This window comes from Oncorhynchus mykiss, chromosome 19, assembly GCF_013265735.2.
Source record: "Oncorhynchus mykiss isolate Arlee chromosome 19, USDA_OmykA_1.1, whole genome shotgun sequence".
NCBI classification, from domain to species: domain Eukaryota; kingdom Metazoa; phylum Chordata; class Actinopteri; order Salmoniformes; family Salmonidae; genus Oncorhynchus; species Oncorhynchus mykiss.
In genome coordinates this window covers 27,610,441-27,898,798 of record NC_048583.1, presented here as the reverse complement: position 1 = coordinate 27,898,798, position 288,358 = coordinate 27,610,441, and the positions used below count along the sequence as shown (strand labels likewise).

Genomic DNA, 288,358 nt, shown 5'->3' with positions numbered 1-288,358 from the left:
TTGAGGTAGATGTATAGGCCTACAGGGAGTACCAGTACCAGATCGATGTGCAGGGGTGTGAGGTATTTGAGGTAGATGTATAGGCCTACAGGGAGTACCAGTACCAGATCAATGTGTATGAGGTATTTTAGGTAGATGTATAGGCCTACAGGGAGTACCAGTACCAGATCAATGTGCAGGGGTATGAGGTATTTGAGGTAGATGTATAGGCCTACAGGGAGTACCAGTACCAGATCAATGTGCAGGGGTATGAGGTATTTGAGGTAGATGTATAGGCCTACAGGGAGTACCAGTACCAGATCGATGTGCAGGGGTATGAGGTATTTGAGGTAGATGTATAGGCCTACAGGGAGTACCAGTACCAGATCAATGTGCAGGGGTATGAGGTATTTGAGGTAGATGTATAGGCCTACAGGGAGTACCAGTACCAGATCGATGTGCAGGGGTATGAGGTATTTTAGGTAGATGTATAGGCCTACAGGGAGTACCAGTACCAGATCAATGTGCAGGGGTATGAGGTATTTGCGGTAGATATGTAAACCTACATGAAGGCAGGGTAAAGTGACTAGGCATCAGGATAGATAATAATAAGAGTTAAATAGAGTAGCAGCAGAATATGATGAGTGTACAAGGTGTATGTGAATATAACCAATATAGCCTGTGACTAATAGTATACGCTAATCATTTATATTGATAATAAATATAATAACTCGACCAATTTCTTAACTTTGAATTGTCGTTTCTTATTTACTCCCTATTTTGTAGCCTAATGAAACAGGCTACGTAATTCCTGGTTATTGAATTACACTTTCAACACTAAATATGCATCTTAAGATGTCGTTTTATAATATTATAGCATCCAGAATTATAGCAGGGTGGGTGGATATTAAGGACAGACAGGACGCCCAATCAACTTCCCATGATAGTGGCAACGTTTTTGTCGAAATGTAAGCCTTTTGACCGTTTTCTATCAACTCTGCGTCTTGCGTATTCACAGCGTGACCATGTTTTGAACTAGACTACATTTAGTGATCTTGTATTGAATAGAAATGTATGTAGGGAATGGAATCTTCATTTGATACAGTATATGCCCGCTTTGTTTCAGAATAACAATCCCTCAACTAAATGTGAACCAGCGGATGAGTGCACTTTAATTCCACTCAGACTGATCGAAAGAATGTCTGAGAAGTTAATGGTGTGTACCAAAGATTTCCCTCCTAACAGCCACAGTATTAATCTATCTGCGATTGCTTTCGGGGGTACTGTATAAATAATCCAACAAATTAGGATTCTCTTCATTTTTCCTTTAGCCTATGATCGTTGTTAAATGGATTAGACCCGGATTCTAATTGTGTCGCTTAGCCCAATCAAACTATCGTAATTGAAATCGTGTGGCAATCATTTATTGCAGTACATCTAAGGAACGGTCCGACTGCAATCAAGATCTTTTACTGTATAAGAGACGTCAAGGTTATTGGACAGACACGAGCAGAGTAATACGCATTTTCTGCTGTAAACGGACTCCATTCGCCTTATTAAGCCTTGTTGATAGGCTAAGAGACAACAAATAGCCTATACATAGGCCTAAAATTATAATTTTACATGAAAGCATGACGAACTTGAAATGGCAATGTGATTTAAAGAGAATTTGTAAACGTTGCAAATAGCCTACATAAAACTAGTGGAGCCAAAAAATATGTATTTTATCCATGCTGCTCGATAGAGAATGCGAATGTTAATAGGCAAAGCAATACCTTGATATCAACGAATGATTAGGCTATTATCGCTCATTTGCAGATGATGCAAAATAGTAGCATTTCCCTTCACCGATGAATGTTTTAATGTTAAAGATTGTAGCGAGAAGACAATTACGGTAAAATATGTAAGTTTATTATTGTGGTTATTATCATTATTGCGGTTATTATATTATTATTATACATTTAAGATAATAGGCTAAGTATTACAGTGAGCCTATTATTCGTTGGTAGTCATTATTATTTGATAAAAGTATTGCCACTACTAAGAAAAATAATATATTATTGCATGCTATCATTGATGCTATCACGCGGAGTTATTAATTTGAATATTTGTGACGTTCACAGCAAGTTAGGCTTAATGGTTATCCCTGTGTATGCTTCTTGTTTGTAGTTTAACCAGAGGCTAACCATGTTTAATGTCACACTGCAATTTAGTGAGCTACATCAGACGACGTAGGCTTATTGCCCACCTCAGACGATCTAGGCCTGCCTATACTAATGTATTTAAGCCAACGACTAACTATATATGAATGTACTCAAAAGTTGACTCGGACTGGACCGCTTTGGTCCTTATTTTGCCACTGATTTCGCGAATATCCATAATGGTGTTCTCCAAAATTAAATCAGTTTTGGGTCGTTAGCAGTGCGAAGTATATTTCCTGGTCCTTGAGATTCTGACAAATCTACAAAAATGGCAAATGAGTTAGTGATGATTATAGACCTACTCCATTACAGTTCCCCACTTGCTATAATGGATGAGCAGTGCATTTGGAAAGTACTCAGACCCCCTTCCCTTTTTCCACATTTTGTTACGTCACAGCCTTATTCTAAAATGGATTAAATAACAAACGTTCCTCATCAATCTACACACGATACCCTACAATGACAAAGTTAAAACAGTTTTTTGGACATGTATTAAAAATAAAAAACGGATACCTTATTTAGAGTACCAGTCAAAAGTTTGGACACACCTACTCATTCAAGTGTTTTTTTTTATTTTTACTATTTTATACATTGTAGAATAATAGTGACGACATAGAAACGATGAAATAACACATATGGAATCATTTATTAACCTAAAAAGTGTTAAATAAATCAAAATATATTTTATATTTGAGATTCTACAAATAGCCACCCTTTGCCTTGATGACAGCTTTGCACACTCTTGGCATTCTCTCAACCAGCTTTGAGGTCATCACCTGGAATGTATTTCAATTAACAGGTGTGCCTTGTTAAAAGTTAATTTGTGGAATTTCTTTCCTTCTTAACGTGTTTGAGCCAATCAATTGTGTTGTGACATGTTAGGGGTGGTACACAGAAGATAGCCCTATTTGGTAAAAGACCAAGTCCATATTATGACAAGAACAGCTCAAATAAGCAAAGAGAAATGACAGTCCATCATTACTTTAAGGCATGAAAGTCAGTGAATCGGGAAAATGTCTAGAACTTTGAACGTTTCTTCAAGTGTAGTCGCAAAAACCATCAAGCCCTATGATGAATCTGGCTCTCATGAGGACAGGAATGGAGGACCACCACAGGAATGGAAGACCCAGAGTTACCTCTGCTGCAGAGGATAAGTTCATTACAGTTACCAGCCTCAGAAATTGCAGCCCAAATAAATGCTTCACAGAGTTCAAGTAACAGACGCATTTCAACATCAACTGTTCAGAGGAGACTGCGTGAATCAGGCCTTCATGGTCAAATTTGCTGCAAAGAAACCACAACTAAAGGACACCAACAAGAAGAAGAGACTTGCTTGGACCAAGAAACACGAGCAATAGACATTAGACCGGTGGAAATCTGTCCTTTGGTCTGATGTGTCCAAATTTTAGATTCTTGGTTCCAACTGCTGTGTCTTTGTGGGGCGGCAGGGTAGCCTAGTGGTTAGAGCGTTGGACTAGTAATCGAAAGGTTGCAAGTTCGAATCCCCGAGCTGACAAGGTACAAATCTGTCGTTCTGCCCCTGAACAGGCAGTTAACCCACTGTTCCTAGGCCGTCATTGAAAATAAGAATTTGTTCTTAACTGACTTGCCTAGTAAGAAAAAAAAAAAAAAAAAAAAAAAAATTGCTGGTGACACCTTCTGTGATTCATTTCGAATTCAAGGCACACTTAACCAGCATGGCTACCACAGCCTTCTGCAGCGATACACCATACCATCTGGTTTATGCGTAGTGGGACTTTGATTTGTTTTTCAACACACCTTCAGGCTCTGTAAGGGCTATTTGACCATGAAGTGATGGAGTGCTGCATCAGATGACCTGGCCTCCACAATAACACCACAATCATGGTTTGGGACAAGTTGGACTGCAAAGTGAAGGAAAAGCGGCCAACAAGTGCTCAGCATATGTGGGAACTCCTTCAAGACTGTTGGAAAAGCATTCCAGGTGAGAGAAGGCGAAGAGTGTGCAATGCTGTCATCAAGGCAAAGGGTAGGTACTTTGAAAAATCTATAATAAAATTTGATTTGTTTAACATGTTTGCATACTACATAATTCCATATGTGTTATTTCATAGCTTTAGATGCCCTCACTATTATTCTACAATGTAGAAAATAGTAAAAATTAAGACAACACCCTTGAATGAGTAAGTGTGTCCAAACCTTTGGCTGGTACTGTACATAAGTATTCAGACTCTTTGCTATGAGACATGAAATTGAGCTCAGGTGCATCCTGTTTCCATTGAATGTCCTTGAGATGTTTCTACAACTTGATTAAAGTCCACTTGTGGTAAATTCAATTGATTGTACATGACCTGGAAAGGCACACACCTGTCTATATAAGGTCCCACACTTGACAGTGCATGTCAGAGCTAAAACCAAGCCATGAGGTCGAAGGAATTGTCCGTAGAGCTCGGAGACAGGATTGTGTCGAGACACAGATCTGGGGAAGGGTACCAAAAACATTCTGCAGCATTGAAGGTCCCCAAGAACACAGTGGCCTCCATCATTCTTAAATGGAAGACGTTTGCAACCAGCAAGACTCTTCCTACAGCTGGCCGCCAAACTGAGCAATCGGGGGAGAAGGGCCATGGTCAGGGAGGTGACCAAGAACCCGATGGTCACTCTGACAGAGCTCCAGAGTTCCTCTGTGGAGATGGGAGTACCTTCCAGAAGGACAACCATCTCTGCAGCACTCCACCAATCAGGCATTTATGGTAGAGTGGCCAGATGAAAGCCACTCCTCAGTAAAAGGCACATGACAGACCGCTTGGAGATGCCAAAAGGCACCCAAATGACTCTCAGAACATGGGAAACAAGATTCTCAAAGTTGAACTCTATGGCCTCAATGCCAAGCGTCACGTCTGGAGGAAACCTGGCACCATCCCTACGGTGAAGCATGGTGGTGGCCACATCCAGCTGTGGGTATGTTTTTCAGAGGCAGGGACTGGGAGACTTGTCAGGATCGAGGGAAAGATTAACAGAGCAAAGTACTGAGATATCCTTGATGAAAACCTGCTCCAGAGCTCTCAGGACCTCAGACTGGGGCGTAGGTTCACCTTCCAACAGGTTAATGACCCTAAGCACACAGCCAAGACAACTCAGGAGTGGCTTTGGGACAAGTCTCTGAATGTCCTTGAGTGGCCCAGCCAGAGCCCGGACATGAACCCGATCAAACATCTCTGGAGAGACCTGAAAATAGCTGTGCAGCAACCCTCTCCACCCAACCTGACAGAGTTTGAGAGGATCTGCAGAGAAGAATGGGAGAAACTCCCAAAATACAGTATGCCAAGCTTGTAGCGTCATACCCAATACTTGAGGCTGTACTCGCTGCCAAATGTACTTCAATAAAGTACTGAGTAAAGTGTCTGAATACTTATGTAAATGTGATATTTCCGTTTTTATTTTTTTAAACATTTTTTTTAAATAAAAAAAAAACACTTTTTGCTTTGTCCTTATGGGGTATTATGTGTTTATTGATGAGGTAAACAAAAAAGGTTGTACGGTAACAAAATGTGGAACATGTCAAGTGTTCTGAATACCTCCCGAATGCACTGTATGGACTCCATTGTGGGAGCTCAGCTTTCAGCCCTAAATAGGCTATGGGATAGTGTTTCTGAGTTGTTTGGAACGTTTTGGAGATAATAACATTAGTTTCTAACTCATTTCAATTTCACAGATGTGTTAATTGTGAGTTATATTCTATTATTAATTCCCTTTTTGTCTTTGGGGAGGGGATCTCTTCTTTGATTTAGCAAATGTCTAATCGCTGTTTGGGACTTTTTTTTTAAAGCGCCCCATTGATGACTCTAACCTCTCACATCCAAATGGAATTGACACCATTAAAGTAATTTACAGGTTAACACTTCTGAAAGGTTCGGAAGGGTTGAGTGGTCCTGGAACTTTAGTGCGGCCGTAATGAGGATGACCGCAGGTTAACGACGTATGTAGTCGTGTTTCAGAGGGCCATGGCTGGATTTCTCGTGAGAAGGACAAACGAAACAATATTTACGACACTTTTAAGCATCCATCACTTTGACATCTGGTCGTCTAGCACCTGGTCTTCATTAACATTAAATATTACATTCCGGGCTAATTTGGAGCAGAGCTCGGCCAATCAAATAGATTGGAAAATCTATTTCGCACAACAGTCAAATATGAGTGGAAATATGGGTCTTTTGCGTTTGGTAGCTCTTCAAAACTAGTTCATGTAAACATTACTATAGTTTTAAGTCAGCGTTGTTGAGGAACGTGTTCATTCGTATTGTTTGTTCATTGGATCTTGCCAATGCCTAAAATGATATCTGTATCTTCCTCATTAGCATCTTCAGCATCATAATTAGCCTATGTAAAATAATGTAGACTCAACCTAAATCCAAGCCCATAACCTCAACCCAAACCGATATAACCTAAACACCCTAACATTAAGCACCTGAACATGTAGCAAAATAGTGTAACAAATATGTGTTATGAAAATGTAATATAGAATAAAACGTTTAAAGTTTGTCCAATACATTTTAAAGGCCAAAATATTTGTGAAATGACTGTAAACATATCTTTCTTTACATAACACCATAAAGTATAGGCATATACGATAACTAATACGCCTGTTGTGTTCATTGTCATTCCCTCCCAAAGTTGCTTGATGAACACCACAAGGAAAGGACGCACCTGGAAGAGTGGCCTAAAAACACCTGACGTAAACTATACAGTGCCTTGCGAAAGTATTCGGCCCCCTTGAACTTTGCGACCTTTTGCCACATTTCAGGCTTCAAACATAAAGATATAAAACTGTATTTTTTTGTGAAGAATCAACAACAAGTGGGACACAATCATGAAGTGGAACGACAGTTATTGGATATTTCAAACTTTTTTAACAAATCAAAAACTGAAAATTGGGCGTGCAAAATTATTCAGCCCCCTTAAGTTAATACTTTGTAGCGCCACCTTTTGCTGCGATTACAGCTGTAAGTCGCTTGGGGTATGTCTCTATCAGTTTTGCACATCGAGAGACTGAATTTTTTTCCCATTCCTCCTTGCAAAACAGCTCGAGCTCAGTGAGGTTGGATGGAGAGCATTTGTGAACAGCAGTTTTCAGTTCTTTCCACAGATTCTCGATTGGATTCAGGTCTGGACTTTGACTTGGCCATTCTAACACCTGGATATTTTTATTTTTGAACCATTCCATTGTAGATTTTGCTTTATGTTTTGGATCATTGTCTTGTTGGAAGACAAATCTCTGTCCCAGTCTCAGGTCTTTTGCAGACTCCATCAGGTTTTCTTCCAGAATGGTCCTGTATTTGGCTCCATCCATCTTCCCATCAATTTTAACCATCTTCCCTGTCCCTGCTGAAGAAAAGCAGGCCCAAACCATGATGCTGCAACCACCATGTTTGACAGTGGGGATGGTGTGGTCAGGGTGATGAGCTGTGTTGCTTTTACGCCAAACATAACGTTTTGCATTGTTGCCAAAAAGTTCAATTTTGGTTTCATCTGACCAGAGCTCCTTCTTCCACATGTTTGGTGTGTCTCCCAGGTGGCTTGTGGCAAACTTTAAATGACACTTTTTATGGATATCTTTAAGAAATGGCTTTCTTCTTGCCACTCTTCCATAAAGGCCAGATTTGTGCAATATACGACTGATTGTTGTCCTATGGACAGAGTCTCCCACCTCAGCTGTAGATCTCTGCAGTTCATCCAAAGTGATCATGGGCCTCTTGGCTGCATCTCTGATCAGTCTTCTCCTTGTATGAGCTGAAAGTTTAGAGGGACGGCCAGGTCTTGGTAGATTTGCAGTGGTCTGATACTCCTTCCATTTCAATATTATCGCTTGCACAGTGCTCCTTGGGATGTTTAAAGCTTGGGAAATATTTTTGTATCCAAATCCGGCTTTAAACTTCTTCACAACAGTATCTCGGACCTGCCTGGTGTGTTCCTTGTTCTTCATGATGCTCTCTGCGCTTTTAACGGACCTCTGAGACTATCACAGTGCAGGTGCATTTATACGGAGACTTGATTACACACAGGTGGATTGTATTTATCATCATTAGTCATTTAGGTCAACATTGGATCATTCAGAGATCCTCACTGAACTTCTGGAGAGAGTTTGCTGCACTGAAAGTAAAGGGGCTGAATAATTTTGCACGCCCAATTTTTCAGTTTTTGATTTGTTAAAAAAGTTGGAAATATCCAATAAATGTCGTTCCACTTCATGATTGTGTCCCACTTGTTGTTGATTCTTCACAAAAAAATACAGTTTTATATCTTTATGTTTGAAGCCTGAAATGTGGCAAAAGGTTGCAAAGTTCAAGGGGGCCGAATACTTTCGCAAGGCACTGTATATCCACATAATTTTCTTTCCTCATGATGTCATCTATTTTGTGAAGTGCACCAGTCCCTCCTGCAGCAAAGCACCTCCACAACATGATGCTGCCACCCCCGTGCTTCACTGTTGGGATGGTGTTCTTCGGCTTGCAAGCCTCCTTCTTTTTCCTCCAAACATAACAATGGTCATTATGTCCAAACAGTTCTCTTTCTGTTTCATCAGACCAGAGGACATTTCTCCAAAAAGTATGATCTTTGTCCCCATGTGCAGTTGCAAACCGTCGTCTGGCTGTTTATGGCGATTTTGGAGCAGTGGCTTCTTCCTTGCTGAGCAGCTGATTGATTTGCACTTTTCGCACCAAAGTACGTTCATCTCTAAGAGACAGAACGTGTCTCATTCCTGAGCTTTATGACGGCTGCGTGGTCCCATGGTGTTTATACTAGCATTTATTGTTTGTACAGATGAACGTGGTACCTTCAGGCGTTTGGAAATTGCTCCCAAGGATGAACCAGACTTGTGGAGGTCTACAATTTTTTTTCTGAGGTCCTGGCTGATTTCTTTTGATTTTCACATGATGTCAAGCAAAGAGGCAGTAAGTTTGAAGGTAGGCCTTGAAGTACATCCACAGGTACACCTCCAATTGACTCAAATGATGTCAATTAGCCCAACAGAAGCTTCTAAAGCTATGACATAATTTTCTGGAATTTTCCAAGCTGTTTAAAGGCACAGTCAACTTAGTGTATGTAAACCTCTGACCCACTGGAATTGTGATACAGTGAATTATAAGTGAAATAATCTGTCTGTAAACAATTGTTGGAAAAATTACTTGTGTCATGCACAAGGTAGATGTCCTAACCGACGTGCCAAAACTATAGTTTGTTAACAAGAAATTTGTGGAGTGGTTGAAAAACGAGTTTTAATGACTCCAACCTAAATGTATGTAAACTTCCGACTTCAACTGTATAAAAATAGGCACAAAAAATATGTATATACAGTATATATTTATAAAGATTTATTTTTTATGTATATATATATTTTTTTGCATATTTTGCATGTTATTTTGGCATTAATACATGTCACATATCAGTTTGCAAACAATGCAAAAATAATCATGGCGTTAAATAAAGCTGCATACAAACATGGTCTCTTTATTGCTTTCTTGAGATAGGCAGCTCCAAAATGCAGGTGTTTCAGCCAAGTTCAGTGCTTTTTGTGGTGTTGGGGCTGCCTTTTGAAAATACGGCGTGAAGGGGTTGGTAATGTTCTCTAGTTGTGCCGTGATTGGCTCAGTGTTCTATCACTCATGGGGACACTACATCACCACAAAAACTAAGAGGGAGGGGGCTCGACAATTCAAGCCCCTTGGGTGCTGCCATAGAGTTACATTAAAAGTGCCCCATCCAACAAGGCTCAAGATCATTGGCCACAGATAAAATCACATATCTACCGCAGCTTTGATTGGACTGATCATATCAACATCATACTTTCAAAATCTTAGCTAGCAAGCTAGACAAGCAGTCATCATCATGAATCAAGTCGGCAATCTACTGGCAAGTCCTTTTCCATCCTTGTCATATGAAGATAAATTAGGTATCGGTGCTCATCAGCCATTGGCCATAAGCATTACACAACAAGTTGGAAATCGCAAATTCAACAAAGAGTGGTTAGGAAGGAATCAGGTAAAAGGTTGAGTACATTGGCCATGCTGTCAATCCAGCATGACTTCTGCCACGGTCAAGACAACTGGAAACTCAGAAAAAAACGAGAATCGACTGGGAAAATACGTTTTCCCATTCCAACCCGGAATTCCAAAACGGGAACTTAGGCCTTTTTCTAGAGCTCTGACTTGAAGACCACCGACGTCATGATTCGACCTTGTTTTTTTTTCCAAGTTCCCAGTCATCTTGAAAGTACCCACAAGGACCGCTGCGCCACCTTCCTGTTCAGAACAACAATGCACAGAACAACAATGTGAGTCCAAAAATGTATTGTATGCTGCTGCATAAATGATGTAATATGCCAGGGAGATATGTATACTGTAGCTAAGAAAGTAATACTAAGTGTATGTTGTGTAGTAAGCTGTTAGTAGCTCATGTGCCTCACCCTAACAATATGGTCCCTTTTCCTTTCATAATTTAGCCTACTGTTCTGACTTGGTGGTGCACATGTAGCCTATAGCCTGTTTTAGAGAAATGTAATCATAGAATATTGTAAGAGCTTTAATTGTCTGCTTTATATGCCCCAGATTTATGGAGGCCCTAGTGTGTGAGGACTGTTTGTCACCATTATAGTGCAATTCATGTGTTGTGTTGTGTAGTGTCTTTGCTGGCATGCATCTAAAAAAGAAATGTATAATTTTTTGCCTGACCAAGATTTACATGTAAAAATCGCCACTGGTTCCAGTTTTTTCCAATTTGGATAAGTACTGGATAAGGTTCAGCTTGGGATAAAACTAAGCTTGACAAAATGTTACAAATACATATTTCAAATATTAGCCTACATTAGATCCTATACATTACCCAGATGAAACATATATCATGGTATGATCATGCTCATTCACAAAACAGTTGTACATTTTTTTAGAATTATATCTTGTGAGGTGTTATGGCAGAGAAGAAGCCTAACGCTGCACTTTGTCTGCTCTACGAGTAGTGTGGATCACTCAGATGTGCAAAGGTTTTTAAGAGTCACATTACTAGCAGAGGCTCTGGGAAACACCTTGGCTACTAAAGACAGCCTACATCATAAGATGGTTCTAACGAGGATCATAACGCTACGCATGCTCTGGGAAACGAGGCCCAGATCGTGTGTGTGTGTGTGTGTGTGTGTGCGCGTGCATAAACTCAGCAAAAAAATAAACATCCTCTCACTGTCAACTGAAAGCCCTTTGTTTCTAGCCATTTTGAGCCTGTAATCGAACCCACAAAAGCTGATGCTCCAGATACTCAACTAGTCTGAAGAAGCACAGTTTTATTGCTTATTTAATCAGCTCAACAGTTTTCAGCTGTGCTAACATAATTGCAAAAGGGTTTTCTAATGATCAACTAGCTTTTGAAAATGATAAACTTGGATTAGCTAACACAATGTGCCATTGGAACATAGGAGTGATGGTTGCTGATAAAAGGCCTCTGTAGGCCTGCGTAGATATTCCATTTAAAAAATCTGCCCTTTTCCAGCTACAATAGTAATTTACAACATTAACAATGTCTACACTGTATTTCTGATCAATATCAACCTTCAGCTCATGCAGGAGAATATAACAAACCCATTTCATTTGAGGAAACTCGTGCGCCGTCTTGTGTTTTTGGACCATCACTTGACAAAGGAGATTTTAAGAGACATGGCATGCCCTCCACATGGTTTACATTCTACAGACTCTAAAATCTAGGGAATTCTGCACAGGAATTCTATTCCACGATGAAGTGGCGCCATCTTGTGGATATACAATAATTTTTACCTGAAGCACTGAACCACCAGGCAGTTCAGTTCTCATTATCCACAGTTCTCATTATCCACATATTTGGGTTACTGTACCATCAATTACATTTGTCTCTGCCTGAAATACATGTGCAGCTGGTCATGTTCCTTTGAGTCTTCCTAAGTACCCCCTGTGGATAGGCCAGGTACCCCCAGTTTGAGAACCACTGGCCAGTGCACCAAACTTTTGGAACACCTGCTCTTTCCCTGACATGGACTGCCAGGTGAAAGCGATGATCCCTTATTGATGTCACCTGTTAAATCCACTTCAATCAGTGTAGATGAAGGGGAGGAGACTGGTTAAAGAAGGATTTTTAAGCCATGAGACATTTTTAAGCAATTGAGACATGGATTGTGTATGTGTACCATTCAGAGGGTGAATGGGCAAGACAAAATATTTAGGTGCCTTTGAGCAGAGTATGGTAGCAGGTGCAACGGTTTGAGTGTTTCAAGAACTGCAATGCTGCTGGGTTTTTCCAGTGTGTATCAAGAATGGTTCACCACCCAAAGGACATCCAGCCAACTTGACACAACTGTGGGAAGCATTAGGGTCAATATGGGCCAGCATCTCTGTGGAACACTTGTTCTAAGGGCAAAAGGGGGTGTACGGTGTTCCTAATGTTTTGTACACTCAGTGTATATCCAACTACAGCATAACTAAAGTCGTAACTTATGTTTTTTTGTCTACTTTTCAAGTAAATGTACTTTTAGTAATGTTTTGGGAAACATAGTCATTTAAAAATAGACTAAATTATGTTTGCATTGGTGTTTGGATATAGGCTGATGACCTTATGCACACTAAGAAAAAGAGGGTTCCTTAAGGGTTCTTTGGGAAGGGTGATGGTTCTGGGTGGAACCATACTGACCCAAAGAGAACCCTTTGTAGTTAAGAAAAGGGTTATTTCCTCTTTCATTGATGATTAAAATGTCGGCCAGCGGCTCATTTTAATATTTTGGGGCGTGATTTGCTCACAGCTCTTTTTTGTGCAACCGTGAGTGAGCATGTCATTCCAGTTTATCTAATGTGTTGTGTTATGCCATTTCATATCAAAAGTTATTAGGGCCATTGATGGTGTCTTGTAAAAGACTCGTGTATGGCCTTGGGTCAATTGGGAACTGTTGTCCAAATTAGTCGTTCCCAAATCTCTCTCCTTAGGGGCCTCAACTGTTCGACCTAGCACACCTGATAGGTTTTATTATTGTGTTCATTTACAAAGTCAATGTGCCATATTGTGATGTTCATATCATGTTTTCATAACTGCACACCAATATTGATATCGAATCAGATGTTGTACTCTCTGAATTTCAGATAAGGCTTAATTGTTCATTTAGACCTATAGCAAATTAGACCTATACATAATAAGGTCGCACTCTGTGTTCTTGGTCCGGTTGAGTGAAAGTATGCCCTCAAGAGGGCAGCGTGGTACCACAGTGGCTTGCAGTCCCTAGGCCGTGTTTGGAGTTCAATGCTTATGCAGTAGTGGTACAAGCAGAGCTCAATAGGCTGCATGTTAGATACTATAGAAGAAAATGCTGGTGTCAGTTTTCTCGCCATTTCATTTGAAATGGTAAGAATCAGATGGCTTGCCCGAGGACACAAAGGGGAAACCTGCCCATGTTTTACAGAGAAAAGCATTTGGTAGGTATTTGTAAATGTGTTGTTTTAAATAGCCTATGAGGCTCATATAGAGAAATACATGAAAAAGGGAATATCACAATTTATTCAAACATACACTACATGGCCAAAAGTATGTGGACACCTGCTCATCGAACATCTCATTCCAAAATCATTGGCATTCATTTGGAGTTGGTCCCCCCTTTGCTGCGAGAACAGCCTCCACTCTTCTGGGAAGGCTTTCCACTAGATGTTGGAACATTGCTGCAGGGGTTTTATTCTATTCAGCCAACAAGAGCAATAGTGAGGTCGGGCACAGATGTTGGGCGATAAGGCCTGGCTCGCAGTCGGTGTTCCAATTCATCCAAAAGGTGTTTGATGAGGTTGAGGTCAGGGCTCTGTACAGGCCAGTCAAGTTCTTCCACACCGATCTCGACAAACCATTTCTGTATGGACCTCTCATTGTGCACTGTCATATTGAAACAAGAAAGGGCCTTACCCAAACTGTTGCCACAAAGTTGGAAGCACAGGATCGCCTAGAATTTAATTGTATGCTATAGCGTTAAGATTTCCCTTCACTGGAACTAAGGGGTCTAACCCGAACCATGAAAAACAGCCCCAGACCATTATTCCTCCTCCACCAAACTTTACAGTTGGCACTATGCATTCGGGCAGGTAGCGGTCTCCTGACATCCGCCAAACCCAGATTTGTCTGTCGGACTGTCAGATGGTGAAGCGTAATTCATCACTCCAGAGAACGCGTTTCCGCTTCTCCAGAGTCTAATGGCCATTGGTGTGCGGTTGTTCTGCAATGGAAACCCATTTCATGAAGTTCCCGACGAACAGTTATTGTGCTGACGTTGCTTTCAGAGGCAGTTTGGAACTCGGTAGTGAGTGTTGCAACCGAGAACAGACGATTTTTACGTGCTTCAGCACTCGGTGGTCCCGTTCCGTGAGCTTGTGTGTCCCACCACTTCGCGGCTGAGCTGTTGTTGCTCCTAGACATTTCCACTTCGAAATAACAGCACTTACAGTTGACCCCGGGCAGGGTAGAAATTTGCCAAACTGACTTATTGGAAAGCTGGCATCCTATGATGGTGCCACGTTGAAAGTCACTGAACTCTTCAGTATGGGCAAATCTACTGCCAGTGTTTGTCTATGGAGATTGCATGGCGGTGTGCTCGATTTTGTACCTGTCAGCAACTGGTGTGACATGTAGTGTATGTGTGATAGATTGTGTTTGCCAGATAATAAAACACATATACACACAGTACATACATTTTAAAAACGTGACAGTGATATAAAACAAGTCAGTTATTTCCATGGTGGTCCCTATAAAAGTAACTAATAGCCTAATAATAATGTTTTCTAGTTGATAATAATAGTGACCTCAATCCCACTTTCATCTTTACACAAAAGAGATCATCGCACTACTAAACCAGAGTGCAGCGCCGTCCCGTTTCTTTTTCAGCACCCTGATGCCCTCATGGCAAACGCTCTATTGCCATGGTGTTCTATCCCGCACCATGTATCGAATTAGCCTACTTTATACTATTGATACTTTCTTAATTATGGCCGTGTGTTTTATAGTAGTTTTAGAACTATGGCAAAGAGGGCAATCGAAATACGTAAATGTACAGTGTATGAGCGAATGCCAGAGGCAGCCCATTGTGCAGAAACTGGTTGAATCAACGTCGTTTCCACAGAAAATAATCCCCCCCAACTTGTAAACTAAATCCAATAACATGGTGAATTCGTTTGTTGATTTCACGTTGAATTCACGTCAGTTAACAACTCAACCAAATGAAAATAAAAACTAGTCTTTGAACTTACGTCTGTGCCCAGTGGAAGGTGCATTGCAGGGTTTTGGATTTGAATAGTAAATCTCGTTGAAGGTCAATTCACACTTTTAAGACATTATGTTGTTTTTGTGGTATTTGTTAGATCCTTCGAATGGAATAGGTTTTGATTACACTCTCTAAATGTATTGATGAAAAGGGCCAGAGGACAGGTGCAGAGATCAAATATCAGATAGCCTCATCTTTTTAACATAAATTGCTTACCTTCTATTATTACACACATATTACATCATGTTTCTTATAAGATTGGTTAAATTAGACATTTATTTTAATTTTCTTACCAAATTTGCCTAAAGGACTACACTTCAAATGGGAAAATCGCAATTTTGTTGAAGATTTAGAACCAGCCAAGAGTCTTACAACAAAAGTAAATATTTGTCCGTAAAGAGCTCTCGGTCCCAGAGTGGCCTCTCCTCTCTGGTTGAATCTGAAGTCTGTGGGTCTAATAGATTAAGGGGCTGGCGAGTTCATTGTGGACAGAATCATTCCCTCTATCTGAACCTGACTTATCTTTGCCTTACGAAGTTCTGCACTTAAATGAAGAGTCCTCTGCAAATTGACCCACTTGAGCCACCGTATAGGCCTACTTGCTTACAGTAATCTGTTAGGTCTTGTCAACATTATTTGAGAGGCTCTTCACTGGAGACCTTGTTGCACAGCCTAGATGTGCGTTTTCGTGTTTGTTATAGGAGGACTATCAGACATAGTTATAAAAAAAACAATCCTCTTTCTCTTGCTACTCCGATGTCTCAAGGGTGTGTTGCAGGTCTGCATGAGTCTCCAATAAGCGTTGTCCATGGTGTTTTTATCACTAGACTTGTTTTTAGAGTTTGATTTCAGTGCGTAGACATGCTTCTGAGTAAAGATTAAAGCAAAATGAAAGGCCACTATATTTTATACGCCATATTGTTCGAATCATCGAGGTCAACTACTGTTTGGGTAGTAGAAATGAAAAGGCGTTTTAATTCGTTTGGAAACGCATAAGTAATATTTCTGCTCACTGCAGGTTTGGCGGGTGTTGGACGTAGAGCAGCAGTAGATTGTAGTAGGCCTAATGCCCGCATCCCATTCAGGCCCATTCAAAACCATGACAACAAGGAACAAGCTCGGATTTATCCTGGAAAGTTAAAGGACATTGTGGCGGGGCGTCAATCACCGTATTATTGAAGGACTGAACAAATGCAAAATCTTGACTGGAACAAATGCTTCCAACGGGTCTCGGACGCGGGGCTACATTTCCCTCCTTTGTTCTCAGCCTCTGGTTGGCATGTATTTGTATTCCCCCTCGGCCGACCACCCAGGACGACTTGGGATGGAAGGCTGAGGCATGTCCACTCTCCTCGCTATAGGGCAGGCCCTGTCACCAAGGCAAAGCGCGCAAAGCAGAGAGGAGTGGAGGCCATCTAAAGCATGGCATGGGAACTAGATGGAACTCCACGGACCTGCCTGTGCCTCGTGTCCGTATCTGAAGTCTGAGACGAGAGCCAATATTAGAACTCTTCAGTCTGAAGTACAGTTGAAACACACACCCCAAAACGGACGAAAAAAAAATGCTTTTCATATGCCACATCCTCCCCCTACAGCACTCCATAATATGAATGCGTCTGCTGGGGATATGTGATCCCCTTTATCAGCTGCGTCATAATCTCCTATTACTAGGCTGTATGCCTTTATAAAATGTGCGTTTTGACTGAAGGTGAAGGACACCGGTTCCAACATAGTCATATAGCGTTTGACCGACAATGTAAGGTGGTCGCCATGAATTTGACAGTAACTTTACAGGCAGCTCAGTGGCAAGTAAAAGTCTGTAATACAACTACTGTAATTGTAATTGTAATACAACTACTGTATTGTAATACAACTACTGTAATATAAATAATACATCAAAGCAAGTGCTGTGTAATGACAAACAGTGCAATACCGTAAAATGTACTGTATTGTACTGTAAAAAATAAAAAGTAAAGGATACCTTCATCGGAAGGGTTTGTAATTTCACAGAATTTTACAAGCAAGCAGGTTTGCTGCTAAATTAAGTGTTTACACGTTACAGCATATTAATGAGTATTTGGTGTTTTATATCACTTACACTTCTAGAGGCCTTATCAAAGGCTCCCAAAGGCCAAAACAGACCAAAAGGACATGACAAAATGCTCAACCATTTAAGGTTTAACACTTTTTAACACTCCAAACTATCACGTATTCTTTTGAGATTGATGGAGCACAACCACATACCAGTTAAATTGGCACAGCACTCTCACTCACTGGTGCAACAAATATAGCCTATTACAAGGCACGCCTCAAAATATGTTAATGAGACAGAAACAACAATGCCATCACCATTCGAAATACAGACATTCTTTCCCCGCCCACAGCAGTTTCCCACAACGCACCATAATTTACTGTATATTGCAGTAAAAAGTGTCAGCGTATTTTAATCAACCAATCAAATGTATTTATTAAGCCCTTTTTTCATCAGCAAATGTCACAAAGTGCTATACGGAAACCCAGCCTAAATCCGCAAACTGCAAGCAATGCAGATGTAGAAGCACGGTAGCTCGGAAAAACTCCCTAGAATGGTGTGAACCTAGGAAGAAACCTAGAGAGGAACCAGGCTCTGAGGGGTGACCAGTCCTCTCTCTTCTGGCTGTGCTGGGTGGAGATTATAAGAGAACATGGCCATTAAGGTCAGATTGTTCTTTAAAGATGTTAAAAATACCCCAAATGAATTTATAAATGGCAGTTTTCCGTTACAGTGTCCAAGTAGGGCGTGCCATATGTTTGGAATCAGAAAATAGCTTAATTCACTGTTCCAAGGCACTCATGTGATTCACGCGTCGTCTCTAAAATAATACTAAAATAATAACATATCTGTCTCAATTTAATTCACACTGGATAGCCTCTAAGAATTGACCTGTCTGCCACAAGAGAAATTGCCGTAACACCATTCTTTCTACTCATTAGAAATTGGTCGTTGACTTTTCTCCATTTTGGTTCATATGATCATGGTCATTTTGCAGGAGTGTCACTCTTTGTGAAGCCTATACGGAAAAAAATATACATTTTCTTGGGAAATTAAAATTAGATTTATAGCCTAAATGGAAATGATAAATTATTTAAAAAATAACCTAATATTATTTTTTACAAAAATAGGTGTTATTGGTGTGTTATTTTTGTGTTATTTTGATATTGCTATGTGGTTTTATTTCAGGGACATGACATACAACATTATTATTCTATGTAATTTCAAAATACCTGCAATGGATAGGGTGCACAGCCCTAAATATATTAGTTAAACCAACTCCGGGGCATCTCACACTAATTGCTCACTTTGTATGCAAATATTGGACATGTTATTTCGGGGGAGGGGGGTTCTGTTGTCACTTGCCACCCAAGACGTGATTCAGCTGCAACAATCACCATTATCTGGTCACCACTTTTCACGATACGGGACGAATCTGTAATGATGACGAGTGTTTCCTTCGGCCATTGTTGAGGCAACGGGGATAATTCTTCTGCGGGTTCACACCTACCATCATTGGATAAAGACACTCGAATCATTCAGGTACTTGGAGTCCTCGAGGAGCATATATAAGCGGCGTGAAGTACTGTTTATACAAACACTGCCTCATGTCCACACACACAGAGTGTTCTAGGTCGTCTCTGACTCTGACAGCGCTCTTCGCCATTCCTTGAGTGGATACATATTTTTACTCCTATATCAACTGTATCCTCTCATTTGGATAGTTATTACGCACAAGGATTCAGTTTTTTTTTCTGGACAGAATGGCTGTTGCTGCAAAGTTCAGTTTTTCCGTGAGGAGCATCCTGGATTTGCCTGAGCATGACGCAAAGACAGCGCAGCCTTCCCCCGGTAACTCCTGCTACAGCTCCCCTTACTCCTCCTGGATGGACAGCGACCGGAGCCCTTGTCTCTGTAAGTCCCCCTGGTTGAAACCTGAGCATAGAAACAGATTGACCTAACCACTTCAAATCCATATAAGCACATTGGCCTAACTGGATTTTATGGGTCCTGCTTAAATTGACACAATTTAATATCATCCACAGCGATTTCCAACATGCCTGTTTTATGAGATCCAATAAGGTATCCATCCAATTAACTAAGCATTATGAAATAATTGGATATACACTTTATAGGGAGATGTGTAGCCTAATTCAAATTGGGGGTAAATAAATCTCTGTAGCTATGTATTTCTGGTGATATTGTATCTCGTGAGTTGTTTATATGGTTAATTGATCAGTGTAATAACACAATTTTGAATTCCTCAGCTTCAGATGAGGGTAGCCTGGAGATCTCCCCAAACAAGTCAGACGAGTCTTCTCTGGACTCTGAGGCCGAGAAGAAGAAGAAGCGCCGCGTGCTCTTCTCAAAGGCCCAGACCTTCGAGCTTGAGAGGCGCTTCCGTCAGCAGCGCTATCTGTCAGCACCAGAGCGGGAGCAGCTCGCCCATCTCCTCAGCCTGACGCCGACGCAGATCAAGATCTGGTTCCAGAACCACAGGTACAAAATGAAGAGGTCGCGAGTAGAGGGAGCGCCACAAGACATAAACCAATCGCCAATGTTGCGAAGAGTAGTGGTACCCATCCTAGTTCGGGATGGCAAGCCTTATCAGACCTGTTTCATTAACACGGAGAAAGGAGGCTGTCTTAGACCGACCACGTCCCCGGGTACACCCTTCAGTTTGGGATACCAGTCTTTCCAGCTTCCGTCGCCGTTCGGTCTACCTTCCCCATACCAGCATTTTGCCAGCCCGGCAGCATCTAGACACACCTTTGCTTGGAGAGACTTTCTGAACGACTCAGTTCAATTCAGTTATTTTAAGTGACTGAAAACATAAACAAGAGGACATTGCATAGAGGAACACTTAAAACCAAATATGTTTTCTGAATTCCCTTATTTTTCGAGGTACTTAAGTGTTAAACTCTCACTAATAATGTTGTATGAGAAGTAGGCTATTTTGCACATATTTTATTTTTGGTATTTTATTAAATGTAGCCTATTGAGTGACATTTTCGAATGATTAAAGTCGTTATTAGTTTGTTGTAATCTGGTGGTAGGCCTATGGACATTATACTCCTAGATTAAGTTTTGTTTATCCAATTGGATCATTGTTGTGTTTACTTTGCGTAGGCTTATTTTATCAGTAATTTAACATTTCTGTAATTTTTATGAATTTCGAATCTACACCAAGTTAACTGTCAAAAGTACGAGGGAATTAGGATATAATTGCTTTGGAAAATGTTTTTCACTTTTGTCTGGAAATGTTATAGAACATAATCGTTATATTGATTGGTTGGCCTTAAATGTTTTGTGTTTTTATAGAATTACGAATAAATCTTGTACATGTTTGCACATATTGTCCATTTTTCAGAAGTCCTCATGCATCTAGGCCTACATGTATTCCAACAAAGCTAGGCTGTTGAGTATTGAGGGATACACCATTCTATCCAACAACTTCTGACACTATTTCGGACTATAGCTAAGAGTCTATGACATTGCATCCTACCAGTGCTTGTTATTTCTCGTTCTATTAGAGAGAAGAGAAAGGCTTAGCTTAGAGGAACCTATGGAAATAAGAAACGAACAGCAAGAAATGTTAGCTTTTATCATGTAAACAGTTCAGAACCCTAAAGCTGAGCAAACACATCGCACTCTATAGAGTGGATTTCACTGAGCATAACAAAAACCGGGTAAACATTCGACCATACAGCTCATCTCCCTCTCGTTCAAAAGGGCTCTCTCTTCGTGTGCTTCAAACGTGCAGGCAACGTAAAAGCATTAATTTAACCCATACATAACTCTGCAAACTTCTTTGTAAATGATTTTTTACAAACCGTTATTGCAGTTTTATCTGTAATTAACGAGAAAATAATGGACGATGAAACCGAAATAGTCTTAGTCCTGGGTTGCATAGCGATGGGCCTATTTAAATAAGAAAATAATATTGTCATTAACAGTAAAAACTATTTATAGTGTATGCCATTTCAGTGTTGCGCTCTCCTTTCATCTTCGGTTATTGGGAGATTAGCTTGTAGACAGAAAAATATCATATTTGTATCGTCCCTTTAAATGGTCGATTCATTTGGATTTATGCGGGTTGGATCAACACTTTTATTTCTCTATAAAAATATTATTTTAGGAGGGGGAATGCGTTTACTATTGGACCCGTACACTGAAAAATCACATGTCAAAGTTTTATAGTTTATTCTATAATCCATATTGTAAGCTGTCAAAGGTCCCTGCCTCTGTGTGGGGTAAAACACTTCACTTCATTCTCCTTCCTCCCTGTCTTATTCCATTGATGGAAGTGAAATATGTCGTAGGGGCTGACTGGAATAGAAGATGCGTTATTCTGTGGCAACACTGGTTCTTTTTCACGCTTTCACGACCCCTATGATGTTGTTTGCTCGTCCTCCGACCCAGTAGCGCATCGTCCCTGTCACCTGGTCTATTGTCCCCGGGGCTCGGGCCACCTTGTATCACATATGGAGGGGACTGACCGAACCCCTCCGCGCGCAGCATCTCCCCTTAAAACACTCTTTTTGTGTGGTTGTCTCCCTCTGAATGGACCATTGTCTGTCCTCCAAAAGGGACCTAGACAAAATCTTTAGTGTTTCAATTCTCGTGATGTTTAATCAGTGCCTGCTACAAATTTATGAGGTTTAACCCCACAATGGCGTTTTAGAACATGTTGGGTTTTAAGGCTGACAAAGACTGGCTTTTAGGATGAGGTTGCCATTGGTTTTTAGAGTTAGGTAGACCGACCTCTCTGAATAGGATGCTTGGTTCGATATTCTCCATGCATCCTTCCTTGTCTTCTTCCCCTCTTGACTTAGACTTTCAATTTCTGAATGCAAGTTAGTTCCAAATATAAGAACATTGACATTGGTAAATAAATGTAGCAATCGTGATATGTAACCTAACCCTTGAGTTTCTACTTTTAATCGGGGGGTTATTTCATACATCAGGAAAGCATTGGATGTTCGTTTGAAATGATACAACCCCATAATTGAATGGTTGGCAGAATTTCCTGATTCGTTCAATGTTACAAAAATGCATTTTTCGATCATCAGGGTTTTTCGACAATTTCAAATGTTTTCTATGAACGTTTTTCAGAATGGGTTACAAACACTTCCAAGGTTTTCTTGGTTCATATTTAAACTAGACTGTTGTAATGTTTATCTATGGAGAAACAAATCTGCAACCTTGGGTGCAAAATATTCTAAGCCTAATTATCTGCCCGTTTGCTGCACATCAGCACCGACGCTTCTTATTCTGCAGATTCTCGGTTTTATTTGGAAACTCCAGTGTCTTTCATCAGATAGTGATGTAACACTGGCGGGCAACTCTCGCCCACAGAGACAATCAGAGTAAAAAGTCAGGGATGCCCGCTAAAGTGGTAGGAAGGTAAATGCAGCTAACCGAGGTCTTGATGACGGGTTTTGTGTTTCGGGCGTCCTTGTCTTCAAGTTCACCGCTGTTTAAAAACTATATAATTAGAAGAAGACATGAGTCGATGTGCCTTGCTCTCCTGTTGCGTTGCAAATAAAAGCACATCAGTGTAAATGTTGTTAGATAAAAAAAATATCTATATTTTAAATATGTTGCTAGCATGGCTCCAATGGCTCTTCTCGTTTTTAGTTATTGATCTTTAGGAATTGTCTACTGACAGTTATCATAGTGCCAATGTACGAACCTTAACAATGTCGTCAAATGCATCTGAAAATGTAAGATGTTTCGCTATAAGGAGTTAAAGTAAACAGGTCACTCGGGTGGAAGGTGTGGGGTCCGTTGGGTTTAATTTGGGCTTTATTTTCCAATTCATTTCTGTTTTTTGTTCTTCTAGCAATGGTGAAACCTATTAGCATACCATTTATTGTTGCTTGGTAGGTCTGTGCATTACAATAAATGTACCTTGTGTTATTGATTCATTTCTGTATTATTGAATGTCATGTGATATGGACCTGCGCCTACAAAGCATTTACCATTTGTCTAATTAAGCAATAAGGCCCGAGGAGGTGTGGTATATGGCCAATATACCACGGCTAAGGGGCTGTTCTTAACCACGACGCAACACGGAATGCCCGGACACAGCCCTTAGCCGTGGTATATTGGCCATATGTCACAAACCCCCGAGGTGCCTTATTGCTATTATAAACTGGTTACCAACGTAATTAGAGCAGAAAAAAATACATGTTGTGTCACACCCGTGGTATACGGTCTGATATACCACTGCTGTCAGCCAATCAGCATTCAGGGCTCGACCCACCCAGTTTATAATGCTGTTTATTCTGCCCATTGATTGAAATAGACTTGAAATGGGAAAAACTATAGACTATCTATTACAGTTTATGAGATAAAAATGTAATTATCAAAAATTTAGATTACAAGAATGTACGATTTACATTTCAATAAGTGTTGGGATTGCCATATTATATGACTCCTCATGGAATTCAACATGAGCTTCAGAAATTGCCAAAGGCTCTTGGTCTGTCTTATATCACATCAAGGACCCCATCTTCAGGTCAAGGGGTGAACTGACTCATAGAATTATGCCCACTGAAATGCATGCAATCATTCGAGTCATCCGTAATCACGTTTCCATCTACAGTTTTTATGCGAGTAAAGTCATGCCGAATAATAATAAAACATCATGACAACTGTGATGAAAACAAGAAGTTTCCGTACAATTTTATAAATGACGACATAATTTGTTTGTTTGAACTGGTGAGATCTTTGTATCGGTAAAATGTAGTTACGCGAGAATACAAATATAAAAAACATCATACGGAAGTAAACCTGGAGTCACGCGATGATATGATGTGTGATCCTTCCCTATGAAACTTAAAACCATGCCATTTATTTGGCTACAGATTAAATCATTTGGTGGTTAAACTGCACATTGATCTTGATGCTCCTTCTAAATACACGTCAAGGGTCTGATTCTGGTGACATAATGATCGATGCTTGACTACCGTTTAACATATACAAATATTCTCGCTGTTATACATAATAATCTCAGTACGTAGACTAGCCTACATGCACAGCCTTCCCACGCTTTGCAGCCTAGCTGCTTAATGTTGGCTAGGGCGCACATGCCAAGACCAGAGAAGGCACATTTGCTACAGTACTTAACTCAACAGTTTTTGTGTAGAGTTGAACATGCGTTAGAGTTCAAAATGCTATGGAAACATATTGAACTGTAGATTTTACTTGGTACATGAACACTTGTGTGAAAAAGTACATGTTGTGTGCGTCATCATGCACTGATTTTTATCCGCAACTAGTTAGTTTGAGGGAAAGACCGCACTGGTGGGAAAATGCGCATATTGTCTTTATTCGGAGTTTAGAATATTCGAATGAAAATTGGTTACCAATTGGATGGAAACCTAGCTAGCGCCACAGTCACTTATCGTTCGGAAGGTATAGGCCTACAGCTGGAGAGGCTTGTTGATGTGGGTCATTCATACCCCCGCTAGATGGCAGGATAACACATGCTATTGATTTCTCAATCCACTTGACGTTCTCCCTAAACACATGTAGGCCTATGTAGCGTCACAATTTTATTTAAAGGCCCATTGCAACTCACAAACGTGATTGTTCTGTGTTTTATATATATTTCCACACCATGAGGTTGAAATAATACTGTGAAACTGTGACGATGATGATGCCATTTTAGTGTAAGAGCTGTTTTTTTTTTCTTCTCACATCCTGTGTCTGAAATGTCTGCCTGTTTTGGTGGGAAAGTGTTCTAGCCTGCCTGGTGACATCACCAGGTAAATTAGTTAATAAACCAATAAAAAAGAGAGTTCCAAATCTCTGCCAACAACAGCTAGTTTTCCATTTTCCCCTCCCCACTCAGACCACTCACAGACAGTCTTAGCAATATTCTTGCTTGAGAAATGACTCTTTGCTAAGAAGCTTTTTTTCCGTGTCTGTTTGACCAGTTTAATTGAAAACAATTACAGTAAAGTACTTCATTGACCCTTTTCTGAGCCCCACTCCAGAATAGCTACACTAGCTACAGTACAACCTTAATTTTACCAGGTTCCCTGTGAAGTAAGTACAGTCCACCACAACATAACCAAGAGTCTCCTGATTAGGAAAGGATGGTCTGTGTTAATTTCATTGTGTATTAAAAACCCAGTTTGAGATCATTGTGAGGGGATTAGACGGGGGGAATTGTGCTTCCCGGGAAACTGTTGTCCAAGGTTACAACACTAACCAAGTCGGTCAGAACTTAGTGAAGGGTAAATTGTTATCGAGAAATTTTATTATATTGAGATAAAAACTGATTTAAAAAAAAATAGGGCATAAAGATAGACTCTAGGGCCAAAATCCTGTTTTAGCATCGGCAGTGCCATTAAGGACTTTCACCATTTTGAAGTAGTCATCTGGTTGGGACTTCCTATGGCAGGGCTGCCCAACCCTCTTCCTGGAGAGCTACTATCCTGTAGGTTTTCAGTCCAACCCTAATTTGGCGGTTCTGATTCAGCTAATTAAAGTCTTGTTGAGCAGCTAATTAGTAGGATTAGGTGTGTTAAATTAGGGTTGGACTGAAAACCCACAGGACAGTAGATCTGCAGGAAGTGGGTTGGGCAGCCCTGTTCTATGATTTAAGGAAGGATCACATAATTCCATCCAAGTCACCGGGAAGAATCAGATAATGAATTATACTCCTGAGAAAAAATGTCATAACTGCAAACAACACACTCTAGGTGGCAGGGGAGCAACTTTGGTTTTAGAAGTGGGGTGAACATAACCAGGCAGGGGGTCTTGGAATCTTCCCTCAGAATTGTTTTGGGCATCTAAAGATAATTTTCTGCCTTTCTATTAGGGCTGAACCGCCCATGTACATCTTTGTCCACAAAGAGTAGTTGAAATTTGTGGTCGAAATTTTAAAACGTGTATTTTTCCATATATAATATTATATATATATATATATAACACAACCGTTCAAAAGTTTGGGGTCACTCAGAAATGTCCTTGTTTTTTAAACAAAAGCACATTTTTGTCCAATAAATAACATCAAATTGATCAGAAATACTGTGTAGACATTGTTAATGTGATTTTTTAATGGAATATCTACATAGCCGTACAGAGGCCCATTATCAGCAACTCCAGTGTTCCAATGGCACGTTGTGTTAGAAAATCCAAGTTTATCATTTTAAAAGGCTTATTGATCATTAGAAAACCATTTGTAAGGGTGTTCGTCTGTAGGAGGAAGAGAAGCGGACCAAAGCGCAGCGTGGTGGTTATTCATGTTTTAATAAATCACTACACATGAACAAACTAACAAAAACAAGAAATGTGAAAACGCAAAACAGTCCTATCCTGTGACAACAAACACAGTGACAGGAACAATCACCCACAAACACACAGTGAAACCCAGGCTACCTAAGTATGATTCTCAATCAGAGACAACTAATGACACCTGCCTCTGATTGAGAACCATACTAGGCCGAAAACATAGAAATGCCCCAAAACATAGAAAAACAAACATAGACTGCCCACCCAACTCACGCCCTGACCATACTAAATAAATACAAAACAACAGAAATAGAGGTCAGAACGTGACAGTACCCCCCCCCAAAGGTGCGGACTCCGGCCGCAAAACCTTGACCTATAGGGGAGGGTCTGGGTGGGCGTCTGTCCGCGGTGGCGGCTCTGGCGCGGGACGCGGACCCCACTTCACCATTGTCTTAGTCCGCCTTATTGTCCGCCTCCCTGGCTTACTCACCATGGCCACCCCTCTCAATGACCCCACTGGACAGAGGGGCTGCTCGGGACAGAGGGACAACTGCTCGGGACAGAGGGGCAGCTGCTCGGGACAGAGGGGCGATAGCAGCTCGGGACAGAGGGGCGGCTGCTCGGGACAGAGGGGCAGCTGCTCGGGACAGAGGGACAGCTGCTCGGGACAGAGGGACAGCTGCTCGGGACAGAGGGACAGCTGCTCGGGACAGAGGGGCGGCAGCAGCTTGGGACAGAGGGGCGACAGCTGCTCTGGACAGAGGGGCAGCTGCTCGGGCGGCCCCTGGCTGACTGACGGCACTGGCGGCCCCTGGCTTACTGGCGGCACTGGCGGCCCCTGGCTTACTGGCGGCACTGGCGGCCCCTGGCTGACTGGCGGCACTGGCGGCCCCTGGCTGACTGGCGGCACTGGCGGCCCCTGGCTGACTGGCGGCACTGGCGGCCCCTGGCTGACTGGCGGCGCTGGGCTGACTGGCGGCCCCTGGTTGACTGGCGGCACTGGCGGCCCCTGGCTGACTGGCGGCACTGGCGGCCCCTGGCTGACTGGCGGCACTGGCGGCCCCTGGCTGACGGGCGGCACTGGCGGCCCCTGGCTGACGGGCGGCACTGGCGGCTCCTGGCAGACGGGCGGCACTGGCGGCGCTGGGCAGACGGGCGGCACTGGCGGCGCTGGGCAGACGGGCGGCACTGGCGGCGCTGGGCAGACGGGCGGCACTGGCGGCGCTGGGCAGACGGGCGGCACTGGCGGCGCTGGGCAGACGGGCGGCACTGGCGGCGCTGGGCAGACGGGCGGCACTGGCGGCGCTGGGCAGACGGGCGGCACTGGCGGCGCTGGGCAGACGGGCGGCACTGGCGGCGCTGGGCAGACGGGCGGCACTGGGCAGACGGGCGGCACTGGCGGCGCTGGGCAGACGGGCGGCACTGGCGGCGCTGGGCAGACGGGCGGCACTGGCGGCGCTGGGCAGACGGGCGGCACTGGCGGCGCTGGGCAGACGGGCGGCACTGGCGGCGCTGGGCAGAGTAGCTCTCCTAGCGCCGAACAAGCGGGAGACTCCGGCAGCGCTGGAGAGGAGGAAGCCCCTGTAAGGATGGGCCGGAGAGACAGCCTGGTACGGGGGGCTGCCACCGGAGGGCTGGTGCGTGGAGGTGGTGACGGATAGACCGGGCCGTGAAGGCGTACTGGAGATCTTGAGAGCAGGGCTGGCACCAACCGCCCTGGCTGGATCTTCACCCTAGCCCGGCAGATGTGGGGAGCTGGGATGTAGCGCACCGGGCTAAGCACGCGTACTGGGGACACCGTGCGCACAACTGCATAACACGGTGCCTGACCAGCACCACGCCCGCCACAGTTAGCACTGCTAGGAGCACTGTAGTGCTGAGATGGCACAGGACGTGCAAGGCTAGGGAGATGCACAGGAGGCCTGGTGCGTGAGGCTGGCACAGTCTTCACCAGACCCCTCGCACGCACCTCAGGATGAGTATGGAGAGCTGACCCCGGTGCCATTAAATCCCTGACACGCTCCGTCGGGCGAATGTCGTGCCTCATGCACCAAACCAGCAAGTCCCTCATATCACTCTCCTCCAATTTCCCCATTAACTCCTTCACAGTCTCTGCTTCGCTCACCTCCAACACCAGCTCTGGTTCTGAGCTCCTCCTTGGCTCCTCACGATAAACGGGGGGAGTTGGCTCTGGTCTGACTCCTGACTCTGCCACACTCCCCCTGTGCCCCCCCCCCAAGAAATTTTTGGGGGTGACTCTCGGGCTTCCATCCGCTCTGCCGTGCTAGTTCCTCATAATGTCGCCTCTCTGCTTTTGCTGCCTCCAGCTCGGCCTTGGGGCGGCAATATTCTCCTGGCTCTGCCCAGGGTCCTTTCCCGTCTAGAATCTCCTCCCAAGTCCATCTCTCCAAGTAGTGCAGCCTCTCCCACTGCTGATTTTGCTGCTGCTGCTGTTGCTCCTCCTGCTGCTGCTTTTGCTGCTGCTGCTGTTGCTCCTGCTGCACCAGTCGCTTCTCCTGCTGCTGCTGTTGCTGCTGCCTCTGTTTACCACGCCGCTTGGTCCTTGGTAGGTGGGTGATTCTGTAAGGGTGTTCGTCTGTAGGAGGAAGAGAAGCGGACCAAAGTGCAGCGTGGTGGTTATTCATGTTTTAATAAATCACTACACATGAACAAACTAACAAAAACAAGAAATGTGAAAACGCAAAACAGTCCTATCCTGTGACAACAAACACAGTGACAGGAACAATCACCCACAAACACACAGTGAAACCCAGGCTACCTAAGTATGATTCTCAGTCAGAGACAACTAATGACACCTGCCTCTGATTGAGAACCATACTAGGCCGAAAACATAGAAATGCCCCAAAACATAGAAAAACAAACATAGACTGCCCACCCAACTCACGCCCTGACCATACTAAATAAATACAAAACAACAGAAATAGAGGTCAGAACGTGACACCATTTTGCAATTATGTTAGTACAGCTGAACACTGTTGTCCTGATTAAAGAAGCAATAAAACTGGCCTTTAGACTAGTTGAGTATCTGGAGCATCAAATCAAATTTTTCAATGCAATGCAATTTTTCTGGGTAGCCATTTGATTAGGTGTTCAGCAGTCTTATGGCTTGGGGGTAGAAACTGCTTAGAAGCCTCTTGGACCTAGACTTGGTGCTCCGGTACCGCTTGCCGTGCGGTAGCAGAGAAAATAGTCTGTGACTAGGGTGCCTGGAGTCTTTCACAATTTTAGGGCCTTCCTCTGATACCGCCTGGTATAGAGTTCCTGGATGGCAGGAAGCTTTGCCTCAGTGATGTACTGGGCCGTCACACTACCCTCTGTAGGGCCTTGAGGTTGAGCAGTTGCCATACCAGGCAGTGATGCAACCAGTCAGGATTATCTCGCTGGTGCAGCTGTAGAACCTTTTTAGGATCTGAGGACCCATGCTAAATCTTTTCAGTCTACTGAATGGGAATAGGTTTTGTCGTGCCCTCTTTACGACTGTCTTGGTGTGCTTGGACCATGTTAGTTTGTTGGTGATGTAGACACCAAGGAACTTGAAGCTCTCAACCTGCTCCACTGCAGCCCCGTCAATGAGAATGGGGGCGTGCTCGGTCCTCTTTTTCCTGTAGTCCACAATCATTTCCTTTGTCTTGATCACATTGAGGGAGAGGTTGTTGTCCTGGAACCACATGGCCAGGTCTCTGACATCCTCCCTATAGTCTGTCTCGTCATTGTTGGTGATCAGGCCTACCACTGTTGTGTCATCTGCAAACTTAATGATGGTGTTTGAGTCATGCCTGGCCGTGTAGTTAAGAGTGAACAAGGAGTACAGGAGGGGACTAAGCACACACCCCTGAGGGGCCCCTGTGTTGAGGATCAGCGTGGCGGATGTGTTGTTACCTACCCTTACCACCTGGGGATGGCTCGTCAGGAAGTCCAGGATCCAGTTGCAGAGGGAGGTGTCTAGTCCCAGTGATGAGCTTTGAGGGAACTATGGTGTTGAACGCTAATCTGTAGTCAATGAATAGCATTCTCTCATAGGTGTTCCTTTTGCCCAGGTGGGAAAGGGCAGTGTGGAGTGCAATAGAGATTGCATCATCTGTGGATCTGTTGGGGCGGTATGCAAATTGGAGTGGGTCTAGTGTTTCTGGGATAATGGCGTTGATGTGAGGCATGACCAGCCTTCAAAGCACTTCATGGCTACGGTCGGTAGTCATTTAGGCAGGTTACCTTAGTGTTCTTTGGCACAGGCACTATGGTGGTCTGATAAAAACATGTTGGTATTACAGACTCGGACAGGGAGAGGTTGAAAATGTCAGTGGAGACACTTGCCAGTTGGTCAGTGCAAGCTCGCAGTACACGTCCTGGTAATCCGTCTGTTGACCTGTTTAAAGGTCTTACTCACATCGGCTGCGGAGAGAGTGATCACAGTCTTCCGGAACAGCTGGTGATCTCATGCATGTTTCAGTGTTACTTGCCTCGAAGCGAGCATAGAAGGTGTTTAGCTCGTCTTGTAGGCTTGTGTCACTGGGCAGCTCTCGGCTGTGCTTCCCTTTGTAGTCTGTAATGGCTTGCAAGCTCTGCCACATCCGACGAGTGTCAGAGCCGGTGTAGTATGATTTGATCTTAGTCCTATATTGATGCTTTGTCTGTTTCACGGTTCGTCGGAGGGCATAGCGGGATTTCTTATAAGCTTCCGGGTTAGAGTCCTATTCCTTGAAAGAGGCAGCTCTAGCCTTTAGCTCAGTGCGGATGTTGCCTGAAATCCATGGCTTCTGGTTTGGGTATGTACATACGGTCACAGTGGGGCTGACATCATCGATACACTTATTGAGGAAGCCGATGATTGATGTGGTGTACTCCTCAATGCCATCGAAGGAATCCCGGAACATATTCCAGTCTGTGTTAGAAAAACAGTCCTGTAGCTTAGCATCTGCTTCATCTGACCACTTTTTTATTGATCTAGTCACTGGTGCTTCCTGCTTGAATTCATTATGTACATAATACGTAAAGAAATTAGTTACAAACAACGCAATTAAACAAACAAACAAAAAACATATTCCACCAGACATTAGACCGGTGTAAATTTGTCCTTTGGTCTGGAGTCCAAATTGGATTGGATTGGATTTTTGGTTCCAACCGCAGTGTCTTTGTGAGAAGTGGTGTGGGTGAACGGATGATCTCCACATGTGTATTTCCCACCATAAAGCATGGAGGTATGATGGTGTGGGGGTGCTTTGCTGGTAACACTGTCTGTGATTTATTTAGAATTCAAGGCACATTTAACCAGCATGGCTACCACGGCATTCTGCAACAATATGCCATCCTATCTGGTTTGGGCTTTGTTTTATCAACAGGGAAATGACCCAACACACCTCCAGGCTGTGTAAGGGCTATTTTACCAAGAATAAGTGTGATGGAGTTCTGCATCAGATGACCTGGCCTCCGCAATCCCCTGACCTCAACCTAATTGAGATGGCCTGGGATGAGTTGGACTGCAGAGTGAAGGAAAAGCAGCCAAAAAGTGCTCAGCATATGTGGGAACTCCTTCAAGACTGTTTGAAAAATATTCCAGGTGAAGCTGTTTGAGACAATGCCAAGAGTGTGCAAAGCTGTCATCCAGGCAAAGGGTGGCTATTTGAAGAATCTCAAATATAAAATATATTTTGATTTGTTTAACACTTTTTGGGTTACTACATGATTCTATTTCATAGTTTTGATGTCTTCACTATCATTATACAATGGAGTATTTGTATCTCAAAATCATAAAAACAAAAAACTTTATTTAACTAGGCAAGTCAGTTAAGAACAAATTCTTATTTTCAATGATGGCCTTGGAACAAGGGTAAACTGCCTTGTTCAGGGGCAGAACAACAGATTTTTACCTTGTCAGCTCGGGGATTTGATCTTGCAACTTTTTGGTTACTGGTCCAACACCACTAGGCCGCCTCAAAATCCTTGTCTGTGGTTAATCTACAATCTATCTAAATGAAAATTATATATATCTAAAACTAACTTTTATTACCATTTCCAACTATGTAATAACAACCTACATAAAGCCAACACATAAAAACACTGCAGCCTGCAGGTAGAAAATACATTGCGCAGACAGGAATAAATATCTCCTCCTGTACTCCCTGTTCACCCATGACTGCATGGCCAAGCACGCCTCCAACGCAATCATCAAGTTTGTAGACGACAAAACAGTAGTAGGCTTGATTAACAATGATGACGAGACAGCCTACAAGGAGGAGGTGAGGGCTCTGGGAGTGTGGTGCCTGGAAAACAACCTGTCACTCAACATCAACAAAACTAAGGAGATGATCGTGGACGTCAGGAAACAGCAGAGGGTGCACGCCCCTATCTACATTGACGGGATCGCAGTGGAGAAGGTGGAAAGCTTCAAGTTCCTTGGCATACACATCACTGACAAACTGAAATGGACCACCCACACAGACAGTGTGGTGAAGAAGGCACAACAGAGCCTCTTCAACCTCCGGAGGCCAAAGGAATTTGGCTTGTCACCTAAAACCCGGACAAACTTTTACAGATGCACAATTGAAGCATCCTGTTGGGCTGTATCACCGCCTGGTATGGCAACTGCACTGCCCGCAACCGCAAGGCTCTCTAGAGGGTGGTGCGGTCTGCCCAACGCATTACCGGGGGCAAACTACCCGCCCTCCAGGACACCTACAGCACCCGATGTCGCAGGAAGGCCAAAAAGATCATCAAGGACATCAATCACCCGAGCCACTGCCTGTTCACCCCACTATCATCCAGAAGGCAAGGTCACTACAGGTGCATCAAAGCTGGGACCGAGAGACTGAAAAATAGCTTCTATCTCAAGGCCATCAAACTGTTAAACAGCCGTCACTAGCACATTAGTGGCTGCTGCCTATAGGCATAGACTAAAAATCACTGGCCACATTAAGGGATGGAACACTATTGACTTTAATCATATTTACATATCTGGCATTACTCATCTCATATGTATATACTGTATTCTATACTATTCTACAGTATCTTAGTCACTTAATAATGTTTACATATCTGGCATTACTTATCTCATATGTATATACTGTATTCTATACTATTCTACTGTATCTTAGTCACTCAATGTTTACATACCTGGCATTACTCATCTCATATGTACAGTGGGGCAAAAAAGTATTTAGTCAGCCACCAATTGTGCAAGTTCTCCCACTTAAAAAGATGAGAGATGCCTGTAATTTTCATCATAGGTACACTTCAACTATGACAGACAAAATGAGGAAAGAAAATCCAGAAAATCACATTGTAGGATTTTTAATTAATTTATTTGCAAATTATGGTGGAAAATAGGTCACCTACAAACATGCAAGATTTCTGGCTCTCACAGACCTGTAACTTCTTCTTTAAGAGGCCCCTCTGTCCTCCACTCGTTACCTGTATTAATGGCACCTGTTTGAACTTGTTATCAGTATAAAATACACCTGTCCACAACCTCAAACAGTCACACTCCAAACTCCACTATGGCCAAGACCAAAGAGCTGTCAAAGGACACCAGAAACAAAATTGTAGACCTGCACCAGGCTGGGAAGACTGAATCTGCAATAGGTAAGCAGCTTGGTGGGAAGAAATCAACTGTGGGAGCAATTATTAGGAAATGGAAGACATACCAGACCACTGATAATCTCCCTCGATCTGGGGCTCCACGCAAGATCTCACCCCGTGGGGTCAAAATGATCACAAGAACGGTGAGCAAAAATCCCAGAACCACACGGGGGGACCTAGTGAATGACCTGCAGAGAGCTGGGACCAAAGTAACAAAGCCTACCATCAGTAACACACTACGCCGCCAGGGGCTCAAATCCTGCAGTGCCAGACGTGTCCCCCTGCTTAAGCCAGTACATGTCCAGGCCCGTCTGAAGTTTGCTAGAGAGCATTTGGATGATCCAGAAGAAGATTGGGAGAATGTCATATGGTCAGATGAAACCAAAATATAACTTTTTGGTAAAAACTCAACTCGTCGTGTTTGGAGGACAAAGAATGCTGAGTTGCATCCAAAGAACACCATACCTACTGTGAAGCATGGGGGTGGAAACATCATGCTTTGGGGCTGTTTTTCTGCAAAGGGACCAGGACGACTGACCCGTGTAAAGGAAAGAATGAATGGGGCCATGTATCGTGAGATTTTGAGTGAAAACCTCCTTCCATCAGAAAGGGCATTGAAGATGAAACGTGGCTGGGTCTTTCAGCATGACAATGATCCCAAACACACCGCCCGGGAAACGAAGGAGTGGCTTCGTAAGACGCATTTCAAGGTCCTGGAGTGGCCTAGCCAGTCTCCAGATCTCAACCCCATTGAAAATCATTGGAGAGAGTAACAGTGTACCAGTACCAGCAACAGTGTGTGAAAACCTTGTGAAGACTTACAGAAAACATTTGACCTCTGTCATTGCCAACAAAGGGTATATAACAAAGTATCGAGATAAACTTTTGTTATTGACCAAATACTTATTTTCCACCATAATTTGCAAATAAATTCATTAAAAATCCTACAATGTGATTTTCTGGATTTTTTTCCTCGCTTTGTCTGTCATAGTTGAAGTGTACCTATGATGAAAATTACAGTCCTCTCTCATCTTTTTAAGTGGGAGAGCTTGCACAATTGGTGGCTGACTAAATACTTTTTTGCCTCACTGTATATACTGTATTCTATATACTATTCTACGGTATCTTAGTCACTTAATGTTTACATATCTGGCATTACTCATCTTATATGTATATACTGTATTCTATACTATTGTATTATAGCTTAGTCCGTTCCGCTCGGACATCACTCGTCCATATGTATATATTCTTAATTCATTCCTACATAGATTTGTGTGTATTGGGTATATGTTGTGTAATATGTTAGATATTACTTGCTAGATATTAGAGCACTGTCGGAGCTAGAAGCACAAGCATTTTGCTACACCCGCAATAACATCTGCTAATCACGTGTATGTGACCAATAAAATTTGATTTGATTTGAAATATCCTGATAAAAATAACTATCCTATAAATCCCATTGGCTATGCATGGCTTCTGCAACGATCTTGAAACATTGTATCAACTATCAACTGGGTCACCCCCGGAACTCGCTTTAGCAAACTTGAACATTGTATAACATTTTCAGGGCCCTCAGTTTCCCACACCAGTGAGCTTGGGACAGACATAGCTGTAGGCTATTCGTGCAAGGGATGAGAAGTAATATGGTTATTTTATGATGTTTCCACTGGATCAGAGCAATACATTTTTCCCTTTCATGCCAAGTTGTTATTGAAAGGGAGAGAGCTGGAAATATTGTTCAAATACATTGAGGAACTATTGTTATTTTCAATTTATTCTAAAAACAGACTGTGTTTACTTTCTGTCTGAGGTAAAGAAAAAATATGTTGAGAAGCTCCATAGCTCATTAGTGGTGGTGAGTTAAGACAATCAGAAATACTATCAGACATCCCCAAGTGGGCACATTTACAGGCCTACAATTGTGTGCAGGCCAGGTAGACTAGTCCAACCAAAATGGCGCTGATAGATAGGGCAGCCTTGCTTCTAGCCCTTAGGCAACTTTGCAGTATTTATTTTTTATTTGTTATGTGTCATTTCTTACATTATAAGACCAGAAATTGTTTTGTGTTATTACATAGAGCCGGGAATAACTCTTTATTTTTTTTACAAGCATTTCGCTACATCAGCAATATTATCTGCTAAACACGTGCATGTGACCAATAAAATCAGATTTTTGTTCAATATTTTTGTTCCCCCTACTTCTATATGTGTAGTCATGTGTGCATCCTTACTCAAAATTGACAGGAGCACTGCAAACAAAAGACGGAGTAATAAATTGACCAAATGGAATGAAATGAACAAAAACGTTTTCTCACAAGTGTAGCAAAGGTTGTGCGCTCTGCAAACAACTTGTCCACTCCGACAATGACAACGGTAAGACTGTAATACTAATATGTTGACTGCATTAACATAAATTACTATAACCACACAAACATTAGAAATGATGGGAATTAACAGTAAATGTAGGCTAAAACTGGTGGTGTACGTAATGTGGAATTGATGTGGATGGTCCTAAAGCACACCGATGCCCCTTATTGTATCACAGTTCAATGATAAAACTGTGTGGGGAGGGGGTCATATCCCCTCTATGGTCATTTTTGTTGCACTTTACACATTTATTTTGGGATCCACCCCTGTAAACGTAGTTTGCCTAATGACGCACGAGTGGAGAAGGACCGTCTCATTTCAAGCAAGCGCATTTCCATCCATGTTCACTCTCCTCGCCAACTTGGACCCTTTTCATAAGGACGTGAGAGAGGACGCAGGAGAGAGGACGCAGGATGTGATCAAATCTAATTGATAAAAGGCCATTGAGATTCTCTATTCCATTCGCCTACTAACAAATTGACATCTCCTCGACCTCGTTTCAGGGTCACGGAGGAGAGTGGGTGAAGTACGGAATTGTGCCCAAATGAGAAAAGGTCTGAGTCCTTTCTTGATATTATTTTTCAGTAGTAGTATGACGCCGCATGAACGATCAGTGCCCAAACAACAATATGAACCAGGAACAAAGGTTCGGTGCCCCCCTCCACGCGCCACTTCAAAGTCTCCTCATTATTCCGGAGAAATTAGTGCGAGCATTTTGACTAATGAATGTTAATTGACCATAATAGCCGTGTTCCAGAACAGAAAAGAGGTCCTGATTTAGATAATTGAGAAATCCTTTTGAAATTCAGCAATTAAGGAAGGCATATATCCCAGAGGAAACGTGTTATGATGCTAATTGCCCGTAATTGCATGTAGGCCTCCTATGTGGAACAGCTGAATTGTCACTGTAAGGTGCGCTCACCTGTCGTCGAGAAATTATTTATTGAGAGCATCTAGGGATATGAGATTATATTGTTCCTTTTAAAATGCACTTCTCCTTGACCTCAATACAGTAATAATGGCGAAGACGTGAGCTATGGCAATGTATGCAAATGTTTGCATGTTGTGATTTATAATGCCATTGAGAAGAGGTTGACATTGGGATGAATAATAATGTAGATTGGTTATGGAACCAATTTTCGTGGAAATTGTTTTGTGTTGCTGTGGTTCACTTTGGGTAGAATCCTGAACCGTTTTTTACGGATAAATATCATTGAGCGATTAACGCGTAAAAGCGGTATTACGCAGGATTATGCTCAGAGCTTGGAGTCAGCAAACAAAGAGGGATAATCAAAATATTCACCCTTGTTTCCTCAATCGGGCACACGTCTTATTGTGATATAATATTATTGCAATTTGACAGTATGTGTAATGGTTTAATGCTATCAAAAGTGACACCATGCGTCGTATCACTCTGGTTTGTTTGAAATAGATGTGACCACAGCAGGTTTGTCAAACGTGTGATTAACGAGACTAAACTGTCTAACGTTGGCACGATGAAAACCACCGATTCACAGACATCTATTCAATATGTATTTCACATCATAGCCACCAGAAGACGCTGTCTTGCTGTCTTTCTTCGGTCCAATGTATGTCCAGGGCCTCGACATCCAAACGAGAAAGGCTTATCAACACCGGGACTGTTTGTTCTGCTTTCCTAAATTCCTCGATGTGTTTTATTCGACATCACGTCAATTGAATGTTTTCTTCTCGTTTATAAACCTATATAAATGATCTCCAGCGTGCACTGCGGTACGGATAAAACATTGAAAGTAGGACTGCACATTACCAAACTATTTCCATCTATAATTTCCTGAATATCTTGGAAATTACATTTTTTTTAATCAAGTAAATAGCCAAATCAGATTTCTTCCTTTGCACTCCGAAATGTATAAATCCATCCAACATATCTTATACTATATCCCAGCCAATTCATTTCCACAACCGCATGCAGGCTTAAGCTGAGGCGATACGAGGACATGCCCTCTGACTGTCATACCAATGTATTTTGAAAAGCCTATTGGAGAGGACGATATCAACGAGAACACTGTTACAGTAATAATGACGTTATCATTAGTAGGCTAGTAATAGTGATAACCGTACGTGTAGTGTTATTTATTGTTGTTGTTGTCGATTGCTGTTTTTATTAACAGGACTATGGTTGTTCATATAGTTTCATTTCATAACAATCATAACAATCATAATAATGAACACTTATAACAGTTATTATTATGAAATATGATTAATATTGAGTGAGTTGTTTATTTCGTGGGGTGTCAAGGCATGAAAGCGGATCTACTGCCTTCCTGTATACGTTTAGATGTTATACTTCAGTTTTAGTTTTTCCTTGCAGAAATAATACATATGAAACAAAGCATGTATAAAGACAATGTTTATGACAACGCAAATGAGAGATAAGAAATTCACCAAATAATAGCCAAATAAATTTAAAAAAAGGTATCTTAATTAATAACGTAATAAAACAACAACCAAAATCAGAGGCTTTATGCTACGTACAATAACAACAAAAATTGTTTAAATGTTTTGTTGTTGTAAAATAACAAAACAATAATCAACAGTCAAGTCATGCAGACAGATTGATTAACCATGTTATTATTATTATTGTTATTGTTGTTGTTGTATTCCACCCACATCAATGTACAACGTCCTCAATAATGGAAAGTTATAGGCTACAATTAGCCTACTTCCTTCAATTTATTTGTATATAACATTTTTGTCATGCTCTTTGAATAAAGTGAACAAAACACTGTCCTTTGATTATAGCGCGCGTAACTCGAACTACACCAAATATTCCTTCCTTTGACATGAAAATAGTTTAGGAAAAATCGAATTCTATGGTCATGCCAGGACTGCGGCCTTTCCCTGTAGTGTCATTTTTCGTTGGAAAGGTGAAGGGGAAACTAAGCACATTTGACTTTTACGCATCCATGAGCAGTGCAATCTGATTGAGTTAGACCATTATGGCTCCTTGGGCATCAGGGCGAGAGGCGGCTCACTGAGGACGACTACCTGACGTGTGGTGTGGTTCTCCCTGCCTATCTACTGCTGCAGAAGGAGAGTACAGATACTTGAGCGCCGTTAACTTTACAAGAGAGCCTTTCCTGAAACGCATTTTCGTTTGACTGGCTGCATGGCTGTCTGATCTGAGACGACGAGACGAGTGGAGCATCCGGATTTGGGGTGACACGCCGCTCTCTCTCCTCGCGCTCAACTAATGATAACAAATAGAAAAGGGGTTAATCATTCACGCGCTGCCACTTAACACGCGGATGTGTATTTGTTTACTTATCCGTCAATTTTCCTCCCTTGTAGCAGAGAGCAAGTGCACTTTTGCATGTTTGAGTAAGATGCGAGCATAATGCAAACACGTCTGCAATCAACCAGAAGCCTCTCACGCCCATTAAAAGTCACTAGTTCAACTCAAGCTTTTCTCAGAGTACAGAGCTTGTGTCCTAAATGGCACCCTATATTCCCTATCGTGCACTATTGACCATCAGCAAAGAAACGTGGTTAAAAAAGTACACTAAATATGGAATAGTATGCCATTTGGGAAGTGGTCGGGGTGGGTTCCCCAGCTATGAGACTCTCAAGTCCGTCTAGGCCCCTTTTCATCAAGAGGTCTTCGTAAACATCACTACAGTTAATAAAGTGCATTGTGGTGCATGTGCCCACTGCTATCATTATACTGCTGCGTGTTTGTCAACCACAACACAACAAACCCACCTACCTACTGCTAATAAAGTAGCCTACCTACTATCAATAGCCTATAATACACAGGTAGTCAATGTGCATGCACTTTGGTTTATGGAATTGTGGGAGGGAAGCTGCAGAGCGCATTCTGTAGCTTGGCCAACATGTAAGTCAAATTATGCCTTTGGGTGCAACGAGGTTGAAAGGAGAGGAGGATAGAGCTGCTTTGTATTGTTGCCCTAGTTGGTGATGCCCCGCCTCTGATGCTAGACTTAAACCTGGCACCCTGCTAAAACAAACGGAAGCCAGCAGCACCAAGCTCAGCCCAGCTCAGCTCAGCTCCCACTCAATGCAATTAAGGCGGAATTCAGTCGACTCTCCTACCTACGTGTTCATCTAGCAAGGATCGACGTTGAGTCAACAGGAACCAAAGAGAGAGAGAGAGAGAGAGGGGCTTTGGTCCCCCCCAAAAAACAGAAGGAGAGATTGCCTAGCCTTCTAATTTCTCCCCTCTCCACCTGCCCCAGAACAATGTCGATGAGCCCTAAGCATACGACTCCTTTTTCTGTTTCCGATATCTTGAGTCCTCTTGAGGAGAGCTACAAGAAAGTAAGTATGGAGAATAACAATTTAGGGGTACCTCTCGCGTCTTACCGGCAACCGCAGGTGTCTCAGGCGGCGATGCAACAGCACCACATGGGCCATAACGGGACTGTGTCCGCAGCGTACCACATGACCGCGGCAGGGGTGTCCCAGCTGTCACACACCGCGATGGGGGGCTACTGTAACGGCAACCTAGGCAACATGAGCGACCTGCCTCCCTACCAGGACGGTATGAGAGGCAGCGCCACTGCCACCGGCTGGTACGGAGCCAACACAGACCCACGATTCTCCACGAGTAAGTATACATTTTAGTCTGCATGAAGCCGAACAGCTGAGGGTATAGCTTTTTTTATTAAGCATTATTAAGCAAGTACGCTAGTCTACACTAGAGCCATATGCTCTAGTCTGCACTGAAATTAGCGATAGAAATTACTGAAACTCTTTGTTGTTGCTTCCAGTTTTTGCATCGATACTGATAGGTTATTGTTTCACTAAGAGGGAGTGTTGGGTATATTCATTGTTAATCGCCCAATTTAGTGACCCACTCTGTGCCTTTTTTTGCCAGTCTAACAATATCATGTTTACCATGTATATATGAACACGTTTCATAGAAAGCTGACACCACCTGAAAATGTCCTTCGCTTTTTTCGTTTATGATACATTTAGGCCAAGATTGATGCTTCTAATAGTCTATTTGATTTAAGAGTATTGTCACTCCGGTCTGTAAAGATATATTACAGACACCTGTTGGTGGTTTCTACTCTATTGTGAGTAGCCCACAGAGGTTCATGCACCTGTCACGTGGGGGTGTATCGAATGCGTTATTAGCCTATTATTCATCTGATTGCACTAAATATATAAACGATATAATTCCGTTAAAATAGGCTACTAATTATGGTTTGGTCATTTGTCCGTTAGGAGACAGACCTGTGAGTGACGTGATCATGTTAGCCTCAGTTTTTAAGGAAGGGTCATATTCCGACACGTTTTAAATTCAATTAATTCACATTGAGTATTATTTTATGGTTAAAGGTATTGAAGCGTTATAATAATATTATTTTTTATTAATATTGTTATCATAATCATCATCATCTCACTGGCCTATTTCTGCTTTCAGTCTCCCGCTTCATGGGCTCTTCCTCGGGCATGAACATGGGCAGTATGGGCAGCCTCGGCTCCCTCGCGGATGTGGGCAAAGGCATGGGCCCGCTGTCAAGCACCCCGAGAAGGAAGAGACGCGTGCTGTTCTCTCAGGCTCAGGTCTACGAGCTCGAGCGGCGATTCAAACAACAGAAGTATCTCTCGGCGCCCGAGAGAGAGCACCTGGCGAGCATGATCCACCTCACCCCCACCCAGGTCAAAATCTGGTTCCAGAACCACCGGTATAAAATGAAGAGGCAAGCTAAGGACAAAGTGTCGCAGCAGCAGATGCAACAGGATAATAGTTCCTGTCAGCAGCAGTCTCCTCGGCGGGTGGCCGTGCCCGTGTTGGTGAAAGACGGCAAGCCATGCCAAGGCAGTGCCCACACTCCAACCACTACTGTCCAGACACACCACCAGCAAGGGGCCAATGTTATGATCATGTCCAGTAATGGTTCAGGCCTAGGCCAGCACCAGGGCCAGCAGGTGGTTAGCGCAGATCACTCTCCAGACCTAGCACATCATTCGACCAGCCCGCCGTCTCTCCAGACCCAGGTAGCTAGTCTCTCTCACCTGAACTCATCCAGCGCCGAGTACGGGACAGCCCTGCAGTGTTCTGCTCTCTTATACGGCCGGACATGGTGACAGCAAGACAAACTATGATCACAAACAAACAACACTGTTGTCAAAGCTTTCGCAGAAAAGTCACTCAACAGACAAACTAACAAACTCGGTTACTTTGTATACATTTTCAACAACACCACTTGGTGCATTTGGTTCACGCTCTTCTAAAATGTTATTTACTCTTTCGGAAAGCCATGTTGGATGCGGACAGTAGGAGGGGAAGAAAGAAACTTGAAAGACGAAGTGTCGAGTCCATGCGATTTCAAGACTCGCCTTGAAGGTGGATTTTTTATTTATGTAAATTATACTGAGAAGGTATAAACGGCTTACGTCAAGAGGTAGGCCTTCTCCTGTGTGTAGGTCATTGGGCTAAAGGTCTCAATAGAAAAACTGTGGGTGCTTTTCAACTTTTGTCACAGAAGACTCTGGTTTATAATAGATTTAATGTAAAACGTAGCTTGTATATTTCTGTCAAAGTTTTGAATTGAACATATAGCCTAGTTTTTAGCAATATGTTGTACAAAGTTTTTATGCTTTTGATGGTTTGTTGTTGGTTCTTTTAGTTATATCGGTATTTGTACGTTTTATTTACTTGTAACTTATATAGATATTTTACTTAAATACAGCCAAACAATCCTATTAATAAATTATGGAAATAAAATAATTCACATCCATTTATTGAAATTGATTTGTATACTGTTTCAGAGAAGAATATATAGGCCTACGAGAAACATTGAAAATGTGTTTTCAGAAAATGATATAGGCCTATTAACAACATAATTTTCAACTTATTATTATTATGTTATTTATTTTCTATATATTTTTAAATGTAACCTTTATTTAACTAGGCAAGTCCGTTAAAAACAAATTCTTATTTACAATGACGGTCTACCGAGGAACAGTGAGTTAACTGCATTGTTCAGTGGCACAACGACTGATTTTTACCTTGTCAGCTCGGGGATTCGATTCAGCAACCTTTCGGTTAATGGCCCAACGCTCTAAACAATGGGCTACCTGCTGCCCCAAAACAGTGTCTATAACCCACTTTAGCTTGTCGATTCAGTAGGCCTCAATTTATACCGACATTATTTAGCTGTTTTATTAGAATAGCCTATGTTAACCACACACAACATTGGCTTATAAGCAATGCATGACTAATGAAAACCTGTTCCTTGACTAGGTGTAATCCAAATTGCTGTTACAATATGCTTGCTTGGTAGACTAGCCTACATTGCTATTAGCCTAATGCTAACTTTTGCATGTAAGAGCTCGAACCCAATTCCACGTTTTTTTCGTCACGTTTATTATAGCTACCATCAACGACTGTGCGTAATAAGGTTAATGGATCTCTGTGACCGTTCCTACAAAACGCGGCTCTTCACAAATCGTATATTAAGCTAATGGATAATTGTGTACACAGTATCTCACTTGGATAACGCTGAGTAAACCTAGGCCAGGCCATTGTGTGCTGTCGGCGGCCCTTTGGTTCTAACTTTCTTGTATTCTCGGCTGCGGGCCTGTGTGTTTCTGGTTTGGGTGAGTCAGTTAGGTGAGGCCCCGAGGCGTTCTTTTTAACAGTGGGGATCAAACACGCGTTGGCTGAAAGGAAGTCTTATCGTTCAAATCCCTGCCCAAACAACTGTATTCTTCTCAAATAACTTCGCAAGACAAATCTCTTCGCTTCTTATCAGAGGTAGGCTTACGTTTATCAATAATCAATCAGTCAACTGGGATTGAAAGGAAAATAGCGTGCCCATAGCCACTCTTTACGTGGTAGGCCTACTGATAAATCGCCTTTAACCTATAGAATTTGCAACAAAAACTTTTGATAGCCTACCTATTTTATTGAATTGTTCTAAATCTATAGCACGTAGGTCCTGGTCACTATTTCCCACTGTGCAAAAACTGGTTGAATCAACATAATTTCAACAAAAAACATTTTTTAAAATGTGATGACTTGAAACAACGTGGAAAACGTGGATTTGCAAAAAGTCACCAATTTAAGTTTTTTTTTTCACCCAACTTTTAACCAAAATCCAATGACATGGTTCATTTGTTGTTGATTTCACGTTGAATTCACTTTTGTTGACAACTCAACCAAATGTAAATCAGAACAAGATGCCTGTGCCCAGTGGGTTCTTTAATAGTCTCTTTTATGAGATTTTTTTTGGTTTGTTGCAAACTTCAATGTAAACATGTCGCAGAAGAGTGACCCGAGTCTAAACCACATGAAATTGCCAGCCTTGCACGGGGATTGAGACTTAAATCTAGACCTATCCAATCGGATATTATTTTGACTGAGTATGTTCATGCATTTGACTCCAGCGCGTCATAACACTTGCATGCCGTGGGGCAGAGATTTTGCGGTTCTTAATCGAAAAGGTTTTAACATACTCCAGAATATAAATGGTACATTTCAAATGAATTGTTTGAGACGGGCCCATAGGTCCATAGTGTGGAAGGACTAGCTGTGTGTTCTCTTGTAATTTAGCTGTTAATTACCTTGATGTAACATACTTCCTGCAACTAATATTATGATATTATATTGGTATAGATTATTAATACTATTCATATTAATATGATTTATTATTGTGATCATTATGGGAATTGCAAGTATTTCGTAGTCTTTATGATAAGTCTATTATGTCATGACTTGTTTGATATAGCCAATACGTGCTCCCCCCGCAAATGCTAAGCGATTGAACAACGACCCAAAGTGCTTTCTCAAAATACTTTAGTCTTATCCGCACTGAGCCCCTAAATAAATATTTCAGTATGCTATACGACGCCCACGGTTACACTATATTCTCTTTATTTTCATGCATTATGACAGGATATTTGCGTTATGCTCTTTAGAATATTTAGACGTAAACTTGAGACACTTGACAGACATCATGAGATCGTCTTTTGCCAATTATCAAACGGCTGATTCAAGCAGCAGATTGTGCAAACATATGAAGAACAATATAATACTCTCATCAAACACTTCTGTCAAGTGGAGAAAAGTATAGTTGTATACTCGATTATTATGTTTTAATGAGCTCTCACAAGAGTTGCACTTCAAACAAGCAAACATCCTACATCATCAGCATTTCAGACTCATGCCAACCAATGGTAAACACTTCACATTTAGTGCAATGCTCTTTTCAATACTGTGCATTTGACCTAAAGGGATTATTAACCTAGTTTCAATATAGCTTATTGATTTTGATAAGACTAATGACACAGGTGGTTGTGCATGCGCTTGCCCGGTCCTGGCTACATTGCAGCGTTGGGCTATGACAAGCCATTATTGGAAGCACGCCTTTGGTCGCAATGGGGTTTTTGAGCAAGAGCTTTCTTCCACACAAGGTGAATAGCCTAGCGTAGCCAGTTTTCCTTTGAATCTGCTACAGCATTATGGCACAGGTGCAGTGAGGTTTCCCTGGCTGTAAAACAAGTCGCTGGTACATCTATCGGCTCAGTTACAGACGTATCATCCATCCCACTATTCCACGTTGGTTCCACGTAATTTCGTGGAAACAACGTTGATTCAACCAGTGTGTGCCCAGTGGACTTACACGGTTCACTTTATCTCGCTAAATATGATTTGGAATAAGCATTGTTTAAGAGATTTTAGGACTTTACGAATAGACTAATATTTAATTGAAATATAGGCTACTAATCGAATGTCAGGAATAGTCAACGGAATTAACAGAGCACCAAACGCCTGTCGTAACCCTGCGTCAAAGCGCAGCTGTGCATGGATTTGACTGAGGCACTGATTGTATTGGCGCTCTACTTTTCACTTAAAGTGGATCATTCAACCAATTGGGCTTTTCGTCGATTATTTTCTATATAAACTATATTGTACAAGCCTCTAGCATTCTGGGTATAGAGCCTATTTGCTCTGTGCTAGCTCAATTTGATGTTTGATATTATATACGGCAACCTCTCACCCTCAGCATTGTTCTTCCCTTTTGCCTAAGCATCACATCCCGTCTGTGTGGCAGTCTATATATGCCTGCCAGGAAAATGTCAACCGTATAAGACGTATTTCCAACCCATCATCTGTCCTATATTAGTTCTATGGCGACATGCGTAAAATGAGATCTCCGCTGTCTGCAAACTGATGTAGTTTGCTTGTTTAATCGACCCATCTTCTACTAGTATGATATAAGTTAATTAACATTGTATCAATACTTTATTGGTTTTAATTGTGTTGAGTAAACACATTCCAATTGTTTGTCCATTTCAATACATTATTAGGAAATTTGATATACACCGGAGCACATGATTTGAACCCATTAACGCCGCTCGTGGATTGGAAATTAGTCTGAATATTTCACACATACTTACATGGAATTATGACTATAGCTCTATTATAAGAGAGAAATCCCAAAATGACCATAGCTTCCTCAACTTCCAAAGAGATTCAGTCCTCTGTCTGCTAACTCAATATCTATTTTTATTGGGATCTGGTACTATAGTCCTAAAGTCCTACCATTTCCCTAAAACTTGAATTCAGTGAGAATTCGGGGCATTTTCAAACGAACCCTTTGCAGCATCAGATAGAACAGAAAAGCGTTCGATTAAGTATTTTGTTGGTGTGGTTTTGTTCAGGATGAGCTCTGAGAGGCTCAAGCTTACATTATTACCATGTCTGTGGCGCGGTGTGTGGTCTTTTTGTTGGGCTTGTAGCTGTTCAGAATGACTTGTTGGAAGCGTGTGTGCTCTCATTGCTCTCTTTAAGACTGGTCTTTAGACAGACACATTGTACAACTCCGGCAAGTCCTCCTTGCTTTATACTCCCCAGGTCTCCACCAACCCAAAAGCAATTAGTTCCTAATCTCAAGGCAATCATATTTGAGTTGCGCGTTTGTTTCCCTTATTTACTGTCATTTAAAATGCAAAAATATATTTAGGGCAGCCTATAGAACTTGTAGATACCCTCATTATTTCGAGACTATCAGTGCACTATAGCCATTAGACCACCTTAGTTGAGGATAATTTAGTTGAGGAACAAGAGGTAGAATGGCTAACTGCAGGTTAAGTTGTAGGCCTGTGATAAATGAATCCCATGTTAATCAAGGGGGGTCCAATTCTGAGTGGAATACCATAATTGTCTTAAACGCATCAAAGTTTTGCTCCTCAATTGATAATTAAGTCAAGTGTTACAACTTTTGACCATATATGGCATTTTCTTTGGAGGTAGCGTTGATTTTCACATGCATTTCCAATCAGGGAAATATTTGGAATAAGTAAACAGAGCTTTAAACAAACTGGCATGCAAAACAAACCAACATTTTCTGGAAAGTGTCTCCCATTTGGCCTCGATATTTTTACACCTTTGACTTCAGATATATTTTAATAATATCCCCTAGATTCTAATTAGCATAATACAACAATCCCCATAAAAATGAAGATTGATCTGCGGTGGAAGGTGGCAGAGATATATCCACTGTTTGTCAGAACGGGAGACATCCGGATAATCGGTCTTCTCACGAAAATGTCTGTAGTATTTGAATGGTTTGGCCTACAAAATGATGGTGTTCTCCGTTTTACTCTACGACCCCCACGCGCGTCATGGGACTCCTCTGCAGGTAACCAGGTACGGGGCTGAAAAATGGAATGGAAGTGAATGGGGCATTTCCATGTCAAAGCTATACAGATAATTTCAACATAAAAAAATTCCCTGCGCTTTCTTGTATCTCATAGATATAGGACAACCACTTCAGAACATACTTCCTTTTGATTTATTTTTGGACTATCTGTTTTTCTTTGTACTGTATGAATCAGTTATTCAATGCGTTTCTAAGGGGTAATATCATGATATCAGTAAGGCCAAATTCAATGTTTTATCAAATAATGTTTTATAAATACAGGTCAAGTCGAAAGTTTGGGCACACCTACTCATTCAACGGTTTTTCTTTATTTTTTTTACAATTTTCTACATTGTAGAATAATAGTGAAGATATCAAAACTATGAAATAACACATATGGAATCATTTTGTAACCAAAAAAGTGTTAAACAAATCAAAATATATTTTAGATTTTAGATTCTTCCAAGTAGCCACCCTTTGCCTTGATGACAGCATTACACACTCTTGGCATTCTCTTAACCAGCTTCACCTGGAATGCTTTTCCAACAGTCTTCAAGGTGCTCCCACATATGCTGAGCACTTGTTGGCTGCTTTTCCTTCACTCTGCGGTCCAACTCATCCCAAACCATCTCAATTGGGTTGAGGTCTGGTGATTGTGGAGGCCTTGTCATCTGATGCAGCACACCATCACACTTCTTCTTGGTCAAATAGCCCTTACACAGCCTGGATGTTTGTTTTGTGTCATTGTCCTATTGAAAAACAAATGATAGTCCCACTAAGCGCAAACCAAATGGGATATCACTACAGAATGCTGTGGTAGCCATGCTGGTTAAGTGTGCCTTGAATTATAAATAAACGGACAGTGTCACCAGCAAAGCACCCCCACACCGTCACACCTCCTCCTCCATGCTTCACGGTGGGAACACATGTGGAGATCATCCGTTCAACTACTCTGTGTCTCACAAAGACACGGCGGTTGGAACCAAAAATCGCACATTTCGACTCATCAGATCAAAGGGCAGATTTCCACCAGTCTAATGTCCATTGCTCGTGTTTCTTGGCCCAAGCAAGTCTCTTCTTCTTATTGGTGTCCTTTAGTAATGGTTTCTTTGCAGCAATTCGACCATGAAGGCCTGACTCACACAGTCAACTCTGAACAATTGATGTTGAGATGTGTCTGTTACTTGAACTCTGTGAAGCAATTATTTGGGCCGCAATTTCTGAGGCTGGTAACTCTAATAAACGTATCCTCTGCAGTAGAGGTAACTCTGGGTCTTCCTTTCCTGTGGCTGTCCTCATGAGAGCCAGTTTCATCATAGGGCTTGATGGGTTTTGCGACTGCACTTGAAGAAACTTTCTAAGTTCTTGAAATGTTCCGTATTTACTGACTTTCATGTCTTGAAGTAATGGTGGACTGTTGTTTCTCTTAGTTTATTTGAGCTGGACTTGGTATTTTACCGAATAGGCCTGTCTTCTGTACACCTCCCCTACCTTGTCACAACACAACTGATTGGCTCGAACGCAATAAGAAGGAAAGAAATTCCACAAATTAACTTTTAACAAGGCAAAACGTTAATTGAAATGCATTCCAGGTGACTACCTCATGAAGCTGGTTGAGAGAATGCCAAGAGTTTGCAAAGCTGTCATCAAGGCAAAGGGTGGCTACATTGAAGAATCTCAAATATAACATATATTGTGATTTGTTTAACACTTTTTTGCTTACTACGTGATTCCATATGTGTTATTTTATAGTTTTGATGTCTTCACTGTTATTCTACAATGTAGAAAATAGTACAAATAAAGAAAACCCCTATAGGTGTCTCCAAACTTTCGACTGTTACTGTGTATTTGATTGCCTACCTACAGGGGTCCTCAAATTCAATATTAAAAAGCTAAATGATCCTTTGTATGATCATCTTAAAACAATTCCACATGTTACTGACTCATAGATGAATCAGGAGGATGTCAATAACAAGTGGGTTAATTTGGGCCTTAATGAGTGCAGACAGCTGTCCCTACTGACAGGACGACTTCGTGGACGATGTCTGCCTTGATTGTTTTAGATAGATTTGACCGGCAACTTTGTGAGATCAATTACGAGTCTTGCTAGCTTACCTAATGATGCTGATTTTGAAAACAAGTAACATATAAGATAAGCTTACTCGTTTCCGAAAACGAGATATTTCGTTATTTTCGTTAGCCTTTTACTCATGTAGCCTACAGAAACTATTCGTTAGCCATGTGTACAAATAACAATTTCACGTCAAATTCAACATCCCTGAAGATTATTTTCAAAATCCCAATTTTTGGTTTTCTTATTATGGACAGGCCTACAGCTTTGACGTTAGGAGCAGGGTATGGGGTGGAATAGCTACGCCTCAATTTGGCGCTGTCCAAGGTTCTGCAATCCACAAGGCGATGAGCGTTTACCAAACCGCCCGGCGTCAGAATTCAAAATGACTGTCACCCATGTTGGAATCAACACAATCTGCTATAGTAAAGCATGAAGAGTGACTGGTCGAGGGTGAAGCTTTATTTAATCTACTTAAACCTTATGTAGGCTATATATAGCCCAGGCGTCTGCATGGTGGCTGCATGGCGCAGAGAAACGTTGGACTGCTCCGGAAAGGATTCATGTGGTTCTGAAAAATCTGTGTTTGAGGTCAATGCATTGTTTACCAGCTCGAATTCGAACCGATCTGCAAAATGGTTTGTGAACACTTTTATAGGTAAAAGCCTATCTGATACACAAATGTGAATACCGCTTGTTGGCTATTCTGATTTCTCGACAGTTTGACACAAGACAGTTAATGTAACTCTGAATAAGGAAGAACTTTAGTAAAAACGACTTAATTTTGCCTCCTTGCTAAGAGTTATTTTAACAACATCACACTAAGTAAGCATTCCTTACTGTGCTGTACATGACAAATTGGACAATTACACTGTAACTGCAATCACCTCCTCTTTAGTAAATCTTATTGTCAAACTGGTAACAAGAAATCTTTAATTGTCCTACATTTATCTGGATCTTGAAGCCATTGTGCGAACAGGGCACCCGAGGTTCATTTGCGAAGTGAAATACTTGGGCTCCATCCCAAATGGCATCCCTTTCCCTATATAGTCCATTACTTTTAGTGGGATATATAGGGAATAGGTTGCCATTTGGGACGTAGTCTTGTCATGCAAAGCGGAGTACAAGATGCTGTATAATACTTGACCTTTTCAGCATAATTGTTGCAGCAGTGAAATGCAGGGAGCGCATTCAGAGCCCGGCTGAATAGTCTTTTCCCTCATAAAGGAACAAAAAGACACATTTTTATACCTTCGTTTTTCATTTGGTTTTGTTTCTTCTGTGAACATTATTATTTTAATGGCTATAGTCTAGTCTAGCTGCAATCAGTCAGCATTCTGAATGGGCGAGGAGCGGAGGGAGAGGAGACATGAATTGTAGAAATGTCATGTCTCCATTTTTTGTTGTTGTATGGGTGAGAAAATGCATCATTCCATTGACGAGTTGGGTTTTATTTTCAAATGGCCATTAAAATGTACACGGAATGGTTATTTTGCGGATTTTATGGGTCATTGTTGGAAATGAGCACCCGATTTCCTGAAAATGTTATTCCAAATGAATCAGTCGAATATACTTACGTTAGCCTTTATATAAATTGTATTATAGTATAAAACAAACATTTTCATTTTTCTTTGATGAACTTTTAAGATGTTGTACTAGGACTACTTCAGTTGACATAGATCACCAATAGTGCTCTCGCAAAATAGGACTTATTTTTCGTTGGTTGCAAAACATCCTTTAGTGCCGCTTTACAAAAAGGCACTACTGAACTTAACAAGACCCAGGTCAGGCAGGCACGGCTGTCAGTGAGGCTGTGGACATGTGTAGCATCTCAATCACAGGCTTTCATTGATACAGACGTTAATTAGCCACATTTCTCTGTGGCCCGGCAGCCCGACTGAGCTAACCTAAAGTCTGCTCTGAGACAGCTGAGAAGCCACATGCCATGTGGGACTGGGCCCCTCTCCCATCACACTTCCCCCTTCTGGAGAAGCTCACATGATGGGGTCTGATAAGTATTCAATCACATTCAAGTTGTATATATTCGGGTGGGGGTGGTGGAAGTATGCGCGTCAATGTTATTGCTCTTGTTTAATTGTGGGGTACAAACGGTCTGCTATAGGTATGGGAAGGCTTTTATTAATAAGAGGTGCATCAGCCCGCTCCAACAGGGGCTTTGCCATGCATGGCCTTGTAGGCTACTGTACCAGCGGGAGTCCTTTAGTAGCTACTGAGCCATTACTAAACGTGTTAACACGAGGTCTTTACTAAGTGGCGTGTAATCGTCTCTTTTCCCTGTCTCACTGTCGAATCCCACCATCCCCCACTAAAGCAGCTGTTTCTATATTTCAAACGGCAAAAAGGTTTAGCATAATGTAACTTAATTCGAGGACATTGCAAGACACCTACTGAGCTTCAGTCTGCTCTCACAACGAGTTTACTGATCTGGATAAATGTATTTAGAGGAGATGAAATGGAGGCTCTCCCTCCCCTGCCACAGTCAAATAGAGAAAACAGGCGTTATTAGGCTTTAATACAGCAATAATGAACCAACCACACCAATTACGGGAAAGATGCGGCTGGGCAATTTTGCGCCTCATTTACACAATTGACTGAAGTTAGAGAAACGTTGTTTTGACAGTTGCTCCGATTGACCTGGAACAGCAACAACAAAAACATCCGTTAATCTTCATCAGGACTAACGTGGATATGAAAATATTGGAATTCCCACAGAAAATCATTATGGGAGATCAAGAACACATTGAGCAAACTGTGTTATTGGGTTTTATTATCAACATGGTCTCATTGTAATATGTAAAATTTGGTGATATTTACCATTGTAGTAATGTCCAACACTAATGTCACATTTTTACCCTATTCGCTATTTTACAAATTGCCTTGTCATTTAATTTCGTAGGGAGGCATTATGGGAACCCTATATCACATACCCAAAATGCATTCTTCTGTAGGCCCTATAGACGATGAGAAGTGCCTATAGCCAACCCATTGCCCTACGGAGGGCGTGAACAAAACGAGCTAAAACGTTCCTAAAATAACTACCCCAACAGGAACAAGCCAAAATAACAAGCAATCCAATCAATACACTTTATTCCAAAATAACCTCGGAATTACCATGCCATGGCAGCATGATGAGTTCAGACTAAAAATAATCCTCCTAAGTATATGTTTAACCAACAGGTCTATACGGGTCGGGGCTGCGAAAGGCAAAGCACGTCTATTTAACTCAAACCAAAAGGAAAAAAAAGAACTGCAGCCGAATGAAAAATATCTGGGGGTGAGGTGTGAGGTTGGATCGGCTATAGCATTAGAACCTGTTGAGACGTTGGAAGGCGTTCGACATTAGTTTTGTTCTAGAACATTTAATGAAATATGCAATTAAGACAGATTCATGCGACACAAAAGGCACGGCAGTCAAAAATTGCCCCACTGCTGTTCGGTAATTATATAGTTTGCCCTGGCAGCGGGCCGACTCGTGTCGAGGCAGGTGGCGATAGTCCATCATGCAAATGGCCTTGGCTGTGTCGACATAATTAGCCTCTGCGAGCCGCTTAAAAGAACAATTAGCTAACATGCAATTCGGTCCATGCAACGTGGTAGTTCTCCTTTGTATTGTATCTCCCGCCCATCAGTTGAATGCAATGAACACTGTAGGATTTGTTTCATAGGTCAATACCCAGCTGGCAAATTTGGTTCCTTGGAAGTTGTGGGAACATAGGTTTTTGGTTTCACATTGATTGTGGGAACGAAGCCATAAATTGCCTGAGCGGTAAAACTGGACGTTTTCTGTTCTGAGATCAGAAGTGAAAAATGTGCCTGTTCTAAGAATGTTTATTTTTAAGTTGCAAGGAGGTTCTGAGAACGTTTCACTCTGGTTCCTTGAACGCTTTCCTTGGAGGTTTTTATTAACGTTCAAAGAATGGAAATGATATGTTATTTACAGGTTTTTTAATAACTTCCTTAAAACTTTCAGTAAATGTTTCAATAAGACTTTTAATACAACTGCTAGTTTATTGTAGGATAACTTTTTTGAATTCCAAGCACATATAGAAATTAATTTCCTTAGGCATTAATCATGCAAACACATGTATCTTTTTATTGTGAAACGGCATCAGTGAGATTTGTTTGACCCTGTCATCTTCTGTTTTCTATCAATGGAATTAGGCCACTACGCCACCAGGATGGAGCTAGCATGCTATGTTTTACTTACGCATACAAAGGAGTTCATTTTATTATATTCAAACAGATCCCATTGCAAAGGAAACAAGCACCCATTAAGATCAGGTGTGGCCAATTAGTGGGTGTGGCCAACACATCTGACCACACTTAACAAGGTAGAGAATAGAGTTTTGTTGAAGCTGAGAATGGAATGTATATGTTTAATAACATTCTAAATGAAAGTTTTCTTGTGGTTTTTATAAAACGTTTTCTTAAAGTTTTCAGAACAGTTTGAGAACATGACTTTAAATAGAACCATGAGGCAATCTGTACGAAACGTTATGCTGAAGTACTGAAATTCCCACAGAGGAACGTTTTCTTAACATTATCTGAAATATTTGCCAACATTCCCAATGTCAAACCAGTTGGAGAACATTCCTAGAACATTCCAAAGTTGAAAATAAATGTAACCATGTTTGAACTTTTAGGAAAGTTCTGTTAAAATAATGAAATACCAAGAAAATTGTTCTTTACAAATATTTGTTTTTTTTTGTCAAGTTCCTTTAAATGTGCATAGAATGCTCCAAAGCCAAGCAACTATCCTATAATCTGCACCATTCCCAGAAAGTTGTGGGAAGGCTATATGCAAATTAACCATAGGACAGCCAAGCTCTAACAAACATATGGTTCTAAAAACGTTATGTGCTAGCTGGGTATTGATAAGCTAAATCTGAAGGAACGGAACTCGCTGGTGGTACAGGCCCATGGATACACAGTTGGATCTCTGTGTTTGGAAGAGCTGAGTAGGTTATTATCAGTTAACAAGTTCAATACATTTAATTCACACCCCATGGCCATATAACTTTAGTCAAAGTTACGTTTCCTCCCCTTTGATTAGGCTAGTCTATTCTTTCAAGTCACTGTGTAGTTTTTACTTGGGTGCTTCGATCCCTGAATGCTAATTGGCTGACAGCCGTGGTATATCAGACCGTATACCATGGGTATGACAAAACATGTATTTTTACTACTCTAATTACGTTGGTAACCAGTTTATAATAGCAATAAGGCAACTCGGGGGTTTGTGGTATATGGCCAATATACCACCGTTAAGAGCTGTGTCCAATTACTCCGCTTTGCGTCGTGAGTAAGAACAGCCCTTAGCCGTGGTATATAGGCTATATACCACCCATTCATTATCCTCACTGCCCTCCGGCTGCGGCGTGACACAGGAACGAATCAGACATTAGGCAACTTTAAACCCTGGGCCGGGAGTAATCAGGACACGGTTTCTGTTAATGAGGGGAAACATGCAGAGTGATACTCACACTGCCTAATCAGTAGAAGCTGTCGGACAATGCTGGTTTAATGTTCAACGGATGGACGGACTATGAACGCAAAAAGGGAAAATACAAGTCAATTAGAATCCCCTATGAAACAAACTAATTCATTTTACACGTGATCATAAGTTTCACATGTGATCACATTTGATCTTATTTTAAGTTAATGTGACAACGTAATGTGATACGTAATGCTTACTAAAGAGCAGTGATACTATCAAGAGCGGCGTGCAGGTTTCTTATTTTTCTTCTTCAAGTTAATGTGATAACATGTGATAGATAACATGTAAATGAAAATTGATAACATGAAACTGCACATGTGAAAACTTTATCTAATGTGAAATAAATGTGACAACCATGGGGATGCAACATTTCAACCATGAAACTAGCCTTGATAACATTTGAACGTTTTTCACATGTAAAACTGCAATTGCACATCAGAGAGAGAGAGAGGTTTTTACATTTGAAAAAGTCACATGTGAGAGGTAACATATTATTCTCCTCACATGTGAAAAGGTGAACTCTAAATTGAATACATGTGAACAGATGCTTTCACATGTGAACAACTGACCTCACATGTCTCTTGTTTACAGTTAACTTTTTTTCAACAGACATTTCACTTTTCTTATTTTTTTGTAAGAGAAGTAATGAAACTGTATGTGGGTTTTAAAGTAAGTTCTGCTAAAATAGTGTAAAAATATTTCATCAACGACCGTATGATTACATTTGACATGATCACTTAATACTTACTTTTCAACATTATCCCACCTGGGGTTTGAACTCACAACCTCTGGATTTGGGGTACACTGATCTTTCTGCTGTGCCAAAAAGTCTGCATTGTTATCAGAAGTCCCCCTACACATTTAATTAACTATAATAGATCTCTGTACTTTGAAATAGAGTACAATCTGCACTGCCATTGCAGTTATCCGTTTTTCTCAATATTCTCTCATCATTGATTTAATTGACTTATTTCAGCAATTTGAGAGTTTTCTCTATCGCTGTCTAATGTTGGTGAGGCATATTATTCTGTTGTCATGTTACTCCTCAATCACTAATAAACATAATTGTTTTTATTGAGTGTATTATACACAGCTGAACTTTACTTTGAAGTCCAAATTGTAGGAACACAGGTGAAAGCAGTAAATTACAGACATGGTGGCATAGCAGGATGTTTGGACTGCTGTGAAACAAGAGGTTGTGAGTTCAAAACCCAGGTGAGGACATGTTGAATAATAATGACTGTATAAATAAACATGCACAATGTAATCATGTGTGTCAAATTTGTCAGTTAAAAACAATGACTATTTTAGTGATGTTCCGGAAACACCTAACCACTCATTTTTGTTTTCTGGTCATCACTTGTGAAATCAAATTGTCGCGTGAAAATTTGAATCCTCATGTGAAAGGTTATGTGATCACATCTGAAAATCCACATGTGAAATATCATGTGAAGTGTTCCGAAACAAAATGGTTTCACATGATTTCACGTAGTATATGACATGTGCATCATGTGAAAATGTTCCATCTGTGAAATCATATGGTTTTTTCCATACGGGATCCTCAGTCTGTGTTTGCCTTGAAACCATTCAGTCTATCTGTAGCAATTACTTCCTTAAATGTAATTTGTCATCCTAGCCTATAGGTTACCCTAAACAGCCACAACAGTTGTTTGGTCCCAGTCACCATTTGTACAAAACCTAATGAATGTGATGGGACAGGACAGCCATCTGGCTATGCAATGAGTTAACAATCCCTTGAAGTCACGAAATTAGGTTAACATAACGCACAGTTGCGCAATGAAATCACTGAGAAACTTCAGAAGGATTTTTGGGGGGGCTATTTCTTTATAAATGTGTAGATTCTAAAGCTTACAACATCATGAAGTTTAAAACATAGGCCTATACCATACCATTGAAAAAAAAACAGGTGTCTAGGGCTCTTCTTTTGATCAGACAGAACTGAATTTGTGACACTTACAGTGCATTTGGAAAGTATTCAGACCCCTTGGCTTTTCCCACATTTTGTTACGTTTACAGCCCTGTTCTAAAATGGATCACAAATTATTATTATTTTTTTAAACCTGTTTTTGATTTGTCTTTAGGGGTTATTGTGTGTTGACCGATGAGGGTAAAAAATGTATTAAATCCATTTTCGAATGAGGCTGTAACGTAACAAAATGTGTGAAAAGTCAAGGGGTCTGAAAACTTTTCAAAATGCACTGTATATCACGTCTTTTATTTGCATGATCTTTAAGTGTGTGATCACTGTTACCTTGACTCACTGCAGCTACTACAACGTTACTCGGCTTCTGCCAGAGGCCTACCTCCTCTAGACTATGCGGTTGCTATAGCATTCTCAAGCACCATTCTACTAAATCCCCGCCCCCACAAACCCGCTCTGTGCACTTGTCATAAATTAGCCTCAAGTGAAACAGCTCAAATGATATTTGGAGCAACTGGATTGGGCTGGACATGGCAGGGGCACTTTGGTGAATCATACCTCACAGACACACACTCTTCAACTTCATATTGTGCGAGTGACCCTGAACCTACCCTGTCTGTATACAGTTGATACACCTGGCGTGTTCATTTCTGGTTTCGTTTTTTCTTACATAATCCCAGCTATGGGTTTGCTGTTATGTGGTCACATTTGGCACCAGTGGCCGATTGGCAATAGACAACATCTGTATGCAACAGAAGAAACATGTCTCGCATGCAGAGCCTGTGCCTCGTTTGAAGTGCAAACATATGTGACAACCAGGCTCCTGAGAAGAGCTCTGATTTGTTGACTAATTGAGAATGGCCCTTCAAAATGGCCCCTAAAGCGAACCACCACTGTAGACCGGCACCTCCAGGTTTACCAGTGAACAAGTGGACATTTTAATAATTCAACCCCCTTTTCTATGAGCCCCATCTTTGCCAAATTGAATGCCGGTTGAAAATCATTTTACAGCTCTTGACTTGTGCGATCCATTGGCTCTCTGGATTTGTTTATCACGGTCCCATTGCCACTAGAATGCCAATAAATGCAGTTAAAGCTGCAGTAAATGCTTCACGTGATGAACACGCATGGTTGCATGGTCATTTTGTGGAGACTGTGTACAGGGTGAAGGAATAATGACTATATTGAAATATTTAGAAAAATGGCGTGTTTTGTTCACTTTTGGCGCTTTTCAGCACAGCCTGTTAATGTTGTGATTCTTTTTTGGAAGGTTTTGAATGGACAATTCTTGGTGTTTTTATTTATGTTATGCATTGACATGGATGTAAGAAAAAAAGCATTGATAATATACTCAAGCTTGGTAAATAGTCGGTAGATGTAAAAGCATCACAACATCCAAGTGTATTGATTGCTTTTGTACTCTTGGAAGTAAAGCACCAGGCAAAGAATCATTGAGTTGGTCTTTTTTCATACCTTTCTAGAAGTTCATACCTTAGGAGACATTGATACATGTTTTCAAATACTAAAGCCTACTGAACATACCCCCCCTTACCAGCTCTCCTTACCCTTGCCCCCCACCCCACCCAAGTCGCTCACCACCCTATTCACTTCCCACCCCCAGCTATTCCCCCCCACTCCACCACAGGACCAGGACCAATCGCACGCTGCGATTTGGCAGAAAATCAATAAAAGGGAAAATCTGTTCTAATCATCGGTACATTTACCATCACAATCAACAATCAAAGCCAAGACCCTGGGGCTTTATTTGTAGGCCTGAGCCGCCCAATTTCCCCACTGTGAGACGCAGGCTAAATTAGAACCTTTGGTTCCTGTTAGCTGCTCCTAATGGCCCTGATTTGTGAACTGCTAAATGAGGTTATGTAAATGGCTCCTGAGTGTAGTGGAGTCTAGGCAGCAGAGGAAGAGCAGAGCAGGGGCTCCCAGGTGACAGGTGCAGTCATCCCAATGTGGGGGCAGGGGAGAGAGAGGGAGGGAGGAGGGGGTAGATGTAAGGGGGGAGGGAGATGCTGGCAAGAAGAGCTGCAGGGCCACCGACTAAGTGAGAGTGAGAAACGAGGCAGTTTGACTGCACATTCCTCAAAACGTTGAGTATTGCCCTACATTTATTTGCCCCACAAAATCACCTTTGATACCTAAAATGGCAACAACAACAAAAATGATGGGTAATATTGCTACCACAAGAAATACAAATAAAAATATGTCTTTGACATTAGTCAATTTCTTCACCAATTAGTCATGCTACAAATATCCATATGATGTATCCATCTACAACATGCAGATAAACAGTCTTCCAGACTGGAGTGCTCATAGTTGTGAGGATATAATGACAAGACAACTATCAACATGTTCCTTCTCCCTCTCGGTGGAAGTAATGCTGCAGAGTGATTGGCGCGCTCCTCCGATTTACTGCACTTCACTCCTGCTACCTGTTTAGACCCCCCCACGACCCGGGTTACTGTCACAGCTGAGATGGGAGAGAGAGGTTGGCTTCTTTCTCTCTTCCCCTATCTTCTCTTTCCCTCTTCTGATTCTTCTCCCTTTGTTTAGGCAGTAGGCATAGGCATGTTTACCTATCTCCATCACAAGGCTGCGGTCAATTTGATGTCAATTCAGTCAGGATGTAAAATTAAACTCCAATTCCAATTTTACACCAAAGTACACATTCAAATTTCAATTCAAATGTTTCTCATTGGACTTCCAGTTTGCTTCCAAAATTAACTGGATTGAAGTGGAATTGCAACTCTTCTCGGCCAAAGATATTTTATTAAGTAAATACCGTATATGGTAATGAGAAACTTTACTGAACAAAAAGGTGAAAGAGGTAAGTCTGAGCGTCAGTCAGGCTCTTGAATGTGAAGCCGGATCTTTATTATATTAAGAGGTCCAATTGAACATGGAACCGCCTGGGCTCTGATGCTAGTAGCTAATCCTCTACAGTACTTCTGCTGATTGGTGACACAGTCAGTGGTGGGCAAGAACAGAACAGCACTATAACTGACTGCTTTAAAAGCCTAACGAGTATTCTCATTAACGCTCTGAACAGCGTAAAGTGGAACTTTTAAGTAATTTTTTCATTTCACTATTTTATGTTATTAATGCGTGTTAAGGATGTCATTTTTGATCCCGTTGTAATTGCTTAATTTAGTTGAAATGATGTAAAAGCTAACAGCTATTTAAAGTTGCATTTGTTTCACCTGTCTGGTTGTTTATATATTTTTAGCATTTTTTTAGTATTTTTATTTGTGTTGTCTTTTTTTAAGGCAAAAATAAAATGATTGAAAGATTTAAAAAAAAATATATATATATATACATAAATATATGCATTTAATTTTCCATGAGACAAAGAGGTATCTAGGCTATTCTACTGTCAATTGTCTGCTGTACAGTTTGCATTACAGGATCACTCTGTGATATTTACAGCAGTTTGCATTAAGCGCTTGTTCACCCTCATTGATTAGTCAAGTGCATGTTTAGAAACCTCGCTGATGATCAACATATGTGGTAGGTAAGAAATACACAACCTGGTATTATTCTAGAACTACTTACAGTTAAACATTTTACTGTGTTTCTTTTTCCTTGATTTAAACTGTTCAATCATAGTTCTACGTTGGCCCAGACACATGAAATTACTTTATGTTGTTTTGAAAAGGTGAAGTACAACTAGCACTGATTTTTCTTTTGGTTTTGTCACTTTTGCCTAAAAGACTGGAAAAGAAAACAGAAAAGAAATGAATTAATCAGAGAAACTATAATGGACAACATTCTCTTTGTGCTGAGGAGTGTAGCTGAGACTGGGAAATATCCCTGGCATCTCGAGTATAGGTGTGTGTATTCTGAATATTGCTCCCAAACCGAAGCAGGACAAATATCAACGCCTATCAATTCCCCATACAAAAAAAATAGAACATTTCAGAAGCCAACACTACTCTCTCCTTTCCTGTCACTCTCTCCATCTCTCTCTCTCTCTCCCTCCCTCATGTTCTGTCTCTTCCTTTATCCGTCTCCTACTCTGTCAACATCATCTGCTAGTGAAGACTAGACAGACAGGCTAAATAAGCAGCTTTTTACTATACTGCAGGTGGCTGATGGTAGAGCAGCAAGAGGCAGCCTCAATCCCTCTTCAGATCCCCATCTCCCCACCACCTCCACCACTTCATGCCAGCCTCCCCCGTCTTCTATCCTCCCTACTCCAACACAAACTCCTTAGACCTGTGAATGCACCAATTCCTGTCCTGAATAAAGCTAAAAGCATTTATCATAGAGATCAAATATGAAGTTATCCAGTTTGTAATGATTACAATAAACTTGTATTTGTTTAGCACCTTTAGCACCAGTTTGTGCAAATATTGTTTTGTATTATTTCAATTGTTATTTATTTTGTTTCACAGCACAATTGCAACGTATTTAGAATCATATTTAGAATCATACAGTACCAGTCAAAAGTTTGGACACACCTACTTATTCAAGGGTTTTTCTTTATTTTTTACTATTTTCTACATTGTGGAATAATAGTGAAGACATCAACACTATTAAATGACATATATGGAATCATGTGTGACACATATGGAATAAACCAAAAAAGTGTTAAACAAATCAAAATATATTTTATATTTGAGATTCTTCCAAGTAGCCACCCTTTGCCTTGATGACAGCTTTGCACACTCTTGGTATTCCATCAACCAGCTTCATGAGGTAGTTACCTGGAATGCATTTCAATTAACAGGGGTGCCTTGTTAAAGGTGAATTTGTGGAATTTCTTTCCTTCTTAATGCGTTTGAGTCAATCAGTCGTGTTGTGACGAGGTAGGGTTGGTATACAGAAGATAGCCCTATTTGGTAAAAGACAGAGTCCATATTATGGCAAGAACGACTCAAATAATAGAAATGACAGTCCATCATTACTTTAAGACGTGAAGGTCAGTCAATCAGGAACATTTCAAGAACTAAAGTTTCTTCAAAAGGGCAGTCACAATAATCATCAAGCGCTGTGAGAAACTGGCTCTCATGAGGACGGCCACAGAAAAGGAAGACCCAGAGATACCTCTGCTGCAGAGGATAACTTAATTAGAGTGACCAGCCTCAGAAATTGTAGCCCAAATGAATGCTTCACAGAGTTCAAGTAACAGACACATCTCAACATCAACTGTTCAGAGGAGACTGTGTGAATCAGGCCTTCATGGTCAAATTGCTGCAAAGAATCCACTACTAAAGGACACAAATAATAATAAGAGAGACGTGCTTTGGCCAAGAAACACGAGCAATAAACATTAGAATGGTGGAAATCTGCTCTTTGGTCTAGTGAGTTCAAATTTGAGATTTTTGGGCCCAACTGCTGTCTTTGTGAGGCACAGAGTATGTGAATGGATGATCTCCACATGTGTGGTTCCCACCGTGAAACATGGAGGAGGTGTGATGTTGTGGGGCTGCTTTGCTGGTGACACTGTCTGTAATTTATTTTGAATTCAAGGCACACTTAACCAGCATGGCTACCACAGCATTCCGCGGCAATACGCCATCCCGTCTGGTTTGCGCTTAATGGGACTGTCATTTGTTTTTCAATAGGACAATGACCCAAATCCTCCAGGTTGTGTAAGGGCTATTTGACCAAGAAGGAGAGTGATGGAGTGCTGCATCAGGTGACCTGGCCTTCACAATCACCCGACCTCAACCCAATTGAGATGGTTTGGGATGAGTTGGACCGCAGAGTGAAGGAAAGACAGCCAACAAGTGCTCAGCATATGTGGGAACTCCTTCAAGACTGTTGGAAAAGCATTCCAGGTGAAGCTGGTTGAGAGAATGTCAAGAGAGTGCCAAGCTGTCATCAAGGCAGAGGTGGACTACTTGGAAGAATCTAAAATCTAAAATCTATTTTGATTTGTTTAACACTTTTGTGGTTACTACATGATTCCATATGTGTTATTTCATAGTTTTGATGTCTTCACTATTATTCTACAATGTAGAAAATTGTAAAAATAAAGAAAAACCCTTGACTGAGTAGGTGTGTCCAAACTTTTGACTGGTGCTGTATATATTTGGTTAAATATATTGTAAGTAACTTTCTGTAAAAGTTAATTGTCAGTCAATCATACACAGTCAGTCAGACAAATGAAATGAGCAGCTTTTAATTATCCAGCTCCTCTTAGTGTGGGAACATACAACCACAGCATGTCAAAAGATGTCAAGTAACCACGACTCAGCATGTCAAAAGATGTCAAGTGTTACAGTTCCCTTCCTGCTGCAAGGAGAGAAAAAAAACAACCTAGAAATGAATTCAAGTGAAAGGCTTGTCTCTAAACCCCTTCCTAAAATGATTAACCCGTCCACCAGGACATTATGAGGTTCAGCTCTGAGTTCTCATGCTTTCTTATTGCTGTTAATTGTTCTTTTTCTGTTGTTGCCTCTCTTCATCAGTCTCCCCCCTCATTATATGAAAAGAGGGGAAAATGTCGACCTGAATAGAGGAAGGAGATTTTCCCACAGTCACTTAACAGAGAAATTCACCATTGTAGGCCAGGCCAGGCAGGTTCCCATCCCTTGTCTGACACACACACACACACACACCTCCAGCACAGTTTGATAGACAGTGTTTTTATAATTGAGTGACCAGTCTTTCCCCTTGTGTCTAAATTGAAAAAACTGAGAATAATATAGTTTTGGTATCATTCACTTTCTGTCAAACTGATGGACCATTCACTCAGGTAACACTTCAGTGTTTAATTGGTATTTTATCATACCAACTATGTCCCAAATGACACCCTATTCCCTATAGAGTGCACTACATTTAAGCAGGGCCCATACATCTCTGGTCAAATGTAGTGCACTAAATAGGGAATAGGGTGGCATTTGTAATTGCCTGGGAATAATTCAATTCACCATTACAACCCATTTCAATAAAAAAAATATATATAATATCTTAAGATTGGAGATTAATAAACCAATGAACCAGTTTTTGAAATTGTCAAAGCAAAACTGTGTACATCAAATGTTTTGTGATTACATTAAAAACCTATTGAGCTCAGGTGCATCCTGTTTCCATTGATCATCCTTGAGATGTTTCTACAACTTGATTGGAGTCCACCTGTGGTAAATCCAATTGATTGGACATGAGTTGGAAAGACACACACATGTCTATATAAGGTCCCACAGTTGAAAAGTGCATGTCAGAGCAAAAACCAAGCCATGAGGTTGAAGGAATTGTCCGTAGACCTCGAGACGGGATTGTGGCGAAGGGTAAAGAAATGCTATTTGTAATTTCCTGGGAATAATGCAATTCACAAATTCAACTCATTTCAATAAAGAAAGTACTGCAGTGTGTCTCCATAATATACTATCTTCAGATTGGAGATTAATACACAAAATGAACCCGTTTGGGAAATTGTAATGGCAAAACTGTGTACATCAAATATTTTGTGATTCAATTAAAAAAAAAAAAAAAAAAGCTGCATAAACCAATGCAATGTGAAATGATGAGGCTATTATTTGATTGCCAGGTCCTTGCTACTAATACAGGCCCCATTTGATTGTGGGAAATAAAAGTTAAATGTTAATGTTTTAGTCAAATATTTAGGACTTTAGTTTTGAGTACCGATTCATATATGATGCAAGTTAAATAATTGTTCTGAAGTGCTCCTACTGGTTTTGGAGTGTTTGACTAACCAGGTCGTTGGTTCACTTTGTTAGCGGTATCTGACTTTTCACCTTGAGTAGGCCTACCTTCTGATATTCTGAAAGGCTGATTCTAATTCAATAGTTATATTTTCGCTACAAAGATAGTGGAGTTTATATATATATATTTTTTTATTATTATTTTTATTTCACCTTTATTTAACCAGGTAGGCAAGTTGAGAACAAGTTCTCATTTACAATTGCGACCTGGCCAAGATAAAGCAAAGCAGTTCGACACATACAACGACACAGAGTTACACATGGAGTAAAACAAACATACAGTCAAATATACAGTAAAAATGTATGCGAAGAAAGTTGTAAATATATATATATATATATATATATATATAAGATGGCATAGCAGTTCAGACGTCTGAACTGCCATCTTGGAGCGAGTATGCGCATACCTTTTTTCTCAGTTTGTTTATACTAAGGCCAACTTGTTGATGGTTTTATGCACCATCCATTTATTGCTTTGCAGGGGCTACGTAATAAAACTTCCGGTATTGGAGGGACCGTTTCTTAACCAATCACTGAGCACTGTGCTTGAGACGCGGAAATGCAATGGCGGACAGGATGAAGTTGAATGACGAAAACGGTGTGTGCGATAAACAAAGGGGAAATGTTGCCATAACGTCTTCTTGCAAGGAAATATCAAGCTACAGAGACAGTATGTTAATTCTTTTGAATCTGCTCACAGACTTCGGGAGTGAGGTTGGTATACTAATGCTTTTGCACAATCTAATTCAGCTATAATTGCTTCGATCACTGCGAGAGATGCCCACGAGATGTGCATGCTTTGTCGCATGCAATCGCACGCTAAATGGTACAATGTTGCAAGAATAGTTTGTGTTGCAGCACAGTAGGCTACTACTACTAGCTTGCTGTTGCACTGATTACAGATGGGCTCCTTCCTCCTTTATCTAGCAGGCTGAATGCGACAAAGTAGCAATCAAAAAGATCTTACTGACAACTGCCGCGTGGAGCAAAGTAACAAATAATAGCCCTCGTTTGTATTAACAGCCTTTGCTTGTTTTTTCCCCCGGTTCTTATAGCCCTGGAAATAATATAGTTTGTAGACTTAGTATAGCTCAAATGGAGGCTTAACTACTCTTAGTCCAGGTTCTGACCAAGTTTCAAGGATTTATTTTGTAACTATTTTTCATTTCAAGCTGAAATTGGGTGAAGCTGCACTGAAAATCAGCGCCAGTTTAGACGCAGTGGATGTGGCATCTCTTCAACCTACTCGTCATGTGTTCACCTGTCTTCAGCAACACATCTCCAAACTACAGGTAGACTACACTATAGTCTCACAACGATGTGCTGACGTGCACAGTGGTGTCATGTCGAAAATTAAGGATGGATATGCAACACTACTTTCAGTATTATTACATTTTTCATTTGGTTCTTTACTCTAGAGCAAGTATTCCCAAACTGGGGTATGCCAAATCAAATGTGATTCACATTTAAAAATACATTAAAAAAAGTAAAATATTCACATTTTTCAAATAGTCCATTTATATTTTCCAACGGGGCTATGCATTCTCGCCTGAGTAGCCTTGCTTCACTGCCAAAAATAAAATTAAACTATCTAGTGTTCAGCAAAATAACAACATAATGTTAAATACAGGTAGCCTGGTCAAATAATTAACATCCGATTACATTAACCGTTACTCTCTCGTGGGAATTCCACTAACGGTCCGCATGTAGCCAAACGTAGCTGCTGCTGATTCCGTTTGCTAGAAAATGGATAAATGTTTTTTTTTAAAGTTTGGCACATGTCCATAGACACATACCAGCTCTACTGGTAGTACTGCTAATACTACACCTGCACCTGTCGATGACACAAGTTTTTCTGCTTCCATGAGCACATCCAATGCTAGCATCAGTAATTCTTTATTTGTTGTTAGCCCAGCTAGCATGGACACTGACAGTTGTGAATCTGATGCAGCCAAAGAGCTACTGCCCCCTTACGCGGGAAACCACCGAACAACAGACAGGGACGTTGGACCATCGAAGAGGCGCAAATATGATGAGAACTACATTGATTTTGGGTTCACTTATATTGGGAGTAGGGCCTTTCCTCATCCACAGTGTGTTATGTGTGCAAAAGTACTATCTCACAACTTGACGAAACCTTCACTCTTGCGTAGACATTTAGAAACAAAACATGCCAATATGAAAAATAAGCCCCAGGAGTTTTTTGAGCGAGAATTAAGTTGACTTTTGAGTAGTAAGACATGTATAAATGCAACAGATACCATTAATAAGAAGGGGCTAGAAGAGTCTTATATTGTGAGCTACAGAGTGTCTAGGACCACAAACTATTGTGTAGGACTTAATTCTATCTGCTGCCATGGATATGGCTGAGACAATGTTGTGGGGAAAGGCCAAAAAAACTATACAGACAATATCTTCATCAAACAACACTGTTTCACGATGCATCAGTGACATGGCAGGAGATGTTTTGAAACAATTACTGCTTCGCATACAAGCCATTGAATTCTATGCGTTACAGCTGGATGTGTCAACAGACCTGTCAAAGGGCCTGGCACAGCTCCTGGTATACGTTGTTTAAGTTTATGGGGGTCAATTAATGAAGGCATCCTTTTCTGCAAACCACTGGAAACCAGGACAACAGGAGAGGATATTTTAAGTACTCGACAGCTTCGTGACATCAAATGGACTTTGGCCATCAAGATTTGTTTGTATCTTTACTAATGGCCCAAAAGCTATGAGAGGGACACGTAGTGGAGTGATAACCCGAGTGCAAGCAGTTTCTCCCGACGCTACTTGGGTACACTGCAGCATCCACCGAGAGGCTCTTGCTGCCAAAGGAATGCCTGACAGCTTGAAAGATGTTTGTGACACTACAGTGAAAATGGTTAACTTTGTTAAAGCAAGGCCCCTTGACTGTCGTGTATTTTCTGCACTATGCAATGATATGGGCAGCGACCATGTAACGCTTTTACAACATACAGAAAAGCGCTGGTTATCAAGGGGCAAAGTATTGACACGTTTTTTGGAATTGAGAGACGAGCTTTAAGTTTGCTTTACTGACCATCATTTTCACTTGTCTGACCACTTGCGTGATGACGAGTTTCTCACACGACTGGCCTATCTGGGTGATGCTTTTTCTCACCTGAATGATCTGAATCTAGGATCACAGGGACTCTCCGCAACTATACTCAATGTGGTGGATAAAATTGAGGCTATGATTAAGAGGTTGGAGCTCTTCTCTGTCTGCATTAACAAAGACAACACACAGGTCTTTCCATTGTATGATTTTTTTGTTGTTGTTGTGTGTGTGCAAATTAACTCAAACTTACAATGTCAAATGTGATATATCGAAGCACCTGAGGGAGTTGGGTGAGCATTACGCAGGTACCCTCCCGAAACGGATGACGTAAACAACTGGATTCGTTATCCCTTTCATGCCCTGACTCCAGTCCATTTACCGATATCTGAACAAGAGAGCCTCATCGAAATTGCAGCAAGCAGTTCTGTGAAAATTGAATTTAATCAGAAGCCACTGCCAGATTTTCTAGATTGGGCTGCGCTCAGAGTATCCTGCCTTGGCAAATTGCACTGTTGTTAAGTCACTGATGCTCTTTGCAACCACGTACCTATGTGAGAGTGGATTCTCGGCCCTCCCTAGCATGAAAATCAAATACAGGCACAGACTGTGTGTGAGGCATGATTTAAGACTGTGACTCTCTCCAATACATCCCAACATTGCGGAGTTACGTGCATCCTTTCAAGCACACCCTTCTCATTAACCTGTGGTGAGTTATTCACAATTTTCAATGACCAAATAAGGTTTTATATGTAAGATGGCTAAATAAAGAGCAAAATAATTTATTATATTATTATTTGTGCCCTGGTCCTATAAGAGCTCTTTGTCACAACCCGGCTCGTGGGAAGTGACAAACTCCCACTCATTCTTATGTTTAATAACTATATTGTATAGTGTGTGTGGCAGGATGGTAAAAAAACAACATTTGCGAGTGCGCTGACCCTGGCGCTAGAGGGTGTACGCAGCTGGAGGTTGAATGTTTGAAGGGTTACGGGACTATAAAAAGTTTGGGAACCACTGCTCTAGAGTTAAATAGAAAATAAATTGTTGCATTTTCATGTGTTTTTTTGTGTGAGTTTTTTTATTCTTTGTCGTATTAGTTAATGGATGTAGAAAGTGTATGTTGACGGGGACTTCACCGTCTCTCCCCATAACCTGCCTTTAATCCTCCTCAACAGTCAGTTTCAGACAACCTGAGGGTCCTGGTGGAGGCAGAAGACCAGTCCTCGTCTTCAAAGAGCAACAAGGATGAAACCACTAGCACACTCTCTTCTGATGAGATGACCATAGACTCGCCACCCATTCTACCTGCAGCTCAGCCAACCCGGCCAGAGGTAGAGGAGGAGGGCAAGTTGCAGGTTGATGACCTCAGCATTCAGATCAGAGCCAACAAATCCGAGGTGAGTTGACTGTAGCTTCTGTTTGGTCATTGGTCAACTCCGCTCAGCTGTACTGATGCTGCGGTTTATACGGCAGTGTTTTCAATACTGTTTCCTATTCTCTGCTAAAGCCAATGAATACTCATAAGTAATTGCCTCCGAGTGTGCTGCACACTTTGCAATAACATAGTAGTGAATCAAATGCTTGATCAGGACCTGATGATAAGCCAGTTTAGCACAGAATAAGGGCTCCTTCAGAGTGCTGCAGTCAGGGAACGTGGGAGTGTGTGTGGTCGCTGACTGGTGTGGAGGCAGTAGCAGGAGGGCTTTGCGAGAGGGCCAGGCCCTTGATATATTATGAAGTGGATGCTCATTACTCTAGAGAGATTGCATGTGGATGAAGGACAAGAGGATGCCGAGGCCTGTTGTATTTCATTGTGTATTTATTTTGGTAGCCAAATAAACAGTATTTTGTAGTACTTTGTCATTTTTAGAAATGGCAAAGCAATTGTGATGGGGTATTCTGAATCTGAGTACATTTCACGTGCTGTTTGGGTGTGAACGCTAGTCTCATCGCTTTGCTTGCCCCTGCCTTTATTACCATGATATAAACAAAAATCGACTGTCGTTTGATATCAATAGCTCTTTAATCCAGCCTGTGTCACATCTCCAACTGTCTCCTCTACTACTATAGATTGATAGGAGGATATCTGCATTTATAGAGCGAAAGCAGCTGGAGATCAATGAAAACAACGTGAGGGAGTTCTGCAACGTGATCGACTGCAATCAGGGTAAGAATCTGGGAGAGGTGTGTGTGTGTGTGTGTGTGTGTGTGTGTGTGTGAGAGAGAGTTGGTGGGTTGGTGCACAGATTGCCAATGTTTGGAGAGGGCTGATTTCCACAGCCAGAAAGGCAAGAGGTCAGACTGAACTGTTATAATAGTGGGCCTGAAGTAGCTAACGCCCTCCTCAGCTGGCCTCAAAATAAATCCAGCTTTGTCCAGATTCTTTGAACAGAAGGTAGAAGTTGTTGTTTTTCTTCAGAAATAGATGGTGTGAAATGACAGTAATACAAATGACAATTAACAGTAATGACCGGAACAGAAATATCGGTAACAGAAATGAGGGTAACCGAAGTGAACATGTCACATGGACAGTCCATTTACTTTTAAACAGATGCATCAGTTAATTATCCACAAAATGGATATTTCAAAGGTCAAAATATATATTTTGGGCTGATTTAATATAAACTGTTCTCTTTTGCTATGATGTAGAAGACAGCTGTGCCAGAACAGATGCAGTATTCACACCCTACCCAGGCTTCAAAAGTCATGTTAAAGGTAAGAGCATTCTGCTTTAAGTTTAAACATAGTTTTCTTATGTTATTTCTTATTTTTTTATGTTTATTGGTGGGTCGTTCAAAGAAATGAGTCCCTTTTGCGTAGTGTAACTTGATTAAAATAATAATAATAAATGAGTTACCTAATTTTAACGTTATTAATAACAAAAAAAACATGTATTACCATCAAGTTAAATAAATGACTGTAGTAATTTCCTATTAAGTGCCAAATAAAGTACCAGCGTTGCCAGTCATTAATCCCCTTGTGACGGGGGGAATGGAAGCTTGTTGTTTGCAACAGGGAGGAGCAATCGAATGCAAGTTTCACAAAGAAATGTACATTGTAAAAAAATGTCTAGCCTGTCTATCGAAGGGTAACAGGGTCGACATGTAATGTTTGACCCACAGTTTTCCACCACGATACACCAGAAAATGGCCAAAAAGAGTAGACCCAGCTCACTTGCTTTTACACTATGATTTGACATTTAGATGTTCAATGTTTCTTTAGAAAAACATATTTAATGATCAACTGCCCCTTGGAACCATCTTCTCTGATTTTAAAGGGCCTATGAGGCATTGATATGAGTCAGAAACATTAATTCTAGTATTAGAATTGACTACAAAGTGTAAATAGGATCATTTTGGTTTATAAAGTCAGTCTCGTCCAAAATGGAGTTTGGTAAGTGACTGCGTTATGACTCGATGGTTTGGATTACAGTTATGTCAAGAATTCATGCCCCATTTTGCCTATTAACGCGTGATGGCACTGTGTTTTCTGGGAAAAGACTGGGCGAGTTCCGCTTTGCATGGCCCGGTGCCCCTCGACAGACGTAGGAGACCTCTCCTTAGGACAGTTTTTCCCAACCCTGGTCCCCGAGTACCCCCAAAGTTCACATTATTATTGTAACCCTGGACAAGCACACCTGATCCAACTTGTCAACTAATCATCAAGCCCTCAATGAGTTGAATGAGGTGTGTTTGTCCAGGGCTACAACGAAACGGTGTACTGTTGGGGGTACTGGAGGACCAGGGTTGGGAAACACTGCCTTAAGAGGACCATTCCATTGGTCCTCATAAGGTAGTGAGCAGACCCCGCCTAGACGAGGCGAAACAAACTCGCCCACTGGAACCTCTTCCCTAGACAAGACGTGGGTAGTACATGCCCTACCCCATTCATAGACGCTAACTACCTTTAGCGCCTATTGACAATAGTATCTTCTGGCCAGGGGGGTTTGTTAGGAGCCATGACCCTCAACCTGAACATGGACCACGGGTCACTTTAATTATGTTTACATACTGTTTTTTTTACCCACTTCATATGTACACTATATATGCAGAAGTATGTGGACACCCCTTCTAGTTAGTGGATTTGGCTATTTTGGTATTTTGTTAGGATTCCCATTTAGCTGTTGCAAAAGCAGCAGCTACTCTTCCTGGGGTCCACACAAAACATGAAACATCATACAGAATGACATAATACAGAACATCATTAGACAAGAACAGCTCAGACAGAACTACAAACATTTTAAAAAAAAAAGGCACATGAAGCCTACATAACAATGCATACACACGCACACACACACAAACACACACACACACACACTATCTAGGGGAGAGGTAAGGTGTTGCTTTACCTTGAAACAAGGTTTGCTATTTATTTGAGCAATGTGCTCTGTTCTGGGCCAGCTGCAGCTTAACTATGTCTTTCTTAGCAGCACTGGACCACACGACTGGACAATCTGCAGCCACTCCTGTTGCTGGCAGGTGTAAAAAATGAAGCACACAGCATGTTAAAATTGTCTGTCCTCTGTTACAACACTCACTACAGAGTTCCAAACTGCCTCTGGAAGCAGCGTCAGCACAATAACCGTTTGTTGGGAGCTTCATGAAATGGGTTTCCATGGCCGAGCAGCCGCACACAAACCTAAGATCACCATGCGCAATGCCAAGTCTCTGCTGGAGTGGTATAAAGCTTGCCGCCATTGGACTCTGGAGCAGTGGACTCGTTCTCTGTAGTGATGAATCACGCTTCACCATCTGGCAGTCCGACGGACGACTCTGGGTTTGGCAGATGCCAGGAGAACGCTACCAGCCCCAATGCGTAGTGCCAACTGTAAAGTTTGGTGGATGAGGAATAATGGTCTGTGGCTGTTTTTCACGGTTCAGGCTAGGATCCCTTAATTCCAGTGAAGGGAATTCTTAACCCTGCAGCGTACAATGACATTCTAGATGATTCTTTCAACACACCTGGTCTTCCAGGTCGATTAAATCAAAAACATGTGGTCCTGGGCCAGGGTTGCCTACCCCTGTACTAGGCTAGCTAGCTCATAACTAAGCAAAGCTGACAACATGTTTGATGCATGTTACCAGCTTGCTTTCAGTAAAGAAAATTAAATGCGAACTGGTTAGCTACTGTCCTTTTTTTTGTGACTGAATGACAAAGACAAACCCAAGAAACACGCACATCAAACCACACCCCCAAGACAGCTCTCATTTGCGTTTATTCACAGGCACTAGCATTTCTTAATGAGCAATGATGAAAGACGAGGCCAAATCAGGAAGTGCGGTCGCCCTTTAACAACGAATACACTGCTCAAAAAAATAAAGGGAACACTTAAACAACACAATGTAACTCCAAGTCAATCACACTTCTGTGAAATCAAACTGTCCACTTAGGAAGCAACACTGATTGACAATAAATGTCACATGCTGTTGTGCAAATGGAATAGACAACAGGTGGAAATTATAGGCAATTAGCAAGACCCCCCCCCAATAAAGGAGTGGTTCTGCAGGTGATAACCACAGACCACTTCTCAGTTCCTATGCTTCCTGGCTGATGTTTTGGTCACTTTTGATTGCTGACGGTGCTTTCACTCTGGTGGTAGCATGAGACGGAGTCTACAACCCACGCAAGTGGCTCAGGTAGTGCAGCTCATCCAGGATGGCACATCAATGCGAGCTGTGGCAAGAAGGTTTGCTGTGTCTGTCAGCGTAGTGTCCAGAGCATGGAGGCGCTACCAGGAGACAGGCCAGTACATCAGGAGACGTGGAGGAGGCCGTAGGAGGGAAACAACCCAGCAGCAGGACCGCTACCTCCGCCTTTGTGCAAGGAGGAGCACTGCCAGAGCCCTGCAAAATGACCTCCAGCAGGCCACAAATGTGCATGTGTCTGCTCAAACGGTCAGAAACAGACTCCATGAGGGTGGTATGAGGGCCCGACGTCCACAGGTGGGGGTTGTGCTTACAGCCCAACACCGTGCAGGACGTTTGGCATTTTCCAGAGAACACCAAGATTGGCAAATTCGCCACTGGCGCCCTGTGCTCTTCACAGATGAAAGCAGGTTAGCACTGAGCACGTGACAGACGTGACAGTCTGGAGACGCCGTGGAGAACGTTCTGCTGCCTGCAATATCCTCCAGCATGACCGGTTTGGTTTATGGGTCAGTCATGGTGTGGGGTGGCATTTCTTTGGGGGGCGGCACAGCCCTCCATGTGCTCGCCAGAGGTAGCCTGACTGCCATTAGGTACCGAGATGAGATCCTCAGACCCCTTGTGAGACCATGTGCTGGTGCGGTTGGCCCTGGGTTCCTCCTAATGCAAGACAATGCTAGACCTCATATGGCTGGAGTGTGTCAGCAGTTCCTGCAAGAGGAAGACATTGATGCATGGACTGGCCCGCCCGTTCCCCAGACCTGAATCCAATTGAGCACATCTGGGACATCATGTCTCGCTCCATCCACCAACGCCACGTTGCACCACAGACTGTCCAGGAGTCGGCAGATGCTTTTGTCCAGGTCTGGGAGGAGATCCCTCAGGAGACCATCCGCCACCTCATCAGGAGCATGCCCAGATGTTGTAGGGAGGTCATACAGGCACGTGGAGGCCACACACACACTACTGAGCCTCATTTTGACTTGTTTTAAGGACATTACATCAAAGTTGGATCAGCCTGTAGTGTGGTTTTCCACTTTAATTTTGAGTGTGACTCCAAATCCAGACCTCCATGGGTTGATAAATTTGATTTCCATTGATCATTTTTGTGTGATTTTGTTGTCAGCACATTCAACTATGTAAAGAAAATAAAAATGTCATTCATTCAGATCTAGGATGTTATTTTAGCGTTATACCTTTATTTTTTTGAGCAGTGTACTTTCACCATATTAAAAGGTTTATCTTTTTTAAACCTTAAAATGCTTCACTAATCACATTTTTTTTTTAATTAAAAATGACATCTTCAGAAATTACTTTGTCACAGCAACAAAAGAACTAGGGCTTTGTGAAAACTGCTGAATTTTGGGCACATTATTCATATGTATTGAATTTTCCATGTGCTCTATATTAAAGGCCACTACATTTTAAAATGTTTAAATAACAGGCTTTTAAAATCCAATGTAGGTGCACAATTTCTACTTAAAATATGGAAGGGACGTAAAAGGGACTCATTCCGATGAAACGACCCTGGTATGTTTCTATACTCTGCTTGTGACATTTAATGGGTTTCTATTGTCTGTATGCCTTGTCTGTGCAGTGACTCGTGTGGTGAACACCTACGGGCCTCAGACTCGTAGAGGGGGAGGGTTAGGAGGAGGCGCCTTGGGGGAGGCTGAGGAGCAGCAGAGGGCCATGGTGTCTAGAGACTGTGGGAATCCAGCCATAGAGGAACGCCTGCACAACATCGAGACACACCTAAAGCTCCCAACAGGTGAAGAGGTTAAGCAAGATGTGGTATCGGCCGTATTGTGGTCGTTGCATGTCTCTCTTTACCCAAACATTTGTATTCCTTTCCATTTCTGACACTTGACTTTTAGGAATTCTGGTCTTATACTCTTAATAGTCCTATCAGACACACAAACCTTTCTTTTCCAGAGGGTCCAGTGCCTTTAAGTGTGTACCAGAGGCTGAAGAAGCTTGAAGATCGGATCCTGGAGTTGGAGGGACTTTCCCCGGAGTACTTCCAGTCTGTGAGTTCAGTGTGGTAGAAAGATTTTAACACATCCACTTTTTTTTTGTTGTGTGTGTGCGTGCGGACATGCGTGCGTCTACTTGCGCGTTAGTATTTCACCATGTTAGTATTTTTCCATATTGAGCCCGAGAGTCCTTATGCCGTGATTATCAGAAGTGGGGTATTTCTTCCTCTTCAGTTCAGAATATATTATCCATGTCAGAATTTAGCCTATCAAAGTTAGCTGAGTAAGAGCGCTCAAGTTTCTGCATGACTCTTATCTCTCCCTTCTCTTGGCTTGACGTGCCGGTTCTAAGAGTGTGCTGCTCTCCATGTCCTTTAGGGTGTGTGTGTGTGTGTGTGTGCACAGAGAGCTGTGGGTTGAGAGAGTCTTTTTTTGAATAAACTGAGCTGATCTTTTTTTTTTATTCCAAGTGCCACTGTTTAAGCAATTTCTGCAAATAGTTTGGAAGTACACACTGAGCAGGTTTCTGAGGGTGGAGGAGGGGAGATGTTTCCTCAGTAGCGGCCTAGTGAGTCTATAATCTCGTCTTTAACACTCGTACCCAGGGCCTAACATTAACACCTGCCAAAATGTGGGTAGATTTTGCCATTGGTGGGTAAAGATGTCTATTTCACCAGACACGTTGGTGTGTGGTCAGGGCTCCACGCATTTCACTCACATTTGTGAATTAAAATGGTCAACTATGATCACATTTTATAGTAACATAAATGCTGCAGTAGCTGTTTTCAAAGTACACTACAAATGTATGTGGACACATGCTCGTCGAACATTTGCTGCTAAAACAGTCTCCACTCTTCTGGGAAGGCTTTCCACTAGATGTTGTGACTTGCTTACATTCAGCCACAAGAGCATTAGTGAGGTCGGGCACTGATGTTGGGCGATTTCGCCTTTATCGCGATCGGTGTTCCAATTCATCCCGAAGGTGTTTCGATGGTACTATGCATTGGGGCAGGTAGCGTTTTTCCTGACATCCGCCAAACCAGATTTGTCCATTGGACTGCCAGATGGTGACGTGTGATTCATCACTCCAGCGAACGTGTTTCCACTGCTCCAGAGTCCTATATCAGCAAACTTTATACCACTCCAGCCAATGCTTTGCATTAAACATGATGATCTTAGGCTTGTGTGTTGCTGCCCAGCCATGGAAACCCATTTCATGAAGCTCCTGACGAACAGTTATTGTTATAGCACAATTTCAACATGCTATGTGCTTCAGCACTCGGCGGTCCGGTTCTGTGAGCTTGTGTGGCCTACCACTTCGCCGCTGAGCCGTTGTTGCTCCTAGACGTTTCCACCTTACAATAACAGCACTTACAGTTAACCGGGGCAGCTCTAGCAGGGCAGAAATTTGACAAACTGACTTTGTTGCTTTGTTTCATAGCTAGTAAATGAATCGCACAAAGTCAAAGAACTACGAATCCTATATAGCCTATACCATCTTGCGCTGCAACACTTCCTAGATTGGGGCTTTGCGCACATGAAGAGCTGAGTGAAAGATTATTTACTTGAAATGAAAAGTCTACTTAAGTGAGACTTTCATTGTGTTTCTTGTCTATTTACATTGTTTTGCTAGGTTGTTTTTCAGTTTGAGTTTCAACTGCTAGGGAAGAAAAAAAACTCTGCTACTAATCAGACTCAATCTCAAAGGCAGACTGGAGCAGCGTTACCACGGTAACCTCCCACTCTTAAAGGGGCAGGTGAACATTGTTGCCTCATCTGTGATATTTTGGTAAAAGACTCTGGCCACAAAATATATTAAATTAAACAATATACCACATTACTTCTTACTAGTAATACATTTGTATTGTTTTAGAAACATTACAAAGCATTGTAGCATGCTCTCCTCTTTTTGTGTTTTGTTGGTGTCATTTTACGGGGGGTGGAAAAATGTTCTCTGGTTTAAAAAAAATCTGAGTGGCTGGTAGATTTTTATTTTTTTAATCTACCTGGCACTGTGGTTGGTGGACCAGGAAGTTAATTTTAGGCCCTTCTCGTACTCATATAGGGGTTGAAAATTCCAGATTTGGTCACTAATAAACGCTTAAATTGGAATGCAGTGGCTTTCTATCAGTGGTTTAGCTAAGTCATTGCCCAAGTCTTTAGATTTACAGTACTGTATGTCAACATAGCAGACTGCTGCAGGGCATTAAAATACTTTCATGGTTGGGTTGAGGGTGGGAAGGCCATGTTTTTGTACTCTCATTCCTGGCCCTTTTTAGTCTGCTAGTTCTGAAATGACTAAAGAACAGAATTTTATGGAGATTCTTCATATGAGTAATATACTTGCACTATTAACCTTCTTGCAGAATGTATTTTTGTCACCAGAAAATGAAGGCACAGCTGGTTGATTTAGTTTTTAATTTTTTTATTCTGAAAGCTATTTGATTGGTGCCATTTCCAGAAATAGAAGGTATTTTCTGAGGTAGGTGTATTGACGTAAAAAGAACAAGTAGCTCTCGGGGCTAATTTTAAAGCTACAATATGTACGTTTTTGGACGACCTGACCCAATTCACATAGTAATGGGAGTTCTAGATCTGTCAGTCACATTAAAAGCAAGTCGTCTTTCTATGCTTTCCATTTCTGTACACCAGCTTCAAACAGTTGAATATATAATATTTTTGGTTCTGGAAAACATATTTCACAACTGTTTAGATGGTACAATGATTCTCTACTTGCTTGTTTTGTCACACAAACTGAAATTATACGAACGATTTTAGAATTTTTAGCAACCAGGAAATGGCGTAGAGATTTCTGCGTAGTGCATCTTGAATGGATAGGAAATATTTGTTCAGTCTGTCTGACCCTGTGCACGGCAGGAATGTTGCCAGTGGCTAACCTCTAACTCTTCTAGTTCTCTCAAAGTTACTGAACCTCTTTTTTTGTCTCTGCTCTCTCTGAGTTACCTAAACATTCTAACCTCTCATCTCCTGTGTTCTTTCAGAGTTACCTACACAAGCGACCAAAGACATCAATCTCTCAGGTGAGATGTGTTATCACACCTTCTCACTTGTCTCATACCTTTCCTCCTTTCATTACATTCAAGTTCAAAGCAGTGTTTCTCAACCTCCGGTCCGTGGACAGCCACCAGTTTAAGGTGACACTGATTTTAGTGTGCGCGTATGTGCTTGTACTTGCTTGTGACTGTGATTGTTCTTATCTCCCATGTTGGCAGGTCTGCAGTCTGTCGGAGCTGGATGTGAAGATCAGTGCTGTCAAAGCGGCCTTGCTGAAGAGGATGGGGGAATTTGGGCCGGTAGAGTACGACACCGAGTGTCCACTCTGACCCCCAAACTTTTGACCTATGACCTTCACACGTACCCACCATTATGGGCAACAGACTAGAGGAACAAATGAGAGACTTTAACCTTGAGGTGTAGATATCCACCCTTACACACGGCTGAATGCTGCTTCAGTTTTATTGAGTAAAATGTGTGGGGGGGGCAGCCATATTGGTCAGGGAGAAATCCAAACCAGTCTAATCGGAATGAATGGCAGTAGAGGCGCAATACGGATTTTTACTTATTCAGGGAAATAAAACGAATGCATGTGATATATCAGAAATTGTTTAATACAATTATCAACTGAAAATATTGTCATATAATTATAAATACAGTTTTATACCAATTGAAGGATACCATAAATGTCTAAATTGATGTTTTCTTGGAAAGCTGCGAGTGCTATTATATGATACAATGTCAGTACTTGTTGCATTTACAACTTGTCTAAGTCCTATCATCAGCTGATTTCAACCAGTGTGTGGCTGTGGATTGACTGCATTGTCTAATGGAATGTTGGGATATTGGCCGTTTTTAATTAATTAGAAAATGAATGAAATAATTCCCCTAAAACTGTCTGGCTAGCTAGCTGACCAACATCGCAAATAAATTCTTTGAATTAATATTTTATGAATCACAGCACTGACTAACCATGGTTGACCAACTCCCTGACCAAGATGGCTGACCTTTATCCCATCATAAGAAGGTTCTTGTCCATTCTGGTATTCTATTCCTAATTCTATGTGTCCTGAGCTGAAGGTCTTGGTTTTCAACCTTCGGGTTGAAATGTTGCACTCCATGAAACTACTGGAGAATTCAAGTGTGTGTGTGTGTGTGGGTAGGTATCTATCTTTCTAGCATGATGTGGCTCTGCGGCTCCCGTGTTTTTCGGGATCTATAGTCTGCCCCACTCAAAGTTCCGGAACTTCCTGAAGCTTCTGTGCATGTATATATTCTCTACTTTACGCACAGAGAACAGGCTACTCGGGTGAATGGTGCTCGTTTAATAAAGTTAGATCAAAGCTGAAACCGTGTCGGCAAGATCGCATAATGATAATATTCGACATAGAGTTTGATATAATAGCGTAGTCTAACATTACTGTAAGACAAAAAATGGGGATATGCATATAGATCTCGAGTTATAGTGTTTTTTCAAAGTAGTCTACAGTGTTTTGAATGATGTACAGTGAATTCATTTTAGAGCAGACGGAGTAAACAAACTAGCATAGCCCATCTGTGTATTTTGCCCAGTGGCGCATGCTGTTGTGTTTTGGCCACATGAGAGAGAGATGCGTTGTTGTTTTTTTAGAAACGTTATATGCTGCTATTATATTATTTTTCTGTTATGGAGAATACTATGCTCATTGTGATGTTGCAGACATGGCTTCAGACATGGATCTAACTTGATTCAGCGTTGATTCTTCCTCCTTTTTGCTGTCGTGTTGCAAGGTTTTAACGTTGATGTTTCTGTAAATAAATTCTCTTTCATTTGGCGAACCTGTTGAAGTAGACTTTGACTCGGGGTTCTAATCACACACTCACTATGAACTGTTAGACACACACACATTGTACATGAACAGTGTTAGTCATGCACACAGCTAATCAGATGGCAATTAATTCCTTTTCTAAATTGTACACAACTGAAGAGGTTTAAATTTAACTGCGTGAGGTAATTCATATTAAAGGGTGACAGTGGGAAATCAGCAAATCCAGGAAATGACTTGGCAGGGGGCCACTAAAGCCTGCATGCTCTGTTCAGTGAACTTTTCAACAGTACATTTAAAGTACAGTAGTTTGTAGTTAGGAATTGAGTAGTGCTTTTCAGGACCCTGTCTTTTTCAAAGATAATTTGTAAAAATCCAAATAACTTCACAGATCTTCATTGTAAAAGGGTGAACCATAAACTAATTAATGAACATGCACCTGTGGAACGGTCGTTAAGACTAACAGCTTACAGACGGTAGGCAATTAAGGTCACAGTTATGAAAAATTAGGACACTAAACAGGCCTTTCCATTGATTCTGAAAACACTAAAACAAAGGTGCCCAGGGTCCCTGCTCATCTGCGTGAATGTGCCTTAGGCATGCTGCAAGGATGCATGAGGACTGCAGATGTGGCCAGGGCAATGAATTGCAATGTCTGTACTGTGAGACGTCTAAGACAGGGAGACAGGACAGACAGCTGATCGTCCTCGCAGTAGCAGACCACATGTAACAACACCTGCACAGGATCGGTACATCCGAACATTACACCTGCGGGACAGGTACAGGATGGCAACAACTTCCCGAGTTACACCAGGAACGCACAATACCTCCATCAGTGCTCAGACTGTCTGCAATAGGCTGAGAGAGGCTGAACTGAGAGCTTGTAGGCCGGTTGTTGTAAGGCGGTTCCTCACCAGACGTCATCGGCAACAACGTCGCCTATGGGCACAAACTCACCGTTGCTGGACCAGACAGGACTGCTCTTCACTTGTCTCACCAGGGGTGATGGTTGGATTTGCGTTTATCGTCGAAGGAAGGAGCGCTACACCGAGGCCTGTACTCTGGAGCGGGATCAATTTGGAGGTGGAAGGTCCGTCATGGTCTGGGGCGTGTCACAGCATCATCGGACTGAGCTTGTTATCATTGCAGGCAATCTCAACGCTGTGCGTTATGCAGGGCAGACATCCTCCTCCCTCATGTGGTACCCTTCCTGCAGGCTCATCCTGACATGACCCTCCAGCATGATAATGCCACCAGCCATACTACTCGTTCTGTGCGTGATTTCCTGCAAGACAGGAATGTCAGTGTTCTGCCATGGCCAGCGAGAGCCCGGATCGCAATCCCATTGAGCACGTCTGGGACCTGTTGGATTGAAGGGTGAGGGCTAGGGCCATTCCCCCCGGGAAATGTCCGGGAACTTGCAGGTGCCTTGGTGGAAGAGTGGGGTAACATCTCACAACATGAACACATGCATGTGTATGCAGGGCCGGGTCTAGCCTTCTGGGGGCCCTAAGCAATATACAATTGCACCTGCTGTGTTGTACTATTCTTACTCTCAATAGTTGAGACCCCAACTGAAATCCTAAACTGGGTCGGGGGCCCCCTAGTGGTCGGGGGCCCTGAGCTACCGAATATGTCACTTATGCCTGGAACTGGCCCTGAGTGTATGTGTACAAGTGTATTGAGTTTCTCAGTGAGTGTGTAATTGGGGTGTGTCAGAGTGCACATGATTCAGCTGTCTGCTTTGCTGTGAGGTTGATGATCACCATGATTTCTATCATTACAACAAATTACCTGATTACTAGATCTCTGTCTGCACCGTACAATGCATCGAGCTCTGAGTCCTCACGCACGCACGCACACACACACACACACAGCAGTTAAGGAAATTGCTCTGTGTATCTGTGTAGGCATAAATTGATGTGTGAAAGCTAGATTAATGTTCACAGCCACACGACTAGACGTTTTAAAACACCTGATATAGAATTGCTATTGATTGTCATTTCATCTACAAAATGGATCTATGGTTTACAATGATTGGATATCAAAAAGCTTTCACATTTCATTCCACATTTCTTGGAGACTTTAAATCATCTAATTGTAGAGTAATCCTTCTTTTCTCACTCTTATTTGACATTTCCTCGCAGTAAAATGGCACATCAACGTTCTATGAATTCTCCGGTGGCGTCTCGACATTGATTGACGGAGAGGTCTCTGAGCACAAAAGGAAAATGTCCTTTTGTTTCTGCCTTGTTCAGTCACATAATATTCTTACTGTGGAAATGGGGGGGGACCCTTTTCCTCTCAGTCCTTTTCAGGTGTTCCTCACTTGTTCTGGTCTCTCCCCCAGTCTTTTATTCTCTCATTCATCTGAACTTTCTGGGCACAAGGCCCACACGGCACTAAGGGAGGCACTTGAGCACTGACAATGTGAACAGGCGGTCGCTGTATTGCGGTCACAATGTGAACAGGGGGTCTCTGCATTGTTCCCCTGTGGTTCCTTTGTCTTAGATACGGAACCCTTATAAGGGTTAATGACAAATGATTGGTCTGAGTGTAACAAATGGATTTTGGACGTGGACAAAGGGAATATCAGTAGGCATGGCTTGTGTCTCAAATGGCACCCTATTCCCTATATGGGCCTTAGGACTCTGGTCAAAGGTAGTGCGCTATATAGGGAATAGGGTGCCATTTGGGACATCCAGTCTGTCGAGCTGGGATGGATCCACCCATGAGGAAGGTATTGAACTGAGCATACAGACCAAGGGGGAGGTGATGGCGGGCTACACTGCTACATTGCTAAATATCCCGTTGTCTTTACTTGGCGGAATACAATGAACACAACACAACATTTTAGCGGCCGCCAGGCTCCAGCCCGGCTCCAGAATATTTGAACTGATCTCGTTCCCTTCCCTCACGCCCTGTTTTTCGCCAGGTGATGACGTGACATTCAACAACAATGCACAGCTCAAACACGTTATTTTACTGTGCCACTCAATGAGCTGCAATTAGGAGCAAGAGCCACTGCAGAATTACATACATGGATTTGAATTGTACCACCATGTTTGGTTCAATAAGGAATAAAGTCAACAACGTTAGTGTCAGTAAATAGCCTATTAGTCCATGGGTGGGTGAGCACAGTATGGCCTTCTAGAAGACTACAGAGCCACTTCCACACCGACTCAATGCTCCCTCCCTGTCTCTGTTTGTCTGTCAATCTCTCCCTCTCCCTCTCTCGGACTATTTCTAGTTCTGTGATTGTCTATCTGGGAACCTTGTTAAAAGCCTGGGAGGTTTATGCTTGTCTTGTGTCAAGGTCTCCCTACATGATATCAAGGCCAGGGAGGAGTTATTCATAGCCATTCATAACTCCCCAACTCTTAATGGGCTCGGACCCTCCATAGAGAAAGGTTTTTCATGTGACTAGTCAGCTCCAGTCGTCATTCAGCCCGCGGCTCCGTGTCAAAAAAGACTGTTGCTCGTTTGTGTCCTGAACAATGAGGAACAAGGCTGAATCTCTGGCCGGGGACAAAGGGGAGAAAACAGCCTTTTCATTCTGCAGAACATTAGATTCTGACACATTTTGCCATGGCAGGTTTTTTTTTTCTGGGGTCCTGAGTGCTGCAGGATCTGGGTCTTTAAAAGGACCACCTGTTGGTTACCAGCCGGGTCTTCATTACGTGCTAGGAACTATTATCACAGGGTGTGGAGTGCAGCACGAGGGACTTCTAAAGTTAACCCTGTTGATCAGGACCCGGCTCAAAGGAACCACGTTCCACAGCCATGCCTGTAAGGGGAAAGAAACCTACAGAACCAAATCCAATGTCATGTCCAATTCTGTCATCGCTATGTGGATTCATCATTTTTTGGGGGGGGGGGGTGGGGGGGGCTTTTTTAAAATTTATTTTTATTTCACCTTTATTTAACCAGGTAGGCAAGTTGAGAACAAGTTCTCATTTACAATTGCGACCTGGCCAAGATAAAGCAAAGCAGTTCGACACATACAACGACACAGAGTTACACATGGAGTAAAACAAACGTACAGTCAATAATACAGTATAAACAAGTCTATATACGATATGAGCAAATGAGGTGAGATAAGGGAGGTAAAGGCAAAAAGGCCATGGTGGATTTTGTGGATCGAGGAGAGGGGGGAGGTATTCATTCACAGCTGTCACTCACTCACAAGTGACACATAAAGACAAAAGACGACCAAATAACCATTGTTCAAACCACTCAATGATAGATAACTCGTTCTTTCTTTTAAGTGTAGAAAGGTTTATATGCGTGCAGTGTGCAAAAATGATTACTTTATTATATTTCAGTTTCCAAAACGTGTTAACCATAATTGATGCTCCAACAGTTCATTGCACAGCGTTAAGGCTACCTAGAGAGTTTAATAGGAATTTCTCTTTATGGACATTGACCCATTTTCATTCCCAAAGCCATTGTCAGAGCAAGGACATAACCTCCCATGATGTTTATGACTGCTGTGAATGTGTTCATGCCTCTCCACTGCCTCACAATCTAATTGTCTTCGAGAGCATTGAAGATTGAATTGAACAAACTAAACTTCTAAACAGATGGCATGGCAATGCTTGCCATTCAGATGATCTGTGTTAAATACATCTGATGCTGCTATAGATGCTGTACCAAATACCTATACACACAGCATCATCACTTTGTATGTGAATGTGTGTACAGTTTGTTGTACATCTTTTGTTTTAAATCACACATACTGAGAGGAGCTTACACCTCTGACCTGACCCACTGGGGTGGAGAGAGAGAGAGCCAGAGAGAGCCAGCCAGCCAGCCAGCCATCCAGCTGCTCTTTGTGGTCCTCTCTGCCTGCTGCTGCAGCCCCCAGTCAACATGTGCCTGTGATATTGCCAGGATGGATCAGCGGGAACCGAATTCAGGCAATTACAATCAAGTCAGGGCATAGTTAGTGCATGGGCCCAGCACCTGAGCTGGATGCTGATGAGAGACTTAGCCCCGACCAACCCCCTCCCCAATTCATTGTACCAGACACAGCCTAGTGCAGGGGTGGGCAATCATTTTGGCTCGAGGGCCACATTGGGAATTCAAAATTCAGCGGAGGGCCGTCCAGATTTTTTCCCAGGTCAATTTGTTAATTAAAAGCAATTTGCAGGTCAAGAAAAAGGGCAGTTATTTGAAAACGTATAGGTCCATTATAATTTCTACATACTTTCTATCTCGTTTTAGATGTTCCAGAGTGGCCTGGAGTGTTTTTAACCCCCCCAACCTCCATCACCCAACCTCCCAACCCCCCGTTTGACAGCAACCGTTCTCCTCACCTCATTCACTCCCCTCCGTAATCCTCTCTGTCACCTGTCTCTGTTCATTCTACTATATACTGCACTATACATAGGCCCTGGGCCGTGGTGGTCATCTACATTTACAATTCATTCTTCACACTGTAATACTTGAAGTCACACTTTCCATAACATCTGCACGTGCTGGACATTGACTGAATTGCTCATGGTACAGCACATATCTGTGGTAAGAGAGGGGAAGAGAGTGGAAAAGCAGGTCACAGCCAGGAGAGTCCTCTACCTGGCAAGAATATGGAGTCACAAGATGTCACAGCTCTCCAATCATTCTTAGCCCCCCTTTTTCCTACAAGATGCTCTCAACCCTTTGGAAAGGTAAGGACAGCCAGCCGGCTAGTCACCCTCACTCAGGTGGGCAGGCAGCACACTTTGCTGAAGGGTCATTGTGATTCTACAGATCAGGTTACCCACTACTAGCTACACTACTCCCACCACTGGCTGTTCTTATGGAGTCCCTATAAATCCCCCCCCACACCCCCCACACTCTCTCAATCTCTAATCTTTCAGCCTCATCTTTCATCTGTTGTTTTGAAGTGCACTGACTGTCTGTTTTGGGAGATTGCTAGCCTTTATCCCCATTCCACTGAACCCTCAGAGCCTGTGGCAGCAACATATATTTGACGTCCTCCTGTGTGTTTGTGGCAGTTTGGTGGGGTGCTGAAGTTGAACACATCTCTGTAGCCAAACATTTCTGTTTAGATTACACCAGTGTTGTTTCTGGTGGTTGCTAGTTTGGCGGGGGCATAAGGGTGAATTTGAACGGCAATTGGCCCTCCCAATTCTTGCCATAATGGTTGTTTTTTGACTATGGTTTATTTTCCTGAGGCTATAGATGCCAGGCCACAGCCAGCCGAGGAGTCAAATGATTGATGCTTAAAGATTCCTTCTGTTTGTGATAAGTGGTAGTTGGTGGTATTTTGTTGGGCGTAAGGGGTGAAGCTGATGACCCATATCTTTTCCCCAATTTTTGTCATAATGGTTGTTTTTTAACTCTGGTATATATATATATATATATATTTCCTTTTCTCTCTCTCTCTCTGTGGTAAGATACCGACCGCCAGCCCAGACAACCAGGGTTTTCTCTGTAAAATTATTCCATTTTGGTTGAAGAAAAAGAAATTGGATTGTGTTGATCCTGTTCTGTTCCTGGGAGGGCGGCAGCGGCATTATCCTCGGCTGACACCGCTGTCCAAGAGGCAATCACAGTGGCCTCGCTCTCTTCGCCTCGCCTCGCCTCACTGCGACAAAAACACTCCATCTGCTAGGAGAAGGAGGAAATCACACCACAATGAGGTCTCACTCTCCGAGACTGCTGCTATGGCGGTATGGCTGGGCTGGGCTGACAGCTGGGCCCTTAGAGAGGGATGTATACAGACGGGCCACTACCTACACAATGTTCACACACACACACACACACACCATACCATACCCCAGAACACACACCAGCAGCCATATGTACTACACTAGTGCTATGCACCTGTTCACACACAAAGATGATTTTAACCATTGGTTTCACAGTTGCTCAGTTTAACAAATAGACGAGAAATCACAATATGTACACATTTTGGAAAATATTGTGGAGACAATTGATTTATTTCTATAAAGAATTTACAGTTAATATACGGTCTCCTTGGTTATGGAATGAGAAGATGTGGCTTCCCCACCGTGGCACAAACCATTACACAAAATGGATAACACAATTAGCCTTTCTGGTGTAACTAATACTTATCTGACAACCCAAAGAAATCGTTCATAAATCATTCAGAAAACCACAATGCCTCCCACTGTAATCTTAGCATACAGACATACAAAACACATTGGCACCAAATACTACCATTAGGTCAGCAATCTGGGATAGACACTCTTATGGAAATAACTGCCACCGTTTACAGGTCACACTTTGAGCATTGAGGAGAGTCAGTCCCCCCCCCAAATGGCACACTATTCTCTATGTAGCCCACTACTTTTGATTAGAGCCCTATGGGCCCTGATCAAAAGTAGTGCACTATATAGGATATAGGGTGCCCAGCTGACACTGCCTCTTGCGCCATGTAGATGGAGGCCCGTGATTACAAACAGACAGGCAGCACAATCCTGAAGAGAACTCCACTCTCCTCTCTTACTTTTCTCCCCATCTACCCCCACGCACATGCATATGTGTACACACACACACACACACACACACACACACACACACACACACTATATAACCATGCCGGAGCCACGCTATCACTAGCAACACACACACTTTCTCCCCCACAACAAATGCACATGCTATCTCTGACATAGATGTTAATCTCCCAGCCAAGCCACTACCACTGTGAACTCGCTGACACACAGTATATAACCATGCCGGAGCCACGCTATCACTAGCAACACACACACACACTTTCTTCCCCACAACAAATGCACATGCTATCTCTGACATAGATGTTAATCTCCCAGCCAAGCCACTACCATTGTGAACTCGCTGACACACAGTATATAACCATGCCGGAGCCACGCTATCACTAGCAACCCACACACACACACACACTGCACTGTGAATAACAAATGGAAGGCTTTTTACACAGAGTGGTGAGATAGAGGCCACCTTACACAAAAACGGGTTATTTATAGTGACAATTGTTCTGATAGATTCGAATTTGAGATTAAAATGTCACAGAAATCGTTATTTTCCCCTGTAGAATAAAGTACAGTAGAGAGAAGGCATTGAAATAAGTGAAAATATGACTTTGTTGAAAGAGAGCAAGAGCAGAGGCTCATGTGGGGTTTCACATAGCAAATTAGCAAACCCTCGTCTCAAACCCTCTTGTACAGACATGCATATACACTTCAGGACACCCACACACAAACTCACCTACGCATGCATCCCTTTCAAATCCTTGAAATCAGTCTCTCTCTCTATTATTAGAGAACAGGTGCGTCAAAGCTGGGACCGAGAGATAGAAGCTGTTTGTCAATCTCCAAGCCATTAGACTGTTTAACAGTCACCTCTAGCCAGCCTCCGCCCAGTACCCTGCCCTGAACTTTAGACACTGTTGTAGCCGGCTACCACCCGGTACTCAACCCTGCACCTTAGAGACTGCTGCCCTGTGTACATAGTCATTGAACACTGCTGGATTCATTATTTTTCTGGACAACTTGTGTATTTTTGTTTTATTTTTGTATTGCTAGATATTACTGCACTGTTGGAGCTGGAAACACAAGCATTTCACTGCACCTGCATTAACATCTGTGTACCCGACCAATAAACTTTGATTCCATTTTTTATTTTGAATTTGATTTCACGCACGCACGCACGCACACACACACACCTACCTTCAATTGTACAGTGGCAAGAAAAACTATATGAACCCTTTGGAATCATCTGGATTTCCGCATAAATTGGTCATCAAATTAGATCTGATCTTCATCTAAGTCACAACAATAGACACACTCAATGTGCTTAAACTAATAACACACAAATTATTGTATTTTTCTTGTCCTATATTGAATACATCATTTAAACATTCACAGTGTAGGTCGGAAAAAGTATGTGAACCCCTAGGCTAATGGCTTCTCCGCAAGCTAATTGGAGTCAGGAGTCAGCTAACCTGGAGCCCAATCAATTAGACGAGATTGGAGAAGTTGGTAAGAGCTGCCCTGCCCTGTAAAAAAACACTCACAAAATTGGAGTTTGCTCTTCACAAGAGGCTTTGCCTGATGTGATCCGTGCCTCAAACAAAAGAGATCTCAGAAGACCCAAAATTAAGAATTGTTGTTCATGGAAGGGCACCATGGAAGAAGCCACTGCTGTCCAAAAAAATCCATTGCTGCACGTCTGAAGTTCGCAAAAGAGCACCTGGATGTTCCGCAGCGCTACTGGCAAAATATTCTGTGGACAGGTGAAACTACAGTTGAATTTGTTTGGAAGGAACACGCAATGCTGTGTGTGGAGAAAAAAATGCGCAGCACACCAACATCAAAACATCGTCCCAACTGTAAAGTATGGTGGAGGGAGCATCATGGTTGGGGGCTGCTTTTGCTGCCTCAGGGCCTGGACAGCTTGCTATCATCGACGGAAAAAAACGAATTCCCAACTTTATCAAGACATTATGCAGGAGAATGTAAGGCTAACTGTCTGCCAATTGAAGCTCAACAGAAGTTGGGTGATGCAACAGGACAACAACCCAAAACACAGAAGACAATCAACAACAGAAGGGCTACAAACTGAAGAAAATACGCCTTCTGGAGTGGTCTAGTCAGAGTCCTGACCTCAACCCGATTGAGATGCTGTGGCATGACCTCAAGAGAGCGGTTTACACCAGACATCCCAAGAATATTGCTGAACTGAAAAAGTTTTGTAAAGAGGAATGGTCCAAAATTTCTCACTGACCGTTGTGCAGGTCTAATCCGCAACCACAGAAAATGTTTGGTTGAGGATATTGCTGCCAAAGAAGGTTCAGCCAGTTATTAAATCCAAGGGTGTCACATACTTTCCCCACCCTCCACTGTGAATGTTTACACGGTGTGTTCAATAAAGACATGAAAACATATAACTGTTTGTGTGTTATTAGTTTAAGCAGACTGTGTTTGTCTATTGTTGTGACTTAGATGAAGATCAGATCACATTGTATGACCAATTTATGCAGAAATCCAAGTAATTCCAAAGGGTTCACATATTTTTTCTTGCCACTGTATCGACAGACACAGAAATCAATCTCTTGTCTCTTTAGTTAATCCGCAATGGCTCTGCCACTAATAACGTATGGAGCAGGTGAGACGACAGAATGAGGGGGTAGAGGGGCTGAGGGGAGAGGTAAGGAAAAGGTGGTGAGGGAAAAACATAGGACTGGGGAGGGGCAGGGGGAGAGCAAAGAGATGGGGGAGGGCAGGGGGGCGAGGAAGAGGTGAGGGGCAGGTGAGGGGCCTGTAGTCTGAGACTGGCTGGCACAGTTCCAGTGCAATTATGAGACTTGTGTATGAGAGGAGAAGGGTGTAGGAAAAGAAGCTGCACAGAGGGAAAGAGGAAGAGCAAGAGAGAGAGAGAGAGAGGAAGAGGAGAGAGAGAGAACGCAACAAAGAGTGAGTGAGAGAGAGACCAAGAACCGAGAGCGAAAGAGAGAGACGAGACGGAGGGGGAAGGTAGGGTAAAAATCGATCCCATCTGTGGTCTGATGGTTAATTACCACGTCTGTGGATGAGAGGAGAGAGAGCAGAGCAGAGCAGCAGCCCTGTAAGGATGAATGAGGAGGATGAGAGGCTTGGCTGGCCTCCCGGAGCCTCAGCTCTGATTAATACCACAGAATAGAGGGTTTCTTAGCAATGAAAGGAGGAGGCCATGAGCTGCCTGGTAAGGTGCACAGAGGGTAGACAGAGAGAGATGTGCGTTCTACACACACACACACAGAGACACACGTCGCACACATATGCACATACATGTCCGCAAGTATGCACACACACACTTTCACACATAAACTAGATTTCCATCCAATTGGCGACAGATTTTCAAGCAAATAATCTAAAATCGGGATGAAGAAAATAAGCGCAATTTCCCACCAGCGGTGTGTATCCACCCATCGGATAAAAGTCAACACATGATGACTTAGTACACAAAATATACATTTTTCTCTTAAGTTTTCATGTACTTTATAAAAACTAAAGTTCTGTGTGTTTCCATCGTATTTTCAACTCTACGGATAGTTTTGTCACAAAAACTGTTGCGTTACATAACAAACGTTCCTACTCTGGTCTTGGCCCATGCACTCTGTAGCCAACAGCTTGCAGATACAGTACAGGTAGGCTAGTCTACACGATGAGATTATTATGGAAAAGAGCTAGAATATTTAGATTTGTCAAACGGCAGTCAAACACTGAGCATCATGTAACCAGGATAAGACCCTAGATATTTATTGGAAACGAGCATTACCACCCTGGTAAATTCATCATCTTTGATTTTATCTGTAGCCTAATAAACTACATGGTTTCCCCGAGTCATAGTGGGAGGACAACACACCATATCATCACGTGACTCCAAGTTTACTTCGATATGATATTATTATTATATCAATATTTGTGCGTAAACCCATTTCTTGCGTAATTCATTTTACCACCATGTCGAACAAATAAATTATCTGTTTTGTTAGCATTTATATAATTGTACCGAAACTACCTGTTTCCATTACAGCTCTCAGCCATTTTTTATACGGTAGGTCTCTGGAACTGTGGAAACGTGGTTACAGACATCAAAGGTTTAAGCTTATTCGATTTTAAAGCGCATTTTACAAAACGGTCACAACACACAAGACGGATGAAATATGACAAGAAATGCACGTATGGAAACACGCAGAGCTCAAAAACGATCCTGATGAAATGTTACTGCAGATAGACAGAGTTTCCAGAGCCTCATCTCAGACCACCGATGATGTGCTTGATCATATTCTTGACCTCTGACCCTCTCAAGGTTCAATTGAACAATGCTACCAGAGCCCCTTTTTGCAACTCTGTCTGGACAAAGGCTAGCTAAAACAGCAGGCCAGAGCAGAACAGGGAGGGAATTTAGAAGTAGGGAACAAAAGTTTACTTTTGTAATATCTATGTTTTAGTTTCCACTATCAATTACAAATAGGCATAGTTATTATGGAGGTTGCTAGTATCCTTCTTCGATCATCCCGTTCCCAGGCTACCTAAATGTGCAGCTTTTTTCTGGGATAAGGCCACTGCATGGTGGTGGCACTTTGGTGTGACCCCACCCCCTTATGGATAGATTGGGTATTACATAATAGTGGTGGGGTAGTAGTAGGAGTTTAGTTGTACAGCAGGGTACTAGGGGGTAACTAGCCCCCCCTAAGAACAATGACTAATTGCTGACACACAAAAAAAGCAATGTTTAGAGAAAAAATGTGGTATGTGAATGAAGGTCATGCTTAGGTGAATAAACGGCTACAGTTTGACACTTTTTTTGTGTTATTTCATGAAATGTTGTTTTTAGAAAAGGAGTGTTTTTTTAAGTACTGAGAAGACTATGGTGTGGGATTTCACACAAGGGTGTTAAAATCCATTTAATCGGTTTTATTTAGAAATTATTCAGTGAAAACTAAGTCTAGTTAATTTGAATGATTTAAATAAATGATGGGGGTGGTGGTGTGGCACATGTCACCATTAATATCCACACTATGAGGAGATTTGATGTAAAGTCGCTCTTTTTACCTCACCTCCACATACATTTTCTTTGTTCTTTCATTGTGGTTCCTTTTCCATACCATCCATTATGTACAATTGAACTAAATAGGATTTGAATAATGCAAGATTTTAAATCGCAGCAGTATTTAAAATTACATTCAGGAGCAAAAAGTTTTCAATAGTTGTTTTTAATTCATAAAACACTAATTGGAATATAATATTGGAATGGAATATAAATAATAACATTAAATAACATTGGAATATAACATTTAGTAACAATAACTTAACTAATTAACTCAGTGTAACATTGATGTGGCAGCTTTCTTATGCTCTGCTTTTTCACCATTCTAATTTGAACCTACGTACTCATCCAACATATTACTACTTTACTCAAAAACTAGCAAAATGTTCCTCTCTGAACAAGTGGATGATTTAGTTTAAGGCTTTCCTATTTGTATATATACCTTTACAAAAATAGAGATCTAACTTCATTGAAATATATCGACAACTTTTTCAAAACGTCAAAAAATTTGATCAATTTACCACACAATCATGTTGTTGAATTATCTCCAAAAGTTGTGATGACACAGAGGATATGTTTTGTTCAGCAAGAACAGTGACAGACAGGGAAAATTATTTGGTGTCATCTTGTGGTCTTTATGTGAATTACAGGTGTGTGTGTGTGTGTGTGTGGGGGGGGGGGGGGGGGCAGTTACCCCCTACTACCCTACTAATGCCAATTTGATCATTAAATTGAGCTCTGGCAGTTTTATTGACATGAATCTGTATTCTCTTCCAAAAGAATTGGGGACAAGTGACAGCCAAAGATATCGAGCCCAATAGAGAGATGATGATTATACAGAGAGAAAATACATCTTATTCTTATTAAGTCAAGTCTAACGGTACAAAATGAATGTAACTATAATCACACTTTCAATGCCGGAGAGAGGGAATAATACATCTGAATCATTATTCCACCTCAGGTAGATGCATTATGTATAGCTATGATAATTTGATGGCGGAATGTATAACGACTCAGAGTGAGTCAAATTAGTGAGTGGCTGATTAGAATCCTCCGCCGGAGCTTCACGTGGCTGTATCTCAGTCTCAGGGTGTGTGGTTGTGTTTTTATCGGAGGTCAGAGCCCTGTGCTAATTGGCGGAGGGCCGAACGCTCTGTGAGGAAATTTGAAAATTACACGTTTTAGTACAGGAGAAATCAGCAGCAGTTCTTGGGGATCCGTGTAGCTGTGTGCACAGTAGTGGCTAGCTACTCCTCGGTCTTGTCTTGTCTGTGTGGCAGACTAGAAGTGGCTGTAAAGGCTGTTCACCTCGGTATTCAGAGATAGGGGAACCCAACACACCCTTGGAGGCACACAGAGGTAGGGTTGGGGTCAATTCCATTTAAAATTCCATTAAGATGAAATTCCAATTATCCTTAATGAAAAGTAAAAAACAGGGGATCGGATTCTTACTGTAAATAAGATATACTTAGTTTGGGATGATCGTACAGAAGTTGTAACATTCCCAAAGGACAAACCCAAAATATTGTCTCTTACAGAAAAGGGAACTAACAAAGTCAAGTCGACAACCAAAACAGAAAGCGGTTCCAAAGTGGTTCTGGAAGTAACTAATAAATGAGCTGCATTCCGCCATAAGCAAACAGGAAAAGGCTCATCCAGAGGTGGCGCTCCTAGTGGCCGGGGACTATAATGCAGGCAAACTTAAATCAGTTTTACCAAAATGTTACCAGTATTTAACATGTGCAACCAGAAGGGAAAACAACTAGACCACCTATACTCCACACACAGAGACGCGTACAAAGCTCTCCCTCGCCCTCCATTTGGCAAATCTGACCATAATGTTTTCCTCCTGATCCCTGCTTACAAGCAAATCTAAAGCAGGAAGCATCAGTGACTCGGTCAATAAGAAAGTGGTCAGATGAAGCAGATGCTAAGCTACAGGACTGTTTTGCTAGCACAGACTGGAATATGTTCCAGGAGTCTTCCGGGACATTCACAAATGAATACATACCAAACAAAAACATATCGTACTAATTGGAGTGCAGCGGATTTACGTACAGAATAATATGAAATGCTCTGAGATTAGGTTGCCAGCCAGTCAGCTACAGGCCACCCATTAAGTTGGGTCAACAGTTCTGAGCAACGCAATAGACCAGACAACACCTTAGCGAAAGTCTAAACGTTTTATTACAATTGTAACATTGAACATTACAGGTTCTAGGCACATTAAAAGGGAAACAGTACAGACAGATCAGCAACGTTTAACAAAGCTCAGAGAATTAGGTTCTCGTTTGACACAAACAAGAGTTACACCAAAATGACTTCTTAGATCTGTTACTTCCAGTAGATACTTTTCTAAAATACAACAGTGCTTTCAGAGATTCAGCTGACCAAGCTTACAAGAGGACCAAAAACGGAGACAAACAGTACTGTACTTCTGATGGTAGAAAAGAACACAGTTAACCACAGCCTTTACATAAATTGATTTTAGAAACACACATTACTTCACTTAAAGACAGTCACCTTATGACAGAGCACTGCCAATACACTGCCTGGACCTCAAACCAATTGAGAAAAAAAAGGACATCTTGAATATTGTCACATGTATTAACTCACCTGTGTTTAAACTCAACACATACCATTCAGAACAATCGACCAAACCCCAAGCATTTCTTCAAGAAGGTATGGTCACAAAAATGATTGCTCACAGAAATAAACCAATATCAACAGTGTCATACGACACACACACACACACACACACACACACACACAGGAAAGTTGGCAGATGCAAAAAACAGATGCAAAACAGACTCCCAAAATCCTGAAGGTGATCTGGACCAGGTGATATTAAAAATCATCACATCGTCCAAATAGGCCTCAGCATTTTTCAGACCACGTAGCACGATGTGGATCAGCCTTTGAAACATGGCTCCGGCATTTCTCGAACCAAACGGAAGACATAGGTAGGAAAACAAACCATCAGGAGTGACTAAAGCAGACAGCTCTTTGGCACACTCGGTTGGAGGAACCTGCCAATACCCATTCAGCAGATAAAACTTGCTAACATACTTAGCAGCGCCAACACGGTCCACACAATCGTCGACCCCAGGCAAAGGGTACAGAGTCTGACATAGTAACGGAATTGAGTTTGCGAAAATCGGAAAAACAAACCGGAGAAACCCATCCACCTTAGGTACTACTATACAGGGCGAACTCCATGGACTGTTGCCATGTTGTGGAATACCATGCTCAAGCATGAACTCCTCACTGTGGAGTTTCTCTCTCTTTTCAGGATTCAGTCGATAGGCACGCTGTTTGATTGGGGCAGAGTCTCAAATGTCAATATAATGCCCTAGTATATTTGTCTGAGTAGGCACACCTGAGAATAAACCCTGATGTTCTAAAAGCAGTGCAGCAATGTCGCCTTTTTCCTCTGGAGACAAGTGTGCCAAAAAGTCATCAAGGTTTTTCTTCCTGAGTTACTCACACAGGGAGTATTGGGCTTCCCTCTCAAGGTAGACAATAGTGACTGCAGTGGCCACAGGCAGATGATCACTACCTGTTTCCACCGACCTCTCTGACTGATCGCAATGGGAAAAGTAGGACTTTAACATGTTGACATGACACAGCTGTTTTTTTTTTTCTTCAGTGCTCCGTTTTTTTCTCTATGGTTTAAGGCAGCGTTTCCCAAACTCGGTCCTAGGGACACCAAGGGGGGAACATTTTGGTTCTTGCCGTGGAACTATGCAGCTGATTCAAATAATGAACTCGTCATCAAGCTTTGATTATTTCAATCAGCTGCGTAGTGCTGGCCAAATTGACATGAAAAGTGATCAAAATATATTAACAGTATTGTAGTAATTTCAGCAGTTCAGAATTTGTTTGATTTTTAGATAGAAAAGCAATCGATATCCTATCCTAAACTTGTTGCAAGCGAGAGGAATTTTGCAATCATTCGTTAGCTATGTCATTTTGATCCGCATCCCATGTCTTGCTTGCCCTGGCCACACGGCTTCACCCACCTCAAAGATGCAAAAGCATTAGATACAGTGGGGCAAAAAAGTATTTAGTCAGCCACCAATTGTGCAAGTTCTCCCACTTAAAAAGATGAGGCCTGTAATTTTCATCATAGGTACACTTCAACTATGACATACAAAATGAGAAAACAAATCCAGAAAATCACATTGTAGAATTTTTTATGAATTTATTTGCAAATTATGGTGGAAAATAAGTATTTGGTCACCTACAAACAAGCAAGGTTTCTGGCTCTCACAGACCTGTAACTTCTTCTTTAAGAGGCTCCTCTGTCCTCCACTCGTTACCTGTATTAATGGCACCTGTTTGAACTTGTTATCATTATAAAAGACACCTGTCCACATCCTCAAACAGTCACACTCCAAACTCCACTATGGCCAAGACCAAAGAGCTGTCAAAGGACACCAGAAACAAAATTGTAGACCTGCACCAGGCTGGGAAGACTGAATCTGCAATAGGTAAGCAGCTTGGTTTGAAGAAATCAACTGTGGGAGCAATTATTAGGAAATGGAAGACATACAAGACCACTGATAATCTCCCTCGATCTGGGGCTCCACGCAAGATCTCACCCCGTGGGGTCAAAATGATCACAAGAACGGTGAGCAAAAATCCCAGAACCACACAGGGGGACCTAGTGAATGACCTGCAGAGAGCTGGGACCAAAGTAACAAAGCCTACCATCAGCCTAGCCAGTCTCCAGATCTCAACCCCATTGAAAATCTTTGGAGGGAGTTCGTGTTTCCCAGCAACAGCCCCAAAACATCACTGCTCTAGAGGAGATCTGGATGGAGGAATGGGCCAAAATACCAGCAACAGTGTGTGAAAACCTTGTGAAGACTTACAGAAAACGTTTGTCCTCTGTTATTGCCAACAAAGGGTATATAACAAAGTATTGAGATAAACTTTTTCTGAATAAAAATACAAAACGCAACATGCAACAATTTCAAAGATTTTGACTGAGTTACAGTGCATATAAGGAAATCAGTCAATTGAAATCAATGAATTAGCCCCTCATCTATGAATTTCACACGACTGGGAATAGAGATATGCATCTGTTGGTCACGGATATCATGAAAAAAGGTTGGGGCGTGGATCAGAAAACCAGTCCGCATCAGGTGTGACCACCATTTAACTCATGCCGCTCCTTTGAATAGAGTTGATCAGGCTGTTGATTGTGGCCTGTGGAATGTTGTCCCACTCAATTTTCAATGGCGCTGCCAAGTTGCTGGATATTGGCGGGAACTGGAACACGCTGTCGTACACGTCGATCACGCAGATAAGCTTCTCTGAGAGGGTTTCTGACAGTTTGGGAAGAAATTATTTGGTTTTGCAAACCAACAGTTTCATCAGCTGTTCGAGTGGCTGGTCTCAGATCATCCCGCAGGTGAAGAAGCTGGATGTGGAGGTCCTGGGCTGGCGTGGTTACACCTGGTCTGCAGTTGTGAGGCCGGTTGGACGTACTGCCAAATTCTCTAAAAAGACGTTGGAGGCGGCTTATGGTAGAGATATTAATATTAAATAATCATTGTATGAGCACTTTGTGACATCTGATAATGTCAAAAGGGCTGTATATAAATACATTTGATTGATTGACTGAGTCCACCATAACATCCTGTTTCAGACCAGAAGAAGTTATGCAAGTTACGGTCATAGGTCTTGTTGACCCCAAGATGGCCTGCCATACTGCCATCACAAGCCAACCCCAGTATCTCTTGTCAAAGTGTAACTGGAACAAAAATTGTAGATACACTAGTCAAAATGTCTTGCCCAGAAGTGGCGTGAGAATGCCATTTCCTCATCAGAACACAATCTCTGTCAAAGTAACCCACACAAACTTCATAAAACTCTGGATGTAAAAAAGAGGGGAGAGAGAAGCGTCTTTACTCTTGTCAGCAATCAGGTGCTTCCTAGTCATCGAAGTGTCAACTGGTAGTGATCCTCTCTTCTTTCAGAGGTCCATAGGGGTCTTCAAAGGAGAGGTCAACTGAGGAGGTTTACCAAAATCAGCACCACACAAACGTCTCAGACAGATCAAACATGGTGGAATCGCTGACATCCTCCTCAACACTATACTTGCGCTCTACAATCTTCTTAGACATGAGCATGTGTAACAGCATCAGGTTCCTCCACGCTGGCCCTCCAGCCATCAGACTCGAAGTTCCACATTATACAAAGGAACGTACATTCGACCCATATCCACACCTTGAACTAACACACTGTCACCGGTTGTTGAAGTATCAGACAAAGGCAAAACACCCTAAAAAATGAAGGACTGGGATGCACCAGTGGGATGCCCCCCTCTGCCCCCCTCTGCAGACACACACACCTGTCTGAAACAAAGGGTTCATACAAACTGATCCAAAATCTTGTTTAGGAGATAAACCAGTCCCAACCAGTGAGATAACGGGATGGCGGGCTCCCAGAAGAATATTATTTTTTTTTTTTTTATCTCTCTCATTTCTCCGTTTCAACTTAGGACACAGAGACGATATGGCCTTTCTCGTGGCAGTAATGACAACCTGGCAGATATGAACAACCAGCATTCTGCCAATCCCTGTCTTTGGACCCTGGGGAAGAAGACAACAACCTTGTAGTCGGAGGTGACTTCTATGGATAGTTTTTTTTGTGTGTAGGGATAACGACTGGGTGTTTTGTTTGGACAATAGTTTTATGTGTCAACAAAGACTCATCTGCAAGGACTGCAGCTTTCTCAATAGTGCTCATAAATGAAGGCCACTCTTGAACTGCTAGAGTTGCATGAGTGTCTTCAAATACTGAAAGTCCTTGACCTCTTGAGAAGCACACCAACGATCAAAAAGACATCCTTGTTCCTTTGGAACTTATGGAACTGTCGTCTGTATGCCTCCGGGACCAACTCGTCAGCCCGGGACCAACTCGTCAGCCCGGGACCAACTCGTCAGCCCGATGGATAGCAGCTTTAACAGTGTCATAATCTAAACTCTGGTCAAGAGGTAAAGCGGCGTACACTTTCTGAGCTTCCCCCACATGAACACTTTGGCGGAGCAGTGACCGAATATTGTGCAGCCATTTTAAGGACCGCTCAAACAGTAAAACATACATCAACCTCCTTTTCATTGAAAGGCGGCACAAGCCGGATGTTCTGACCAAGATCAAACCCGAGGGTGCAGGATGGCCTGACTTGATTCTAGTCAGGCTGCACGTTCATTTCCCTTTTCTTTGTGTTCAAACTCAAGTTCCTTTTTTCCTGAACTCTAATTTCCTTTCCTCAAGATAAATCTGCCTGTCGTCCTACCTCCCGCAGCCGCATGTCTAAAGGATATACTCTACTACCCGTAGAACTCTTCTCATCATCTCCGGGAGGAATTCCTCCTCCACCAAAGCAGTATCTATTGACTCTTTGGTTACTGCTTTTCAATGGGCAGATGCCACTTTGAGGTCTGCGTCACAATGATAAGCAGATTCACCTTTGTAACTTTTATCCAGCCTCAGAGGACAAACTGAAAGAAAACAACCCACACCAATTTAGGATGGGGATTAAAAACAAATATTGGAGCAAAACAAACAGGGGAAAACACAAAACTTAAGCTTATTTTGGGTTAACTGAAGTGGAAGAGCTAACATGAGGTGTAGCTCTCCACAAGTCTCCAACTGATGCACTGGGACAGCAGGTCCTAAATACCAGCTGGGCCAGCACAGGTGAAACACATACTGACTAACGACGTGACTCCAATCAGTACGCCTCAGCTAACATGCCAACGAACCTCTAAATGGATAAAGAAACCCTTAACAACACTACACAGAGTGTCAAGAATGCTCCACGCTTCAAGTGCCAGCACTCCTTTTGCTGCTCACAGCGTATTCATGATGATCACCTTTGTCAAATTTAATTGTCAAGTTCTCCAACCTCTCAGAATCTCCACGTCTTGCTATTTTCACGTGTGCCTCCCATCATGACCCTTCCAAACACATTTCTGCTCGCTGCCAAGATGATGGGCTTACAAGTGTCGAAGGAAAATGGAAATCATCATCTACAACAAGTCCACTTGAACCCCCACCCCATCGACACACACACACTACTGCAAAATTATCACGTCTAGATGTTTTTGTTAGACTGGTAAAGTTACACAGCGCATTACAACATTATAGCCTACTAACTGAGTAATGATGCGTCGGCAGCATTTATTTATTTGTACAGCTTAAAACCTCTTAAGGATCGGACACGTTTTGTCGGACACTAAAGAGAGTCGCACACTCGATATATACACTCCCAGTAATTTATTGGGTAAACCACCAACGTTTTGGCATCACTGTGCCTTCTTCAGGGTAATGTCATGAGTGCTTGAACCAGGTTATGTAGACAAACAGTGCAATTAGTGCAACCGATGACAATAGCGAAGGGTGTGTCATAATTATTAGGTTGATTAGAATGAATTGAGTGAAACCGTTAGAAGACAATAGTTTACATCCTATTGAATATGGAACCGGGTGGATCCTGAGTGGCACAGGGCTCTAAGGCATTGCATCGCAGTGCTTGAGGCGTCACTACAGACCCAGGTTCAATCCTGGGCTGTATCACAACCGGCCGTGAACGGGAGTCCCATACGGCGGCGCACAATTGGCCCAGTATCATCTGGGTTAGGGGAGAGTTTGGCTGGGGTAGGCCGTTATTGTAAATATGAATTTGTTCTTAACTGACTTGCCTAGTTAAATAAAGGTGAAATATATATATTTCTTAAACAATTATGATAGAGACTCCAGTTGAACAAGTTGACGGTGTGTTTATCCTGTACCCAGTCAGGTCGCCTGGTCTTCAGTACTATTATTAGAGTGGTAACAGTTTTGCAGAGGTCTGTACTCTGTCCAGTTTGGTCACCGGGTCTTCAGGTGTCCAGGTGGGTCTGAGCAACCGGCTGGTACTTCAAAGCCTCCTGGCACCGTCTGCCCGGCCTGACCACGCCATTACAGCACAAAACCTCTTTAAACAACTGATAGCAACACAAAGAGGGCCACTGCATGCTTTCTGTGGGCGATATGAGTATGTTTACTCAAGATTACCTGCTTTCACCACCAAAGGAGTCTGGGTAGAGTCGGAGAGAAAGATAACCTGGAAGAGAAGAGAAAGAATGAACAAAAGAAAAGCAGGGCAACTCAAGAGCTTTGGTCATTAAGTTAGTTCACTTTGTTGTTTGTCTGTTTGTTGGGTGTGACTGAGTGGATAGAGGAATGTTTTGGTTGGAGGTGAATCATTTGCTCAGTCGCTCTCTAATGTGAAGACTAAATCCCAAACTATAGGTGTCTGTTGTGTCGTAAACTACCGCGCAAAGCCCCTGGAGACATTTTGGGATTTCAGTTATGTGTGAAAGTGCTGTACTTGAAAGGTTTTTTATAAAGGTGTTGGGCGAGGTGTAGTCAAAGGGGACCATGTCCATTGAAGTAAAAGAACCCCAGAGAAATGTGTCAACGCAACAGGTAGTAAATGAAGTTAGTCTGGCAAATGTTGCTGACGTTGACATCCACTGGTCTGAATTATGACTTGGATCCCTGGCCTTTCTTATGAACAAATATTCCTATTTTTTTTAAGAGGTCTTGTAAATTGAATATATCCTTTCCTCTACAGCGTATCGGCGTACACAAAATATGTTCCCCCTTTTGCTGATGCTTATTATGCATGATGGTTGAACCAGAAGATTACATGTCACAAACATTTAATGAAATTGGAAAGAATTAAATATATATGTGAAATTAAATTGAAACAATAATGTATTTTGATTCTAATATTATGTACAATATCTAATTATGTTGCCATATGATAACAATATACTAATATGAACCTTTTATTTAACCAGGTAGGCTAGTTGAGAACAAGTTCTCATTTACAACTGCGACCTGGCCAAGATAAAGCATAGCAGTGTGAACAGACAACAACACATAGTTACACATGGAGTAAACAATAAACAAGTCAATAATACAGTAGAAAAAAAAGTCTATATACATTGTGTGCAAAAGGCATGAGGAGGTAGGCGAATAATTACAATTTAGCAGATTAACACTGGAGTGATAAATGATCAGATGGTCATGTGCAGGTAGAGATACTGGTGTGCAAAAGAGCAGAAAAGTAAATCAATAAAAACAGTATGGGGATGAGGTAGGTAAATTGGGTGGACTATTTACCGATGGACTATGTACAGCTGCAGCGATTGGTTAGCTGCTCAGATAGCAGATGTTTAAAGTTGTTGAGGGAGATAAAAGTCTCCAACTTCAACGATTTTTGCAATTCATTCCAGTCACAGACAGCAGAGAACTGGAAGGAAAGGCGGCTAAATGAGATGTTGGCTTTAGGGATGATCAGTGAGATACCTGCTGGAAGCGCGTGCTACGGGTGGGTGTTGCCATCGTGACCAGTGAACTGAGATAAGGCGGAGCTTTACCTAGCATGGACTTGTAGATGACCTGGAACCAGTGGGTCGGGCGATGAATATGTAGCGAGGGCCAGCCGACTAGAGCATACAGGTCGCAGTGGTGAGTGGTATAAGGTGTTTTAGTAACAAAACGGATGGCACTGTGATAAACTGCATCCAGTTTGCTGAGTAGAGTATTGGAAGCTATTTTGTAGATGACATTGCCGAAGTCGAGGATCGGTAGGATAGTCAGTTTTACTAGGGAAAGTTTGGCGGCGTGAGTGAAGGAGGCTTTGTTGCGAAATAGAAAGCCGACTCTAGATTTGATTTTAGATTGGAGATGTTTGATATGAGTCTGGAAGGAGAGTTTACAGTCTAGCCAGACACCTAGGTACTTATAGATGTCCACATATTCTATTCTAATAAGACAGCACACCATTTCAGTGAAGGATTCATGCACATTTTCTACAGTTTCCTGTGCGTAGAAAGGGAAGGTGTACACGTGTACACAATCCACACCACAATATAGTAGCACACAGTTGATAGACTTGAGGGGTTAGGGGTTAAATGCGGAAGACACATTTCAGTTGAATGCATTCAGTTGTACAACTGACTAGGTATCGCCCTTTCCCTTACCGTTGGCCTTCAGTAGCAGATTCTCTCACTGATTTGACCATTTCCTGGGGCTAGAGAACTGACTTGAGATCTGGATGGAGAGAGGTGAATTATGGATGACGTGCATTAGGAGAAAGAGGGAGGGAGATGTTTGGCCTGTAGTCTGAGTCAACAGCTGAGAGAACACAGCCTGGACCTGGGCCCATTAGAAGCTGATTTAAGAGAGTAACCCTGTACTCTACTCCAGTGTCTGCTGGCATACAGTATATCCACTATACCATCACACACACACACACACACACACACACACACGCACACACACATTATGGGTAATACACCTGCTCTTACCTCTGCTATGTACTAAGTTATACAGAGGTTAAGGGAAAGGTTGCATATCAGGGTATCCATCCATCTACCCTGGAAACCGACATGGAGAGAGAGAGCGAAAGAGAAAGAGGTCTGATCCTAGCCCCTGCTGTGCTTAGTAAATACAGTCTAATGGCTCCTGATTAATTCTCATGAGGCCAGTAAAAAGAGATGTAATGACCTGCATGTCTGCCCCTCGCAATCTCTCTCTCTCTCCCTATCCCCCACTCTCTCTCCCTCCATTTCTCTGTCGCGTTTGCCCAGTTTTTGATTATGAATTAAAGGGATTGTAATGTAATGGCGTACTGTTCTGTTGGTTAGTCTCCTGATTGCTGTATTTGATTAAGAAATGTCAGTGTGCATGTTTCTCCTTCACTCCCCTCCCCCCCTTCTCTCTGTTCGATATACCATTCACTCACAATGACCTTCACTTCCACCATGATTCCTCCATGAACAGCAAGCCTAACGCTAATCAAACACATTCTTCCGCCGTTTTCTTTCTCCTCTTTCATTCTTCTCTCATTTTTTTGCCTTTTGACGACGTTGTGGCGTATCAGGTGTGCGGAGACAGCAACAAGTGAAAATCAGATTTTAATCACAGAGTATTGAGATCAAGATAGCCAGGTAGAGATGGAGAGTATAGTACATTCTCTTCCCTTTTCACTGTTGTCGGTTCTTCACTTCTGTTATCCTTGGAGATGTCTCTAAGCTCTGGACCAGGGCGGTCCAACTTCGCTTTCTTGTAAATACATCTTGTGATCTCAAACAGTGGGAACTTCTGGTGGCAACTGAAGTGAAAAATAACATATTTATTATAATTCTGTTGTAACTAAGCTCCCTAATGGTCTCGGGGCCTTGGGTTATAGCACTTTGAATCCAGTTCTGTAAAGTTGACTCCTATGACCTTACTCTCAATTCCCAAACATGACTTTGTACTCAACACACAGCCCCCTGTCCTAAAACCTCAATCACAGACCAGACAGCTATATTCCATGCTATTCTCCACACATCTCAACCCCCAATAGCTCTGTGCTGCAAAGCTTAGAGGCTGTGTGTGTGTGAAAGCCAGATTTATAATGGCCTGTGTCCATCAGTACACTGAACACAACCCTCTGTATCAGGCAGAAGAAACACTTAATGCCTGCCACAGGGTCAGATCAGGTGTGTACAAAAGAAAATTGATTATATTTGAAAAAAAAAAAAACAGAACCCAACGAAGGACAGTTTTCCCATTTGCTAAGGAATAAGAAAGAGCGATGGAGATAAAGAGAGAGGGAGAAAGAAATAGCATAGATAGACGCTGACAGAAACCTGAAAACATGTCGATCTTTTCAGATGGGAAACCTTAGCTATATTCACAGACAAGGGCTACAGAATGACATGAGGAGAAGCTCCAGGGCCAAAGCTATTCAGAACCCCCCCCAGTCTTTTCTTTTCATTCCTGGTTCTTTTGTTGGTAGCACTGCCCTCATTAGTCAAGCTAGAGGTGGTGGGGAGAAGTTCTTTTTTTTTTTTTTTACTGTTTATTTCACATTTGTTTATCTATTTCATTTGCTTTGGCAATGTAAACATATGTTTCCCATGCCAATAAAGCCCTTTGAATTGAGAAGAGGAGAGGAGGAGGAGGAGAGGAAGGCTCGTTGTGTGTCATCTCCCACCAGTAAAATGGATTCCTTTCCCTTCCCACTCAGCAGAGAGAAAACAGCCTAACCATACACCTCAAGGAGGAGAGTAGAGAAGGAGAGGAGGAGGAGGAGGAAGAGGAGAGCAGGACCCGGCAAAGGAGGGGAAGGTTGAAGTTGGAAGTGAAGAAGTCGTCGTAGAAGAGAAGGATCAGGGGACTGTGTTAATGAGGGGGGATGGGAGAAAGAGAGATGAGAGAGAAAACCTGGAAAAGGTTTCAGTGCATTTTTGCTCTTCTTTCTGTGTGGGTGGTGGGCAGTGCTGTTGGCTCTTGTATTATGTTCTTGACTCTCCTCTGGGAGGGCCTAATGAAGCTCTCTAGTCACGCTGGACCTGAGGTGACAGAGGAACAGGGAACGAGAGAAGAGGCACACCAAGAGGATGGGGGAGAGAGGGGGGGGGGGGGGGCAGTGCTGTTGGCTCTTGTATTATGTTCTTGACTCTCCTCTGGGAGGGCCTAATGAAGCTCTCTAGTCACGCTGGACCTGAGGTGACAGAGGAACAGGGAACGAGAGAAGAGGCACGCCAAGAGGATGGGGGAGAGGGAGAGAGGGGGGGGGGGCAGTGTTGTTGGCACTTGTATTATGTTCTTGACTCTCCTCTGGGAGGGCCTAATGAAGCTCTCTAGTCACGCTGGACCTGAGGTGACAGAGGAACAGGAAAAGAGAGAAGAGGCACGCCAAAAGGATAGGGGGGGGAGGGAGAGAGAGGAGGGGGGGGGGGGGGGGCAGTGCTGTTGGCTCTTGTATTATGTTCTTGACTCTCCTCTGGGAGGGCCTAATGAAGCTCTCTAGTCACGCTGGACCTGAGGTGACAGAGGAACAGGGAACGAGAGAAGAGGCACGCCAAGAGGTTGGGGGGGGGGGGGGGCAGTGCTGTTGGCTCTTGTATTAAGCCGAGAGGAAGGCTTGCCATCCAATAGGGTCTCTTTCGCCATATTTTCCTCCCTTTCTCTCCATCCAACCTCTTCAACCTCTCACTTCCCCTCCCCTCTTCGAAGATCCTTCTACCTCTCCCTCTCTTCCAAGTGGAACAGGTTGGTAATGGTCTCACACACATAGCTCACTCCCTTCATACATACTGTTAAAAAAATATGGATTCCTCAACATGGCTTGAATAGGGCTCCCGATTGGCGCAGCGGTCTAAGGGACTGCATCGCAGAGCTAGGAGTCACTACAGATCCAAAGCAAATCAAATTGTATTGGTCACATACACATGGTTAGCAGGTGTTATTGCGAGTCTAGCGATGTGCTTGTGCTTCTAGTTCCGACAGTGCAGCAATATCTAACAAGTAATCTAACAATTCCCCAACAACTACCTAATACACACAAATCTAAAGGGATGGAATAAGAATATGTCCATATATGGATGAGCAATGTCAGAGCGGCATAGGCTAAGATGCAATAGATAGTATAGAATACAGTATATAAATATGAGATGAGTAATGCAAGATATGTAAACATTATAAAAGTGCCATGTTTAAAGTGACTAGTGTTCCATTTATTAAAGTGGCCAATGATTTCAAGTCTGTATGTAGGCAGCAGCCTCTCTGTGCTAGTGATGGCTGTTTAACAGTCTGATGACCTTGAGATTAAAGCTGTTTTCAGTCTCATGGTCCCAGCTTTGATGCACCTGTACTGACCTCGCTTTCTGGATGGCAGCGGGGTGAACAGGCAGTGGCTCGGGTGTTTGTTGTCCTTGATGATCTTTTTGACCTTCCTGTGACATCGGGTGCTGTAGGTGTCCAGGAGGGCGAGTAGTCTGCCCCCGGTGATGCGTTGTGCAGACTGCATCATCCTCTGGAGAGCCCTGCAGTTATGGGAGGTGCAGTTGCCGTATCAGATGGTGATACAGCCTGCTCTCAATAATGCATCTATTAAAGTTTGTCAGGGTTTTAGTTTTCTTCAAATTTTTTCAGCCTCCTGAGGTTGAAGAGGCGCTGTTGCGCCTTATCCACCACACTGTCTGTGTGGGTGGGCCATTTCAATTTGTCCATGATGTGTACACCGAGGAACTTTCCACCTTCTCCACTGCTGTCCTGTCAATGTAGATAGAGGGGTGCTCCCGCTGTCTCCTGAAGTCCACGATCATCTCCTTTCAGGAAATAGCAGAGGGAACACCCCACTATCCACATCGACTGGACAGCAGTGGAGGTGGAGGAAAGTTAAGTTCCTCAGCGTACATATCACTGACAAACTTAAATGGTCCACCCACACAGACAGTGTGGTGCAACAGCGCCTTCTTCAACCTCAGGAGGCTGAAGAAATTTGGAGTGTCACCTAAAACCCACACAAACTTTTACAGATGCACAATTGAGACCATCCTGTCAGGCTGTATCACCACCTGGTACAGAAACGGCACCGCCCACAACCGCAGGGCTCTCCAGAGAGTGATCAGGGTTCGATCAGGGTTGTAGTCGGCCGCGACCGGGAGACCCATGAGGTTGCGTACAATTGGCCCAGCGTTGTCCGTGTTAGGGGAGGGTTTGGCCGGCTGAGATGTCCTTGTCCCATTGCGCTCGGAGAAAACAGCTGTATGGTGTTTCCTCCGATACATTGGTGTGGCTGGCTTCCGGGTTAAAGGAGCCGTGTGTCAAGAAGCAGTACGGCTTGGCGGGGCCGTGTTTCAGAGGACGCATGGTTCTCGACCTTCGCCTCTCCTGAGACCGTACAGGAGTTGCAGTGATGGGACAAGACTAACTACCAATTGGATATCACGAAAATCGGGGAGAAAAATGGGTAAAAAGTACCAAAGATAAATAAATAAAAACATGTCTTGAATATCTTAAAAATTTCACATTGTCAGTGTTCATGTCCACCCACTATCCACCCTCCACAGCTATCACCCTCGTGCTCCCCACCACCACCCCCCATACTAAAAATATCAAACAAAATCAGAGGGTACAGTAAGGTCTTTAATCAAGGCAATCAGTGCTGTTTTCAGAATAATAACACAGAGCACACACTGCACGCACACACGTACAGGATCAGTGGTGGTCTCATTTTTAAATTCTTGCTTTTGCAGTCTGATGGTGACAGGGATGTGCGTCTGTGTGGGTGCATGTAACAGAGGGTGATTGTGTTTTATCACCTATCTCCCAGGAAAAAGTACTCACCAATTACTTTGTTTGGATGCTAATGATTGCATTTCATTAGTAGCCCGCTCTTAGCCCTCCTCACCCGCTTAAACGGATGAATATGCTGTAATTTCAATTATTGGAATTATGAAAATTGCTTTTAAAAAAGACGCCGTGGAGCCAAGGCGGGTATCATCAGTTCTCCACTGTGGCATGATGTCAGTTTAATTTCTATAATCGTTTTAATTGTGGGTGGCCCTGCTGAGCGTTAATCATTTAATTGTATTGTATTTTTCTCTTCCTAAACACCTAGGTTGTTTCCCAAATGGTATCCTATTCTCTTTAAAGTGCACTATTTTTGACCAGGGCTGGTCAAAAAAAAGTGCACTTGATAGGAAATAGGGTACCATTTGGGACGTATCCCTACACCCTGCTTAACCAAGCTTTGAAGATACAAATCACAAATCAGAGGGATCATCATCTCAAGAGTTGATGAACACTACAGAATGGAATGAAATGGCAAGTTGGAAGGATCATTTAGAAGTTTCAAAGCACCGATAGTCACGACGGTACGGCCTACTGTCGTCCTTTTCATGGATCTTTTCGAAGGCAGTTATTTTCTAAATATCTTTTCCCCCTCATCACAATTCAGAATTGGTCCGGTGGAGTCAATGCAGAGGCACTTTGGTGGTAACTAACTTTGACATCCGGTTTTATAAACTGAACTGAAAAGGGAACATGGCATTACAGTGGTTGTGGCCCAAATGGCACCCGTTCCCTATATAGTGCACTAATTTACACTATGTAGGGAATAGGGTGACATTTAGAGCGTAGCCAGTCTCTCTCCTCAGGTGACTAATACAAGAGATGGAAGGAGACAAAGGAGAGATGGAGGTAAAGGGAAGAGGTCGACCAAGGTTGTGAGAACAAAGCCCAGGACCAAAGGCCATGTGCACTGCTGTCACCCTCTCTAAAGCATCAAGGAGATTACTGTAGGTGAGTGAGGAGTAAGCCTACAGTAGATGTTAGTTGGAAAGTGTCAGTTTGCAAAGACAGCAATACAAAATCTCCAATGCCTTGATATGGACATAGAGCAGCTATTGGCAAAAGATTGAAAACACATACAAAATATTTTGCATTTAGAGAAAGCTATACCATGTCAGTAAAATAGTTTATCCCTCTCTGATCAAATGTGATAAAAACCTTAACTAAGAGGTTATTGACCAATGAATTGTATATATTCTTTAGACATTGACAGATACCAGGTGTTTGATGCTGTTTCGGTGGTCCTCTTCACAGATCCTTCCCACGCCTGTGTTGTACTGTACGTGTGAGTAGAGAGAGCCTCCAGAAACAGACAGGCTACTCCTTGAGGACCGTTAACCATGTCTGCTCTCCTCCGCTCACCCACCTCTGAGTGACAGCTTTGAGCAGCTCTCTTCTCCGTCTCCTCCTGAGTCTCTCTCTCTCTCTCCCCTCGAGAGAAACCGGGAGGTCAAGTGTACCCCTCAAACAAACAGAAAAGGCGCTCAGCTCAGATGGATGCCCATGCAGAGCACCTTGCCAAACCTTTTAACCACTGCTCCTTTTCCTAACCGCAGGTCATCGAGAGAGACAAGGAGAAAAGCGAGAGGGCAGGAGGGGGGTGTAAAAAAAAGTAAGAGAGGGATGGAAATAAGACAGTGAGGGAGTAAAAACATGTGATAGAAAGCTGTGGATGCAGGGAATGGATTTGCAGAGGACTTGGCCTTGGTGTGTTCGAATTATAGAACTCTGTAGGTGGTACTCCAACCACCTGAGCAGTAGACTCTTCACCCTTTGTACTACCCACAGCCATTCACTCTGCATAGGGAGCAAGGCCGTTTAGGCTGCTGATGCTCCATAACAAAACACACAAACAGAGGCCCGTACAATGCAGAGAAGACACTGAAGATACTGAACTACATACATATACAGAGGTAGATGCATAGTGCAACCTTTTTGGAACTACTGGGCATCAACTTTCCTCAGACAGGCTGCTGCTGCATACAATGTTATCAGAATAAGCGTCGCTGCTCACGGGAGACAATCAGAGAGACAAGCAGGCTGGAGACATGAGACAATGATGAATGAGAGTCTACCGACAAAGAGAGGTGGAGACTACGACAGTGAGGGGAGGGAGACCGAGGGAATACGTCTGAGCTAGGCTGCAACCATCCCAATGCAAGTCTGCCATCTGCTGGTAGAAAAGTAAAACTACTGTCTCCAGGTCCAAAAATAAATGATGCCCAAAAAGAAGAACATTTCCCCTGAAATGAATACATCTAAAATATTTCTCAAGAAGACGCCTCTAGACACAGAATGAGCATGATAGCCAAAAGGAGCATACAAATCCTGTGACATTGCAATCCATATGTCACAGGTGTGACGAAGGCCCTTAATTACTGCGCGTGCTTTTGCCCTAATCAAGTGTTCCTGATTGATTAATAGAGCAATATGATTGGCTCTGTTTATAACCCTTGTTTCCTTTGTTTGAGGTGCGGCGCCCACGGGAAGTGACTGCGGTTGAAGCTGTGGCAGAGCGCCTTTGGAACTGTTGGGTTTGGCGAAGAGAAGTATTACCTTGATTAAATAATTATTTCAGTTGAAACGTTTTCCCTCCACTGTAACCAGTTTTGTTTGATTTCATTGTTTGTGTTATCCTCCATTTGTGCTAACGCCAAAGTGAGTATAGAAACCGAACAATTGTGACATGCCTTTGATCCTCATTTCGTGTTCTTCCACTCAACCCCAAATTGAAAGAACCTGCGTAGGCAATGGTAGTGTTATTCAGGGCTCCCTGTGCTATTGGTGTAAACCTAGGGTGGTGTTGTCGGCTCTGGTCCTCAACTGTGTTTAGTCACAGCCCCTCTCGGCTGCGGTGTGGCATTGTATACTGAACAAAAATATCAACTCAACATGTAACATTTTCTAAGATTCTACTGAGTTACAGTTCACATGAGGAAATCAGTCAATTGATCAATTCATTAGGCCCTAATCTATGGATTTCACATGACTTGGAATACAGATACATCTGTTACATTTCGTTGCAGTATTTCTGTTCATTCAAATTCCCATCGATAAAATGCAATTCTGTCCGTAGTGCATCCCATAACCCAAGGCACTCTGTTCACAAAGTTGACGTCAGCAAACCGCTCACCCACACACATTGTCTGCGGTTGTGAGGCTGGTTGGACATACTGCCAAATTCTCTAAAACATTGGTGGTGGCTTATGGTAGAGAAATTAAGATTCAATTTTCTGGCAACAGCTCTGGTGGATGTTCTTGCGGTCTGCATGCCAATTGCACGCCCCTCAACTTGAGACAGTTGTGACACAACCTATTTTAGTGGCCCTTTGTCCTCAGCACAAGGTGCACCTGTGTAATGATCATGCCGTATAATCATCTTGATATGCCCAGTGGCGATTTTGTAAATCTTTGTGGGGCAAAAATAGAAATGTGGGATGCATGCCAGCAAAGCCACAACACCACACAAAAAATACGATAAATTGCACTATACCAGTGTTACACCTGGCTATCAGTGGAGCCTTGTCTGGCAGTGAAACAGTTAATTCAGCGCCTTTAAATAAACACAGCTGATATGGCTGACTTTCTGAAACAAATGTGGTTTCTACTGACAATTGAGATATACAAACTATGGCATAAGAGGACAACAAGCAGATAAGAGGCAATCCAGTTTAAGACTAATGAGCGAGCTAGGGCGGACGTAGTCAACTATTTGTTCAGCAGTCTTGAAATGTACAGCGACAGAATTCAGAACATTAGTGTTCTCCCTGTACACCAAGTTCGAACCCTAGGATAAATAAAGGGGGCATAAGCAGACAACGAAAGCTCTTACAATATTCGATGATTACATTTCTCAAAAACAGGTTATAGGCTACATGTGCACCACCAAGTCAGAATAGTAGGCAAAATTGAGGCACATGGTCTACTAACAGTATTACTTTCTTAGCTACAGTAACACCCTGGTATGTTACATCCTTTATGCAGCAGTATACAAGACATGTTTGGACTCACCTTGTTGTGTTGTGCTCATTTGAACAGGAAGGTGGTGTGGCAATTTTTTATCAAAGTCTGTCATTCTCTGGATTTACAGTGCTTTCAAAACAACTGGGAACTCTGGGGGGGTGGGGGGAGGTTGAATCGTGATGACGTCAGTGATCTTCAGGTCATAGCTTTAGAAAGAGGCCCGAGTTCCCGATTTACAATTCCGAGTTGGATGAAAGTTCAAAACGCATTTTCCCAGTCGTAGCTCGTTTCCCCCCAGCAATGTTTATGTCCAATGGACGATGAGCACCAATAAATTGTATCTATAATTTATCTTCATATGACAAGGATTAGGAGCTTTTATTTCAGCGTAACTATACATGTTGCGTTTATATTTTTGTTCAGTGCAGCATGGAGAGACTTCTGGGTAGCCTACATTCAGAACCTCACTATCATATCTTATTGGCAGACGGACATACTTTAATGACCATTCCTTGTGTATCAAGTCCAGAAAGACACTGGTCGGGAAGAGGGGTGGGGAAGGAAGGAAGAAAAACCTATGAATGATTTAATCGCTCCACAAATAGATTTGCCTAATACAGACAAGGCCTCTGATCCAAACTGATACACAGCTGGAGCACTGTTATTGGAGAGGGAGAAAAGAGGGGGTATGAGAGAAAGGGACGGAAAGTGAGTATGACCGGAGGTAAATATGGAATGCGCTTCTGCATTAACATTTATTGTATAGGATGAGCCACCTTTGTGTTATAGCAGGCCATTTCTCTTTTTTTCCTTGAGCAGATGGTCAGGGGGCCAGTATGTAATTACAAATAATTTGTAGACTGCAATTTGACCACAAGAAGCCCCAAACAGATACGCAACATATAAAGTGTTGGTCCCATGTTTCATGAACTGAAATAAAAGGTCCCAGAAATGTTCCAGACGCACAGAAAAACATTTCTATCAAAGTCTGTGCTCAAATTTGTTTACATCTCTGTTTGGGGGTTCCCGAGTGGCGCAGCGGTCTAAGGCACTGCATCTCAATGCGAGAGGCGTCACTATGGTACCTCTAAAATGTGCAGATTTGTCACACAACACAATGCCACAGATGTCTCAAGTTTTGAGGGAGTGTGCAATTGGCATAAAATGTAAAGTACATTTCTTCTCCAACATCGTTTTAGAGAATTTGGCACTAAGTCCAACCGGCCTCACAAACACAGACCACTTTTAACCAGCCACCCGGACAGCTGATGAAACGGAGTATTTCTGTCTGTAATAAAGCCCTTTTTTCTGTGAAAAACTCATTCTGACTGACTCGGCCTTGCTCCCCAGTGGGTGGGCCTGGCCCCCAAGTGGGTGAACCTATGCCCACCCATGGCTGCGCCCCTGCCCAGTCATGTGAAATCCATAGATTATGGCCCAATTTATTTATTTAAATGGACTGTAACTAACTAAAATTGTTGCATGTTGCGTTTAAATTTGTTTAGTGTATTTGACTAAAACATCATTTAAAACCTTGCTTACAGATTATACGGTCACAAATCTATGATGCATGGGAATACTTTGGAACAGTTTTCCTAAATTCAACTCACTTTGAAGCTGATTAGCTGGTGTTTTTAGCCTTCTATGTAAAACTTTGTTTTTGGTTCAGAACCTGAGGGCCAAATAAAATGACGGACCGCCAGATGGGGAACCCTGCTTTCGAGTAACAATACTTCCAGTGTCTATATGGTGCCCCTGGCATCATAGGGGTTAATACATGGTTTTTGTAGGGGGAACATGAAGGGACTCTCCAGCATTCACCTAGTCCACTCCTCACTCTAATGTATGGGCTTCTTTAGGAGGAAGACCTGTGATTCTCTCCCTCTGGTAAATATGGTGGTCCTGCTAGCCCCCCTCGCTAATGTACATTACATTTGCGTGTGTGTGTGTTTTTACTCTCCTTGTGGGAACCAGAAGTCCTCACAAGGAACATTCTGACAAGTGAGGACATTTCAGTTTAGGAGTTAGATTTAGGGAAAATAGGATTTTGAATGGGTTGTGTGTTAGGGTATAGTAGAAACAAAACGTGTGTGTGCACAGGGATAGATTGAAAGAGAGAGCAAGGGATAGAAACAGAGTGCTTGTGTGTGTAATGTGTATTTGGTGGCCAGGGGTCTTCCCAACTCTACACCACACAAAGAGCTGCTTAACATGAACACACCAGGGGGCTCTTGGGAAACCTATTGGCTCTTAGGGAGAGGCCAGGGTAGAGGCGGAGGAGAGAACTAAAGAAAAATCACCTAAAGGTTAGGGTTATAGGAGTGTGACGAGACTGCTTATCTAGTGAGGGGAATCAGTGGAAGCTTGCTAACGCGCACAAATTAATACTCTAGATCACATCTTTGGCAAAAATCTATCCATATCATACTCAGGAACCCACAGAAGGGAAATACAAATTGTTGAATACCAGGACTGTTGCCCAAAACCAAAACACACGCACACCACCCCTCCCCCCTACCCTCCTACTGTGTTTCCTTTGTGTGTTTCATTGTAACAGTTTTGTCTATGCCATATGGAGGGGTTTTACAGAGTTGGACCCCCAGCAGCTGAACCATTGTCTTGGGGTCACAGAGGTCACAGGGATTGTGTTCCAGGCTAATTCCTCCTTTCACTGACTCCAGATCAGAGTCTATAATGATCCGACCAGCCCAGCACAGGGGATTAGTGTTGGATCTGACACCCACAGGGATGGGATGGGATGGAAGGAGAGGGGGGGTGGAAAGAAGGGAGGGATGGAAGAAGAGAGGGATGGGGGGGAGGAGAGAACCCCAGAGGGATGACATCTTCAGATGAAACATTGTAGCCACTCTTTTCACAGCGGGGCTCAATTGTTACCCCTATTATACAAAGACACTGGAGACACCAGGGAGAACCACACTTTTCCACCTCATTTCACCAACTACAGCTTGAACAAACATTATCAGGAGAGAAATAAAGAGAAGAGGGACAGAGAAGAGAAAAGTTCATTAATGGAAGAGAAAGTAATTGGTTTCTGTGATCGTAGTCACCCTGAGACCTGATTGCCCTCCTCACCACGGTTCACCAGTGGTAGGTTAAACTTACCGTATGCTTCCCAGTCGAAAAAGTTTGCACATATACACTACATGAACAAAAGTATGTGGACACTTGCTCGTCGAACATCTCATTCCAAAATCATGGGCATTAATATGGAGCTGATCCCCTACCCCCCTTTGCTGCCATAACAGCCTCCACTCTTCTGGAAAGGCTTTCCACTAGGTGTTGGAACATTGCTGGTGGACTTGCTTCCATTCGGCCACAAAAGCCACATACTTTTGTATATATAGTGCATTTTGATGACTTTTTTTATGTGATTTGTTTCGTTTTGGTATACGGCAGGCATTTTCTTCGGCTCTTCATGCACACAATTTTCTTGAGCCAGGTCAAAGTTAGTCTACACTCCTTCGTCTGTGATTGGTAGACAGTACTACTCCTAGTTGGAGTGGGAACATGAAGTCTGTTGTCATTCAACGAGAGACATCTTGTTTTCATGCAAATGATTTTACCCCGTGACCAAGACCTGCTTTGCAAAAATGTCCAAATTAATGACAGTTTTTTCCCCGCTTAGATTAATTCTGACTATTTTGAGGAAGTGTTTCTGGCTGTTGTTGTTGCTACAGTGGCTCAAGAGGGACAATCAGAAATATCACCACTTTTTGTCTTGTTTTTCAACCAAAAGGTCTTTAGGGTGTATGAGAGCACAGACGGTCGGCTCGCCATGCCGAGTTCTGCCAGGAGCAAACCGACCCTATGTATGCAAACGCCTTTAGGTCTCCTCAGAATGGTTCATCACAAAGGAGAGGGCAGAGAAGAAGGGAAAACCAAAATAAACACATTACATTTCTAGATACTATTATAACAGTACTCACGGGCATCTTGCATCCCAAAAATCTGAGGAGGGTACGTGAGCCTGGCTGGGGGGTGGTCCGGATCGGGGCTAGGCCCAACTGTAAGTTGGAGAATATAGCATTTTTCAAACACCTGAAACAGCTTTTTTCCTGCTATCTAGAGCCATAATAAAGATGGTTATTTCTATATATAAATACTATTTTTCTGCATATCTAAGCCTACGCCTTGAGCTGTCTGTATCCTCCTGACTGGTGTTTATTTTTTTTAAAGAAATGGCAAATGCATCTCTGCTAAAATCTGGACACAAGATTGATAGTTATCACTTAATTTTCTAAAGTCTACCAACCTGGCCAGCAGGCATGCCAGCAAAGATGGACAAGCCAGATACTCTAACTTGATCGCCTGAAATGGCTTCTTGGTAGCTACTATAGGAAACTATCTGGGCTAGCTAAAGGCAACTTCATAAAATTGCTAAGTGACTAGTGGTATTACAGAGAAATAACAACCAAAAATATTTGAGGCACGTAACAGTACTACTCACTTGTATGTATGTTGTAATATGATCTAAAGTAAAACATGTAGACTTCATTTCAAGGTATATTGCACCCTATGTAATATAATAATGTATGCCATAATGTACATTTTTGCCAACACTTTTATCCAAAGTGACTTAGTCATGCATACATACTGTATGTAAAGACCATATTGTAAATTAAGTTTTGAACTGATGAGTCCTTTTCAACCTAACAAAACTTGCTTGCTTTTTAAACACGTATCTATTTCCCTATATACCTCTTTTCCTATTTCAATCTCATTATTCTCCTCCCTCTGAAAGCACCTAGCTATCATTTAAATTAAATTCATGTTCTCGAGGACTCAGGAGCCCAGGCAAGACCAGAGGATAAAAGGGCCAACCGATTTACAACTGCTATGGTTTTGTTGGTCATGGTTTGATTAGGATCTGGAGAAGATGACAGCTGTCTCCTGGAAATTAAACCCCCAAATGTGATAGAAAAACAGATACAAGGCCTTGGCCTGGGTGTAGCAAAATAAAAAACAGATACAAGGCCTTGGCCTGGGTGTAGCAAAAGAAAAACAGATACAAGGCCTTGGCCTGGGTGTAGCAAAAGAAAAACAGATACAAGGCCTTGGCCTGGGTGTAGCAAAAGAAAAACAGATACAAGGCCTTGGCCTGGGTGTAGCAAAAGAAAAACAGATACAAGGCCTTGGCCTGGGTGTAGCAAAATAAAAACAGATACAAGGCCTTGGCCTGGGTGTAGCAAAAGAAAAACAGATACAAGGTCCGGGTGTGAGATGAATCTGACCAGGGCTCGAAATCAGTCCTCTCCTTTATCGACACTGATTAGGAAGACCAGGTGAAAGCCCGGTTAATGACGAGCGTCCGCCATATAGTTTTCACCTGTGAAGTATTTTCCAATCATTAGAGATGAAGAAAGGCTATGAGGAACGGACATGTACTTTAGACAATTGAGAAAGAGCCCAAGACCTGCAGGTATATGCACAGTGTGCAAAAACATGAGGAACACCTGCTCTTTCCATGACATAGACTGACCAGGTGAATCCAGGTGAAAGCTATGATCCCTTACTGATGTCACTTGTTAAATCCACTCCAATCAGTGTAGACGAAGGGAGGAGACGGGTTAAAGAAGGATGTTTAAGTCTGGATTGTGTATGGGTGCCATTCAGAGGGTGAAAGGGCAAGACAAAATATTTAAGGGGTGCAACTCAATAGTAGGAAGGTGTTCTTAATGTTTTGTACACGCCGTGTATGAATGCATACATTATGTAAACATGCTCGCTGTGTATAAGATAGAGGACATCCACACGCAACCATCTTTTCAAAAGATGTCTATTTTCCATATGAATGGTGTTCTTGACTGCATGGACGTGGTCTTGGCATTTCGCTTTGGAAGAATGAAAACTATGCATCAATGGAGAGATCCTGATTTATTTAAAAATTGTTACATTTGCTCTGCTGACCATGTGAATAGACAGAATACAGTATGTACACGTGATTACATCAGAAACGATTGACACAGTCTATTAGGAGACCTATCCTTCAAACATGACAGCTCCATGGCCCTCAAGGCCAACCCGTATCAACATCAAAACCACGAGAAAGAAAGGAGATTGTTCCAAACCCCGAGCATAGGACTGTTGTCACGGTAACCGGCTGCGCACAGACTAGTGGCAGACCTCCACATATTTGCCCAGAGTTTAAACTATTTCTTACAAAAGGACACACATGCACGTATACATGAGCACAGACAACAAGGGCATGTGTTTGGCAGATGGTAGAGGGAGAGCAAGAGAGAGAAAGAGTAAGAGAGAGAGAGTAAGAGAGTGAAAGAATACGAGTGAGAGTGTAAGAGAGAGAGAGTAAGAGTGAAAGAGGAAGAGTGTAGGAGGGAGAGAGAAAGAGTAAGAGTGAAAGAGGAAGAGAGTGTAGGAGGGAGAGAGTAAGAGAGTGTAGGAGAGAGAGAGTAAGAGAGTGAAAGAGGAAGAGGGAGTGAGAAGGACCAGCAGCACAGCTCATCTGATCAGACCAGCCCTGATGTGCACGAGTTCACAGGGATTCCATAAGGTTCCCAGGGCCACTGACCAATACACAGGGAAGACAAGTGACCAGACCAGAGTAGCCATTCTCCTTCTCTAGCCATTCCACCACTCACAGACATCACAAACAGGAGCACAATTGCATTCTTCTCTCCTTCATTCTCTCTCCTCTCTTTTTTGTCTCTCTTGAGAAGAGAAGATGCGTCACTTGAAAAAGCACAGTAGCGGTGTGTGGCAGGGTGACACCACTCTTTCCCTTGTTTTCCCCCATTTGGGGAAGACTGGGGTAAATTGAAAGTGGGTCCTCAGCTCCCTCCCCTAGCCTCTCACTAGACCCCCTCTGTGTCTGTGTGTGTGTCATTAATACCTCTGGTAGGGTAGCGTTTTGTGCAGGCTATATAAAGAACAGGAAGCTAGGGGGTCATTGGGGCAGGACTGAAGGTCAGCTCAATCAGTCTCCTCTCCAGCGTGATGACGTCGTCGCTGTGATGGATGGATGTGATGTGATGGATGCAGCATGGGTGTCAGGTCCCCTGAAACACGCAAGTCAAGATGAGCCACATACATCAACACACACCATACATTCTCCCACTCTCTGGCGCTCTCTCTCACACACACACACAGTTCTCCTGTCCTCCGCTGTATCTAATATCATCGAGTGAGGTGTCCTGCCTGTATTTCTAGCTAGAACAAAGTCTGACATATCGATCGGCAGCAGAGCCATATAAAGACAGACACACCCGGTAGTACCCCATCTCGACCTGCCGCCCATCGGAAATGAGGAACACATTGAGAGTTGTTAACCACACGGCGGTATATGGCTCTGGGGGTGCGGGAGTTTTCGGGGGTTGGCATGGAGACCCTCCGTTGTGTGGGAAGCGTTCCAAACATGATGGGAGGGGGCAGAATTTAGTGACTCAAGGTGTCTGGGGTGATTGGGGAGGGCTATAGGGACAATGGCCCCCTCCATTAGGCCTAATGGGGACACATGTAATGGGATTAGGGTTAGGGCACCTGGGGGGGGGGGGGGGGGGGGGGGGGACCACATGGGGAGACACTGCACTTGTCCCACACACACCCCCTCACCCCCACATGTCCCACTCCATCAAACCTGCCTGACAGTGTCTGACTGCCCAGCAAGTTCTGGGAGAAGGATGGATGAGATGGCTGTCTGTAGGTCTGTCTATTCAGTCTGTGGTTAGATTGAGCGCTTTCAGAAAGTATTCACAACCCTGGACTTTTTCCACGTTGTCGTTACAGCCTGAATGTAAAATGGAATACATTGAGATTGTGTGCCACCGATCAACACACAAAACCCCATAATGTCAAAGTGGAATTTTGTTTTTAGACATTTCTACAAATGAATACAAAAAAAAAACGTCATCTGAAATGTCTTTAGTCAATAAGTGTTCAACCCATTTGTTATGGCAACCCTAAATATGTTCAGTAGTCACATAATAAGTTGCATGGAGTCACTCTGTGTACAATAGTAGTCCAAACGTACAGCTAATTGTAAGGTCCCTAAGTCGAGTAGTGAATTTCAAGCACAGATTCAACTACAAAGACCAGGGAGGTTTTCCAATGCTTCGCAAAGAAGGGCACCTATTGGTAGATGGGTAAAATAAAATAAAAAGCAGACAATGAATATCCCTTTGAGCATGGTGAAGTTATTAATTACACTTTGGATGGTGTATCAATACACCCAGTCACTACAAAGATACAGGCGTCCTTCTTAACTCAGCTGCCGGAGAGGAAAGAAACCGCTCAAGGTTTTAGCCATAAGGCCAATAATGATTTTAAAACAGTTTCAGAGTTTAATGGCTGTGATGGGAAAAAACTGAGTAGTTACTCCACAATACTAACCCAAATGACAGAGTAAAAAGAAGGAAGTCTGTACAGAATACAAACATTTCAAAACATGCAATAATGCACTAAAGTAATACTGCACATGTTTTTAAACATTTGGTCCTGAATACAAAGCATTTTGTTTGTGGCAAATCCAACAACACATTCCTGAATACCACTGTCCATATTTTCAAGCATGGTGGTAGCTGCATCATGGTATGGGGCATGCTTGACATCGGCACATACTAGGGAGTTTTTCAGGATAAAAAGGAACTGGATGGAGCTAAGCACAGGCGAAATCCTAGAAGAAAGCCTGGGTTCAGTCTACCTTCCAACAGACACTGGGAGACAAAATCACCTTTAGGCAGGACAATAACCTAAAACTCAAGGCCAAATATACACTGGAGTTGCTTACTAAGACGACATTGAATGTTCCTGAGTGGCTTAAATCAGTTTGAAAAACTATGGCAAGACACACCAACTTGACAGAGCTTGAAGAGATTAAAAACAAACAATGTGCAAATATTGTACAATCCAGGTGTGCAAAGCTCTTTGAGACTTACTCTAAAAGACTTACAGCTGTAATCGCTGCCAAAGGTGATCCTAACATGTGATTCAGGGGGTTGAAAACGTATGTATTAGGGTTTTATTTTTCATTTATCTTTAAGAGGTTAGAATTTTTCTTCCACATTACAGATTATTTGTGTAGATCATTGTAGAAAAAAGACAATTAAATCCATTTAAAATCCTCATTTGTAACACAACAAAATGTAGAAAAGTCAAGGGTTGTGAAAACTTTAAGGGGCGGATTCTGGATCGAATCCCCGAGCTGACAAGGTACAAATCTGTCTTTCTGCTCCTGAACAAGGCAGTTAACCCACTGTTCCCCGGTAGGCAGTCATTGTGAATAAGAATTTGTTCTTAACTGACTTGCCTAGTTAAATAAAGGTTAAATAAAAATAATTCAAAGGCAATGTATATCCCAGATACATTCTCAAGCAAAACCAAGTTTCGCATTAAAGCTGAAAACTAAAGGGATATCAAACAAATCCTGACAGACATTTTGGACAAGATACTCTTTTAGTGAATTTTTCATACATCATTATCCCCCGCCCCAGTGATGTGAATCATAAAATAATAAATTGGGGGAAAAGTGTCCAATGAATCTTTACCAGTCACCACTCCCCGTTCCCCCTCTCCAAATTCCTCCCCTCACCCCAGGACAAGACGCCCAGTCAATTAATAAGACATTGTCTCCTCCCCCAGGGGCCGGTGCACAAAAGGCCACCCAGGAACCAGCGGCCCTCCATCTAAAGCTGCTTCACTGGTGGCCCCCAGGAATGCAGAACATCGCTTTGGGAACAGGACAAGGACAGGGGGTCCGGGTGGGGTGAGAGTAGAAAGGGGGGAGGCAAGAGAGAATAGAAACAGCCCCATCATCATCATCATCATGCTGGGCCAGGGCAAGCCAGTCAAAACTGGAGGGCAACAAAAGGAAATGGCATCCAGGGTTCCAGTCTCTCTCCAGGATCCAAAGCCACTTCACTTCACCCCTCTCCAGTCAAATCCCACCTACCACACACACACCACCACCATAACCCACCCCAAAGCACTATCACATGGCTGCCCCAGTCATAACCCCCCCCCCCACACACACGACAGTCCTACCCCCCTTGGATACATCCCAATCCCAGCCCTCTCCCACAGTCCTGCACCTTCAAAAACAGACTCCCTGTTCTTGTCTGCTTCTCTTTCCGTCTCCCTCACTCGCAGCATCAGTTGCAAAAGGGCAAAAATCTTACGAAAGTGACGTCATTAAATTAGGGTTTACCTTTATTGAACAAGGGCTGACAACTAAGTGCTGTACTGTCCAAGAATAAAACCAGAATTCAGATCCAGACTGAATAGGACATTTAGGCTTAACCGTTATCACATAGAAGTTACATATGGCAAGAACAGTGCACTGGTGCTACTTTCCTTGAGAATCACGTCAACATTTCAGTCAGACACAACTGAAGCAACCCTCCGATGTGGGACTGCGTTTAATTTACATGGTAGTAGAATGATGCTGCCATACATTCCCCCTGGGAATACCACTACTGACAGCCATGACAACTCACAGAACACTGTCTGGGTATACCACTACTGACAGCCATGACAACTCACAGAACACTGTCTGGGTATACCACTACCGACAGCCATGACAACTCACAGAACACTGTCTGGGAATACCACTGACAGAGCCACAGACACCGAGCCCCCTCTGCTGTCCAGATACTGAACAGTAACTATTGGCAGGAAATAGTTTATAAATATGGACTTCTCCATGCTTAGCTTCGAACTACTGAGAATGTGAAACAATCTCTACTGAACCAAGTCACTATGACGTAACTAAATAATCATAGACATCAATTCCTTTTAATATTCATCTCTGCCAAATTAGTTAATTAATGGTACAGCCGGATTTAGCTGTGTTTTACCAAAACATTCGTACCACAAGACTTGAACTTAGATATTTTACAGTATTACATTATTTTCTATATAAAAGAATAAAACCTTAATGCCCTTCACGTTTTTTTATAAACATTTATTTAAACAGATATATTAAACAAACCACAAACAAGCAATACCAACAGGATTGGTTTACAAAACAAAACACACTCCCTTCCAATGATAATATGCGAGTTGATTCAACTCGTTCTCACCCAAAACAATGCAATGCAATACAATACAAGGGTCACACACACAAAACGTTAACCTTATTTTCCTGACAAAACAAAACACAGTAGAAATCACATCAAAATTCATTGCTTAAAAAAAAAAACTATTAGTATTCAATGTCATTCTCCCTCTGTAAAAGTTCACATTTCAAGACAACCCACTGCATTGTATCCAATGCAGTTGAATTATATATATATTTTAAAGTCATACCGTTTAGAATCTTATGGCGTAGCATAATTAAAGTATTTACAGCATTAGGACAAAGAAAAATACGGTTATTATTTTCGTTATTTCTTAAATGTACACGCATCTACCTAACTTCTATGACTCTTAACGCAAATACAATTTCTAGCCCAGCTAGATAAAATTTACAGATTTGATATAATAGCCATGAAATAACTTCTTCCAAATATTTTCTTAAAGCCTTTTTCTATGGATAAATATAAAATATAGTCACTAATGTTGCACAGTGAGTGGATAATGAGCTACAGAGAAGAGAATTAGGATGGTCCCTCAGTACCAGTTCATTAGAGCCAGGAGCTGGTCGACGCTGCCCTCTTGTGGCTGCCGTTGGACATGTCATCTTAAAACTACGGAGTGCCCTTTGCTTAACTTAGACATAATTTACAGTTAACTTTCAAATAAGAATACAAAAAGGAATTACATTTTATTTTGATAGACAACACAAATGTAAATAAATACATGTTCTATGATGCTAAAGCTATTCAAATCAAATGCACAGGTGTTGTTTTCATGGTTCCTCGTTTTTGAAGTAAGAAAATGTCCCTTGTAGAGTTCAGAATTAGAACAGCCCCAGGAAATCTTCTCTTACGAAACTCGGGATCAAACCAAAACACATAAACCACATCTCAGTTGAACAAATTATTTTCTAATTTAGGATGCATGTAAGATTCATCTATTTTAACAGGACTAAAACAATAGGACCGGATTCACAGCGAACAACAGCGCATATACACACACACACAATCATTTTACATGGGTAGACAATATAGAAAAAGACCCAGAACACCGCTATGCTCTTCAGTTCATAACATAATGCCGTATCGGAGAACATCCATGGTTTGGCTGGCCTGCACACCTGAATGATGGTGTATTAAGTGACCAAACCATATACCGCATGTTAAATGGCCCAAACACACAGGTATTGTGTTCACAGTGATGGCTAGGCTACGTAGGCCCTTGCAGTAACTAAAGGGGTAAGCAGTAGTGTCATAAATTACATTGACTGATGTTCCATTCCAAATGGAGGACAATTATCTACCGTGAACAAACCATCAATTGAATTCCCCCCCCACACAAAAAAAAACATTGTAAAAAAAAATATATCAATAGTGCAAAGGTCGATAATATTAAAGCTGATTTGCATGTTAGAAGGTTGGATATTTCAGATATAGTCTATTGAAAGGACCCACCGCTACAGTACTATTCAGGAAGACAAGCTCCAGAGAACCATGCCCATGACAATGTGGGATGTGTCTGTCTGTACCACCAATAGCATTGAATGTAGTGGGATGGGAGAGAACCAAGTGCCTCAGCCCTCATAGTTGAGCAGGCACAGGACTCACCTGGCAACGGGGGGGGGGGGGGGGGGGGGGTCGAGCTTATTTCACTATTGAGTGAGGATGCACATTACAAATTAAATTGGGAACAAAAACTTTTGGGTGTGAAGATGATGTTAATAAAAAGACAAGTCAGCTTAGAGCGAGTCTGACCTAAAATGACACGAAACCGCGAGAGTTGAGCATTTCCCTTTCTGGAACAAACAGGCCAGCACTACAGCAGACTCCCAGCTCCCAAAGGAGAGTTCAATATAGGACACACTCCTTCCTTCCGTTCTCCTTAACACCCCCTCCCCCCCCCCCCCCCCCTCACCCTCTCTTCCGGTCCTCCCATCCCCTGCTTCCTCTCTTCTGTGAGTTGTGCTCTCTAGTCTATTAATAGACCCAAACAACTTTAGGTTTAATGGGGCAGAAAAGAAGGAGGGAGGGAACTCATGTAGAATGAAGTCAGGAGAAGAGAAGAGCTTTGTACTATTTAGCTTCTAGGGTTCAGCCTTTTAGTCCATGAAACTGAGAAGTGCATGTGTGTGTGTGTGTGTGTGTGTAAACAGTGTTCCCTGTTGACATATCAAGCTATAGGTTCAGACCTTTTTTGGAGAGGACTGTATGAAATGGGGAGAGCAATAATATATTTATGGTTTCAGCATGAACTGAGTTCAAATGAAGCCCTCAATCCGAAAAGCAAGCTGAAAAGTCCCTGTGCCCCGTTGTCTAGAAATAAACAAGTTCACGCCTCTGACAGTCAGACAGTGTCATACAGATATTCAGACAGGAAGTATCCTCACCAATACGAGTCGGATGGGGAAACATGTGAGTACTTGCATAGAAAGGAAACATCGCATGCAGATCTTAACAGGTCGCTACCTAAAAGTGTGTTTCCACACAGAATGCCGCTTCTAACTACTCAAGTAGATAAAGAAAGCCAGGTCGAGGCGCTCTTCGCAAAGCAACATGTCAAGATGTGCATCACAAGAGTTCAAACCACAGTGCGTGTCCCAAGAACGCCAACCAACCATTATCTCAGTCCTGCAACACTAGAATACAGAGAAAGACACGATGAAAGGAGATTCATTTATGTTTCTACAAAAATAGCAACCAGTGAACTGTTTGTAGTAGTCTGAAGCAGAGCCAGACAGAGTACCAGTCAATATTGGACACACCTACTCATTCAAGGGTTCTTATTTATTTTTACTATTTTCTATTTTGAAGATTAATAGCAAAGACATTAAAACTATGAAATAACACATTTGAAATCATATTGTAACCCCCCAAAAAATCTTAAATCAAAATATATTTTATATTTGAGATTCTTCAAAATAGCCACCCTTTGCACAGTCCTGGCATTCTCTCAACCAGGTTCACCTGGAATGCTTTTCCAACAGTCTTGAAGAAGTTCCCACATATAGCCACCCGGCAGGGTAGCCTAGTGGTTAGAGCGTTGGACTAGTAACCGAAAGTTTGCAAGTTCATATCCCCGAGCTGACAAGGTACAAATCTGTCATTCTGCCCCTGAACAAGCAGTTAACCCACTGTTCCTAGGCTGTCATTGAAAATAAGAATTTGTTCTTAACTGACTTGCCTAGTTAAATAAAGGTCAAAATAAATAAATATGCTGAGCTGCTTTTCCTTCACTCTGCAGTCCGACTCATCCCAAACCATCTCAATTTGGTTGAGGTCGGGTGATTGTGGAGGCCAGGTCATCTAATACAACACTCAATCACTCTCCTTCTTGGTCAAATAGCCCTTACACATCCTGGAGGTGTGTGGGGTCATTGCCCTGTTGAAACACAAATAACAGTCCCACTAAGCGCAAAACAGATGGGACGGCGTATCGCTACAGAATGCTGTGGTAGCAATGCTGTTTAAGTGTGCCTTGAATTCAAAACAAAATCAGACAGTGTCACCAGCAAAGCACCCCCACACCACCTCCTCCATGCTTCAGTGGGAAATACACATGCAGAGATCATCCGTTCACCTACTCTGCGTCTCACCAAGACACAGCGGTTGGAACCAAAAATCTCTCATTTGGACTCATCAGACCAAAGGACAGATTCTACCATTCCAATGTCCATTGCTCGTGTTTCTTGGCCCAAGCAAGTCTCTTCTTATTACTGGTGTCCTTTAGTAGTGGTTTCTTTGCAGCAATTCAACCATGAAGGCCTAATTCACGCAGTCTCCTCTGAACAGTTGATGTTGAGATGCGTCCGTTACTTGAACTCTGTGAAGCATTTATTTGGGCTGCAATTTCTGAGGCTGGTAACTGTAATGAACTTATCCTCTGCAGAGGTAACTCTGGGTCTTCCATTCCTGTGGTGGTCCTCCATTCCTGTCCTCATGAGAGCCAGTTTCATCATAGCGCTATAATGGTTTCTGCGATTGCACTTAAGAAACTTTCAAGTTCTTGAAATTTTCCAGATTGTTACTTTAAGACATGAAGGTCAGTCAGACTGTCATTTCTATTTGCTTTTTTGAGCGGTTTTTGCCATAATATGGACTTGGTATTTTACTAAACAGGGCTCTCTTCTGTATACCACCCCTACCTTGTCACAACACAACTGATTGGCTCATTAAGGAAATAAATTCCACAAATTAACTTTTAAGGCACACCTGTTAATTGAAATGCATTCCAGGTGACTACCTCATGAAGCTGGTTGAGAGAATGCCAAGTGTGCAAAGCTGTCAAAGGCAAAGGGTGGCTATATGAAGAATCTCCAATATAAAATCTATTTTGATTTTTGGAACACTTTTTTGGTTACTACATGATTCCATTTGTGTTATTTCAGTTTTGATGTCTTCACTATTATTCTACAATGTAGAAATTTGTCAAAAGAAAAACACTTGAATGAGTAGGTGTTCTAAAACGACAGACAGAGACAGAGACAAGGGCAGGAGACAGCATCTAATGTAGAAAAGGCAGAAGTTTTTGGCACAGTACTTGTAACTCCCCTGCCACCTTCAAGACAAGTTGATGTATATGAGGATCCTACCCTACTATTTGTTGTCCACAACAAAACACTGACTAGGCCTGAAACATAACATCAACCTGCCATTGAAACGTTTTGCAATGAGGTGACACTGGGTCTAGATCTCAGGGGGGGTTCTAGATCTCAGGGGGGGGGGGGGTTCTAGATTTCAGGTTGGTGGTCTGAGCATTTCCATCTATCATAACTTATTAATGGTTCACAGCTGTTTAACACAAAAAGAAGAAAGAATTTCGGTCTGCATTATTGTCATACATAAAATCCTGCAAAATATATGTGCTCCGCTTTAAAAACTAGAGGTTCACCCCAATGTGAGAAGCTGCAGTACTTGTGGCTTAGCGGCCCATTTTTAAAATAACGCATCATACCAGTATAAAAAGAGACCAAGAAACACAACCAGGACGACCATCTACTAAACCTGACAAACTAACAAACAAAAGGACATGACTGAAACAGAGTTGTGGTTGTAGAGGGTTCTCGCCGCTGTCTAGCCCTGAATCCATAGAGCAGCCCTTATCATTTGGCGTGTGTCTACTGCTAGCAATGACCGAGAGGTGGTTCCTGCTCCCGCTGCATGCTCAGTTTTGGAGGCGTGCGTGCGTGCGCTGTCCATGCGTGTGACTGATTGACTGCGAGCTGCCATGGAAGGAGAGCAAGAGAGGGAGAGAACAATAGAGGGTTCTCCCTGCCGTCCGTCCAGCCATCTTTCTGACGGCGCAGGCCTTCTCCCTGCCTTCTTTCCCCTCGCTCGCTCAGTGCGTGTTTTGAGATCGACCGCATGTGACCGCACAGAAAGACTGACCTACAAATTAAGATTAGCGAATCAGCCGTGCTCAGGCTGATCCCCTTTTAATACACCGCCTGTCTCTCATTGTGAGAAGTGGAAGGCTGGAGGGCGCGGGCGTTCCGGGGCAGGGTCGCTGTCTGAGCCCAGGGCGAGGGGTGTCGTGACAGGGGTGGTGTTGGAGGGCTGGGGTGGAGGGTTGGGGTCTCCACTCGTCTTCACCTGGTGGGTCTGGGAGGAAGAGGAAGAGGAGTGGGTGTCCGGGTGGGTCTGGGAGGAGGAGGAGGAGGAGTGGGTGTCCTGGTGGGTCTGGGAGGAGGAGGAAGAGGAGTGGGTGTCCTGGTGGGTCTGGGAGGAGGAGGAAGAGGAGTGGGTGTCCTGGTGGGACTGGGAGGAGGAGGAAGAGGAGTGGGTGCTCTCACCGGAGCTGCTCCTGGTCTCTGTGCTGGTGCTGGTCTTCTTCATCTTCCTCCTCTTGGCCAGCGGGGCCTTGTCCACCGTCTGCAGACGGAAACCCTCCCGCTTACACTTGTTGAACGCCTGGAGAAGCAGAACCCAAGACCACAATAAAAACAACAAGAATTGCCTTGGCAGCAGCCAATGCGGGGGGGGGGGGGGGGGGGGGTCCATAAACACAATTACAAACAAGAAATCAACAATAGGAAACTACAATAAACACACTGGATTTATACCCTCCATCACCCATTCCTTTTGGAAGAACTGAAACGGGGATATTGGATATTCTCAAACACTCTCCTTGCCTCTTCTAATGCAAACCTTGTCATTCACTCATCATGCCCCCCCCCCCGATTGAATGAATAAAGCTCACGTTGAAGGTAGCCTTGACGTAGGTGTGTACGGACACGGTGGTGGAGGAGCCCAGGATGTCTGGGGTCATCAGAGGGTTGGAGGAGAGCTGGCTGTCGTCTTGGAGCCAGGCGTTGTACCTCAGACCACACATCTTGATACGCTTGTCTGGGTCCACTGTCAGCAGCTCTATAGGTACCACACCAACGATGGATATTACAAGCACTAATACTGTATGTCAACACAGAATCTCGGGGGGATGGGGACGGGGACCAGCCAACTATTATATCAACCAGCCAACTATTAGAACCAGGCGTGCTAGATTAGGGTTGGAGTGAGAAACCTACAGGGCGGTAGCTCTCCAGGAACAAGGTTGGAGAGCCCTGGACCAGACAGACACCTGGTGAACATTAGACACCCCCGCTGGTGAGCAGCAGCACCAGAGACACGCTGAACTCTTGAGGAGTTACACCTCCATCCAGACGACACTAAGGTCGACTCACACATCAACTAATTTACTAAAACCAGGGGTGAACCACAAGAAAAACACACGCAGAGTAATTACCGGAGTCATTCAGTAAGTGGAACCAACGCAGCCTTCACCTTGCAGCAAAGCATTCCCGAAGTTGACGTCATATCTTCTGACCTTTCAAACCCCCCCCCCCCCCCCATCTGCCATGCTCACCTTGTATAAGGTCCTTGGCCTGCTGCGAGACACTCCTCCAGGCCTCGCCCTCGAAGGAGAAGTCTCCCTGTTTAATCTTCCTCATGATCTCTTCAGCGCTGGTGTGGGTCAAACTCTTCCCCTGACACTGGAATGGCACCTGACCCGACAGCATGGTGTACTGGAACATAATCGTAATAAAACACCTTCTAAACATAATAATACAGATTTTGGAATCCTACATGTGGCCTATATGATGACGTTGTGTATACATGTTGTCTCCACGTCTTACTAAGTCATGTACTGGGTGTACGCTCACTTGATCTTAGCCCGATTAAGGTTGGCCCGGTTTCTAATACCTCATTAAACAGACGTTTTGGCCGTGCATGTGTCTGTCTGTCTCTGGGGCGTCCGCTCATCGGCTTGCTATGCTTCCAGGGCACTCTGCTATACAGAGCCTGGTCTGTCAGGAAGCGTCACATCACAGCTCTGTACACACAGCCAGCACACTACTATACTCTACCCCCAGGGGCCAACGCGCAGAGCGAGAGAGAGCGAGAGAGGACTGAGGCTGCACGCTTGAAAGGACATGCAGAGAACTCGCTCTTCCTCTCTCTACTCTTCTTCCTCTCACCTCTCGTCTCGCTCTCTTTCCTATCACTCTCCATCCATCCCCCTCACTCACTCGAACCTCCCCTCTTCATTCTTATTCTCTTCAGATGGCCATTGAATTACACTGACATTTCCACTGGCAGGAAGCAATGCCACAGCCTCCTGTGGCCACAGAAAAGTATTAAAAGCTACAGTCTGCGATTAAAAAATATATTTTTTCAATCAGCTGAGGGATGGGGCTAGGGCACTTGCAACCCTTCTCCAAGTCATAAACAGTGCTTTCCATACGAAGGCTGACAGTCCAGGACATCCAAGAGATCGTTTAACCATCTTTTGACGTAATACATAATTTTGTTTACATTCTTCTAGTTTGTAAACAAAGGAGTAAGAAACCCTCATATTTGGAGTTACGATCAAAATGAACAAATTAAATGACCCGCTCTGCTCTGGCTAGGCCTATGACCGGTCAAGAGTTTTTTTTTAACTCAAGAGAAAAATAGTTATCACATGCGGCGTTCCACAAAGTTCAATTTTGGGTCCGGTACTGTTGAGTTTATAAATGGTTGCGTCATCACAAAGCACAGCATTGATTTCCACTGCTACGTAGACGATACACAACTTTACATTTGTGTCACCAGAGGATTTTGGCACCACAAATAAATTATACTGTATTAGTGATTTAAATACTTGGATGGCTCACAATTTCCTCCAGCTAAATCAAGACAAGACTGAGGTACTTATTGTTGGAGCCAAAGCACACAGAGAATCTAGCCGCACATCTGAATTCACAGGCAATAAAGATAAAACACCAGGTAAAAAAACAACCTAGGTGTCATTTTAGATTCTGAACTCAATTTCGAAACACACATTAGGAATGTGACCAAAGCACATTTTATCCCCACTTGAGGAACATAGAAACGGCAGCGTCTTGGCAATCTCAAGCTGATAGAGGGACTCATTATTACAAGGCGGCTTGACTACTGTAATGCTCTCCAGTCTGGTCTTTAAGAGAATGCCATACAGAATGCTGCAGCACGGGTACTGACCAAGACCACACAGAGAACACACATTACACCGGTTTTAAAAAAAAGGTCTCTGCACTGGAGTTTTAGAATACATTTGAAGATTATTCTATTGGTTTGTAAATCAATCTACGATTGTGCACCCCAATAATGCCTTTAAGTTCTGTACCCAGTAGGTCCCTCAGGTCCTCTGGCCTTTTAACTATCCCGAAGCCTAGGACCAAGAGGCATGGAGAGGCAGCCTTTAGTTATTATCCCCCAGCCTCTGGAATAGCCTGCCAGAGAGAACCTGAGGCAGGCCGAATCAGTGGACATAATTAAGAAATCTTAAAAAACATTTTTAGCTTCGCTTTTCCTTAGGGTGCTTTTTTTTGTCTTTCAGTTTTTGTTATTCTTTAGTTTTTTATCCTCTTCTGTTTATTTGTTGTGTAATAAAAAAAAAAAATATTTTCATTGTTTTTTTAAAACTTGTTTTTCCCCTGTGAAGCGCATTGCGTTGCATTCATATCTGAAATGTACAGTATAAATAAAGCTAAGTGCTGCTGGTAGATCGTCGTTTAGTGGTGAATATTGATGCGTGTCAGCAGCACAGCACACCCCCGGACACAACAGCAGCATGTTAGCCGTACTGAATAAAACATAGAGATGGGTATCAGACAGGTCCTAACCACATAACACAGGATACAGAAAACACCGGAACAACTTCCCTTGTGAATGGCCTTGACAAAAACTCCCAACGTAAAACTGTCGAATCAAGCTAGAATTTGTGTAGCTGTATTGAATCAATGAAACACAAGATCTACCAGAAGTGCAGCTATTGGTACAGGTAAAGGCTCCGGGTTGGATTCGGAACACCCCGACATCCTTCTCAAAACCCAATTGGAGGAGACGTTCTAAGGGAAGGAACCTTGGATCTTCAACGTATTTAAAGGGTATAAGGACTCACTCCTCCTCTGTACCACCTCCACTCACCAGGATGACGCCCAGGCTCCAGAGGTCACATGACTCGTCGTAGCCGTCGTATTTGAGGATCTCCGGCGCGGCGTAGGCCAGGGTGAAACACGGCGTCTTCAGCAGCTGGTTGTCTGGGGGCTTCAGCCGGGCGAACCCAAAGTCTATGATCTTTATCTCAGAGTTCTCACTCTCGTCTGTGAACAGCAAGTTCTGAACGGGGTTTCAAGAGAGAAACAGGTTTCTGTTATTGCTCCAGAGTCTATTTGAATGCATAATTGCAATCTCAAATGGCACACCCGTTACCATTTCTAGTCCATTAATGACAGGAAGGATGAGATGCACCACTTTTAAAGGGCCAGCTTCAGTTCCATTTGGCCAGATGGAGAAAATAAATGTTAACAAAAAAAAGATATCATGCTTCATTCAAGCCTTTGATCGTTATATTCTATTCATATGCAATGAACATGTACAGCACATTTGGAAAGGATTCAGTCCCTTCCCCTTTCTCCACATCTTGTTTCGTTACAGCCTTATTTCAACATGGATTAAATAAACATTTTCCTCAAATCTACACACAAAACCCCCATAATGACAAAGCAAAAACAGGTCATTTTTTGGTGCAACTTTATTACAAATAAAAATGTACATAAAGTATTCAGACCCTTTGCTATGAGACACGAAATGGAGCTCAGGTGGATCCTGTTTCCATTGGTCAGCCTTCATGTTTCTACAACTTGGGAGTCCACCTGTGGTAAATTCAATTGATTTGGAAAGGCACACACACCTGTCTATAAAATGTCCCACAATTGACAGCGCATGTCAGAGCAAAAACCAAGCCATGAGGTTGAAAGAATTGTCCTTAGAGTGCCGAGAAAGGATTGTGTTGAGGCACAGATCTGGGGAAGGGCAGCCCAGCCAAACTGAGCAATCTGGGGAGAAGGGCCTTGTTCAGGGAGGTGACCAAGAACCCGATGGTCACTCTGTGGAGATGGGAGAACCTTCCACAAGGACAACCATCTCTGCAGCACTCAGGTCTTTATGGTAAAGTGGCCAGACCACTGTACCATAAAGAAGCCACTCCTCAGTAAAAGCCACATGACAGCCCGCTTGGAGTTTGCTAAAAGGCACCTAAAGGACTCTCAGGCCATGAGAAACAAGATTCTCTGGTCTGATAAAACCAAGAATAAACTCTTTGGCCTGAATGCCAAGCATCACGTCTGGAGGAAACCTGGCCCCATCCCTACAGTGAAGCATGGTGGTAGCAGCATCATGCTTTGGGGATGTTTTTCAGGGACTGGGAGACTAGTGAGGGTTGAGGGCAAGATGAACAGAGCAAAGAACAGAGATATTCTTGATGAAGACCTGCTCCAGAGCTTTCAGGACCTCAGACTGGGGCGAAGGTTCAACATCCAACAGAACAATGACCCTAAGCACACAGCCAAGACAATGCAGGAGTGGCTTCAGGACAAGTCTCAATTTCTTTGAATGGCCCAGCCAGAGCCCGGACTTGAGCCCGATCAAACATCTCTGGAGAGACCTGAAAATAGCTGTGCAGCGACGCTCCCCATCCAACCTGAGAGCTTGAGAGGATCTGCAGAGAAGAACGGGAGAAACTCCCCATATACAGGTGTGCCAAGCTTGTAGCGTCATACCCAAGAAGACTCGAGGCTGTATGGCCAGCCCATAAAGATAATAAACTCTGCAAAATAAAGAAACGTCCCTTTTTCAGGACCCAGTCTTTCAAAGATAATTCGTAAAAATCCAAATAACTTCACAGATCTTCATTGTAAAGGGTTTAAACACCGTTTCCCATGCTTGTTCAATGAACCATAAACAATGAATGAACATGCACCTGTGGAACAGTCGTTAAGACACTAACAGCTTACAGACGGTAGGCAATTAAGGTCACAGTTATGAAAACTTAGGACACTAAAGAGGCCTTTCTACTGACTCTGAAAAACACAAAAAGAAAGATGCCCAGGGTCCCTGCTCATCTGCGTGAACGTTCCTTAGGCATGCTGCAAGGAGGCATGAGGATTGCAGATGTGGCCAGGGCAAGAAATTACAATGTCCGTACTGTGAGACGCCAAAGAGAGCGCTACAGGGAGACAGGACGGACAGCTGATCGTCCTCGCAATGGCAGACCACGTGTAACAACACGTGCACAGGATCGGTACATTCAAACATCACACCTGCGGGACAGGTACAGGATGGAAACAACAACTGCCCGAGTTACACCAGGAACGCACAATCCCTCCATCAGTGCTCAGACTGTCCGCAATAGGCTGAGAGAGGCTGGACTGAGGGCTTGTAGGCCTGTTGTAAGGCAGGTCCTCACCCCACATCACCGGCACAACGTTGCCTATGGGCACAAACCTACCGTCGCTGGACCAGACAGGACTGGCAAAAAGTGCTCTTCACTTCGGTTTTGTCTCACCAAGGGCGATGGTCGGATTCACGCTTATCGTCGAAGAATGAGCGTTACACCGAGGCCTGTACTCTGGAGCGGGATCAATTTGGAGGTGGAGGGTCCGTCATGGTCTGGGGCGGTGTGTCACAGCATCATCGGACTGAGCTTGTCGTCACTGCAGGCAATATCAATGCTGTGCGTTACAGGGAAGACTTCCTCCTCCCTCATGTGGTACCCTTCCTGCAGGCTCATCCTGACATGACCCTCCAGCATGACAATGCCACCAGCCATACTGCTCATTCCTAGTGATTTCCTGCAAGACAGGAATATCAGTGTTCTGGCATGGCTAGCGAAGAGCCCGGATCTCAATCCCATTGAGCACGTCTGGGACCTTTTGGATCGGAGGGTGAGGGCTAGGGCCATTCCCCCCAGAAATGTCCGGGAACTTGCCTTGGTGGAAGAGTGGGGTAACATCAAACAGCAAGAACTGGCAAATCTGGTGCAGTCCATGAGGAGGAGATGCACTGCAGTACTTAATGCAGCTGGTGGCCACACCAGATACTGACTGTTACTTTTGATCCCCACCTTTGTTCAGGGACACATTATTAAATTTCTGTTAGTCACATGTCTGTGGAACTTGTTCAGTTTATGTCTCAGTTGTTGGAATCTTGTTATGTTCAAACAAATATTTACACGTTAAATTTGCTGAAAATAAATGCAGTTGACAGCGAGAGGATGTTTCTTTTTTTGTTGAGTTTACATGCCATTTAGCAGATGCTTTCATCCAAGAGACTAAACTCATGCATACATTTTACATACAGGTGGTCAGGGGAATCAAACCCACTATACTGGTGCAGCAAGAGTCATGCTCTACCAACTGAGCTACAGAGGACCACAGGTCTGGGAGCAGCCTAGACGGTTGAGTAGTACCAATGACAGTGTGTATAAATGGAGAAAGCCATCGATTACTTGGCACCCTTCATTCCTATGTGAAGACTCAATAGCACATTGAAGCCAAATTAAGTCAGTTAAGATGGGGCCACATGGAGACATAACATGCGCAGTTTGAGCTACTCCAGGAAGTGACATTACAGGCTAGCTCAGTTATGCCCCCTCATTGAGTAAGTCAAGTTGAAGGCCGACCGGGGTGCTGCAGGCCGCCATTATCTACTAAAATATCCTTAATAACTTCTTCAGTGTGTGATTTTCAAATAACCGGTTCAAGGACATACATCTGGTGTATTAGAAGCAACGATTGGTACCATGACGGTCTTCAAATTTGTATTGTATTGTACACAAAGATTGGCCACGAAGATTTTTTCCATTCTCTATAATGGGGGAATCCCGTTTTCCCGCAAACAATGCCTGCAGTACCGCAGTCGGCCTTGAACTTCCGTAGCCGCAATGAGAGGGGGCAGTCATTCTCCCAATAGTAGTACCTCTGGCTTGAGGTCCCTGTGCACCACTCCTACATCGTGCATGTGGCTGACGGCTGACACCAGTCTCCTCATGATGCGGCTGGCCTCAGTCTCACTGAAGTGCTGCTTCCTCCGGATCCTCTCCAGCAGCTCTCCACCACGCAGCAGCTCCAACACCAGGTACGTATGCAGCTGGAGGGGAGAAGGAGAGACAAAGCAAGTTACACACACACACACACACACACACACACACACACACACTTACCCATAGGGTCTCCAGAGAGAGCCTTACCGTCATGTTGACCAACGGCTCATAGTTCCTATACGGACGTATAAAACTGTATTTTCTAACTTTAAAAATAAATAAATATTGGAGGTCATACGAAGTAGGAAACGTCACGCTTTATGGAATTCATGTGATCGATTGCTCCGAGCCCAAGGCTGTGGTTATACAATAGCGGGAATTGTTTGGAAAACTCAAAACGGTAGAAACCCTGAGTCCACATTTCTATTTTGTATGAAACATGTCCTGATAACAATACAGATGTCACGGTGATGGAGAGATGAAACCAGAACAGAGTGGCTGAAGTGAAAGGACCCTGATAAAGAGGCTAGAGAATAATGTACCTACGTCTGTCTGTGGCACTGCAGCCGGGTAGAGTAGGCTTTCTCATTAGTGCTCGAAGAGGGGAACAAAGACCGAGAGAGAGAGAGGGAAGGGGCGGGAAGGTGGCCTGCATCCCAATTCTCCACCCTTCTCCCAAAGTATGCACTTGGACACCACTGGCTATGTCCCAACTCTCCATGCAGGTGGTGTGTGTCCCAATTGAAAAGTGCACACTTTGGGAGAAAAGGTGTAGAATTGGAACGCAGAATGGGAGAGGAGGGCCGCAGCAAGGCGGCTCTGCTTTGATCTAGTTAACAGCCCTCGGTCTGCCTGAATTCTAAATGGCTCCCTTTATAGTGCACTACTTTTGACCAGGGCTCCTATAGTGGACCAGGGCTGTGGTCAAAAGTAGTGTGCTTTAAAAAGGAAATATGGTGCCATTTAGGCCAAGCCCTCTCTGAGGTACAGTACAGTAACAACCCAGCAGAGCTCATCAGAGCTACAATGCTGCTCCTAGGCCTGAAGGGCCCCAGATAATGAACATGGCCAATATCAGACACACACACACACACACACACGTTTGACCCAATTAGGAGAAAAGTTTTTTTCTTCTCTCACCAAGCTCAAATCCTTCATGAGATCTAAAGGCCCACATACAGACATGAAATATGCTCTGTGTAGGTTAATTCATCTATACCTACAATGGATGTGCCCGTATGTGGCGCAGCTGTTGTGCTGCAGTAAAATGCAGTGTATACAAACTGAAATATGGGGGTATAGTGTAGTGTTTATTATAAGACGATATGAAGGAGAGAAGAGGGAGATGGAGAATGTCCCAGGAGGAATCTCGCTTCCACGTTCATCTGCTTTGTTCCACCTCTGACTTAATAAGGCCATCTGCCGTTAGTCTCGTCTTAGGATCACTAGTTCGGTTAGGAAAGAAAATAGCCATTTCTAAAGATGGGCTTTCACCGGCAACACTTGTGATAACAGGTCTCTCTGGTAAAATAGAGGATATCATCTCGATGAGAAGAAACTGTAAGAAATGACAAGTTCTATGAAAATACGTGTTTTTTTTTTTTTGCCTACTTCAGTGATTCCAGCGAGTGTCTGCCGAACGACTGAAATATAACGTAATGCAATGTTTCCACTGACTCCACGGCACGCGCGTCTAACCAGCATAGCAGAGACAGCAAAGATAACAGGCACTTCTTACAGAAGAGATGTTATCTAAAATGAGACTAACATTTAAAGATAAGGTCCAATAAAATGTACCTGATCATGGTAAATCTCGTGAGTCTTGACGATGTTGGGGTGGCCGTCGCAGAGCTTCAGAGCTGCAATCTCTTTCTGTGTCTGGGCCTCCATCCTAGAGGGGACGTGGGAGAGACGAGACGCAAAGTGTCATCAGAAGGAGTCGCCTGTCACGTGTGCACCTGTCACAGGTGTCACCCCCGTAAGTTCAGTGTCACCACTGAAGCCTATTCCTGTCAGGGAAGTGTTGGCACACTTCATCCACCAGCAGCCAACAAGTGTTGTAATCGCTTCCGCAACGTCTGGTGGCCTGGAATTTACATCACATCGAGTGAGACCAAACAAATTGAATTCGATGTTTAACAGATGTCTCACTACATTTTTCTCCAAAATAATTGTTTTTTTTTAAATCAGCTAAATTGAAAAGTGAATGAAAAATGGCACAATTATACACACATTTTTGAACTACTTTTAAAAGAATCTCAAATCGTATAAAAGGTCAAACCTTTTTTATTTTATTTTTTAAATTATGGCGATTCAAAGTCGGCTTGTGATGAAACTGAGGCAGTTTGGGCTGGAAAGGCAGTGTACATGTGTGTTCAGTGGAAGGGCATCGATGGGATATTATAGCACAAAGTAATGTCCTCAAGTTTCCAGTAAAGTGACAGAGCTTCCTCTTGGATTATGGCTCAACTATGCCTCTTTTAGCCTCCCTAAGAGGCAAAAATCTCATGATTAGGTCGCTAGTTGTTAAACTAAAGTTGATGTAGTATTTGAACAATGGGGTTCTACTTTTTTCTTCTTCCTCAAAAAAAATGAAATAATACTACAATGTGTTATCTAGTTAGCTAGCCAACTCCCAATAAACACACATCAGTGAGCTCCGGGCAGGGCCGGTCTGAGCCTGGTACAGTATGGCAGCACAAAACAGATCTGGGAACCAGGCTAGCCTATGGTACAGTACCTCTTGCTGACGATTTTCACAGCGTACTTCTGGCCAGTCTTCTTGTGGGTGCACTGCCTACAAATGGAGAAGCTGCCCTCGCCCAGAGCATTGTCCTTCAGGTTCATCTCATAGTTCATATAGAACGGAGAGTCCTAAAAGAGAAGATTGTCTTACCAAATCACAAAGAACGCCGTTTTCATAACGCCACTATCAGTCGCTAATTAGTCAACACCACACCTGAGCCAAAGCTGAAAATAGAATTTAAAAAAAATACAGTAGCTAAATGATTCACTCCTGGAAGGACTGAAACCTGAAAAGACGAATGCAAAAACAATTGAAAGCAAGCGTTGCTCTAGGGAGAAAACTCCTCTTTCTTAGTGGCTGCAGTTAAGCTATTAAAGCTAAGTGTGTTTAGGTGGCGGGAATAAATACAACCCTATCCATCTAAACTGTACTACACACACACACAGGTGTACCTTCATCATGGCGCTGCGGGCCACAGCAGCAGACCCCGGCCTCTGTGACCCTGATCCTCCACACAGCTGTAGTGTGTCGTCCATTACAGCGTTCCACTTGAACAGGATGGAGGGGGCCATGAACGAGTAGCCCTGTAACCAGGACAGAGAGACAGAGAGAGGGGGTATTACATGAAGCAGAAATATGAAGCGAGAGGTGGCCATGAACAAATAGCCCTGTAACTAGGACAGAGAGACAGAGAGAGGGGGTATTACATGAAGCAGAAATGTGAAGCGAGAGGTAGCCATGAACAAGTAGCCCTGCACAAAGGACACACATAACAAGAAGTGGGTTTAATATAATATACCTGGTCAACGGTATACCCTTCACATTATAGAGCTGAGACGTCCTTTTCACCATTGTTGCAGCAACAATGCATAAGATGGCCATCGCCACCAAAGTAGACTAGGTTGGGTTCAAATCTGAACTTCAAAACGTAGTTTTCTTCATTTTACTGAAAAGGCATGCAGCGTTTATTTCATTCAATAACTACATTATAACCCATCAATCCTGTAACAACTGTGGCGTGAGCATGACAATGGCTGCCATTCATTGGTGGTCCACCTGTGCTCATTGTTATAACTGTCATCTATGACAGGATTGGGATGTGCTGCCTGGTTCCAACTATGAAGGGCCCAGAGCTAGCTAGCTAGAACACACACACACACAGCTGTGTGGAATGCATGCAGAGTAAGAGCTGTGGATGGACGGATGGATGGATGGATGAGAATACCCTAATTGCCAGGCATCAATATCTGATTGCGCTGCTGTGAAATTACATCTCGTCGGGGCTCTAATGCAATTTAATTTTGTTTTGTGAGGCGAGGCGGGAGCGCAGACCCCCAAGAGTTAAAAGTTGTGATAGCAGCAGTTCTCTCTAACGCAATTGCTCAGGCCTGGCGTCAAATTATAAAGACTAGCCTACAAATTCTAGTATATGTGAAATTTGGGCTGCGTGCATGAAATAAAACAAGCCAAGATGAAGTTGGCAATCATAGGTTTAAGGCGTAATTGAGGCAGACATGGTGATTCTCTGGAACCGTAACCTTTTATTCCAGCAGAGAAAAGAGAGAGAAGCCCTTATAAATGGGCCTATTGATCAGCCAGGCTCGAGGAGCCAGAAGGCATGGCAATCACAGCTGAGATTTTGCTCAATAGCCTACATCAATCAGGCACTCAACCAAAAGCTGGCACACAGCTGCATTCATAAAGTGTCTCAGTGTAGGAGTGCAGATCTAGGATCAGGTCCCTCCGTCCATATAATTATGATCTAAAAAGGCAAAAATGGATCCTCGATCTGCACTCATGCTCAGAGATGCTTTATGAATAGGGGCTCTGGGACACATTATGGTTCAAAACTATAGCATAAATAGTCATTCACATCTGTTAGGTCCATCAGAACTGCATATGGCTATAATTATACGCCTTGAATGAAAAGCCCTTTAGTCAATTTGAATACCAATGTACACACAGACGGGCTTGCACTGACTTTAAAGCAAGCTATTGAGGAGTTTCTAAACAACGTCAATAGCTGAGGAGTCAAATACATACAGTACCCGTCAAAAGTATGGACACGCCTACTCATTCAAGGGTTTTTATTAGTACTATTTTCTACATTGTTGAATAATAGTGAATACATCAACAGTATAAAATAACATTTGGAATTATTACTAAGCAAAAAAAAAGTGTTAAACAAATCAAAATATATTTATTCTTCTTCAAAGTAGCCACCCGTTGCACAATCTTGGTATTCTCTCAACCAGTTTCACCTGGAATGCTTATCCAACAGTCTTGAAGGAGTTCCCACATATGCTGAACACTTGTTGGCTGCTTTTCCTTCACTCTGCGGTCCAACTCATCCCAAACCATCTCAATTGGGTTGAGGTCGGGTGATTGTGGAGGCCAGGTTAGCTGATGCAGCCCTCCATCACTCTCCTTGGTAAAATAGCCCTTACACAGCCTGGAGGTGTGTAGGGTCATTGTCCTGTTGAAAAACAAATGATAGTCCCCCTAAGCGCAACCTAGATGGGATGGCATATCGCTGTGGTAGCCATGCTGGTTAAGTGTGCCTTGAATTCTAAATAAATCACTGACTGTCACCAACAAAGCACCATCACACCTCCTCCTCCATGCTTCATGGTTGTAACCACACATACAGAGATCATCCGTTCACCTACTCTGCGCCTCACAAAGACATGGCGATTGGAACCAAAAATCTCAAATTTGGACTCATCTGACCAAAGGACAGATTTCCACCAGTCTAATGTCCATTGCTCGTCTTTCTTAGCCCAAGCAAGTCTCTTCTTCTTATTGGTGTCCTTTAGTAGTGGTTTCTTTGCAGCAATTTGACCATGAAGGCCTGATTCACGCAGTCTCCTCTGAACAGTTGATGTTGAGATGTGTCTGTTACTTGAACTCTGTGAAGCATTTATTTGGGCCGCAATTTCTGAAGCTGGTAAATCTAATTGAACTTATCCTCTGCAGCAGAGGTAGCTCTGGGTTTTCCTCATGAGAGCCAGTTTCATAGCGCTTGTATACCACCCCTACCTTGTGACAACACAACTGATTGGAATGCATTCCTGTTGACTACCTCATGAAGCTGGTTGAGAGAATGCCAAGAGTGTGAAAAGCTGTCAAGGCAAAGGGTTACTTACTAAAATACAATTTGATTTGTCGAACACATTTTTTGGTTACTGCATTATTCCATGTGTGTTTTTTCATAGTTGATGTCTTCACTATTATTCTACAATGTAGAAAATCGTAAAAAAATAAAGGAAAACTTGAATGAGTAGGTGTGTCCAAACGTTTTCACTCGTACTGTACATAGAAACAGCGTCATCTGTGACACCATCTACCACACGTCAAGAGTTTACATTGAATATCAACAAAATAATGTTTACCTAAATGAAACATAATTTGACCATTTGGGAAAAGCATTTTAACACAGACCGATTCTATTAAAAAGCATAATCAACCACTTCTCACCCCATCTGAAAGATGCATTGTCAAAAACCTCTAACCAACCAGAGAATTAAGGTAACAGTTTTGAGACAGAGCTGCAGGGGAATAGGTGGGGTCCATCGGGCACACACACAGAGACACACACAGAGACACACCTGAAAGATGCGGTCACAGTTCTGAGGCAGAGCTGCAGGGGAGTAGGTGGGGTCCATTTCAGTGAACTCCTCCGCAAAGTTGCTGACATCTAGCTCATCCCTGATCACCGGCTTGAACGGGGCAGGCACCCTCTTAGCTGCTAAGTCGTCCCAGTTAATCTTCTGAAATATTGAGATGAAGCACAACAAAAAGCTTTAGTCGGCAACCATTTCTACTTTAAGACCATTTTATCAACAAAAGGCAAATATAAAGTGTCTTCAGGAAGTACTCATCCCCCTTTTCCACATTCTGTTATGCAACAGACAATTTAAAACAGATTAAATTGTTGTTTTTTTGGCACTGGTAGACATTATACCACATAATGTTTAAGTGGAACGATGTCATTTTTTAAAATAAATTCATTGAAAATGAAAAGCTGATGTCTTGAGTCAAGTATTCAACCCCTTTGTGATGGCAAAAATGTGCTCAACAAGTCACATAACTTGAATTGAATAATGGTGTTTGACATGATTTTTGAATGACAACCTCATCTCTGCAACCCACACATACCGTACAGATCATTGTCCCTCATTCGGGCAGTGAATTTCCAACACAGATTCAACCACAAAGACCAGGGAGGTTTTCCAATGCCTCGCAAAGGGCACCCCTTGGTAGACAGTGAATATCCCTTTGAGCATGGTGAAGTAAGTTATTAATTACACTTCGGATGGTGTATCACTACACCCAGTCACTAGAAAGATACAGTGGTCCTTCCAGACTCAGCTGTCGGAGAAGAAACCGCTCAGGGATTTCACCATGAGGCCAATGGTGACTTTGAAAAACAGTTTCAGAGTTCAATGGCTGAAAACTGAGTATGGATGAACAACATTGTAATTACTACACAATATTAACCTAATTCACAGTGAAAAGAAGGAAGCCTGTACAGAATACAAATATTCCAAAACATGAATCCTGTTTGCAACAAGGCACTAAAGTAAGTGTAAAAAAAAGTGGCAAAACCATTCATGTCCTGAAAACCAAGTGGTTATATTTGGGGCAAATCCAATACACAGTAACACTCCCCATATTTTCAAGCATAGTGGTGTTATGGGTATGCTTGTAATCGTTAAGGATAAAAAAGAAACGGAATGGAGCTAAGTACAGGCAAATTCCCAGAGGAAAACCTGGTTCAGTCTGCTTTCCACCAGACACTGAGATGAATTCACCTTCCAGCAGGACAATAACCTAAAACACAAGGCCAAATAAAAACTTGAGTTGCTTACCAAGAAGACAGTGAATGTTCGAGTGGCCGAAAATCGATGGAAAGACCTGAAACCGGTTGTCTAGCAATGATCAACAACCAATTTGACAGCTTGAAGAATTATGAAAATAATAAAATGGGCAAAAGTTGCACTATCTGGGTGTGGAAAGCTCTTAAGAGACCTACCCAGAATGACTCACAGCTGTAATCACTACCAAAGGTGATTCTAACATGTATTGACTCAGGGGGTGAATACTTATCTAATCAAGATACTCGAGTGTACAAAACATTAGGAACACAATCCTAATATTGAGTTGCCCACCTTTTTGACCTCAGAACAGTCTCAATTTCCTCGGGGCGTGGACTCGACAAGGCGTCGAAAGAGTTCCACAGGGATGCTCGCCCAGGTCGACGCCAACGGTTCTAACAGGTTGTGTCAAGTTGGCTGGTAGTAGATCTGTACTCCCGAATACCTCGTTCCATCTCATCCAACAGATGCCAAATTGGATTGAGATCTGGTAACTGGGCAGGCCACTGCAGTTAGCTGAATTCACGGTCATGTTTGTGGAACCATTCCTGGACAATCCTAGCCTTGTGTCATGGGGCATAGAGTACTTCAGGATGAGTCATAACACCCCTAAAACCTAGTGGTCAAACAGTGAAATGGTTCCAATTGATGTTCATTTTTCCCCATAGGGGACTTAAAATAAGGGCTGTGTTTCTTGTAGGCTTACCCTGGAGTGACATTTTGATAACCGTGTAAATCTCTTGGACAAAGTGACTTATCAATTTATTCGCCTGCATTTACCCTCCAAAAATGATATGCTAATTAGCTGCTAAAGTGAACAAAAAAAATAAATCTAAATGGCATGATGATCTGGACGAGACTGCCGAATCAAGGCAAAGGTTAAAAAAATCTCTGGATGAACTATTTAATGTTAGCTAAATGTAGTAATGAATAAATAGGCAACATTTCCTTCAAATTGAGAATTCTGTGAAATGTCTGGTGCAAGTTTTAAATTGACACAATACCTGTTAGCAAAGGGGTCTGCTAGAGATGACATCCAGGAGCCTGCAGGGATTGGTCGTTTTGCGTGTCTACTTTGATGGTATTTAGCATTTTAGAATCTGAGAGTGAATAGAGACAAATATATTGATGAAACTCACCTTGTCAGAGAGATTGATATAGTTATCAAAACGTCACGCCAGGGTAAGCCTACAGGAAACACAACACTTATTTGGAGTGTTTCTAAAATCCCCTACGGGAAAACTGAATGGTAGAAAAACAATTAGAATAATTTCCCTGTTTTGACTGCAAGGTTTTATGGGGATTATGACACCTCAACTGTGGGTCTCTATTATCCTGCTGAAAAAATGTGGAGATGGATACAATGCCGCCATGAAAGGATGCACCTAATTGGCAATGATGTTCAGATATTCTGTAGCATTCAAAACGCTGCTCCACTTTTACCAAGAGGCCCAATGTGTGCCATGAAAATACACCCCACACCACCAGCCTGCAATGTTGACACACGCCATGTGGATGCTTGTACTCATGCGGTTCTCCATACCCTAGTCCTCGCATCAGCCTGAAAAAGCAGGAACCGGGATTCATCAGACCAGGCAATGTTTTTCCAATTCTCCAGTGTTTTTGTTCCTTAGCCCACTTCAACCGCAGTTTCTTGTTTTTTGCTGAAAATAGTTGAACTCTGAGGTCGTCGGCTGCCATACCCCATTCGTGTCAAGGTAGGACAAGTTGTGCATTCTTTTACGGGTCTTTGGGTACCAATGTTATACTGGACTGTCAGTTGACTAACTGTAGCCCGTCTGTTGCTCTGCACAACTCATGCCAGCCTCCTCTGTCTTCTTTCATCAATGACCCATTTTCGACCACTGGCCTGCTGTTGCCTGGATGTCCTTTGGGTGGTGGACCATTTTTGATGCACACGGGAAACTGCTGAGTGTGACAAAACCCAGCAGCGTTGCAGTTATTAACATACCCTGTTCAAAGGCACTTAATTATTTTGTCTTGCCCATTCACTCTCTGAATAGCACACATACACAATCCATGTCTCAATTGTATCCAGGCTTAAAAATAAATTGAACCTAATTTTTGTATATTAGAGTTAAATACAGTGCCTTTTGACTTAATACAGACCACTTGACTTATTCCACATTGTTACATTACAGCCTTATTCAAAAAAAAAAAAAAAAAGTTTTTTAAAAATCATAAATCTTCAGTAATCTACACGCAGTACCCCATAATGACAAAACGAAAACAGGTTTTTGAAATGTTGGCAGGTGAAGCATGGTGGTGACAGCATCGTCAGGATCAAGGCAAAGATGAACAGAGAAACTCAGAGAGATCCTTGATGAAAACCTGCTCCAGAGCGCTCAGGACCTCAGACTGGGGGCGAAGGTTCACCTTCCAACAGGACAGCGACCTTAAGCACACAGCCAAGACAACATAGGAGTGGCTTGGGGACAAGTCTCTGAATGTCCTTGAGTGGCACAGCCAGAGCCCGGACTTGAACACAATCGAACATCTCTGGAGAGAACTGAAAATAGCTGTGCAGCGATGCTCCCCATCCAACCTGACAGAGCTTGAGAGGATCTGCAGAGAAGAACGTGAGAAACTCTCCAAAAACAGGTGTGCCAAGTTTGTAGCGTCATACCTAAGAAGACCAGCGGCTGTAATTGCTGCCAAAAATTCAAGGAGTCTGAATACTTTCCAAAGGCAGTGTATATACAGCGCCTTCGGAAAGTATATACAGTTCCTTCAAGAAGTATTCAGACCCCTTGACTTTCACATTTTGTTACATTACAGCCTTACTCTAAAATGTATTCAATTGTTTTTTTCCCCTCGATCTACACATAGTCAAGGGGTCTGAATACTTTCTGAATGCACTGTGTGTGTGTGTACACACAGTACCAGTCAAAAGTTTACATACCGACTCATTCAAAAAGGTTCTTTATTTTTACTAGTTTCTACATTGAACTAAATAATACATATGGAATAATGTAGAACCAAAAAAAAAGTGTTGAATCAAAATATATTTAATATTCTTCAAAGTAGCCACCCTTTGCCTTGATGACAGCTTTGCACACTCTTGGCATTCTCTCAACCAGCTTCATGAGGTAGTCACCTGGACTGCATTTCAATTAACAGGTGTGCCTTGTTAAATTTGTGGAATGTCTTTCCTTAATGTGTTTAAGCCAATCAGTTGTGTTGTGACAAGGTAGGGGTGGTATACAGAAGATAGCCCTATTTGGTAAAAGACCAAGTCCATTTTATGACAAGAACAGCTCAAATAAGCAAAGAGAAACGACAGTCCATCATTACTTTAAGGCATTAAGGTCAGTCAATACAGTACATTTCAAGAACGTTAATGTTTCTTCAAGTGCAGTCACAAAAACCATCAAGCGCTATGATGAAACTGGCTCTCATGAGGACCACCACAGGAAAGGAAGACCCAGAGTTACCTCTGCTGCAGAGGATAAGTTCACTAGATTTACCAGCTTCAGAAATTGTAGCCCAAATAAATGCTTCAGAGTTCAAGTAACAGACACATCTCAACATCAACTGTTCAGAGGAAACTGCGTGAATCAGGCCTTCATGGTTGAATTGCTGTAAAGAAACCACTACTAAAGGACACCAATAAGAAGATAGTTGCTTGGGCCAAGAAACACGAGCAATGGACCATTAGACCGGTGGAAATCTGTACAAATTTGAGATTTATGGTTCCAACCGCCGCATCTTGGTGAGATGCAGAGTAGGTGAACGGAAGATTTCCACATGTGCGGTTTCCACCGTGAAGCATGGAGGTGGTGGTGTTACGGTGCTTTGCTGGTGACACTGATTTATATAGAATTTTAGGCACACTTAATCAGCATGGCTACCACAGCATTCTGCAGCGATACACCATCCCATCTCGTTTGCACTTAGTGGGACTATCATTTATTTTTCAACAGGACAATGACCCAAAACACACCTCCAGGCTGTGTAAGGGCTATTTGACCAAGGACGAGAGTGATGGAGTACCGCATGCAATTACCTGGCCTCCAATATCACCTGACCTCAACCCAATTGAGATGGTTTGGGATGAGTTAGACCAGAGTGAAGAGAAAGCAGCCAACAAGTGCTCAGCATATGTGGGAACTCATTTAAGACTGTTGGAAAAGCATTCCAGGTGAAGCTGGTTGAGAGAATGCCAAGAGTGTGCAAAGTGGTCATCAAGGCAAAGGGTGGCTACTTGGAAGAATCTCAAATCTAAAATATATTTTTATTTGTTTAACACTTTTTGGTTACTACATGATTCCATGTGTTATTTCATAGTTTTGATGTCTTCACTATTATTCTAAAAAGTAGAAAATAGTAAAAATAAAGAAAAACCCTTAAAATGAGTAGGTGTCCAAACTTGACTGGTACTGTATATTTTTTTCCCTTTTTACATTAGATACATTTGCGTAGATCTTTCTCAATATGTTAGCAAGGAGATGCTAACCAGGTCTCAGATCTGTTTGTGCTGTATAGCTAACTACTTTTGTCATTAGTAATGACAATGACCATAGGAGTTGGCTATACAGCATCTCCGGCCAGCCTATGGAAATAGCGCTGGTACGAAGTTAAGGGGTTGCCACGCTCTCCTACCTGGTAGAATGGATGTTTCTTAACGTTTTCTGCTCCGTCAGGCCCAGAGCCCAGTCTCTTCTTTGGGTCTTTGATGAGGAGGCCCTGGATGAGGTCTTTGGCCAGAGGGCCCATGTCTTTGGGGAACGGAGGGTCCTTCTTTGAGATCCTCCTGACAGGTGACAGAGGTCATGGTTGGATAGGATTTTGGTTTTATTTGTAAAAAATTATAATTCATACTGTACATCAGACAAATTCAACTCTGGACCTTGAAGCCAGTTCCACTGCTGATTTTTTATTTTCCCTCTGTAATCAGGGACTGAATTAGACCGGAGACACCAGGTAGAACAGAAAACCAGCAGTACTCTGGGCCTCCAGGATCAGATTTGAATACCCCTGACTAACATACAGTAACAAGAAGTGTATTTGATTCCAGAGAATAACATGAAAACATGAATGAAAACACATTTCCAAAGTGGTTGACAGACAGTCCAGAGAGAGAGATATGGAAAACAATTCAGAAAGTTTTACACAATGAGAGGCCAGATATAGAAGAATAAATTCATATTTTTTCCCCTTGATCAGCCCAACTTGATTAGACAGACACGGATTGGCTGGGTACCAACTACTTATTGGACAAGTGAAACATATTTTTGTTTTCCAGAGAACCAGGAAATCAAATGGATGTGTAGTTGAGTTGATTAGGATCCCCATTAGCTAATGCTCATGCAGCAGCTACTCTTCCTGGGGTTAGGAGATATGACAGTGGTCACCAACCTTTGAGTTAAGATCACCGAGTCAAAATGCAAGCTGAGATCTACCGATAAGATGTTTTTATTTTTTACAAACATGACTTAAAAAAAGAAAAGCCTACGCAACATTAACCTATTAAAAACAGTTCTGTAGCAATGAAGTTTATGCAATATGCCCAATATAGTATTACTGCATTTCGGATGCCTCTCACCGGAATCAACATCGCTCCGCTGGGAAAAGGGGATGGTGAATCTTAAGTCTCACTGCCTCGTGCACCAAATAATGTTGTTACTCCTACGACCAAAGAAAGTGAAATATACCTCAATATTAAAAAAGAGGTGCAACTAATAATGAAATTGCGAGCTTATCGAAACACTTTGCTATACTCATTCCTTGCTGCTGCTGCAGTGGTGGTTGTAGCGTGAGTGAAAGTAGGGAGAACGCACATTTTACAGCTTATAAACAAATGGGTTGAACAAAGTGTTGACAGTGCTGTGTAACAACTGAAACATTAACTTAAGTCATAAAAACAGCAGCTCCTTGCTGTAGTCATTGTGTCGCTTTATTCATTGTTTAAAACGTTTTTAAATATCACAATATCAACTTTGCTGTGCGCTCGAAGCTTCTTTTTACAGTCTATGGCTCTCGGAAACTGCAGAAATGGTGATCTGAGCTATCCGATTGGCCAGCGGTAGGCCTATAGGTGCACTTGATTTGTTCTCTGGGTCTGCCAGGTAGGTGGAGTTCCACCTTCAGACACATGAATTGGTTCAAAACGGAAACACTTTGCCTTCCCAGCGCTAGACCTGCGGGATCTAGTGCACCTACCACCAACAGCGTTTACCAGAAATGTCGACAAGGAATGCCTTGGAGATCGACCCGGTTGGTGACCACTGTTAGGAGATAGATCTAGGGGAATGCTTACTTGGCGATATCTGTGTGAGAGTTGTCATCTCCATCGACGGTGAATGGTGATCCGCCTGTCATAAGTTCATACATCAATACCCCAAGGCTCCACCAGTCTACTGCCTGGAACACGGGTAGATTTTCCATGGATGAATAAAGTTTGTATTATTAAGAGTATATACAAGCTCATGATATACATTACCATGTGGCAAAAGGTGGCGTTCCAGGCTGCCGACACCGTTGACGTGTTGTGTAGGCAGCTTGGAACCACACCAGACACCGGAGGGCAGCTCTTACAGGTGTGCAGCAGACTACACCCAGTTATTAGTGAGCTAGACCTATGATTACCTGTGTACCATGTGCATTTGGGTCAGGAACAGTAGAACAGGTAGAAAAACACGTTCTTAATGATCATTTACCATGTCATGTCCAGCCTCTCCTCCCGCTGCGATCTCTGGGGCCATGTACTCAATGGTGCCACAGACAGAGTAAGCCCTCTCCAACTGGGGAACAAACAGTCGAAACATTGAAATAACATAGCAAGATGAGATTTTTCCTCTCCATCTCTTGTTCTCTAATCACTGGCATTTTTGCAGACACACTAGGATTGACAGGAAGGATGCGTGGAACTAGGACACATTTGATCAGTTCAGGTAGAAAATAAGTCACTGTTGTGAAGAAAGACCTACCAAGCACCACAGAACGGGACATCTAACTATGCTCTTATAATGATGCTCATACAGAGGTTATTTACACTACATAACCATCACATATATACACACAACATAACCATCACACAGAATGTGTATAGACTGCCAAAAATGATCATAAAGAATTGGTGTGTCCCAAATGGCACCATATTCCTTATATGGTGCATTATGTTTGACAAGAAAGTAATGGGCCCTGGACAAAAGTAGTGCACTACATAGGGAACAGGGTGCTATTTGGGGGGGGGGGGGGGGGGGACACTGCATAACAACTGGCTGCAAAACATCTTCTCAAGTGGGCTGGACATAAATCAGAACCACTGCCTCAAAACATCCAGACAGACATAAACATGCAGATACTGGGTGGCCTGGTGTCTGTGCTAGCATAAATACTCATCCATAAGTAAAGAGAGAAGACATGGCTGTCAAGGGGCTTGGCTTTGCATAACTTTTTACCAAGGGTGCATTCACACGGAGCAACACAGCGTAAAATGACGGAGACGACTCAAAGTAAGGCGTGTTAGAAGGTAGGATTGTCAGGTAGCATGAGCTTAAATTGCGTTAAACAACTCACTCCAAACACGGCTTCAAAACACACATAGCGCATACTCCGCCATAGGGCTGGGCGATATGGTCACAGTATCATATCACAATATATTTTTTACGGTATGACAGTATGATTTTTTTTTTTTTAATAATAAAAGTTCTAAATATTCAGGACCCTAGGGTGGCAACGTAGAAAATATAATGTTTGTGGGGCATTCACCATTCCAATTGTTTTATACTGTTCAATCCAACCCAAATCAATTCATCAACATCTGCATTTCCTGCACTTTTAACATATCCACACTGTCACGTAGGGCTACATGGTAGATCTGGGCAACACAATCTAGGTCTAAAGTAGTTTATTGGTGAACTGTTGAAAGCATGGAAATATAATGATTAATGTAATTCAATAGTTGGGGGAAAAAAAAGTGGCATTCGGTTCTAAGTTCTATTACAAATCCAGACGGACCCCAAAGGAAGCTCAAACTCGATTTATTACGCCAGACAGGATGTCGCAGCTGCACAACACAACATACAAGACACACAAGCACATAGGTGGAGTCTTCTTCTTGGTGGAGTCTAAGATAAACATTCTCTGTTACTGGGCAGGAACCGAGTCCGCTCCTCATGGTATTGTCGTGGCCCAGACTGAGCCCGAAACCTTTGTGGGCGGGGGTGGGCGGGGGCTTCAGTTGGAGTGTTGTTAGGTGGACCCCTATGGGCCCCCTCTCAGCGGTTCAGTCTCTCTTTAACTGTTGTCCTCACCTCAACCTTGAGATGTTAAGTTCCACATCTCTCCTTGCCCTATTTCCACAGAGACTAGCCTAGCTTGTCAGGAACTGAGACTTGACGGTTGCCTTTTACCTACTTCCTTAGAAATATTAATATACAGAAAAGCATGTCTGGACAGACAGAAACTTTCTGTACTTCCTTCCCCTGGACACTGCAATAACACACAAAAGCGCCAACATCCTAACCGATAACAAGTTATTACTTACTACTAATAAGCTGATTACGCAGTTATAAACAGGCTCATTATGTAATTAAAATGGGCTCAAGTCAGTCTAACATTGGGCAGCATGTTGAATACATCGTTGTTTGACATGACACCAAATAAATAAGCCAGAGAGGAATTATTGTGACAGGGTAGGATCCAAAGTGTTGGTCAGTGTTTCCTAGGGGACCATATACGATGTTACATTACATGTGTATTCTCTTACTTTATGTAGCTAGCTAGCTAACATATTCATGCTTCGCTTATTCCCCTCTGATTTCGAAGATACCATTGCACAAGCAACATAGTGATCCAAGCATACACCAGAACTGGTTACAGGCTGTATATTAGCTACAGTGTAGCTACGTTTGGTCTGACTGATTACATTTAGCTAGCTAACTAGTGATTAGCATTCATGGAGAACATCATTGATTTTAGCCAAAACTTGCTAAGAAACACTAGCTGCTTGCAGACAGTCAGATACACAAACTAACAGTGTAATTAATCAATGCACGGTTTGGAAGCAGCATTGCTGTCACCAACATCGTGTTGCGTCTGACTCTGCAGGCGGCAGAGTGAAGGGGAAGTGAAGAGCTCGTGACTCCATGGTCGAGCAACAACAACTGATCTCTTTGGAGTGACAGGGGGCAGGCAGGGCTTGGTGTGGTAAGAGGGAGGAGAGAGAGAGGACTACCAAGTAACAAACGGGAGTAAACTATAAAAGTGGACATTACACGCGCCATAGTTGCGTGTCACACTTAACATACCAAAACATTGAAATACTGTTATAGAAGGTAAAGTGAAAACTAGTCATGGGAAGGAAAAAAAATAAAAAATCCATAGTTACATAGGGATATTATGTTTGACGATATTTCATATCATTTTGACAGTATCGCAATATTATCTTCACGCTAGTTGGCTGTACCTGCACCAAAACTTCAGTATTTTTCCTTCATAGTTTGTCCTCCATCCTCTTTATAAATAGGGAGCAAATTTGTTTTCAGCATTTCTATACTTTTTTCAATCCAAAAAAAATACATAGAAACGCCAGCATAGAAACGCACACAAGCTCACACACCCCCCAACTCCAGCACCCTCATCACTCTCCACCACATTGCCTCAAACAGCAGCCATTTTGTTTCTCTCTGTCACCCACACACATTCCAACATTTAGATAACAAAGCATTTGACCTTTCCATTGTGTTAACGATTGAGTGTTGGTTGATTTCCCAGTTCAAGCCTATCTTTTTTCAAGGCGATTGACGAGAAAAGTATCGGCCAACCCATCGGGTATCTCACTGCACACTCATTTGCCATATCTTGAAATATGTAGACAGATGGATTAAAAGTACATTTACATTCTAATACTTCAGACAGCCAACTTTCTAACTCCGCCCATAGCCCTTCTCTTTCCATGACTGATCAGAACTTGTTTAGTCATGGCTCCCTCTTGTCCCTCTGCAACAGAGATATGGGTAAGCAATAGTTTTAGAACATTGAATCGCAAGAAAATCACAGTATGGAATCGCAAATACACATCGTATCGGCGCCTAAGTACCGTGATAATATCGTATTGCGAGATCCCTGGCAATTCCCCAAACCGGTCCGCGCATCAATACCGGTATAGTCAAATACAGTACATTGCCCGGCCCTACTCATCCATTGACTCTGCGAGGGATGCGTCGCGAGTGTGAATGCACCCTAATACTGTAAGCAGTCTAACCATTTTTTAAAAAGCACAACTCTCCTTTGTGTCTTAACGTTCACATTGATGTTTGGGGTAGGCCCCGTTGCGCCAAACATCTGTAATACATACCTCATCAAACTCTTTGCTCAGGCCAAAGTCTGTGAGCACTATGTGCCCGCTGGAGTCCATGAGGATGTTCTCCAGCTTCAGGTCTCTGTAGACTATCCCCAGCTAGAAAACAGTCAGGCCATTACAAGGCTCGACTATGACAATGTAGAATCAGCAGCCAGCAATTCATCCAGAAAGTATTTCAGGGGCGGTTCCCCCGGACACAGATTAAGCGTAGTCCTGGACTAAAAAGCATGGAGAATCTCCAGTGAAAATAGCTTTTTAAGTCCAGGACTACGCTTAATCTGTGTCCGGGAAAGCGGACCTGAAAGTATGACAGTTGTGATAACACACGCGTGATGAATGATTGAGGAAACGGCAAACGTTTGTAGCTGCATTTAGGCTACAGCTCCAAAGCTATTGCACCTTAATGAAGTTCAGGAATGACAAAACAATGAAGTGTAGGTCTAGTACCCACACTCACCTGGTGGAGGTGCTCCAGTGCCAGCACCATCTCTCCACTGTACAAAGCTACCTCCTGCTCCTTGAACCGAACCCTCTGCACCAGGTGTGTGAAGAGCTCCCCACCGTTCACATAATCTGTCATAATAACAATAACAACAATGAAACGGGTATGGACGAGCCAATTCGTCTTAACTCCGTGACGTTACATTTCAACATTGCCGGTATAGTTCCAGAATTCAACGGGTCAGTTCAGTTCACCGTAAGACAGGTGAAAAGTCTCACAGAAAACGCTGAATTTCTTTCGCAACAATCTTGCATTCTGCTACTCGATATTCATACTTCATATACTTCATACTCATGTCTTCCTTGTAAAATGACAACTTTGTGTAAAAGACAGAACGAGAGGGATAGAACGAGAAGAGAAAGAAGAGGAGAAAGGGGCAGAGAGAGAGAGACAGAAAGAGAGAGCAACCCAGACCTAGAATGAGGTGCAGCTTGGTGTCCGTCTGGAAGGCGTAGTGGAGGGTAACGAGGAACGGTGACTGCCTGATGTGTTCCAGAACCTGTCTCTCTGTGCGTGTGTGCTCTGCTGTCTTGGCCTTCTGTATTATTGTGGCCTTCTTCAACACCTTCATGGCGTATAGTTGCCCTGCATTGTGACCGCTCACTTTGCGCACTAGGAACACCTTGCCATAGGCTGAGAGAGAAGAAAGAAAAACATGTTTTTTTTTTTAAACTCTGCAGCCAAAAGCATTCAGCGCGTAGCTCACCTGGAGCACCGGATGGTGCGAGATAAAATGAATGCACCTTCTCAAAAACAGTGACAAAATTTCCAGCACTGGATTGGCTTTTAGACCTGTCACTCACCTCCAGTTCCCAGCACCTTTAGCAGCTCAAAGTTCTCGATGCCCACCCGCTCTATGTGGCCGGTCAGGTTGGCTGTGGAAAGACAAAGATGGTAAGAGCCTTAGCTTACAAACAAGAAAGTACCATGAATGCTTAACAATACACACCAGGCCTAGAACATTGGCCTGGATCGGGGGGAAAAAAGACATTTTTAATAATGTCTCTCAATGCCGAAACTGATGACTTCTGCATTATTCAATGTTGTTATCCAAATCGCGGTAGCCTAATGTGTGTCACTGGAGTGAACACAAACAACTCTGAAAGCAGAGTGAGCAGCTGTTAAGGGTAGAATATCTAGGCTAAGCCTCGGCTGACATGTGTGCATGCATGGCATGCGTGAGAAGGAGAAGAGAGCATAGCAGGTACGCAAGCAAGAGTGAAGGTAATCTGAGTTTGAGGGTGTGCTAGTAGCCTTGTAAACGATGTTTGATGTCGGGTAGCATGGGGAACGCTTGCGTGTGTTATGCTGGCGTGCACGCACATCTGTGTGCACGTCTCTAAGCACGCAGAGCAGAACGGGCATGCTCATTTCAAGACGTGCCTGTCTATTGTAGCAAACACATTCCTGCTGTCTTACAGGCAAGACAGAGATACACAGAGAGTCTTTGCTCGCTCGCTCACTCACTCACTGCGTAAGTGCAACACAAAAAGAGAGTTCACTATTTCACAATGTGTATATCAATTCCATTGTCGCACTCTCACAGTCACCACCTCTGGTAGACACTCACTGATTGACTGGCTGGCTGGAAGCCCCAGAGCAATGCATGTCAGGCTGTCTGCCACTGACAACATGGAGATAGAGGTTCTGACTGCATAACACCTAATGACTGACAGCCCAGCCGGGCATCCAGTTACAGCCCAGTCCCATTTCACTGTTAATTAATAATTTTTGAGTGGATTGGGTATTCTTTCCAGCCAGACCCCCGCCTCAAAGCCAAAGGCTATCGAGCTGCTTCGTAAGTAGGCCTGGAGGCTCATCATATGCAGGATCTGGTAAATACTAACTAGTCACTTATGCCAACTTTTCTTCATATTATGATGAACTGGGGCAGTTTTGTCCACATCAAAGTGGCCACCTCAGAGGTCCGATCATACCAGGGATTGACATTAAAAAGGTGGACTCAGCGAGATGATGCAGAAAGTAAAACGGCATAGAGCACCACAGGGGAGGTGTCATTAATACCCATGAAACCTAGCGGTCAAACAGGGAAATGGTTCCAATCGTTTCTCCACCATTCATTTTTCCCCATCAGGGATTTAGAAACACTTTCGGGTAACTTCGACCGACTTCTATGCCTGTGCTGTGGGCTTCTAAAAACAAATCATTCGGCACTTCAAGTTTCAGTGCGCACAGCCCCCAGGGTTGCTATGTCTGCGGTTCTCCGGCCAAAACCTATATCTTTTTTTTTTATTATAATAATTTTGGGGGGTGCTTATATTTGTCCTGTTACACACAAGTGTGTAATGGAAATGTGTTGTTTCATATCCCAACGGCCCCTGAGATACCTGCAGGGCCACCACTGTACAGTACCCGTAGAGCGATTATGGTTAAGTGCCTTGCTCAAGCTCAAGGGCACAGCGGCAGATTTTGTTACCTCGTTAGCATCATTATTCGAACCAGCGACCTTTCGGTTACTGGCCCAAAGCTCTAACCTCGAGGCTACCTGACGCCAAAGGATGTACACATTGGCCTGTAATCAAACCTGACAATACTCGCATGCTACGCGGGAGACCAACACTGAACCACCACTGTTACCTGCTGCTGCTGACCACCAGGCAGTGAGACAGGCTGTTGCCAAGTGAGTGGTAGGGAGGGAGGTAGAGGGCCTGAGGGGTCTGTGTGTTCTGAGAGACCGCTTCAGGCAGCTGAGTGAGCGAGTGAGTGAAAGGAGAGCTACGGCAGCACGCATGACAAGTGATGTGAGAACAACGAACTAACAGCACTAGCTCTCGACAGTGCGGTTCAGAAAGTATTCATAACCCTTTACTTATCCCACATTTTGTTGTGTTACACCCTGAAAACAAAATGGATTCAATTGATTTGTTTTCTCACCCATCTACACACAATACCCTATCAGGAAAAAAGTTAAAACGTGTTTGGAAATTTTTGCAAATGTATTGAAAATGAAATACAGAAACATTTAATTGACATAAATATTCACACCCCTTTGCCATGACACTACAAACTGAGCTCAGGTGAATCCAAATTCCTTCGATCGGATATTCTTGAGATGTCACTACAACTTGACTGGAGTCCACCTAGACTGTGGCCAATTCAATTGTTTGGACATGACTTAGAAAGCCTTCTGTCTATAGAATGGCAACACAGTTGACAGTGCATGTCAGAGCAGAAACTATAGCATGAAGTCAAAGGAACTGTCCCGTAGATCTCCGAGAGATCGAATTGTGATGGGACATACAGTTCCAGTCATAGGTTTGGACACACCTACCTCATTCAAGGGTTTTTCTTTATTTGCACTATTTTCTACATTGTAGAATAATAGTGGACATCAAAATCGATGAAATAACACATATGGAATCATACAGTAACAGTATTCTACTTTGAAGAATCTCAAAAATATATTTTGATTTGTTTAACACTTTCTTGGTTACTACATGATTCCATGTATGTTATTTCATAGTTTTGACATCTTCACTATTAATCTACAATGTAGAAAGTAGTGAAAATAAAGATGAGTAGGTGTGTCCAAACTTGACTGGTACTGTCCATATCATTTTCACATTAATTTATTAAACAAAAAAAAAAGAATGAAATCTCAAAATACCCTTTTTTGATTTTGTTCAGTTTCAGACATCGTTTGGAACAATATAATCTACAAGTACATAACATTTCCAGTGGACTCCAGTAATTCTGAAGTTCTGATAAATGTTGTGACCACAAGCACAGTGAATGGTAAATGGATTCAAAGGGAACTCCCTCTGCTGGTGATTTGATGAATATGCAATCCTAAAAGGAGAAATGTGATTGGTTAATAATGAGTTGACCCGTCAATGTTTATGTATAAAATGGGTCGGTCATATCACTAAAAGTACCAGAGAGTCCACTCTGGAAATCTGATGTTTAAACAGTATATTGTTTCAAAAAAACATGTCTAAAAATGAACTAAATCAAAAAGGGTAGTTGAGATATTCATAATGTTGAATAAATGTGAATTTCAGAACCTAAACATACTCCAAGTTAGAGCACACTATAAGGAGTAGGCCTGTAATGACATGAACGGTTCATGGATCATAAGGGAAAGGGGGATACCTAGTCAGTTGCACAACTGAATGCATTCAACTGACATCTTTTCCGCATTTAACCCAACCCCTCTGAATCAGAGAGGTGCAAGGTCTTAGAGGCGGCGTGTATAGGTCTACAAAGGGTCTAAAATGGCCACTTTTATAACAATAAAAATATATACGGTTTGTAATATAAATGTAAAAATGCATGTCCATCCTCACAGTTATATTTCTGTGAGAGAATTGACATAAAAATCAGAGACACCCAAAAATATTTTCTGCTCTCACTGGCGTGGAATCACCCATATATGCCTTAAGTTTACAAGAATATAGACTTTTCGCCTTCATTTTATACCAAATTTGATGTGCTCCGAATAACAACAGTGCTCATGGGGCTTTTTTTCACATGGAAATGCCCCGAGTGAGAAGAGAGCAAACGTTATGCAACTTCACCCATTAAAACCTAATGTTTAAAAACAACATACAAGGACACGGCACATTGTAACAAAATAGGATAATAAATAGCCTGCACTACAGCAGTCCCTCCTATCTAAAGCAGAACAGACAGAGCCTTGAGCGAAAACCAGACTATTTTCAGCCATCCAATTTATTTCTCTCTCTTCATGACCCCTGTTTTTAAAGACCCACTTTATTTATTGTTCCTGGCCTCAGTGGTGTAAAAAGTACCCAATTGTCATACTTAAGTAAAAGTAATGATACCTTAATTTAATAGAAAATGACTTAAGTAAAAGTCACTGAGTAAAAGGCTGAAAGTATTTAGTTTAAAAAAATACTTAAGTATCGAAAGTAATTGCAATCGCTAAAATATACTATAATATAAATGACTTCAAATTCCTTATACTAAGCAAACCAGACAGCCCCATGTTCTTGTTTCTTATATTTACGGATAGCCAGTGGCAAGCTCCAACGCTCACACTGTTTAGTGAGTCTGCCAGATCAGAGGCCGTAGGGATGTTCTCTTGATAGGTGTGTGAATTAGACAATTTTCCTGTCCTGCTCAGCATTCAAAATGTAACGAGTACTTTTGGGTGTCAGCGAAAATTTATTTCTTTAGGAATCTAGTGAAGTAAAAGTTGTCAAAAATATAAAATAGTAAATCTAGTACAGGTAACCCCCCCCCAAAAAAAACACTTAAATAAAAATTATTTAAAGTACTACTTAAGTACTTCACACCACTGCCTGGCTTCCTGCATGACAACTTGTTTCTGTGTTTTACAGCTGGCTATGGCATCAGAATCAACCAAACTGTCTAATCAAGAACAGGGGCATATTATACACTGCTCAAAAAAATAAAGGGAACACTAAAATAACACATCCTAGATCTGAATGAACGAAATATTCTTATTAAATAATTTTTTCTTTACATAGTTGAATGTGCTGACAACAAAATCACACAAAAATGATCAATGGAAATCAAATATCAACCCATGGAGGTCTGGATTTGGAGTCACACTCAAAATTAAAGTGGAAAACCACACTACAGGCTGATCCAACTTTGATGTAATGTCCTTAAAACAAGTCGAAATGAGGCTCAGTAGTGTGTGTGGCCTCCACGTGCCTCCCTACAAAGCCTGGGCATGCTCCTGATGAGGTGGCGGATGGTCTCCTGAGGTATCTCCTTCCAGACCTGGACTAAAGCATCTGCCAACTCCTGGACAGTCTGTTGGTGGATGGAGCGAGACATGATGTCCCAGATGTGCTCAATTGGATTCAGGTCTGGGGAACGGGCGGGCCAGTCCATAGCATCAATGCCTTCCTCTTGCAGGAACTGCTGACACACTCCAGCCACATGAGGTCTAGCATTGTCTTGCATTAGGAGGAACCCAGGGCCAACCGCACCAGCATATGTCTCACAAGGGGTCTGAGGATCTCATCTCGGTACCTAATGGTAGTCAGGCTACCTCTGGCGAGCACACGGAGGGCTGTGCGGCCCCCCAAAGAAATGCCACCCCACACCATGACTGACCCACCACCAAACCGGTCATGCTGGAGGATGTTGCAGGCAGCAGAACGTTCTCCACGGCGTCTCCAGACTCTCACATGTGCTCAGTGTGAACCTGCTTTCATCAATGAAGAGCACAGGGCGCCAGTGGCGAATTTGCCAATCTTGGTGTTCTCTGGCAAATGCTAAACGTCCTGCACGGTGTTGGGCTGTGGACGTCGGGCCCTCATACCACCCTCATGGAGTCTGTTTCTGACCGTTTGAGCAGACACATGCACATTTGTGGCCTGCTGGAGGTAATTTTGCAGGGCTTTGGCAGTGCTCCTCCTGCTCCTCATTGCACAAAGGCGGAGGTAGCGGTCCTGCTGCTGGGTTGTTGCCCTCCTACGGCCTCCTCCACGTCTCCTGATGTACTGGCCTGTCTCCTGGTAGCGCCTCCATGCTCTGGACACTACGCTGACAGACACAGCAAACCTTCTTGCCACAGCTCGCATTGATGTGCCATCCTGGATGAGCTGCACTACCTGAGCCACTTGCGTGGGTTGTAGACTCCATCTCATGCTACCACTAGAGTGAAAGCACCGCCAGCATTCAAAAGTGACCAAAACATCAGCCAGGAAACATTGGAACTGAGAAGTGGTCTGTGGTCCCCACCTGCAGAACCACTCCTTTATTGGGGGTGTCTTGCTAATTGCCTATAATTTCCACCTGTTGTCTATTCCATTTGCACAACAGCATGTGAAATTTATTGTGAATCAGTGTTGCTTCCTAAGTGGACAGTTTGATTTCACAGAAGTGTGATTGACTTGGAGTTACATTGTGTTGTTTAAGTGTTCCCTTTATTTTTTGAGCAGTGTATTAAGCAACAGCGTGGAATATATCACTTCACTTTATATACAGATACATTCGTAGCCATATTTTTTTGTCTTGTGCAGTGTGGATGGGCGGAGGGGGAGATGGAGTGAGGGAGAGAGACAGGGACAGAGAAACAGAGACAGAAAAGATACACGTGAGAGGGAGGCTAAAGAAGGCCATGTCTTCACTCTCATACAGTATGGGCTGCTACTCTGCTAAGGAACTGCTCAGATACAGTGCATTCGGAAGGTATTCAGACCCCTTGACTTTCTCCACCTTTTGTTATGTTACAGCCTTTATCTAAAATGGATTAAATAGCTTTTTCCCCACTCAATCTACACATAATACACCATATTTCTAAAAGGTTTTTTAGAAATGTTTGCAAATTTATAACAAATCAAAAACTGAAATACTACATTTACATAAGTATTCAGACCCTGTACTTTGTTGAAACACCATTGGCAGCGATTACAGCCTCAGTCTTTTTGGGGGGGTATGACCCTACAAGGTTGGCACACCTGCATTTGGGGAGTTTCTCCCATTATTCTCTGCAGATTCTCTCAAACTCTGTCAGGTTGGATGGAGAGCGTCGGTGCACAGCTAAATCTTTGAATGAATTAGGTGGTAAACGATTGGAACCATTTCCGTGTTTAATTGCTAGATTTTATAGGTATTATGACTCATACTGTGGTACTCTATGGGGCCCACCCTCCCCATACTGTGGTACTCTATGGGGCCCACCCTCCCCTCTATGGGGCCCACCCTCCCTTCTACAGGAAAAATGGGAAGGTCAACATAATTGGTCAACATTTTAAGTAAATAAAGATCACAAATTCTTAGTACAGAAAAAAAGAGAGGAAATTGCACTTGCAATGAATGATTGGGCTACATTGCAACATCCTCAAAAAAATGATTGATGGGGTGGGACAATACAAACTTGAAATACAGACAGCGAGTGCAGTGTTCAGCTGACAGCTATCACTCAAGGTTCTTGAGCCTGAAAGCCATGGCATAGCTATTGTCAGACTGCAGCACAAAATAGCCACTATGATTTAACACCCACAATGCAGTTTAACACACACGATGCGGATGGGAATATTACCTACTGCTGTAACTTACACTTCTAACTTATACAAGCCACCACAAATGGGAAAACAGGCTTTTAAAACGTCTGACACAAACAGCTAGCCATTAGCCATCCTGTCAAGCGCTCTTCGGTGTTATACTTCAAACGTTCGCTAACGTTAGAGTGTTTGATGTTCTCCAACTTATTTGTTGTCAATTTGTTTGAATGACAGCGAATATCACCGTTAAAAAACCTGAGCCATTTTAAATAGCCGCCAAAAAGCATGCATGACGATGGTGGGTATAATTTGTGTCACGTTCCAATAGGAATCTGTAACAAAAACGTCGTAAAGTAACGTTACAAGATTTCCAACAATCAACGCACACAAAGTAACATGATCAATTCACCTAGCTAACTAGCTGCCGAATAGGCATCAACTCACCACGTAGCTTATTCTTAATGTTTGTCCATAGGCTACCAGAGTGAGGACAGACATTTATCGAAATAAACGTGGTGAGTGAAAAACAATGAAATAGCCCACTCCCTACCCTGTATCTTATCCTGCCGCTATACAACTTTGTATGCGTTGTTTGTTACCAACCTTGTCATTTACGAAGTTGTTGGAACAGATTCCCGTTGGAACGTTCCACAAATTATACCCACCCTGCGTGACGACGGTCAAGTTAGCTTGGCTAGCTAGGTTAGCAAGCACTTTTCCCTGCCTTTTTTGGACTTGACCGGATGCACTTGCAGACTAAGTTAGCTAACCGATTCGTTAGCTAATCACTATTAGCTAGCTAGCCAACTTACCATTTTTCAGCTCATGTTTCACAGTAAACAGGTCACCTTCTCTGGAAGATCCTTCCATCGAAGATGGCATTGTATTCCAAATGTGCCCAAAATATACACTTGCTTAGCAAACCATCAACATAGCTAAGATAGTTTGAAATTACAGAATCACATGTAACGTCAGCTAGCTATATCTGATTGTAATGTGGTATTGAGGGAAAGGTCTGGTTAGCTTGCCAAGCAAGACAAAAATGTGTCTACAAGATAGCGTGGGGGGCGGGTAACCACTACTACCTTCACGACCAAGTCCTCCTGTAGCTGTGATTGGGGTTGCTATGTGGAGTTTTAACATCTGATTGGTCCATTTTGCTATCCATGACAGAGAGAACATCCTTCCTGCCCTCTTATTGGTCAGATACTGACAGCTGAACTCAAGGTCCTCCTTCTTACAAGACCAGGGTTGAGGGTCTGCCAGCTGATCTAACAAAATTATTAAGCATTTAGATTTTTTCTTAATGAAATATAGAGGAACAGAGAACAGCAACAGCATCACATACAATGGTGTAGAGGAGAGTTCATTTTTTGGCCCAAAAGTTTACCCACCTTTTGCAGAAAAATGCACTAAGTATAGGAAGCGTGATTTTTTTCTCACAATGACGGGTATTCAGGGTTTACCTACTAATCTTTTGTACCACTATACCACTGAACACAAACATTTCCAGTATATCTGTAGAAAGAAAATGTCTGCCATGAAACCAGAACCTTAACTTGATATGCCACTCCCTTATGCCACATATGTCAGGCCTAAGACTCATGGAATGATTAATCAGCATCAAGATTAGGCTATGATATTTGTTTTATATTAGGCCTATGCAAAACACTCAGCTCAAACTCTCTGAATATAAACTGTCACTGTTTCCATACTGTGAAAAGGGTTGCCTTTTGCCACCACCTTGTGGTGATGAAATGAAAATAAATGTCAATAAATGTTAATCAAAAATGACAATCTGATACAACTTGGCCCATTTACACTAGGTTAGGAGTTGTAACACTGATGGGAATGCTACTGTACATCCAGTATAGCATCCAGCTCAGAGTTACACAACCATTTACATTTTGGCAGACTTAATGAGTGCATACTTTTTCATTTTTAACTAGGCAAGTCAGTTAAGAACAAATTCTAATTTTCAATGACTGCCTACCAGGGAACAGTAGTTTGTTCAAGGGCACAACAACTGATTTTTACCTTGTCGGCTCAGGGATTCGATCCAGCAACCTTTCGGTTACTGGCTCAACACTCTAACCACTAGGCTACCTGCCACCCCTCATGCTGGTTCCCCATGGGAATCAAACCCACAACCCTGGCATTGCTAGCACCCGGCTCTACCAACTGTCCAGTAGCTGGCTCAGAGTTACAGCCAGCATCGGGCTCAGAGTTACAGTACATACAGCATCCAGCTCAGTTACATCCAGCATCCAGGAGGATATGAGCTGGATCCAACACACTTTAAAATAAGAGTCCCCCAATTTGTCATGCCAAAATAAAAGTGATGCCATTTCCAATTTCAAAACAATAGTCCCTCGATTTGCCATACTAAAATAAAAGTCCCGCCATTTCAGATTTCAAAATAAGAGTCACTCAATTGGTCATGGACTATCATTTGTTTTTCAACAGGATGACCCAACACACCTCCAGGATGTCTAAGGGCCAAGAAGGAGAGTGATGGAGTGCTGCATCAGATGACCTGGCCTCCACAATCACCCGACCTCAACACAATTGAGATGGTTTGGGATGAGTTGGACCGCAGATTGAAGGAAAAGCAGCCAACAAGTGCTCAGCATATGTGGGAACTCCTTCAAGACTGTTGGAAAAGCATTCCAGGTGAAGCTGGTTGAGAGAATGCCAAGAGTGTGCAAAGTGGTCATCAAGGCAAAGGGTGGCTACTTTTAACACTTTTTTGGTTACAACATGATTCCATATGTGTTATTTCATAGTTTTGATGTCTTCACTATTATTCTACAATGTAGAAAATAGTAAAAATAAAGAAAAACCAGATGTAGCAGCCAGGATTAGAGGAGTGAAACCTGGGGACAGACAGATTACTCTCCAACACCAGATACATAGATACAGAGTCCCACTTCTACACACAAATGATCAAGTTCCCTGAAAAATGTACATAAAAAATATAGCTATGTGGTGTGTGACATACAGTATATGTGCATCGATGTACATAGAGGGAGAGCATGGAAGGTGGGGACACTGTGTTGAAGGGTGTCTGTGCTGTGGGTATTGGTGAGGTTGTCGTGTTCAACACAGGCACTCTTCAAAAGCCCAGTCTTTTTTACGCTGCTGCTACTCCCTTTTTATTATCCATGCATAGTCACTTTACCCCTACCTACATGTAGTACATATTACCTCAACTAACCTCTATCCCCACATATTGACTACCTCCTTCCCAAATGCAGGTGTGCCAAGCTTTTAGCGTCATACCCAAGAAGACTTAAAGTAAAGTACTGAGTAAAGGGTGTGAATACTTATGTAAAGGTTATATTTCAGTTAGCAAACCTGTTTTTGCTTTGTCATTATGGGGTATTGTGTGTAGATTGATGAGGGGGAAAAAAACGATTTCATTATTTTTTAGAATAAGGCTGCAATGTAACAAAATGTAGAAAAAGTCGAGGGGTCTGAGTAGTTTCCGAGGCCTACCCCCATTTCCCCTCTAACTATTACCATATGTTCATAAAATATATATATATTTGCAAGATTTTGTTCTTTGTTGTCAGCTATATTTCAAACTGCTTAAACAGTGGTAAATTAATTTCCTTAAACTAAACTTTGTGTTAATGATCATAGCCTGTAATTATTAAGAGAGGTACATTCAACAGACAGACCATGATCTCCTCCAGGACCTGCTCTGAGATTCCTTGTCTTCAGAATGCAATCAAACAGCATAGGTCTACTGGTCTCATCTTCAACGGATTGTCTCCCTAATACTCTCTCGTATTTGTGAAGTTTGTTAATTCCATGAGTGCATTTTTTTAAAGTAAGAAAATATTTCCTAAAAAAATACATAAAAACTGGAATAAACTAAAGTAAGAAATAGTAACACAATAACGAGGCTTTATAAAGTTTGGAGAGTTTCTCCCATTCTTCTCTGTAGATCCTCTCAAGCTCTGTCAGGTTGGCTGGGGAGAGTTACTGCACAGCTACAGTGCCTTGCGAAAGTATTCGGCCCCCTTGAACTTTGCGACCTTTTGCCACATTTCAGGCTTCAAACATAAAGATATAAAACTGTATTTTTTTGTGAAGAATCAACAACAAGTGGGACACAATCATGAAGTGGAACGACATTTATTGGATATTTCAAACTTTTTTAACAAATCAAAAACTGAAAAATTGGGCGTGCAAAATTATTCAGCCCCTTTACTTTCAGTGCAGCAAACTCTCTCCAGAAGTTCAGTGAGGATCTCTGAATGATCCAATGTTGACCTAAATGACTAATGATGATAAATACAATCCACCTGTGTGTAATCAAGTCTCCGTATAAATGCACCTGCACTGTGATAGTCTCAGAGGTCCGTTAAAAGCGCAGAGAGCATCATGAAGAACAAGGAACACACCAGGCAGGTCCGAGATACTGTTGTGAAGAAGTTTAAAGCCGGATTTGGATACAAAAAGATTTCCCAAGCTTTAAACATCCCATGGAGCACTGTGCAAGCAATAATATTGAAATGGAAGGAGTATCAGACCACTGCAAATCTACCAAGACCTGGCCGTCCCTCTAAACTTTCAGCTCATACAAGGAGAAGACTGATCAGAGATGCAGCCAAGAGGCCCATGATCACTCTGGATGAACTGCAGAGATCTACAGCTGAGGTGGGAGACTCTGTCCATAGGACAACAATCAGTCGTATATTGCACAAATCTGGCCTTTATGGAAGAGTGGCAAGAAGAAAGCCATTTCTTAAAGATATCCATAAAAAGTGTCGTTTAAAGTTTGCCACAAGCCACCTGGGAGACACACCAAACATGTGGAAGAAGGTGCTCTGGTCAGATGAAACCAAAATTGAACTTTTTGGCAACAATTGAAAATGTTATGTTTGGCGTAAAAGCAACACAGCTGAACACACCATCCCCACTGTCAAACATGGTGGTGGCAGCATCATGGTTTGGGCCTGCTTTTCTTCAAGTAGGGACAGGGAAGATGGTTAAAATTGATGGGAAGATGGATGGAGCCAAATACAGGACCATTCTGGAAGAAAACCTGATGGAGTCTGCAAAAGACCTGAGACTGGGACGGAGATTTGTCTTCCAACAAGACAATGATCCAAAACATAAAGCAAAATCTACAATGGAATGGTTCAAAAATAAACATATCCAGGTGTTAGAATGGCCAAGTCAAAGTCCAGACCTGAATCCAATCAAGAATCTGTGGAAAGAACTGAAAACTGCTGTTCACAAATGCTCTCCATCCAACCTCACTGAGCTCGAGCTGTTTTGCAAGGAGGAATGGGAAAAAATGTCAGTCTCTCGATGTGCAAAACTGATAGAGACATACCCCAAGCGACTTACAGCTGTAATCGCAGCAAAAGGTGGCGCTACAAAGTATTAACTTAAAGGGGCTGAATAATTTTGCACGCCCAATTTTTCAGTTTTTGATTTGTTAAAAAAGTTTGAAATATCCAATAAATGTCGTTCCACTTCATGATTGTGTCCCACTTGTTGTTGATTCTTCACAAAAAAATACAGTTTTATATCTTTATGTTTGAAGCCTGAAATGTGGCAAAAGGTCGCAAAGTTCAAGGGGGCCGAATACTTTCGCAAGGCACTGTATTTTCAGGTCTCTCCAGAGATGTTCAATCAGTTTTAAGTCCAGGCTCTGGCTGGGCCTCTCAAGGACATTACATTCAGAGACTTGTCCCGAAGCCACTCCTGCATTGTCTTGGCTGTGTGCTTAGGGTCGTCGTCCTGTCGGAAGGTGAACCTTCGCCCCAGTCTGAGGTCCTGTGAGCTCTGGATCAGGTTTTCATCAAGGAGCTCTCTGTACTTTGTTTTGATCTTGACTAGTCTTCAGGTCCCTGCCGTTGAAAACAACCCCACAGCATGATGCTGCCACCACCATGCTTCACCGTAGGGATGGTGCCAGGTTTCCTCCTGACGTGACTCTTGACATTCAGGCCACCAAAGAGTTCAATCTTGGTTTCATCAGACCAGAGAATCTTGATTCTCATGGTCTGAGAGTCTTTAGGTGCCTTTTGGAAAACTCCAAGCGGCCTGTCATGTGCCTTTTACTGAGGACTGGCTTCCTTCTGGCCACTCTACCATAAAGGCCTGATTGGTCGAGTGCTGCAGAGATGGGAGAACCTTCCAGAAGGACAACCATCTCCACAGAGGAACTCTAGAGCTCTGTCAGAGTGACCATTGGGTTCTTGGTCACCTCCCTTACCAAGGCCCTTCTCCCCCGATTGCTCAGTTTGGCCGGGCGGCCAGCTCTAGGAAGAGTCTTGGTGGTTACAAACTTCTTCCATTTAAGAATGATGGGAGGCCACTGTGTTCTCAGGGACCTTCAATCCTGCAGATTTTTTTCCAGATCTGTGACTCGACACAATCCTGTCTCGACGGTCTACGGACAATTCCTTCGACCCCATGGCTTGGTTTTTGCTCTGACATGCACTGTCAACTGTGCGACCTTATATAGACAGGTGTGTGCCTTTCCAAATCATGTCCAATCAATTGAATTTACCACAGGTGGACTCCAATCAAGTTGTAGAAACATCTCAAGGATGATCAATGGAAACAGGATGCACCTGGGCTCAATTTCGAGTCTTATAGCAAAGGGTCTGAATACTTAAGGAAAATAAGGTCATTTTTTAATACATTTGCAAACTGTGTGTAGATTGCTGAGGACTGTTTATTTATTTAATCAATTTTAGAATAAGGCTGTAACGTAACAAAATGTGGAAAAAGTCAAGGGGTCTGAATACTTTCCGAAGGCACTGTATATGAATTTAAAAAATATAGAAGGGTATTTATACAAGGCCTGTATTATACTCATCATTCAGGATTCTTACGTTTAGTCTGGATACCTGTTTGTGCTAACATTCCACTACTTGTACTCCATGTCATATGCCAAATATGTGGCACAGATTACAAGGAGTAGAATGAAAGCACAAATCAGGTCTTATTGTCCATACAGAAATCCCCAATAAGGACAACCTTGAGGTCCACAGGAAGGAAATCTCCCTGGAGGAGTTGAATGAGAGCCATCATGACTCCAACTCTCAACATGCAGGGTGTTTTCCTCCACAGCCTAGGTTATGCCCTCGGCTCTGTCATCATTGTGATCAACGCTCTCATCTTCACCTACATGTGGAGGCCTTGCCATGCTGGAGAGACCTGTGTCAACCCAGGCTACAACAGCCATGACTACATTAACCACCAACCACATGTCAATGCTACGCTGGTCACCATGCTTGGTAGTAGTACCCAGACTACAGTGCACCTCGCTGGGCCTTGCTGGCGGCTCTACCTCGGCCCCATACTCTGCGTCATCATGTTGGCCATATTGCTCTGTACCTGAAGGAGTCAGCCCCCATCCTCCTGCAGACTGTTCCAAAACAGATAGACATGCACCGGCTGCTGGGGAGGATCAGGAGCCTAGATGGTGTGTTGGCTGTCCACGACTTACACATCTAGCAGCTGGCAGAGAGCAGGATCATTCCCACAGCACACATCAAATGCTTCCTACATGGATGTGGCCAAGCAAATCAAAGGTCTCTTTCATGGAGAGGGTATCCATGCCACAACGGTTTCAACCAAAGTTTATTACCGTTAACTTTGTATCTGATACACTGAACAAAAATATAAACGCATCATTTAAAGTGTTGGTCCCATGTTTCATGAGCTGAAATAAAAGATCCCAGAAGGTTTCTGTACACACAAAAATCTTATTTCGCCAAATTTTTTAACATTGAGCATTATTCCTTTGCCAAGATATTCCATCCACCTGACAGATCTGGCATGTCAAGAAGCTGATTAAACAGCATGATCATTACACAGGTGCGTGTTGTGCTGGGGACAATAAAAGGACACTCTAAAATGTGCAGTTTTGTCACACAACACACCGTCACAGATGTGCAATTGGGAGCGTGCAATTGGCATGCTGACTGCAGGAATGTCTACCAGAGCTGCTGCCAGATAATTTAATGTTAATTGCTTTACCAAAAGTCGCCTCCAACGTTGTTTAAGAGAATTTGGCAGTACGTCCAACCAGCCTCACAACCGCAGACCACGTGTAGCCGTGCCAGCCAAAATCAAATCAAATTTTATTGGTCACATACACATGGTTAGCAGATGTTAATGCGAGTGTAGTGAAATGCTTGTGCTTCTAGTTCCGACCGTGCAGTAATATTTAAGTCATCTAACAATTTCACAACAACTACCTTATACACACAAGTGTAAAGGAATGAATAAGAATATGTACATATAAATATATGGGTGAGCGATGGCCGAGCGGCATAGGCAAGATGCAGTAGATGATATAGAGTACAGTATATACATATGAGATGAGTAATGTAGGGTATGTAAACATTATATAAAGTGGCATTGTTTAAAGTGACTAGTGATACATTTATTACATCCAATTTTTTATTATTAAAGTGGCTAGAGATTTGATCCCAGGACCTCCATACCCGGCTTCTTCACCTGCGGGATCGTCTGAGACCAGCTAACCAGAACTGCAGTTCTGCATCATAACTGACTTCAGTGGGCAAATGCTCACCTTCGATGGCCACTGGCAAGCTGGAGAACTGTGCTCTTCACGGATGAATCCCGGTTTTAACTGTACTGGGCAGATGGCAGACAGCATGTATGGTGTTGTGTGGGCGAGCAGTTTGCTGATGTCAACGTTGTGAGCAGAGTGCCCCATGGTGGTAGTGGGGTTATGGTATGGGCAGGCATAAGCTACGGACAACAAACACAATTGCATTTTATTGATGGTAATTTGAATACACAGAGAAACCGTAACGAGATCCTGAGGCCAAATGTCATGCAATTCATCCACCACCATCACTATAATAATGCACAGCCCCATGTTTCAAGGATCTGTACACAATTCCCGGAAGCTGAAAATGTCCCACTTCATCCATGGACTGCATACTCATCAGACATGTCACCCATTGAGCATGTTTGGGATGCTCTGGATCAATGTGTTCGACAGCCTGTTCCAGTTCCCGCCAATATCCAGCAACTTTGCACAGCCATTGAAGAAGAGTGGGACAACATTCCACAGGTCACAATCAACAGCCTGATCAACTCTATGTGAAGGAGATGTTTCACACTACATGAGGAAAATGGTGGTCACACTAAATATTGATTGGTTTTCTGATCCACGCCCCTACCTTTTTAAAAAAGCTATCTGTGACCAACAGATGCATATCTGTATTTCCAGTCATGTGAAATCCATAAATTAGGGCCCTAATGAATTTCTTTAAATTGACTGATTTCCTTATATGCACTGTAACTCAGTCAAAATCTTTGAAATTGTTTCATGTTGTGTTCATTTCTTTGTTCAGTGTATTTACATGTGTGAGCTCTCCTGTCGGACGCAGTGTGGCCCGAAGCTGTGCTGTGGAAGCTTTGACAGAACAGCGCCAAGAGGCCCGGCTGGAGAAGAGGTTGTTTTCTCTCAGTATCACAACACCAGTCATCCTCAATACAACAGTCACCCTTTACAGCTACCATCAAGCTAACAGCCACGCAGAGCCCCAAGCATGCCATTTATACAGAGACAGAACCCTCATTGTAATAATGAATGCATCTATACATTGGGAACTTGAAACTTGTCAAGAGGTTTAATTGAACTTTATGGCACACTGTATGCCACAGCAGGAGGCATCGAAAGTGATACTCGTCCAATTACATTCCTAGTGTCTGGATATTCTGCCTACTGTGTCTATGTGAAGGAGTTGGTGTAGGCTGAGAAAACAAGTACTATTACAGCCTCTGCCATGGCTTTATGAGCTCTTTAGTTGCCTTTGTCATTGAATAGTCAGTCACAATTGTGTCTATAGGCTTTGCAGACAACTTGAGTATGCAACTCTTATAATCGTGCCAGTAATTAGGTCACTGTATTTACAACAATACTGTGCAGCCGTATTCATCGACCTGGCCAAGGCTTTCGACTCTGTCAATCACCACATTCTTATCGGCAGACTCAACAGCCCTGGTTTCTCAAATGACTGCCTCGCCTGGTTCACCAACTACTTCTCAGACAGAGTTCAGGGTGTCAAATCGGAGGGCCTGTTGTCCGGACCTCTGGTAGTCTCTATGGGGGTGCCACAGGGTTCAATTCTCGGGCCGACTCTTTTCTCTATATACATCAACGATGTCGCTCTTGCTGCTGGTGATTCTCTGATCCACCTCTACGCAGACGACACCATTCTGTATACTTCTGGCACTTCTTTGGACACTGTGTTACCAAACCTCCAGACGAGCTACAATGCCATACAACTCTCCTTCCGTGGCCTCCAACTGCTCTTAAATGCAAGTAAAACTAAATGCATGCTCTTCAACCGATCGCTGCATGCACCTGCCCACCCGTCCAGCATCACTACTCTGGACTGTTCTGACTTAGAATATGTGGACAATTACAAATGCCTAGGTGTCTGGTTAGACTGTAAACTCTCCTTCCAGACTCACATTAAGCATCTCCAATCCAAAATTAAATCTAGAATCGGCTTCCTATTTCGCAGCAAAGCATCCTTCACTCATGCTTCCAAACATACTCTTGTAAAACTGACCTTCCTACCGATCCTTGATTTTGGCGATGTCATTTACAAAATAGCCTCCAACACTCTACTCAGCAAATTGGATGCAGTCTATCACAGTGCCATCTGTTTTGTCACCAAAGCCCCATAGTCAAGGACCATATCACCTCCACCCTACCTGACACCCTAGACCCACTCCAATTTGGTTACCGCCCAAATAGGTCCACAGACGATGCAATCTCAACCACACTGCACACTGCCCTAACCCATCTGGACAAGAGGAATACCTATGTGAGAATGCTGTTCATCGACTACAGCTCGGCATTTAACACCATAGTGCCCTCCAAGCTCATCATCAAGCTCGAGACCCTGGGTCTCGTCCCCGCCCTGTGCAACTGGGTACTGGACTTCCTGACGGGCCGCCCCCAGGTGGTGAGGGTAGGCAACAACATCTCCACCCCGCTGATCCTCAACACTGGGGCCCCACAAGGGTGCGTTCTGAGCCCTCTCCTGTACTCCCTGTTCACCCACGACTGTGTGGCCACGCACGCCTCCAACTCAATCATCAAGTTTGTGGACGACACAACAGTGGTAGGCTTGATTACCAACAACGACGAGACGGCCTACAGGGAGGAGGTGAGGACCCTCGGAGTGTGGTGTCAGGAAAATAACCTCACACTCAACGTCAACAAAACTAAGGAGATGATTGTGGACTTCAGGAAACAGCAGAGGGAACACCCCCTATCCACATCGATGGAACAGTAGTGGAGAGGGTAGTAAGTTTTAAGTTCCTCGGCGTACACATCACAGACAAACTGAATTGGTCCACCCACACAGACAGCATTGTGAAGAAGGCGCAGCAGCGCCTCTTCAACCTCAGGAGGCTGAAGAAATTTGGCTTGTCACCAAAAGCACTCACAAACTTCAAACTTCTACAGATGCACAATCGAGAGCATCCTGTATCACCGCCTGGTACGGTAACTGCTCCGCCCACAACCGTAAGGCTCTCCAGAGGGTAGTGAGGTCTGCACAACGCATCACCGGGGGCAAACTACCTGCCCTCCAGGACACCTACACCACCCGATGTCACAGGAAGGCCATAAAGATCATCAAGGATAACAACCACCCGAGCCACTGCCTGTTCACCCCGCTATCATCCAGAAGACGAGGTCAGTACAGGTGCATCAAAGCTGGGACCGAGAGACTGAAAAACAGCTTCTATCTCAAGGCCATCAGACTGCTAAACAGCCACCACTAACATTGAGTGGCTGCTGCCAACACACTGACTCAACTCCAGCCACTTTAATAATGGAAATTGATGGGAAATTATGTAAAATATATCACTAGCCACTTTAAACAATGCTACCTAATATAATGTTTACATACCCTACATTATTCATCTCATATGCATACGTATATACTGTACTCTATATCATCTACTGCATCTTTATGTAATACATGTATCACTAGCCACTTTAACTATGCCACTTTGTTTACATACTCATCTCATATGTATATACTGTACTCAATACCATCTACTGTATCTTGCCTATGCCGCTCTGTACCATCACTCATTCATACATCTTTATGTACAAATTCTTTATCCCCTTACACTTGTGTCTATAAGGTAGTAGTTTTGGAATTGTTAGCTAGATTACTTGTTGGTTATTACTGCATTGTCAGAACTAGAAGCACAAGCATTTCGCTACATTCGCATTAACATCTGCTAACCATGTGTGTGACAAATACAATTTGATTTGATTTGATTTGATACTACCCACTATTGCGACCTGTATGCTCTCATTGGCTGGCCCTCGCTTCATATTCGTCACCAAACCCACTGGTTCCAGGTCATCTATAAGTCTTTGCTAGGTAAAGCCCCGCCTTATCTCAGATCACTGGTCACCATAGCAGCACCCACCCGTAGCACGCGCTCCAGCAGGTATATTTCACTGGTCATCTCCAAAGCCTATTCCTCTTTTGGCCGCCTTTCCTTCCAGTTCCCTGCTGCCAATGACTGGAACAAATGACAAAAATCACTGAAGCTGGAGACTCATATCTCCCTCACTAACTTTAAGCATCAGCTGTCAGAGCAGCTCACAGATCACTGCACCTGTACATAGCCAATCTGTAAATAGCCCATCCAACTATCTCATCCCCATATTGTTTTTTGCTCCTTTGCACCCCAGTATCTCTACTTGCACATTCCTCTTCTGCACATCTATCACTCCAGTGTTTAAATGCTAAATTGTAACTACTTCGCCACTACGGCCTATTTATTGCCTCATTTGTTCCAGTAATCTTACCTCATTTTCACACACTGTATACAGATTCTTTCCCTATTGTTATTGACTGTACGTTTGTTTATTCCATATGTAACTCTGCGTTGTTGTTTGTGTCGCACTGCTTTGCTTTATCTTGGCCAGGTCACAGTTGTAAATGAGAACTTGTTCTCAACTGGCCTATCTGGTTAAATAAAGGTGAAATAAAACAAACAGAGACCATTCTCATCTGTATTAGGATTCTGTTCTCATGGTTTGGAACACCCACCCACTCACAGACCAAGAGGCAAGGACCAAATACCTCCTTTTCTTTATACTATTATCACTTTGACACTTGCTAAGCAACCGTTTGTAAAATATTAAACACTGTTGTGGGCAAATTTCCCCTGTTTCCATCTGTGAGTAGGAATGTGCGTTTTGGCTCAAGGATCACAACTTGACATAACCACCCTAGTGGCCCACTGAGTATAAAGGCAACACTGAGTCCTTTGTACAAATCCACCCACGTCTACTGTCTTCCATAGCACTCCATTAGAAAAGAGCCATTATTATAAGAGCCATTATTATAAGCATACAGTAGGTCCAACGTGCTTTAAAGAGAGAGAGAGAGAGAGAGAGAGACGCTCTAAATTAAAAAAACGGCAGTGAGAATAGTGAGAGCATCCTGACCTATCATTCTCACCAAAACAACTGACATTATGTGAAGCTGATGAACGTCCCATTTGTCAGAACCGCTCATGTTTTCTTGCACATGTAACAATAAGTGTAAAAATGGTATGAATATTTTTGACAATATAAATACTTTTATGTCTCGCCTGTCTGCAAGGGGGCACAGCAGATTTTTGTCCCACTTTAGTATGCGTCTTCCGGTTGTCAGCAGTCCGTTTGTTTCGGTGTTCTTGACCTACCAAGATGGCTGGTGTTCGATCCCTGGGTGCACTCTCCAGAATTACAGCAAAGAGATACAACGTCCTCTCAGGTAAAATTGTGTTGAAATGTGTGGAATTAATTACAAAGTCAACTGTCTTTCAACGGTTTAGCCATGTTTTGGAAACCCGACGCGTCTCTACTGGAGATGCAGCTAACTTGGCTGGCTAGCTAGCTACCACTGGTATACTTCTGACAGCTAGTTAACGTTAGCTAATTAATTTAGTGTGCCAGCAACAAAACGTTACTATACACCTCTAGGTTTAGATACCTATTTGTTATTAATTTAGATGAAGCTAACACGTTCAATTGAGTAAACTTTCACCGCCTGAGCAAATTACTTTGCTAGATAGCTTCGTCACATGAATGAAGTTCACTAGCTAACGTTAGCTGGCTAATGTTAGCCTAGTTGGCTAGCTAACTATGATCACTCACTCATCGTCAAGTCAAACTTTTCCTCCAATTTTGTTGTCTAAACACATCTACACTTTACAATAAACGCTTCCATTTGCCATTCATTGTTTAACAAAATATCAACGTGTCTGATGGAGTGGTAGCTAGGGAATCTAGGTGAGAGGTCAGTGTCTTGAGGTCAAACCATAGAGCAGGCAGGCAATCATCATCATCTACACTGAATATATATATATATATATATATATATATATATATTCAGTGTAGATGATTGCCTGCCTGCTCTATGGTTTGACCTCAAGACACTGACACGTGTGTGTATGTATGTATGTGTGTATATATGGTATTTATAATATTAAAGCAACATGTATAGTGTTGGTCCCATGTTTCATGAGCTGAAAAAAAAGAAACAATTCTAATTGGCTGGGGCTGGCTCTCCAGTGGGTGGGCCTGGCTGCCAAGAGGGTGGACCTATGCCCTCCAAGGAAGAAATTACAAATAAATTGTAGACAGCAAATTGACCACAAGCCAAAACAGATATAATATTATGACTAAAATGTAACAATTTAAAATGTCCCTCCCACCATGAGTCTGTCATCAACACTAAATGGGAGTTCTCACCCCCAGGCTGAGAATAAATAAAGTTTTGCCTTATTTGACTTCCCATACAGAGACACATGTATCACCTAAGATAGATAGCTGTATGTTTTCTTGTTATCTTTTGTAACTAGCTGAATTAAATGTAACCCTTTTCTTGTTTTATATTTTTAGATATCTCATGTCGTACCTTTTCAGTTGCACCTGCTATGTCAGGTAAGTTGAAAGACTGGTTAGTGGGATATTAACTAATTTGATTAGCCTAATAAAAGTATGGAGTTTGTTCATTTGATATATTTTTATGAGATATTCTCTCTATTTGCACAGCCCGAACCCATGTCAACTATGAAGTCAAAGAGGATGTGGCAGTTATTCGGATGAATGACCCAACTTCCAAAGTAATTTACATAAAGATGATTGCATCTTCCTTTACATTTTTCAATTCATGCATGAGACTGAAATCTGAATCTGTCTTTTGTGTCTGCAGGTCAACACTCTGTCGGTCCAAATGCAGAATGAGATGATAGAAGTATTTAATGAGGTCTTGGCCAACGATGCAGTCCAGAGTGCTGTCCTCATCTCCTCCAAGCCTGGTTGCTTCATTGCAGGAGCTGACATCAAGTCAGTCACACCTTTCACATTATATTATAGAAAATATTAGCTTTGGTGACACCTAGGCCTACATGCTGTGTACTCAAAATGCTGAACTCATTCTTGTTTGATGTTCTGATACCTAGGCCTACACAATATTGAAAATGTTGCATTTTAGTCTAGCATAAAGTATTTCAGCACTATGCAAGGTTCTTGGGTACTAGGTTCTAAGTGTTGTGATTAGGGTTGCTAAGGAAGGGTATATTACTTGAAACTGTCAGTTTTCCAGGTAACTAAGAATTTTGGTTAGCATACCTTTTTATTTTCATCAGATGACATCTATTGGCCTTTTTGAGTACTTCAGATTATCACAGGTGTCTGTAATTAAGAACACCTTCCTAATAGTAAGTTGCATGTACACCCCCCCCCCCCCCCCCTCAGAACAGCCTCAATTTGTCAGGGCATGGACTCAACAAGATGTCAAGCATTCCACAGGGATGCTGGCCCATGTTGACTCCAATGCTTCCCACAGTTGTCAAGTTGTCTGGATGTCCTTTGGGTGGTGGACCCGTCTTGATACACATGGGAAACTGTTGAGTGTGAAAAACCCAGCAGCGTTGCAGTTCTTGACACAAACTGGTGAGCCTGGCACCTACTACCATACCCCGTTCAAAGGCACTTAAATAGTTTTTATTGTCCATTCACCCTCTGAATGGCACACATACACAATCCATGTCTCAAGGCTTGTAAATCCTTTAAACTGTCTCCTCCCCTTCATCTACACTGATTTGAAGGGGATTTAACAAGTGACATCAATAAGGGATCATAGCTTTCACCTCACTTCCCAATCTGTTCTTAATATTTTGTACACTCAGTGTAATATAGTATGTATGTATATATTAGTTCCAGTCAAAGGTTTGGACACCTACTCATTCTAGGGTTTTTCCTTTTAGTTTTACTATTTTCTACGTTGTAGAGTAATAGTGAATACATCAAAACTCTGAAATAACACATGGAATCATGTACTAACCAAAAAATGTATATATTTTATATTTGAGTTTCTTCAAAGTAGCCACCCTTTGCCTTGATGACAGCTTTGCACACGCTTGGCATTCTCTCAGCCGGCTTCATGAGGTAGTCAGCTGGAATGCATTTCAATTAACAGGTGTGCCTTGTTAAAAGTTAATTTGTGTAATTTATTTTCCTTCCTAATGCATTTGAGCCAATCTGTTGCGTTGTGACAAGGTAGGGGTGGTGTACATAAGATAGCCCTATTTGGAAAAAGACCAAGTCCATATTATGGCAAGAACAGCTCAAATAAGCAAAGAGAAACGACAGTCCATCATTACTTTAAGACATGAAGGTCAGTCAATCCGGTAAATTTCAATACGTTTCTTCAAGTGCAGTTGCAAAAACCATCAAGCGCAATGATGAAACCGGCTCCCATGAGGACCGCCACAGGAAAGGAAGACCCAGAGTTACCTCTGCTGCACAGGATAAGTTAGTGACCAGCTTCAGAAATTGCAGCCCAAATAAATGCTTTTACAGAGTAACAGATGCATCTCAACATCAACTGTTCAGAGTAGACTGTGTGGGTCAGGCATTCATGGTCAAAATGCTGCAAAGAAACCTACTGAAGGACACCAATAATAAGAAGAGACTTGCTTGGGCCAAGAAACACGCGCAATGGACATTAGACCGGTGGAAATCTGTCCTTTGGTCTGTTGAGTCCAAATCTGAAATATTTGGTTCGAATCGCTGTATCTATGTGAGACGCAGAGTAGGTGAATGGATGATCTCCGCATATGATCTCCGCCAGCAGCATACCACCCTGCATACCACTGCTTGCTTGCTTCTGAAGCCAAACAGGGTTGGTCCTGGTCAGTCCCTGGATGGGAGACCAGATGCTGCTGGAAGTGGTGTTGGAGGGCCAGTAGGAGGCACTCTTTCCTCTGGTCTAAAAAATATCACAATGCCCCAGGGCAGTGATTGGGGACACTGCCCAGTGTAGGGTGCCGTCTTTCGGATGGGACTTTAAACGGGTGTCCAGACTCAGAGGTCATTAAAGATCCCATGGCACTTATCGTAAGAGTAGGGGTGTTAACCCTGGTGTCCTGGCTAAATTCCCAATTTGGCCCTCAAACCATCACGGTCACGTAATAATCCCCAGTTTACAATTGGCTCATTCATCCCCCTCCTCTCCCCTGTAACTATTCCTCAGGTCCTTGCTGTAAATGAGAACGTGTTCTCAGTCAACTTACCTGGAAAAATAACTGATAAATAAAATAAGTGGTTCCACTGTGAATCATGGAGGAGGAGGTCTGATGGTGTGGGGGTGCTTTGCTGGTGACATTGTCTGCCTTGAATTCTAAATAAATCACACACTTAACCAGCATGACTACCACAGCAAAGCGCCATCCCATCTGGTTTGCCCTATCAATTGTTTTTCAACAGGACAATGACCCAAAAAACACCTCCAGGCTGTGTAAGGGCTATTTGACCAAGAAGGTGAGTGATGGAGTGTTGCGTCAGATGTGGGAACTCCTTCAAGACTGTTGGAAAAGCATTCCAGGTGAAGCTGGTTGAGAGAATGCTAACAGTGTGCAAAGCTGTCATCAAAGAAAAGGGTGGCTACTTTGAAGAATCTAAAATATATTTGATTTGTTTAACACTTTTTTTTGTTATTGGTTACTACATGATTCCATATGTTATTTCATAGTTTTGATGTCTTTACTATTTTTCTACAATGTAGAAAATAGTAAAAAATAAAGAAAAATCCTTGAATGAGCAGGTGTGTCCTAACTCTTGACTGGTACTGTATGTATATACACTGTTCAAAAAAATAAAGGGAACACTAAAATAACACATCCTAGATCTGAATGAAATATTCTTATGAATTACTTTTTTCTTTACATAGTTGAATGTGCTGACAACAAAATCACACAAATTATCAATGGAAATCAAATTTATCAACCCATGGAGGTCTGGATTTGGAGTCACTCAAAATTAAAGTGGAAAACCACACTACAGGCTGATCCAACTTTGATGTAATGTCCTTAAAACAAGTCAAAATGAGGCTCAGTAGTGTGTGTGGCCTCCACGTGCCTGTATGACCTCCCTACAATGCCTGGGCATGCTCCTGATGAGGTGGCGGATGGTCTCCTGAGGGATCTCCTCCCAGACCTGGACTAAAGCATCTGCCAACTCCTGGACAGTCTGTGGTGCAACGTGGCGTTGGTGGATGGACGAGACATGATGTCCCAGATGTGCTCAATTGGATTCAGGTCTGGGGAACGGGCAGGCCAGTCCATAGCATCAATGCCTTCTTCTTGCAGGAACTGCTGACACACTCCAGCCACATGAGGTCTAGCATTGTCTTGCATTAGGAGGAACCCAGGGCCAACCGCACCAGCATATGGTCTCACAAGGGGTCTGAGGATCTCATCTCGGTACCTAATGGCAGTCAGGCTACCTCTGGCGAGCACATTGGGTGCTGTGCGGCCCCCCAAAGAAATGCCACCCCACACCATGACTGACCCACCACCAAACCGGTCATGCTGGAGGATGTTGCAGGCAGCAGAACGTTCTCCACGGCGTCTCCAGACTCTCACGTCTGTCACGGGCTCAGTGTGAACCTGCTTTCATCTGTGAAGAGCACAGGGCGCCAGTGGAGAATTTGCCAAGCTTGTTCTCTGGTAAATGCCAAACGTCCTGCACGGCTGTAAGCACAACCCCCACCTGTGGACGTCGGGCCCTCATACCACCCTCATGGAGTCTGTTTCTGACCGTTTGAGCAGACACATGCACATTTGTGGCCTGCTGGAGGTCATTTTGCAGGGCTCTGGCAGTGCTCCTCCTGCTCCTCCTTGCACAAAGGCGCAGGAAGTGGTCCTGCTGCTGGGTTGTTGCCCTCCTACGGCCTCCTCCACGTGTCCTGATGTACTGGCCTGTCTCCTGGTAGCGCCTCCATGCTCTGGACATTACGCTGACGGACATAGCAAGCCTTCTTTCCACAGCTCGCATTGATGAGCTGCACTACCTGAGCCACTTGTGTGGGTTGTAGACTCTACCACTAGAGTGAAAGCACCGCCAGCATTCAAAAGTGACCAAAACATCAGCCAGGAAGCATAGGAACTGAGAAGTAGTCTGTGGTTACCACCTGCAGAACCACTCCTTTATTGGGGGTGTCTTGCTAATTGCCTATAATTTCCACTTGTTGTCTATTCCATTTGCACAACAGCATGTGACATTTATTGTCAATCAGTGTTGCCTCCTAAGTGGACAGTTTGATTTCACAGAAGTGTGATTGACTTGGAGTTACATTGTTGTTTAAGCGTTCCCTTTATTTTTTTGAGCAGTGTATTTGTGTGTGTATATGTGTGTATATATACAGTGCCTTGCGAAAGTATTCGGCCCCCTTGAACTTTGCGACCTTTTGCCACATTTCAGGCTTCAAACATAAAGATATAAAACTGTATTTTTTTGTGAAGAATCAACAACAAGTGGGACACAATCATGAAGTGGAACGACATTTATTGGATATTTCAAACTTTTTTAACAAATCAAAAACTGAAAAATTGGGCGTGCAAAATTATTCAGCCCCTTTACTTTCAGTGCAGCAAACTCTCTCCAGAAGTTCAGTGAGGATCTCTGAATGATCCAATGTTGACCTAAATGACTAATGATGATAAATACAATCCACCTGTGTGTAATCAAGTCTCCGTATAAATGCACCTGCACTGTGATAGTCTCAGAGGTCCGTTAAAAGCGCAGAGAGCATCATGAAGAACAAGGAACACACCAGGCAGGTCCGAGATACTGTTGTGAAGAAGTTTAAAGCCGGATTTGGATACAAAAAGATTTCCCAAGCTTTAAACATCCCAAGGAGCACTGTGCAAGCGATAATATTGAAATGGAAGGAGTATCAGACCACTGCAAATCTACCAAGACCTGGCCGTCCCTCTAAACTTTCAGCTCATACAAGGAGAAGACTGATCAGAGATGCAGCCAAGAGGCCCATGATCACTCTGGATGAACTGCAGAGATCTACAGCTGAGGTGGGAGACTCTGTCCATAGGACAACAATCAGTCGTATATTGCACAAATCTGGCCTTTATGGAAGAGTGGCAAGAAAGCCATTTCTTAAAGATATCCATAAAAAGTGTTGTTTAAAGTTTGCCACAAGCCACCTGGGAGACACACCAAACATGTGGAAGAAGGTGCTCTGGTCAGATGAAACCAAAATTGAACTTTTTGGCAACAATGCAAAATGTTATGTTTGGCGTAAAAGCAACACAGCTGAACACACCATCCCCACTGTCAAACATGGTGGTGGCAGCATCATGGTTTGGGCCTGCTTTTCTTCAGTAGGGACAGGGAAGATGGTTAAAATTGATGGGAAGATGGATGGAGCCAAATACAGGACCATTCTGGAAGAAAACCTGATGGAGTCTGCAAAAGACCTGAGACTGGGACAGAGATTTGTCTTCCAACAAGACAATGATCCAAAACATAAAGCAAAATCTACAATGGAATGGTTCAAAAATAAACATATCCAGGTGTTAGAATGGCCAAGTCAAAGTCCAGACCTGAATCCAATCAAGAATCTGTGGAAAGAACTGAAAACTGCTGTTCACAAATGCTCTCCATCCAACCTCACTGAGCTCGAGCTGTTTTGCAAGGAGGAATGGGAAAAAAATGTCAGTCTCTCGATGTGCAAAACTGATAGAGACATACCCCAAGCGACTTACAGCTGTAATCGCAGCAAAAGGTGGCACTACAAAGTATTAACTTAAGGGGGCTGAATAATTTTGCACGCCCAATTTTTCAGTTTTTGATTTGTTAATTAAAAAAGTTTGAAATATCCAATAAATGTCGTTCCACTTCATGATTGTGTCCCACTTGTTGTTGATTCTTCACAAAAAAAATACAGTTTTATATCTTTATGTTTGAAGCCTGAAATGTGGCAAAAGGTCGCAAAGTTCAAGGGGGCCGAATACTTTCGCAAGGCACTGTATATATGATAGATGGCCATGACTCTATGGTGGACTATGTTATACGGCTACTCCTGAGTTACTATTGAAGTGTGGTGTCTTTCTGGCGTCTCTTGACTGCTGTAGCATCACCCAAGTGTGTGCTGCATTATGGCAGTAGTGAAGAGTAGCTAGCTACGAGTCCAGTTGCTAGTATGGAATTCTAACTTAATAATTCTACTACGAAGCCACAGACTGCATGGATGGTGCTGCCTGCCTGCTCCCAGCTCTCCCCTTTGACCTCCTCCCTCTGCTGACATCAATCAAGCCATGAACTTAATCAAGTCTCTTGACCGTCTATCTACTCATGATTGTTGTTTTTAAATGGCTTACTGCGCTATGAGATTTATTTATGTAATTAATAGCACTATTACCCAAGTTACTATAGATGACCAAAATTACAGAAGATTCTGCTAACTTTTCTAAGTTAACGGTAGCTTTTCAACCCTAACTCTTATCCCCACACACACTCTCTCTTCTCTCCTTTGCAGCATGATCCAGGCCTGTAACACCTCAGAAGAGGTCACAAAGCTTTCTCAGGAGGGACAGAAGATGTTTGCGAGGATTGAAAAGTCTCCCAAACCTATTGTTGCAGCCATCAATGGCCCCTGCTTAGGAGGAGGCTTAGAGGTGAACAAAGTGGCTACCATTACACTGTTTTGTTGTAGTAGCAGTGCTTAATTTGGAAATGGGGAGATAACGGAACCAAAAGTGAGTCCAAGAGGGTGGTGACCTGGGGGGCTCTGAGGTACCGGGAACACGTGAATGACAGGCTACTTTGACACTGACAATCTGAGATCAATAAAAAAACGACCTTGTCTTGAATTCATCAATAGTGTAGGCCTAGGTGTATGGTGACACATGTTGTACAATATAAAGAGGAAATTATAGTCCTAAAAAAAACTTTCCAGTTTCAATGACTCACCCAATGATGTGCAGCTCACTCACTGGCGATTGGCTGATGCGCTTGTGCCAAAAGCTTATCTCTCTTTTACTTTGAATGATCAGCATTGTTTTACAATTTGGAAGTTGATGACTTAGTAGCCTACAGACAGATAAGTCTTCTCTTTTCAGCAGGATCCATTGGTTTTTTTAACCTGTCCCCCCCCGCGATTCTATTTGAAATATTGGCCTGTTTCCCCTACATGATGTTCACTGACAGATTTGCCGCACGTTCACGACTGTAGTCATGCCTTGTGACTGAGCTACACACAATCCACAGCTGGACTATTTAATACAATTATTACCTTTTTTTCTTTTCTTTTTTTCAATTCTCCGTGGCTAAATTATAGGCCTACTCCTGGTGTAGTATTCTGAATTATTACATTTCTTTCTGAACAGACAGCAGTGATTCTATATCTTTGGCAAATGTATTTCAATTTATCAGTGGTGCTGCAGCACCCTTCCCACGGCTATGATTCTAATAAGGAAAAAATAAAGTGGAGAGATGAGTTGCAGGCTCATGTCTAATCAGAGCTGGGAGAAAGATCCTAGAAAGACTTGTCGCTCTCACCTTTATTTTATTTAACCTTTATTTAACTAGGCAAGTCAGTTAAGAACACATTTCTTATTTTCACCTCAGCAAGAGCCACGAGTTGGCTACAATGTTGTGCAAACCATAAACCCGGTCCGGCCAACCCAAATCAATTCTTACAATATCGGGCACTTTTTCACGTTACATTTTTTTTTACGGGGCATGGGAACTACAGAGAAGTCTTCTTGAATTACCTGTGATTGCTTTTATTTGAATTTTTACATTGCAAACAAACAAAAATAATAATAACCATGCCACGAGAGGTACTGGATCCTGGGAAATGGGTTCCGGACGGAAACAGTCAAACTGAGAGGCGCCAGATCCAATTCCGGCAGGAAGGAAATTGATTTATCACCGTGAGCATCAGGAATACAAAATGTACATAGATGGGACAAAGGTCAATACAGACATTAAGTCCTAAGGTACATCATATTATTCCAGTATTACGTATCAAAACAAATTACATTTTTCTCAATTAATAAGACCAATTTGAGTTTAGTTCCTTTTCCCCCAAGTTATGTTATTTTCTAAATGCAATGTTTAATGTGTTGTGTGTTTAGTTTGCCATCGCCTGTCAGTATAGAGTTGCTACTAAGAGCAAAAAGACTGTCCTTGGTACTCCTGAGGTGATGCTTGGTCTTCTACCTGGAGCTGGTGGAACACAGAGACTCCCTAAAATGGTCAGTATCTGGGGAAATACTTTATAAATCCATAAACTGTACCTGAATAGCACAATAACTTTGATCTACAATAGTATTTCAGAGTGATTTTAGTGCAATGCAACAGCAAATCATAGTTACTACAGTACGCACACTGACAACTGCAGAGGGCTTCAGTATTCTTAAGTTGATCAGCTTTGCAGCACTGATTTTGCCTGTTGTAGCAGTGTTTGATTTTCTTCATTTGTGGTCAGCAGATTTTAAAAAAATATGTTTTTAAAAAAAAAATGTTTTAATGGAATGTTGTCATAAATATCAATATGTTGTCTTCAGGTGGGTATTCCCGGTGCCTTTGACATGATGCTGACGGGAAGAAACATCAGGGCAGACAAAGCCAAGAAGATGGGTCTGGTCCACCAGCTAGTGGACCCACTAGGTATAGTAATCTCTCAACTAATTTTAATCCATATTATAGTAAATAAATGTTTATCGATGAAATGTTCATTGAGATTATATTTTTTTTTTTTTTACGGGTCAGGTACTTTCAGGTCCGGTGTCTAAATGCTTCTAATTTATGCCTTTTTGATATTCCAGGACCTGGATTGAAGAGTCCAGAGGAGAGGACCATTGAGTACCTGGAGGAGGTTGCCATACAGTGTGCCAAAGGAATCGTCAACAAGAAGATCTCTCTCACCAAGGAGAAAGGCATGATGCAGAGTAAGTATTAGACTCAAATACAATGTAGATATACATGGCACTTAGTATAGTGCCCAAAAACAAAGGCTCATGCCAAGAATGACTTACTATACAGTTGTGGCCAAATATATTGGCACCCTTCTTAAATAATTCTCTATTTATTGTAAAATAAATTGAAATAAAAAATCCACACCTTGTTACTGGATTTTCAACATTGCAGAACCAATGCTTTTGTTAACTTAAAGGTGCAATATGCAGAAATCGCTCTGCCATTTCCTTATTGCTAAAACTCTAATAGTTTGCCTAATTTCAGTATATGACAAAACAAGCAACCAAAGTGTAGAGAATCATTGTACCATCAAAACCGCTCTGAAATATATTTTCAATAACCACAAATATTGTATATTCAGCTGTTTGAAGCTGGTGTACAAAACCAAAAGTAAAGACACAAAAAACTGACTTATGAACAGGAAGCATAGAAATGGCACGCACAGAACAGATCTACTGTTTCTTAGACATGCTTTCAATGAGAATTACAGATCTGTAACTTGCATTTCTATGTTAATTTGGTTGATCCCTTAAAAAGTTACACATTGCAGCGTTAAGTTTATAATTTTAATTTGGAAAATAAAGACATGGCAAGGACAAAATGATTGGCACCCTGGAGCTAGTACTTGTTTAATCAGCCTTTGGCCAATATGACTGCAGACAAATGCTTTTTTATTTTTATTTTTTTTAAATCACGGAGCTGATCTGTATTACCAAAGAGCTCTAATTTTGTTTAATTGGTCAAATTGCTAATAGAAGGGTGGAGCAAACTCAATAATGGATGTGAGAAGCACCTGTCGGGGGTTATCTTTGCCAAAGGCTATAGAAGTGCTAGCTCTGGGATGCCAACAATTTTGTTCATGCCAATTGTTTTTATTTTCTAAATAAAAATTGTAAACTAAAAGCTGCAATATGTGCCGTTTTGGGCAACCGGACCAAATTCAAATAGAAATGTGAGTTTTAGATCTGTTTTAAGAAGAGTTTATCTCTTCTATGTGCACTATTTCTATGCTTCCCGTTCTTAAGTTAAGTTTTTGAATCTTTTACTTTTGGTTTTGTACACCAGCTTCAAACATCTGAAAATACAATATTTTTGGTAATGGAAAATATATTGGTTTAGGATGGTACAATGATTCTCTACATTATATTTGCTTGTTTTGTTACAAACTGAAGTTAGGCAAATTATTCTAATTTTAGCAAATGGCGGAGCAATTTCTGCATAGTGCTCCTTTTTAAGTTGACAAAAATACAATTTGTCCTGCAATGTTGGAAATCCAATAAGTTTTTCAACTTAATTTAGAAGAAATGGGGAATTTGACCACACCTCTGTATATAATCTACATAAAACAAAGGCAGGCTTTTTAAATGTAGGCCTCTCATGGTTGTTGTTTTCCAACCTTGCCATATGTTACCATCAGAATCATTCTTGTTTTTATGTATGTATACAACCTTGTTTTCTTTTCACTCCTTCCTCTGCAGAAGTCCAAGACTATGTAATGGGCATTGAGTTTGTGCGGCAACAGATCTACAAAACTGTCACAGCCAAAGTCATGAAGATGAGCAAGGGACTGTATCCTGCTCCCTTGAAAATCATTGAGGTAGGAGGAATTTGTCATTTACTTAATCATTCAATAATGATGAGGATGATTTTAGTGAGATAATGATATGAAGTGGCAGCTGTTTTTGAAAGTAGATGCAGAGCTCCAGAATGGGTTCACTCACACCTTGGTTTTCTCAAAAGACACTTAGGACTTCTCATTCCCCTTTCTCCCCCGTCAGAGTGTGAAGGCTGGCTTGGAGCAGGGCCCAGATTCTGGCTATTTGGCGGAAGCACAGGTGAGAGAATATACATTGAATTAGATTAGATTGATTATGAATACTGTAAAAATGCATAATGTGCTTATAAATAAGTTGAATGGTTTTGTATGAAACATTTTACAATTATTATTTTGTTACAGAACTTTGGCAAACTGGCAATGACCTCTGAATCAAATGCGCTGATTGGCCTTTACCACGGCCAGGTGGCATGCAAGAAGAACCGCTTTGGAGTCCCTGAGAGACCTGTGAAGTAAGTGATGACCTTTGACCCAAAACTAGTTAAATGGCTATATTTTGGTTTTAATTAGTGAGAAATGCAAATTGTATTACAAATATTAGAATACTGATCAGACGCAGCTCTGAGATCTCTGGAGCTCAAAACATTTATGCTGATAGGTCATGCCATTAACCTTTAACCCCTTACACTTGTGGGAATTAGCCTATATGGATAGGGCGAAATAGAAGTTTTCCTTACAGAAGAAATATGGAATGCATAACCATGGTAGCAATGGTTTGGAGATGATTGGAAAATTATTGGTACTAAAATATATATATATTACTACCACCGTTCAAAAGTTTGGGGTCACTTAGAAATGTCAGTGTTTTCCATGAAAACATGCATGAAATGAGTTGCAAAATGAATAGGAAATATAGTCAAGACTATATTTGAAATAATTCTGTCCTTCAAACTTCGCTTTCGTCAAAGAATCCTCCATTTGCCGCAATTACAGCCTTGCAGACCTTTGGCATTCTAGTTGTCAATTTGTTGAGGTAATCTGAAGAGATTTCACCCCATGCTTCCTGAAGCACCTCCCAGAAGTTGGATTGGCTTGATGGGCACTTCTTACGTACCATACGGTCAAGCTGCTTCCACAACAGCTCTATAGGGTTGAGATCCGGTGACTGTGCTGGCCACTCTGTCCAGTGTGTCTGTTCTTTTGCCCATCTTAATCTTTTCTACTTATTGGCCAGTCTGAGATATGACTTTTTCTTTGCAATGCTGCCTAGAAGGCCAGCATCCCGGAGTCGCCTCTTCAATGTTGATGTTGAGACTGGTGTTTTGCGGGTACTATTTAATGAATCTGCCAGTTGAGGACTTGTGAGGCGTCTGTTTCTCAAACTAGACACTAATGTACTTGTCCTCTTCCTCAGTTGTGCACCTGGGCCTCCCACTCCTCTTTCTATTCTGGTTAGGGACAGTTTGCGCTGTTCTGTGAAGTGATTAATACACAGTGTTGTACGAGATCTTCAGTTTCTTGGCAATTTCTCGCATGAAATAGCCTTCATTTCTAAGAACAAGAATAGACTGACGAGTTTGAGAAGAACGTTCTTTGTTTCTGGCCATTTTGATCCTGTAATCGAACCCACAAATGCTGATGCTCCAGATACTCAACTAGTCTAAAGATGGCCAGTTTTATTGCTTCTTTAATCAGAACAAGAGTTTCCAGCTGTGCTAACATAATTGCAAAAGGGTTTTCTAATGATCAATTAGCCTTTTAAAATGATGAACTTCGATTAGCTAACACAATGTGCCATTAGAACACAGGAGTGATGGTTGCTGATAGTGGGCCACTGTACACCTATGTAGATATTCAATAAAAAATATGCCATTTCCAGCAACAGAAGTAATTTACAACATTAACCATGTCTACACTATTTCTGATTAAATTTATGTTATTTTAATGGACACATTTTTTTTTTTTCTTTCAAAAACAAGGACATTTCTAAGTGACCCCAAACTTTTGAACGGTAGTGTATACTAAATAAATAACTCTTGTTCAACCAATAGCCTAATGACTGAACAGTCGACTAATTGGGGTCAGCCCTAGTAAAGAGTTAACATGGTAACTGGAAATATAGTAATTTCAAAAATCGTCCTTGCTGGACAATCATTTCAATCTATTGTATTCTAACCATGTGTTTCTTCATCCCTGATCCACCAGGAACCTGGCCATCTTGGGAGCAGGTCTGATGGGTGCAGGCATTGCCCAGGTGACTGTGGACAAGGGCATTCACACTGTCCTGAAAGACACCACCGTGGAGGGCCTGAGCAGGGGCCAGCAGCAGGTCTACAAAGGGTGGGTTTACCAGAGAGCGATAGGTCACTGCAAACTAGCTATCGATTCTACATCGGCTACACAATGTCCTGGTTGTCTGGCATATGGGGTCACAGACAGGACGGTTGCAGTTAAAACTCATAGAAATGGTTTCCTACAGATTTAAGTCTGGTCTTGGACTAAGAAGCATTTTTATTGGAGATTCTCAATTTTTTTTTTGCACAGGACTAGGCTTAATCTGTGTCTGGGGAACCGGCCATAGTTCACCAAAATTACATCACGGTTTCGTTACTCTGTAAGCAGTCTATGGACAAGGTATGACAGCAATCCATGCTTTGGTATAGTTTCCCTGGCACTGTTTCCACATGCTTACGTTTTAGTAATTGTGGCATATGTTTGCATTTTTCACTTATAATATTAAAATTATTTGACCTTGAGCTTCACAATCAATTTTAGATACTTTTGGATGATTTGGACATGTGAAAAATGCTAGTATCCTTCACATGACTTGAATGGGATTTGTGCCACAAATGCTAAATGGTTAGCATGTGGATACAGTGCCAGGGAAACTAAACTAAAGCATGAAATGCTGTCATACCTTGTCCATAGACTGCTTAGAGGGTAAGGAAACCAATGTGTCATTTGGGTGAACTATTACATTTACATGAGCAATTAGCCTTCCTGGGCACATCAACAGATTTTTCACCTAGTGAAAAACTACTGTCCCAAAGCACTTAAATGGTAGGCTACCTGTCACCCGGTTCCCTATCCCTTTAAAGCATAGTTGTAGTTGTTGAAGGGACTAAATGAATGTTGTTGAACCTGCCCTAATCACTCTTGACAGACTGTTAACATAAAATGTAAATCGAGTAACTGACGCACACGAGATTTGGTTCTAGGTCCCGAGAATAAACCTGCCCTCACTTTCCTCACCAGCCTCAATGACAAAACCAAAAAGAAAACCATCACGTCATTTGAGAGGGACTTCACATTGGCCAGCTTAACTGGCCAGTTGGACTACAGCGGCTTTGAGAAGGCTGACATGGTCATAGAAGCTGTGTTTGAGGACCTCAACATCAAACACAGAGTCATCAAGGAGGTGGAAGCTGTGAGTAGCACTGAATGTTAAAATCAGCGCTGTGTTCATTAGGGCACGGAACAGAAAGCGTTTTCTCACAACACGAATAAGCATTTCTTATTGGACAAGATGTTTGTTCTAAATTAACTTTTGTTTGATCTCAGGTGATCCCCCCTCACTGTATATTTGCTACCAACACGTCTGCTCTCCCCATCAAAGATATCGCTGCTGCTAGCATTAGGCCAGAAAAGGTATGTTTACTTAAGAGTTCAATGGGGTTAACATTCCTGTTTAACAAAAGGCTGTCCCTTATGGATCCCGTTGTCTACAATAACCTCTCTACATGTGTTGTGTGGTTGGGGCTGGGTACTGTGAGAACAAAAAAAAAGTTGTTGCCGTCTCTGTATAAGTAAGTAAGCAAGCTTTGGACGAGTAAGCCTTGTCTGAATCAGTACCGCCAATAGGGACAGGAGCTTGTCTCCTGTTTCTGTATTGTAGGCAAGGTTTTAAATTAACCTTTTCATTGGTAGCACATGAAAATTGATTGAGATACTGCCCTAGAAACTAATATGTAACACTGTAAAGACATTTTGTTTATTATAAAAGCTCAAATGTTGATACGAATACCCGTCATCGAAATTACAAAGTCATTTGTGGAGTATTAGGTTTCTAGATTGTTTAAAAGCACGAGTTGGTTCTTTGTATAAATGGATACATGTAAATAAAGTTGTATTGTATTTTCTATCGTGTAGGTGATTGGCATGCACTACTTCTCTCCAGTGGACAAGATGCAGCTGTTGGAGATCATCACTACAGATAAGACCTCTAAAGACACCACTGCCTCTGCTGTAGCTGTAGGCCTGAAGCAGGGCAAAGTTATCATCGTTGTCGGGGTGAGTGAGGTTCTGCTCATTGCTTACTTCCTGTATTCTCCCTAAGCATGTTGATAAGCATAATGATGCTGATACATGGATTTTTTATATATATATATATATATACATACATGCATATATACATACATGCATGCATGCATGCAGTGGGGCAAAAAAGTATTTAGTCAGCCACCAATTGTGCAAGTTCTCACACTTAAAAAGATGAGAGGCCTGTAATTTTCATCATAGGTACACTTCAACTATGACAGACAAATGAGAAGAAAAGAAATCCAGAAAATCACATTGTAGGATTTTTTATGAATTTATTTGCAAATTATGGTGGAAAATAAGTATTTGGTCACCTACAAACAAGCAAGATTTCTGGTTCTCACAGACCTGTAACTTCTTCTCTAAGAGGCTCCTCTGTCCTCCACTCAGTACCTGTATTAATGGCACCTGTTTGAACTTGTTATCATTATAAAAGACACCTGTCCACAACCTCAAACAGTCACACTCCAAACTCCACTATGGCCAAGACCAAAGAGTTGTCAAAGAACACCAGAAACAAAATTGTAGACCTGCACCAGGCTGGGAAGACTGAATCTGCAATAGGTAAGCAGCTTGGTTTGAAGAAATCAACTGTCGGAGCAATTATTAGGAAATGGAAGACATACAAGACCACTGATAATCTCCCTCGATCTGGGGCTCCACGCAAGATCTCACCCCGTGGGGTCAAAATGATCACAAGAACGGTGAGCAAAAATCCCAGAACCACACGGGGGGACCTAGTGAATGACCTGCAGAGAGCTGGGACCAAAGTAACAAAGCCTACCATCAGTAACACACTACGCCGCCAGGGACTCAAATCCTGCAGTGCCAGACGTGTCCCCCTGCTTAAGCCAGTGCATGTCCAGGCCCGTCTGAAGTTTGCTAGAGAGCATTTGGATGATCCAGAAGAAGATTGGGAGAATGTCATATGGTCAGAGGAAACCAAAATATATCTACTGTGAAGCATGGGGGTGGAAACACCATGCTTTGGGGCTGTTTTTCTGCAAAGGGACCAGGACGACTGATCCGTGTAATGGAAAGAATGAATGTGGCCATGTATCGTGAGATTTTGAGTGAAAACCTCCTTCCATCAGCAAGGGCATTGAAGATGAAACGTGGCTGGGTCTTTCAGCATGACAAGGATCCCAAACACACCGCCCGGGCTACGAAGGAGTGGCTTCGTAAGAAGCATTTCAAGGTCCTGGAGTGGCCTAGCCAGTCTCCAGATCTCAACCCCATAGAAAATCTTTGGAGGGAGTTGAAAGTCTGTGTTGCCCAGCAACAGCCCCAAAACATCACTGCTCTAGAGGAGATCTGCATGGAGGAATGGGCCAAAATACCAGCAACAGTGTGTGAACCTTGTGAAGACTTACATAAAACATTTGATCTCTGTCATTGCCAACAAAGGGTATATAACAAAGTATTGAGAAACTTTTGTTATTGACCAAATACTTATTTTCCACCATAATTTGCAAATAAATTCATTAAAAATCCTACAATGTGATTTTCTGGATTTTTTTTCTTCTCATTTTGTCATCTGTCATAGTTTAAGTGTACCTATGATGAAAATTACAGGCCTCTCTCATGTTTTTAAGTGGAAAACTTTTTTGCCCCACTGAATACATATGTGTGTGCTTTTCATGGGCCCATAATCATTTGTGTTGTTGTTTGCAGGATGGACCTGGGTTCTACACCACCAGGTGTCTTGCTCCTATGTTAGCTGAGGCAGTGAGACTACTACAGGTTAGTGTTATTACACACACTGGACATGTCCGAATGCCCATACTAGCGTACAACATACTTCATCTGCATACTATGTATTCATCGTCGCATACTATTTAGCATGTACCGTTTAGTAGAAAGTATGCAGTATGCGATGGCCAAAACGCAGTAGCGGCTCCTGACTGGCTTAGTAAGTGGGGCGGGGCCGAGTGCAGGTCGATTTTTTTTTTTTTCCAAATTGAACAGACCTGCATCGCATTAACCAGCCTGATAACAGCTAATTTGCAATTCGATTAATTTCTCCAAACTCTGAATAGAATAGCAATGGTTATACACCTTCTCAGGCTGGTTATAGACTATCACATTCGCCCTATAATTAAATGGTTAGCCTAGCTTACAAAACTAGATAAATCCATATGTTGAAATCAAAAGGCCTGATTAACATGACATCAATAACGTACCCACATACCGAGTCCCCGGTACCGACACATTCAGAAATCAAAAGATGGTTTAGTAATTACTTTAAAAGCTCTGAGGAAGGCCAACAGAAAACACTTTTCAATGAGAAAACAGAAATCCACTTTGGTAAAAAAAAAAGACTTGTTTTCAAAGCCAGCTCTTCAGTACTTAAGTAAAAATATGTTAAAAGTAGTACGTTAAGTCGTTTTTTAAAAATAAATATACCTATTTATATATATTTATTTTACCCTTTTTCGTGGTATCCAATTATTAGTAGTTGTCTCAACGCCACTCCCGTGGCTCGGGAGAGACGAAGGACCAATGTGTCGGAGGAAACACCATGCACCATGGCGACTTGGTTAGCGTGCACTGCGCCCGGCCCGCCACTGGAGTCGCTAGTGCGCAATGAGACAAGGATATCCCTACTGGCCAAACCCTCCCTAACTCGGACGACGCTAGGCCAATTGTGAGTCGCCCCATAGACCTCCCGGTCGTGGCCAGCTGTGACAGAGCCTGGGCTTGAACCCAGAGTCTCTGGTGGCACAGCTAGCACTGTGATGCAGTGCCTTAGACCACTGCACCACCCGGGAGGCCACTACTATTTATATTTTTGACTACTTTTACTTCACTACATTCCTAAAGAAAATAATGTATTTTTTACTCCTCACATTTTCTCCTGACACCCAAAAGTACTTGTTACATTTTGAATGTTTAGCCGGACAGGAAAATTGACTAATTCACGCACGTATCGAGAACATCCCTGTTCATCCCTACTGCCTCTGCTGATCTGGCAGACTCATTAAACACAAATGCTTCGTTTGTAAATTATGTCTGAGTGTGTTGAACTGCCCCTGGCTATCTGTAAATACATTTTTAAAAAACAAGAAAATCGAGTCTGGTTTGCTTAATATAAGAAATGTTTAATGATTTTTACCTTTTAATACTTAAGTATATTTCAAACCAAATTCCTCAAGTAGTATTTTGCTGGGTTACTTTCACTTGACTCATTTTCTTTGAAGGTGTCTTTACTTTTACTCAAGTATGAAAATGGGGTCCTTTTTCCACTACTGTTTGAACACCACCGCAGAAGCTTCTCTATTTGGCATCTTCCCAATTTAAGTAGCCTGGTTTGGTTGTTTAGCTACTTGAAGAGAATTAGGCCCTATCACTCGAAGCCCACCTCTTCCAATGCATTGTAGAAGTGTGCATTGAATTTATGATTTTATTTATTCACACACTATAAAACGTTCAATTTTCGCATACTGAGAATTTGTAAAGCGCGATTGCGTTGTTTCACGTTATTGGTTAATTTTGGTAGCACATCCCCATATCAGATGATCATGTTGTCAAAGTCCAAATGAATATGACATCAGGACATTTAAAGTATACTTCATATCACAATGTGAAAACACAAAAAAAAATTCCCCTCATATTCAAAAAGCCTATTATTTAAGATGCAAGTATGGGTATTCGGAAACGGACACTCTGTTGTCATATACAATGTTGAATTGGAGGGGGTATTTCATGCGTCCCAATAATAACAATAAAAAAAGATACACCTGTATGTTGGGCTGTGTGTGTTTTCAGGAGGGAGTTGACCCCAAGAAGCTAGATGCCCTGACCACAGGCTTTGGGTTCCCAGTGGGCGCTGCTACACTGGCTGACGAGGTGGGCATTGACGTGGCTGCCCATGTAGCTGAGGACCTGGGCAAAGCATTCGGATCGAGGTTCGGAGGTGGAAACGTTGAGGTGCTGAAGACTATGGTGGAGAAAGGATTCAAGGGTAAATTATCTTGTTTGTAGGACGTCAAGACGAAGACTCTTTTCTTAATCAATATTTCCTCGACTCTTTGCATCCTCTCACCTTGCCTCTTTCTCAAGATGCGTTGGGGAGGGACTTTGAATATTGTTGTCCATTGAGGTTTGAGGAGGCAAGGAGAGCGAGGACGTGTGGAATTGAAGAAAAATGTAGAGTGGCAAATGATATAATGGGAAATGCATGGTCATCATCATTGGTATATCTCATACCCAATTAATTTAATCAACAGGCCGCAAATCAGGGAAGGGCTGCTACGTCTATACGCCAGGACTCAAAAGCAAAGACGTCAACCCCGATATTGAAGACGTCTTGGAGAAATATAAACTGACACCAAATCCGTTAGTGTGAGTAGTAACCACTGGGGAAATGTCTCCTCTAAAGCACGTTAAAGTACATTGAATGCATGAAAAACATTTTTATTTTTAGCTTTTGCATTTGCTAGCTGTTACCAACGGAGCCATATAGGATCATACACACCACCACTTAACCCTGTCTGTATCTTCTCTCTCCAGGTCTTCAGACTCTGATGTCCAGTACCGTCTGGTCTCTCGGTTCGTCAACGAAGCAGTTATGTGTCTGCAGGAGGGGATCCTGAACGGCCCTGTGGAGGGAGACATAGGAGCTGTGTTTGGTCTGGGATTCCCCCCTTGCCTTGGAGGTGGGTGTTCACTCCATACCAGGGGTATTCATATGTTATGAGCCTGGCGGTCCGGACAGAGTACTGCTGGTTTTCTGTTCTATATAATTAATTCTGATAATTAACTGCCCCCAAATTAGTGTCCCAGGTCTAAATCAGTCCCTGACTAAAAGGACAAGAATGAAAATCAGCAGTGGAACTGGACTCGAGGTCTAGATTTGAATATTCCTGCTTTATACTATGCTATATACCACTTATAGTACAGTGAGTGTGTACATGTTTAGTATGTGTATCTAATCCCTGTTGGAATTGAACACATTATCTAGCACCATGCTTTTACCAGCTGAGCCACACACACACAGGGTGATCACATGACATGAGCATCAACCAGTTTAGTGTTGTATGTGGTGTTGAACTCTTTTCAGGTTTAACAGTAGGCAGATAGCCTTTTGTTGTGCTACAATTAGGAGTGTTATTGTACCTTCTCTTTGACCTTCCCTGTTTAGTTATTTTCCGGTTTGTGGAGCCGTACTTGACTAAACTAATTTCACTGTCCAATTTAAGTATTTCAGACTGAGCTATCAGATATGCCTATATTATTATAAAATGCTTTCATCATGGGATGACGCTTTTAAAAGGAATCCTACTAACCATGTATCAACCTTCTCTGTTCAGGTCCTTTCCGGTTTGTGGATACCTTTGGTGCCAACAAGCTAGTAGAGAAGATGAAGAGGTATGAGGAGGTTTACGGTAACCACTTTACCCCCTGTCAGCTACTGCTGGATCACGCCAAGGACTCCAGCAAGAGATTCCACAAGTGACTTTCCTCATCACCATGTATCACTACCACCTAATAGCAGGCTGCCATTAGAATGGGCCTAGGGCCGTATATTTGTCTGTTAAAGAAATAAGCCCTGAGTTTAAAGAGATGGTTCGGCAATGAAACCCTTTATCTCCTTCCCCAGAGTCAGATTAACTTGTGAAAACCAAACTATTTTCGAGCAAAGACTGAATGTAAGCTAACGCTAGTTAGCATTGGCTCGCATTTCTACCTCTAACTTCCCTCATTTTGGACGCAAAAACGTACAAATTCTATCCACGAGTTCATCGGACTTTGGGGACATTGATAAAGGGCTTCATTGCCAAAATTCTGAACTATCCCTTTAAGTTAAAAGTTTGGGTTGCAGAAGAGAAATCATGAAAGTGGCCTGTTTTTACAAATCACTAAACAAAATAAATGTTTTCAAGTTGTAGTCAGAGATTTCAGAATTCATGACTAACAGGAATCTATTTTTTATGGTTTGGTTGTTTTTTTGTATTTTCTGAACATTTTTCACGGTTTCCTTTTGGATAATATTCTACTGTAATATCCATCTGAGGCAGGAGTAGACCCAAGGGGAATCTTAATCTTCTCACAATGCAAATGAAATTCATGGCTACATCCCAAATGGCACCATATTCCCAATGTAGTGCACAACTTTTGATCAGAGCCCTATGGGGCCCTGGTGCCATTTCAGCCTTCATAAGTGACTGGTCTTGTCCTACACTTCTTGGCTTGTTCATTCATGTTTTATTGATTGTCATCTACTAATGAGGTAAACATTTTTCTATATATTTTTTTTTATATACATTTATCAAGGTCTTTATTCCATGGTTTGGGCAGTGATTGTATGAATATTTAGAGTCAGTAAATTAATAAATAATCATGCTGAAGTCAAATGTGTAGGCCTATGTATATTCTTTGTTTTTCAATGAATGAGAATCAGATTGGGCTAAATGGGTCATTTGTTTACTAGGCCTATTTTGATCACATGTATTAAAGAATTGCATTAGGCTACACTTAGTTACAAGATTTTGATTTAAGGCGGCAATCGGCAGTAGAAACGTGTCCTTCCCACCCCTGTTTCGGGTAAAAAGCAGAGGGCTGAGGCTGGAGAAATGTAACCACTTTCCAATTCACAGGCAGAGCTATGATGCAAGGGCTGGCCATCCATTAAATGATTGGTTTAACCATAGTTTGAGGTTATATAATGTTTAACATTTACTTGGCTTACAGACATTGGAGTAAAACAAGCTTATGTTTTGGGTTCAGATGTTAGAACATTTGAACTAAGCTCATGAGGAATTGAAGTTATATTTTCGAAGAATCAATGGGTACATTTCAATTTAAATCCAAAAAATGTATGTAGCAACTGCTGATTGCCCCTTTAATCCAATTCGTTGTGTGAGTCACATGCCTTGTTCCTATTGTCTGCAGCAGAGCGAAGGGTGTGTACCGGGGGACTGGGGACGTATACAGGGTTGGGCAGGGCTGGCCGACGGCGGTATTTTCCAGCCGTGGTGGCGCAGCATCCTTTGTACCATGAAGCCTTGGTGCGGTGCATGCCGTTTGAGAATGGTGGAGGCAGTTATCATTGTCAGGATCAAGGAGGATATTCCTCAGATTTGGAGATAAAACACGTATGCTGTTATTAGGTGTGTCCGATTACAGAATGTTAACATTTTCTGCGAATGACATGAATTGGTGTACCTGAGTATTGCTCAGCGGAGCTGCGGTGCGAGACGTGTAATCTCCTTGATGCGCGATTAGCGACGTATACGGTGGAAGTGTTGCGGAGAAATCAATTTTACGGTCAAGGATCGAAGGAATAAATATGTCGAGACAGTGCGAGGCTGTGAAGGTGGTGGTGCGATGCCGCCCATTCAACAGGAGAGAGGAGACGATGGAAAACGATAACATATTGGAGGTGAATACAAAACTGGGGCAGATCACATTGAGGAACCCAAGGGCGTCACCTGAAGAACCCATGAAATCGTTCACCTTTGATGCAGTCTACGACTCTGAGTCGAAACAGAGCGATATTTATGACGACACAGTTAGACCCCTTGTAGACTCCGTGTTGCAAGGATTCAACGGGACCATATTAGCTTATGGGCAAACTGGGACAGGTAAAACCTTCACCATGCTAGGTATGCCCACAGACAATGAGAGAGGGATCATCCCAAATTCATTTAACCACATTTTTACACAGATCTCCAGGTCTCAGAATCAGCAATATTTAGTGAGGGCATCCTATCTAGAGATCTATCGGGAGGAGGTCAGGGATCTGTTATGTAAGGACAACAACAAGAAACTAGACCTCAAAGAAAACCCAGATTCCGGTGTCTATGTCAAAGACCTGTCTTCGGTTGTCAGCAAGAATGTCACAGAGATCGAACATGTCATGAACATAGGAGACCAGTCCAGGTCTGTGGGGTTCACCAATATGAACGAACGCAGCTCGCGGTCCCATGCCATCTTCATGATCACGGTGGAGTGCAGTGAGAAAGGTGCAGATGGAGAGGACCACATACGGGTTGGGAAGCTGAACATGGTTGACCTGGCTGGCAGCGAACGTCAGAGAAAGACAGGTGCTAATGGGGAACGCCTGAAAGAGGCCACTAAAATCAACCTGTCCCTCTCAGCACTGGGTAATGTCATCTCCGCTCTGGTGGATGGGAAGAGCACACACATCCCTTACAGGGACTCTAAACTTACCCGCCTGCTCCAGGATTCACTAGGTGGCAATGCAAAGACGGTCATGGTAGCCACTCTGGGACCAGCGTCCAAGAACTATGAAGAGTCCCTAACGACCCTGAGGTACGCTGACAGGGCTAAAAATATAAAGAACAAACCCAAGATCAATGAGGATCCGAAGGATGCTCTGCTGAGAGAGTTTCAGGAGGAGATCACCCGCCTGAAGGCCCAACTGGAGGAGCGAGGGATGCTGGCAAAGGAAAGGAGGAGGAGAAGGAATAGCAGAAGACTGACTAAAAGTATGATTGTGGAGGATGTAGCCCACAGAGAAAAGGATGCGGAACTGTGGAAGGCTCTGGAAGCAGAATGGGAGTGGAATGCAAAATACTATATAAAAGAAGAACAGGAAAGCAGGAGGAAGAAAGAGGAGGAAAGAAGTATAGCGATAAGTAGATTCAAATCCATGGATAACTCTGTAGAGGGCCGTTCCCAAAAAGTTGTTACATCCACGATACCGATACATAGATTTAGCTCTGTTGAGGATAACCCCAAAAAGCTTCTTCCCACCAGCGCCCATAGCAGCCCAGGGGCCAGAGAGAAATGGAAGCCATTTGGTGAGAAGGAGCAGATGGAAAATGAAAGGATGATGGACCACATGCAGAAGGAACAGGAATCCATGGAAAAGATTATTGAGAAATATAAGGTGACAATAAATATATTATTATTTACTCTGTTTCTGTATATGAGACAATAGTGCATTTTGGTATGTTTAATATGAGCAATGATTCATTGGTCATGATACAGAGCATCAGTCTTTACAATAATCAATTATCCATATTGCCACGTGTCTTTCCCTCCAGGCAATGGAGAGCAAAATATTGGCTGGGGGAAAGAACATTATTGACCACACTAATGAGCAACAGAAGATGCTGGAATTGAAGAGGCAAGAGATTGCAGAGCAGGTGAGAGATCGTCTACAAACCCATAGGCTATGATAGATTGGGGGAGTCGTGGCGAAGGCACAAAACAACTAGACTATCCCTCTAGTATATCGGAAATATTGCTGTATGTAATGACCATGTTGCAAGTGGTTATTCTAAATAATATTATATTTCTTAATGTGCTTCCAGGTTTATGCATTGTTTTTTTTCTGTGTTCACATATCTTCGATTTTGGTCAGCATCATGGAGAATGGCTGTATATATACAGTGCCTTGCGAAAGTATTCGGCCCCCTTGAACTTTGCAACCTTTTGCCACATTTCAAGCTTCAAACATAAAGATATAAAACTGTATTTTTTTGTGAAGAATCAACAACAAGTGGGACACAATCATGAAGTGGAACGACATTTATTGGTTATTTCAAACTTTTTTAACAAATCAAAAACTGAAAAATTGGGCGTGCAAAATTATTCAGCCCCTTTACTTTCAGTGCAGCAAACTCTCTCCAGAAGTTCAGTGAGGATCTCTGAATGATCCAATGTTGACCTAAATGACTAATGAGGATAAATACAATCCACCTGTGTGTAATCAAGTCTCCGTATAAATGCACCTGCACTGTGATAGTCTCAGAGGTCCGTTAAAAGCGCAGAGAGCATCATGAAGAACAAGGAACACACCAGGCAGGTCCGAGATACTGTTGTGAAGAAGTTTAAAGCCGGATTTGGATACAAAAAGATTTCCCAAGCATTAAACATCCCAAGGAGCACTGTGCAAGCGATAATATTGAACTGGAAGGAGTATCAGACCACTGCAAATCTACCAAGACCTGGCCGTCCCTCTAAACTTTCAGCTCATACAAGGAGAAGACTGATCAGAGATGCAGCCAAGAGGCCCATGATCACTCTGGATGAACTGCAGAGATCTACAGCTGAGGTGGGAGACTCTGTCCATAGGACAACAATCAGTCGTATATTGCACAAATCTGGCCTTTATGGAAGAGTGGCAAGAAAGCCATTTCTTAAAGATATCCATAAAAAGTGTTGGTTATAAAGTTTGCCACAAGCCACCTGGGAGACACACCAAACATGTGGAAGAAGGTGCTCTGGTCAGATGAAACCAAAATTGAACTTTTTGGCAACAATGCAAAACGTTATGTTTGGCGTAAAAGCAACACAGCCGAACACACCATCCCCACTGTCAAACATGGTGGTGGCAGCATCATGGTTTGGGCCTGCTTTTCTTCAGCAGGGACAGGGAAGATGGTTAAAATTGATGGGAAGATGGATGGAGCCAAATACAGGACCATTCTGGAAGAAAACCTGATGGAGTCTGCAAAAGACCTGAGACTGGGACGGAGATTTGTCTTCCAACAAGACAATGATCCAAAACATAAAGCAAAATCTACAATGGAATGGTTCAAAAATAAGCATATCCAGGTGTTAGAATGGCCAAGTCAAAGTCCAGACCTGAATCCAATCGAGAATTTGTGGAAAGAACTGAAAACTGCTGTTCACAAATGCTCTCCATCCAACCTCACTGAGCTCGAGCTGTTTTGCAAGGAGGAAAGGAAAAAAATGTCAGTCTCTCGATGTGCAAAACTGATAGAGACATACCCCAAGCGACTTACAGCTGTTATCGCAGCAAAAGGTGGCGCTACAAAGTATTAACTTCAGGGGGCTGAATAATTTTGCACGCCCAATTTTTCAGTTTTTGATTTGTTAAAAAAGTTTGAAATATCCAATAAATGTCGTTCCACTTCATGATTGTGTCCCACTTGTTGATTCTTCACAAAATAATACAGTTTTATATCTTTATATTTGAAGCCTGAAATGTGGCAAAAGGTCGCAAAGTTCAAGGGGGCCGAATACTTTCCCAAGGCACTGTGTATGTATATATATATATATATATATATATTTTTTTTTCATATTATTTGAGTGTAGGCTAGGCCTAGCTGTATTGGGTTTGCATGAATGAACCATGACTCTACAAAGGAATTTCCTTTGGAATAAAAGCCATTTTTATTTGTTTTTAGATACGACGGGAGAGAGAGATCCAGCAGCAGGTGATGGCTCAGGATGAGGAAACAGGAGAGCTGAGAGAGACCTTCTCCTCCCTGCAACAGGAGGTGGATCTCAAGACCAAGAAGCTGAAAAGGGTAAAACGGATGACTAACCAATCCTTCCATATACATTAAGCCCATCTACTGTAGGATCATTATTATAACCTCATGTTTAATTTGAACTGATTTGAGACACAATTCTATTTCCTAATTCCAGGTATTTTGATAAGGATGTTAATATTTAATGGCGTTATTTCGTTCTTCCTATTGTGTTTCCTCTCTCGTTGATCCAGTTGTATGCCAAGCTGCAGTTGGTGAAGGCTGAGATTGGGGACGTCATTGATGAGCATGTAGTAACCAGACAGGAGCTTGAGCAGACACAGAATGAACTCACCAGAGAACTCAAGTTCAAGTGAGTATTAATAACCTGTAATCATGCAAGTACGCATGCAACACACACACACTACACCAATTTGGCTCACTTTTTACAATATTTTTTATGTTTTACCTGCAGGTATCTCTTAATTGAAAATTTCATCCCTCCTGAAGAAAAGAACAAGATTATGAACAGGCTTCACTTTGACAGTGAGGAGGACCAGTGGAGGTTTAGGTCCTCTGTTACTTCAGAAAGGTCAGTGAGTTCACCCAGTCTACACTAGTCCATACTACACTCTTAGAAAAAAAGGAACCTACACAGGTTCTTTGGCTGTCCCCATTGGAGAGCCCTTTGAAGAATCCTTTCTGGTTCCAGGTAGAACCATTTTGGTTCCAGGTAGAACCCTTTAGAGTTACATGTAGAACCCTCTACACAGAGGGTTCTACATGGAACCCAAAAGAGTTCTACCTGGAAAAGTATTAAAAAATGGACTACTTTGTCACAATATGATATTATCTATACTTTTCTTTTAACTCCTTAAATAACTCCTAAACTAGTCTTTCCTCCCATACACATCTTATTGCAGTAAATCGGCTTATCAGGTGACACGAAGGCCCACTTCTGTGGTGGGATACAAGAGACCTATCAGCCAATATGCACAGATGGCTGTCACAACAGGAGCTCAATCTAGATACCGGGTGGGTTGGTGCTAGGTTTTGTATCTATGGAAATATATATATTTGAGATTGAAATTTAGTGTAGTGTAATTTTGCTAAATGTATTGCATGTGCTAGATGGAAAATGTTTAATCAGTTGTATTTGACAGTATATGATTAAAAAAATAAACTTTGCTCATACTTGAGGTCCATTGACATACTGTACTGATTAATGTCCAGAACACAATTTCCACCCATTTTATTGAATCATCAATTGCAGATGCTTTCCATCATCACCCTCCATTACATTAAACTTCCTCTCTCTTTCTCTCTCATTCCTTATTCCTATAGGCTGAGAATGTAATGCTCCTGGAGCTAGATATGAGCCCACCCACCATGTACAACCTCAACCTTAATGGAGCACACCTGGAGCAGGCCTTTGGAGGTCCCGGTAGCCCCAGGAGAGACCTGCTAGTCAACGTCCCCTTCAGGGACAGGACCACTGCATCAGGAAGGGTCCGGAAGTCACGATCCTGGTGAGTTACAGTACCTGTAGTAACCTGTTGAGTTTAACCTGCAGAGGAGGACTCTATTAGAGTTGCTACAGAATTGGCTGATTAACTATTATCTGATTAGTCTTTCCGACTTTACTAATAATTGGCAGCATTTAGAGCCATGAATTTCATAATTTTCTATGCATTCGTTTTTGCTGTATACCCTTTTCTTCGTTCCCAGGTACCAGGCACCTCGCTCATCCTCTTCATGCATCTCATCCTCTTCATCATCCAGCTCTATAACACAAGGACCCCAGACCCAGTGCTCTCCTCACCCTCAGAGACCCTCCTCAGCCATCTATACTCCGTTGGAAGGTGCCATTCCAGGGAGCCCCTGATTATAGAACATTCCAATGTATATCATATATGCTTATTTGCTGTGTTACATTATGCAATCAACAATTTCAAAGTGTGTTATTTCACCAAATACAATTTGTCTGTAACCAAAAGATTTGCATAAGACTTTGTGGAAAATATTGTAAAGCTGAGCTTTTCATTATTTTATCTTTTTTTAAATATTATTTTAGCTTATGCAGATGATGACTGAAGTAATGTTTAGCTTTAGATGTATTGAAACATCAGAATAAATGGTACAAACTGTTATAAATAACATGTATGAGCCTACATTTTTTTAGGGAAAATATAAAATACCTGTCTTTCAAGTCAAATGAACTGCCACTGACCAATAATAGGGAGAGGAGAAAAAAAGCACCAGCCTAAAGGTTTGCACGAATTTGACTAATTTTAAAGGATTTACTCGGTAGGCTAATATTTTATTCTAGCCTAAAACACCACCATCTCCCAAAAATAGTCACATGTTCTGACAGTAATAACGGTCATGGTATTATTTTTTATAGCTATGTCATTTGTTTTATAGCGAAGTAAAACAAATGTTTTTAAATACGCGTTTTCCAGTGACAGCTGTCATTTGTACAGTAAGATGACGTCTCTCTCTGGGTCACATGACACTCCTTACAGTAAAGCAGTAAAAGCCCAATATGGCAGAAGCGGTCGGTCTTGCGCGGTAACTAAAGCAACATTTCAACTAACACACTGTCATATTCAACACTAATCAGCACAAGACCGCAGCGATGAGGGAGAGACAGAAGAAAAAGAAGGGGAGGACATGGGCAGAAGCTGCTAAAACGGTATTTACTGTCGTTCTATTCAACGTTTGTTGTGCTTGTTTTCCCTTCGCTCCCACTTGTACAACTGTTTATGAGTTCATGACCCGCTGGTGCAGACGAAATGTTGCGTCTGCAACGCAAGGCCTGCTTGTCGGCTAGCTAAGCACTGGAAGTCCATCAAGATTGGCTTGACAGTCTTGTGGGTGCATTTACAAAAAATGGCTATATCAGTGTCTCCATGTAGTTTGCTTTAGTTGCTGAAGTTGTAGATAGGAAATTGACAGAATTATTGTTTCGACCGCAGACACGCAGACATGTCTGTTGCTTTAAAGTAAACACGAAGTGTTGCGCGAGCGTACAGCTAGCCAGTTAGCAAGCTATGCTAACTCAAATTCAGTTTGACAGCTTTTTCTGATCTGACAAAATACTTTGAAACATGGCCGTTGTCAAGTTTCTAGCTCTCCAGCTAGTTCTAATCGCCCTATGTCGATGGACATTAGCTATAACGCTAGGTAATGACCAATGAACGACAGCTAACGTTAGCATGGTAGTAGTAGTCAACTTGCTAGCTAGCTACAAATAGCTACCTAGTAGCTACATCGGTAGTGTTTATAAACTATTTATAAAGTTGTTTTAGCTACCTGGTCACTGTATTGGCCATTTGTTTTTTTTAACATGCTTAGCTGCCTATGGCTACATGTATTAGCAGATCATTGCTGTTACTAGTTTTGAATAGCTATGTTAGTGTGTCTGTAGCTAATTAAAACTAGTAACAGCAATAACATAGCTAGCCAGTTAGCTAACAGTCGTTAGTTGACAGCTGACAGTTCGCCTACTATTCAAATGAAAACCTTTGTGACATCAAAGATTTGTATAACTAAATCAAGATAGACCACAGTCTGTCAATGGGAACAAATTAGTAATATTGGGCAGAACAAGCAAGGAGGTGGGCAGAGCCAAGCACAAGTTAGCGAGATCCTATTTGCCTGTTTTAGCAATCATCTGCATATGTCCGTTAGGGAACGCCTACTCTGTGAAATGCGCGTGTCCAATAACTCAATTCGCCTTTGCACTCCTAAACATCGCGATTTTTAAAAACTTTGGCAAAGGGTCTACAAAACTTAGTCCACTCGGTTAAAAACATATTTTAGTTTGGGGAACTGAAAACTGTATTGAGACCAAATCTTTCGTCATGAGATAATTTGAAGAATTTCGGCCAAAATCCATCTCCTTCCATCTTCTCCCACTGCTGGCCACTGAGCTTCCTCTCATTACCATATTTGGTAGTGAGTGGAAACGCCAAGATGATGCTTCACATTTATACTTCCAGTGAAATATCTGTCTCATTGTTCTGTCTGTGGTGACGTCATCATGGCTATAATTTAGGCTAGCTACATCAGCTATGATTGTGGTGATCTTGCTCAGGCTTTCTCTTCTTACACATACACAAAGGAAGTGAATCATGCTTTGGTGAGGTCATTGAGGTCTGTCTTATTTCCAGCAAGTCACATATTCTCTTGACAATGGGTAAAAGCATGCACTAAATCATTGTTGACAGACTCATTCCCAGAGGTTGACTTCATGTCTTAACAAACCACACTACTAATGAATGTGCTAAAAAACTTATGTGCAGGAGTGCTGATCTAGAATCAGGTCCTCCCTGTCTATGTCATTTTATTAATTGTGATCTAAAAGGCTAAACTAATCGTATATCAGTACTCCTTCTCTAAGAGCTCAGTTGAAGCTTACTCAATTGACATGTTCATTTCATACAACTAGGTCCTAATTCCATACCACTAGGCCCAACTATATAAGTGTGGGTTGATGATGTGTAGTAACACCATAAGCAATGTGAATACTAGTATAGGACAGGTTGACATATGTTATTGTCTTTAGGCTAGAGGTTGTTTTACACTCTCAAGTGGTTTTAGATATATATTACACATTATTACACTGCAATCCATTGACTGATTTTGTGCTTTATTCTTTCAGGTATTAGAAAAGTACCCCAACACACCTATGAGCCACAAAGAGATCCTACAGGTGATCCAGAGGGAGAGACTGAAAGAGATTAGGTAAATAAACAGTCTCATATGTCTTCTGTTTGTTTTCAAAGAAAATGTCCTTTTAAAGATCCCCTTTTAAGGTTCCTTTAGGTCGCTCTTCACAGTTTTGACTTCATTTTTGATACACAAGGTCAGCACACTAGGCCTAGTTTTGTTTATGAATAGCACCATTTCATTTCTTCTTGTTTGATTGATTGCTCATGTCCTTTCCCTTTTTCTTTTCTTCTTCTTGGTGGTAATTATTACATTCACATAATTCTAATGATTTTGTTTCTTGTTTCATTTGTTTCACTCTTGTCATCCAGAAGGTAAGACAAAGCAAGTTTTGCCCCTCCCTCCCTTAACTCACTAAAATGTTGTTTGTTTTTCCTATTGCATGTTAACAACTTGTACTTGTTACAACATGTTATTAGCAACTTGTACTTGTAACAAGAAGTTACAACATGTTATTAGCAACTTGTACTTGTAACAAGAAGTTACAACATGTTATTAGCAACTTGTACTTGTAACAAGAAATTACAATATGTTATTAGCAACTTGTACTTGTAACAAGAAGTTACAACATGTTATTAGCAACTTGTACTTGTAACAAGAAGTTACAACATGTTATTAGCAACTTGTACTTGTAACAAGAAGTTACAACATGTTATTAGCAACTTGTACTTGTAACAAGAAGTTACAACATGTTATTAGCAACTTGTACTTGTAACAAGAAGTTACAACATGTTATTAGCAACTTGTACTTGTAACAAGAAGTTACAACATGTTATTAGCAACTTGTACTTGTAACAAGAAGTTACAACATGTTATTAACAACTTGTACTTGTAACAAGAAGTTACAACATGTTATTAACAACTTGTTCTTGCATGTCAGGTATTTTTATTTCAGGCAGCACAGTCTAATAATTTCAGTTGAAGCTCTGAATACAGTACACTGGCGCCTGATTCACACTATAGGGCCTAACCCGGGCTAGGCTGAGGTGTACTGGGTTGGCCAGCGTGCCCTGGCTACACATCCTCAATAGTTGCTGAAACTATGCTGGAAAGGACAATGTCAAAAGGAAATGTCAGAGCCAGTACAGTACAGTTCAAGTCGGCTCTGTAGTGGCCAGTCAGCTGTCTGCTTCATTGGATGTAACTGGCTGTGATTTCCTCTTCCCCTGTTATCTAGTGGTACTTCCCCGCTGGCCTGTCTCAATGCTATGCTCCACACCAACTCTCGTGGTGAAGAAGGGATCTTCTACAAAGTTCCTGGACGAATGGGGGTCTACACACTGAAGGTCAGTTTAACATTTCTATAAATCTAAAGCATGAAACCAATAAGCGCCGACATATCTCTGTGGGATTGACATGACATTTTTTTTACTAATAGGCAGCGCCACAGTGTCAATAATTATGAGCTGTTAAAAGTATTTATGATGACACCGCTTCTCTATGGAAGGAGAATGAAAAGTAGAGCAACGTTATGACTCAATTGGAAATTCACATGAATCATTATTAATTGCTCTGAATGTTAGGAGTCATTCAAGGCAGTCCGTGTTATGGGGGTGTGTATATAAAATCTTATTGTGGTGTGTATATTATAGAATGTGTACACTGAGTGGACAAAACATTAAGAACACCTTCTTAAAATTGAGTTGCCCCCCCCCTTTTGCCCTCAGTACAGCCTCAATTCGTTGGGGCATTGACTCTACAAGGTGTCATATTGACTCCAATGCTTCCCACAGTTGTTTCTAGTTGGCTGGATGTTCTTTGGGTGGTGGACCATTCTTGATACACATGGGAAACTGTTGAGCTTGAAAAACCCAGCAGCGTTGCAGTTCTTCACACAAACCGGTGCACCTGGCACCTACAACCATACCCCATTTAAAGGCACTTAAATATATAATACACTGAATGGCACACATACACAATCTATGTCTCAATGCTTAAAAATCCTTCTTTAACCTGTCTCTTCCCCTTCGTCTACACTGATTAATGTTTTGTACACTCAGTGTATGTTGTGTGTTTGTATATAATGTGTTGTGTTTATATAATTTGTGTATAACGTATATGTATGTTGTGTGTCTGTGAGTAGAAGGACATTGGGGACGTGGTGAAGGAGCTGTCTGAGGAGGGATCCGAGGAGGACGATAGTGATAATTTGTCTGATTCCCAGAGCACAGAGAACAACAATTATACTAACAACCAGGAGGGCATGAGGGGACAGTGGAGGAGGAGAGGTATGATACTACTTCACAATATATTTATAACATCACTGTCTTTTTGATAAGGAAATAGGGACGACCAGAGGTAGAATACTGTATATTTCGCTATATACACTGCTCAAAAAAATTAAGGGAACACTTAAACAACACAATGTAACTCCAAGTCAAGTCAAACTTCTGTGAAATCAAACTGTTCACTTAGGAAGCAACACTGATTGACAATAAATGTCACATGCTGTTGTGCAAATGGAATAGACAACAGGTGGAAATTATAGGCATTTAGCAAGGCACCCCCAATAAAGGAGTGGTTCTGCAGGTGGGGACCACAGACCACTTCTCAGTTCCTATGCGTCCTGGCTGATGTTTTGGTCACTTTTGAATGCTGGCGGTGCTTTCACTCTAGTGGTAGCATGAGACGGAGTCTACAACCCACACAAGTGGCTCAGGTAGTGCAGCTTATCCAGGATGGCACATCAATATGAAGATGTGGTAAGAAGGTTTGCTGTGTCTGTCAGCGTAATGTCCAGAGCATGGAGGCGCTACCAGGAGACAGGCCAGTACATCAGGAGACGTGGAGGAGGCCGTAGGAGGGCAACAACCCAGCAGCAGGACCGCTACCTCTGCCTTTGTGCAAGGAGGAGCACTGCCAGAGCCCTGCAAAATGACCTCCAGCAGGCCACAAATGTGCATGTGTCTGCTCAAACGGTCAGAAACAGACTCCATGAGGGTGGTATGAGGGCCCGACGTCCACAGGTGGGGGTTGTGCTTACAGCCCAACACCGTGCAGGACGTTTGGCATTTTCCAGAGAACACCAAGATTGGCAAATTCGCCACTGGCGCCCTGTGCTCTTCACAGATGAAAGCAGGTTCACACTGAGCACATGTGACAGACGTGACAGTCTGGAGACGCCATGGAGAACATTCTGCTGCCTGCAACATCCTCCAGCATGACCGGTTTGGCGGTGGGTCAGTCATGGTGTGGGGTGGCATTTCTTTGGGGGGCCGCACAGCCATCCATGTGCTCGCCAGAGGTAGCCTGACTGCCATTAGGTACCGAGATGAGATCCTCAGACTCCTTGTGAGACCATATGCTGGTGTGGTTGGCCCTGGGTTCCTCCTACTGCAAGACAATGCTAGACCTCATGTGGCTGGAGTGTGTCAGCAGTTCCTGCAAGAGGAAGACATTGATGCTATGGACTGGCCCGCCCGTTCCCCAGACCTGAATCCAATTGAGCACATCTGGGACATGTCTCGCTCCATCCACCAACGCCACATTGCACCACAGACTGTCCAGGAGTTGGCAGATGCTTTAGTCCAGGTCTGGGAGGAGATCCCTCAGGAGACCATCCGCCACCTCATCAGGAGCATGCCCAGGCTTTGTAGGGAGGTCATACAGGCACGTGGAGGCCACACACACACTACTGAGCCTCATTTTGACTTGTTTTAAGGACATTACATCAAAGTTGGATCAGCCTGTAGTGTGGTTTTCCACTTTGATTTTGAGTGTGACTCCAAATCCAGACCTCCATGGGTTGATAAATTTGATTTCCATTGATCATTTTTGTGTGATTTTGTTGTCAGCACTTTCAACTATGTAAAGAAAAAAGTATTTAATAAGAATATTTCATTCATTCAGATCTAGGATGTGTTATTTTAGTGTTCCCTTTATTTTTTTGAGCAGTGTATTTATTAGCTTCACCTTTTTCCATGATGATTAGGCTATTATTCCAATACTTGAAATTGACTGAAATACAGTGCATTCGGAAAGTATTCAGACCCCTTGACTTTTTCCACATTTTGTTACGTTACAGCCTTATTCTGAAATAGATAACATTGTTTTTTTCCCCATCATCAATCTACACACAAAACCCATAATGACAAAGCAAAAACAGTTTTTTGTTGTTGAATTTTTGCCAATTTATTACAAATAAAAAATACAAATATTACACTTTACTCAGTACTTTGTTGAAGCATCTTTGCCAGTGATTACAGCCTCAGGTCTTCTTGGGTATGATGCTATACCCAAGATGATGCTTGGTGGTTCCAAACGTCTTCCATTTAAGAAGGATGGAGGCCACTGTGTTCTTGGGGACCTTCAATCCTGCAGAAATGTTTCGGTACCCTTCCCCAGATCTGTGCATCGAGACAATCCTGTCTCTGAGCACTACGGACAATTCCTTGGGCCTCATGGCCTGTTCTTTTGCTCTGACATGCACTGTCAACTGTGGGACCTTATATAGACAGGTATGTGCCTTTCCAAATCATGTGAAATCAATTGAATTTACCACAGGTGGACTCCAATGGAGTTGTAGAAACTTCTCAAGGATGATCAATGGGGAAACAGGATGCACCTGAGATCAATTTCAAGTCTCATAGCAAAGGGTCTGAATACTTATGTAAATAAAGTATTTCTGTTTTTAGCAAACATTTACAAAAAACTATTTTTGCTTTGTTGATATGGGGTATTATGTGTAGATTGATGAGTAAAACAATGCATTTCATACATTTTAGAATACGGCTGTAATGTAACAAAATGTGGAAAATGTTAAGGGGTCTGAATGCTTTCCGAAGGCACTGTAGGTGCTGATACTCATTTCGGTGCCGACCATTACTCTTTATATTTAGGTGCCTGTCCCGCTCAAGTTATTGTGGTGTTTCCATTTTCAGTATTGAGTGTGCAGCTGTACATTTTGTGATTAATACTAGACATCAGACTGTTGCCCATCGTAGTGACACTTTAGAACGAGATGAAGTTTAGGCCATTTTTGTTATTCTCTCTGCCCCTTAAACATTTTAAGCAACGGTTACAACAGGAAATTCTTTTTTTGTCTGAGTCAGATCTGTGACCACTTCCTCATATACACATATGAACAAGTTAAGGAACCGTTGAAGTAAAGTAACAGCATATCTTCTGAGCACGGGGATATATTATTTTCTTTTCTGTTTTCTATTTTTATTGTTCTTAATATCAATGCAAAAAGCTCCATCAAAGCAAATGCTATCAAAAGACCCCAAAAGACCCAAGTCCAAGGATAACAGCTACGGTGAGTGAGAAATAAAGATGTAAGCCTTGTTTTAAAAAAAACAGGAAATAACCATTACAAAAGTTGTTTTACATAAACTTGCTACTAACAGTTTTTTTTTCTGGCGGTTGGAAAGTCGAGGAGTCTTCGATAAAAAAAATTAAATGCAATGCACATCCAGGCAACTTTGTGTGTATGTTTTCAGCAATCTTTTAGATGCAACGTAGATTTGTATCGTGTCTGACTGCAAAACAAAACGTATCTACTTTGGTATATCCATCTTAAAGATGAACTGAAACACTCAATCAGCATACAACTTGTGTATTTATGTAAATGTTATCAGTGTTTTGGATGTGAACATTGTCAGTTGTTGTTAAGCGTATTAATGTGTTATTGACTGTGTCTTAAGTTGTGCTGTGTTTCCTTCCCAGTGCCCTCCACGCTGCCATCTGATCCGTCGTCTCCTCAGCCACGTTGTTCATCTCCCTCTGTCCCCAGTAGCAAGCTCATCTCTCCCTCACAGAAACACAGCAAGAAGGCTCTCAAACAGGTGGGCTGATTCTCTATCGGTCTTTTTTTCACTGGTTAATAGAGACCTGTTCTCTCTTTTCTCAACAAGACTAATCTGGGTAAATAAAAGTTCAAAGTACTGCTGCTGACCTGGTGCCTCATTACAAGTACCTGAAGTAGCCAGCCAAAAGAAAAATTAGCTAGGCAGGCCTTCCCAACGTATTTTTTTTTGTTGGCCCGAATTACCTATATTTTGATGGCCTCTGGTACATTCTAATGCCTTGATTCCATCCAAAATACACAGCTAAATTATGGAATTATTCAATCTCCCAGATTGGAAAAAGTTGTTGTTATTGGACATGACTACAATTTACATCACTAAGAATGTATGAATTCAGTGTATTGTTAGTTATTTTGGATATTGTCTAGGCCTCGGCTCCTATGATCAGCACGATCTCCTAAGTAAAATAACATTAAACCTTTTTAACATTTAACCTGTCTTCTCTTGATCAAAGTTTTATTTACAGTTTTACTGCAATATCTGCCACAATGTTTGTTCTTTAAATTATGTATTTTCTTTTAACAGAAAAATTGTCCATTGCACACATTATCTTGAAAAACAAATGAAAAGTGGCTGCTATGTGCAACACCCAAAATAAAATAAATTAATGTGCCAGAAAATGATGATATGGCTAAGTGGATTTTGACACATCGGTACCACTTATTTTACATTGCACGAGAAGTGCAAATTCAGGGCTCTATGCTGAGATTTTTAACCAAAAAAGTGTTAAACAAATCAAAATATATTTTACATTTTTAGATTCTTCGAAGTAGCCACCCTTTGCCTTGATGACAGCTTTGCACACTCTTGGCATTATCTCAACCAGCTTCACCTGGAATACTTTTCCAACAGTCTTGAAGGAGTTCCCAAATATGCTGAGTTGGCTGCTTTTCCTTTACTCTGCGGTCCAACTCATCCCAAACCATCTCAATTGGGTTGAGGTTGGATGATTGTGGAGGCCAGGTCATCTGATGCAGCACTCCATCACCCTCCTTCTTGGTCAAATAGCCCTTAGACATCCTGTAGGTGTGTTGTGTCATTTTCCTGTTGAAAACAAATTATATTCCCACTAAGCGCAAACCTGCAATGCTGGTTAAGTGTGCCTTGAATTCTAAATAAATCACAGACAGTATCACCAGCAAAGCACCATCACACCTCCTCCTCCATGCTTCATAGTGGGAACAACACACGCGGAGATCATCCGTTCACCTACTTTGTGTCTCACAAAGACACGGCGGTTGGAACCAAAAATTTCAAATTTGGACAGATTTCCACCGGTCTAAGCAAGTCTCTTCTTCTTATTGGTGTCCTTTAGTAGTGGTTTCTTTGCAGCAATTCAACCATGAAGGCCTGATTCACGCAGTTTCCTCTGAACAGTTGATGTTGAGATGTGTCTGTTGCTTGAACTCTGAAGCGTTCATTTGGACTGCAATTTCTGAAGCTGGGAACTCTAATGAACTTATCCTCTGAAGCAGAGGTAACTCTGGGTTTTCCTTTCCTGTGGCAGTCCTCATGAGAGCCAGTTTCATCATAGCTCTTGATGGTTTTTGTGACTGCACTTGAAGAAACGTTCTTGACATTTTCCACATTGACTGACCTTCATGTCTTAAAGTAATGATGGACGCATCCACAGGAACACACACACGTGACCACCCACACCCGTCCATTTAAAACATTACAATTTTATCTCCTGTTAGGGCCTATAAATATTTCAGAATATAATGTCTGTAATTTTTGTAATAATAATTGTTTCAAAAATAGTAATTTGGTTTCATATTCTAGGAGTTATAATTTTCATAGTAGAGATTTCATGAATTGTCTCTTTCCAATTGCTTATTTGTGGTGCCAGCGGATTAGGTCAGTTTCTAGTAATCTAGTAAATGCTGTTATCAGAATTCTGAAGAGGTACTTATCGCATGAGGGGTTCTCCCCAGGAGTATGTGTTCTGGATTTAGATAAAGTGAGCTTTCAAATGTATCATGCAATTCTTTGCATACTTTGGGCCAGAATTGATTGAGGACTGGGCAGGAGTATGGGTTTGGTTAGCCCTGCTCTCCCCACGGTTACCCAGCAACTTGGTGTGATGTGCCGTTTGTACTTTGATTGTATTATACTAGTTGAAAAATCTTCACTAAGTATCCATGAGTATTTCCTCCAGAGTAGTGTTGATTGTCTTGGACGTGTTTCTAGATACTGTAGATCAGGTCTGTTTGGATGCATTTTGTTTTCTTTGTCCAGACCTTTTATGGTGTTATTTATAAAGGTATTTTTTATCTTCCTAGTGAGTGTATTGATTGTCTTCATAAATATAGTTGAACTTATTGTTTTTTCTATTTGTTGGATTTGCATCTGTCTCCATTTACCTGTTGTTGCTGGGTTCATCCATACAATAATTGATTTGAGTTGGGCGGCCTAGTCAACTAAAGAAGGCCAGTTTTATTGCTTCTTTAATCTTTTAAACAGTTTTAGCTGTCCTAAAATAATTGCAAAAGGGTTTTCTAATGATCAATTCATCTTTTTAAAATGATAAACTTGGATTAGCTAACACAACGTGCCATTGGAACACAGGAGGGATGGTTGCTGATAATGGGCCTCTGTACGCCTTTGTAGATATTCCATAAAAAATTCAGCCGTTTCTAGCTACAATAGTCATTTACAACATTAACAATGTCTACGCTGTATTTCTGATCAGTTTGATGTTATCTTAATGGACAAAAAAAAGGCTTTTCTTTAAAAAAACAAGGACATTTTCTAAGTGACCCCAAACCTTTGAACGGTAGTGTATATCCTAAATCGTTCTTACTTCAATGGTTCTTCTGTGTGATTAGCTACCAGCGATGAAACCAATCGGCAGAAATGCTATGAAAATAGCTACAGCAGCATTTATATGTTGCTATAAATCAAAACCTGCACGTTCTTATACTTTACTTTTTCAGTTCGCACACACATCTGTTTTAGGCGCATATGGTCACTCTATAGAGCCCTGAAATTCACTCAGAGACTGCAACCAACCACAGAGCACACAAATCACACTGCCCACAGGTACCTGGATGAGATATTAAACTGTCAAACCAGCAGTGTTTCCCTGTCAACGCTCACTTTGTGACTGACAGGTGCCTGTCCTTTCAATAGATCGCTAGAAGATGCATATCTTTCATTTTAGTTGAAGAGGGCTCTGCTGAATTTGTTTCTGACTAGCCAATTGAAAAGTAGCTTAGTTTAATTTAAGTAGCCGGCAATAAATGAGTCTGTAATCAACTGTTTAGCCGACAGCCGGCGCTAGTGGAAAACACTGCTTGCTCTCTATGCTAATAAACTGTAGCTCTAGTTGCTCTAATTTGGCTAAAGACACCAATTTTGTAGAATAAATGCACACTTGACATTCACTGTGCTTGTTAAATTTTAATAACTTCTTTGTTACAAAGAAAACAACACCTTGTGTAAGTTATTTTAAAAGACATGAGTGTGCATTGGGGAAAAAAATACCATTGGCTGAGTTGTGTTCATTTCCTCACAATCCCACAACTCCACAGTGTATTACTAGCTTCCCATTGGTCTTCCTTATCCTGCATCACAAATGGCACCCTATTCCCTATATATTGCACTGCTTTTGACCAGAGCTCTATGCGGGCCCTGGTAAAAAAAGTACTGCACTATATAGGGTAACTCTTTTGGGCTCCTGAGTGGCGCAGCGTTCTAAGGCACTGCATCTCAGTGCAAGAGGCGTCACTACAGTCCTCGGGTTGAATCCAGGCTGCATCACATCCGGCCGTGATTGGGAGTCCCATAGGGTGGCGTCCAGGTTTGGCCGAAGTTGGCCGTCATTATAAATAAGAATTTGTTCTTAACTGACTTGCCTAGTTGTATTCGGCGCATGTGACAAATAAAGTTTGATTTGATTAGTTAAATAAAGGTTAAATTTAGTAAGTCTAGCCAGCTATCTAAACTACCGGCTAGGGGGCCCCCATTGATTTTGGTAGTCAATCTCACTCAGATATCATATTAAAAACTGCAAACATGCTCTCCACCCTAACAACAAATATTTTGTATCTTTCTGCCCCATGGCAAAATTTAAACAAACTTGCTGCAAAACTGCAACATTTTCTCTACGCCCAATGGCAAAAAGTAGAATTGCAGGAAATTAACTCTAAAAAGTATTTTCTTTCTCTCCACTGTCAAGAGGGGATGGCACTAAAAAAGCATTGAATGAGCTGTATTCCGCCATAAGCAAACAAGAAAACGCTCACCCAGAGGTGGCGCTCCCAGTAGCCGGGGACTTTAATGCAGGGAAACTTAAATCAGTTTTAACACATTTCTACCAGCATGTTAAATGTGCAACCAGAGGGAAAAGAACTCTGGACCACCTATACTCCACACACAGAGATGCATACAAAGCTCACCCTCGCCCTCCATTTGGCAAATCTGACCATAATTCCATCCTCCTGATTCCTGCTTACAAGCAAACATTAAAGCAGGAAGCACCAGTGACTAGATCAATAAAAAAGTGGTCAGATGAAGCAAATGCTAAGCTACAGGACTGTTTTGCTAGCACAGACTGGAATATTTTCCCGGACTTCTCAAATGGCATTGTGGAGTACACCACATCTGTCATTGGCTTCATCAATAAGTGCATTGATGACATCGTCTCCACAGTGACCGTACATACATATCCCAACCAGAAGCCATGTATGACAGGCAGCATCCGCACTGAGCTAAAGGCTAGAGCTGCCGCTTTCAAGGAGCGGGACTCTAACCCGGAAGCTTATAAGAATTCCCGCTATGCCCTCCGACGAACCATCAAACAGGCAAAGTGTCAATCCAGGACTAAGATCAAGTCGTACTACACCGGCTCTGACACTCGTCGGATGTGACAGGGCCTGCAAACCATTACAGACTACAAAGGGAAGCACAGCCGAGAGCTGCCCAGTGACATGAGCCTAACGGCCGAGCTAAACTACTTCTATGCTCGCTTCGAGGCAAATAACACTGAAACATGCATGAGAGTACCAGCTGTACCGGAAGACTGTGTGATCACGCTCTCCGCAGCCGATGTGATTAAGACCTTTAGACAGGGCAACATTCACAAGGCCGCAGGGCCAGACGGATTACCAGGACGTGTACTGCGAGTATGCGCTGACCACTAGCAAGTGTCTTCACTGACATTTTCAACCTTTTCAAAATTTCAAGAACTTTTAAAGTTTCTTCAAGTCCAGTTGCAAAAAACATCAAGCACTATGATGAAACTCAATATGCCACGTTGAGGGGGGAGTCGCAGGAGCGGACATTCATCTTGGCACTGGTAAATAATCTCTTCCTTTCTTCATTCCTCCTTTCCTTCCTTTTTTTCTCCCTCCCTATTCCTCTTTTCCTTCTCCTTCTTCTCTGTCCCATAGGCGCTGAAGCAGCAGAGGAACCAGCGGAGACAGGGGGGCATGCCCACCACCTCCAGCCCAAGGCTGCTCATCAAGAACGTGAAGGACATGGCTGACACCATTGCCACTAAGACCGGTAGGTGGCAGACATAGACGTACAGTATATGAGCTCCAAAAGTTTTGGCACAGTGAAGTTTTGATGTTGTTTTGGCTCTGTACTCTAGTATTTTCATACATATCGGGTAAACCATTTAGAAATTACAGCACATATTGTCCCCCCATTTTAGGGGACGAAAAGTATTGGGATAAATTCACTTATGTGTAATAAAGTAGTATTTGGTCCCATATTCATAGCACGCAAGGACCACATCAAGCTTTTGTTTTGGTTGTGTTTCAGATTATTTTGTGCACAATAGAAATGAATGGTAAATAATGTATTGCGTTATTTTGGAGTTACATATTTATATTCTTATTTACAATAAAAGTTTCTAAACACTTCTACATTAATGTGGATGCTACCGTGACTGACTGAATCGTCATAATGATGAGTGAGAAAGTTAGACATGCTACCCTCTCACCATTACAATAACAGGGGAGGTTAGCATTTTTGGGAGGGTATGATATTTATGACTCAAACATTCTCACGCATCATCATTCAAGATTCATTTAGGATGATCCATAATCATGGTAGCATACACATGAATGTAGAAGTGTTTGGAAACATATTATATTCTTGTTGACAATAACATTTTGGGACTGTGTACAAAAGGTGCCATAATTTCTAAATGGTTTACCCAATATGGATGAAAATAGCCTCAAATTTAAAGCTGACCTGTGGCCACCTGTGGTAAATTCAATTGATTGGACATGATCGAGGCACAGATCTGGGGAAGGGTACCGAAAATGTCTGCAGCATTGGTCCTCAAGAACACAGTGGCCTCCATCATTCTTAAATGGAGAATGTTTGGAACCACCAAGACTCTTCCTAGATCTGGCCGCCAAACTGAGCAAGGGGGGAGAAGGGCATAGGTCAGGGATGTGACTAAGAACCCGATGGTCACTCTGACAGAGCTCCAGAGTTCCTCTGTGGAGATGGGGAACCTCCCAGAAGGACAACCATCTCTGCAGCACTCCACCAATCAGGCCTTTATAGTAGAGTGGCCAGACGGAAGCCACTCCTCAGTAAAAGGCACATGACAGCCCGCTTGGAGTTTTCCTAAAGGACTCTCAGACCATGAGAAACAAGATTTTCTAGTCGGATGAAACCAAGATTGAACTCTTTGGCCTGAATGCCAAGCGTCACATCTGAAGGAAACCTGGCACCATCCCTATGGTGAACCATGGGTGTGGCAGCATTATGCTATTGGGATGTTTTTATGTGGCAGGGACTGGGAGACTAGTCAGGATTGAGGCAAAGATGAACGGAGCAAAGTACAGAGAGATCCTTGATGAAAACCTGCTCCAGATTACTCAGGACCTCAGACTGGGGAGAAGGTTCACCTCCCAACAGGACAATGACCCTAAGCACACAGCCAAGACAACGCAGGAGTGGCTTCGGGACAAGTCTCTGAATGTCATTGAGTGGCCCAGCCAGAGCCTGGACTTGAACCTGATCGAACATCTCTGGAGAGACCTGAAAATTGCAAAAATGTCTAGTCATTACGGGGTATTGTGTGTAGATTGATGAGGGAAAAAATTGATTTCATACATTTTAGAATGAGGATGTAATGTAACAATATGTGAAAGAAGTTGCTTTCTTATCCAGTTCCAGTTTTGCCTTGTACATCAGTAAGCCTTTCCTGCTTCCACAATGGAAATAAGTTGTGTCTTATGCTAATTTTTATTTTACCCAGTGTATCAACTTGTGTGGCTGAATTGTGTTTAAATCAAATCATGCTCCTCTCTGTCCATCCAAACAGACTCCTGTCCTGCTTCTGGTACCAGGAAGATGTCTCAGAGGTCCAGTCGACTCAGTGCACGTAAGTACTAGATATTTCAGGTATTTCAGACATTCCAGAATGCAGATGATAGAATGTGCATTCCATATACCGCAGCAGCGTGATCGCCCATTCAAATACTGCCTCGGCGAGATCGTGTTACTTCCGTGACCTACATTATAGTCATTTAGCTGACGCAGACTTATAGGAGCAATTAGGGTTAAGTGCCATGCTTAAGGGCACATCGGACAATTTTTTTCACCCTGTCGGCTCCAGGATTCAATCCAGCGACCTTTCATTCACTTGCCCAATGCTCCCAACCGCTAGGCTACCTGCCGCCTCTGTAGTAGACTCATCCAGCTTGTCTTTGTAATTTAGATATAGTAGGCTAATACTGCACATACCAGTCTCTGTTGGCCTGGTCCCAGATTTGTTTGTGCTGTCTTGCCAACTCCCATAATCATTGACATGCCAAACATAACAACAACCATAGGAGTTGGCTACAGCACAAACAAACCTTTTTAGTTCTTTTGTATGATTTACAGTGGATTTATCTTCTCTTGTGCTGTGTGTTTTTTTATATATTTTTTTATCCAGGGCAACTGAAGCGTACCAAGTGTGCAGAGATAGATGTTGAGACACCAGACTCTATCCTGGTTAACACCAACCTGCGTGCCCTGATCAACAAACACACCTTTTCTGTCCTGCCCACAGAGTGCCAACAGAAGCTACTCACACTACTGCCTGAGGTCGACCAACAGGTACTAGACACCATAAGGTCTCTAGCGCCAAAGAGGTTTAAAACCAAGAGACTCAACTGCGATTCATTTCTGTAATCATCCACAAGATATTTGCAGGAAATAATTGCATGGGGAGTCTCTCATCTCTCTTTAAGTACCGATGATGATAATGACAATGATGATGCTATTGATAAGCAGATGGTGATGACAAAAATGCTGATAGTGATTATCACGATTGATAGTGATAATGATGGTGCAGTTTATGATGATGTACACAAGTTATCTCTGTCTGTATCTTTAGGCCTGTATGGATGGTCTGTTAAAGGTCACCAGTTCTGCCTTGAACAATGAGTTTTTCACATCAGCAGCTCAGTCCTGGAAGGAACGACTGGCAGAAGGTCAGTGCTTCTAGCCTGGTCCCGGATCTGTTTGTGCCGTCTTGCTAATTGTCAATAGCATGATAATGACCATTGGTAAGACTGCATAAACAGATCTTGGACCAGGCTACTGTGCTTCTGCTTCAAAATATAGCTTTTTATTAAACATAATTTTTCATATTCCCAGTAACAAGGTTTTTTAAATGTCTCATAAACCTTTTTTTTTTTTTATTTATATTTTCCAAACCACGAAGGTGAGTTCACTCCAGAGTTGCAGCTGAGAATGCGTCAGGAGATTGAGAAGGAGAAGAAGGTGGAGTATTGGAAGGAAAGTTTCTTTGAGAGCTACTATGGTGAAAAGTAAGTCATTTTTCAGGGCTGGAATCTGTAAAATACATTGTAGTTATTGTTATGTCATTCAAGCTTTTTTTTTACCTGCAAGCCTCTGTTTGCATATCCCTCAGATGTATCCTTTCTTTATAGTTGGCTGACTTCTCTCTCGCGCTTTCTCTCTCGATTTCTCTCTTTCTCTCTCTCTCTCTCTCTCTCGCTCATGCTTTCTCTCTCTCTCTCCCTTCCTCTCTTCCTATCCAGCTCTGGACTCAGCTTAGAGGAATCCAAAGAGCTGCTTGAGTCTGGTCTCAGTCTGGAGCCTCCAGCCACCAAACCCCAGTTGTCTCCTCCAACACAGCCAAGTCCTGCTGGCCAAGCACTGCAAGATCCCAAGGTCCCTGAGAACAGCTGCCATACTCGTTCGTCAGAGAGGAGGCTCCGATCATCATCACTGCCTATAAACCCTACATCTAAACCCATAGAACCTCCATCTAAACCCATAGAACCTCCATCTAAACCCATAGAACCTCCATCTAAACCCATAGAGCTTTCCAAGCCAAGACCGGAACCAGAGCCTGTTCACGATGAACCAGTACCAGTCCCACCCATAGTCCCACCAGTTATATTACCGAAAAATGTACAGAAGACACTGGAGGTTGAGTACCCCAGACACAGGACTCGTAGCAGAGGTTTATCCCTGCCTATAATGGCAGTGGAGGCACCTGTTGTGCGGAGGCAGGATGTGGTGGACTCAACCTTAATGGTTACTCCACTTGGGGAGAAGCAGATGGAGGAAGAGGAACAGAAGCTGAAAGAAGCTCAGCCGGAGACCCCCCAGTCCCCTGAGATCCCACAGTCCCCTGCCCTGGAGAGTCCTCCAGAGGTCTGCTCCCAGACGAAGCTCAGATCATCACTGCCGTCCGACCTTTCAAAGCCAGAGCCTCTGGGCTTGGACGAGCACAGTGGGGAGAGGAGGGAAGATGTTGCACCAGAGAGAGGCGCCTCGGTGTCAGTCACCCCCGTATCCACCCCCGTATCCACCCCTCTATCCACCCCCGTATCCACTCCTCTATCCACCCCTCTATCTACTCCCGTATCCACCCCTCTATCTACTCCTGTATCCACCCCTGTATCTACCCCCATATCCACCACCCCATCCCCAGAGCCGTTGAAAAGGAAGTCCTCATCCAGTGAACAGGAAGTAGAGCTGACTCCAGAGAAGAGGGCCCGCATCACTCCACCGACAGTATCTGTGGTAACCTCTCCAGCAGCCACCATAACAACAGCTCAGAGAGTGCCTCCGCTTAAGGTAAATAAAGTAATTTTTTAAACACATGAAATATTGTAAATTGAAATGTATTTGTGGTGACTAAAAACATCAGGTACGAATACATACACCAGAAAGGCCCACACATGTTAAGCTTGCGTTCTTTCTTGTTTAATTTCCTTTTCAGATTCCTGTGTCACGAATCCTATCAGTCCCTGCATCTCCAACCCAGGTGTCCCCCAGGACCCCTGTCCCGCTCAGCCCTGGCCCCAGCCCCGGACGCACTGGTGCTCGCACTCTGGCTGACATCAAGGCTAAAGCCCAGCTAGCCCGGGCCCAGCGTGCAGCAGCAGCTGCTGCAGCCAGCTCCTCCTCTAAAGGTGCAGTACCAGGCCCAGGACCAGGAGGAGGCATTGTAGAGCATAGAGCTTCAGCCCAGACCCTCCACTCCAGGCCCCCCTGCTCCACCCAGTCTCAGTCAACCACCAGGCTGCCAGTAAGTAGCATCACTGGTCAATCTACCTGTCAATCACCTGATGCAGTCACCACACCAGCCCACTCCAGTTCGGTCCAATCATCAGGCTCCTCTGTGCCCTTTGACCTTAGCCTGTCTCAAAGAAGCTCCAACACCGGTAGAGCGTCTCTCACTTGTGACCAACAGAGAGGCTACTCCGATGGTCTGATGAACCCAGGTTCTCTGATGGGACCTCAACATGGGAACATTCAACATACATCATACCCACCAGGTCCCCAGTCAACCTCTAGCTACACTTCATCTGTGTGTGGTGTGAAGAGCCAGTATGTATCTGGAAGCTCCATGGCAGCCAGGGCTAGCCACTTTATCCCAGCCAACAACCCTCTGGTCACATCTCTCCTCCAGGGGAAAGAGGTCCCTCTGGAACAGATCCTCCCCAAGCCTCTGGCCAAGGCCGATGTCCAGATGTCCCAGGCCAAAACCTCCCATGATGACAAAGGGACGATAAAGTCCCACAGCACTGCTGGAACAGCCAGTAGTGAGAATAAGAGCCAATACCTACACGCTGGTGGTGTGGAGGACAACAGTAGATCTGAACAGCAAGAATCCATAGGCCAGTCCACTTCCACCATACCTGGAACAAGAGCAGGTATGTTGGCAGAGCTCCAACACCATCAAAGGGAAACACCTAACAAAGACATCCAGGAACAGATCCTTCAGGCTCTGATGCACAGGGCCACCCACCAGCACCAGAATCAGCCATTTGGGGTCTCAGGTGGAGCTCAGCCTGCCCAGTTCGGAGCTTGTAATCTGGGGCACCAGGAGTGTGGGGACCGTCCCCGGTTCTCCGCGGGGTTCCCTGGACGGAAGAGGATGTCCAGGCCTGCCATGTCAGGGCACTACCTCCTCAATGTCTCCACGTACGGACGAGGCTCAGAGAGCAGTAAACGCTTCCACCCATTGACCACCGTTAACACCTCACTGACCCCACTGGCCAATCTGAAGAGAGAGCACATCGGGGGGGAGAGGCTGGCTAACGAAGGGGAGGAGTCAGTGGAGAATAAGTCTCATTCTCATTCTAACCCTGCTGGAGTCAAGATGGAAGAGCAGGGCTTCTCAGTCACAAAAATGGATGAAGCTCTGGGCTTTCAACACTGCTCCAGAATAATGTCTGAGTCTCCATCAGTGGGGGGCTGTATACCAGAGCAGGAGGACAACAGCTCAGCCGGTACAGATAGAGACAGTGGCACTTCTGCAAGAGCCAAAGAAACCAAACCTTTCACCCAATCACAATCACAGCACAGGAGGCACCCGGAACTCTGCAATACTAAACAGGGTGGTCATTCCGAGCAATATCGTTTATCTGTATCTCCCCACGTGGGGACCATGGACCCCACTCACCCCAGTACTCACCAGCGTCCATCTGCCTTTCAAACTCAGAGACCTCCAATCGATAATCAGGAATCCGTTTTGGGTTCCTGCTACGGTGGCACCATCAGCATGTCTGTACCTCACGCTCTGAATCACAATGCTGCTGCTTCAGGCACCGCTTCTAGCTCCTCCCCCTCTGTGTCAGGTAGTGGTGGGGACAGCGGCAGTGGCACCGGCAGTGTCATGTCTTTCTCAGTGACCGTCACCACCATACCTGCCGGTCACCCGTTGGACCACAGCAGCCAGGGGGAGGGGTCTCCAGAGCAGGGGTTTATGGAGGGAACTGGTATAGAGGACGTTCAGTCTAAATGCTACTGCCGACTCAAGGCTATGATCATGTGTAAAGGGTGTGGGGCCTTCTGCCATGACGATTGCATTGGCCCTTCGAACCTCTGTGTCTCGTGTCTAGTGGTACGATAAAACTACTAATAATGTAGTGCTGAGCGAATAACTATTATTTTTCGTCGGTTCAATTATTTGAATTGCATTTCTGTTAGCTCTATGCAGTTTCTGTAGAGTTACATCAGATCAAGCCTGAAACTGTGTGATGTAGTAGGGAGTTGTAGTTCCTAACAGGACAATGTTCTACATAGTTTAACGCCGAAAACGTGCTAATAACTACGTACGGTCTGTGTGGAGCAAGACACGGGGAGGAGAGAGAGCGTGCGATCGAGAGAGATCGAAGGCAGTCGCTTCGCGAGCATGAAAATACATGATCGAAGTGTTTGATAGTTGGTATTTAGCGGTCATAAAAGTATGCCTTATTTACTTTGAAGAACTACTAAATAGTGATTTTTGTTGTACAGCATAGGCAGCAGCTCTATATGAGATGATGACTCGGAATGAAGTAAAAAAATATATTAAAAAATCATCAAATAAAACAAATATTTTATTAAAGTAATGTGAATAAATGATGGTTAATAAGTGATACGCAACAATGGCCAGTCATTACCATCATGTGACTTTTATTAATTGTTTTATTCTGTGTTACAGCATTCAACCCACATAATGTATAGTGCATTTAATGTTTAAAAAGATCATCAAAATTGAAAAATGGAATAATTTTTTTTACATAATGAACCAAAACCAAACCGACTTCAAAAATCACTAATCGCTCAGCACTACATAAATGTAGACATGATCTGTTTCAATTCTTTATTATTGCACCAAGGAACAAATCAGCATCAAGTCATCTACCATCATCAACAAGTAGCGGTTACGAGCAAGGTCAGTTCCATTTAAATTCTGGAAGTAAACTGATTCAAATGTTTATATTTCAATTCCGAATCTAATTTGAAAAGAAAGACAAATTGGACTGTAAGTGTATTTCCTGAATTGACTGAATTGAAGTGGAATTGACCCTAACCCTGGTTACCAGGGTAAAATGCACAGTGGCCATACTCAACCCAGCACATGGTTTTCAGTGGGGTGGCAAATCATTTATACTGGACGACACAAGAGGTTGGTGGCTCCTTAAATGGAGAGGACATGCTTAGCGAAACTATGTGGAATGGTATCAAATACATCCATTTGCTCTGTTTCGGCCATTATTATGAGCTGTCCTCTTCTCCGCAACCTCCACTTTCATCTATTCCATCTGAAAAAGAGTTTGTTTTGTACAATTCACCGATCAGTTCAAATCAAATCTTAACCGTTTAGACTTGAGACAAAAGTTGAATCTTGGCAATATTTTGCACTTGGACATGTTATTGTGCTATATTTTTGTAAAGATAGTTTAGATTTTAAAAAAGTAAGGAAAAAAATGAATGTTGCTATTTTTGTAGAACGTAATAACAATGTTATGTTAAAGACTGCCACTCTTCATTCAGGAGTTTAAGTTATGATGTTTTAAAAGGTGAAGAAGGGAGTTACATTCATATGAATCTACCCCTTGGGGATTGTGTGTAGGTGGGGGAGTACAAATACTGATTTATATAGATTTTAAAGGTCGCAATCAATCATTTATATATATATACAGTACTAAAAACAAAGTTACAGATCTGTCAAAAGAAAATAGATATTTCAAATTATTTAGATTATAAAACATTATTTCTACTAACGGGCGACTGACACTGAGACTGTATAGTACATGTTGTGTACAGCGTTTGTACTCTAACATGGTGATGAAAAGTAAAAAGCACTTCGCAAATAAATTGATAAATAGTGCCCTTCAAGGAGCAAGCTGAGTATAGTCTGATTCCAGATCTGTTTGTGTTGTTTTATGGCAATGACCATAGGAGTTAGCAATACACCACAAACGTTTCTGGAACCAGGCTACAAACTTGAGGCCATCTCAGATCATCGTGTGAAGTTTACCGACTCCATGAACTCCTAAAACCTCGACTTGTAGATTTTCTGTCTCATGACGCATTTGTTTTCATATATGTTTGTTTGTGTAAAACAGAGTAACTATTAGCAGTGATGTACATTTAAAACACTCAGAGAAAGAAAGGAGAAAAATGAAGATTTCAGTTCTTGTATTATTCTTTTGCTTTGTAAATATTGGCTTTCGTTGAGCTAGATTTAGAAATTAATTTAGCTTTATGTTCCTTGCTTAAGCATATCCAAAATATATTGTTTTTTTTAGTGCAAAAGAGTTTATATCTCTAAAAGAAACTACACAAAAATGTGTATTTTAACGCTAAATGCTGTGCTATCATGAAACCATTCAAAGTTGTATAGGCTCCAGGTACAGTATTCAGGTTGAAGGGCGGTAGAGATACAATTTACTAGCTACATATAAAACAAAGGAACATCATATGGGTATACATGGTGATTGCAATTCTAAAAGCAAAATGTATCAATCATATTTTTGAAATGATCTGACTAAAACTGAAGATAGTTGCTGTGTAACGGTATATTTTATAGAAATCATTTCCATGGTAAGATGCCAAAGTCACCTTATGAAAACAAAATGATCAGATCTCGTTTTTAAATGTCTGACTAGTTAAAGTAATATATTTTAATATAAAAAAATCTATTTACAAATCATTTTGAAAAACAACAGGGTATTTACTAGAATGATACACATTACACCGGCCAGTTTTTTTTTAGGTACACCCATCTAGTACCGGGTCAGACCTACCCTTTGCCTCCAGAACAGCCTGAATTGTTCAGGGCATGGATTCTACAAGTCGGAAACGTTTCACAGGGATGTTGGTCCATGCTGACGTGATGGCGTCACGCAGTTGCTGCAGATTGGACTGCGGTACCCCGCCGTCAACAGCCTGTACCGTTGACACCAGGCAGGATGGGACCACGGACTCATGTTGCTTACGGCAAATCCTGACTCTGCCATCAGCATGACGCAACAGGAACCAGGATTTGTCAGACCAGGCTATGTTTTTGCACTCCTCAATTATCCAGTGTTGGTGATCCCACTAGAGCCACTTCTTGTTTTTAGCTAATAGGAATGGAACCCGGTGTGGTCGTTTACTGCAATAGCAGTGAGTTGTGTGTTCCGAAATTCTGTTCTGCATACCCCTGTTGTTCTGCGCCTTTTATTCATATGTTTGTGGCCTGCCTGTTAGCTGGCACGCTTCTTGCTATTCTCCTTCGACCTCTCTAATCAATGAGCTGTTTTCACCCACAGGACTGTTTCAACATTCTCGGTAAACCCTAAACACTCTCGTGCGTGAAAAGCCCAGGAGGGTGTCCGTTTCTCAGATACTGGATCAGGTGTGCCTGGCACGACGATCATACCACACTCAAAAGTTTCTTAGGTCACTAGTTTTGCCCATTCTAACGTTCAATCGAACAGTAACTGAATGCCTGTCTACCTGCTTTATATAGCAAACCACGGCCACGTGACTCACTGTCTGTAGGAGCGATCCATTTTCGTGAATGGGGTGGTATACCTAATTGACTGGCCGGTGAGTGTATATTGGCTGTCCCTTTTTCTTATGTTTTTGTGTGAAAGCGTGGACAGACCACAACATAACTTTTGTAGCAAAAAAAAAACATCCCCAAGTTTTCTGATTCTATATGACCCATGTATTTTTATGGAAATCTACATGTCCTTTTCCACTGAAGTCCTGCCTGGAATATTGTAACCATCTGAACTGTATGCTCTTGTAACGACTTTGGTTAATAAGATATGGGGCATTGTTTTGTCTTACACATATTTTCAGCATTATGTGCTTATTTGGGGGAAAATGAATACAATTTCATGGCACCATTTTGTAAGTGGTCTGTGGATTGTGTGTGTGTGTGTGTGTGTGTGTGTGTGTGTGTGTGTGTGTGTGTGTGTGTGTGTGTGTGTGTGTGTGTGTGTGTGTGTGTGTGTGTGTGTGTGTGTGTGTGTGTGTGTGTGTGTGTGTGTGTGTGTGTGTGTGTGTGTGTGTGTGTGTGTGTGTGTGTGTGTGTTTAAAAGTGAATTGACGTCTTTATTTACAGTCACAGGATTCTTTATCGTCTCAAAAAGTTCACAAAGTGTGCATCCCAAATGGGCTCTGGTCAAAAGTAGTGCATTATATATGGAATTAGAGTGCCATTTGGAAGCAGCCAAATGGTTCATATATGGAGGGTGCATATCTTGTAAAGATGAGACCCAATATTTATGATTTGACCCCTATCATTGCAAACTTTGTTAATTAATTTGATCACCTATCAAATTGTATTAATTTTATTTTAAATAAATACATGTTTTAGTCTAATTTGGTTCCCCCAACATCTAGTATTGAGTATTAATTATATTTTTTTATGAATGTTGATGTTGTTCTATTAACTGACTTGTGTATATGTGGATTGCAAAGAGAAAGTCGTTTTTACCCACATTTTGTAAAAAGGCAGCTGACATCTCGTAAAGTTTAAGAGAGCATTGAATTATTGATTCAGTAGCCTACTCCACTTTGTCCTTTTCTCTCAAACCATGATTGACTTTTTTAACAAATCGATAGCTTAAATTCAGAGGGATATATTGATTAGATCCCATTTTTAAACCGAAGGACAAAAAGTAAAGGGTGAGGATAGACTTGGTTAGGAGGAAACATTTCTTAAGTGTCATCCAATAATGGTTTAAAAATGTCTGTCTGTTTGTCTTGTGAAGGGTGTGCTCCCATCAGTCTGTCATTTTTGCTGTTTTTAGATTGGAAAGTCTCCATTTTAAAATGCAGGTGAATGTAATATAGTAATCAGCACTTGTAAACAAAGTGTATTTTATCAAACTATATATTATGAATAAATAACAATGCAAAAACATTTTGATTGGGTGTGACATTTGTATGTCAATTAAATGTATTTTATAAGGCCATTTTTACATCAACAGTAGTTGCAAAGTGATTTACAGATACCCGGCCTAAAGCAGAAGCACAGTGGCCAGGAAAAACTCACTTGAAAGAAGGGACCTAAGAAGAAACCTAGAGAGGAACCCCGCTTAAAGGGGTGGGCCATCCTCTTCTGGCATTAAGGAATGTATGTATGTGAGTGACTACTCTACTCTAATACTAGTACAATTTACACTATAGGCCTACTATCAGTATCACATTACTTCACATTACTACACATCACATTACTAAGGCTTTTACACTCCACTAAGAGATACAATCACCAGTCAAATCAGATGCATGTCGTTTCCATATTATGCATGAGAAAAAAAATGCTAGTCTATTGTTTGGAATATTGCGGGAAACCTGCTGACCGTCGCATATCATATAAATACCGTGCACGTAAAATATCAACAAACGTGGGTCGTGACTCGTTAGTGGTTTTTACTGTGCGCGCCTCCAAGTGGCGCCTGCCGCTACGTTAGCCAGCATGCGCGCAAGCGCGTAGGGCCGTTTGTGATGAACGCGCAGCCTCATCTCTTTGCTTGCCTGCGCTTTGCTGTCCTCTGCTGTTCGGTCGTTGATGATGCTGAACGAGAGTGAGCGCGGCGCTCGTACATTTTTATGAGACACCACCGTCCACCGCAATTCTGAGTCGTAGGCTATAGAACAGGAAACGCACTGGAAATGTAACGATGGATAGATAATCTCGATCGTTTGGCATTGCTCGGACAGCAATAACGAACGACAGCTGACAGACAGCGTGCGAAATTTGTCAAAGGTGAGACTGAGCGCAGTAATGATTCACGAAGGAAATATCCTGACTACTTATCCTCCTCATCTGATGCTGATGATGGTGCTATAAACGCAACCTGCGTGATTTTCCTACTGGTAAGGCTAATAGATGCATCATTCTAATTTAAATAGCCTATAGAATGCAGAAGGCACATCTAAATTAGGATACTACACATTTATGAAGGCAGATATTTAGGATAAATTATCACATAGCATCTCAATATGAATATTTCTTTAAGATACATCGCACGCACCAATTCATATTGTGGAAACAAGGTAAATAGGGGACTTAAAGCAGTAAATGGCCACGTCGGTCGAGCGGTTCCTTCAAGATCTGAGACGCATAAAGTAGTGTAAAGCTAAACGGTTCGTCACAGAGAGCGTTTGAGCAGCTACACAGAGACGGAAGTGGGTGATGTTTAGACATTCGAGCCCTAAAGCTGCCACTGCAGTGGCCTAGTCCTCCTTTTGACTCACGTAAAAGGATGTTGTCATTATTAGCTACCTACTCGACAAGGTGCGGTGAATACTGCACCTTTAATAATCGCCCTTTTAAACATTTAAATCACATTCAGACATCCAGTATATTTTTCCATAGCTTGAAGAATCACTAGGTTATTCGACGACATAATTTACACGTAGCTACTAGTTATTATATTAGTGTTTGTACGAGGATGCTCTTATAGAGGCTGATGCGCTAGAGTTCAATAATTCCCAAAAGGAACCCGTGAAATGACATAATGCTTGGCAATAGGCCTACTATCATCCCTGTATTTGCATTTTGTTTATGTTGACCTTATTATTAAAAACGCCTATAGGCCTAATAATGCAGCTTTAAATAGCTTCTTAGGCCTTTTGGCTTATGATGATTGGTGATCATAATCATCACCACTGCATATTTTACGTTTCTCTTTTACCCATATGATGCCTTGGTAGTCCATTCTTATTTACAGTAAACTGTAGTTTAAGCCAATATATCTGTAAATTGAATTGAATTGTATTTGATGAACGTGTACCTGCAGGCCCGTCACCAGGGAACTCCGAAGCTATTCATTATCCACCATATAATACCTAGAGTTCATTAGACATATTGACTTTTAATGTCTATAGGTCCAATGTAAATAGCCTTTCCATGGTTTATCAAACTATAATGTCAGCAACTCAGGACCAAATCTTGCATATTATGTTACTGCTGTCCACGAGAGACCAATCAAGCTCTGATATCTTCTTATGGTACGTTCAGTTTCGCAATGGGCAATCTAAGATGGACATTTTCCTCAATATCAATAGAATGTATTTGTTTAGGGTAACCACTTCCTCATTTCCGGTCATAGTTGCCTACATATATGAATAGCTCAGGCAAGCTTACAGTAGGCCTACTTCATAGTTGAATGTTACAGAGGGCCATTGTAGAATTATTTTCTGACTTGCTTCTGTTAGTTTCCCTCCTGAGCTCAGCTTGTGTTTTCTAGCATTCTACATCCTGTTTACTACATATCATAATCATGTAATAACCCTTTATTACACAAGAACAACATTATAGTATTATCACAACAATATTAGAATAAAGAGTAGGGAAACTATCAGGAATATATATATATATATATATATAATGTATACTGAGCCAAAATATAAATGCAACATTCAATAATGTCAATGATTTTACTGAGTTTACATTTCATATAAGGAAATCAGTCAACTGAAATAAATTCATTAGGCCCTAATCTATTGATATCACATGACTGGGTAGGGGCGCAGCCATGGGTGGACCTGGGAGGTCATAGGCCCAACCACTTGGGAGCCAGACCCATCCACTGGGGAGCCAGGCCCAGCCAATAAAAATTAGTTTTTTCCCTCAAAAGGGCTAGATTACAGACAAAAATACAACTCAGTTTCCTCAGCTGTCCTGGTGGCTGGTAGGTGAAGAAGCCAGATGTGTAGGTCCTGGACTGGCGTGGTTACACATGGACTGTGGTTGTGAGGCCAGTTGGACGTACTGCCAAATTCTCTAAATAACATTGGAGGTGGCTTATGATAGAGAAATTAACATTACATTCTCTGGCAATAGCTATGGTGGACATTACTGCAGTCAACATGCCAATTGCACACTCCCTCAAAACATGAGACATCTATGGCATTGTGTTGTGTGACAAAACCGCACATTTTAGAGTGGCCTTTTATTTGCCCCAGCACAAGGTGCACCTGTGTAATGATACAGCTGTTTAATCAGCTTCTTGATATGCCACACGTGTCAGGCTTATATTGGCAAAGTAAAAATGCTAATTAACAGGGATGTAAAACAGATTTTTGCACAACATTTGAGAGAAATACACTTTTTGGGTGTATTGAACATTTCTGGAAAAATTTATTTCAGCTCATGAAACATGGGACCAACACTTTACATGTTGTGTTTATATTTTCGTCTAGTATACAGTAAAAGTCCAAAGTTTGGACACACCTACTCAGTCAACAGTGTTTTAATTCAACATTTTTTTTTTTGTACTATTTTCTACATTGTAGAATAACAGCAAAACTATGGAATCATGTAGTAACCAAAAAAGTGTTAAACAAATCAAAATATATTTTATATTTGTGATTCTTCAAAGTAGCCACCCTCTGCCTTGATGACAGCTTTTCACACTCTTGGCATTCTGTCAACCAGCTTCACCTGGAATGCTTTTACAACAGTCTTGAAGGAGTTCCCACATATGCTGAGCACTTGTTGGCTGCTTTTCCTTCACTCTGCGGTCCAACTCATCCCAAACCATTTCAATTGGGTTGAGGTTGGGTGATTGTGGAGGCCAGGTCATCTGATGCAGCACTCCATCACCCTCCTTCTTGGTCAAATAGCCCTTACACAGCCTGGAGGTGTGTTGTGTCATTGTCCTGTTGAAAAACAAAGGATAGCCCCTCTAAGCGCAAACCAGATGGGATGGCGTATCGCTGCAGAATGTTGTGGTAGCCATGCTGGTTAAGTGTGCCTTGAATTTGAAATAAATCACAGACAGTGTCACCAAAAAGCATCATCACACCTCTTCCTCCACGCTTCACGGTCGGAACCACACATGCGGAGATCATCCATTCACCTATTCTGAGTCTCAAAAGAACACTCGGTTGGAACCAAACATTTTCAAATTTGGACTCGTCAGACCAAAGGACAGATTTCCACCGGTCTAATGTCCATTGCTTATGTTTCTTGGCCCAAGCAAGTCTCTTCTTATTATTTGTGTCCTTTAGTAGTGGTTTCTTTGCAGCAATTTGATCATGAAGGCCTGATTCACGCAGTCTCCTCTGAACAGTTGATGTTGAGATGTGTCTGTTACTTGAACTCTGTGAAGCATTTATTTGGGCTGCAATTTCTGAAGCTGGTCACTCTAATTAACTTATCCTCTGAAGCAGAGGTAACTCTGCGTCTTCCTTTCCTGTGGCGGTCCTCATGAGAGCCAGTTTCATCATAGCGCTTGATGGTTTTTGTAACTGCACTTGAGAAATTTTCCAAGTTCTTGACATTTTCCAGATTGACTGACCTTCAGGTCTTAAAGTAATGATGTACTGTTGTTTCTCTTTGCTAATTTGTGCTGTTCTTGCCATAAAATGGACTTGGTCTTCATATTCTGTATACCCAACACTATCATGTCACAACACAACTGATTGGCTCAAACGCATTATGAAGGAAAGATATTCCACACATTAATTTTTAACAAGGCACACCTGTTAATTGAAATCCATTCCAGGTGACTACCTCATGAAGCTGGTTGAGAGAATGCCAAGAGTGTGAAAAGCTGTCATCGAGGCAAAGGGTTGCTACATTGAAGAATCTCCAATATAAATATACATTTTTAAATGTAACACTTTTTTGGTTACTAGATGATTCCATGTGTTATTTCATAGTTTTGTTGTCTTCACTATTATTTCACAATGTGGAAATAGTACAAATAAAGAAAAACCATGGAATGAGTCGGTGTGTCCAAACGTTTCACTGCTACTTTATATATGGCTCTGCAAACCCTTGTTCTCCAGCCACACGAGTGAGGAGGGAGGAATAAAAAAAGCCTGTCAACAGAGTTCCTGAGGGTTCAACCTTGGCTGGCTTCAATGACTACGTCCCAAATGGCACTCTATTCCCTACAATGCACTACTTTTGACCAGGACCCATAGGGCTCAGGTCGAAAGCAGTGCACTATAAAGGGAATAGGGGGCCATTGGGGACACAGCCACTGACTGCTCACACTCAACTGGTCAGCTGATGCAGTTTCCTGGCTTGTCCGTCACCCCATAGCCACAGTGGGCTGCCATGTGATGGTGATACTGTACTGTATAGACCTGGGTTCAAATATTATTCCAAATCATTTCAAATACTTTATATGGGCTTGATTAAGCTTGCCTGGCTTAATAGAACCAATAGAACAGTTCCATCAGTGCAAGCCCCACCCACCTGGCCTTCCAGGCAAGCTCGAGCAAACGCTACAAGTATTTGAAAGATGTCAAATAGTAACATCCTATGAACCCAGGTCTGGTGCCATCCAAGCCTATCATGCCATTCCCCTGGTTTTGGAACCAGTCATTGTATAGCGGTAATGTGTTTTGTGTCCATCATCATTAAGTGTCTCCTCGGTCTGCATCCCTTGCTGGCCGTCGATGTCATTAGTCCACCGGATGCAGTCTTAGCTGAGTGGCGATGTCATGGAGAATTATTATTTGTGGTGTACGTACAGGGTGTGTTTCCTAAATGAAACCCTGCCCTGGTCAAAAGTAGTGCTCTACAAAGGAAATACGGTGCCATTTGGGACACATTCAGAGAGACCGAGCAGGATCACTGAAGTGTTCTCTTGTGCCAGACAGTGAAAGTGCACATATCTCTTTAGAGGAAGAATAACGCAATGTTTTGTAGCGTTCATCAGGTCCTTGAAGGGTTAATGACTAATTTAAAAGTCAAGCCCATTTTGGCTGGAAGGACTGCTTATTTTAACTACTACAGAGCATACCAGAGACTCAGAACATTAATTAAGGAGCCAACTAGCTAACTGACTATGATGTTTCTTCTCTTCACAGGGCAGCAGCAGCTAATGCTTCACTTTGTTTGAAATTCAGCCAGCGACAGGTACATATACCTCTGGGATTTTTATCTTTCATCAGACAAAAACATCTGTAGATTTTTAGTGAGCTTTTGTCTTCAGCTTTATGCATAGACAATGTCTGTTTAAATGTATGGCATGTGTTGTACATGATTGAACATTCCATATATGATGTAAACTTACAGTAGAGGGATCAATGTCTAGAGTACACAGAATCAGTTAGATGAATATGAATATGCATGTCACTTTAAAGATGTGCGATGCAGAAATGGTTCCGCCATTTCCTGGTTGCAAAAATGTGAATAGTTTGCTTAATTTCTGTTTGTGACAAAACAAGCAAGTATAGTGTAGAGAATCATTGTACCATCTAAACCACTGTGAAATATATTTTCAATAACCACAAATATGGTATTTTCAGCTGTTTGAAGCTGGTGTACAAATCCAAAAGGAAAAGAAGCAAAACAAAACTTAAGAATGCAGAGCATAGAAAAAGCTAACATAGAACATACCTACCTCTTTTTAGACTTGCTTTCAATGATAATAAATAGAACACACATTTCGATGTGAATTTGGTTGGGTCTCCCAAGAAGTTACATATTGCAGCTTTAGTGTAAAAAATGTATAGGATGTTTTATTTTCACGTGGCTTTAATGGGCCTTGATAATGTATAAAATGATTACAATGAAGTGATTACAATGAACAGTACCAGTCAAAAGTTTGGACACCTACTCATTCAAGGGTTTTTCTTTTTTCTACATCGTAGAATTATAGTGAAGACATCAAAACTATGAGATATCACATTTGGAATCATGTAGTAACCAAAAAAGTGTTAAACAAATCAAAACGTATTTTATATTTGAGATTCTTCAAAGCAGCCACCCTTTGCCTTGATGACAGCTTTTCACACTTGGCATTCTCTCAACCAGCTTCACGAGGAATTATTTTCCAACCGTCTTAAATGAGTTCCCACATATGCTGAGCACTTTTGGGCTGCTTTTCCTTCACTCTGGTCCAACTCATCACAAACCATCTCAATTGGGTTGAGGTCAGGTGATTGTGGAGGCCAGGTCATCTGATGCAGCACTCCATCACTCTCCTTCTTTGTCAAATAACCTTTACACAACATGTGTGTTTTGGGTCATTGTCCTGTTTAAAATCAAATGATAGTCCCACTAAGAGCAAACCAGATGGGATAGCGTATCGCTGCAGAATGCTGTGGTAGCCATGCTGGTTAAGTGTGCCTTGAAATCGAAATAAATCACAGACAGTGTCACCAGCAAAGCATCCCCACACCATCAAACCTCCTCCACCTGCTTAATGGTGGGAACCACACATGAGGAGATCATCCATTCACCTACTCTGCGTCTCACAAAGACACAGCGGTTGGAACCAAAAATCTCAAATTTGGACTCATCAGACCAAAGGACAGATTTCCACTGGTCTAATGTCCATTGCTTGTGTTTCTTGGCCCAAGCAAGTCTCTTCTTATTATTGGTGTCCTTTAGTAGTGGTTTCTTTGTAGCAGTTCGACCATGAATGCCTGATTCACGCAGTCTCCTCTGAACAGTTGATGTTGAGATGTGTCTGTTACTTGAACTCTGTGAAGCTTTTATTTGGGCTGCAATCTGAGGTTCCGTTAACTCTAATTAACGTATCCTCTGCAGCAGAGGTAACTCTGGGTCTTCCTTTCCTGTGGTGGTCCTCATGAGAGCCAGTTTCATCATAGCGCTTGATGGTTTTTGTGACTGCACTTGAAGAAACATTAACGTTCTTGAAATGTTCTGTATTGACTGACCTTAATGCCTTAAAGTAATGATGGACTGTCGTTTCTCTTTGCTTATTTGAGCTGTTCTTGCCATAAAATTGACTTGGTCTTTTACCAAATAGGGCTATCTTCTGTATACCACCCCTACCTTGTCACAACACAACTGATTAGCACATTAAGACACAACTGATTAGCACATTAGCACAACTGATTAGCACATGATTAGCACATTAAGAAGGAAAGAAATTCCACAAATTCACCTTTAACAAGGGACACCTGTTAATTGAAATGCATTCCTGGTGACTACCACATGAAGCTTGTTGAGAGAATGCCAAGAGTGTGCAAAGCTGTCGTGAAGGCAATGGGTGGCTACTTTGAAGAATCTGTAATATTAAATCTATTTAGATTTATTTAACACTTTGTTGGTCACTACATGACTTCCACGTGTTATTTCATAGTTTTTGATGCCTTCACTATTATTCTACAATGTAGAAAATAGTCCAAATAAAGAAAAACCCTTGAATGAGTAGGTGTGTCCAAACTTTTGACTGGTACTGTACAATCATTACTGGTAATGCATGCTTGCGGTTTTATTTCCCTCGAAATGAGTAGTAGGCCTAATGTATACAAAGGGGAGAAGAAACGCCGCAGTCAATATACAAAAGCCTGATAATGTTTGCAGTAATTATGTAATGAATTAGTGAGTAGGTAGTAATGCTTGCTGTATTCTTTCCCCAGAATGATTTGAGGAGGGCAGTGAAGGCCGATAATACAGCTTGATAACGTATATTGTTTACAATGATTGTCATTAAATATTGCGAAGGTCATGCGTGCTTATTGCCTGTTCTGTTATTCCCCTCAGAATGATAGAGGAGGGCAGTAAACGAGGCAAAGCGATGGTGGAGAAGAGACAACTCTTCATGGAGATGAGTGAGTAGACTGACTGAGAGCGAATTCTCTAGAGCCAAACCGTTACTATTCATTCACACTCTGCTGTGTCGTCGCAAAGCCATTCATAGCCATACACTTTAGAGTAGACAGTGCATTCGGGAAAGTATTCAGACCCGTTTACTATTTCCACATTTTGTTAGGTTACAGCCTTATTCTAAAATGTATTAAATTGATGTTTTTCTTCATCAACATACACACAATACCCCATAATGACAAAGCCAAAACAGGTTTTTAGAATGTTTGTTTAAAAATCAGAAATACCTTATTTACATAAGTATTCAGACCCTTTGCTATGACACTCAAAATTGAGCTCAGGTGCATCCTGTTTCCATTGATCATCCTTGAGATGTTTCTACAACTTGATTGGAGTCCACCTGGACATGATTTGGAAAGGCACACGCCTGTCTATATAAGGTCCCACAGTTTACTGTGCATGTCAGACCAAAAACCAAGCCATGAGGTCGAAGGAATTGTCCTTAGAGCTCCGAGACAGGATTGTGTATAGGCACAGATCTGTGGAAGGGTACCAAAACATTTCTGCAGCACTGAAGGTCCCCAAGAACACAGTGGCCTCCAGAATTCTTAAATGAAAGATGTTTAGAACCACCAAGACTCTTCCTAGAGCTGGCCACCCGGCAAAACTGAGCAATCGGGGGAAAAGGGCCTTGGTCAGGGAGGTGACCAAGAACCCGATAGTCACTATGACAGAGCTCCAGAGTCCCTCTGTGGAGATGGGAGAACCTTCCAGAAGGACAACAATCTCTACAGCACTCTACCAATCAGGCCTTTATTGTAGAGTGGCCAGACAGAAGCCACTACTCAGTAAAAGGCACATGACAGCACACTTGAAGTTTGCCAAAAGGCACCTAAAAACTCTTAGACCATGAGAAACAAGATTCTCTGGTCTGATGAAACCAAGATTGAACTTTTTGGCCTGAACGGCAAGCGTCATGTCTGGAGGAAACCTGGCACCGCTCATCACCTGGCCAATGCTATACCTACGGTGAAGTCTGGTGTTGGCAGCATCATGCTGTGGGGATGTTTTTCAGCGGCAGGGACTGGGAGACTAGTCACGGTTGAGGGAAAGATGAACAGAGCAAAGTACAGAGAGATCCTTGATGAAAACCTGCTCCAGAGTGCTCAGGACCTCCGACTGGCGTGAAGGTTCACCTTCCAACAGGACAGCGACCCTAAGCACACAGCCAAGACAACAAGTGGCTTCGGGACAAGTCTCTGAATGTCCTTGACTGGCCCAGCAAAAGCCCGGACTTGAACCCAATCGAACATCTCTGGAGAGACCTGAAAATAGCTGTCCAGCAACGCTCCCGATCCAACTCGACAGAGCTTAAGAGGATCTGAAGAGAAGAATGGTTGAAACTCCCCAAATACAGGTGTGCCAAGATTGTAGCGTCATACCCAAGAAGACTCGAGGCTGTAATCGCTGCCAAAGGTGCTTGAGCTAAGTACTGAGTAAAGGTTTTGAATACTTATGTAAATCTGATATTTCAATTCTTATTTTTTTATACATTTGCAATAAAAAAAAATCCTTGTCGTTATGGGGTATTCTGTGTCGATTGGTGAGGGGAAAAAAATAATATAATTAATTTTTGAATAAGGCTGTAAAATAACAAAATGTGGAAAAAGTCAAGGGGTCTGAATACTTCCCGAATGAACTGTACACTCCCCTTCCCATGCAGTGGGTTGTGTGTGTGGTTGTGTTGTTGATTCGTCTTTTTATTTTGATCAGGGGCACAAAACTTTGACGTCATCAGGCTGTCAACCTATAGGACGGCCTGCAAGCTAAGATTTGTGCAGAAGAGATGCAACCGTAAGTACCGCCTGCCTGGCTCGTTTGGTTTCCTCTCCTGAAAATGACATGCAAGTGTCCTCTTACTCTCTTAACTTTTCAAACTGTTCACATTACACTGTGTTACATGTGTTTGTTTCAAATATGGTACACTTGAATATAATTAATTGATGTTGAAGAAATCTATTATTTTCTAAACTTCTTTCCTCCCCTCCTGCTATCCCCCTATCCCAGTTCACTTGGTGGATGTGTGGAACATGATTGAGGCGTTCCGTGATAGCGGTCTGAACACGCTGGACCACAACGCAGAGATCAACGTGTCTAGACTGGAGACGATCCTATCCTCGATCTATTACCAGCTCAATAAGCGTCTGCCCACCACACATCAGATCAACGTAGAGCAGTCCATCGGCCTGCTGCTCAACTTCATGGTGGCCACATACGACAGGTGCAGTAAATTAGACACAGGATATACAGTACATTAGATATAGGATATTAGATACATACATTTGCTTCGAACTGCTGTCTGAAACGTGCTATACAATGACACATTCTGTACATATAGTGCATGGATATGTCTATGGTGCAACACCTTATTTACAGAACAAGATATAATTTCTTACTATTGTTATGATATTGGGGGGGGGGGGGGGGGGGGGGGGGTCATTTATTGTTAGCACACAGTTAGGCAACACACTCTACCAGGATAAACTTCCACACTGCACACTAAGGTCCCACAGTTGACAGCGCATGTAAGAGCAAAAACCAAGCCATGATGTCGAAGGAATTGTCCTCAGACCTCCGAGACAGGATTGTGTTGAGTCACAGATCTGGGGAAGGGTATGAAAAAATGTATGCAGCATTGAAGGTCCCCAAGAACACAGTGGCCTCCATCATTCTTAAATGGAAGAAGTTCGGAACCACCAAGACTCTTTCTTGATCTTGCCGCCCAGCCAATCGGGGGAGAAGGGCCTTGGTCAGGGAGGTGACCAAGAACCCAATGGTCACTCTGACAGAGCTCCAGAGTTCCTCTGTGGAGATGAGAGAACCTTCCAGAAGGACAACCATCTCTGCAAAACTCCACCAATCAGCCCTTTGTGGTAAAGTGGCCAGACGTAAGCCACTCCTCAATAAAAGGCAAATGACAGCCCGCTTGGAGGTAGCCAAAAGGCACCTAAAGGACTCTCAGACCATGAGAAACAAAATTCTCTGATCTGATGAAACCGAGATTAAACTCTTTGGCCTGATTGCCAAGCGTCACATCTGGAGGAAACCTGGCACCATCCTTACGGTGAAGCATGGTGGTGGCAGCATTATGCTGTGGGGATGTTTTTCAGCGGCAGGGACTGGAAGACTAGTCAGGATCGAGGGAAAGATAAATATAGCAAAGTACAGAGAGATGCTTGATGAAAACCTGCTCCAGAGCGCTCAGGACCTCGGACTGGGGCTAAGGTTCACTTCCCAACAGGACAATGACCCTAAGCACACAGCCAAGACAACGCAGGGGTGGCTTCAGGAAAAGTCTCTGAATGTCCTTGAGTTGTCCAGCCAGAGCCCGGACTTGAACCCCATTGAATATCTCATGAGAGACCTGAAAATAGTTGGTCAGCGACGCTCCCCATCCAACCTGACAGAGCTTGAGAGGATCTGCAGAGAAGAATGGGAGAAACTCCCCAAATACAGGTGTTCCAAGCTTTGCATGTCATACCCAAGAAGACTCGAGGTTGTAATCGCTGCCAAAGGTGCTTCAGCAAAGTACTGAGTAAAGGGTCTGAATACTTATGTAAATCTGATATTTAATTTTTAAATGTTTAATACATTTGCAAATAATTCAAAAAAACAATTTTTGCTTAGTCACTATGGGCTATTGTGTGTAGATTGATTTAATAAATTTTAGAATATGGCTGTAATGTATTAAAATGTGGAAAAAGTCAAGGTGTCTGAATACTTTCCGAATGAACTGTAATTGTATTTGTCACATGCTTTGTAAACAACAGGTGTGGACTAACAGTGAAATGCTGACTTACGGGCCCTTCCCAGCAATACAGAGCGCAACGAAATAGAAAAAGTTAAACATTTAATAAGAGATACACAATGAGTATCTATAACTTGGTTTTATACAAGGGGTACCGGTACAGATTCAACGGGCAGGGGTACGAGGTAATTGAGGTATGAATGTACATATACCGTGTATCTAGGAATAAAGTGACAGACAATAAACAGTAGCAGCAGCGTGATGTGATGAGTCAACAAAGTTAGTTCAAAAAGGGTCAGTGCAGATAGTCCGGGTAGCTGTTTGGTTAACTATTCAACTAACTATATAGTAGTCTTTATGCTCGGGGGTAGAAGCTGTTCAGGCTCTTGTTGGTTCCAGACTTTGTACATTGGTACTGCTTGCCGTGCGGTAGCAGGGAGAACAGTCTGTGACTTGGATGGCTGGAGTCTTTGACCATTTTTAGGTCCTGGTATAGAGATCCTGGATGTCAGGGAGCTTGGCCCCAGTGATGTACCGGGCCTTATGCACTACCCTCTGTAGCACCTTGCGGGTGGATGCCAAGCAGTTGCCATACCAAGCGGTGATACATTCAGTCATTGTGCACTTTTTGAGGATCTGAGGGTCTATGCCAAATCTTTTCAGCCTCCTGAAGGGAAAGAGGCATGGTCGTGCCCTCTTCACGACTGTGTTGGTGTGATTGGACCAGTACAAATCCTTAGTGATGTGGACAACAAACTTTAAACACTCGACCCTGCTCCGCTACTGCTCCGTCGATGGGAATGGGGGGTGTGCTCGGCCCTTCCATTTCCTGTAGTCCACGATCAGCTCCTTTGTCTTGCTGGCATTGAGGGAGAGGTTATTGTCCTGGCACCACACTGCCAGGTCTCTGACCTCCTACCTATAGGCTGGGTACAGGCCGTTTATTTACCTGCCACCGTAGTTTAATCAGTGTGCCCACACGTCAGTCTCTATATATCGCCATCTCGTTCTCTTCCCAGTGTTGGGGGTTAGGGCTTGTTCCGGGGCGATCAGTACTGTATGTCCTGCGGCGCCAACTCATTTAAGTAGAAATCTTCATCTAAATCGATGTTAACGATGTCAAGAAGCTCTTTTTGATCATAGGAAACGATGGGTGGAAACATTATGAACCAAAAAGTTACGATCTCCGCAACAAACAAAAAAAAAAAACGCACGAAAATAGCAGAACTGGTCAGGAGCCCATAAAACGACCGCTGTACATTCCAGGGCTAATCAGTATGCAGAACTATCTTCAAAGCTCTCCCCTCGAAATTATGATTTTGGTCCTTCAGACAACATGGTCCAGGTCAAGATGGATTCAGAAGTGCCAATTATTTGTGCTCCATTGTGGCCAGCAAGCTAAAGCAGATAATGGAAAAAGAGGAATTTGCTTTGGGAAATAAACTTCACCTTTATCAGAATGATAACAACGTGTGTTTCAATACGTTTGTTACATATTGTCGTAAATGTATGCTTTTTATGTGTGTGTGTGTGTGTTTAGTGAAGGCCACGGGAAACTGACCGTTTTCTCGATGAAGTCCATGTTGGCAACCATGTGTGGAGGGAAAATAGTGGACAAACTACGTTGTAAGTATATCTCCTTGAACTTTGCTGAAGGGAATCATTTACAGTTAGTGTAACTAAATGGAAAGTTAGTTCTGTTTTGCAGGAGTCACACTTTTCATTTCATGGTTTAGTTTACAGCAGGGTTTACCAAAGTCGGTCCTGGGGCCCCCAATTAAATCTTGACGATGAGTTGGTTATTTGAATCGGCTGTGTAGTGCTCGGGCAAAAACCTAAATGTGCACCAAGGGGGGCCCCCAGGACCAAGTTTAGGAAACCCTGGTCTACAGTATCTGCTTTTTGACCATGTCTGCGGTTGCATAAAGGAAACACACGGGGGCGGTGTTGAGTCAATTACAGTACAAACACTGTTGTAATTTTATTTGATGGAAGTGTCAAGAAGAATTATCCCCCATACCTCATATTCAATAAATTATAGAAATGTTAAATACAGTGCTTAGTGAGAGTCTACGCACCGCTTTCAAACTTCACATTTTGCTGCCTTAAAATAAAATCCAAAAATTATTCCATTCCATTTCTTTTTTACTTCAGATCTATCTACACGACCTACTACAGATTTTCAAAGTGAAAGAACATTTTCCAAATACTGTATATATTTTTTTAAAACAAAGATCTCTTGATTGCGTATGTCTTCACACCACAGGGCTAATACTTGGTGGAAACACCATTGGCAGCCATTACAGCTGTAAAACATTTTGAATAAGATTCTACCGCTTTTGACCAACTCTAAGGGCAACCAACCAACCAATAAGTTATGAGCTTGATGGCTCCTTTCCAATAAATATTGAGGGTCGTATTCTGGTGACATGATCATCAATGCTTGGCTGCCATTTGACAAATAAAAAGAATCTTACTCTTTTGTCCATATTAATCTCTTTATGTAGCCTGTATCTGCGAGATGTTGGCTAGAGCGCACGTGCCAATACCAGGGTGGGCACATACTCGCTATATATAACAAAAACAATTTGTGAGAAAATCATCAATAGAGTTGAAAATGCGATGGAAACTCATTTAACTTGTATTTTATAATCCGGTACACCGCAAAATGTATTTTTATGTGCACTACATAATCACCCACAGCCTTTTATCCACAACAAGTCAATTGATGATCTCTGGTGGGGAAAAAGCGCATATTGGCTTTATGCTGATTTTTAGCATATTCGCATGAAAATCTGTCGCCAGTTGGATGGTAACGTTGCTAGTGTCTCGCTGAAAAATAAAACTCTATCCCAGGGTTAGGTTTTCAAAAGAATGATACGGGTATTTCTTTAACTTTTTACATTGGGCTTGGTCTTTTCATATTTCTTTTGATCCTGACAAACTCCCCAGTCCCTGCTGATGTCAAGCATACCCATAACATGATGTTACCACCACAATACTTGAAGATACAGAGGGTAACTTCTCGCCGGCAGGGACTGGAAAGTTAGTTAGGATCAAAATAAATATGAAGGGAGCAAAGCCCAGGAAACAAATTAGAGGATATCCGCCTCAGTCTTCTGAAAACTCTGGGATAAAGTTGTATTTTTCCGCAGGATAATTGAACACATTTTAATGACAAAGACGTACCAGATTAGCTTTCCAAGAGGTATTGAGTTTTCCTGAATGGTGCATTCTCTGTCCTGACTTAAATATGGTTAAAACATCAGAGACAACATTTGAATATTGCCGTCCGTCAATGATTCCCAACCAGATTGACTGAGCTTGAGCAATTTTGACAAAAACAATGGATACATGGGGAACATGCCCCCCACCATCACACACACACACACATATTCTGAAATTGCATTTTTGTCTATCCCGGTTTTATGATTGGAATGTGATACAAAATGAGGCAACAGTGTGCTTTGGGACCATGCAGACACCTCCGAGCGGTCGGGTAGGCTGTTTGGAGTGTTTAATACAAATTATAATAATTATGTCCCCCCCACTTCTAAAACCGAAGTTGCGCCCCTGTATGTTGCCCTAAGAGCGCATGGTTGGTAGAATCTTATTCGAAATTATTCACAGCTGTAATTGCTGCCAAAGGGGCTTCCACCAAGTATTAACTTTGGGGTGTGAAGACATACACAATCAATACATCCTAATTTTATATTTCTTAGTAAATTGGAACATTTTGTGAAATCGAATGTAATCCCTTTTTACATTTTAAGGCAGCAGAATGTGAAGACTATGCAAGGAGTGTGTAGACTTTCACTAGCGTCTTTATATGGCGCTGATGTACTCACCACCACACTTGGTTCTCTCTTAGATATATTTTCCCAGATCTCTGACTCTAATGGTGTGATGGCCTTTGCTAAGTTTGACCAGTTTCTGAGGGAGGTTCTAAAGCTGCCCACAGCTGTGTTCGAGGGCCCGTCGTTTGGATACACAGAACACTCCGTACGGACATGCTTCCCTCAACAGGTAGGTTGGACTGGCCAGGAGGGGATTTCTCACACTGAAATTATATACATATGCACTGCTCACACATAATAAACTAGAGAGAGAGTTGGAGGGAGAGAGAGTTTGAGGGAGAGAGTGAGAGAGTTGGGGAGAGAGAGAGAGTTGGGGGGAGAGAGAGAGAGTTGGGGGGAGAGAGAGAGTTGGGGAGAGAGAGTCGAGTGAGCAAGTCGGTTAGGACATCTACTTTGTGCATGACACAAGTAATTTTAACATTTGTTTACACAGATTATTTCACTTATAATTCACTGTATCACAATTCCAGTGGGTCAGAAGTTTACATACACCTTGTGAAGATGCTGGAGGAAACCGCTACAAAGGTATCTATGTCCTCAGTAAAACAAGTCCTATATCGACATAACCTGAAAGGCCGCTCAGCAAGGAAGAAGCCAGTGCTCGAAAACCACCATAAAAAAAGCCAGACTACGGTTTGCAACTGCACATGGGGACAAAGATTGTACTTTTTGGAGAAATGTCCTCTGGTCTGATGAACCAAAAATAGAACTGTTTGGCCATAATGACCATTGTTATGTTTGGAGGAAAAAGGGGGAGGCTGGCAGGCCGAAGAACACCATCCCAACCTTGAAGCAAGGGAATGGCAGCATCATGTTGTGGGGGTGCTTTGCTGCAGGAGGGACTGGTGCACTTCACAAAATAGATGGCATCATGAGGATGGAAAATGTGGATATATTGAAGCAACATCTCAAGACATCAGTCAGGTAATTAAAGCTTGGGCGCAAATGGGTCTTCCAAATGGATAATGACCCCAAGCATACTTCCAAAGTTGTGGCAAAATGGCTTAAGGACAACAAAGACAAGGTAGTGGAGTGGCCATCACAAAGCCATGACCTCAATCCTATAGAAAATGTGTGGGCAGAACTGAAACAGCGTGTGTGGGCAAGGATGCCTACAAGCCTGACTCAGTTACACCAGCTCTGTCAGGAGGAATGGGTCAAAATTCACCCAACATATTGTGGGAAGCTTGTGGAAGGCTACCCGAAATGTTTGACCCAAGTTAAACAATTTAAAGGCAATGTTACCAAATACTAATTGAGTGTATGTAAACTTCTGACCCACTGGGAATGTGATGAAAGAAATAAAAGCGGAAATAAATCATTCTCTATACTATTATTCTGACATTTCACATTCTTAAAATAAAGTGGTGATCCTAACTGACCTAAGACAGGGAATTTTTACTAGGATTAAATGTCAGGAATTGTGAAAAACTGAGTTTAAATGTATTTGGCTAAGGTGTATGTAAACTTCTGACTTCAACTGTACGCACCAGGGAACACAGTGATGGCGCCGACAGAGATGGTCATCTTGCTTCGAGTCTGTAGGAAACTAGGTTGTATTTAGTTTTTTTATGTATTATTTCTTACATTGTTATTTCTCACATTATTACATACAGCCGGGAAGAACTATTGGATATAAGAGTGGAAACATGGCTCTCTCGGAATCGGTTCAGCCACCGGGCTTCTCCATGCATCGCACTGACAGAGATCAACAGCTCTCTGGGAAAAGGAAGGGCAGGGGTGTATGCTTTATGATTAACGACTCATGGTGTAATCATAAGAACATGCAGGAACTCAAGTCCTTCTGCTCACCCAATCTAGAATCCCTTACAATCAAGTGCCGGTCATTATACCTACCTAGAGAATTATCGTCAGTCACAGCTGTGTACATTCCCCCTCAAGCAGACACCAAGACGGCCGTCAAGGAACTTCACTGGACTATATGGAAACTGGAAACCTATATCCTGAGACAGCATTTATTGTAGCTAGGGATTTTAACAAAGCAAATTTGAGAACAGGTCTACCTAAATTCTACCAGCATATTGATTGCGCTACACGCATGTGCAATACCCTCGACCACTCCTACTCTAACTTCTGCAATGCATACAAAGCCCTCCCCCACCCTCCCTTCAGCAAATCCGACCACGACGCCATCTTGCTCCTTCCGTCTTATAGGCAGAAACTCATACCGGATATACCAGTGACGAGAACCATTCAATGCTGGTCCGACCAATCGGAAGCCACGCTTCAAGATTGTTTTGCTCACACGAACTGGAATATATTCCGGTCATCCTCCGAGAACAACATCAACCTATATGCTGACTCGGTGAGTGCATTTATAAAGAGATGCATTGGAGATGTTGTACCCACTATGACTATTAAAACTTACCCTAACCAGAAACCGTGGCTGGAAGGCGGCATGATCCACCGCATTTAACCATGGAAAGAGGTCTGGGAATATGTCTGAATATAAACAGTGTAGCTATTCCCTCCGCAAGGCAATCTAACAAGCGAAATGCCAGTACAGGGGCAAGGTGGAGTCGCAATTCAACGGCTCAGACACGAGATGTATGTGGCAGGGTCTACAGGAAATCACGGACTACAAAAATAAAAAAACAACCACGTCAGACACCGACGTCACACTTCCAGACAAACTAAACACCTTCTTTGCCCACTTTGAGGATAATACAGTGCCACTGTCGCGGCCCGCTAACAAGGACTGCACCCCCCCTCACGTTCTCCGTGGCCGACGTGAGTCAAATATTTAAACGTGTTAACCCTCGCAAGGCTGCTTACCCAGACAACATCCCTAGCCGCGTCCCTAAAGCATGTGCAGACCAGCTGGCTGGTGTGTTTACAGACATATTCAATCGCTCCCTATCCCAGTCGGTTGTCCCCACATTCATCAAGATGGCTACCGTTGTTCCTGTACCCAAGAAGGCAAATATAACTGAACTAAATGCCTACCGCCACGTAGCACTCACTTCTGTCATCATGAAGTGCTTTGAGTGACTAGTCAAGGATCATATCACCTCCACCTTACTGGCCACCCTAGACCCACTTCAGTTGGCATACCGCACCAACAGCTCCACAGACGACGCAATCACCATCACACTGCACACTGCTCCATTCCATCTGGACAAGAGGAAATGCTCTTCATTGACTACAGCTCAGCATTCAACATCATAGTGCCCTCCAAGCTTATCATCAAGCTGGAGGCCCTGGGTCTCAACCCCGCTCTGTGCAATTGGGTTCTGGACTTTCTGACGGGCCTCCCACAGGTAGGAAACAACATCTCCACTTTGCTGACCCTCAACACTGGGGCCCCACAAGGGTGTGTGGTGAAGAAGGCACAACAGCGCCTCATCAACCTCAGGAGGCTGAAGAAATTTGGCTTGTCACCCAAAACCCTGACAAACTTTTACAGATGCACAATTGAGAGCATCTTCTCGGGCTGCTTCACAGGCCTGGTATGTCAACTGGACTGCCCTCAACCGCAAGGCTCTCCAGAGGGTGGTGCAGGGCATCACCGGGGGCAAACTACCTGCCCTCCATGACACCTACAGCACTCAATGTCACAGGAAGGCCAAAAATATCAAGGACATCAACCACCCGAGCCACTGCCTGTTCACACCGCTACCATCCAGAAGGCGAGGTCAGTACAGGTGCATCAAAGCTGGGACCGAGAGACTGAAAAACAGCTTCTGTCTCAAGGCCATCAGACTGCTAAACAGCCATCCCTAACTCCGAGAAGCTGCCGCCTACATTGACACCCAAATCCCTGGCCACTTTAATAAATGGATCACTAGTTACTTTACATAATGTCACTTTAATAATGTTTGCATATCTTACATTACTCATATGTATGTACTGTATTTTATACTATCTATTGCACCTTGGCTATGCATCTCGGCCATCTCTCATCCATATATTTATATGTACATATTCTTATTCACCCCTTTTTAGATTTGTGTGTATTAGGTAGTTAGTTTTTGGGGAATTGTTAGAATACTTGTTAGATATTACTGCGCTGTCGGAACTAGAAGCACAAGCATTTCGCTACACTCGCATTAACATCTGCTAACCATGTGTATGTGACCCATACGATTTGATTTGGTGGTCCAGGTTAGCCCAAGTGTGATTGACAGCCTGGTTGGGTGCTAGAACCTTGTAAATATAGTCCACAGACCATAGAAGAAATGTATGGACAGCATTACAAAAGGTTATCCTCAATAAGCAGGGAAAGCTAATCTATTATTGAAGATGACCTTTTGCAGTGCTGTCCATTTCATTCACTATGCACTGCATCCTAAATGGCACCCTATACAGTGCACTATTTTTGACCAGAGCCCAATGGGCCCTGGTCAAAAGCATAGGGAATGGACTCCCATTTGGGACGTACTGTACCCATGGAGTCGATGCCCGCAGAATTACTACTTGCGTTCTGTCTGACAAGGTCTTGCTTCTCTGCTGTCTGGCAATGAACCTTATCCACATCTGTTGTTATCCAGATCTTGCTGAGAATTATTTTAATTGTCCCACTCTGTGCCTCTTTATAAATGAATGCATTGGGGTGTGCTATCTCTGTATAACTGAATGCATCTCGGTGTGTTTGTATCTAGAAGAAGATCTTGCTGAACACTTTTTTGGACATTTTGATGGCAGATCCTCCTCCTCAGTGCCTCGTGTGGCTACCTCTCATGCACCGGCTCGCTAATGTTGAAAATGGTAATGTTACCCTGTTGTTAGTGTTTTTCTTGACTCTATTTTCACAGTGAATTTGCCACCAGTAATGCCACCAGTAATAGTCACTCTAATCTAAGCATTTCTATTGACAAATGTGGTAACACTTTTACCTGTATGTATAATGCTGTTATAAGCAAATGTGTGATTTTTTATCATGCCTTATAATACATCTTATAATACGTTATGTCTCCCTGTATCAACATTTCAACTGACATTAGTGACCTATGAACCATTTCTCTGTGGTTTCCTTCTAGTCTTCCATCCCGTGGAATGTTCCTATTGCCGGAGTGAAAGTATGATGGGGTTCCGTTACCGGTGCCAACAGTGCCATGGCTACCAACTCTGTCAGAGCTGCTTCTGGCGTGGCCATGCCAACGGTCCCCATAGCAACCAGCATCAAATGAAGGAGCACTCCTCTTGGGTAGGCATGGCAACCACAAAGGCTCTATCTCTTGGTTTTTAAAATCCCTCCTCTCCTCGTCTCCTCCCCTTCATCTGCACTGATTGGAAAAAGACTTTACAGTAGGGCTGTGACGATACCAGTATCACACAATTTTTTCCATGATAAAAATGAAAACATGAAGCAGGGAAAACTGTTTGGTGCTTTAAAAACCTGCTGTATGTAAAATATTGTGTACCATAGCTTAAAAAAGAAATAAAGGTGACTCTGGATGACAACATAATGATAAAGAAGTTAAATCCGCTTTGTGTTTTGTTTCTTTGCCACGATACTAACGGGTATCGTGTTACTGTTATCGTCCTGGCCCTACTTGACAGTTGAAAATAGTATGGTCGAAGCACATCATTAGGCTGACTTTCAGCTGGTCAGTTCTTTCAGATCCCACATCAGATCCCATAAATATTCTGAAAGGGATTTTATGGGTTTTTACTAATTTCAGCGAATTAAATTGAATTTCTAACACTATGCCACCATTCTTCAAAGTAGCCACCCTTTACCTTGATGAAAGCTTTGCACACTCTTGGAATTCTCTCAACCAGCTTCATGAGGTAGTCACCTGGAATGCATTTCAATTAATAGGTGTGCCTTGTTAAAAGTTAATTTGTGTAATTTCTTTCCTTCTTAATGTGTTTGAGCCAATCAGTTATGTTGTGACAAGGTAGGGGTGGTATACAGAAGATAGCCCTAGACGAATGACAGTCCATCATTACATACAGCCAGAAATAACTTTGGGATATCAGAGCGGCGGTAACTCACCAGCATTCCAACGAGAAATACAACTTTCCCAAATTGGATCCTTTGTTCTTACCCCCAAAGGTAATTGAACTTATACTAGAGGCTGCTCCAAGACGCCACTGGCAGAGAAGAGGTATTCGGAGTGGACTTCTAGTCCGACTCAGGAGGTGTGCACACCATCCACCGCTTCCGAGTATATTACTCACTAATGTTCAGTCCCTGGACAATAAAGTAGACAAGCTCAGGGCAAGGATCTCCTTCCAGAGAGACATCGCGTAGACAGGAATAAAGAACTCTCCGGGAAGAAAGGTGGAGGTGTATGTTTCATGATTAACGACTCATGGTGTGATTGTGATAACGTACAGGAACTCAAGTCCTTCTGTTCACCCGACCTAGAATTCCTCACAATCAAATGCTGACCTTATTACCTCTCAAGAATTCTCATCGGTTATAGTCACAGCCGTGTATATTCCCCCTCGAGTCGATACCACGGTGGTCCTTCTTTGTGCACTACACAACATAATTGAATATTTTAGAGAATTTTAAAGTAAATTACAAATACATCTCTTTACACTACTTCTATAAGTAATTATCACATTATAACAGACAGTTTGGGGGTCAATTCCATTTCACTTCAAACAATTCGATAAGTTAACTGGAATTTCAGTTAGAGGGAATGTAATGTCCACCATCTTGTTTCTGCCTCTCTCACAGAAGTCTCCGGCTAAAAAGCTGAGCCACGCCATCAGTAAGTCTCTGGGCTGTGTCCCCATTGGAGAGCCACCTCATCCAATGTTCCCTGAGCAGTCTGAGAAACCGCAGGACACCATGGCCCACACTGTGTAAGTAATCTGGATACTTCTACATCCACTGGAAAAAGATTATGCCTAGTCCTAGACTAAAGAGCATGTTCAATGGAGATTCTCCATTAAAAGTCTATGCCTAATCTGTGTCCATGAAACCGACCCCATATGTCTATCTTCACCAAATATACTCCCATCTGTCTTTGTCCTTTTCCCTTTAAGTTCTCCACTGTCAGTTGTCCAAATTCCTTATGATGCAACCATTGGCTCTCTGTCAATTGATGGTAGGCTGGTGACGCGACCCACGTGACTCGCAGCGTAGAGAGGGCGGACTTCGAAAGTTAGGTGTTCGCCAGCCTAAATTGATGGTGCATTGTCAGTCATTTCTCACTGAAATGGAAGGACCATGATTACTTAGTTATAACAGTACATGTGAGAAAGCTGATGTGTTGTGTAGGTTCAGGTTGGTTTTACTGAGAGGAGGGAGCTTTCATAGAAATAGAATGCTCTATTATAGTCCAAGTAATTCTATTATATTCTAAGTAATTCTATTATATTCTAAGAAATGGTAGGTTCTTTGAACAGCGTCTTGGTCACCATCGGTCTGCTGTGTGTCATGTCATGAAGCCGGAGCTTTGGTATAAATATAAGACTCTGGCTGGGAGGAACTGTTGTTTATCTTACCGGCTGTCGCATATCTTCAGTCTAATTTGCATTTCAGAAAATGTCCTGTTTTTTCAGAATAATATGTGCTGTGTGTGTTCCGTAATCCATTTCACATTTTTATTACCAGCATAACAGTATATTTCATCTGCACTTCCTTGAAATATATTGATTCAAAATAAAATAAATACGGGCTGAAGATTGTTCTGGTTTAGATGTTGTTGACTTACCGTTTCCTCATGTTGATGTCTTCTCTAGTATGCTGATTTTACAAGTCCAATAAGCTGCAAATGAGTTTACCGTCAATTACATCCCTTTTTGTTACTTGGATACCATTGCGCTGCACCGCCATACTGCAGACTACGAGTCAGATTCATCTCTTTCTCTGTCTGGTTTTCGAGTTATTTTAAGACCCGGGCTGAATGTCAGTGAGTACTGACATTCAGAGCCATCAGAGGAAAAAGTAGTAATCAGAAAAATGCCAAGAGGAAACATGCTGCATGTGGAAATATGTGTGCTGTGCATAGTTTCCTGCTTTACATCTCCAGACTCTGAATCACTCGTGGGTCCGCAGCTCAGAGTAGGAGTGCTGATCTGGGATCAGGTCTCCTCTCTAATTCATTATGAGTTAAAAGGCTAAACTGATCCTAGATCAGTACTCCTACTGAGACCCTGTAGGGTTGATCCCTCTGACTGCTTAAGGGAGATCACAGACTTATTAATGGACTAAAAAGCTTTTAAAATTATTTATAGTATAAATTATCATTAACTGCTAAACACCCGAGTGCGTGCGTATATCAGAGATATATGGCTCTCTAGTGTATTCACTGTATTTCACAGAAATTGCATTTGATGATGAATTTAGCAGATAGAACAAAGCCACATAGTGTAAAAATAAACTAATATGGAGTTTTCTTTTGAGATGTTAAGTGATAGGATTTGTTAGTGCAGTATATGTAGCATACAATTGCATTACATGTGTAGAGGAAGGCCCTAAAAAGCCTAGCCTAGCCAGCCTAGTCAGACTGTTCTCTCTGCTACCGCATGGCAAGCAGTAGCAGAGAGTCTAGGTCCAAGAGGCTTCTAAACAGCTCCATCCCTAAGCCATAAGACTCCTGAACTGCTAATCAAATGGCTACCCAGACTATTTGTGTTACCCCCCCCCCCCCCCCCCCCCCCCCCCCCCCCCCTTTATGCCGCTGCTACTCTCTGTTGTCATCTATGCATAGTCACTTTAATAACTCTACCTTCATGTACATATTACCTCAATTACCTCGACTAACTGGTGCCCTCGCACATTGACTCTGTACCGGTACCCCCTGTTTAAACGTTATTTTACTGCTGCTCTTTAATTACTTGTTACATTTATTTCTTATTTGTATTTTTGAAACGGCATTGTAAGTAAGGATTTCACTGTAAGGTCTACCTGTTGTATTCAGCGCATGTGACAAAGAAACTGTGCCTCGATAGTAACCAGATTTCATTGATTAGGGTCTTACATCTTAGCTAAAGCCTATGTTTCTTTAGGATACCTCAGTCTGGAGATTGTTGATGGGCAATGTGCAGTCTCATGCTTTCTCTCTGATGCCGTTTCAGAGTTAGCAGCACAGTGTATAATAAGGAGGTTATAAGGCAAGGTAATGGAGGTTACTGCTTACTCCTGAAACATGACCTGCTACTGTAGCCTGGTCCCACATCTATTTGTGCTTTCTTGCATACTCCTATGGTTGTTGTTTGGCATGACAGACAAACAGATCTGGGACCAGGCTACTGTTTGTGTGCCTCTTCATTGCTGCTGGGGAGTCAAAGTAGAAACTGACGCGGTATGAGGGTTATTCACAGAGCTCCTCCCTCCTGTCTGTCATCTCCCTCCATACCGCCCTTGAATGATGTTGAAAACGATTTTCTGGGTTCCACCAAACCAAACACAATTTTTATCAGATTGTGGTGACAGCAGGGAATGAGTTGGGCATCGAGTCCAAGAACAGTATTATGGATCATAATGAAGTATGATGAGGGGCTGAAAAGTAATCAAATGTAAAAACCTAAGCATTGAATAAAATATCATAAAATAATTTTTCTATCTTTGCCATATCTGCTCTGACCAGAGGGCATAATGGTCAGTTTGTTTTGCATATGGCTTTTGCTTCTTCATTTTCATATTTCAATTTTAAATCGGAGGCAATTAAATGCTGCTCTTCCTTCCAGCAATATTCCCCGGAACCCTTCTCGAATAAATGTAGGGGAAAATACACCCTCTTCCTCAAAGACCATTTTCAAAGACCTAAGTTGTGTTCCAAGTGGCACTCTTACTCCTTATAAAGTGCATTACATTTGACTAGAGCTCTACCGGCCCGGGTCAAAAGTAGTGCACTACAAACGGGATAGGGTTACATTGAGGACGTAGATATAGTCCTCTGTTTTCTAATGAGGACAAATGTATTCCGAGAGGATGAGGGTTCGTAAAAATGTCCGGAATTTGTATTAGGAGGACTGATCCGAAATGAAACAGTGTAATTAGGACGATGGCGTTTAAATTGAACTCTGGCTGCAATGTTAAGACATCGGCAGATATAAAGGGGTGGGTTTGAAGCATAAAGGATTCATATGTGATTGAAGTGTAGGCTAATGTCAATGTACAGGATTTCAACCCATTTGAGGTCATGAGAACCTTGTGTGACAGACAGTGGATGTGATATACTTGGTGTGGCCTGAGCTCCTCGGCAGGCTATAAGCAAGCTGTGAGTTTAGGATCCCCTGACTGACAGTGAGATTCCAGTGGATTTATACACTACACGAAGGGCAGCAGAGTTATGGTTTTGTGATGGACTATCTGTCACTGTTGATCTGTACATTTTGAACTGATTTTGGCAACCATGATTTTAGCACCTGACAATTTGACTCCCTCAATAATATATCATGATGGATTGGACATTATTTTCCTACTGTAGCTACTGGCTTTCTGTGGCTTTACGCCACACAGTACTACTCAATTCCTCATTTTATGATGGGATCCCCCCGCCACCAATTATGCTTTTGGTTTGGCCCGGTCCTCAGAGGCCTTGGTTTGTGAAGGGTAAAAAAAAAAAAGTTGTGCAAGACTTGTAAGAAGAATGGAGCAATAGTTTCTCTATTTCTCTCTCTCTACACTCTCTTCTTAACATACCCTTCCTACTGGGAGCTAACTTGTAACAAATAAAGAAGTACAGTCACATTTAACATGCTAAATCCATTAGCACAAATAAGAATGATATAGAAAAGGATATTTTTCAAATGGTGCTGACATGCGCATCTCGTGTGTGAGTGGTATTTCTCAAAACAAGTGATAATTGGTAACGGTTATATTGGGCTCAATTTTGTGAGTTCAAAGACAACTTCGGTATTATTATAAACTTTGAAACGGGTTTTTAGTAGGCTACAGAATTTGACAAGGGCTGTTTCTCTGAACCTCAGGCAGTAGGCTCAAGCAAGCCTGTTTCTCTCCCAAGTCAGAGGCAGCATACCTGTCTCACAGACGGACCAGCAGCAGCAACCTATCCTCCTTATTTATGTTTAGAAAAACACATAATACAACTCTCAGTTAAACGGAGACAGTGCTTTTCTGAACGACCAGTTAAAAAATGGGGAGGGGTTATGGGTTCAAAATGCACCGCTGCCCTTCAAACACATGACTAATTGCTTCAAGCCACACCCCATCACACCTACCAAACAGAGAAAACGCAGGTTACCTCAACGTCTGTTCGAGAACCTTTGAAGGATGTTTTGGTGGAAACGTGTCGTTCAGTACACCCTGTTATGCAACGTAGCAAATGTTCAATTGACCAAAACACATTCCCGGACTGACTTTCTCATAGTTGTTCTACGAAAAGAATCTCCAAGCGTGGTTACTTTCTCAACTGATCAAGTTAAACTACAGTTTAAAGTAATACATCAATTATTGGTATTTCAGTTGTGGTTGAGATATATTGACCAAATGATTAGGAAAGTTCGGAATCAATCGAGCAAATGTATTTATGAAGCCCTTTTTTACATCAGCAGATGTCACAAAGTGCCATATGGAAACCCAGCCTAAAACCCCAAACAGCAAGCAATGGAGATGTCACAAAGTGCCATATGGAAACCCAGCCTAAAACCCCAAACAGCAAGCAATGGAGATGTCACAAAGTGCCATACAGAAACCCAGCCTAAAACCCCAAACAGCAAGCAATGCAGATGTCACAAAGTGCCATATGGAAACCCAGCCTAAAACCCCAAACAGCAAGCAATTGAGATGTCACAAAGTGCCATATGGAAACCCAGCCTAAAACCCCAAACAGCAAGCAATGGAGATGTCACAAAGTGCTGTACAGATACCCAGCCTAAAACCCCAAACAGCAAGCAATGGAGATGTCACAAAGTGCCATACAGAAACCCAGCCTAAAACCCCAAACAGCAAGCAATGCAGATGTCACAAAGTGCCATATGGAAACCCAGCCTAAAACCCCAAACAGCAAGCAATTGAGATGTCACAAAGTGCCATATGGAAACCCAGCCTAAAACCCCAAACAGCAAGCAATGCAGATGTCACAAAGTGCCATATGGAAACCCAGCCTAAAACCCCAAACAGCAAGCAATTGAGATGTCACAAAGTGCCATATGGAAACCCAGCCTAAAACCCCAAACAGCAAGCAATGGAGATGTCACAAAGTGCCATATGGAAACCCAGCCTAAAACCCCAAACAGCAAGCAATGGAGATGTCACAAAGTGCCATATGGAAACCCAGCCTAAAACCCCAAACAGCAAGCAATGGAGATGTAGAAGGGATGTATTTCCTCTTCAAAATTCACCAGAAACAACGATTTCACAGCTATTTCTTAAAATAATTATCATGGGAGGGCATGCACCTGGATCCTGGTGTTGACCCTGGAACCCATTGACCCGGCCACCCCCCAATATGCAACACAAAGTTAAACTGCTGCATGTACTGTACTGAAATAAGTTTGAAATAATATATAAATGCAACATGCAAAAATTTAAAATATTTTACTGAGTTACAGTTCATAGAAGGAAATCAGTAAATAGAAATGCATTCATTAGTCCCTAATGTATAGATTTTACGACTGGGCAGGGGCGCACCCACTGGGAAGCCAGGCCCAGCCAATCGGAATGAGTTTTTCCCCCACAAAAGGACTTCGAGAGCCATGCGTCCTACAAAGCACAACCCTGCCAAGCCGCACTGCAATGCAGTGCCTTAGAACGCTACGCAACACGCGAGGCCCGTAAACACATTTGTGCACAAAATTTGTCCATATGAAACATTTCTGGGATCTTTTTATTTCAGCTCATGAAACATGGGAACAACACTTTACATGTTGAGTTTATATTTTTGTTCGGTATATAACCATTGTGTACATTTTACACAAACATATCTCTGTGTGCCATTTCTGAAAAACGACGCATGCACAAAAATATTAATATTTATAAACTTGGTGCACGCCATACATACACGTTTCCTGTTATAAATCAGACCTGACGTAAAACTGTGCGCGCGTGCACGAGCATTATAAAAACACCTACCATTATTTTTTTTTGGTGACAGTAACGCCCTTATTTGCTGTACACTTTAGAAGTATTAGAATTAGGCCAAGGCAGTATCTGAATGAAATGACAATGGCGAACTTGATCAAATGTCTATGGCGGCATTGGCAGACTGTTTTATTTTGCAGGGGCATTTGCTGTAGCCTATCTGACCGTTTTTGAAAGACAAAAACAGTTGCAAATTGTTGTGGACCTGTAAACAGATCGTTTGAATTCAATAATGTTTTGCATTTACTTTTCCCCTATCCTGAATATGCTGCACTGCCCGCTAATTCTGAAACTTAAAAAAAAAATCTAATTACAGTAGGCCTAGTTACAGTGGTAGCCTACACACTTTAATGCAAATGATCAACTATCTGTTTACCAGTTAAATTCTACTGAACGAAATAAACCGCGCTCCCTTTCGGGATGCATAGAGCAAACAGGTGAAATTATAATAGGCCTCTAATAGGCCCAATTATATAAAAGAGAGATGCAGTTGCTCATTTGTTGTATGGCTGGCTACTTAGGGAATATGAACTAGTATGGCAAAAAAATGGAGGAATTTATTCTGCAATGGTTGTGATATATTATGTTTGCTAAATGAAATGTTGTCTACTCGAGAAATTTGACATGACAGTTTTCTGACGTAGTCTGCAAACGAAAAGGTGAACTGTCTGTTCTACCGTTATACTGCACTTCGGATCAGATCGATTAAATCAATACATTTTCTCACTAATGGCAAATGTTATTATATTTATCTGCCTGTTTTTTTTTCATGAATAAGTGTCATGATATATTCCTGCCCAAGGCTACTAGGCTACTTTTGGCTTCTTGCAATGGAGTACTTCAACCACTAGATACGCAGGGTCTAAAGTTTGCGGGAGACAAGCACATTCTCACATCAAGTTTAAGTTTTTATAAATTCCAACTTTTGCGTGAAAACTGGCGCATGCATGTTTTTGGGCATATTTTGTGTGTGTGCAATGTTTAGAAATGATGCCCCAGGTCATACTCACTGTAAATATTTCCACCACCCAACCTTTAAAGGAGTGACTGCTATCTGTAATGTCAGAATGCCTCCTGCTCTTTTATTCCTTCACTCATCCCCTTAGTCAATACTAATCCTATCACTGCCATTGCAATAGGAAATAGTTCTGTAATTCATTTAGCTGTGAGCGCAATGTGATTTTATGACAGGGATATTGACAGACGGAGAGAATGAGGGAGAGTGCATTAAGTAGTAGATTCATTTTTATAGCGGGATGGAGGGAGGGAGAGCTTCAGTCGCAGTGGGAAAAATATTCTTATAAACACATCAGTCACCTTTTATGTAAGAGTCTTCTCAACCACTACTCTTAATAATAGTATTTATCCAGAAATAGGAGCTATTTTTGTATGCTGTATGCAGAAAGGTTTGATTATTTCTGAGAGGATAGCACAGTACTGTATATCAAACACAGCATGTAAAGTCTTTGGTCCCATGGTTCATGAGCTGAAGTAAAAGATCACTTATATTTTCCATATGCACAAAAAAAGCTTATTTCTCTCAAATGTTGTGCACACAATTGTTTACATCCCTATTAGTGAGCATTTCTCCATTGCCAAGATAATCCATCCACCTGACAGGTGTGGCATATCAAGAAGCTGATTAAACAGTATGATCATTACACAGGTGCACCTTGTGCTGGGGACAATAAAAGGCCACCCTAAAATGTGCTGTTTTGTCACACAACCCGATGTTGCAGATGTCTCAAGTTTTGAGGGAGTGTGCAATTGTCATGCTGACTGCAGGAATGTCCACCAGAGCTGTTGCCAGAGAATGGAATGTTCATTTCTCTACCAACGTTGTTTTAGAGAATTTGGTACGTCCAACAGGCCTCACAACTGCAGACGACGTGTATGGCGTCGTGTAGGGGAGTGGTTTGCTGATGTCAACGTTGTGAACAGAGTGCCCCGTGGTGGCGGTGGGGGCAGGCAATAAGCCAGACTCAATGAACACAATTGCAGTTTATCGATGGCAATGGGATTGCACAGAGATAGCGTGACGAGATCCCGAGGGTCATTGTCGTGCCATTCATTCGCCGACATCACCTCATGTTTCAGCATGAAAATGGATGGGCCCGCCCCATGTCGCAAGGATCTGTACACAATTCCTGGAAGCTGAAAATGTCTTCCATGGCCTGCACACTCACCAGACATGTCACCCATTGAGCATGTTTGGGATGCTCGGGATTGATGTGTACAACAGCGGGTTCCAGTTCACGCCAATATCCAGCAACTTCACACAGCCATTGAGGAGTGGGACAACATTCCACAGGCCACAATCAACAGCCTGATCAACTCTATGTGAAGGAGATGTGTCGTGCTGCATGAGGCAAATAGTGGAAGGTATTTTTTGTAAGGCATCTGTGACCAACAGATTCATATCTGCATTCACAGTCATGTGAAATCCATAGATTAGGGCCTAATGAATTTATTTCAATGGACTGGTTTCCTTATATGAACTGTAACTCAGTAAAATCTTTGAAATTGTTGCATGTTGTGTTATATATTTTTGTTCAGTATACATCAAATACATAGTTTCCATTCCATTTACTTTGTTCCAGCCATTATTATGAGCCTTCCTCCCCTCAGCAGCCTATGAAATGCCTGTTTTGTATTGGGCCTTGGAGGACTTTGGATTTTTGAAACACCTGAAACAACTTTCTTATCCACCCCCCCCCCCCCCCCCCCCCCAGACAGGGGCTTCATGCATCCATTATTTTAGAGAGTGCACAAAGTCCCCTTACGATAAAAACATATTTTCACAAGTGAAAAATCACATGATTTCACATGTGAAATTTCCAAATGTTTTGCATATGTGAAATCACGTGAAACCATGTGATTTTGGAATACTTCACATATGATCTGGATTTTCACATGTGAAACCATGTCTTTTTTGGAACAAGTTTCACATCTGGATTTTCACATCAGTTTTTAGACATTTTTACAAAATGAATAGAGGATGAAATGTCTTGAATCTATAAGTATTCTACTCCTTTGTTATGGCAAGCCTAAATACAGTAAGGAGTAGTCCCTCAGTCAAGTAGTCAAGTAGTGAAGTGCAGTACCTTGGGGTTACTGCGCTTTACATCGATAAAAACTGGAAACTGCATTCACACGCTCTGGCCGTAATGAAGATAGAAGAGGCACTATGTTGAAACGTGCGCCGAGCATTTCACGGGTGTAGCAAAGCAGCGGAACATTGAAAACAAAGCTACCACACTTTGCACAGGCAGTGCATGGAACGTGATTGCAGCTGCGAGACGTCTGCCTTTTGAACACCTGCCCTGCACCGCGCGCAGTCTCCAAAGGTCCATCACAGTGTCCCTACAGAACAGCGGGTTCGACAATGCCCTAGCCAAATGCCCGAGAAATTGTTGGGCCTTTCAAACACAGCAAGTTGTAAATGGACAAAAGAAGTAGTCGCTTGCACAAGATGCCACAACAAGATAGCATTTCCAGAGTGCAATTCTAACGCGTGTCCACAGAAACCAACAACCACTGACAGATGCGCCGTCCCAACAGAAAGCTAACGTCACCATGCCAACCACAGCTGAACTGGAGAAACTGCGGAAGCTGGAGGCACTACTGGAGCGGTGCGGGTAATCGTCTTGATCGCACTATTAGTGCCATGATACGATTGTGTATGTGTGAGAGAGAGATCGAGTCTGTGTGTATGACACGTCTCTCACAATTGACTGAAGTGATTTTATATGATCTTCCACTGAAGGTACTTGACTGAACTTCTGGGAGGGGAGAAGTACATTGGTGGGGTTGCCTGCTTTGTGCCATCTCCTTTTGAGTGATGGAGAGCTCCGATGATGACCCTGCCTACGTGGTAAGATTCAAGCTGACATTCACAACAGACCTGCAGAAACGCAAGGAAAACACCAACCTCGCATGGCTGAAGATCGGTTTAAGGACCTGAAGTGCCTTCCCAGACCTGAGAGGGGTGAGGTGTGGGCTTTGGTCAGCAACTTGCTGAAGGAAGAGCGGCCTGCACATCAACCCGGTAAAGCAACAGAGTCAGAGCCACCAAAGAAAGAAGCTGCCCTCTTGATGAGTTCGCCTGAGTCTGATGAAGAGGAGGAGTCCATTGAGAAATGTGTGGAGCGTTACAAAGCAGAGCCCAGCAACAACATGGAGGACTGTCCACTACAGTGGTGGTCACAGCATGCAAGGCCACACACCAGGCTGGCCTGCATTGCACGGAGGTACCTGGCAACGCCTGCCACGTCAGTACCTTGTGAGAGGTTGTTTTCACTCTCTGGGCATATCGTACAGAAGAAGAGAGCATCTTTATCATCTGAAAATGTCAACAGGCTTGTCTGTCTTTGTAACTGTCTCGGTGAAAATAAGGAGGACAACTGAAGTGTACGGTCACAGGTTTATGTTCTGTGGAATTCATGACATTGTTGGACAGATTTATGCTTTTTGTTCTTTGTATCCATAGAGACCGTTTTCTCATAGCCAAACCTCCCATCAGTAATCGGGAGAACTGTCATTTGGAACTGCCGACGCTTTAACAGTGCGTGTCTGTGTGTCAAGGTTCAATGTTATCACAATGTCGCTTTGCATGCGGTCACATGTTCTCACGTTAACGGCACGTAAGATGAAGCCATCCCAAACCGTTGTGAGTCAAGTAATGAAATGGTATGGGGCATTTCAAATAAGTGGTACGCCGTTCAGCGAAAATATGACCTCATCTGTGATTTGAACTTACAACCTCTGGACTTCAGGTCCGCTGAGATTTTTTTTTGCTGCGCCACAAAGTCTGCAGCTTCTCCTACACATTCATTAGCTTATAATACAGCTCTGCTGCAGTTAGCAAAATAGTGCCAGCTGCACTGTTATTTTTAGTTATCAGTTATTCTGACTGTGCTCTCATCATCGATGCCATTTATTTCAGCAATTTGTGGGTTTTCTGTGGTTGTCTAATGTTGGTGGGGCATACTATTCTGTTTTCGTATTGCCCCTGAATCACTATGATACATATAATCGTAGTGGCTGAGATTTACTTTGAAGTCCAAAGTGTAGCCATACAGGTGAAATCAGTTATTGACACAGGCATGGTGGCGTGGCAGGAAGATCAGAATGCTGTGAACCAAGAGGTTGTGAGTTCAAATCCCAGGTAAGGACATGTTGAATAGTAATTACTGTATAGATAAACATACATAATGTAGTCATGTATTTCAAAGTGTGTTAAATATGTACATTGGAAACACTATGTTGAAAGTACTGTGTGTATCGTAATGTCAATTTTTTGTTGGCTGGGCATCGCTTGTGAAATCTCGTCACATTTCTTTATCCACATGTGAAAGATTGTGATCACGTGAAAATCTAGATGTGAAACTTCATGAAATGTCATAAGTGAAGTGTTCCAAAAACACATGGTTCCTCCTGATTTCACTTGTGAAAATCGTTTCGAAATTTCACCTGATTTTCCACGTGATTGTTTTTGTATTTTTTGTAATGGGACTCTAAAATTGTGTGTGTGTGTGTGTGTGTGTGTGTGTGTGTGTGTGTGTGTGTGTGTGTGTGTGTGTGTGTGAGAGAGAGAGAGGGATAAAGGCAGAGAGGCAGAGAGGGACAGAGATGGTGAGAGAGAGAGTGAGAGTCTGACTCTGCATTGTCATACAGTCATGTGACTGCTGGGTCTCCTTGGAGACAGCAGCAGAGTAGTTAGTTGAGATACTGGCTCAGTTGAGAGCAGAGCGGACCAGGGTATGCAGCTGGCTACAGCAGCACTTGGATGGTTGGATGTATTTGGTTAGCCGCTAGCCGGACAGGTGCTTTCTACCCTCTAAAGGAGGTAAGTGAGATCTCATAGCCTCTTATCTTTGTCTTGGTTTTCACTGAGTCAGTTATTATAGTATTAGATTCTACATGAAAGTGCACGCTGGCTTTTCCATACAGTTGGAGTTACTCAGAAATATTTGATTAGGTCATCAGCATCTTACTAGAGACGTGTTTGTGTCCTGTCTTGCTCAGATGCTAAGACAGTGTAGAACATTCTAAAAGGTAACTCTGCCCAGTGTCTATGTTCCCGATTTGAGCATGAAGACAGAAATATCAGTGATTTCTCGTCTTTTTCTTCTCTAAACGTGATCAAACATTCTATTTTTATTGTTTGGGATTGTATATGTGGAGCCAGTTTAAAAATAGTAGTTTGAAAACATGTTCCATGGTGGGCTTTGAATGTATTAGCTTGACTCTGGGGAAATCTAATATTTGATCTTCATAGTAATGCAAATACGCTGCTGACCCCCCGAGTGCATACTCATGAGTAGTACAGTGATTGAAAAATGAATTCAGTTTCTTTATTTTGAGAAATATTGATGAATACTGATACAGTATAATGGTTATTCCCTTGCGTTCATAGAGATTAGATGGCACTTATTTTCCCTACCTTTCATGTGTGTACTGTCATGTGAGTACACAAACTAATGATCAGTTGAAGAACAGTGAACTGTCTGTGTAAACATACTTGTATTACTTCACTGACAGTTACTGTTATGGAAACTCTTTTACGCAATGGAAAGTCTTATTTCCAGAAATGGTTCACTTCCATGAAGGTCAAACATTCTTTGAACATATTCTGGAGAAACGTATGCTAAATTATTCTCAGTACGTCAGTACTCATTGCTGTTTAAATTGTTTGTAGGCTTGCTGCTGATTAATGGCGAAGCTACAACGAGAGGTGTAGAGATAATGGATAAGAGATAGAGAAAGTGATATGGAGAGAGATTAAAAAAAAAATAGTGAGAGTAAACATACAGTGTTCTTTTTTTGATCATTTTCAAACATATTTTAGGAAGAACGCATGAGAGGTAGCAAATGACTTTGCAACTGTTATTTTTCCATACATGGAATGAGAGAAAGACAGATCAGGAGAGAAACAGACCAACGCTACTTTAGAACTGTCATTTCTCCACACATGGGACTACACATCTTACATTTGAGCTCTTATCCAGAGCGACTTACAGGAGCAATTAGGGTTAAGTGCCTTGCTCAAAGGGCACAGCAACAGATGTTTTACCTAGTCAGCTCAGGGATTCAAACCAACGACCTTTCGGTGACTGGCCCATTGCTCTTAACCACTAAGCTACCTGCTGCCCTGGAGTCTGAACTTGAAGAGTTCTCTTGTCCGAGCAGCAGACTCTGCATCTGAAATGGCACCCTATTTCCTATATAGTACACTACTTTGGGCACTGATCGAAGGTAGTGCACTATATAGAGAATATGATGCCATTTCAGACACACCCAGAGTGAGCCAATGAGTCAGGAGAATCTAGCCAAACAGAGAGAGCCCCAGCCAGCCAGCAAGCGAGCACAGGACTGCGGTGCTGATATGAAAGCCAGATGGACTTAATAGTCTTTGTTTACTCTCCCAAATTACCTTCTGTAGTGCAATGTCACCTTTCTTTTCTCAGTTCCTCACCAACCACAGACTTCTAGTTTAATTAGATTCCCTGTCTGCTTTTGTTCCTCTTGTATGGTTTTAATTAGTTTTAAGCTAATCAAAATGCCAAATCTATAATTTTTTCATACAGACCATGACAAATGAATTCACATATACTGTACAGCACAATCAGTAGCAATCTTCTACATACAGTACAGTTGTTCCCTATTTGATAATGATAATCCCCAAACACGAAAGTTTGCATCCATTGATTGTAGTCTATAGTCATGATTGCTTATTTGTGAATATTACAGTAATGTACATGTTATGCAAATGCCCTCTCTCCTCCCCTGTAGGGACAGAATCCTCAGATCTCCTTAGTGTATAATAGTATACGTATATGAAGTATATTTCTCCTACAGTGTAGCAATAAAGTCCTGTAATCTTGTGTTTTACTGTAGCAATGTTTCTACGTACTGTACAGTAGTTTTGTAGGACGATTGCTTACAGTCACCATTGCATATTCATGATTCCTACAGTATTGTAATGCAAATGTCCTCTCTCCCACCCCAGAGTCAGTGTATAAGTCTATTTCACAGTGTAGCAATAAAGTGGTATAATCTTGTGTTTTACTGTAGTCAGCCGAAGCCAGTGGCCAACAATATGAACAACACAATGCTCATGTCGTCTGGGGCACCTACTCCTACTAAAAGGTGAGTTCTTCAGCATTGGCTTTGAATTGCTCCAATACCTATCATGCCTAACCTATTTCCAGAATTCCTTGCAGAGCATAGACCATTGTTGACCAACTGCTTCCACCCCCTTATGTCCTGTGCCCTTAAAGATGTTGCCAAGTCCATCCCCGTCTTCCCCTTGGAATCATTCCTGAGAAAACTCATTATTTGTTAGCTACTTTAGTGGCCCTGATCATAAACTCTTGATTGAAGTGACAGGTATACATGGGTTCCATCGTATCTGCTATGTCATTAGAAGTAGAAGAGATGAGTGTGTGTGTGTGTGTGTTTCTGTGTGTGTGCAGTACTGTGATGTAATCAGGCATTGGCAGAAGCTCCGGGCGATTGAGAGGCAAGATTCAGAACACATTCTCCTCCAGGAGGTCACGCGCACGCACTCACACACTATATTGCCAAAAGCTGCATATCAACAGAACAGAGAAATCCATTCTGATGTTTGGCGAAATTGGTTCCAGATTGCTCAAAGTTAAGTGTCATTGTGGATGCAAAGAGATGGTTAAGGTAGAGAGTTTGCTCTCGCATTATCAGATCAGAGGAAAGGTGTGTGTGTGTGTGTGTGTGTGTGTGTGTGTGTGTGTGTGTGTATGTGTGTGTGTGTGTGTGTGTGTGTGTGCTAAGGTCTTGTTTGCGCGGTAGCAAGCCAGCCTGTTCCCTCTCAAATCCTTGTAGCCTGGCGTCTGACTGTGTGAGCTGACATACTGTCACATTTGGTTTTTAAATATTAATCCATGTAATTATTACTGTGTTCTGCTTGGCTTCTTCTGATGTGAAGGGTCTGGGAGTCAAAGATGTCACTACAGCTGAATAACAGGACTCTCTGCCTTAGCTCACTGGCGCTTAGCTGAATGCACCCCCCCAAAAAAATCTTTACGTTTATTTTCCCTATGTTTTAATAAATACATTAAAGATCTTACTCACCACAGCTCTCTCATTAACAATAGCACGATGAAAACGGTACGTAGAGTATCAGCCACTGTTTTGTGTCTCAAATGATACAGTTTAGTATTTCCAGATTCCAGTTGATGAGGTCATCTTGTCTTTTTTCCTTTTATTCAGAGATGTTTTATTGTAAGCTTAGTCCATCATAGGGTTGCAAAATTCTGGGAACGTTCAATAAATTCCATGGTTTTCCTGAAATGCCAGTTGGAGGATTCCCGGAATCAGGAAGGACTAAGCAGGAAATCCGGAATCCTCCAACCAGGATTTCTGGAAAACCAGGGAATTTACTGAATTTCCATCAAGAATGGTTATTGTTGTAGATTTTGTTTGTAGAGGCCTAACCTTCTATTCCAGGTTCGCACTGGAACCCGTCTGGTCCTCTCTGTCTGCTGACAAAGCATCTTTTCACTTCTCCAGCCTCTCTCAAACAGATTGCTCAGCGCTGCTCTTCCAAGGACCAACCCACCGACCGACAACCCACAATTTATGACCTAATACTCAGCACCAGAAAATACAAATAATTTGCTGTTGGAGTGTTCAATTACTTTTAATTTGGAGTTAACTGACTATTGACCGAAACGCCACCATATATGAAATCGCAGACTCAACTGGTAGGCAGACTGAATGTTATTAACGAGGGGTGTCAATATTGTCGCCGTCATGCTCAATTCGAGAACAGTAACTTTTACAGTATTTTCCACCTGAAATACTTCGTGAAATTCTACATTGATTGCATTGTAATAACATAAACATGTGTAAGAGAGAGACAGATGGAGGGATAGCCCTTTGATTGACAGCCCTGTGATTGTGTTGATACACAGATTCTGAGTGTACAGTATATGAGCAGCCGTGTTATTATGCGGTAGGGCCTAACAACAACAACACTATTTTATCGTCCAATGGGAAATGTGTATGCTGAGACTCAAAGCAGTGCAGAATCAGTCACAGAGCAGTGTTCCTACATTATACTGTTTTTGAGCATGTTCTGCGTCAAATGGCATAAGCTCATTTGAACCTAGTACAGACAGAAGGGCATTGGTGACCGGCTGCTCACAGAGGATCAACAAGCCGTTTACACACAGTCTTGTCTGCTAGAATTCTCCCAGATCCACAGTATATGTGTCGTCTTGCCAACTCCAATGGTCATTGTCATGCCAAGTTAGCATGAAAATGACATAGGAGTTGGCAGGACAGCACAGTGGATTTGGGACCAGGCCATGAAAACAACCAACACAAACAGATCTGGGGCCAGGCTAGCAGACGAGGTCGTCTGCGACCATAAGAGTTGGCTGTACAGCAGAAACAGATCTGGGACCAGGCTAGCAGACGAGGTCGTCTGCGACCATAAGAGTTGGCTGTACAGCACAAACAGATCTGGGACCAGGCTATTGTCTGCATTGACTGGTTCAAGGAAACTCTGTCTCTGATGAAGCAGAGGCAGTAAGACACGACCTGGTCGGAGTGGTCTTGTCGATTAATGGAGAGGAACAGCTAACAGCCCAACTCTGACTGAGCCAGTGTGGTTATCTTTCTCTTTTCCACTCTTATTTAAACCCTGGGACTGACCTCTCAGAACTCAATCTAGAGTTATGACGCAGGATATAAAGCCATAGTTGGTTTCTAACAGGACTGACCTCTCAGACTTCTCGGGCCCTTTTCCTTGACGCAAAAAGATTGGTAGTGACAGTCCTTAAACATGCACTCCATGAGACGGTGGAATGTACTGGGGGTATAGTCATGGGTGTGTAGTCATGGGTTGCACGTCAGCCAAGCTAAAAAACAAACGGGATCCAATTTATTTCAAGCTGGGTTTTAACTGGACTGACCTCTCAAACTCAATCTAGACTGTGTTATAACTGGTAGACAGTGGATAAAAAGCTGAAGTGGATATGAAGCTGTAGTTGAGGTTTTACAGATGCAATTTCTTTCCATCCAGATTGTTGTTTAATGGTCTTAATCATGAGGGAGAGAGGGAGGGAGAAAGGAAGATCATTGCAGACCACTCATAGAGAGGGGATAGCATATGTCCAATCATCTGTTCAGACCATATGCCTCGATGAAAACCAAAGTCACACACATATTTGACTTTTCCGGGTAAATGGTTTTGGAATGAGCAGCTGTGATGGAATCTGACATTTGTGGCCTGTTGCTGTATTGGGATTTGTGTTGTCTCCCTAAATACTCATGGAAACCCAGCATAATCAGACCTTTTTCACACAAGTTCTTAATGATCAGACCACAGTGATGGCATAAGTTATAGGGGTGGCAGGTAGCCTAGCGGTTGGAGTGGTGTGTCAGTAACCGAAAGGTTGTTAGTTCAAGTCCCTGAGCTGACAAGATACAAAAAATATATGCTGATGTGCCCTTGAGCAAGGCATTTCACTTCATTGCTCCAGGGTTGTTGTTGATAATGGAGGGCTGTGACCCCACTCTCCGAGAGGTGTCCAGTTTACACATGCATATAAAATAGGGCAAATATAAACACCCACCAAATGAATTTATGATTATATCCATGGCACTTACATGCCATTATTATTCCACATTTAAAATGTATGAAACATTATTGCTCTATGATCTCTATCCCTCACTCCTTCTCTCCCTCCTCCCTCCCCCTTCCTCTCTATCTCTCTCTCACTCTCCAGTGTCTTGGAGAGTCCCAGCAGGCTAGATGAGGAGCATCGTCTGATTGCTCGCTACGCAGCGCGCCTGGCAGCTGAGGCAGGCAACTCCACAGTGAGTAGCTCCACAGTGAGTAGTGTGTCTATGTGTGTGTGTGTGTGTGTGTGTGTGTGTGTGTGTGTGTGTGTGTGTGTGTGTGTGACTAGTAGGGCGCCCCAGGGTGTGATTCTGTCCGCCTGCATTTAGCCTCTTCTTATGATGTAACACTTTGTGTAACTGCAGGATGTTCATAAAGAGATAATAATGATCTCTGCGCCCAGAATCAGATCATGTTAAGGCTGTTACCAGCGACTAAGATAATCATTACCCACAGTGTAGTCGGTTGATCAAAGTTAAAGGTGAAATTAAAAGGTCTGAAGCACAGCACGCATGACTTTTACTTCTGGCCAGTAGATCATGTTTGATGTGTTACTCTCTTTTGTCCACTCAGTTTTATTCATTCTGTTTTTAATGGTAATTTTGTCTTTCAGCAATGTCCTCCAACAGATCTGAGTTTCAACTTTGATGCCAACAAACAACAGAGGCAGCTAATAGCAGAACTAGAGAACAAGAACAGGTGGGAATGTATTTGATTGTCACTTTATGAATAAACATGAAAAAAATTGAACAATCACTTCTTAAAGTAACTGTCCAGTGAAAATGTAACTTTTAAAAGTTCATATTCTGTTAACTACATCATTTGGGCATGAGTGAACTCATCCTATACTGGCCAAAGCATCAATTGGAGAAAAAACACTTCCAAAACCCCACCTCAAACTAAGCAAGCTATTTCCTCATAGAACATGATGTCATATTGGTTCATTGGCTGAGCTGGCCAATCAGCTGTCTGCTCGCGTTAATATTTTTAATAACCATTCTGTTGTTGGGGTACGCCCACACCATTCCAACACAGAAAAGCTGCTTTTTAACATACGTAATAATAACAAAAAACTATTTCACTCATATTGTAATGAATTATAGGTCATATTTCATAGAAATCTGGAAACACTGGACAGTTACTTTAGATTGTTTATCAGGTAATTTAGTTAAATCAGTAATTATATGTATTGTATGCTCATAACTTAAGAATTCTGTGAAATATATACTGAAATCTATCTTGGTCATCAGGACCTGCTTTCAAAACGTCATCGGCAGATTTTAAATCTCCATTTTGTTGTGTCTTCTGGTCCCTCAGAGAGATCCTTCAGGAGATCCAGCGACTGCGTCTGGAGCATGAGCAGGCCTCCCAGCCCACCCCCGAGAAGGCCCAGCAAAACCCCACACTGCTGGCCGAACTCAGGCTCCTTAGGTACCACATATACACCTAGATCTATTACCCACCTATATCTTATCTTATATCTACTGTATGCTTATTATCGTCTATATCCATTTACATCTATGCCCATCTACAATCAATGTTATAACTGCTTGTTGCATATTTATACACTCTATAAAGTCATAACTACACCTTTATTAACTCTTTATTACTTATTGATATGCCTTAATAAAGTAAAGTATGCCTTAATTCCTCAGTAAACACAGCATGACCTATAACAGCACTAACAGCCTATGTGTGTGTTAGATATCTGTCTGTATTAAGGCCTATAACCCTGAGGTAGAGAGGAGGAGAAAGACAGCCGGGAAGCAGATGTTTGTGAGATTTTTGGAATGGGCAGAGAGATGGATAGGACTGTGTTTTCAGTCCTCAATGACATTTTGATCTCATAATGTGAATGAAGGTAATTACCACGTTTGACCACCAGAGGGTGTTCAGACACCAATGGTTCAATTGTATTATCATCACAGAAAAAGGGATTGAGCCAGTAGTTGTCTCTTTCTGTTACCCCGGAGTGTAAGCAGCAGGCTCAAAGAAGGGACTGTCTGTGAGCATGTTGTCTGTGGGATGTTTGGGAAAGGGACAGATGAACAAAAGACTGACCAAAGTTTTACATCAGTGGTTTTCAAACCTGTCCTCTGGGACCCCCAGCCGTTCAGTGTATTTTAACTATTTCAGAGCGACTTGATTCCAATCGTCAACTAATCATCAACTGAGGTAGACTGAGGTAATTGTGAAACATATGACAATCCCAAAGAAGATGTTTGAAAACCCCACTGTCTTACTTCAGCACGACGCCACCTGACAGAAGAGTGTGGAGACTGACAGGCCTTTCAGGAGGCAGTAGGGACTGACAGCCAGGTGTTGTGTTTGTGTGTGATTGTGGGACAACAGGCACAGGAAGGATGAGCTGGAGAGGCGCATGTCAGCCCTACAGGAGAGCAGACGGGAACTGATGGTCCAGCTCGAGGGACTGATGAGGCTACTCAAGGTAGGATAGTACTATGACTACAGAGTATTATACGCTATCTGATACACTATATCACGGTTTGTTGTTATTCTGACTTTCATATACTAACGTTGTAATACGTATTAGTTGTGTATCAGTATCAACATATGTCATTATTGCTTTTCGTGTCATCAGGTATTCGTTAACATCAACCGTGAATCTGTTTTATATTTTATACAACCATTTAAAACGCTGCATTGATTGTAGTTGACAGTAGTCTGCCTCAGGGTCCATTGGTTACCTTGAAAGGATCTTACACGTATGAACCTGTCTGTTCTGTCCTGATATTGAAAGCTTTTGACTCTTTGTCTTTGCCACCGTCTGTCTGTCTGTCTGTCTGTCTGTCTGTCTGTCTGTCTGTCTGTCTGTCTGTCTGTCTGTCTGTCTGTCTGTCTGTCTGTCTGTCTGTCTGTCTGTCTGTCTTAATTTCTTAATTTCTTTTTCTCTCTCCTGTCTCTCGCTCTCTCTTGTTATCTCCCCCTCACTTCTTTCCTCTCCCTCACTGCTCACGCTTTAATATCACCGCGTACCATTGGCTGGCTGATAGGATGAGGAGCAGAAGCAGGCAGTAAGTGTCTCCCTATTCAGTTAACTATACATTAATACGCTAATACAGCAATACAGAAGCAGACCCGCTCATTCAGCCGCCGTAGTGTTACGTTTCATACTACTCTCCACACTCAAAGCATGTGCTGATATGTCTCAGACAGATCGTGTTTCAAGGAACTTAGAGTAGCATCGTTTTTTGTGTACATTTGACACAGTACATATGTACAGGAAACCATACACTAGACTACCTTATTATACACTGGGTGCTTCGAGCCCTGAATGCTGATTTGGCTGACAGCTGTGTTATATCAGCCCTTATACCACAGGTATGACAAAACATGTATTATTACTGCCCTAATTATATTGGTAACCAGTTTATAATAGCAATAACGCACCTCAGGGGTTTGTGGTATTTTGTCCATATACTACACCCCCTCGAGCCTTATTGATAAGTTATAACATGGCATTTTTGAATGCTCGTTTCTGATTGGCTTGAAGGGCATTCTAGAGCGTGCATAATTTCCTTATAACGTACGGTATATCAGCACGGAAGAATTCAATGGCTATAATTAATTCTGTTCTATGTTTGAGCTGCTTTTGAAAGCAAAAGTCGCACTGAAAACATTATTAGCATTGTTGAATTTCGATATTCATAATAGCAAACTAGGACTGATGGTTTGGTTAGCTAAAGTAGAAAGTCTGTTTGTTCGGTTACCAAGGCAACTACCGTAGCTATGTAGTAAACTTCCTAGCTAATTCAGTGGACGTTGAGCACATTTTGACCTGCAAATGAACACATTTCTAGCAGCAAATGTGTTAAATTATAGTCATGGTATAAAAGGGATAATCAACTCGGGGCTCTATGCGTTATCTGGAAGATAACAACACCGTGGAAAGTTGGTTTCACCGCATAGCCCCTTGTTGATTATCCCTTACATATTATAGTCTAATGTTACCTTTTTGGCCATTTCTATATGAGCGAGCATACATTCTAATCTACACTAAATTTTTAAAAAAGAATGTGATATCGAGGTTATATGTTGCTTCATGAGATATCAATTCTAGTCTGAGGTAAAGTTCTTTAGTGTGCTAGGTTATTTGGTGAGAACTCTGCCATGTATTCCTTTCTTTGCCAAACAAACGTCTGAGACCTGTTCCTTTCATCAAAGCTAACAACCTTCCCTCTAATGTGACTGCAGTCTGGCTAACCATCTGCTGCTTGGCTCTGAGCCATACAGTCCTGGACCAGGGCAGACTTGGGTTCAAAGTAAACAGTACTCGAAATCTTTCCAATACCTCTGTATTTGCTCTAGCCTGCCTGGAGTACCAGTTGAGGCGGTGTTTGTACTTTTGGGACTATCCTATTTGTCCATTTTTAAGCTAGGCAGGCTCAATCAAGCACAGATAAAGTATTAGAAATTATTCAAATAGTGTTTGAACCCAGGTCTGGCCAAGGGCCCTGCACCAACCCCCTCCTCTCCCTTCCTTACCCCTCCCCACCCTAGGAAGGACACAGTGCCCCTTTCTCCAGGCAGCATTGAACCCAGGCGGCACATTACAGTCCCCTCTCTAGTCCCTGCAGGCAGGCAGGCTCACACATGGTTCTCATTAGCTTTCAGAGCAGTAAAGGTGCTGTAATAGACTGGGTGTGTATGTTTAGGTGTGTGTCGTAGGGGGTGTAGGTGTGCGTCATGTCGTGGGGGGTGTAGGTGTGCGTGTGTGTCGTGTTTTCTTAGCAAAGTTACAAAAGTGGTGGTCTAGGCCTCCTCTAATCCTAACCCTACCTATGGTGATGTTGGTATATTTCTATAGTTTTTGGATCCTAACCCATGGTGGTGTTGGTATGTTTCTATAGTATTTGGATCCTAACCCATGGTGATGTTGGTATACAGTATTTTTATAGTATTTGGATCCTAACCCATGGTGATGTTGGTATATTTCTATAGTATTTGGATCCTAACCCATGGTGATATTGGTATATTTCTATAGTATTTGGATCCTAACCCATGGTGATGTTGGTATGTTTCCATAGTATTTGGATCCTAACCCATGGTGATGTTGGTATACAGTATTTCTATAGTATTTGGATCCTAACCCATGGTGATGTTGGTATATTTCTATAGTATTTGGATCCTAACCCATGGTGATATTGGTATATTTCTATAGTATTTGGATCCTAACCCATGGTGATGTTGGTATGTTTCCATAGTATTTGGATCCTAACCCATGGTGATGTTGGTATACAGTATTTCTATATTATTTAGATCCTAACCCATGGTGATGTTGGTATATTTCTATAGTATTTAAATCCTAACCCATGGTGATGTTGGTATATTTCTATAGTATTTGGATCCTAACCCATGGTGATGTTGGTATATTTCTATAGTATTTGGATCCTAACCCATGGTGATGTTGGTATATTTCTATAGTATTTAAATCCTAACCCATGGTGATGTTGGTATATTTCTATAGTATTTGTATCCTAACCCATGGTGATGTTGGTATATTTCTATAGTATTTGTATCTAACCCATGGTGATGTTGGTATATTTCTATAGTATTTGGATCCTAACCCATGGTGATGTTGGTATATTTCTATAGTATTTAAATCCTAACCCATGGTGATGTTGGTATATTTCTATAGTATTTGGATCCTAACCCATGGTGATGTTGGTATATTTCTATAGTATTTAAATCCTAACCCATGGTGATGTTGGTATATTTCTATAGTATTTGGATCCTAACCCATGGTGATGTTGGTATATTTCTATAGTATTTGGATCCTAACCCATGGTGATGTTGGTATATTTCTATAGTATTTGGATCCTAACCCATGGTGATGTTGGTATGTTTCCATAGTATTTGGATCCTAACCCATGGTGATGTTGGTATGTTTCCATAGTATTTGGATCCTAACCCATGGTGATGTTGGTATACAGTATTTCTATAGTATTTAGATCCTAACCCATGGTGATGTTGGTATATTTCTATAGTATTTGGATCCTAACCCATGGTGATGTTGGTATGTTTCCATAGTATTTGGATCCTAACCCATGGTGATGTTGGTATACAGTATTTCTATAGTATTTAGATCCTAACCCATGGTGATGTTGGTATATTTCTATAGTATTTAGATCCTAACCCATGGTGGTGTTGGTATATTTCTATAGTTTTTGGATCCTAACCCATGGTGATGTTGGTATATTTCTATAGTTTTTGGATCCTAACCCACGGTGATGTTGGTATATTTCTATAGTTTTTGGATCCTAACCCATGGTGGTGTTGGTATATTTCTATAGTTTTTGGATCCTAACCCATGGTGATGTTGGTATACAGTATTTCTATATTATTTAGATCCTAACCCATGGTGATGTTGGTATATTTCTATAGTATTTGTATCTAACCCATGGTGGTGTTGGTATATTTCTATAGTATTTGTATCCTAACCCATGGTGGTGTTGGTATATTTCTATAGTATTTGGATCCTAACCCATGGTGATGTTGGTATATTTCTATAGTATTTGTATCCTAACCCATGGTGAAGTTGGTATATTTCTATAGTATTTGTATCCTAACCCATGGTGATGTTATGTTATCAGACCCAGACAGGAGGCTCACCCCACTCTTCCCCCAGCCATGGGGCAGGCTGCTCCATGCCCATGCCCATCCGCTCCACCTCAGCTGGGTCCACCCCCACCCACACACCCCAGGACTGCCTGGCCGGGGTGGGGGGGGACGTGCTGGAGGCCTTTGCTCACGGTGAGTGCTGGACCTCCGCTGGACTATGTCCTCCTTTAGATCCAATGTGGCCCAGTGCATGTCTGCTGTTAGTTATCCATTCTTACCTTGTTTGAGTCATTGAGAACACAACACCTGTGATTGAGCTGTGCCAAATTTGATTTAAGGATGCATAAAAATAAAAAAACATGCTTCAAAAATAGCTAGCAACTAAATGCCATGTAAATCAGTGACTACAATCAGTGACGGTGTCCTCTGTCTTTCAGGTGTACCTAGAAATCTTCGTAATGATCTGTTGGTCGCTGCAGATTCAATCACAAACACCATGTCATCACTCGTCAAAGAACTCCACTCAGGTTAGTTGAAAGGCACATGACTTCCTGGTTGCCTGTGTTTGTTTTTATAACTCTGGTGACGGAGGATATCATCTCTGAATTCTTTGGGTCTTTGTCATGAAGTAGATGATGCTGCAGAGGAAGAGGACAACAACATGAGGAACGGAGGCCTAAGGGACAGGGGTGAATAAGTCTTGGCTCAGTATTATGTTGTTAACATTGCTTAGTTCCTGTTTGAGATTTTGAAATGTCATTTCTTTGAAACGTCACTCTAGAATTCTAATTGTACTTCTCCACTCCAAATGGAAGAAGGTCATTGTTTGTGGAAATCATGTGTTAGACTTTTATGTTACTGCAAATAACTAATCCTTTCTCATTGTTTTCTAGCCGAGGCAGAATGAAAAGAGTGGAAAAGGTATGTATGAATATTCCGATAGCTGTGATATTGTCCGTATAATATCGTCACATAGTAACTCATTAGTAATTCATATTGTAATGCAACAAATCTGCCAAGCACCTATGAACAAAACAGAGATTCAGAGGAACTGTTTCAGTCGGACATAATCGTCGAAATCCAAACTTCCTCTGTGAATAGTTCTCTTCATGGTTACTTTCTACCCCAGTCTAAAACCTATCCTTCTTCCCTGTCTATCTGTGTGTCTTCAGGCACAGTGAGAGAAGTAAAGCATCGAGGGAGCAACAACCACTCCATCTATACCGGATGTCAGACTGGACATGACTGGAAAAGTTGAATCCAAATGAGAATCAGTCACAACAACCAAACCCTTCTATCGGGCATAAGCACGTAGAGTAATGCATGCTGTTATCAAACAGGATTTCACTGTGTGAACTACTATCAAACATGTTTATTACACCTTGCTGCGGAAAAAAAGCAAGATGCTTCTATTAGCGAGTGTATATGTTGTTCTGTATAAAAACTTAAAGCTGTAATTATTATGTATTGATTGATCCCCCTCATCATGACTGCAACGGTCAAAGGTCTAAAGGAGTGGCTTGCTGTGCTTTCTCTCAACCCGTATTGTCAATAACAGACCATTCTGTGTGCATACCAAATGGCACCCTATTCCCTATATCGTGCAGTACTTTTGACCAGTGCCCTATATGCCCTGTTCAAAAGTAGTGTACTACATAAGGAATAGAGTGCCATTTGGAACGCTGTCTATCTATCTGTATATACTGTACACATTATACATGACCTTGGGAACACAGCACTGACCACGACCTGAAAGCAACCTATTTTCATGATGATGATATGTTCCCTAGCCTTCATTGCTTTTGTATCATTAGAGACGGCTAGCTAGTATGTTTTCATTAGGGGTTTTGCATGAAGTTGCACTGTCCTGAGTCTGACTGGGTGTACTGTAGGTAGGTAGGTAGGTACCATGTTATGCCAGCTCTTTGTGGGTTTATCAGTGTTTCTCAACCTGTGGTCCGCGGGCCAGCACGGGTCCCAATGATGTTGCTGATCGATCCCTCAGATAGTGAGCTGAAACTGATTTAGTCAGTTCTCAAGTGCTAGTTTTAATCTAAGTGGTCTTCATTGGAGGAAGGGCTGTAGCTGGTCCTTGCAGTTTCCTGGTACAAAAAAGGTTGAGAAACGCTTGATTCTAATGACTGCTAGGATCTGTAGTCCTGTATATTGTCATGCCTCAGAGTTCACATTGGTCGTGCCCCAAATGGCACTCTATTCCCTATATAGCGCACTACATTTGACCAAGGCCTATAGGGCTCTGGTCAAAAGTAGTACACTATATAGGGAATAGGGTGTCATTTAGGACAGCCTGAGTCACATACTGCTGCTACTGCGTGCTCACTCTATGTCGTGAGACACCCTTGCAAAAATATGAGGGCTGTTTGTTTGTTTGGTTAAAGGGAGCCTAGTATGGGGGCTATTGTCGTCAATGCTAAACGTTTAATTTCATCAGGGAATCGTCCCTTTGTTATAAACAGATTTATTATTCTCCTCGTTTTGTCTCAATAAAAAAATGAACTAAGCGAGAGAAGCTAGTAAATGCATCTTAAAGAGCATTAAAACTGCATGGTACTTCGTCCCTAATCCACTAACTAGTCACTCAGTAGTAACAGTATTTATTGTCCACGTAAAGTAAAGAGACGGAGAGCATCTCAGGACGGTAGTTTAAATGAATATTATTATATTGTGTGCTCTTTCGTTCAAATATGTTGAGTTACACCATATCCACCTATACACCTGTACGTAGGTGAGGACGGGCGGTACAGAAAGCAAAGTTATGCACAGATAAGAGTTGCTTTGATAGCTTTATTTAGTTAAAATAAATGAGGACTGGAACATGTTTATGTGAGAGTTAATAGATAGGTGCTCAGGGACTGTAGATGGAATGTGGTGGTGGCTGGTTTGCATCCCAAATGGCACCCCATTCCCTACATAGTGCACTACTTTTGACCAGGGCCTATTAGCCCTGGTCAAAAATGGTGCACTATTATAGGGAATAGGATGCCATTTGGGACGCATGTTCTGTGTGGTTAACGATTATGAGTCAGTAGCCTGGGCCCTAATGGGCTCCAGACCTGTGTCTGTAGGGGTCAGAGACTGATCATAAAAGAGCCTGAAGGGTAGCAGACAGCAAACCTGTGTCTCAAAAATCTGGCTTTCTCCAAAAATGTGCACTCAAGCACACTTCCACACACATTGAAAAGCATTGAATTGGTGTGAGCATAGACTAAAGTAGAATTTCCACCATATGTATTGTATCGGTTCATTCCTTTTAAATGAACAGAGTGTACAAAACATTAGGGACACCTTCCTAACATTGAGCCCCCCCCCCCCCCCCCCCCCCCCCCCACACACCTTTCGCCCTCAGAACAGCCTCAATTTGTCAGGGCATGGACTCTACAAGGTGTCGGAAGCATTCCACAGGGATGCTGGCCCGTGTTGTGTCAAGTTGGCTGGAAGTCATTTGGGTGGTGGAGCATTCTTGATACACACTGCAAACTGTTGAGCAGGAAAAACCCAGCAGCGGTGAAGTTCTTGACTCACTAAAACCACTGTGCCTGGCATGTAACAGATGTTAATCGTACTCTCCTTGCGTTGCGTTTTGTTCAAAGAAATCACCCCAGCCAGTGGTCCCAGTTGGGCATCATTTATTATCTGTAGTTAAATAGGAAACAGCACATTAGTAGTGCAGGGCTTAATGATGTCGATGGTAAAATCCCTTGCATCACATTTTCATACTGGGCATTAACAAAATACACCAACATAACGTGGTACTACCTGTGATTAAGTAGGAAATGGCATGCTAGTTGTGTAGGACTTAATGATGTTGATGGCTGTCGATGGTTAAATCTGTAGCATGAAAGCAACTGTGTTAGCAGTGAGTTTATGTGACCGTTACATCGGTGCATGCTAGCTAACACAGCAAACATATACCAAAGCACATCCCGGAAAGCCCCCCATCCCTAACAGGTACCATATACCCACACATGTATACATCAGAAATGTACAGCAAACTTGTACACATTGTAAAATATAAATGGAATACAGTATTCAGAACGTGACCAACCCCTTACATCACATTTTCATACTGGGGAGACCTGACTTTCGAGATCTCCCCCTATCTGCAAGAGGGGCCAATAACAACATTGTCATCAGAATTGAACCAACCAATAAGAATGCTTGCACATTAAATACACATTTCTTTAGAGGCAAGTGGAAACATAACCAACTCTGTTACACCTGGCACCTACTACCATACCCCATTCAAAGGCACTTAAATATTTTGTCTTGCCCATTCACCATCTGAATGGCACACATACACAATCCATGTATCAGTTGTCTCAAGGCTTAAAAATCATTATTTTAACCTGTCTCCCCCCCCTTCATCTACACTGATTGAAGTGGATTTAACAGGTGACATTAATAAGGGATTGTAGCCTTCACCTGGATTCACCTGGTCAGTCTATGTCATGGACAGAGAAGGTGTTCCTAATGTTTTGTGCACTCAGTCTACATGTAGGGCAGTGAACAATTGCTTACTTCAGGAGAAAGGACAGATTATTGGGACATGGGGCAAGTCTAGTGTTGGCTAAGAATGTTGAATGACTTAGAGGAGAGAAATAGGAGGCTATTGCTGAAGTGCTAATTTTGACTGAGCATGTTGTTTTTGTGAATTATTGTCCGATTTGGCGTAAGAACAGCTATATAGTAGCTACAGGCTTAGCGACAGAGGTGGACTGGAAAAGGATACCGACTTACTTGAATCAGGAGAATATTAGGTCCAATAAAACACATGTATTCTGGTTGATGGAACTTTCTGCTGTTCAGGAGTTCCATGTGTCTCTGAAAACAATCACTGACATTGATAACTTCATAACAAATGTTCGGCTTAGCAATCTGAAACAATAAATGGCCAGATAGCGAAGAGTAGGGTTTGGTTCAGTTTGGTTTGTCATGATGTAACATGACAATAACAAGTGAAGGATAATAATTGGACCAGAATGGTAAAAAGTCAATGATAATGGTACCAAACACTGGTTAAGCAATGACCTGTACGGAATTTGTACTTGAGGACTACATTTTGCATTGATGTGATGTGTACAGTACAGACAGCCTATCCTATAAGCTAGGTACAAGGTCTTACCAACCTATCACACTGTGTCGAGAAATAGAAGAACAAAAGAGTTTCTCCTTTGTATCCGTTGTTCTAAATGTGATGTTTTTAATTTGGTTATTCATTTGACATGATGTTATCATTCTGGGTGATATTCTAGTTTGCTTGTGGAATTGAATCATTGATAATGATTTATCGAAACACATCTCATTCAAGTGAGCACTTGTCTTGCACATCAGTTAGTTGCCTAAATGATTAAGAGGTTATTATATGAAACGGTGACCAATATACTGTAACGCACAGCACAACATTGTAAAATACAAAACATACAAGTTGTAACTAATACAGATTAAGTCTGAGGGTTTGACATTTTGTTTCACTCTATACAACAATGTATATTCAAGACCTAAAGGAAAATTGAAGTACTGAGATAGAACCTTTGGAAAAGTGAATCATTGTATTCTCTCTTCACTCCGGTCACAGATAGGAATGCAGTGTTATGATTTGAGTTTGTGCCTAGATGTTCTGTATAAAGTACTGTATAAAGTACAACCCATTCATGCAGATATAAGAATATCAGTCAGCCTTTTAAGTAGGAGTTTTAGTCTCAGTCTGTGACCATGTGGAAAAAGTTTATTTATGTATTGTTGTTCAGGAGGGAAAGTAAGTACACTTTTATTCAGCCTTTACATTTGTGCCAAAAGGTTTGCAGACTTTGTGTGTCATCATACAGATATATCTACATTCTATATGTTGTTGTTGTTGATGTCCAAATTTTGTCATGATATAATCGAGACCGCCCACATTTACATGGTCTTCCTTAATTAAAATGTAGAATCGTTACAAGTTCCAGAGCTATCAACAGTTCTAGAACCACCAACCGTTCTAGAGCTACCCACTGTTCTAGAGCTACCAACCGTTCTAGAGCTACCGACCATTCTAGAGCCACCAACAGTTCCAGAGTTATCCACCATTCTAGAGCTATCAACAGTTCTAGAACCACCAACCAACCGTTCTATAGCTACCCACCATTCCTGAGCTACCAAGAGTTCTTAAGCTACCAAGAGTTCTAGAATGATCTCCTTCTAGCCAACAGAGGAAATAGACAGGTACATACAGCACTTTGTGATCATGTTTTTTTTTTTGCATAGAGAAAATGTGCAAGATGACGAACCACAAGCTTCCCTAAATGTTATTTATCTATCTCTGTGTTATGTACTGTTATGCTTCTGGTATGCATTTGTTTCTCATGTTCATTTTTAAAACATGGTTTTATGTCACATGACCACTGTCTTTTGTAAATAAAATGAATAAATTGTGAAATATATTAAAAGATTGAAACGCTTGATATGCTTTGAAATGGGATGCCTTCTTGCAGAACTGTATATACTGGTTATCGTTTGCCCTATGTACTGCACTGTCTATGTGGCCTTGGAAAGAATATGACTGTCATAACCTTACAGCACAGTTTCAGTATACATAGTTTGCTGTTTTTCAAGTAATTGAGTGGTTGTTGTGAAAGCCCCAAAATTCTTCCTGGGGGAAAAAAACTCCCTCCTATCTGATGAGATTACCATTGGTCCCAGGGAGTAATATTCTCTAGGACGTCCAATGATAAACAATATCGCCTGATGTTTAATGTGCAGAAGAACTGTAATCATAACACACAAAGAAGACATCAGACCAGACCACACAGAGAGAGAAAACAACTAGACACTTTGGATGTCTGTAGATGAGTGCTATGTTTCAGGTAAGGTGTGTATGCGTGTGCATGTATGCATGCGTGGGAGTGTTTGTGTGCTTGTGTGTTGTATGTGCATATGTGTCTGTCTATCTGTGCAAGGGGGTCAGTGAGAGCAGTCCCAGCTCCTGTTCTCCTCTCCCTCTGCCGTGGGTTGTGTCATCATTCTGCTGTCCTTGACTGAACCAGACCATGAGAATTAGAGAAAGTCAGTCTACTCTACAGACGTGTGGTGTGATGTGAGGAGCTCCTGGCTCCAGCCATGCTTCTAGCTCACTGAACCACATCCACCTGCTCTCTCTCTCTCTCTCTC

At 42.3% G+C, this 288,358-nt stretch overlaps 8 protein-coding genes and 1 pseudogene across 30 annotated transcripts; 8 read left to right on the top strand and 1 right to left on the bottom strand.

Annotated features, from left to right (window-relative positions):
- Positions 1-18,878: 18,878 nt before the first annotated feature.
- nkx2.9 (NK2 transcription factor related, locus 9 (Drosophila)) lies at positions 18,879-20,836 on the top strand. The gene is made up of 2 exons (XM_021575227.2): positions 18,879-19,405; positions 19,759-20,836. The coding sequence occupies exons 1-2, from the start codon at positions 19,255-19,257 to the stop codon at positions 20,313-20,315; spliced, it is 708 nt and encodes a 235-aa protein (XP_021430902.1). The 5' UTR covers positions 18,879-19,254; the 3' UTR covers positions 20,316-20,836.
- A 19,732-nt stretch (positions 20,837-40,568) lies between these two features.
- Positions 40,569-43,446, top strand: nkx2.1 (NK2 homeobox 1). The gene is made up of 2 exons (XM_021573847.2): positions 40,569-41,309; positions 42,132-43,446. Exons 1-2 carry the CDS (start codon positions 40,943-40,945, stop codon positions 42,797-42,799), a joined length of 1,035 nt encoding a protein of 344 aa, XP_021429522.1. The 5' UTR covers positions 40,569-40,942; the 3' UTR covers positions 42,800-43,446.
- A 22,647-nt stretch (positions 43,447-66,093) lies between these two features.
- Positions 66,094-81,106, top strand: LOC110497613 (MAP3K12 binding inhibitory protein 1). 3 transcript variants are annotated; one of them, XM_021573844.2, is made up of 9 exons: positions 66,096-66,287; positions 66,746-66,865; positions 69,828-70,049; positions 70,723-70,819; positions 71,302-71,367; positions 75,895-76,068; positions 76,233-76,327; positions 79,276-79,314; positions 79,507-81,106. In XM_021573844.2, exons 1-9 carry the CDS (start codon positions 66,138-66,140, stop codon positions 79,615-79,617), a joined length of 1,074 nt encoding a protein of 357 aa, XP_021429519.1. In that variant the 5' UTR covers positions 66,096-66,137; the 3' UTR covers positions 79,618-81,106. The 3 variants fall into 3 exon arrangements, with proteins under 3 accessions (XP_021429520.1, XP_021429519.1, XP_036810480.1); XM_036954585.1 differs by having other exon boundaries at positions 66,105-66,171; XM_021573845.2 differs by lacking the exon at positions 66,746-66,865 and having other exon boundaries at positions 66,094-66,287.
- A 48,101-nt stretch (positions 81,107-129,207) lies between these two features.
- On the bottom strand, positions 129,208-165,673 carry rps6ka5 (ribosomal protein S6 kinase, polypeptide 5). Of its 3 annotated transcripts, XM_036954582.1 has the most exons (17): positions 165,418-165,673; positions 157,442-157,513; positions 157,053-157,271; positions 156,594-156,709; positions 156,131-156,232; positions 152,487-152,570; positions 152,087-152,190; positions 150,430-150,580; positions 144,538-144,699; positions 141,382-141,513; positions 140,924-141,057; positions 139,981-140,074; positions 138,120-138,290; positions 134,289-134,480; positions 131,704-131,863; positions 131,041-131,207; positions 129,208-130,751 (listed from the first exon to the last, which is right to left on the bottom strand). In XM_036954582.1, the coding sequence occupies exons 1-17, from the start codon at positions 165,485-165,487 to the stop codon at positions 130,296-130,298; spliced, it is 2,586 nt and encodes an 861-aa protein (XP_036810477.1). In that variant the 5' UTR covers positions 165,488-165,673; the 3' UTR covers positions 129,208-130,295. The 3 variants fall into 3 exon arrangements, with proteins under 3 accessions (XP_036810477.1, XP_036810478.1, XP_036810479.1); XM_036954583.1 differs by lacking the exons at positions 157,053-157,271; positions 157,442-157,513; positions 165,418-165,673 and having other exon boundaries at positions 156,131-156,264; positions 156,594-156,708; XM_036954584.1 differs by lacking the exons at positions 152,087-152,190; positions 157,053-157,271; positions 157,442-157,513; positions 165,418-165,673 and having other exon boundaries at positions 156,594-156,630.
- Positions 165,674-171,603: 5,930 nt separating this feature from the next.
- Positions 171,604-174,147, top strand: LOC110498697 (annotated as a pseudogene).
- Positions 174,148-178,076: 3,929 nt separating this feature from the next.
- Positions 178,077-201,170, top strand: hadhab (hydroxyacyl-CoA dehydrogenase trifunctional multienzyme complex subunit alpha b). The gene is made up of 20 exons (XM_036954581.1): positions 178,077-178,425; positions 179,556-179,597; positions 179,709-179,779; positions 179,869-180,002; positions 186,496-186,634; positions 188,099-188,218; positions 188,531-188,633; positions 188,792-188,914; positions 190,421-190,539; positions 190,721-190,777; positions 190,900-191,009; positions 192,703-192,837; positions 193,753-193,924; positions 194,059-194,145; positions 194,647-194,787; positions 196,489-196,557; positions 198,583-198,778; positions 199,044-199,158; positions 199,327-199,472; positions 200,127-201,170. Exons 1-20 carry the CDS (start codon positions 178,359-178,361, stop codon positions 200,270-200,272), a joined length of 2,292 nt encoding a protein of 763 aa, XP_036810476.1. The 5' UTR covers positions 178,077-178,358; the 3' UTR covers positions 200,273-201,170.
- Positions 201,171-201,725: 555 nt separating this feature from the next.
- LOC110497609 (kinesin-like protein KIF3B) lies at positions 201,726-208,166 on the top strand. The gene is made up of 8 exons (XM_021573841.2): positions 201,726-203,671; positions 203,829-203,930; positions 205,941-206,063; positions 206,261-206,379; positions 206,482-206,598; positions 206,930-207,041; positions 207,351-207,535; positions 207,735-208,166. Exons 1-8 carry the CDS (start codon positions 202,106-202,108, stop codon positions 207,889-207,891), a joined length of 2,481 nt encoding a protein of 826 aa, XP_021429516.2. The 5' UTR covers positions 201,726-202,105; the 3' UTR covers positions 207,892-208,166.
- Positions 208,167-208,522: 356 nt separating this feature from the next.
- asxl2 (ASXL transcriptional regulator 2) lies at positions 208,523-232,748 on the top strand. 4 transcript variants are annotated; one of them, XM_021573837.2, is made up of 14 exons: positions 208,523-208,701; positions 210,673-210,755; positions 211,052-211,054; positions 211,918-212,026; positions 212,824-212,968; positions 215,935-215,997; positions 216,408-216,526; positions 221,941-222,055; positions 223,839-223,898; positions 224,454-224,617; positions 224,898-224,994; positions 225,228-225,333; positions 225,568-226,615; positions 226,761-232,748. In XM_021573837.2, exons 1-14 carry the CDS (start codon positions 208,645-208,647, stop codon positions 228,897-228,899), a joined length of 4,308 nt encoding a protein of 1,435 aa, XP_021429512.2. In that variant the 5' UTR covers positions 208,523-208,644; the 3' UTR covers positions 228,900-232,748. The 4 variants fall into 4 exon arrangements, with proteins under 4 accessions (XP_021429512.2, XP_021429513.2, XP_021429514.2 ...); XM_021573838.2 differs by lacking the exon at positions 211,052-211,054; XM_021573839.2 differs by lacking the exon at positions 215,935-215,997.
- Positions 232,749-234,291: 1,543 nt separating this feature from the next.
- On the top strand, positions 234,292-284,533 carry dtnbb (dystrobrevin, beta b). 16 transcript variants are annotated; one of them, XM_021573825.2, is made up of 21 exons: positions 234,294-234,634; positions 239,591-239,639; positions 242,241-242,308; positions 244,077-244,157; positions 244,371-244,584; positions 247,652-247,737; positions 249,983-250,137; positions 254,591-254,696; positions 254,969-255,135; positions 256,624-256,751; positions 271,018-271,092; positions 274,716-274,821; positions 275,223-275,308; positions 275,918-276,040; positions 276,962-277,058; positions 277,624-277,644; positions 281,224-281,383; positions 281,629-281,718; positions 281,824-281,880; positions 282,085-282,112; positions 282,364-284,533. In XM_021573825.2, exons 3-20 carry the CDS (start codon positions 242,242-242,244, stop codon positions 282,096-282,098), a joined length of 1,833 nt encoding a protein of 610 aa, XP_021429500.1. In that variant the 5' UTR covers positions 234,294-234,634; positions 239,591-239,639; position 242,241; the 3' UTR covers positions 282,099-282,112; positions 282,364-284,533. The 16 variants fall into 16 exon arrangements, with proteins under 16 accessions (XP_036810474.1, XP_036810475.1, XP_021429500.1 ...); XM_021573820.2 differs by having other exon boundaries at positions 234,296-234,524; positions 281,821-281,880; XM_021573824.2 differs by having other exon boundaries at positions 234,296-234,634; positions 254,594-254,696; positions 281,821-281,880.
- Positions 284,534-288,358: the final 3,825 nt, after the last annotated feature.

Coding starts and splice junctions, on each gene's coding strand:
- nkx2.9 (XM_021575227.2), top strand. CDS start 19,255: ATGGCTGTTGCTGCAAAGTTCAGTTTTTCCGTGAGGAGCATCCTGGAT. Junction 19,406..19,758: donor CGACCGGAGCCCTTGTCTCT/GTAAGTCCCCCT, acceptor TGAATTCCTCAG/CTTCAGATGAGGGTAGCCTG.
- nkx2.1 (XM_021573847.2), top strand. CDS start 40,943: ATGTCGATGAGCCCTAAGCATACGACTCCTTTTTCTGTTTCCGATATC. Junction 41,310..42,131: donor AGACCCACGATTCTCCACGA/GTAAGTATACAT, acceptor TTCTGCTTTCAG/TCTCCCGCTTCATGGGCTCT.
- LOC110497613 (XM_021573844.2), top strand. CDS start 66,138: ATGGCGGACAGGATGAAGTTGAATGACGAAAACGGTGTGTGCGATAAA. Junction 70,050..70,722: donor TCAGAGCCAACAAATCCGAG/GTGAGTTGACTG, acceptor CTACTACTATAG/ATTGATAGGAGGATATCTGC. Junction 70,820..71,301: donor CGTGATCGACTGCAATCAGG/GTAAGAATCTGG, acceptor GCTATGATGTAG/AAGACAGCTGTGCCAGAACA.
- rps6ka5 (XM_036954582.1), bottom strand. CDS start 165,487: ATGCCATCTTCGATGGAAGGATCTTCCAGAGAAGGTGACCTGTTTACT. Junction 156,233..156,593: donor CACTGGAGCACCTCCACCAG/GTGAGTGTGGGT, acceptor ACTGTTTTCTAG/CTGGGGATAGTCTACAGAGA. Junction 140,075..140,923: donor GTGAAAATCGTCAGCAAGAG/GTACTGTACCAT, acceptor CGTCCCCTCTAG/GATGGAGGCCCAGACACAGA.
- hadhab (XM_036954581.1), top strand. CDS start 178,359: ATGGCTGGTGTTCGATCCCTGGGTGCACTCTCCAGAATTACAGCAAAG. Junction 188,219..188,530: donor CACAGAGACTCCCTAAAATG/GTCAGTATCTGG, acceptor TGTTGTCTTCAG/GTGGGTATTCCCGGTGCCTT. Junction 190,540..190,720: donor CTCCCTTGAAAATCATTGAG/GTAGGAGGAATT, acceptor CTCCCCCGTCAG/AGTGTGAAGGCTGGCTTGGA.
- LOC110497609 (XM_021573841.2), top strand. CDS start 202,106: ATGTCGAGACAGTGCGAGGCTGTGAAGGTGGTGGTGCGATGCCGCCCA. Junction 206,380..206,481: donor ACCAGAGAACTCAAGTTCAA/GTGAGTATTAAT, acceptor TTTTACCTGCAG/GTATCTCTTAATTGAAAATT. Junction 207,536..207,734: donor GTCCGGAAGTCACGATCCTG/GTGAGTTACAGT, acceptor CTTCGTTCCCAG/GTACCAGGCACCTCGCTCAT.
- asxl2 (XM_021573837.2), top strand. CDS start 208,645: ATGAGGGAGAGACAGAAGAAAAAGAAGGGGAGGACATGGGCAGAAGCT. Junction 212,969..215,934: donor GGGACAGTGGAGGAGGAGAG/GTATGATACTAC, acceptor CAATGCAAAAAG/CTCCATCAAAGCAAATGCTA. Junction 215,998..216,407: donor GTCCAAGGATAACAGCTACG/GTGAGTGAGAAA, acceptor TTTCCTTCCCAG/TGCCCTCCACGCTGCCATCT.
- dtnbb (XM_021573821.2), top strand. CDS start 242,242: ATGATAGAGGAGGGCAGTAAACGAGGCAAAGCGATGGTGGAGAAGAGA. Junction 256,752..271,017: donor GACACCATGGCCCACACTGT/GTAAGTAATCTG, acceptor GTTTTACTGTAG/TCAGCCGAAGCCAGTGGCCA. Junction 275,309..275,917: donor GAACTAGAGAACAAGAACAG/GTGGGAATGTAT, acceptor TTGTGTCTTCTG/GTCCCTCAGAGAGATCCTTC.